Genomic DNA, 288358 nt, shown 5'->3' with positions numbered 1-288358 from the left:
CTTCAAAAGCATAGATTAAAAAGGAATATTCTATTCACAAAATACTCATATCAACGGGTGACAACGACAAAACCTCCTCGGCTAAAATTAACTTGAAAACATATATTTCTACATTGTAAAATTTCAGAATAAACTAAAAGTTACTCCGGAACGTTAGAGACATGACATGACATGTCACTGAAAAGATAATTTTGTTAGGAATTATCAGATATTAGGGTAGCCAGACTCTTTCAAATCCAACATCTGCAATGGTTACAGATACAAAAAATTAATATTGCTCGTGTGAGGCTGAAAAACCGTGTTCTAGCTACTAATACTACAACTTGTCACTTCTGAAATGGACTAAAAGATGCTCCTATCTTTTCACTCCGAGATTACCAAACAACCAACTTGACATATTTTTGTTAAAACGTTGGGAGCAAACATTTTTCATTGCTGTTGTGTATTTTCTAACGCTGAAACTATTTGAAAACTTCCCTACTGAGTAAATGAGACATATTCGTACTTATCTCATTTATTAACTAATGTCACTTGAATTATTCGAGAAATCCTGTAACATAATCATAATATCAAAATTGCAATAAGAAGTTCGCCCCATATTACATTTTATAACTAAAGGGAAGAATGAAATTTTATAAAAGGGATTTACAAGTGCTTAAATGAATCATTCCAAACGATAGAACGATTGCCACTGTTCGGAAAATAATACTTAGAAATGTGAGTTGTAATTTACTTTGAAATGAGTTCTTTGTAAGTGATGGTGAATTCTTTAAAACTGAAGAACAAATAAATAGCCACACCATACTTACTCTAATTAGATTATAAAGACACAAAGGTTCGATCTTTCGATTTCGACAAAATAATGGGAGAGATTTCACACGACAACTCATGATCCTAATTTAAGTGCCGCTGAGGAGATAACTCGTTCAGTTGCTCCTCTACTCTCACCTATGTTGAGGTATATTTAAAAAAAACACTCATTCACATACATTCATAAAATACTTTCTGTGATCATTTAGTTCGTGGCGTCGGTGGTCAACCTAGTTTAAGAATATTAGGAACTCTCAATAAATCAACAGTTATATTACGCGACAAAATTAACCATTTTTGAATTATCGCACATACATTTACTTGTTTTTTATAAATTCTTACGGAAAAGTGCATTCAGATATCTTTTCCTTGCTATAATGTCGTGTTTCATTTATCCATTGAGGTAACTGTGTCAGTCTGATGAACGAGCAGCCGCCATATTTGCAAGCCCAAAGAGTTTAAATGCAAAAAATAAAACGACCTAATACGCTGAAAGACAGTTTTGAGAAAACAGTATATTTCAGTTTTGAAGGTTGTATTCTCTGTACAGGTAATGAATACATATGTATTTGATTTCTTTATACTAATGCATTTTTATTATCATGATTTAATATTCTTATTTATTTAATATGCGTAATAGTTAATTTGTTGAGCCCGGGTAATATTGCCTTTGATTATTTGAAAAATATAAAGAACGACCATGAACTGTTTTGAACAGGAATTTAAGCCATTATCCTTACCTTCGTTTAGAACCGATAAAAGAAATTACGAGTACCTTAGTGGAAATCATAATGGAAACATTTTAAATACACATTTCTATCAACATTCTGCTGGACCAACTGAACGTCTTCATGTAACCACCTTCAAAAAATTTTCAACTGTTTTAGAAAAGAACCTAACTGCATTTTATAGTAGAAGTGTTGCATATCTTTCGAATTTTACAGAAGAACTACACACAATACATATTTTATCTTTCTAATAAATAAAAGATTCCTCCTTCAATAACAACGATAATACCCCAATTTTACTAATGAAAATAGTTTTATCTAGTAATGACATGTGATTGTGAAAACAGGTGCTGAGTTATGGATTAAAGTTTCTTACTTCGAGTATGTTGTTGAAGGTTTCAGCACCGTTTTATAGAATACTATGTTAAGAACACCACAGCAGCGAATAATCATAACAGTCACTTTCCTCTGAGTCTTATTCATAGCAATAATTTATCTCTTGTTAACTGAAGTGATTATTCACTGTGAGAGCGTATATATTCTAGAGTAAGATTAATTATAAACAGCAAGTCTGTCTGGAATTGAAATAAGTTATTTGACTAAATGCCAACAAATAATATATGACACAATTTATATGTATATAATATGAAATAAAAATGAAAATTGTTGTTGATATTTACAGTTGTGATTATTATCATTAATCCATTTGTCATTTGCATGTATTGTACGAGGGATGTCAATAAAGTAGTGGCAACTTAGTCCAGACACTCGCAGGAGATCAGGCAAGCGCTAATAGGGTATGGGAGCGGTTAGGTGGCACTGTGTAGTGTGCATTTGACGGGCTCTCAGTTGGGAGTGTTCTTGTTCTGTGGCTTTGAAGTGAAGAGTGTCGATTTCGCTGCTCTAAAACATGTTTTCAAAAGATGATCAGTGTTCATGGATTAAAATTGAGGTTTTCCGTTGCAAAAATGTATCAGAATATTATCGACGATTACGCGTTAACGTATAGAACGGTTGCACGATGGGTCAAGGCATTTCGTGCCGGTTGGAGTGAGGTCTAGGAACACCCTCCGTACTCACCCCTCCTTGGCCACCGATTACCTAATGTGGCATCTGTACGCCGCGCAGTAGGCCTCTCCGTCGCTGTCATCAACGAAATTGCCGAAATTTGGCACAAAAAATAGTAGACTTTGCCGGTAACTACACTACCACTCATTAATTTCAATACACCCTGGTATTTCAGATTTAAAACACAAAGCAAACGTTATTTCTCACAAAAGATAATTATATTAACTTACACATATATAATACAATCACAAACATTATATTTTACTTTCATTAAAGTCTCCTCCTTTGGATTTAATGACTGCCTCACAAACTCCAGGCATGCGGTCAATCAGTTTTTGTAGGTATCGTGAATCTATATGATTCCACACATCCTTAACAATATTCCAGAGATGTTCCTTGCTGGATATATTAACTTCCCTGATACGTCTGTCCACTTCATCCCAGACCATTTCAATGGGATTGCAATCGGGCCTTTGGGACAGCCATACCATATCTTTCAGTACTTTCTGTTTTTCCTTTGATGAAATATAGTTCGTACAGTATGCTCACCGATGTTTTGGGTCATTATCCTGTTGTACGGTGAACCCTTTCCGTATTAAGCGCAATGCACTTGGTACTGCATGATAATGAAGTATGCGGTGGTACTGCTTCTCATCCATACATCCTTCTATTTTCATAATGTCGCCAACTCTATCTCCGGCAAAACATCCCCAAACCATAATAGAACCTCCGCCGTGTATAACTGTAGGTATAACACACTGCTGGGATACCCTTTCCCCTACAAATCGGCGAACAAATATTCTCGCTTCTGGTTCCAAAAATCTCGAACTTCGATTAATCGGTGAATAACACCTTCGTCCACTTTTCCGATGTCCAATTACGGTGTTTTCTAGCCCATTCAAGTCTCTTCTGTTTATTTATGGGCCTTTGAAGGGGTTTTCTTGCTATGACACATCCTTTCAAGCCGGCTTCAATCAGTCTCCTTTTTACTGTTGCAACATATATTTTTGTCGTATTCATTTCTAGCAATTCTCCACGAATTTGGGGCGCTGTTTGGAATCTATTTCTCTTACTGGTAATTCTGACATATTTATCATCACTTTTAGTTGTTTTACGAGGTCGTCCTGGTCGTGGTATGTCCTTATTGCTACCTGTTGTCTTCTGGCGGTGAAGGGTGTGTAGGGTGTATTGCACTATCCTATAGACGCACTACACTGTTTCGCAATTTGTCGAATAGATAAACCTGCTTGGCTAATTGCTACAATTGCAGCACGTTTTTCTATGGATATATCCACTCGGGGAGCCGTACTAGCGATGTGCACACTTCAACTGTCACGAAGGAACTGACATGCAGGAACCACATGTTATGTATCGTAGCAATGTTTGCCGTTCGCTGCAGATATCACATCACTATAGGGAACAACACAGATGCACCAAATGCGGCTTCTGTCGGCATATAGGTAAACAAACATATCCGATAGGTACATAACGTTTATGTACACAACATTGGTTGTCGGGTACTATTGTATCTCGATGACCACAAACAAAAATCATGTCATGTGTACAACTGTTGTACTATTCCTTTGCTTCCTCAACCGTACCCACGGTATTAGACCTTATCTACAGAGAACGAGATGCCAATTATTGGGTGTATTGAAATTAATGAGCGGTAGTGTACATTGAAGGAATTCAATTGTACTTGTGAGTTCATTAAATATTACGTTCTATCGATATTGCTACTATTTTATTTACAGCCCTCGAATTGGTAAAAATCAAGAATTACGAGCTAATTTCTTCCCCTGTTTTGTATTCTTCTATTTTGAGCCTTTGTTACCTTGGATCAGTGACAGACAGGATGCTGTTGACAAATCAAGAAAGCCTGAAATCCCTAATAGCACGCCTTGTGGACTGACTTTAGCGTGACTAATTTGTCACTATTTATCAGGAACTTATGTATTACAACCGATCTTTTAGATCCTCCTGTGTCCTTTTATCTCTCTCATTAACATTCAAAATCGCGAAATTTAAATCTGGTTACGTATAAAACTCCATCTGTTCCATTACACTAATTTATTTCAGGATGTCCTAATAAATGCACACACACATACAATTCTAACCAGTTATGAATGGCCACACCTACTAATCACTGTCTATTTACAAATTGCTCTTCCTTATGGCTCAGCAGGAGGTCCAGCCTGTTCCTGTACCTGGGGACTGAGGACACTTAATCCTTACTTTCACTTTACCAAGTCCAGTCAGCTCATGCAGCAGCTGTGTGTAGACCGCTGGATCTGAATACAGGGTTACGGGTCAGTCGACACACGATATCTGTTCGTTGGTTCGACTCCACAGACAGTCCTGTAATTCATACAGTCACGAGCAGCGAACAACTAAACAGCTCAACAGTAGGACGATACTCACAACAGCGAACATTAATTAATACAGGTCCATTTATCCTCGCACGCACGACAGCGGATTTCCTCGCTCGCTCACGGCGATCCCCAGTCCACAGAATTACACGAACACACAGTGTAGTCTTCCGTTCTGTCGTTTCTACCACATTTACTGGACTCTCCAACACCACAACAACAGCTCCTGGTTTAGACCTCGGTGGGACAGCCAACACCTATGTCGCCCTCAGCCCAGCCACCGAGTCTCACGCCGACTCCACCTCGGAGCACAACTGACACTCCGAGTCCAACACTGACCGACTGTGCGCGGCTAGCCTCCCCTTTTATAGCTCGCGTGATTTGAGCCAGAAATTTCGCGATTTCACTAGAGGCAGAACATTCCCGTTGAGTCTCTAAGAAACACATAGGTAAGCCAGTCGACGAGACCAATACATGAAAGGCCGGCCATGCCCTCCAGGCCGGCTGGGAGGTCCCCGATCGTCTGAGTCACTATCCCCTTCCTGGAAGTACTGAAAGGGCTGGTACGTAACGGTATAGTAATACAGGATGGTCGAAAACAACGTAAACCGGGTATATGAGCGTTAGAGGGTTGGTCACACTGATAAAAACTGTGAATAAAATGATTTGATATCTCACGCTGCTGTCAGCTTCTAAAGTTAGCCAATCAGATCGCTTCGCGTGCGAATTCAAATTAGCTTTGCGAGGCAGTGTTGCTAGATCTGTACGCGGCTTAATACCGCCTTGAAATCACCAATTGAAGATTGAAATTTCGCCTGGGAAAGAGTTCGAATACAGACCTCCGACCTGACTAGATCCCGCCACAGCAAGTAAGCTACGATGACACCGGCTGAAACCAACGGTGTGTTTGATGATGGCTCTCAACCCTGTCTTAACACACGTACAGATTTAGCAACAGTGTCCCGTAAGACCATTTGAATCCCCCCCCCCCTCGGAACGATCTGATTGGCTACATTCAACAGCTGATAAAATAACAACGGCGTGAGATATCGATTTTTTTAATTATTTATCAGTAAGACCAGCCTTCTAACGCTCATGTAGGTTCACGTTGAAGCCGACCATCCTGCATATGAGATCATCATCATCTTCTTTGCATTTTTCCATTTATGTGGGATCTGCCTTTTTGCAATGTTTCCTCCAATTCAATCGATCCATAGCGTCCTGAGAGCTGAGTTTGGTGAGCCGCATGTCATCTCTCACCCTACCCAGCCAGCGTATTTGAGGTCGCCCTCGAGGTCGGCGACCCTCCACGGTCAGTTGAAGGGCAGTCCTTGAAACTGAGGTTCAACTGCTACGCCAACTGCTATGCCAAGGGCGATACCATGTCGAATACACCGTTCTCGTCCGATCACCGCAGTTAAGCAACATTGGGCGTGGTCAGTACTTGGATGGGTCACTGCTTGGGAACACCACATGCCGTTGGCTCAATTCTCTTTGCCTGTCTGGTCAGGTTTCTTCCTGCCACAGTAATAGAGTAGTCTGTGCAGCTAGCGTCTCTACGTCGAGTGTTGGGCGGTGGAAAATAACCTAACACCCTGAAGGAGCCAACGGCTTTAGGCTGAGGAACTCCTTTCGGAGGGTGGTGATCCCTCAGTTGGAAGGAAGACCACTGAAAACCACCGTGCAGCGTCTGTACTCAATGTTAGGAGCGGCTGCAAAAGGCGTCTGTTCCCCACGTTGGGAGCGGCCTCAAGAAACCCTGGCAGTAGGTATAAAATGGCCTTGACGACAGGCAGAGCGACACGTCGGTTAAGGTAGGTTTCTCGTATCAACATGCATCCTGCATATGAGGTCATTGTGCAAAAAATTAATTTCACCGAAGGGAATCATAATTTTCTTTCATTGGTTGAAAATATTGTAAGCTCTTAAGCCTTCTCAAACGTGATATTACGAACGTTTCACCCCAGGGCTCATCAGTTGGTCTCCTACAATTTTCCAAGACGCTAGCGCCTAGTGCGCCGTTGAGGAATCACATTAGAGCAAAGAGCATGAATACTTAAATATTCGTAAGTGACGAAATTTCTAACATGGCTATAATTTGGGCTGGGGTTCCATTTGAAATGTGCGTGGCCAGTTTTGCTTGGGCGAAAAACCGATACCGTAATCATACAGTCAGTGTAGGTCGTATGGACGAACGAACGACGCGATTTTTTGGATGAAAATGTTTTTTTGGAAGGAGTTGATGTCGGAGGTATTACACCTATAAAGGGAGACTGTAAATGGCGAACAATTTGAACGGAAAATAACAGAAATTTTGAACATCGCGGAAGGAAGCGGAGGTGCACATGGCCATGAGGTTCACTCAGCCTACACAACAAAAGAGTACCAGGTTAATTCCTGGGGGCAAAGGCGGCAGCGCGTATAGCTAAGCACACTACCCCATCAAGTGCCGGGGTTACGGATAGTGGAAGCCTTTACAAGCCATTCTTCCAAGGGTCTTCATGGCCTGTATTATTTCGTCTTCTAAGCCTAAAAACATATCCATGATGTCATGCTTCCTGTGTAGCTGAGAAAATTGTAACATTTATTTGGTATGGCAACAGGATATACTGTTACGATAGTATAAATGTCTAAAACTTAGTACTATATTTAAATATTTTTCCCATATAGGAGTATCTTCTCATTGCTGGGATATTTAAATCCAGCAGCCAATGTAGTTGCTATCTTGGCACCACCCAGGGGTCACGTGTAGGGCAATTTAAAGCTATACCTACGGACGTGCACCAACGACTGGTAAGACCCCAACTAGAGTATGGTTCCAGTGTATGGGACCCTCACCAGGATTACTTGATTCAAGAAGTGAAAAAAACAAAGAAAAGCAGGTCGATTTGTTCTGGGTGGTTTCCGAAAAAAGAGTAGCGTTACAAAAATGTTGCAAAGTTGGGCTGGGAAGAATTGGGAGAAAGGTGACGAGCTGCTCGACTAAGTGGTATGTTCCGAGCTGTCAGTGGAGAGATGGTGTGGAATGACATCAGTAGAAGAATAAGTCGGAGTGGTGTCTTTAAAAGGAAAGATCACAATATGAAGATAAAGCTGGAATTCAAGCGGACAAATTGGGGCAAATATTTGTTCTTAGGAAGGGGCGTTAGGGATTGGAATAACTTACCAAAAGAGATGTTCAATAAATTTCCAATTTCTTTGCAATCATTTAAGAAAAGGCTAGGAAAACAACAGATAGGGAATCTGCCACCTGGGCGACTGACCTAAATGCAGATCACTAGTGATTGATGATTGATCCCAGCTCCTCCACAAGTTGACCAACATATTCCAGCCTACGTCTTCCCCTACAGTTTTTTTTCCTTTCACAGAGACCTCCGGGATGAAGGCTAAGTGGTATGTTCCGAGCTGTCAGTGGAGAGATGGTGTGGAATGACATCAGTAGAAGAATAAGTCTGAGTGGTGTTTTTAAAAGGAAAGATCACAATATGAAGATAAAGCTGGATAAAGCTCTTATGTCTGAGTATATGGCCAATCCATGTATTTCTTCTTTTATTCATATTAATTGACAAGCTTGGGGTTTCTTCAACTCTTTCCATTATTTCCTCATTAGTAACTCTATCTGTCCAAGGAATTTCCAGCATTCGAGAAGTGTATAATATCGTACCTAATAGTGCATTACAAGGAGTAAGGAGTAGTATATAAGTGTAGAGTGTATAAGAAACAATTCGGCAGAAGATTTCGTCGGTAGGTCTTCATTTACTTCACCCTTTTCTTCATCTTGGTGTGATTCAGTCAAATGTAGAGTTATTTCTCTTGCCCAGGGCCTCTCGGAGTGCATGCGCCGCTGCACTGCACGGCGCAAGGTGCAGGAGACGAATTCCCTAGGTTGAACAGAGTGCAAACCTCGACTCCTCTTTCCTTATACCTGTCTCACCCTTTCGGCCCGTCTCCGCCTTCTTCACCTTCCCCACTATTTCTCTCCTCACTGCGAAATATTTATGTGCAGTGAGCGGAGACAGTCTGTTGTATGGGACAATATTACCGGTGTTAAAAGACTCTTCTTTAAATTAAAATCAGAAATACGCAATTTAGTTTTCGTACGAGTCAAAACAGGAAAAAAGCTTTCATATGTGCACGTGGAACCAGACACAGAAATAAACTTAGCTGCTTCTCCATGCAGCTTAAGAATATCTTCTTTCGACAACTTCTAGTAGAATTGGAGCAAAGCGTTTGTATTGAAGAATATATCTTTTTGATGATCACATAATTATTGTTCCGCATATTAAGCATTTGGCTTTATCTTCACGACTGAGAAAAAGTACGGAAGTTCCCAGTGCGATTGAAATGGACTTTCGGACGTCTTTGCTTCCTTCGAAGCAGGTTGATCCATTATTACGTTGCTGTCTTGCGCCTGTTTCACTGATAAACAATTCGTTTATCATCGAACGCTTCGTCGCTCGCAGTACACATCATCCGGGTCAAGCCGAGTTGAGCCGAGTCGGACCGATGTACAGTGCACAGAGCCAGTGTGCTTCAGTTTGCACGCATGAGGTTTTGGGCGTTTCAGACGGCCTGCTCTTACCGCAGTTTCTGACACGTAATGTTTTAACAAATCATACACTACATCAGCAATTTCCCTTTCTGTTTCTGAAACACTAGAAGTGGCGGATAGCACACAGTTTAACAAAGAGCTACTACAGCATAATAATAGTTTTATTGCAGCCAAGAGGCCATGTAATTAAGTACATTAATTTTAACATTTCAAGCCACATAGGTCTCATTCTTCTGAACAGAATTTAATCAACGATTTCCCTCTTTTGGACATGTTAAGACGTGGTATCTATCACATTCACGATCGCACAATTTACACATGCATCCGCAATCAGGTTCATGAAATGTTTTGGTTTTGCAAAGCTTAAAGTGAAAGCCATGAACAGCCAATCTAGTTACAATATGTCTTAAATCGTAGTTCGCTTCCATCCATCCCCGCGTTGTCATAGCATCTGTTGCATAGAAAGCTAACCAAATGTCTTCTCTTTTCTGATTCAGTTCCGTAAGTAGTCGATCGTAATTTGCCGTGGATGGTAGTGACATCCTGAAGCCCCAGAGCTCTCTTTAAGTATGCGGCTTTGACTTTCTCTATTCGTCGTAGACTATTGATATTTTGGTATTCCCAGACGAGTTGAAGACCATAGGTGATTATAGGCACAACTTTAATATTGAAGAGCTGCACCGCTGCTTTAACTGACATCTTACGTAAATCTTTGATCTCGTTCACTGCTTTAAATGCCAAGATTGTCCTATTCTCTATGTGTTTTGTGAAAACATCACCTCTGGTTTGCAATATGACTCCCAGATATTTGAAGTGACTAACCCTTGTTAGTTCTTTGCCATTGTAATGGACTCTGTCAGTCACTGCTGGCCTTCCCCCTTTTCTGAAAATCATGTGGACAGTCTTTTGGACATTTATGCTGAGATCAATTTCATGTGCCCATGCTGCCAGAAGATCAAAGAACTCTTGCAGGTCCTCCAGCCGTTCTGCAACGAGAACCATATCATCTGCATATACATACAACTTTACACCATCTTTGATGCATCGTGTCACATCCGAAGTGATTATTGAGAACAGAAGAGGACTTAGAGGATCTCCTTGTAGTACACCATTGGTCTGTGCTATTGCATCTGATATTGATATGTTATCCTGTATAGATACTGTATTGTTGGAGAGAATGTCTCTGATTATGACCGTCAAGTAGTGACTCTTACCAATTAATTGTTCCACCTTTGTCAGGAGTATGCTCCTATGGAGCACATCGAATGCTTTAGAGAAGTCAACAAAGATTGCGTGGAGCTTTCCACCTGGTACTCTTAGTGCTTCCTCGATATCTTGTTTTAGACACTCCGCCGCTTGCAGGGTAGATCTACCTCTTCTGAAACCAAACTGTTGCTCTGGTATATAATGACCCACAAGTGTTGTTAGCCTATCAGTGAGAATTTTGGTCATTACCTTAAAAAGAGTGCATTCGAGTGCGATACCTCTGTACGAGTCTGGATCTCCCATGTCCCCTTTGCCTTTGTATACCATTTTGATGTAGGATCTCCTCCAACTATCTTGTATTCTACCTCTCCTAAGACATTCGTTCATCAATAAGACCACGTTTCCTTCAAAATTGGAGTCACCATTTTTAAATGTTCGTAGTAAATCTGATCAGGTCCACAAGCCTTTCCATTTCCCATGCTGTGTATAGCGTCCTCGATATTCATTACTGTTATAGGCAAAAACTCAGTTTCATCTTCTGATTGTGTCTGTAGCGGTCGAGTATCTTTAACCTGAAGCACTTGACACATATGTTTTTCCCAGGTTTCTATTGGTATGTCCCTAGGAAATTTTGGTTTCCTTGGGTTCAGTATTTGATAAGTATGTCGTTCAGCAGCTTCTATCTCCTTTATATCTAGCATTTCTTGGTACACTTTCTTCTTTTGTTTTATTAGCTGCTTATAGAGCCTACGGGAGAGTGTGTATATTTCAAGGTTTTCTGGGGACGGAGAATTCAAGGTAATGTGTAATTTATTCAGCGTTTCTTTCCTAGCAACATAGCAGTCTGAGTCGAACCAGGGCTTTGCTTTCCGTTTGTATGGATCTGTATACTGTATAGCCTCCTGCAAAGAAGTTCTGTAAGTCTGCGGTTGTTTACCTACTGACTGCAGCACGTGCTTTCCGCTATAGTAGTTCACAACCCAAGACGCACATTTCTTCTTTCACATCGTATTTCACATGATTGCCCCTGTTGTAAAAATACGCATACCGGCATAGTTTGTAAAGCTGAATACAATAGTATGAAAAAGTTAAAAAAATTCTGCATCAAGAGAAGGATTGCTTGAAAGATGATATAATGTACAGGTAGGAAAAGTATTTTATATGCGACTACTCAAAAACTCTGGGTGATGGAAATGTTCTGCAAAAAATTGAATTCAACTCAAAAACTTCACTGGAATCACCTATTCTTTCCCTTTTAACAGATAAAGTTTCAATTTTGTTAACCAATGAATTGGCCTTGTGCCAGTACCATTCCGTGTCGGATAAAAGTAGTCCGTAAAAGGGGTGGTTGGCATAAAAGCGTGGTCATCTGGAGAAGATCACTTTACATCATCTCACGGGAGACAAACCATAAAGAAAATTGGTATAATTTCCCGACCGGACCTTATGTTGTGAGGTTTAAAATTATAGCCTGTTAAAATTAGAGCAAGTGCCTTTTATCTTGATCTCTTTCGGATTAAAGGATGTAAATGAACATTATTTGTTGTTTAGTACAATAAAATACAGACTACCAGAAGCAAGGAAAGAAATTTGCTTATTTCTAACATTAATACAGGAACTATAAAGAATTTTTTCAAGACTTTCTTTTGTAGCGTGCGATTGTGTGCAGGTGAAACATGGACAAAAACTAGTGTTGGGTATCTCGGGTTAGCACAACTAATGGTTTGTGAGGTAATATAAGATTCAAATAGGCCGAATTCAGTTGTATTATTGGTACCATATTTTAGGATAGTGAGAAAGTAACCAATAAGGAGAAGTAGAAGAAGAAGAACCAATAATCAGAGTTCGGGAATCATGCGGAAACCCAAAGGATCCAAAATAAGGATGTCAAAAGAATTGATAATAAGATCAATAAAAATTGTATTCTAAGTAAATAAATAAATAAATTACAGACGACAAGAAAGAGGACCGATAAACTAGCGTAACAATGACAACCTCAATTAAGACTTGAAAAAGTATGAAATACCAGTAACTTGAAGAGGTCACAAAACTTTGATTGCAATAAACACATTTCAGATAAAATGAGATACCCGAGTACAATTACACGATATAAAGTACCTAAAAACTGGAGAAGAACCCTATATTCGGGAAGGAAGAGGGGATAAGAGGCAGGGATGGGAAACAGGGCCTCGCCAAGCAAAGTTAAAAGGCAGAATATTTAGAAAACAGTCACCACATAAAGAAAGAGTCTGTAACGCATCGACGGAGAATGTTGTACTCAACGTTCCAACAGTCAGACGTCGTGATGTTTCAATTCCAAAACTAGTTATATGCACTAATCAAGCATAGCAGTCGCACCAAAACCACAAAGTTACGGGAATAAATGAAGGCTTCAGTAGAGGCGAGAAGCGCCAGATCCCGAAGTGTTATGGGAAACAAAGTCCCAGCAAATAGTAAAATGTCTTTGTTCACCAAATGTCTCCAAATAAAAGTCCAGGGTGCAGGATGATAATCACGCGGCACGGCAGGATGTAGAGCTCTCTACACACACCCCAGTCAAGACTGGACTGAGGAAAGAACAGAAAGTCTCAGTATATATGGAGCATGTGGAAGTTTCTGGAGACATACGAATATATTCAAGAAAACCTGCAGAAGATGACGTATTCGTGACGTGACGATGACGCGGTGAGCGAAGAAGATCAGTAGTATGACAGTCAGCGGTGCGAGGTATTGGTGGTACGGCCGCGATGCAAAGTCGACGATAAAGGTAAGTGTAATAGCATGTATACTTCTGGGGGAATTCACATTAGCTCAGAGAAAACGATAATATAAGCCTTTGAAATGTGGTGTTGCAGAAGTATGCTGAAGATGAGATGGATAGATCGGATCACGAATGAAGACGTACTGAATCGAATTGGTGAGAGGAGATCGATTTGGCGAAATTTAACCAGAAGAAAGGATATAATGACACCCAGGACTTGTTCAGTTGGGTTTTGAGAGATGTTTAGGCAGTAAGAACGGTGAAGATAGACAAACAGATTACAGTAGACGTAGTATTCAGGTAGAAAAGTATATTAGCATAAGATAGCGTTACACGCAGGGCTGCATCAAACTAGAGTATGAACTGATCAAACAACAACTCTTCAATATCGTCACGAAGCAACAGAATCCTCAGTATATAAAAACAGTTGAGTGACATAGAGAACTGGAAATGGCTGCCGGCAAGTGCGAAGTGGAGTGCTCAGTAGACCAACAGCTATAACTGATCATACAGTAAAGCTCATATTCAAATGAATCGCAAGGGATCTGGAGAAAGACAATTTCCATTTAATGAAGGTGTACTAGTAAATCGTGTACATTCTCTATTTATTCCTACTAGACACTCGAATGTACGAGGACATTAATACACTTAATTGAACTGATCATTTTTATTTCCGGTACAGTACTGTAATTTACATTTTACAGCAGTCAAGTATATTTACTCCGAGTTGCAGTGACCTTTCACTTGATTGCGTGATTTCCCACTAAACTTTTAGCCTCAGAAATTAAGCCGAACATATCCGAATAATTGCCAGGAAATATTGAATATTGTAACTATTAATCGGTAAAAATGTAAAGAAAATAAGTTACCTAATTCTTGCATTCAGACAAGTACTCGTATTTGAGGATGCTGAAAAACTGTCGAAATATAGAGATTGGTTTTCAGTAGTATAAAATGAAACATGGACAAGTCTACTATCTCTAAATATGTTTGTAATTAATTACGCAAACCTCCATATTATTAATAACAAAGATATATTCATATTTTTAATCATTTAGCGTATGGCTGCATCACTAAAAGTTAATATTTACAATTATCTCATAATCAAAAACTAATATCCAGGGCACAAATGTTGTCTACTGATCCGTCCGACATAACCAGGAACTCTGTTGAATCACAAGGCAAAGCTCTCAGAGGACATTCTTGGACTACATTATCAAAAGTATGCCTTTCAGTGCCACAGTCACAACTTGTAGAATTCACGTTCTTCCACTTGCACAGAAAATTACACCTGCCAGTGTGTTGGTTCTTATTCGGTTAAGAACCGACCAGATCTTGTGTAGCAACAAGTCATAGACATCTTGTAATTTCCGAGTCCATATGGACCAACGATTTCACAATTATCGGTGGCTATTTCCGCAAATGAAGGTTACAGTCAAGTGTCGCTAAGACAGAAGTCTCAACGTTTCGCCTAAACAACAAATTGCCCAACGAAGAGATCGTGCTCTATTTTGAAGGAAAGCTACTCAGACATAACAGAGACCTGAAATATTTAGGGGTCACGCTTGATGGAACACTTAGCTACAAACAACACGTATTAAGAACAGCTGCCGAAATGAAACTCGAAATAACAATCTCCGGAACCTGTGTGGCACATCATGAGGATCCTCTGCATCGACACTCCGTACTTCAGCCCTGTTGCGGAATATTGCTCTCCAGCTTGGATGCATAGTATTGATACAAGACTTGTTGGCACACAGCTCAACCACACCAACTGGCACAATCTGTCCTACGCCTACTTCCTGGCTACCCATACTTAGTCACATACCACCACCTCCCATGCGGCGGGAAAGAGCTCTTGTACGGGAGTACAGAAGACTAAAGAAATATACTCACCTCTCTGTTTACGCAGACATCCCAGCCATCAATAACGGAAGGCTTTGCTCTCGTCACTCGCCCCTGGAAACTGCAAGTATGTTAGCTGACAACGTCTTTAATATTGATAACTGTTGGAGACAGACACGGCAAATTAATGCTACGACGGAACAACTTTCGTATTGAAACAATAATTTGAAATGTTCGTGTCGTATCACACAATTCATAGCATTGACGACATTTTGTCCGCTTTGTGCCACTAAATAATCATTAAAACATGGAGTAAAATGGACAGAGAGAAGGCTGATCAAGGAATTATATTTCAACCAAGCAGCAAGAGTGAGAGTAAGAGAATTAATAGAAGAGATCAGACCGGGGAGAAGTGTTAGACAGGGGTGTTGCTTTATCACCAACTTTGTTTAATATTTACTCGGAGGAAATTGTTTGTGAATGTTTGGATGGTAAAAGAGGTGTCAACATTGGAGGCAAGAGAATTGAATGCATCAGATTTTCTGATAATATGGCAGTAATAGCTGAAAATATGATGGACCTACGCAAAACGCTGAGAGAATTAAACAAAAAGTGTGCAGAGTATGGAATGAACATAAACAAAAAGAAAACCAAATTCATGATACTTGGAGGTAAAGGTGAAAAAGCGACAATCAAGCTAGGGGGAGAAATTATTAATAAGGGGAATAAGTTCAAGTAACTTGGAAGTATTGTGACTGAAGATCTTCGCTCTATAGCAGACATAAAAGCTCGAATCGCCTTATCCATGGAAAGCTTTCAACAAGAAGAAAAACGGTTTTGTGGCCGGCTAGAGAAAGATTTAAGGAAGAGACTTGCAAGGTGTTACGTATTGAGTATAGCAATATGTGGCACTGAAACGTGGACATTAAGGAAGGAAGAACATAGAAGAGTAGAGGCATTTGAGATGTGGATTTAGAGAAGAATTGAAGGAGAAAGCTGGGAAGATAGAATACGAAGTGAGGAAGTTCTGAAGAGAGTGGGAGTAGTGAAGAGCACGCTGAGCATAATCTAAAAAAGGAATAAAACTGGATAGGGCATAGTCTAAGACATAATACGAGATGCAATGGAAGTGATGATAAAAGGAAAACGAGGAAGGGAAAGGAGATGATATAAGTTATTAGACAGCATTAGAAAAAGAATGGAAGATTACGTAAAAGTGAAGAAAAGGGCACAAGATCGAGAGATGTGGAGATCACAGCCATGATTGGACCTGGGCCGAACAACCTATGATGATGAATATATTTTATTTAACCAAATGAATTTTATTTTACATAACTTTGCAGTTTTTTAAATCTAATCATAAGTACATATTTCCTATATTCGGTGATATGTTCTACTTCTTAGATGTCTCCTGCCCACATTTTCGGTCCTTGCCAATTCTGGCAACTGGCTTCTCCGTTTTGTCAGTGCATCCTTATCTCTGTTTTACCTTTCAAGACACAAATTTCCCGGTCACTTATTAAACCAGGGCGCTGAGGCTTTCCGAGTCTCACCAAGCCTATTTTGCCCCTCCACTAGTCCGTAACTTAACAGGAAATATTGCCTGAAAGTGAACTGGTCTTACAAACAATATGGACAATTTTGAAGTTATAAAGTCAGTTCTAAACAAAGATGATGATGTGTCCTTAAAGTGAATCTTTAAAAGCTATGTGGGCGAAGGGAGTTCAAAGAGACTTGCTATACATTAAATCTAACCTTGCTTTCTTAAGTTTCACAATCACGAAACGCGAAACGAAAAACGTACAATTTTTGTCAGCTCTGCAGGACATTCTTGAAGTCTGTGAGGAGTTTGAGAACTCTCCCGAGGAAGCCGAAAAACACGTTCTGGCAAAATTAGGAAAACTCCCGTAAGCGTCGGCTTGTTAAGCGGAAATTACTTCTGACGGAACAATATTTTATACCGTGGACTGGTTTATTCAGCCAGCTAGATATTTCAACTATGTTTTGGAGTAACTGAGGGTATTGTAGTACAAAATTAAGAAGATATTTTGAAAACTTAATCAAACATGTTTCACTGTTTAGTAATAATAATAATAATAATAATAATAATAATAATAATAATAATAATAATAATAATAATAATAATAATAATAATAATAATAATAATGTTACTTGCTTTATATCCATCTAACTACATTTTTACGTTTTTGGAGACGCTGAGGTGCTAGAATTTAGTCCCACACGAGTTTTTTTACGTGCCAGTAAATCTACCGACACTAGTTACCGAATTAAGCACCTTCAAACACCACCGGACAGATTCAGGATCGAACCTGCCAAGTTGGGGTCAAGAGGCCAGCGTCTCAACCGTCTGAGAAACTCAGTCAGGCTTTCCAACTTCTTAAGCACATACATATTCCTGAAAACTTAAGCACATAATTATCCGATCCCTAATCACAACTTACTGTAACTTCTTCGAAGTCATGACGTTGAGAACTGTGCCCGAAGGAAGTGTCCCAAGACAACTCCAAGGTTTATTGATTACGAATCCTTTGAACTTAATATCATTCGTTCTTTATGTTCAGTGCAGGTAAATATTTTATAATGAGGAAGTGAAAGTGTGTATATAAGCTGACTGAAACCGTTCGCAACCTTAATATGCACTGTTGGCACTGTGTCAACTCAAGAGTTAATAATTCCATAACTATCGCAAAGGCGTATCTCTAGCAGATGCAATAGTTATGTAGTCTGGGCAGCAGTAAAACAACGCTCATCAATAATTACTCATTAACCACACAGGGAAACATCGGAATAGGAAGCTACTAAATCCCTCGGCTCCCTGCCTATTCAAGCAGTCAGTACACGCGAAATCCTCGTAATACAAATAGTACAGTCATTTCTGTAAATTATTGGCGCTACTAAGTTCCGTGAACACAACAGAACTAACGACTCTCTACAAGCAGCATAGTTTTGTCTGTACACTGCTCTGAATTTAAAAAAAATGGTCTTTCCGTATCGGTCGTGTCCACAGTAACAAGGAAATGCAATTTTTAATTTCCCGACATGTCTGTCTGTCTGTCTGTCTGTCTGTCTGTCTGTCTGTCTGTCTGTCTGTCTGTCTGTCTGTCTGTCTGTCTGTCTGTCTGTCTGTCTGTCTGTCTGTCTGTCTGTCTGTCTGTCTGTCTGTCTGTCTGTCTGTCTGTCTGTCTGTCTGTCTGTCTGTCTGTCTGTACGCACGTCACGAGAAAATGCCTGAAAATAATTTTATAAAAATCAATATCTAAAGTCGGGGAATGAGGCAATATATTCTAGGATATAAATAATTTTATTCGCGCTGAGTGAAATGGTACTTTAGAGGGAAGCCTAAAATTTAATTCTCAAATATTTATGTTATTAGTGGGGCTATCGATAAATCTTACATTACTAAAAGTTTTATATTGATAACTGTTTTATACAGTTTTACCACACCGACCAAGATAACAGAATTCGTGAATTTAGACTTTTGTTGCATGTTGTTGTTGTTGTTTGACTCATCATCCTATAAACTGGTTTGATGTAGCTCTCGATTGCACTCTATCCTGTCCTAACCTCTTCATTTCTACGTAACTGCTGCATCCTACATCTGCTCTAATCTGCTTGTCACATTCATAGCTTGGTCTACCTCTACCGTTCTTGCCATGCACACTTCCTTCAAAAACCAACTGAACAAGTCCTGGGTGTCTTAAGATGTGTCCTGTCGTTCTATCTCGTCTTCCCGTCAAATTTAACCAAATCGATCTCCTCTCACCAAATTGATTCAGTATTTCTTCATTCGTGAATCGATCTATCCATCTCACCTTCAGCATTCTTATGTAAAACCACATTTCAAAACCTTCTATTCTCTTTCTTTCTGAGCTAGTTATCATCCATGTTTCACTTCCATACAATGCCACGCTCCAGACAAAAGTCTTTAAAAACGTCTTTCTAATTCCTATATCAATGTTTGAAGAAAGCAAACTTCTTTTCTTTAGAAAAGCCTTCCTTGCTTGTGTTAGTCTGCATTTTATGTCCTCCTTACTTCTAGCATCGTTAGTCATTTTACTACCCAAGTAACAATATTCATCTACTTCCCTTAAGACATCTTTTCCTAATCTAATATTTCCTGACTTCGTTCGACTGCACTCCATTACTTTTGCTTGGACTTATTTATTTTGTTCGTGTACTCCTTACCCAAGACTCCGTCCATACCATTCATCAATTTCTCCAGATCTTCTGCAGTCTCAGATAAAATAACAATATCATCAGAAAATCTCAGGGTTTTTATTTCCTCTCCTTGGATTGTGATTTCCTTCCCAAATTCCTCTTTGATTTCCTTTACTGCCTGTTCTATATAAACATTGACAAGAAGGGGGGACAAACTACAACCTTCCCTCACTCCTTTCTGGATTGCTGCTTCTTTTTAAAAGTCCCCTATTCTTATCACTACAGACTTATTTCTACACAGTTTGTAGATTGTTGCTAGTCGATATCAACGCCAAGCATTGGGGTTAACATGGAAATATTCTTCAATAGTGTTAACGGCGATGGTTTTTGTCATGGTTGTCTTAAGTTGTAAAATCTCATCGTCATCGGTCCGTATAGGCAAGGAAACTTCTGAATATCATAAAAATTGATGAAAACCGTGAAGGATCTATCGCTTAAAGAATAAGACAACAGGTGTTCGTAAAATGACGAAGGATTCCCTTTACATCAGATGCCCTAATATCCTAGAGTCGGAAGAAAACTAAATGTGAAGGCCTACAATATCGAAAGCTCACGAAACTCTTCAACAATAACATTATATTGACTATTGTTGTGATGTAATCTGTCTCTTCTGCTGCCACTCATCTCCGATAGACGGGATTAATGCTGCGTCCCGAGTGCAATAGACTGGCGGGGGAATTTTGCACACGCTACATGATTGTCTTGTCAACGACGATTAATACAGCTAATCTCAAATATGATAAGATGATTAGCAAACGAGTCTTGAAAGAATGAAAGGGTAGGCATCCTTGAGATTAAGTCACTAAACTTGCCAGTTTTCTTGTCAGGCGCGAGGCAGTTTTGCCAACATAGCCACCGATCTATACCTCACCGTCCTAAGACGTGACTTCAGTAAAAGTTGCAAGTATTTCCACATATATCTCCGAATCCAATTTTATGAATCCAAAAATATAGAACGATAATTTTCCTTAATAACCAGTTTCCCTAACGTAATTTACAGACTAAAATTTTAACAGAATTACAATGGATAAAGCCAGAATAGCCATGTTTATCGCCAACGTCCGAGGCAGACAAACATGCTAAGAAGAAGTAGAAGAATAAGAAGAAAATTTTCATGAAAAACCTGCTACCCGAATTCTGAATTAATGCCAGTAGTTCCAAGAAAATAAAGATTCAAAGAAAAAATTGCTATAACACAAGGGAATAAGTTTCAAGATAATCAGTAACAAATTACTATTGGATACTTACCTTAGATCGAAAATACATGAAAGAAAAATATACTGGGATTGTAAGAAGCTACGTCAAAGATAATGCTTTGGCAGAGCGGTAATAGCGTTGAAACGACCAACAATTTACCCGCATCATCTTCCAACAATCCAAGGAGAAGCAGAAGCTGAAAATATAACGAGAAAATTAGAGTTAGTAGCTGAGGAACGTCTCGAACAGCCTCCTGCAAAAAATCCTTCGCTATTAGTCACGGGACGTGTCGTCTGGCGATTTGACTCAGCTTCCAGAAAAGGAGAATGTGAAGAAGAGAGCGCCATCGACATTTCTAACCTAATCCTATAATAATGATATTGTTTTTTTACTCTTTAACAGTTTTGGGAGATGCCGAAAAGCCGTAATTTTGCCTCACAGAGAGTTATGTTATGTGCTAGCAGATCTACCAACACGAGTCTGACGCATTTTTTACCAGTATCGAACCTGCGATCAGAATCAATCAATCATTCACTACTGATCTGCCGTCGCTCGGGTGGTAGATAGCCTTTGCTTGAATTATTCCAAAGAAACTGGAAATTTCTTGAACATCCCCTTTGTAATTTATTCCATTCCCTAACTCCCCTTCCTATAAACGAATAATTGCCCCAATTTTTCCTCTTAACTTCCAACTTCATCTTCATATTGTCATCTTTCCTACTTTTAAAGACACACCACAAACGTATTCGTCTACTAATGACATTCCACGCCATCTCTCCACTGACAGCATGGAACATACCACTTTGTCGATCAGCTCGTCTTGTTTCTCCCAAGTCTTCCCAGCCCAATCTTTGCAACATTTTTGTAACGCTACTCTTTTGTCGGAAATCACCCAGAACAAATCGAGCTGCTTTTCTTTGGATTTTTTCCAGTTCTTGAATAAAGTAATCCTGGTCAGTGTTCCATACACCGAAAGCATACTCCATTTGGGGTCTTTTCATAGACATATGCCCTCTCCTTTACATCCTTGCTACAACCCCTAAACACCCTCAATAGCATGAGCAGAGACCTGTACACTTTTTTTGCAATCCCATTTATGTGATTACCCCAATGAAAATCTTTCTTTATATTAACACCAAGGTACTTACAATGATCCCCAAAAGGAACATTCACCCATCAACGCAGTAATTAACACTGAGGGGACTTTTCCTATTTGTGAAACTCGCAGCCTGACTTTTAACCCCGTTTATTGCCTACTGTCCATCTCACAACATCTTCGAGATCATTTTGCAGTTTCTCACAATATTGTGACTTATTTATTACTCTATACAGAATAACATCATCCGCAAAAGGCCTTTTCTCTGACTCCACTTCTTTATTCATATCATTTATACATATAAGAAAACATAAAAGTCCAAAAATACTGCCTTGAGGAATTCCCCCCTTAATTATTACAGGCTCAGATAAAGCTTCGCCTACCATAATTCTCTGAGATTTATTTTCTAAAAATATAGCAACCCATTCAGTCACTCCTTTGTCTACTCAAATTGCACTCATTTTTGCCAGTAGTCTCCCATGATCCACCCTATCAATGCTTTAGACAGGTCAATTGCGATGCAGTCAGTATCTCAACCCTCTGAGCCACTCAGGCCGTCTAAACTAATACTAGCTCATTGGATGAGTTGGAAGAAATTTCCACACCGCTTTAATAAGATGTTCATTGGCGACAAGTTGATGGATTGTAACTCTAGAGAAGAAGAAGAAGGAGGAGAAGAATGCGGTGGACCGTTTGTATTTACAATACATACAAATCTTGAGCTTTATCCAAAGTGTGAAACGTGGTTTCTTGATGGAAGCTTCAAGGTTTGCCCAGTAGTATTCACCCGAAATTTTCAGTCATGCGAATAGTGATAAGAACAGTCCAAGATCCTGAAGATCATGACGAAATAGTGTCATTACTTCTCTCATTCGCCTTACTGTCCCCTACAGAGCAGACATTGTATGAAGCCGATCTCAGCAAATCTGTATCCGATGCTCGTGATTTCAGAATGAACGGATGCTCATTGCAGAAAGGTATGACTGATTTTGAAAATTTAATAATAAACCCGAGTGTTAAAGTCTTCTCAGGAATGCCAGTTTTTGCTGCCTTTCCTTTTTTTCTCCTGGGGCATTCAGTTTACCAAAATATTCGAAGTGAAGGTTTGCAACAAGCTTATAAGTATCCGAAAGACCACCAGCTGAAACTACAAATCCATATGCTTTTGTGCCTCCATCTGATGCAAATCAGTGCTTTAATTACCTGCGAGATGAGGTGCTAGATGAGTTGGTATTGTTGATGAACTACTTCGATGAATTTTACATCTCTGGCAGGCCGGTTCGCGACAGACTGACAACAAGCAGTCCCACTGCATTACGCGGTACAAAACTGGAATATTGCGAGGACATCACAGATCCAACAACATAAACAAAGGGTGGCACAATCGTTCTCGGTTTGTCGCTGGAAAAAGAACTTCCCGGACTTGTACTCAATTTTGGCTGAGCTTCTGAACGAACAAATCACACTCATCAAAGCAGTATCGAAAATTTAGCCCCGGCAAAGCAGTAAAGGCATTTCCCTCCAAAAACAAGAAGAAAGGTTGTTAAGCTTCACTCTGCAGTATGAAATGTACCGAGCTGAAGGTAGTTTCACAAGCACGTTATAATTTTGTAATAATAATGATAATGGTTACAAATTTCAAAACTATTAAACTCACCGGACAAAAATCCAGTTCAGGCAAGCACTTCAATGTTAAAAACATCCTAGGGATATGAGCTACGAATTTTAGGTAAATAACATATAATAAAGTATGAAAATATATTATTTATTTATTCCTAAAAATTACAATCCCTTCCTTAATCATCGTTATCCGGTCGATTAGAATAGAAGTGTGCACTTATCTACCACTACGAGCACTAATGTGAGTCAATGCAGAGTACCACTTAATTCCTTATGACTACATTCGGTGTAGACATCATTCAAAAAATTGAAGAAACGCCTCAAGGTATTGAACATATTAAGTAGTATAGCAACACGGATTCTAACACAATGGGAACAGCGTCAGCATTTTCCCACGAGGTCATTGACTCCTAGTAGTGGGGATACAGATGTATGAGGTCATTGACCCCTAGTATAGGAGTGGGACAATGCCGATACGCGGATTTTGCATGAGAGAGCTTGCCTAACATCACAGTCGCCATCTTGAAGGGGCCTTATCTCACTTTTACGGCCAGCTGCCCTTCCCGACGCGAATTTTGCAGAAGAGAGCAAGCCTAACCTCACAGTCGCCATCTTGGAGGGGTCTAACCGCAGTTCAAATCAAATCAAAATCTCTTTATTTGCAAATGAGGTGTCCACCTCGGTGGCAAATGGTACACTAAAATACATTATTGTCAAGCACTAAATTTTAAATTAACAGCAGACGAAGAAAATTTTCCTAGAATACAATATTATACAATTTACGCTAATAATTTTTTCTATTAAACACACACATCATCCTTAATAAATTGATATTGCTTACAAAATTCTACTTATAATATCTTACAAACATAGTCAACTCATATACAGTACGGTATGTGAAATTACTTCTAATAATACTATACAACTGGTATAAGAATAAAACTAACACTGAATTTATTTACATATTTATATTTTACACATTTTGGAACCTAAGTAGCATAACGACCTGCTGCGTCTTAACCAGAGCCCCTTTTGCCACCACTTTTCAGAGTTCCTGAAGGGCCTTCACAGCTACCGTAGCGGTCCCAGGGCCCTCGAAGTCCCCACTGTACTTCACCCCTACAGGCAGTCCCCTACTTGGGCTGTCCAAACTCCTTAGACCAGGGGATGGAATTAATTTAATTACACACATTTATTATTTACAATATCCTGCACTGGTCGAATGCCCTCTAACATTTAATTTGTTATCTCTGTTGTTGTTTATTCTCTCCTTGAATATCTGTACAGATTTTGGAAAAGGATCAAACACTACCCCTGGTAAACTGTTCCACTCCTTCACGCCCTTCCCAATGAAAGAAAATTTACCCCAATCGCTTCTGCTAATTTTGTACTTGTGGTCAGTTCTACCAATATAATTATTTTCCAACCGAAGCCTCTCACGGATATCTCCCCATGCTTCTTCTCCTGTATAGGCTCTATATAATCCTATAAGTCTAGTTTTCTCCCTTCTCTTACTTAAAGTTTCCCACCCAAGTTCCTTTAACATTTCTGATACACTACTCTTTCTCCTGAAATCCCCTGTTACAAACCTTGCTGCTTTCCTCTGCACACCATCTAGTTCTTTTATTAGGTATTCTTGATGAGGATCCCAAACACTGTTTGCATATTCCAATAATGGACGAACCATACTTAAGTAACTTTTTTCTTTTAATTCTTTGTTGCATCCTTTAAGTAGTCTCATTATGACATGTAACGATCTGTATGCTTTCCCAACAATGTCATCAACATGACCCTTCCAGTGCAAATTACTTTCAAATCTCACAGCTAAGTATTTGCACTTGCCATCTTTTGGGATAACTACCTCATCCAAAGTATATTCAAATTCAGTTTTAAAGCTCCTGTTTGTAAATGTTGTAACAGTTGATTTGCCTCCATTAATCTTCATATTATTTTCTTCAACCCATTCTTGGATACTGTCAAGGTCCCTTTGTAATTCTGAACAATCCTCAATGTTATTTATTTCCCTATAAACAATTATGTCATCTGCATACAATCTTATTTTCGATGTTATATTGTTCCCTAAATCATTTGCGTATATTAAGAAAAGTAACGGACCGATTATACTACCCTGTGCAATTCCCTTCCAGACTTTCTCTTCCTGTGATATATTATTTCCTACTTTGACTTTCTGAACCCTTGAATTTAGAAATCTTCTTATCCAACGTATAACCCTTACATCCAATCCTATTCCCTCCAATTTCTTTAATAATATTCCATGTTCCACTCTATCAAAGGCTTTGGAAAGATCTATGGCTATGCAATCTAACTGGCCTCCTGAATCTAACTGATCTGATATGTCCTGCTGAAATCCCACCAGTTGTGCCTCGCAAGAAAATTTCTTTCTAAATCCATACTGGCTCCTCATGAACCAATTTTTATCATCACATATCACTCTGATGTACTTTGCTATTAAACTCTCCAATATTTTACAAACTATACTGGTCAGGCTGATTGGTCTGTAGTTCTCTGGTTTCCTTTTATCACCCTTTCCTTTATAAATTGGTATTATTATAGATTCCTTCCATTCCTTTGGTATCACACTATTATTTATGACATAGTCAAAGAGAAATTTTAAATAAGGCACTATATACCACCCCATTGTCTTTAATACCTCCCCAGTAATTTGATCACTTCCTGCTGCTTTTCCTTGCTGAAGCAGTTGGATTTCTCTGAAAATATCTTCATTTGTGAATGAGAAGCTTCTTGTTTCCCTCTGTGTCTCTCCCTCTCTATCTTCTGTTACGGTTTCCAAGTCCTGACAATCTTCTACTGAATCTCGGAATTCCCTACTAAAGAGGTTTGCTTTCTCAGTATCTGTTAAGTAGTGTTCACCCCCTTCTCCCACCATTGTAGGAATTTGGATTCCTTTTCCTTTTTGATTCCTAATATATGAATACAGCTTTTTCCATTTCCCTTTGTGGTCATTACCCTCTTGAAGAATGCCATTCATATAATTCTCTTTTGCTTCCTTTTTCACTCTATTCAGTTCCCTCATTAGCTGTTTTCTACTTTCTCTACTCTCCCTACCTTCTTTGATTTTCCTGTTTACTATTCTACATTTTCTTTTTAATTTTCTTATTTCCCTTCTGTAATAAACAGGGTCTGAGGTCATTTTACCCTTCTTAATAGGTACAAATCTCTTCTCTCCTTCCCAAATGATTCCTTTAAATTTAGCCCAAAGTGTATCCACATTATTCCCTTCACTTATCCAACAACTGAATTGTGATTTAAGGTAAGTCCCAAATTCATCAACTTTAGTTTTTCTGTATAATTTCTTGTCTTTTGTGACCCTCTTATTAAGCATTTTTGGTACAAGTCCTACATCCATTATTACAGCCTTATGGTCACCTATTCCTTCAATTACCTCAGTTTTATCAACAATTTCCCATGGTTTAACCAAGAATACATCTAGCAAGTTATTGAGACGAGTTGGTTCTTGTACTACTTGTGTAAATCCTCCCTCCCAAATTAACTTATTTGCCAGTTTCTGTTCATGGGCTTCACTTGCAGCTCCATTCCATTCAACTTCAGGCAAGTTTAGATCTCCCCCAATTATTACCATATCATTATTGTTTTTATGAGTATAATATATTATTTTCTCAAATATTTCCATGTCTCGTTCCTCTCTTCCAGGCCTATATGTTCCTATAATTCCCACCTCCTTCATATTATCACAAACTAATTTTATCCCTAATATTTCATCCCTTTCATCAGTAAACCATTCATGTGAACAATAAGTTTCCTTCACCAGAATAAATACCCTCTTCCCTTTTTATCTCCTCGGTCTCTACGATAGACTGTATACCCTTCTGGAAATACTTCTGTATTACCCACCCCTTCTCTCAACCACGATTCCACTCCTATCACCACATCCGTCTCATAAGATTCCATCAATGTACCGAATTTTAATTGTTTATTTACTACACTCTGACAGTTTACCAAGAGCAATCTCAGACCTCCTTCCTCTCTAAAACTCGACTGTTGCAATTGGGTAACGTTTGACTCATGAGTTGAGAACTTCCCTGGAACCCAGATCCTTGTACATAGATCTTGATTTAAGGGTCTGGGTTTTCTGGCAAGTTTCCCTGTATGTGCCAGTTTAGTGGTATGGGTTTTCTTAAGTACAGATTAGTTTGCAATTCTCTGTTGATAATTGTAGCAATTTGTCTACAGAGAGTTGCTTTTCCATTACCATTTAGATGTAACCCATGTCTAGTAAACATTTGCCTGCCAAGACCTAAAGTATCTACTACATAGACATTTCTAAAACTCTTACTTAATCTCTTGATTTTTATATTTACATCATGTACAGCTTTGTTCACACATGAGTCCTCTAAAAGGTCAAACCTGGGTGGCACATTTACTACAATTACAGCTAGTTACCCTTTCCGGCACCATCTTGAGTAGTAGGGCAATGTGGATTCGCGTAAGAGAGCAAGCCTAACTACACTTCCGCGGTTAGATGCTCTTCCCGACGCCATCTTGTGTAGTAGGGCAATGGGGATTAGCGGATTTTGACGACGCCATCTTGAGTAGTAGAGTAATGGAGATTCGCATATGAGAGAATGGATGGGGTGGGGCCTAACTACACAGGACCTAGTTTTACGGTAAGATGCCCTTCCAGTCGCCATTTTTGGAGGGGCCTGAATACACAGGGTCAGACGACCTTCCCGTCACCATTTGATTCTCCTACCAGAGGAGGCACATATGGCCTAACCTAGTTTTACGGCCAGATGCCCTACCCGGCGTCATCTTGAAGGCGCCTAACTACACAGGGACGAGTTTTACGGTCACATGCCCTTCCCGTCGCCATTTTGGAGGGGCCCAACTACACAGTCGCAAACTTGGGCCTAGTTTTACGATTAGATGCCCTGCCTGTCACCATTTGGGAGGAGCCTAACTACACCGCCACAATTTTAACTCAATTTTACGGACAGATGCACTTCTCGTCGCCATTTCGAAGGGACCTAACCACACAGCAGCCAGTCTTACGGACAGACGCCCTTCCCGTCAATATTTTGGAGGGGCATAACTATACAGTCGCCATCTTGGGCTCAGTGTTATTGTCAGATCCCCTTCTCTCGTCGCAGACGACATTTCGGAGGGGCCTAACTACTACATTGTCGCTATCTTTGGCGCAGTTTTACGAATAGATACCCTTACCGTCGCCATTTTGGAGTTGCCTAACCTCACCAGGCACAGTTTTACGGTCAGATAACCTTCCCGTCACCAATTTAATTTCTCCCACCAGAGAGGGCACATACTGCCTAACGTAGTCTTACGGCCAGATGCCTTTCTCGTCGCCATTTTTGGAGGGCCTAACTACACAGTCACTACCTCTGGCCCAGTTTTAGGGACAGATGTCCTTCCCTCCTTACAGGTGCCAGTTTGGAGAGGTTCTAACTACACAGTCGCCAACTGGGACCCAGTTTTATGGTCAGAGGTCCTTCCCTCCTCCTCCTTATCTGGATCACGAATACGTGCTCTTGTTTAACAGGTGTGAGGCGCGGAATTTGAATAAGAGTGCGCAACATAAGCACGTGTGAGGCGGGAATTTTGAATACGAGAGCAAGCCTAACGTCACAGACATCATCTTGGAGGGGTATATCCTCACTTCACATGCTTTTTGTTTACTATTAAAACCACGTGCTCTTGTTTGACAGGTGTGAGGCTCGAAATTTGAATAAGAGAACAAGCCTAACCTCACAGACGTCATCCTAGAGGAGATATGTAACATCACTCCACGTGCTTTTAATTTACTAACAAGATCATGTGCTCTTGTTTTACCAACATAAGCACGTGTCAGACGTAGACATTGAATAAAAGAGCAAGCCTAACCTCACAGTCACTATCAATTAAAAACAGACAGTCCCCGAGCCAGAAGAAATAATCTCATACGAATAAAATGTTATTAATTATCAATACAATTGAAGAGCTAACTAATGTCGATCCGGTCTAGATTGCAAAGAATAACGGATGAGAGGATCTGTTATATAAATAATGGGGCTGTACTTTAATTAAGGCCACGGCCACTTCTTTCCCATTCCCAGGCCTTTCCTGTCCCATTGTCGCCTATCTGTGTCGGTGCGACGTAAAGCAACCAGCAGAAAAAAAAAAGAGGCAAATGCAAATGTAGTAATCTAATTTTTGGCTATAAATTTATGGAAGTTGAGGAAGCATGAGTGATGCTGAATAGTAGCATTCATAGCACACCTAGTGCATTTGAAAGGTATGAAAGATGTTACTCAAATTTCAGTCGTGCTATAATCTCCTATATATACAACTATCTGTTACCCACGGCTTCGCTCGCGAGGATTTCGTAATTTGATAAAAATTAATTGTTTCTCGGTACTGCACTAAGACATTATCTGAAAATCCCTAAAGTATGAAAACTCACCGTAAAATTGCATTTCATTTACCCCAGAACCTCTTTGTGGTATTGCCTTTTGGGCTAAGATGACCAGGCTCTTTTAAGTCGAAAATAAAGGGGTTTCTTTATTTCTAAAGGAGATTCCAAATACCAACTTAAAGGTCTGTAACATCTTAGTTTTTGAGTTATAAGTATCCTCGTAAAAAGAATTCAAATCCTTCTTCACTTATTTTCGATCTCCAGCTTAAGCTGATTTTCCGAAACCAAAAGTAAGTGTTTCTTTATTTTAAAGGAAATTACAAATGCCAATATTCAAGTCTGTAACATGTTACGTTTATGAGATATGCTGTAGATATACTCATTTTAGAAACTGCCCCACTCCTTGGCTGAGTGGTCAGCGTTGAGGCCTTCGGTTCACAGGGTTTCCGGTTCGATTCCGTGCTGGGTCGGGGATTTTAATCGCGTGTGATTAATTATTTTGGCTCGGTGATAGGTTGTTTGTGTTTGTCCCAGCGCTCTCCTCTTCAAATCCAAATATAACAAAAAACTTTTCAGTCTGTCAAACACATGAGTATCTTCTTATTCTACAGCTCTTCCCACACCTGTGGGGTTGCGGGTGCGAACTGTGTCGCACATGTGGATGTGGATTCTTAACAAATCTTCGTATTCACTCAACAACCACATTACCAGCCACAACAGTAACACGTAATGGTAATTACATCCCTACACATAGGGTTGGCGTCAGGAAGGGCATCCAGCCGTAAAATAGGATCAAATCCACATGTGCGACACAGTTCGCACCCGCAAACCCACAGGTATGAGGAAAGCTGTAGAATAAGAAGATACTCATTTTTAAAATTCACCCGCTTATTCTTTTCACCCGCTTAAGTGGATTTTCCAAAAAAAAGTGTGTTTATTTATTTTTAAAGAAGATTCCAAGTACCAATTTTAACGTCTGTAACATCTTCAGTTTCTAAGATACTGTATATGTATCCTCATATAAAGAATTCAACTCCTTCCTCACTTCTTTTCACCCCCAACCCCTTACGTGGATTTTCTGAAAACAAAAATTTGTGTTCTTTTATTTTAAAGGAGATTCCAAATACCAATTTTCATGTCGGTAACATGTTAGGTTTTTGTGATATGTTGTAGGTAATCTCGTTGCTGTAAGAATACTGGAGCTGGCATAGCCAAGGTTACGGCAGTTCATTTCTTTATCCGATTCCTAGAACAGGGGTAGTGCGGTGCCAATATCTCCATAAAAGTTGGTTTCAGGGCCTTAAAACATGGCTTTCGGGCCCATAGGGCTTACCGAGCTTTCTTATTTGCGTCAAGCGGCTTAAATAGAGCTTTGTCCCGTCCTTGTACGACAAATTCGATATTTCGCCTATATTACCCTATTAATTTTATATCTCCCCCTCCCCCCCGTACCCCAATTTGAACGTCTAACACAATATTGTGAGAAAACCGCAATACTTACACCTACGTGTTATACATCAAAGGGAATGTCTCCTTGTCAAGATTATTAGAAACATATTATTTCATTAAGTCCTTTATTTTCGTAAAACAGTAATTAATTCGAATTGCAGTTCACTATATTCGTCGCTAGATGGCTCTACTTGTGTCCGCTGATAGTTTAATGCCAGCCTGATAGAGAGCTCTGTGAAAGTTGTCTATGCAGGTCTTTCTATGTTAGTGTAAGACGATACTCAGACCAAAATACAGAAAATACATGGCTGCCGTATCGGCCCAAGGCTGACATAGCGAGGAATAGACGAATAATGGTCGTGAGAATGTTGCGGTACGAAAATGTTTATCGAAGGTTTTCAAAAACTTAGCATTTGATGCGTGAAAAGGAAATAGTTTTTTCACGTGCTCCTTATCTAGGATAGTTGTTTTCTTGTGAGCTTGCATTCGGGAGATAGTGAGTTCGAACCCCACTGTCGACAGCCCTGAAGATGGTTTTCGGTATTTTCCCATTTTCACACCAGACAAATGCCGCTACCTTCCTATCCTTCCGTCGCTGAACATTTTCAATGTGTTAGTGTGACCTTAAATGACTGGCAACAGAGAAAAGCATTACAAGCATCAAGTTATCAACACGTAACAAATCTCACTTCATTTAAAACATGAATACAGACTTAATAATAATCGATACAACACCAAACAAACCATTAGTTTTCCGGTTATTAACACTGTGGCAGTAAGTCCATTATTCTATTATGCATCATTCACCAAAATATTGATGTTGACTGAAAGTAGCACTACACACATCCAACAAAGCACTCCTCTTGGTTCCCTGCTTTTGAAGTGTCTTGGCAATTTATTTCGATAATCATTTGAGATCATCATATAATTGTTGATAAAAATATTCGCCAGATTTTTAAACACTCCTTTTTAATTTTTGTCGAAGAAACATCACACTTCCACACGTTACTTGAATTCCTAATGTTAGTTTCAAAGGCTTACACAAGTATAAAACAAGGAATTCGTTTTTCAGAAAGTTCCACAAAATAAAGTTTCTGTCACTCATTTCAATGCTATTCTCTACATAACTATCAAGATGACTTACCAGAGTTTCACATTTTCCTCTATGTCACACTTCAGGTCTTCTTATCCTTGACATCCTAGTATCAACTTTCATTTTTCTGCCAGTAGAGCGATCATTTTGAAATATACTTGCACTTCTAGGTCACTTGTTACTTTCATATCGATGGAATATCTGCAGGTCTTGAGAACGCTATCATCTTTCGCAATCACGTTGAATGGCCTCAAATTTTCGTCGTAAAAGACTAAAAATTATCTGTCTTATCTTCCTCACCAACGTTTAAACACTTTTTCGTCTCTTAGTGGGAGTTGCTGTTCATGCTCTTTATGCCACTTTCTTCCTCGAGGTAAATAAAGCTGGTTGTAGAATACAGTTAGATAGGTCTCAGGTGACAATTGAAGATATTTCCTGAGGATGCGAGTAGGTCCAATATTCTCAACGGGAAATATATATCTGCGGGCAAAAACTTTGAGTAGTACATGTTTGATGCACAGACAAATGTCATTATTTACAGCAAAATTCCGCTATCAATGTACCGAATCCATTTCCCTTTGGTGAGGGCAGACAAACACGAGTAATTTCCGTAATTTGACCTAGAGAGAGATACACAACACGATAGATCCATGTTAGCCTAACATATGCATACTGCATTCTAATAAAAAACCAATATGACACCACAACTCAAACACAATAGCAAACAAACACATAACTTATACGGTACATCAAGTTTCCAAGTAAAACCAACTGGCGACACAGATAATCAGTATTGAAAATCAGGAAGTACGATCGCATGCACACTCGAAATACCTATTTCACAATTATTACTTGAAACTCGTATCCAAGATCACATTTAACCTACGCCTGGCCCGCAGCCACAGCCATATTGCCTTGAGGTCGGAGGATTGTAGTTGGTCTTGGTTGTTGCACCGTATGTCAAAATTATAAAGTAAGAAGTCATTACAGGAATCAGTTAATTCATCTGCAGTACCTAGGATTGGTTTGGTGTCTGCTGACAGTAACCTGCCTTTCAAATTCAAAAGGAGGCAGTTTGCATTATGTTTTGCTTTCGCAATGACCATTTAAAAAGCACTGGGTCAAAATTTTGACAATATCTCGATGCGTTTTACAGCCATGTGGCTTTTAGTAGAGTTAAAGCTGAGAGAGATGTCAAAACTAAAATTATAACTACAACCGTCCACCTCAATGGTGTAGTGGCTAGTGTGATTAGCTGCCACCCTCCATTCCCGGCTCTGCCACGAAATTTTGAAAAGTGTTATGAGGACTGGAACGCGGTCCACTTAGCCTCGGGTGGTCAACTAAATAGAGAGGGTTCGATTCCTAGTTCGGCCATCCTCGAAGTGGTTTCCGTGGTTTCCCGCTTCTTCTCCAGGTAAATGCCGGGATGGTACCTAATTTAAGGCGACGGTCGCTTCCAGCTCCTAGCCCTTTGTTACCCTATCGGAGTGTCGGAGCGCCGTAAAACAAAATATATCTACCGTATATAAGGTCAGTTCCCCGAAACTGAAGGGTACTTCATATAAGACAATGAAACAGTCAATGAATATGACAGTGAAATGCAATCATTTACAGTGAACTGTAGCCTACTTTATTAAAGTGATCCACGACTGTTAAAATGGTCTTCCGGAGTTCAGTTACTTTACTCACGTTCCTGTATCATCTGTGTCTTATTGCATCACCATTTCCCTATAACCAAATAACCTTCAGTAATGCTGTTGTAGGAGTCAACCAGCCTTCAGAGACACACAAATATTCCCGTGAACATATTGTTCAATTGATTGCGTGTATTGCCTGTTTTAGCAAGCACTTTTTCTGGATTATGATTTATCATTCCAAGAATGACTCCGTCCGAGTCGTTGGCTGAATGGTCAGCGTACTAGCATTCGGTTCAGAGGGTCCCGAGTTCGATTTCCGGCCGGGTTGAGGATTTTAATCGCTTCTGATTAACTCTTCTGGGTGTATGTGTCCGTCCCAACACCCTCCTCATGATATTCAGACAACACACTACACTACCATCCACCACAGAACCACGCAATAGTGATTACATCCCTCCATATAGGGTTGCGTCAGGAAAGGCATCCGGCCGTAAAACCGAGCCAAAACAACATGTGCTACACAGTTAACACCCGACACCCCACAGGTGTGAGAAAAAGCGGTAGCACAAGAAGGAAAATTTCAAGTATGACTCCCATCATTTCGTCAGTGAACGAAAGTTTAATTTTTGGCCTTGTCAATGGTAATGTATTCAGTCAGAAACTATTACCTGAAGAGAAGTTATTGTGTAGCAAAGTGACGAAGTACAGTACCACAAACTCCGACCATTATCCCTATTAGCCCTACCTGTATTTCCTGAAGATGGTATTTATATTTGTAGAAAGGGAGACTAGTTTCGCTTTTTTAATATTTTCAACATTGACCTCCTCTGGGTGGCCGCAGTGGTGCTCAAACATGACAGTCGGATCTGAGAGTAGACGAAGGGAGGTTGAATAGGAGCTTTATCAAATAGCGCACCTTATATGTCTGTTCTCGAGCCGAGCATCTTAGAGTATTCCGCAATTGATTTGCTTAGGAAAGATCAACTTGAGGAGTCTGCCAAAAATAAACGGAAGCTATGTCAGAATCAGCTAGGAGTTACGTGGTTTCCAAAACGCTTCCAAGTTGAGAGTCTCCGAGATTCACCCCTTTTACACGCCATTCACGAAAGACAAAGGATACGTGGATGTATTCGGAGGTTGAATAGGAAATATCAAGGTTAGGGAGTCTGCTGTAAATAAGCGGAAACTATGTTAGACTCGGCTAGGAGTCCCGTAGATGCTAATGTACGCTTCCAAGTTAGTAGTATAATGGGAGAGTTCTGCGGCCACTGCCGCAGCAGTGCTCCCAGGGGCCTCCTCCACCGCAGCCAGGGACCTCTTCCAGTGCTGCCAACTTAACCTTACTTACGCGAAATTTGAATTGGTAAACAAAGCCACGTGCTTTTTTGACAGCCACGTGCTTTTTGACAGACAACAACGCATCGCTAACCTCACTGCTGCCATCTTGACGGGCCTAAACCTCAGTGCTACCAACTTAACCTAACTAGCGCGAGATTTGAATCGGTAAACAAATCCACGTGCTTTTTTTGACAACTACGTGCTTTTTGACAGCTATTATCGACAACAACGCATCGCTAACTTCAGCGCTACCATCTTGAAGGGCCTAAACCTTAGTGGTGCCAACTTAACCTCACTAGCGCGAGATTTGTATCGGTAAACAAATCCACGTGCTTTTTTGACAGCTGTCATTCGCCATCTTTAATCAACAGAGCACCGTGCTGCCCTCTTTAGCTACACATCTTTGAAATGTGGTGGCGGATAATTTGAAAAATGCTTTTTGATAGCAGCCATCTTTAATCGACAGAGCACCGTGCTGCACCCTTTAGTTGAAATGTGGTGTCAGGCAATTCCACGTGACAGCAGCAATCTTTAATCAAGAGAGCACAGTGCTGCACTCTTTAGTTGAAATGTGGTGGCGGCAATTTGAAAACTTCTACGTGCTCTTGCTTGGAAACAAAGCCACGTGCTTTTTTTGACAGCTAACATCCGCCATCTTTAATCAAAAGAGCACCATGCTGCACTCTTTAGTTGAAATGTGGTGGCGGCAAATTCGAAGTGCTTTACAAACTCACTATTTACGGCAAACAAGTTATACCGAGGATATATTCTGTCGTCTCCACTCATGGGGAGAATTCTTTCTTTAAAATTTGCTTCACAGTACATCGCACCGACACAGAAGGTCTTATAGCGACGATGGGATAGGAAAGGCCTAGGAGTGGGAAGAAGATGGCCAAGGCCTGAACTAAGGTACAACCCGAGCATTTGCCTGGTGAGAAAATGGGAGACACCGAGCAAGTTGGCCCTGGAGATGGTCTTCCGTGGTTTCCCATTTTCACACCAGGCAAATACTTGTGCTGTATCTTAATTAAGGACACGGTCGCTTCCTTCCCTCTATTAGCACTTTCCCATTCCATTGTCGCCATAAGATCTACCTGTGCTGGCGCGACGTAAAGCCAATCGTAAAAGTAAAATAGGAAACTACGGAGAAACGTCTTAAAGACTATCGAAACCCACCGTCCCCCAAATGCATGCTCAGATCTGCGTGTCCCCAACCGCACGGCCATCTTGCTCGGTCATGGGGAGAATAAAGGAGTCTGGTGGTGTCGGCGCTGATTATTGTAGTAAGAGGAAGTACAACCGGGCAACCATCCTCTCAAAACACTAATTCGGAGAAAAAGTGGTAGAGGTTCGACATTTTGAAGAATGAAGGTATCCCTAACTGAGTGGCTCAGACGGTTGACGTGCCCCCTTCTGAGCCCAATTCGGCAAGTTCGATCCTGGCTCAGTCCGGTGGTATTTGAAGGTACTCCTAATGAAATGGCGTATGGTTTTTAGTGCCGGGAGTGTCTGAAGAAAAGTTCGGCTCACCAGGTGCAGATCTCTTGATTTGACTCTCGTAGGAGACCTGCGCGTCGTGATGAGGATGAAATGATGATGAAGATGACACATACACCCAGCCCCCGTACCAGCGAAATTAACCAATATTGGCTAAACTTGTCGAACCTGCCGGGAATCGAACCCGGGACCCATGCGACCAAAGGCCAGCACGCTAACCATTTAGCCATGGAGCCGGCCGTATTTGAAGCTGCTCAAATATGTCAGCATCGTGTCGGTAGATTTACTGGCACGTAAAAGATCTCCTGCGTGACTAAATTCCGGCACCTCGGCGTCTCCGAAAACCGTAAATCTAGTTAGTGGGACATAAAGCAAATAACATTATTATTATTATTTTATTATTATTATTATTATTATTATTATTATTATTATTATTGTTGTTGTTGTTACGGGGCTACCCATGGACCAGCAGAGGTGAAAGAAGGTGCCGGGGTGAATGGGTCTAACTAGAAGTTCATGAAGTGATTTAAAACTTTAATAATGTTATTTGTTTTACGTCTCACTAACTACTCTTTTACGGTTTTCGGAGACGCCGAGGTGCCGGAATTTAGTCCCGCGGGAGTTCTTTTACGTGACAGTAAATCTACCGACACGAGGCTGACGTATTTGAGCACCTTCAAATACCACCGGACTGAGCCAGGATCGAACCTGCCAAGTTGGGGTCAGAAGGCCAGCGCCTTAACCGTCTGAGCCACTCAGCCCGGCATTTAAAACTTTAACAAAGGTTATATTTCTCTGCAATTTCAAAAATCAACAACAAAACTTCAACAACTTTTCACTTAGTGAGATAACAATGACATAACAGGTACCATGACAAAGTTTATACATAGCAGGAACATCCAAAATTTAGTGACTGTTTAGTAATCCGGGCTTCCAGCCCCTCGTTTCAAAATTCGTGAGCACTCAGCTCAAAATTTACAAAGGCACAAATCTAGACACAAGGGCAGAAATCCCTCAATACAATGGAGCACTAGTTCCGTAGTCACAATATCAAGACTCCCAGAGACACTTTCACAACACTAGAAAAGAGCTGACGTGCTCTCTGTTTTCCACGCCTATACATGGCGACACCAAAAATATCTTACACCTTTTGGCCTTCCATGGCCCAACTTACCAATTGAAACAGGGGTATATCATACCCAACCTATAGGGTCTTCGTGTAAAAGCAATAACAGTTAACTAAATGGCCCGAACACAAAATGAAAGGAGGCAAATGCTTGCGCTCCTCGATATGAACACTTAAAACCTAAAGGGCACTAGGCCGATGAAAACAGGGGCCATTCCCAAACTATGGAGGTGACTCGTATAATAAAGAAATGTTAACACATTACGGAAAGGAAGAAAATCAGTTACAAAACGTAGTCACCTTAAACCAAAGTGAAGGGGAGCTCGAGAGGGTAGGCCACTCTCTGTCCCCGATTTACAGTTAAAGATTTTAGGAAGTTTTTACATAAACCGGCAGAAAATTAGATTTGTAGAAAAGGTTACATGGTTAAAGTTTCGGACCTTTCCCTCAGGTTAAACTGCGGAGCTAGCAAGAAATAAAGATGTTAACTGGCCATTACCTTGCTGAATACCTGCTGCCTGATGAAAGAGGCACCTCTCGCCTCCTGCTCGACACACACACTAAGTTAGATGTTGATCAAATGGCCAAGAGATGTGAAAATCCGCAGTTTATAAACCCTCGGAGAAAGTTCGAGACCTTTCATGAATAATCAAAATACACCCACCGACCTTTATTGGTCAAATTTAAAAGTGGCCCTCAGAATCGAAGAAGAAATACAGGATTGGATGGAAATTAATTACAAAAATTAGGTATTGCCTGGATTCAAAACTGGCGGAAAGAAAAGATAAAATATTGCCAACCCAAAAATAAATGAACATCAATTAGTAAAAAAACTTATGAATACAAAACTTCTTCAAAAATGTTGTTTCACTTTGCACCAGGGTCCATGATCATAGTTTCGTAGCAGTGACATCTATGAGAGAATGTCCAAACTTCTTGATGAACGGAAAACAAAACAAGTTGAAATTCACACAGTACTGGAAACTTCACAATAACCAAAATTACGGTAGTGAAATCTTCTGAGAAAAGTTTAAATAGGTCTAGTTTCAAGTTCAGTGTTTCTCCCGTGGAGGAGTTCTTTTAGGCTCAAGATTTAAAATGTGCGGCGTAGAGGTGTACCTCCCGGTACAATATTATTATTATTATTATTATTATTATTATTATTATTATTATTATTATTATTATTATTATTATTATTATTGAATAAAGGTTTTGGCAAAAGGAAGAGAAGGTCCAGGAAGGGCGTCAAATGAACGAGTTCTGAGGCCTCGCGAGTCTAATATCGGAAAGGAACAATGATTGATCAAGGGAGACCGGATTGATAAAAATGAAATTGGAAAGCCTGCCTCAAGTAAATGAAAACAATCCCAGAATCATCTAAGCACCCTGTGGTCACCAACCCACGGTCCCAATTTGAGAGCCCTGGGATCCCCTTTCATTCGCTTCTTAAGACAGGCAGGAGAAACCGTGGGTTTATTATCCCCCATCCACCCACAGCGGGGTTAATAACAGAGCCTAAGAGATCGACAGATTAGAAGAAAACAAGAATTGGCCAAGGGAGGTCGAATAAAATACAGGATGAAGCGTAATTCGCGCACTCGGGCGTCGCAGCGCGACTCCTCACATGCCAGCAATAAAAAAAAATGTCTCTTACAAAATTTCGTCTTGCGAGTATATCCGGCAGAAAAACGACGTTGAAGAGTAGCAATCTGGCAACACTGTAACCACATGTAGGGTAACTACCTCTGTCAGCGGAGGTTAGTCGTACAGTACAGTTGGTACAGTGGATAGAGTTTTGGGTTAGCATGCAGGAGGTCGAGTGGTCGATCCTGGGTTAAGGCGTTTGTTTTTTATTTCGTAAATGTAGTCCAGGTGGTATGGTATCTGACATCTTAATCGTCAACAGCGATTGCAGTGGGTCCTCTAGAAACCATTTGCACTTACATACTACGATCCTAGAAATGGACGAACAGTCGTTTTCATTGGTCAGCTTTGAAAGGCGCCCTTTCCACGTCGTGGGCGTGAATTTATTCGCACCACTTCATCTACTAGATGCGAAACCTGTTTGTTTCAGCTGTCTATTTCTTATTAGTCTAACCAGGTATTTGTTGTTTCAGCGTTACAAGATGTTGTAAATGTAGGATACATGTGACCTCAGAAATGGTGTCTTACTGTATTACAGTAGGTAATGTCAGATGGAAATTAGCAAATAAAAAATGCGCCTCAACCCAGGATCGAACCATCGACCTCCTGCATGCCAACCAAAAACTCTACCCACTGCACCAACTTCAGGGGTGGTTTACACGGGTAGAGTAGCGAGGGGAGTAGAGTAGTTAGTAGAGTAGCCACGTTACTCTACTCTACCGCTGTCTGGTAGAGTTGACACTCGTATCGTTCATACGGGAGTAGAGTCATACAGTAGAGTAGAGTACAGTAGTAGCACCATGTCAAGACGTAAGCACATCGTAAGGAAGTGTTTAAAGACATTTACAAACATATTTACTGCAAGAGGTTAGTGAAGCGTTAGAAGAAGAAGTAAATGAGAAAAAAAGGGAATGGGCAAGAGGCTGGCTTAGTAGGAGAGATACACTCGGGGCATCGGCATTAATTCTGAGAGAACTTGGCAATTTGGAGAAATATGGGGGGACAAACTCGACACAGTTGGCCAAGAATATGAGGGATCGTCTCAGGAATCATTTTGTTAATGAAGGAGCAGTTCCCTGGCAGTACAAGCATGTATTTTAACCCAGGAACACAAACGATTGCATTCTTATGACTTTATTAATTATTGTACAAAAAGTAACGACAGTGTAATCATCCCCTCAGGATTTTACTAGTCTTCGTCTGTGAATACTGTAGTGGTGATTTCTAAGATAAAACTATATGAACGAGCTCCAGTCTAATTATAGATCATAATTCTGGCGAAGGTTTTTGTTCCACGGTGAAGGGGTGAGGTACTCCTTTCCCCAGTTAGACTGTAGTAATGTTTCTATTTCCATTTTTTTTTTTTTTTTTTTTTTTTTTGTATTTCAGCCAACCTAAACCTTATCCGAATGAAATTTTACATAATTCATTTCAAAAGTTATAGAAAGAATACCCATTGGCCATCAGTGTGTCGTCTCAGAACCCACGAGTCTCAAAACTCACGAGTAGAATAATCGGTTGCGTCATGAATAAATTTTTCGGTGTAAGTCTGTCGGATGGATAATCAATTGAATTATGTGAATAGATGAAAAATAGAAATACGCCTTTTTTTTTTGCAATCCATGAAGTCCAATGCTGAAGACGGCACAAACACTCAGTTCCCGAGCCATAGGAATTAACAAATGAAAGTGAAAATCCCGGCCAGGAGTCGAACCTGGGACTCCCTGGACCCATTGGACCACAGGCCATGTATCCATCCATGCAGCCGGACGATATAAAATTAAAGTAGTATTGCCTGCTGCTAGTTAAAATAAATTTTCAGTTGGTAGTAATTACCGGAGCTTAGTTCTATTATGAAGCCAGAAGACGGCATTTACTTATATAAGAAACTTTATTTTACCGATATTAAATATTACGACTGTTAATTCACTCATTTAGTTTCATTAGAGATGAATTTGGTCATGAATCTCATCGCAGGGAAATTAAATTACTTATCTCCGTTCCCTTCAGAAGGTGGGCGAGTATGATGAACGGTCTCTGATACGCTTTCCGAAAATAATATGAACTCATGCTTCACACGTATGACTGAGTCATGTACTCCCAGATGCCTTACTTAGCATAGATTAATATATTACATCACCCCCCCCCCCACGCGATTACACGAAACGCAATATTATATACTCGTAGTATTGACTACTTGGGTCACCAAATTTATAAAATCAGAAATTAAAATGTGTCAGAATTTTATCTAGAATATAGCGAAGTAGCCAATCGCTATCTTTGACGTTCTGTTGCTATATGACTTAAAAAAGACTCCACAGCGCTGATGTTGATGATATTTTATGATGGTGGTTCTTTCCCCAGCCAAGAAAATGTGGAAAGGTTCATTAAAAATCAATAAGTGTTGAAAACAATGAAGAAAAAGGTGGTCGTGGTGATTACTGTTTTAAGAGGGAGTGCAACTGGGCAGCCATCCTCTATTAATACTAATCAGAGGGAAAAAATGGAAGGTGGCCCATACTTCGAGAAAATGAAGGTTTCGGGCAAATAAAGACAAGGGCCTTTTCTAAAAAATGTAAGTACCCCAGGGGCCCCTTTTAGTCACCTCTTACGATAGGCAGAGGATACTGTGGATGTTACTCTGCCACCCCAACACACAGGGGAAAATAATGGTCGGTGAATGACACAGAGGTGTATTATTATTATTCGCTAGGGGCTTTACGTCGCACCGACAAATATAGGTCTTATGGCGACGATGGAATAGGAAAGGTCTAGGAGTTGGAAGGAAGCGGCCGTGGCCTTAATTAAGGTACAGCCCCAGCATTTGCCTGGTATGAAAATGGGAAACTACGGAAAACCATCTTCAGGGCTGCCGATAGTGGGATTCGAACCTACTATCTCCCGGATGCAACATTATTATTATTATTATTATTATTATTATTATTAATATTATTATTATTATTATTATGATTATTATTGTTGTTATTACTATTATCATCAAAACATTTTTCTGTTGTCTTAAAGGTAATATAACGTATTTTTCCTTTTGATATAAATTTAATGTTAATAGTATCGTGGCCTCAGGAGAGGCCTGATGAGTGAGTCACCGCGCACCTAACCCCTCCTGCCGTCATCGCAGGCACCTGCTATCCGGAGTCGTGAATTTTGAGACTCATTGGAATATTAATTTAGCTATTAGTTTGCAGTCGTGAGTTTTGATACCATTTGCTACTAATTTTCGCACGTGAGTTTTGAGACGTAACCGGCCATAAGTACACTGTAAATTACGCTGGCGTAGGCCTAATTTGCAGTAGCTTCTTCGCCATAAATATCCCAATTATTGATCTATTTAATTTTTTTTGTTCGTTGCTTGTACGGCCCAGGTGTAGAGCTTAAGCTTCTAGATCTGACACTGTACTGTAAACAATAATTATTTTGGATATTCCAAACAACATATGGAAACTATTCAATTTGTTGGGGAAACTACTGTTATTGCTGAAAATTAACGGCAGTGGCAAGTGATATGTAGCAGATCCCTATGTATGTTATTAATATGATTAATGTACACAGTCCTGCACCATTGTATTGCCTAACTTAAACATGTCGAGACACATGATGAACACGCTGTGTAACATTGAAACTTGAGAAATATTCATATTAAGTGAAAATCCAGCTGACACTTGTTTATATTTTATGTTGCATTTTCGAGTGTAGATGTCTGCGGCACCACCTCCAGACTTCTTGGATCTTCGTATTTTCATAAGTTCTTGATTTATGTACATCGTAAATTTTTTATTTTCTGTTTCAGTTCCGTTAACACAAAACCCTCTTTACCCATTTTCGCAATCAAGTCCTCTTCCGCCGCCCGTCTCATATTCTTATTTCTATAAGTAACGCTGTTTATGTTCCATAAACATTCTTTTTCGCTGTAGAGCTCCACAAATTTGCAAGTTTCTTCTTCCGTCCACTTCATTTTGCCGCCAAATAAACGCTCAACGTAATACCACCGTCTGCACATATGCAAATACAGCAGTCGAATGACGCGGCAGCTGAAATATCGAGCGTCCTCGGACTTCTCCGCCAGCTCTCGGAGTTCGGTTCCGGTGGAGGGGGAAGGATAGTGGTAGAGTTACTTTACCGCAGCCGAAACCCACTCTACTCTACTGCCTACTAACTACTCTACTCTACTTGCTACTATCCCGGTCGTTTACACGATGCTAGTAGCTCTACTATCCACTCTACTCGCCTCGCTACTCTACCCGTGTAAACCAGCCCTTACAGCATGACGAGAACGTGCTGACAGCGGTAGTTTCCCTACATGTGGTTACAGTGTTGCCAGATTGCTACTCTTCAACGTCCGTTTTCTACCGGATATACTCGCAAGACGAAAATTTGTAAGAGACATTTTTTTATTGCTGGCATGTGAGGAGTCGCGCTGCGACGCCCGAGTGCGCGAATTACGCTTCACCCTGTATATGAAAGTGAGCATCCATGTTTAAGTAAATGGTAACAAGTAAAGGGTCCGATGGTCGCCACTCCACTTCCCCAACTTGAGAGTCACCGGGCCAAGACTTTCAGGTGTCTAGCAATCGCAAGTGTGACATAACACACACGTAATCGCAGATGGAGTAGAAACTAGTAGCAACAACCAGAAATCATCAATTGGAAGAAAATCTTTGATAAGATACCCTACCTTTATATCTCTGGCCAGTTCGAAGTCCACTTAGATAACAACGCATTTGGCATTACTTAACACAACCGCTGTCACACATATTCCCCTAATGAAAAGGAGTACAGAGCCTCGTTGACTCAAGACTCAAGGTAAGTCGGCTGATTTACACTTTACAGAAATCTATAATAATAATAATAATAATAATAATAATAATAATAATAATAATAATAATAATAATAATAATAATAATAATAATAATCCGCCTCGATGGGGTACTGGTTAGTGTGATTAGCTGCCACCTCCGGAGGCCTGGGTTCGATTTCCACCTCAGCCACCCACGAAATAGTTTTCCGTGGTCACCCTCTCCTCCAGGCAAAGGCTGAGATGGTACCTAAATTAAGGCACCGGCCGCTTCCTTTCCTCTCTACCTCTTCCAGTCTTTCCATCCCCCCACCAAGCCCCTGTTCATCACAGCAGGCGAGGCCGCTCGGGTGGAGTACTGATCCTCCTTTTCAGTTGTATCTAACAACCAAAAGTCTCACGTTCCAAGACACTGCCCTAAAGGCGGTAGAAGTAGGATCCCTCGCTGAGTCAGAGGAAAAATTCAACCATGAAGGGTAAAGAAAGGAAGAAATAATAATAATAAAGACATACATACATCATTATAGACCGTTATGCCTTTCAGCGTTCAGTCTGCAAGCTCTGTGAATTTACTAAACGTCGCCACAATCCTCTATTTGCAGTTAGTGCTGTGGCCTCATTTAGTTCTATACCTCTTAGCTTTAAATCGTTACAAACTGAGTCTAACCATAGTCGTCTTGGTCTCTCTCTCTACTTCTCTTACCCTCCATAACAGAGTCCATTATTCTCCTAGGTAACCTCTCCTCCTCCATTCGCCTCACGTGACCCCACCACCGAAGCCGGTTTATGCATACAGCTTCATGCATCGAGTTCATTCCTAATTTAGCCTCATTTTGAGTACCCTCCTGCCCTTGTTCCCACCTGTTTGTACCAGCAATCATTCTTGCTACTTTCATGTCTGTTATTTCTAACTTATGAATAAGATATCCTGAGTCCACCCAGCCTTCGCTCCCGTAAAGCACAGTTGGTCTGAAAACAGACCGATATAAAGATAGTTTGGTCCGGGAGCTGACTTCCTTCTGACAGAATGCCGTTGATCGCATAAAAATAACCGTATAGCCTCAGCTACTGTGTGCAGACATTTTAATTTGACGCCATCTGACTGTCTGCTCGTCAATTTCGAAGTTCCGTTTTACTCTAGGCCCACTAGAGAGCAGTTTTCATATTTTTTTTATGACTAGACAGTGCATTCTTAGCCGCATTCTTCTTACTATCCATCATATTTGTAGCATTCTTCGATAGCGCGTCACCTCGACGGCTGCGATTCTCCTACCGCATGCAATATTTACAGCCCATATGTGACGATGGGAAATACCGAAGCTTGAACCAGTCGCTTCGCTGTTTCGTTGTTAACATGATCTTTCCATATTTTTGTCGCAGTACCCGTGCTAGAAATACTTGTGAACGGGAGTTCAAGTCTCTTCCCTTCACTCGGTTTGTACTTCCCCACGTTACTGACTCAGAGCCACCCGGTTGAAAGTACGACGGGGCTTTTGGTTCCAATCTGTAGATAGCTTCAGGTAGTTCCAGTCCTTATTTTTAGATGGCGATGGAAGTCATTCACAACGTGTAGATAAGTAGGTAAGTAAGCACGAAATGAGCGATGTTAATAATTAAAGGCCGTTTGCCTCGAAGTGAAGTATTTCAAGTCTAACCTCAGTCAGTGGGCCCTTCTGACAAACAATTAGTCATATAACGTCAAGTATGATGGAGATAATATTGCTGGATTGCATCCAAACCGATTTTACCCAATCGATTAACCTTGTTCGAATTCATGTCGATTTTAAACAATACTCCCCATGATGCTATTTGTGTTGTTTGAATTCCAAGTGTCCATGTGCCTGTGCTGTAAATCTTTGCTCCTTGTGCTTGTTTATTAGAAATATATCTTCGGAAGTCCTCCTGAAATCCTATATTTCCTGTCTGAGTACACCTCAGGGGCTGGAAGCTGAATTGTTCTATTAATGTATTTCTATATATTTCCTCTCAGTGCGTTTAATTCTGTTATTTTTACTATCATGTGGTCATTGGATACTGATGTGAAATACTTATCTTGCGTAACCTGTGCTCTGCTATCTTGCTTTTGAAGGGGTGTATTCTTTGTCATAATATCAGCTTTGTGTTAATGTGTCAGTCATTCATTTTAAGGTAAAGCTACTTTGTGGTGAGAGGTTATGGTTGAGGTTATGCTCTCAATAACATACAGTAGTATGCCATACGAACTAGGGGTATCTGATCATTATTTACAACATAGTACTTGAAAATAAATATATATGAATTATAATGAAGCCTTCGTGGCTCAGGCGGCAGCTAGCCGGCCTCTCACCGCTGGGTCCCGTGGTTCAAATCCTCATCACTCCATGTGAGATTTGTGCGGGGCAAAGCGGAGTCGGGACAGATTTTTCTCCGGGTACTCCGGTTTTCCCTGTCGTATTCCATTCCAGCAACACTCTCCACTATAATTTTATTTCATCTGTCATTCATTAATCATTGCCCCAGAGGAGTGCGACAGGCATCGGCAGCCGGCACGATTCCTATCCTCGCCGCTAGATGAGGCCTTTATTCATTCTTTTCCTGACCCGGCCAAATGACTGGAAACAGGCTGTGGATTTTTATATCATGAATTATAATATGTTGGGAATGGAAATAGTAGAACTGCGTTATAATCGTCGGAATATGTTGGGATGGGCGGGGGATGGATGGGAGGGGCATCGGTAAGGAGGGAAGAGCTGTAGTGAGCATAACCGGATGTGCATCACTACGCCGGAAGTTGCTTCGCTACGCTATCTCTTGTTAATAATAGTAAGGTATTGCACACAATGCGCATTTTGGCGCTATCTTTGATTGCGGACTGAAACTACTAGTGCCTTGTAGGTTGACACCGAAATTTATTATTGAGTTTCATCTCTATTCTATTCTATCCTCTTTACTTAGGGCTGTGCACGTCTACTGGTGATAAGCTCCAGCTACCTGTCTTGGTCCACACATCAGCTGCATACGCTGTGGAATGAGGACTGACACAGTGTGTGTCTGTGTACTTCTGTATCAACATGGTTGCTTGTAACGCTGTTAACGGAGCGGTTGTTTACCAGAGAGAAGGCTCTGGCGGTTTCAATCGGTGCCTCCGGAAAACCTCTGATTGAATGACAAGCGCCTAGTTTGAACTTGGTTCGAGAAAAATGAACGCGCATTTTTAAAGGAAATGTATAACTTATCGCTATTATTGCGCGAAACTACGCCCCTCTGTTAAATTAATACTTGAATCCTTTGGCGATATTACAGATACGAAGCTGACATCTCCGTAACTCAAACCGCTCGGCCTCTTGCTGGGTGAGTGTACGTCTGGTGGAACCGATTCCATAGACTGTTTGGCTCCTATCTTCATCGCTATTGGAAAGAATGATATTCTCCTGGGCTGGTCAGCACCGTCGGCAGTCCTGAAAATGGTTGTCCTTGGTTTTCCATTCTCCTGCACTAAGACGAATGCCGGAATACATCCTAGTCTAGGCATATACGGGAAGCTGTGGAAATACGTAGAAATCCTAACAATTTGAACAGGGACACTGGCTCTCAATTAAGTAATACCTGGTTGCCAGCCATTAAGGATTTACGTAGGTAGTTCCCTTCCCTGTCCCTTCACTGTCGTTATTTCGTCTCGGTGTTTTCCTAATTCGTACGTCCCTCATCGCCAGATGTTTCATTCCAGGCTTGTGTCAATGTCATATGTTACGTACACATGTTATGTGACTCTCTTAGACTGATTCTGATGGTTCGCTCATCTTCTGCTTCGAACGACAGCGCTATGCCACATCCGGGGAGCCATCTGGTGGCGAATGAATATACCATTTCCACTTCTATTATAACGTCTAAGTTTCAAAGTCATGGTTTAAGAAGCTTTTCTCATGGACAGTCGAGATTTTCTTCTGAAGAAGCAGAGCACAGTTCTCTGCGAAACGTAAACGATTTCACTTTATTTTCATGACACGGCATAATCCCAAAAGCCTATACAGTACCGTATTATTTGTTTGTGTTTTTACTGTAAGTTTTTCAGTTATGCTATATTCAGCTTTTTAAACTGCATGTATCAAAAATTAAGATTATAATAAACAATACCCTTCCCGGATCTATGGTTTCCGAGATTATGGAAGTTGGGTATTATCTTATCTTAAATCCTCTGCTAACCCTATGGTTGTGAGTTTTCTATAACCTATCGGCTACGGGTAGTACAGATAGTGTAAATATATTTAGCCTATATTTGATTGAATATTAAAGAATACTGCAGCTAGGAACAGTGATGTTGAATTTTATTTATCCATACATAGATTTTATGGCCATCCATTGATAACAAAATTTACATTGAAGCTCTTCACAGCAACTGAACATCCGTCATTTTGTCAATTCACCGCACGTTTCTTCTCTCTTGTCAGATAGTGGGTAGAACTTCTCCTAAGTCCATCTGTCGCATCTGTAGTATGTGATAAATCCACGAAGAGCAGCAGCAGTAGCAACAACTAGAGCAGAGAAAAGCATTGAAGAAACATTTTTCACGACACCTTTCAGCAGATCTGCCTGGAAGCTATCAAAGAAAAGTACTCTGATATCTGTCTTCATTGTGAAGGTGGTCCACGCCCTTACCCGTGGAGATGATCTAGAGATTCAGAGCTTTTTTCTCAGCATGTTTTCGAACGCCAATTTGGAAGCTCCTTTCGGACGCGCACCGTACCCAACACTAATTTGCTGATGCCTCCGAGGTTTCAGTCGTCCCCCGACTCGGTCGCAGACTGATCATCAAAACAGATCAGCAGTCGTTGACCTCGTCTGGAATTCAGCTGTCACCCCAAGGACACCACCAAATACGATGAGGGCGTCTTGCTTCCTTGACCTAACGCAGGAAGCTTTCGTAGAGGTGATGGCCCCTCCCCGCCATCACCCGTGGCGACCATCCAGTAAGTCGATGCGCTTTGTCGCCCCCGGAATCCTTTCGGACGCGCACCTCATCCCCCATTATTTGTTAATATCCTCGAAGTTTCAGTCGTTGCTGACACTCGGGACTGAATCCCCAAACAGAGAAAAACCCTGTTCTGAGGAGCAGTGACCTCGTGTCGAGTTCGGCTGTCACCCCGACGATATTAACAAGTACAGTGGGGGGAGTACCAGCTACGATCACAGCAGGCTTCCCCTTCCCCGCCATCACCCGTGGCAACCATCCAGAGAGTCAGCACGCTTGATTGCCCCCGGAATCCTTACGGACGCGTGCTGGGTGAACGGGGAATAGCAAAAGTCTTTCTTACACTTCTTATATTAACCGAATGCAGACTGCACAGTAAGCGACCTGTTCAACAATAATATGTTTCTGTCGTGTCTTGGTGTCGACTGTGCTCCAAATGTGTTTGTGACTATAGAGCAAAATGAAGGCTTCTCCCAATCCCATTACTTCCTTCCAGATATTAAAATGATGTTACACTGAGGGATAAGGTCGTAAGAAAACAGAACTGAGTATATTTATATTGTTTCCTACGAGGATTGTTGAACTGGGCTGTGAAACTCCTGCTCTCTCATTCTATTCAGGACACATATTCCTTCAAATATATCAAGTACTGCAGTAGTATTACAACCTCAATCCTGTAGATGATGCATCACGCTCAATGATCAATGATTACTATGTATCGCATGTATTACAAGCTGCCATTTCCTCAAACATTAATAAGTTTTTGTGGCGATAATAAGCGTGTACGTTTCCTTAGAAACAAGTCCGACATATCAAGCTTCCAAAAACTAAACTGTAATATTATTTCCAGTTATTCAGAGTACTTCCTTCGTGATATAAAGGCCGTATCGAGGCTTTCATCGACCCTAGAGTCCTTCTGCATGTCCCATAAAATCTAAGTACTCCCTTACATAGCTACTTAAAATATTCCCCTCTAATCTTACTGTATATTAGGAGCAATCATAAATAACATGTTCAATTTAACGTAATTTTAACATAATACGTACAGGCTTTTCTCGCTTATTACGTTTAATTTCAATAGTCATTCAGTAGCCGGTAAATTAATCCATTCCTTTCGGTAAGAACATGTGTTGTTGTTATTTGCTTTACGTCGCACCGACACAGACAGGTCTCATTGCGACGATGAGGCAGGAAGGGGCTAGGATGGGGAAGGAAGCGGCCGTGGCCTTATTTAAGGTACAGCCCCAGCATTTGCCTGGTGTGAAAACGGGAAACCACGGAAAACCATTTTCAGGGCTGCTGACAGTGGGTTTCGAACCCACGATCTCCCGAATACTGGATAATGGCCGCACTTAAGCGACTGCAGCTATCGAGCTCGGTAAGAACATGTGAATCATATTGTTATACAGGAACATGAAAGCCCCAGGGGCTCTTAATTTGGGGGCGTTGATTGACGACCTCGGGGCCCTTTTATGTCCTGGCATTGTTTCCACTTGTGCCAGACTCCTCACTTTCATCTATCCTATCCGACCTCCATTCGTCAACTCTTGGTCACTTCCGACCCCGACGGTATTAGGTTCCCAATGCCTATGGAGTCTTTTATTTTCACACCCTTCGTGGCCATTGTCTTTCTTTGGTCGATACCTTCATTTTTCAACGTGTCGGATCCCTTCCATTTTTCTCCCTGATTAGTGTTATACTGAGAATTGTTGCCTAGTTGTAGCCTACTTTCTCTTAAACAAATAGTTACCATCACAAGAACTTGAAAGTAATTAACATCGTCACATTTTTGTTCCATTCTTTTGCTGGTAGACCTACAACTATTCAAGATCTATGGGAAAGATTACATGTAGGGTTGATAATATATTTGCGTTTTGAAGTCTTAAATTTAGCATTTTTTTGCATTTATACACTTTTGAATTAACTTTGTATAGAGTTCTGAAGAACGACAGAAATTGTGTGTTCATTCATCAATAGGTATAATAATATCGTGGAACTAAAAATCGCATTTGCATACAGCTAACAGCAAAATAAGAATAAATAAAGTGTAGTGTAAATGTACATTCATTTTAAATTGATATAGACTAAAGCATAACACAGGGAAAGAAATTGTAATTGACTAGCAAAAGTACCCGTGCTTCGCTGCGGTATTCTATATTGTATACGGATTTCTACGTAAATTACTGTACACGCAGTGAGAAAGATTGTATTGAATTGCATGTCCCTTAGCATTATCTGAGAAAAATCTGGGGGACGATCGCATACGTTCCTTCCGATGTAAGGTGCGCGTTGGGATGTTTTGATGATAACAGCAGGCCACGTTTCCTACTGGTGTTCACAATCGAGTTCGGGAATTTCCGCAGGCTCACTTGCCTAATGCCATTCACAATGGAAATTGGGAGTTTTCATTATAAAAAAGAAATACACCACAGAATGGCAACTTGGCGCCTCTCTTGCCTTATACCCAACGAACAACCATGAGTTTACAGAAATGACCACGAAAACGGCATTACATTACTTCCCTGCTGGCAAGCAGTCAGAGACGTTGCCATGGTAACCGGTAGGTTCGTTGTCGGTTTAAAATGAAAGTACGTTTCCCATGTAGTCTACGGATTTTACAGAAAATCAATAGTATAAGAGAAAATTGAATAAAACGTGTTTTGGTCTTCCTATAAAACCCCCTGTCTATTTTGTGATTTTTAAATCGCATGCATATCTATACCTGTTCCTAGATTAGTATACTCTAAATATAAAGTTTGGTCAAGATCTATCTAGCTGTTTCGCTGTGATGGTGGAACAGACGGGCAAACAAACAAGAAAGCTAAAAACATGATACGGCCTTGAGTTGACCTAAAACGGATAAATATCTGAAAAATGCGCAAAGTAAACGAAATACAGACAGGGGGCCCCTTACAATTTTATTTATGGAAATATAGAAACTAACTGAGACTGACAAAGCTATTTTAAATAACCGATCAACCCTTGAGTTACGGTAACACAGCAAAATAATTCTAATGTTTTGCTATAGATGTGGCGTACAGGTTTCTTGTCCTTCTGATTTTTCATTTTCTTATACTTGTATATTGAGATACTTAAATACTTGTATGTATATTGGGTATTCAGCCCGAAGGCTGGTTTGATCCTCAGCAGCTCCGCCAACAGCTGTCATAAATAGCCTAGGCGTCACTGAAGAGGCGTACTAGGGAAATGAGGAGTGAGGTAGTTTCCCGTTGCTTTCGTCACCGAGCCAGCCGTTGCTTAAATACTTACAACTAATTTAATACAACCATTTTACTGTTTTAAATGGTGAAAAGCCCTTCTAAGTAACCCGTTACAAGCTCTTTCATCTTTAATTCGTAATTTCACGAGGGGTCTGAAAGCTATTTCCGTTACCACCGCAACCCTGCTTCATAATCAGGTGCAGAGATCTGTAACCTCTATTTACAATTCGATTTATGTGATTACTCTAATGAAGATCTTTTCTTACATTAACACCTAATTTCTTACAGTGATCCCCATAAGGAACCTTCAACCATCAAAACATAAATTAAAACTTAGGGGACTTTTCCTATTAGAGTTTCTAGAAAGAAGTCATCTTCACAAAATAGCCTACACACTGAGTTTAGAATCCCCAACCGACAAAAGAGAACCTGTCACATAAATGCACGACTCCTTGAGCCTATAAGCCCGGGTGAGTGGTTCAGACGGTTGAGGCACTAGCCTTCTGACCCCAACCTTCAGGTTCGATCCTGGCTCAGTGCGGTGGTATCTGAAGGTGTTCAAATACGTGAGCCCCGTATCGCTAGATTTACTGTCAAGTAAAAGAACTCCTACGGCACTAAATTCCGGCGCCTTATTTATTTATTTATTTATTTATTTATTTATTTATTTATTTATTTATTTATTTATTTATTTATTTATTTATTTATTTATCGGTATAGTCTTTTAACGTCGTAGTAGCTCATCGAAAGTTTTGGAGACACAAGGCTGGGAAAGTGAGAGGATTTTAACGATAACGATCGTAGCCTTAATTAAGGTACAAGCCGCGCATTTGCTTTCTGCGAAAATGGGAAAAGCACGGAAATTCATCTTCAGGGCTGCCCGCTTTGGGATCAGAACCCGCGATATCCCGAATGCACGTTCACAGCTACGAGACCCAAAGAGGACGGCCAACTTGCTCATTCTTCCTCATTTCGTTCGCAGTGGAGGAGCGTGTAAAGTTTCTTTGGAGAGATCCAGGATCATGAAAGAGGGTGAGATACCAACTGAGCAATATCTACTGTACTACTACGGATTTTTTTAACATAGACTTACGTTGCTCGGCAAGGGGTACAAGGATAGAAAAATTTAAGACGCTCTTAGTGTTTGGGCAGAACGCGCGTATCACTGAGAGTACTTAACTTACGATTATGTTTAATGTCTGAATTGACATTAAAAGAGTAGGCTACCTGTTGTAAAAAAAAGGAAAAAAAAAAACAAATTTAAAATCTGAAACCTAGTTATCATGAAATAGCGCTCAAAGTAAAGCAAAATTCGTATTATATATATGTGACGTCACACTCATACTCTGTTGTAAGATGGCACTGTATTGACTCACGTGGTCAGTTGGAGGTTAGCTGTCGTTGTGAATATATCGTGGTCAGTTGTATGGAATAACAAATTTAACAATGAAAAAGAAAGGTTGACGTCACACTCATCTTCTTCTTCTTAATCTGTTTACCCACCAGGTTCGGTTTTTTCCTCGGACTCAGCGAGGGATCCCACCTCTACCGCCTCAAGGGCAGACTTTGGGTCGGGGATATAACTGGGGAGATTGACCAGTACCTCGCCCAGGCGGCCTCACCTGCTATGCTGAACAGTGGCTTTGTGAAGGGATGGGAAGATTGGATGGGACAGGCAAGGAAGTGAGAAGAAAGCGGCCGTGGCCTCAAGTTAGGTACCATCCCGGCATTTGCCTGGAGGAGAAGTGGGAAACCATGGAAAACCACTTCCAGGATGGCTGAGGTGGGAATCGAACCCACCTATACTCAGTTGACCTCCCGAGGCCGAGTGGACCCCGTTCCAGCCCTCGTACCACTTTTCAAAAATGTCGTGGCAGCGCCGGGAATCGAACCCGGACCTTCGGGGGTGGCAGCTAATCACGCTAACCACTACACCACAGAGGCGGACGACGTCACACTCGTACTCTGTTATAAGATGGCGCTGTGTTAACTCGGTCGCTCAGTTGGAAGTTAATTGTCGTGAATACATCGTGGTCAGTTGTATGCAATAACAAATTTAATAATGGAAAAGAAAGGTTGACGTCACACTCATACTCTGTTATAAGATGGCGCTGTGCAGAATCGCGCTTACCGAGCTCGATAGCTGCAGTCGCTTAAGTGCTGAGATTATGCAGTAATCGGGAGATAGTGGGTTCGAACCCCACTGTCGGCAACCCTGAATATGGTTTTCCGTGGTTTCCCATTTTCACACCAGGCAAATGCTTGGGCTGTACCTTAATTAAGGCCACGGCCGCTTCCTTCCCATTCCTAGGCCTTTCCTGTCCTATCGTCGCCATAAGACATATCTGTGTCGGTGCGACGTAAAGCAAATAGCAGAAGAAAAAAAGAAAAAAAGCAGAATCGCGCGTTTAGTTGGAGGTCAGTTGTCCTTGTGAATACATCGTGGTCAGTTGTATAGAATAACAAGTATAATAACGGAAAAAGAAAGATTGACGTCACATGCATACTCTGTTACAAGATGGCGCTGTGTTGACTCGCGCGCTCAGTTGGAGATTAGCTGTCGTTATAACAGTGAGGGCCTAACGCCATTTTTTTGACGATATATATAATCTAACATTGCCTGCTCGGGCCTTGTTGTAAGGCAAATACCCGTATAATAGCGAACACGTGGTTGACCTCTGCGAATTGTAGAGTTCAGACATGTTTGTAAAAATGGGGGGAAATTGACATACATATATCGAGGAGAAAGCTTACACATTCAGTTGAGGAAGGTCATCCGCTACTTAGTAGTCAGTTTTCCTTATCGTTAGATGTAGTTTTCCTTAGTTAATCTCTTCGACGACCTTGGAGGCGCAGTTGGTTAGTCCTTGAACTTTTGTTCTCGAGATAGCTGGTTAGAGTTCGGTGACTTTTGATGTCTCGTTGTCATTGGGTTTCGGTATATTAAGTAACTCCTACGGGACAGTGCTCCGACAGATAACAGTTTCAATGGAAACCACCTTTACCTGAGGCTGAGAAGCACTGATGTTATGTTTCGAACCTGAATAGTAAATGAATAATTAACTGCTTAGCCATTCGCTGGAAAGTTTATATAACGGGACTCAGTTGACATTCTTGTAAAATCCTGCAATGCATCGCTTGGCAATAATGCCAATGGAAGTTATTTTCGTGAGTGCTTTTAATTCTACCAATCAAAAAATGTTAATAAATCACTTTTATTACAAAAGCAAGTATAAACAATTTATTACAGTTATTAAACAAATTAACATAATTATGCTATTTAACAACAGTTATTGATTGTTAGGCCTATTGAATTATTACAGAATGTTAGCAACAAGCAATTTTATTAACTTCAAAGAAACAACGAAACTTGAAATACCGGTATCTACTTTCGTGGTGAAATTTTTCAGGATATCTTTTGAGGTTGTCACTCATCACTCAACACAACTGCAGCATACTGCTATCTAGTAAGACATTCAGAAATCACTACCAGCACACATTTCCAACATAAATTTCCGAAACGTTAGAAATGTCCGGAAACAGGAACTGCCTACCCTAATATTGTGCTGCTTACTTTTCGAATTTATCTTTGCCTTTTTTCGGATACGGAATATCTAGGTTGCACCGAAATATTTCACAAAATGGCACTTGATAAAAAATAAACAAGATACAAAGTATAACGTTATGAAAATGTAATGTGAATCCGATATCTATTGCTTTTTGCGGATGATGTTACACTGTATAGAGCGATAAACGTTACAAGATTGTGAGAAACTGCAAAAAGACCACGAAAACGTTGTGAGATGGACAGCAGGCAATGGTATATGATGATAAACGGGGTTAAAAATCAGGTTGTGAGGTTTACAAATAGGAAGCGTCATCTCAGTTTTAATTACTGCGTTGATGGGGTTAAGGTTCCTTACGTGGTATCACTGTAAGTACCTAGGTGTTAACATAAGGAAAGATCATCGTTGGGGTAAACACATAAATGGGATTGTAAATAAAGGGTACAGATCTCTGTACATAGTTATGTAAGTATTTAGTGGGTGTAAAAAGGATTTAGAGGAGAGGGCACTGACCTCTCTGGAAATACCCCAACAAGAGTATGGTCCCGGTGTATGGGACCCTCACCAGGATTACTTGATTCAAGAACTGGAAAAAATCCAAAGAAAAACAGGTCGATTTGTTAGGAATGATTTCCTAAAAAGGAATGGCGTTACAAAAATGTTGCAAAGTTTGGGCTGGGAAGACTTGGGAGAAAGGAGACGAGCTGCTCTACTAAGTGGTTATGTTCCGAGCTGTCAGTGGAGAGATGGCGTGGAATGACATTAGTAGAGACATTAGTAGGAGAGATCACAATATGAAGATAAAATTGGAATTCAAGGGGACAAATCTTGACAAATATTCTTTGCAATTATTTAGAAAAAGAGTAGGAAAACAGACAGGGAATCTGTCACCTGGACGACTGTCCTAAATGCAGATCAGTGGTGATTGATTGATGATTGATCTACTTCAGACTGAACTTTGAATAGGTACATTACATATAGTCTTAAATGTGAAGCGTTTGCTTCTTTCAGTTGATCGATTTTTCTATATTTTGTAAACAATTTAAGGGAGCTTGATTGTAATTTTCTTCCAGGATTAAGTCTGTGTTATTGGTTCCACTGTAGCCGGACTCCTAAAAGATGTGAGGACCATAGACCGATGCCTACTCTACCTTTTCATAGTTCGGTGTTATTTCTCGAATCGAAACATATGAGAAGAAATGTCCAATATCTCTAATCCGATTCCCCTTCAATGTATCCTGAGTACGCCTTTGCGGATGATAACATGGGACGAGTAGACAAGGAGGGGTTTGTGAAAATCGGGCACGACCATGTTAAATACTGAGTCGATACCAGTATGTCAGAACCAACTAATGATTCAATTAACGAGTTCTAGACACATGTGCTTGGTTCGTTTTCCCCCAACATATATATTATGTCATTCTAATTCCTAGCGTAACCGGGATCCATAACATGCAGATTATTCGGTCATGTAAGGTGCCTGACCACCTGAAAATTACAGTATATGTCCAATCTTTGTCCCGTTTCTCTACAGGGTCGGGTATGAAAAGAGATAAATCGTTGTAGCAAGCGTTAACGATCGGATGCCCTTCCTGGCGTCAATCTCATCAGAGGTCGTAATGAGATGACGTGACATATGATGGTAGAAAGCTCGGTGCTATCACATAGCCTACTCCTGTCGAATAGCACCAAGCCTATGAGAGAAACGAATAACCATCAGAGCACTAGGGAGAGGTTTGGAATTGCTTTTTTTTTTTACGTCGCACCGACACAGATATGTGTTATGGCGACAATGGGATAGGAAAGGCCTAGGAATGGGAATGAAGCGGCCGTGCCCTTAATTAAGGTACAGCCCCAGCATTTGCCTGGTGTGAAAATGGGAAACCACGGAAAACCATCTTCAGGGCTGCCGACAGTGGGGTTCGAACCTACTATCTCCCGATTACTGGACACTGGCCGCACTTAAGTGACTGCAGCTATCGAGCTCGGTGGTTTGGAATTGAATCCAGGCTTTTGTTACTCAGTCTAGTTATTAGTACAAATTGTACACCACCACTTCGCCTACCCTCCTACGAGTTGTGCTCTTAGCTCACAATCAGTTTTACGGCCGGATGTCCTTCCTGACACCAACCTTGTGTGTAGGGATGAAATTCTACTATTACACGTTTCTGTAGTGGTTGACATTGTGGCGCGTTAATGGTAAGTGAATTCTTATCCGAGTTTTGGAGTTGATTAGGCAAATAAAACCACCTGTTGACAAACATAGCGGCAGCTTCTATCCGTGGTTCAGTATTAAAGACAAACAAGAACACTAGTCCCCATGAGTCACGCCGGGATTCCCCGCATTGAAGCCCATCACGCTGACCAAGGGGTGCGTCTCAAAACTCACAAGTTTCAAAACTCACGGGCTAAAATTAGTTACAAAGAGTATCAAAACTCACCACTACAAACTGGTAGCTAAAGTAAACATTCTAATGAGTCTCAAAATTCACGACTCCGGACAGCAGGTGCTTGCGATTACCGCATGAGGGACGAGGTGCGCGGTGACTCACGCTTCCCCTACGACACGCAAGGGATACTCTGGATGTCATTCCGCCACCCCAACCCACAGGGGAAAAGTAATGGCTGGTGAATGAAAGAGACCGAGGTGTATTATTATTATTATTATTATTATTATTATTATTATTATTATTATTATTATTATTATTATTATTATTATTGCTGTTGTCTTAAAGCTAATATAATGCATTTTTTATCCTTCACATAAATTTATAATAATGACGTGTGGCCTTCGGGGAGGTCTGGTGCAGGTCTTTAGAGTTGACGCCGTATAGGTGACCTGCACGTGTGTAAGGCTGAGGCCCTACTTAAGATGAAGTCTAATGTTGAAGACGGCACCAATACCCAGTCCGCGAGCCATAGGAATTAACTAATGAAAGTTAAAATCTCCCACCCGAAAGGAAATCAAATCCGGGAACCCCTGAGCCCCTTGGACCAAATGCCAGCATGCTAACAATTTATGCATGCAGCCGGACAACATAAAATTAAAGTAGGTATATTGCCCGCTGCTAGTTAAAAGAAACTTTCAATTGGTAGTACTGGGGCATAGTTTCATTATGCAGTCAGAAGGCAGCATTTACTTGAATAAGGAATTTTATTTAGAGATATTAAAGACCAAGGAAGTTAATTCACTCATTTAGTTTCAACACTTGGAGATTAATTTGAAAAAAAGAGGCGTATTTCTACTTTTCGTAAGAGTTCATCTATTCGCTTATTTCAATAGATTGTCTATCTGACACACTTAAACCGAAAAAAATTACTCATGAAGCATCCGATTATTCTGTGCGATATAACAGAATGATATTTGAAACTCATTCGATTATTTAAATAATCGGATGGATGTTATTCGATTATTAAAAGTACAGTATTCCGTTATCCCATCAGTAATAGGGTGGACATTTATCCATTCAAAGAAGAACTGGCCCTACTTCTGAGACTGGCCCAGGTAGAGAAATCTGTTCTTACTAAACCTCTTCCTGGAATTCGTGACTTTTGGGACTCGTGAGTTTTGAGACTCCTGAGTTTTGAGACGACACGCTGACTAAGAATATCGGAAACATAATGTGCCGCTGTTATGTATTGGGTCTGCCTGCTGTCATTTCTTGACGGATACAGTACTTTTGCATCCATCTCTTGGCACAGGCCAGAGTAAACTGTAGCTTCCACCGAAGTCCCAGTCAACATCCATGGCTGTGACAATATGGAAGTTGCTGGTGTATGGGCAGTGCTGAGTAATGACATTCAGAGCTGAGTGTTATGGAAGGTGCTGCTCATAGGGTCAGTCGTGCTGCAATAGTACTTTCTGACCCAGTGAGGAAAGCAATGGCAAACTACCTCACTCCTCATATTGCCTAGTACGCCTCATTTTGGTGCTGCCATTGGTTTATGGGGTTTCCTCATAACCGCATAACCGTTGGTGGTGCTATTTGAGGATCCAACCAGTCTCTGGGCTGATGACCTAACAGACAGATGTATTGGGTCGGTGCATAAGTTCGTAGCGTTTATCCATAAGTTTAATAAACATACCAGATACACGTAAAAGAGAAGTTAATCATCAGTAACATATTCTCCTTCACTGCTTACAGTACAATAGTCTGCCAACTCTGCGGTAACTTTTAAATTCCACGCCTGTAGAAATCACGTGGTTTTGAGTCGAAGAGTTTGTCAAGGGCATTTTCATCCGGAAAGGAAGTTCCTTGAAGGTTGTTCGGAAGAGAGCGGAAAAGGTGAAAATCTTAAGGCGCAAGATCAGATGAATAAGATCGGTGCGGAATGATTTCCCAACCCAACTCCTGTATAGTAGTTTTTGTCAGGTTAGCAGAGTGTGGTCGGGCGTTATCATACAATACCATCACTTCACCTAGTCTTGACGGTCATTTTTCTTGGATTGCGTGTGTAAGACGTTTCATTTGTTGGCAATAAATGTCAACAATGATGGTTAAACATCGGGCAAGCATTCGTAGTACAGCACACCATCGCTGTTTCGCCAGAAGCATGACATTAGCTTTTGTGAATGCGAACAGGTCTTCGTACGGGGAGTTGCTTTCTTTTTGTTTGGGCACAACCATTCCTTTCTTTTCTTTATGTTACCAAAAAGACACCATTTCTCGTCAAGAGTAACGATACGGAATAGTAATGGTTTGTGTTTCTCAAAAGCCAATCGATGACGAGCAAGCAGAGATGCATATAAATGGCCGCCCGCTGATTTTTGTGGTTTTGACTTAGAGCATGCAGTACCCCACACACCCGATTTTTGAACCTTGCCCACTGAATGCAAATGTTGCACGATGGTGGAGGGATCACATTTCATCACATTTGCCAGTTCTCGAGTACACTGACGTGGTTCATTTGGGATTAATGCGTTTAAACGATCTTCGTCAATCCCGAAGATCTTCCTGAACGTGGAGAGTCACTAATGTTAAAACGATTCTCCTCAAAACTATTCTGTTGCCGTGTCCTCCGCAATGGCATTATCCGCATACACGGCGCAAATGTTTCTGGCCGTTTCCGCTGCTTTCACCCCTCTATTGAACTCAAGGAGTGCGAAGGAAGTGGCCGCGGCCTTAATTAAGGTAAGCCCTAGCATTTGCCTGGCGTAAAGATGGGAAAGCACAGAAAACCATCTTCACGGCTGCCGACCGTGGGATTCTAACAAACTATCTCTCGAATACTGGGTACTGGCCGCACTTAAGCGACTGCAGCTATCGAGCGCGGCTCTGTCTTTAAAGTAGAAAATTGACTGGATTAAAGATTGTGGAAGATCTATTCATACCAAAGTTTGAAGGGTTGCCCATAATGAATGTATACTGTTACCTAGGGCGGGAAGCGTGCTATGAAACATAACAGGATAACATGATGGCCAACTATTGGCAGTCAAACAAATTTATTGAAAAATGGAAGGGTATGTATAGGTATTTTAAGGCAGAAACAGGTTCCAAGAAGGACATTCCAGGAATAATTAATGACCAAGGGTAATGTGTATGTGAGGATCTTCAAAAGGCAGAAGTATTTAGTCAGCAGTATGTAAATATTGTTGGTTACAAATATAATGTCCAGATAGAGGAGGCGACTAATGCTAAAGAAGTATTAAAATTTACATATGATAACAATGACATTTACAGTAAGATACAAAAGTTGCAAACTAGAAAAGCGGCTGGAATGGATAAGATTTCTGGGGATATACTAAAGACAATGGGTTGGGATAGAGTACCATATCTGAAGTACTTATTTGATTATTGTTTGGTTGAAGCAGCTATACCAAATTAATATAGAGTTGCTATAGTAGCCCCTGTGTATAAAGGAAAGGGTGATAGACATAAAGCTTAAAATTACAGGCCAGTCAGTTTGACATGCGTTGTATGTAAGCTTTGGGAAGGCATTCTTTCTGATTATATTAGACATGTTTGCAAAATGAATAACTGGTTCGATAGAAGGCAGTTCGGTTTAAGGAAAGGTTATTCCACTGAAGCTCAACTGGAAGGATTACAGCAAGATATAGCAGATATCTTGGATTCAGGAGGTCAAATGGACTGTATCGCGATTTACCTGTCTAAAGCCTTTCATAGGGTGGATCATGGGAGACTACGGGTAAAAATGAGCGCAGTTGGACTAGACAAAAGAGTGACTGAATGGATTGCTATATTTCTAGAAAATAGATCTCAGGAGAATTGGAGTAGGCAAAGCTTTATCTGACCCTGTAATAATTAAGAGGGGAATTGCTCAAGGCAGTATTATTGGACTTTTATATTTTCTTATATATATATATATATATAAATGATATGAATAAACATGTGGAATCAGAGGTAAGGCTTTTTGCGGATGATGTTATTTTGTATACAGTAATAAATAAGTTACAATATTGTGAGCAACTGCAGCGTGACCTCGATAATGTTGTGAGATTGACAGCAGGCAATGGTATGTTGATAAATGGGGTTAAAAGTCAGGTTGTGAGATTCACAAATAGGAAAAGTCCTCTCAGTTTTAATTACTGCGTTGATGGGATGAAAGTTCTTTTTGGGGATCATTGTAAGTATCTAGGTGTTAATATAAGGAAAGATCTTCATTGGGGTAATCACATAAGCGGGATTGTAAATAAAGGGTACAGATTTCTGCGCATGGCTATGAGGGTGTTCAGGGGTTGTAGTAAGGATGTAAAGGAGAAGGCATATAAATCTCTGGTAAGACTCCAACCATAGTATGGTTCCAGGGTATGGGAGCCTCACCAGGATTACCTGATTCAAGAACTGGAAAAATCCAAAGAAAAGCAGTTCGATTTGTTCTGTGTGATTTCCGAAAAAAGAATAGCATTACAAAAATGTTGCAAAGTTTGGGCTGGGAAGAACTAGGGGAAAGAAGACGAGCTGCTCGACTAAGTGGTATGTTCCGAGCTGTCGGAGGACAGATGGCGTGGAATGACATTAGTAGACGAATAAGTTTGAGTGGTGTTTATAAAAATAGGAAAGATCACAATATGAAGTTAAAGTTGAAATTCAAGAGGACAAATTGGGGCAAATATTAATTTATAGGAAGGGGAGTTATAAGTTTCCAGTTTCTTTGAAATAATTCAAGAAAAGGCTAGGAAAACAACAGATAGGGAATCTGCCACCTGGGCGACTGCCCTAAATGTAGATCAGTAATGATTGATTGATTGATTGATTGATTGATTGATTGATTGATTGATTGAGCAAGACTTGTAGAAATGGAACTTCCGTAATTATTTGAAGTATATCTTAGGCTATAGTCGATGATGTGAGATTCAGAAATTGATCGGGATCAAATACTGAGAAAGAAGGATTATCTACAATCTGTATACAAATCAGTTTGCAATTATAAGAGTCGATAGTTTGACGAAGAAGAAGAAGAAGAAGAAGCATCAATCCAGAAAGGAGCGAGGTAAGGTTTCAAATTGTCGCTCTCGTCTTCAGTGTTTATACAGAACAAGCGGTAAAGGAAATCAAGGAGGAATTTGGAAAGTGAGGCACAATCCAAAGAGAAGAAATCAAAACGCTGAGATTTGCCAATCATATTATTATTTTTTTCTGAATCTACAGAAGATCTGGATTATTTATTTAGCGTGTGACTTACATAGAGCAGTAGGCAATGGGAAATAAACAAAGAAAATACAAACAAGTCCATGACGGACACTTACCAACAGGCCTTATACAGTAAATTGCAGTCCAGGTTCTTGAGCGATTCAACTACTTGAGGTGTCGTAACAGTAAGATCGATCGATCGATCAATCAATCAATCAATCAATCAATCAATCAATCAATCAATCAATCAATAAATAAATAAATAAATAAATACATAAATAAATCAATCAATACTGATCTGCATTAGGGCAGTCGCCCAGGTGGCAGATTACCCATCTGTAGTTTTCCTAGCCTTTTCCTAATTTTTTTCAAAGAAATTGGAAATTTTTGAACATCTCCCTTGGTAAGTTAATCAAATCCCTAACTCCCCTTCCTATAAACGAATATCTGCCCCAGTTTGTCCTCTTGAATTCCAACTTTATCTTCATATTGGTATCATTCCTATTTTTATAAACGCCACTCAAACTTATTCGTCTACTAATGTCATTCCACGCCATCTCTCCGCTGACAGCTCGGAACATACCACTTAGTCGAGCAGCTCTCCTTCTTTCTCTCAATTATTCCCAGCCCAAACTTTGCAACATTTTTGTAACGCTACTCTTTTTTCAGAAATCACCCTGAACAAATCGAGCTGCTTTTCTTTGGATTTTTTCCAGTTCTTGAATCAGGTAATCCTGGTGAGGGTCCCATACACTGGAACCATACTCTAGTTGGGGTCTTACCAGAGATTTATATGCCCTCTCCTTTACATCCTTACTACAACCCCTAAACACCCTCATAACCATGTGCAGAGATCTGTACCCTTTATTTACAATCCCATTTACGTCATTTCCCCAATGAAGATCTTTCCTTATATTAACACCTAGATACTTACAATGATCCCCAAAAGGAACTTTCACCCCATCAACGCAGTAATTAAAACTGAGAGGACTTTTCCTGTTTGTGGAACTCACAACCTGATTTTTAACCCCGTTTATCAAGATACCATTGTCATTTCACAATATTTTCGAGGTCACGTTGCAGTTGCTCACAAACTTGTAACTTATTTATTACTCTATAGAGAATAACATCACCCGCAAAAAGCCTTATCTCTCATTCCACTCCTATATCATATCATTTATATATATAAGAAAACATAAAGGTCCGATAATACTGCCTTGAGGAATTCCCCTCTTAATTATTACAGGGTCATATAAAGCTTCGCCTACTCTAATTCTCTGAGATCTATTTTCTAGAAATATAGCAACCCATTCAGTCACTCTTGTCTAGTCCAATTGCACTCATTTTTGCCCGTAGTCTCCCATGATCCACCCTATCAAATGCAGTCCATTTGACCTCCAGAATCCAAGATATCTGCTATATCTTGCTGGAATCCTACAAGTTGAGCTTCAGTGGAATAACCTTTCATAAAACCGAACTGCCTTCTATCGAACCAGTTATTAATTTCACAAACATGTCTAATATAATCAGAAAGAATGCCTTCCAAAACCTTACATACAATGCATGTCAAATTTACTGGCCTGTAATTTTAAGCTTTATGTCTACCGCCCTTTCCTTTATACACAGGAGCTACTTGACCTTGTCTCTCGCCTGGGTACCACCTAATAGGACACTCGGAGGCGAAGTGATAGACCGTCATCCATTCCAACAGTCGCAGGCAGCTGATGGTTTCCTAGTCCATTTATATGCCACGGAAGCACAACGTCCATGATTAGTGCGTATCCGGTTTAATTGGGCCTATAACTAGCGGGGTAGCTAGAATACCAGGGGCCGTTTATTATGATGTGAAGATCTGGAGAAACTGCTGAATGGTATGGACATAGTCTTGATGAAGGTGTACTAGATGAAAATGGGGTACATCATGTGAGATAACTTACAAAATTTACGGCAATTGGAATAGACAACAAAGTGGTTGAATGGTTGGCTACGGTACATTTCTAGAAAATAGACCTCAGAGAATTAGAGTAGGTGAAGTGTTATCTGATCCTGTAACGATTAAAAGGGGAGTCCCGGAAGGCAGTATTATTGGACCTTTATATTTCTATATAAATGATATGAGTAAAGATCTGGAATCAGAGATAAGGATATTTGCGGATGGAGTTATACTGTGCAGAGTAGTAAATGACTTGCAGCATTGTGAGTGACTGCAGGAGGACTTAAACAATGCAGTGAGATGGACAGCAGACAATGGTATGACTGTAAATGGGATGGAAAGTCAAGTTTTAAGTTTCACCAAGAGGAAAAGTCGTCTCAGTTTTTATTATTGTGTTGATGGGGTGACAGTACCTCATGGGGAACAATACCTAGATGTTAACATAAGAAATGATCTTCATTGGGGTAATCATATTAACGGGGTAGTTAAGAAAGCTTACAGACCCCTTATATGGTTATAAGAGTATTTAGGGGTTGTAATAAGGATGTAAAGGAGAGGGCGTATAAGTCTCTGATAAGACCCCAGCTAGAGGATGGCTCCACTGTTTGGGATCATCATCAGGACTACTTGTTACGAGAACTTGTTTTTCTTTTTTTTTTTTTCTTTTTTTTTGTTTCGTTTTGCTATTTGCTTTACGTCGCACCGACACAGATAGGTCTTATGGCAACGATGGGACAGGAAAGGCCTAGGAATGGGAAGGAAGCGCCCGTGGCCTTAATTAAGGTACAGGCTGCTGTGAAAATGGGAAACCACGGAAAACCATCTTCTGGGCTGCCGACAGTGGGGTTCGAACCCACTATCTCTCGGATGCGACCTCACAGCTACGTGCTCCTAACCACACGACGTGGGATCCCTCGCTGAGTCGGAGGGAAATCTGACCCTGGAGGGTAAACAGGTAAAGAAGAAGAAGAAGAAGAAGTTAATTTTGAAGACATTCGTCTGCAGTGTGGCATTGTATAGCAGTGAATAGTCGCCAGTAAATAGCTCAGAAAAAAGGGAGTAGAAGCTTTTGAAATGTGGTGTTATAGAAAAATGCTGAATGCAAATAATAATAATAATAATAATAATAATAATAATAATAATAATAATAATAATAATAATAATAATAATGTCCGCCTCTATATTGTAGTGGTTAGGGTGATTAGCTGCCACACCAGGAGGCCCGGGTTCGATTTCCGGCTCTACCAAGAAATTTGAAATTTTTTTGCCATTTGGTGTACGTCGCACCGACACAGATAGGCCTTATAGCGACGATGGGATATGGAAGGCCCAGGAGTGAAAAGGAAGCGGCCGTGGCCTTAATTAAGGTACAGCCCCAGCATTTGCCTACTGTGAAAATTGGAAACCACGGAAAGTCATTTTCAGGGCTGACGACAGTGGGATTGGAACCCACTATCTCCTGGATTCAGTCTCACAGCAGTGCGACTCTAACCATACGGCCAACTCGCCCGGTAATTTGAAAAGTGGTACGAGGGCTAGAACTGGGTCCACTCAGCTTCAGGAGGTCAACTGAGTAGAGGGGATTCGATTCCCGCCTCAGCCATCCTTGAAGTGATTGTCCGTGGTGTCCCACTTCTCCAGGCAAATGCCGGGATGGTACCCAACTTAAGGCCAAGGCCACTTCCTTGCCTACCTCTTCCAATCTTCTCATCCCTCCCCCCCTACAAGGCCGCTGTTCAGCATAGCAGGTGAGGCCGCCTGGGCGAGGTACTGGTCCTCCTTCCCAGTTATATCCCTGACTCAAAGTCTCATGCTCCAGGACACTGCCCTTAAGGCAGAAGATGTGGTATCCCTCGCTGAGTCCGAGTGAAAAACCAACCCTGAGGGTAAACTGACTAAGAAAGAAAGTAACATTTTTTGAAAGGTGTTTCATTTAGAAATCAACAAAATCACATTATAAGCAGAACTAGCAAATACAAGTCCTCACTTGTTGACAACATCTTTTGAAATGGATCTGGTGGCACCAGTGTCTAGTGAACTTCTGCGTTGGCAACACCTTCAGCACCACCAGTGTCCTAGCGTAATAGAGGCCTTAATTCGTATCTTCACAGACCGATACATCCATGTTCACGAGTGTTGTGGATCAAACCAATAACAACTCTCAAGCTAATATCCATAACGAATGCATGTTTTACATAATTTTCCTGAGTATTTTAGGAGTCAATTGGGAAGGAAATGCAAACGACAGGAAGCATGACCAACACATGGCAAATAAGTTAATATGGGAAGGACAGCTGATTCAGAAAGTGATGAAACCAACTAGAGGGAAAAATATCCTGGATGTGGTGCTGATAAAACCAGATGAGCTCTATAGGGAAACTGAAGTAATAGATGTTATTAGTGATCATGAAGCTGTTTTTGTCGTAGTTAAAAATAAATGTGATAGAAAGGAAGGTCTTAAAAGTAGGACTATTAGGCAGTACCATATGGCTGATAAAGCAGGCATGAGGCAGTTTCTAAAAAGTAACTATGATCGGTGGAAAACGGTAAATACAAATGTAAACAGACTCTGGGATGGGTTTAAAGAAATTGTTGAGGAATGCGAAAACAGGTTTGTACCATTAAGGGTGGTAAGGAATGGTAAAGACCCGCCTTATTATAATAGAGAAATAAAGAGACTAAGAAGGAGGTGCAGACTGGAAAGAAATAGATTTAGAAATGGCTGTGGAAGTAAGGAGAAATTGAAGGAACTTACTAGAAAATTGAATCTAGCAAAGAAGGCAGCTAAGGATAACATGATGGCAAGCACAATTGGCAGTCATACGAATTTTAGTGAAAAATAGAAGGGTATGTATAGGTATTTTAAGGTAGAAACAGGTTCCAAGAAGGACATTCCAGGAATAATTAATGAACAAGGAGAGTGTGTATGTGAGAATCTTCAAAAGGCAGAAGTATTCAGTCAGCAGTATGTAAAGATTGTTGGTTACAAGGATAATGTACAGGTAGAGTAGGAGACTCAGGCCAAAGAAGTATTCAAATTTACATATGATAATAATGACATTAAAAAGAAGATACAAAAGTTGAAAACTAGAAAAGCGGCTGGAATTGATCAGATTTCTGAGGATATACTAAAGACAATGGGTTGGGATATAGTACCATATCTGAAGTACTTATTTGATTATTGTTTGGTCAGAGCAGCTATACCAGATGAATGGAGAGTTGCTATAGTAAGCCCTGTGTATAAAGAAAAGGGTGATAGGCATAAAGCTGAAAATTACAGGCCAGTAAGTTTGATGTGTATTGTATGTAAGCTTTGAGAAGGCATTCTTTCTGATTATATTAGACATGTTTGTGAAATGAATAACTGGTTCGATAGAAGGCAGTTCGGTTTTATGAAAGTTATTCCACTGAAGCTCAACTTGTAGGATTCCAGCAAGATATAGCAGATATCTTGGATTCTGGAGGTCAAATGGACTGCATTTGATAGGGTGGATCATGGGAGACTACGGGCAAAAATGAGTGCAATTGGACTAGACAAGAGTGACTGAATGGGTTGCTATATTTCTAGAAAATAGATCTCAGAGAGTTAGAGTAGGCGAAGCTTTATATGACCCTGTAATAATTAAGAGGGGAATTCCTCAAGGCAGCATTATCGGACCTTTATGTTTTCTTATATATATAAATGATATGATATAGGAGTGGAATCGGAGGTAAGGCTTTTTGCGGATGATGTTATTCTCTATAGAGTGATAAATAAGTTACAAGTTTGTGAGCAACTGCAGCGTGACCTCGAAAATATTGTGAGATGGACAGCAGGCAATGGTATGTTGATAAATGGGGTTAAAAGTCAGGTTGTGAGTTTCACAAATAGGAAAAGTCCTCTTAATTTTAATTACTGTGTTGATGAGGTGAAGGTTCCTTTTGGGGATCATTGTAAGTACTTAGGTGTTAATATAAGGTAAGATCTTCATTGGGGTTATCACATAAACATGATTGTTATAATAAAGGGTACACATCTCTGCACATGGTTATGAGGGTGTTTAGGGGTTGTAGTAAGGATATAAAGGAGAGGGCGTATAAGTCTCTGGTAAGACCCCAACTAGACTGTGGTCCCAGTGTGTGGGACCCTCACCAGGATTACCTGATTCAAGAACTGGAAAAATCCGAAGAAAAGCAGCTTGATTTGTTCTGTGTGATTTCCGAGAAATGAATGGCTCAGATGTTTGACGCGCTGGCCTTCAGATCCCAACTTGGCAGGTCAGGTGGTAGATTTAGGTGAAATTTACAGAACTCCTGCGGGAAAAATTCCGGCAGGCCGGCGTCTCTGAAAACCGTCAAAAGTAGTTAGTGGGACGTATAATCATCAATATTATTTTTTATACTTTTGGAGTATTCCCGCACCACTTATATTTATTCATTTTTCTCGTATCCTCCTTTTTCTTAGAGTATTGCCATCCTCTTGCTCCTTCCCATACACCCGTAAGGTGATAAATACCGGGAAATGATGTTTTTCGGCCCATTATTTTATCTCTATTTTATTTACCATTTCTAAAATATCTCCTGTACACACAACCAAATCAAATACACTACCTCCGTGTGTTGTGATATACTGTATGTCAGTTTTCCCATTTCATCCCCCCACCACCATCCATTCAGGATATATAGATTTTCTGCAGCACATATTTCTAAAAGTTTATCCTCACATACTGTACATTCCGTTCCTTATTCTGACTGCTTCTGCTACCTCCCATTGGTTCTAATCCCTTTTTACCATATGCTAAAATGAATTTCCCTGTTCGTGCATTCCGATCTCCCAACTTCATAAATCCTGCTTCTTCGAAGTTACCTCTCATTAAGTTAATCTCCTATATTAATTCCTCAAAAAAAAAATCATCTTTGTATATAGTTACGCAAGTGTATGGTTATATAGGAAGCCTATACATACAGTGTATATCTCTGTCTACTACCTTCCAGTTTGAGTTTTATCCAAACTACATTTTCCATATTGTTAGCAAATTCTTCTATTTTATTTCTAATTTCCTCCTTTATTAGAACTGACATTCCTCCACGGGTTCTCACTCGTGCCTGTCTTTTCATTACACTTCTCGCAACATACCCCTTCAATCAATCAGTATTGATCTGCATTTAGGACAGTCGCCCAGGTGACAGATTCCCTCTCTCTTGTTTTCCTAGCCTTTTCTTAAATGATTGCAAAGAAAATGGATATTTATTGAACATCTCCCTTGGTAAGTTCTAATCCCTAAGTCCTCTTCCCCAGTTTGTCCTCTTGAATTCCAACTTTATCTTCATATTGTGATCTTTCCTACTTTTAAAGACACCACTCAAACGGATTCGCCTACTAATGTCATTTTCGCGGTACCTCATGGGACTAAACTACATGTACTACTCTGTGAGGGTGTTGTCTGTGGGTGCAAGTGTAGTTATACGGGCTAGGAATAGGAAATGATCAAGACCATCAGAAAGGTACCATCAAGGCATTTGACCGGAAATGAAAGTGGGAAACCACGAAAAACCATTTTCAAGGATGTCCGACCGGGGGATTCGAACCCAGTCGTCTTCCGAAATAGCCGTAACAGGCAATGCCGTAACGCACTGAGATAACCTGTTTGGTAGCTTCTCCCAGATATGGAAACGCAGCTCCAAACATGGGAATGTTGTAGGATACAACGTAAACGCATCATCATATTTCATGTTGTAAAAAACTACCAGTATCCCGCAGTAAATTCTTCAAAAGCTACTTGGGAATATGCTGCCCTGTCATTTCTGTTTCCCGAAAATCCAAATCCCCAAGAACCGTGTTTATAGATAAGATAACTGTAAAACAAAAATAACCACCGGGCTGACTGGCTCAGGCGGTTGAAGCGCTGGCGTTATGTCCCCGACTTTAGAGGTTTGATCCTGGCTCAGTCCAGTGGTATTTGAAGGTGCTCAAATACTTCAGCCACGTGTCGATAGATTTATTGGCACGTAAAAGAACTCCTGCGGGACTAAATTCAAGTAACTCGGTCTCCGAAAACCTTAAAATTAGTTAGTGGGACCTAAAGCCAAAAACATTATCAATATTTTTATTTACAAACATATTAGGGTTTTGACATAAAATATCTCTTGCATTATTATGAACCACCTATGTTTTGTCTTTCTTTCTTCTTCTATCTTTCTTAATCTGTTTACCCTCCAGACTCGGCTTTTCCCTCGGACTCAGCGAGGGATACTATCTCTACCGCCTCAAGGGCAGTGTCCTGGAGCGCGAGACATTATTGGGTGATATGAATAAACCGGAGACGTATCTCTTGTCTCATAAATATTAAGACATGTCTCAAATGTATATGAATAAAAAAGCGATGTCTCAGCAGTGACCTTTGCTCCTTGAGACACAGCTCGTTAGCGGATTCTCCCGGAGACACATCTCCAAATGTATATGAATAAACTGGAGTTTAGTCTCTCTGAATGGAGACTGGTCTCCGAATTTCTTGAGAAAGCCCAGAAGGTGACTCAAGCCGATAGAATCAAGCTGAAAACGTGATGGCTGAGTTTATGATGATTTTACAACGGAGAAGAAAAATTTATAAAGCACGAAGAAATTCTCTCGAACATGATTATAAAGATCTCTACCGTTACCGGAAAGAAAATGTGGAATGGTTAGCACATTTTCTGGAGCCAATACACGAGATATTCATATAACAATAATGATAAAGATGATGACGATGATAGCCATTTGCGATAGGATTTACATGCATCATAAAGTCTAAAATGTTCAAAATCAAACCAGAAATATGCAAAACCGTGCAACATACAATTCTGATAATTTTCTTAGTAATTATTAAATTAATTTAATTATTCTTAATCTATTCTACATTTGTGATTTTTTCTGTACGTTAACATTTTTCCTATTCACAAAATACGACTAACATTTTATAAATGAAATTAATTCACAATCCCGGAAAAGGCCGAAACAAAACATAGCTATGTTTAAGATAAGACCTACAATTATTCAAGGCTTTCATTATTCACTTTGTCCTGCTCCTTAGCTGAATGGTCAGCGTGGTACTTTTCGGTTCAGGGGGCCCCCGGGTTCGATTCGCTGTCGGGATAGAGATTTTAACCTTAAATCCTCAACATTCCTGCAACTCACACACAACACTATCCTCCACTACAATAACACGGCAGATGACACCCATCCTCGTCGGAGGGTCTGCCTTACAAGGGCAGTACGGTACCAGGCTAGAAATAGCCACACGAAATTATTATCTATTATTATTATTATTATTATTATTATCATTATTATTATTATTATTATTATTATTCACATTTTGATATCTGGAAGAATATTTTTTTCAAGTCTGAAAATTATCGCACTCTATCACATGAAGGCCAAATGGTATTGAACGAATGTGCGAGTACCTTTGGTCCTGGTCTAAGCTACCCCATTTATGTTTAAGTGCCGTAAAATTCCCTGCCCATGCCTTTTTCGATTGCACTGTTTCTAAGTTTATTTAAAAGTTTCAACCGGCGGCTCGTGCCCTTGAAAAAAATATGCTGTAACTGGTTTCACAACATTTAACAGATTCGCATAATGACGTTATTCGGCCAATGATTTGCTGCCTCTATGAGTGCTGCTCTTTCTCAACCATCGCACCAAAATCTCACTTGCGCCGAATACTACGAGGGAAGCATTTGGTTTGGATCAGACAGATTTCGATGAAACTTCCATGAATTGTCAATCTACCTATCTTAAATTTATTGCTGATATTCACTTTGTCATAAAATCAACGACATTGTTATAATTAATTGCTAAAGAAAAGCTGGGTGGTTTGCAGCTGTATTGACCTCGCGTATGCACTGTAGAAATGCACTGATAGTTCTATTTTAAAGTTACATTAAACAGTGCGCTATAGAGTGAAAATTAGATTTTGACAACATGAACAGTATGTCTTGCTCGTCAAACCCATTTCACTAACATGCACAGGGTATGAATATTTCAAAATATTAGGCTTTTAATACTTCTTTGTCGTTTACAATTGAAGCTAAAATATGTAATATGAAATCCTCGTCATTTGTATATAAACTTGCATGCTATAAATAGCCTTAAACTTTCGGATTCTTGTTGAGAGTGATTCATTTTGTCACACTGCGGGTAACCTATATAACAACGTCAATCATGCAGCGATGTTCTGATGTCTTAATTGATCATCCTACCATGTTTCATTGAAATCGCTGCCATCTACACACCACGTTCCATGTACAACTGGAGCAAAAATTTACTGTCAATAAATACCGGTACGAAATGTTATTTCACGGCAGAACGGTTATCACCATTGAGTTCCGAATGTCTATAGCTCATAATGTTACTAAGTTTCATTGCAATTTGTCCGGTCCAAATCAAACAACTCCCTTGTTAGTTATATTCGTTAACGAATATGGATAGCATTTTGTATTATTTCTATGTTTTGAAAGTTTGAAATTTAGACAGTTTATGCAACAGTATATAGGTATTGGTTGTATATTATATAGCGGGTGAGTTGGCCGTGTGGTTAAGGGCGCGCGGCTGTGAGCTTACATCCTGGAGGTAGTGGGTTCAAGCCCAACTGTCGGGAACCCGTGGTTTCCCATTTTTACACCAGGCAAATGCTGGGACTGTACCTTAAGGCCACGGTCGCTTCCATCCAACTCCTAAACCTGTCCCATCATCGCAGTAAGACCTATCTATGTCGGTGCGACGTAAAACAAATTGTAGAAAAAGTACATTATATGCAGAAACACCCCTAGCTATGCACAGGTAGATCAATAAACTCCTCATATTCGTGAAGAATGAAGTACAAAGCGTGTTTAAAAAGTGTTTGAATGACTTTCAATGACCGCAGAAAATTATGCATTTGTATGTGGATCCTAAATGTGATGATAAATACAATGTAACTTCTCACACAATATCTTGAAGGAAACTTACAAGAAAAGAAACCTTAAATCAGTCGTTCCCAAGCTGGGGTTCAAGTATTCTAAGTGTACGAGCCAGTACGTTTATGTAAGCCTAGAAAGAATTGAAATAAGAACTAGTGATTACTGAATATTGATAGGTAGAATAAGCTCCCAAGTGAAACATAACTGAAGAAGAAGAAAAGTCTGTCAAGAACTATTCTAAATGAAAAAAATATCGGTGGGTGTTCCATTTCGGTTGTACTTGTTTGTTCTGCTCTTTTCTCCCTTTCACGTAAAATATTTTCCATTTGCAGTTGCAAAATCCGTTTTTGCACTGAAATGAGTTCTTCTCTTTTTTCGAGAACACACTGTCGCTTTTCAATCTTTTTCGCTTTTAAATCTAACACTTTCATCTGTTCCAACAAAACCACTCTTCGTAGCTCTCTGATTGTTAATTCACTCGTCAGCTGACAGATACCAGAGCCAGTGTGCGAGACTCATCTCAAGCGGAAGGAGACAAGTCTCGTTAGCGAGAAACAACCTTTATTCATATACATGACGAGTTCTGTCTCGCAAGTGACTTCCGTCTCAATCCTCCTTCGAGACTCGTTGGCTGAATGGTTAGCGTACTGGCCTCCGGTTCAGAGGGTCCCGGGTTCGATTCCCGGCCGGGTCGGGGATTTTAACCTTCATTGGTTAATTCCAATGGCTCGGGGGCTGGGTGTTTGTGCTGTCCCCAACATACCTGCAACTCACACACCACACATAACACTATCCTCCACCACAGTAACACGCAGGTTACCTACACATGGCAGATGCCGCCCACCCTCATCGGAGGGTCTCCCTTACAAGGGCTGCACTCGGCTACAAATAGTCATACGGAAAAAAACGGGGAGAAGAACTAGTACCTCGCCTAGGCGGTCTCACCTGCCTCACAGGCAAAGAAGAGAAATGGAGGCGGCCGTGGCCTTAAGTAAGGTACCATCCCGGCATTTTCCTGGAGGAGAAGTGAGAAACCACAGAAAACCACTTCCAGGATGGCTGAGATGGGAATCGAACCCACCTCTACTCAGTTGACCTCCCGAGGCTGAGTGGACCCGTTCCAGCCATCATACCACTTTTTCAAATTTCGCAGTAGAGCCGAGAATCGAACCCGAGCCCCCGGGGGGGAAGGGGTAGCTAATCACGCCAACCACTACACCACACAGGCGGACTATATTTACTCTTGGGAAGGAATATCTCTGTTTATGGCATTCCAAATTATACATTATACTGATTTAGTTTTTAACGACGAGCTCTTGACTTGGTTTTAGATATTACCTTTGTGTGTAATAGGTATGCATGTCTTATTTGAACTTTCGTCATAGAAATGTACTCATTAATTATTATTTATAAACCTTTCACGCAATCGTTGGGATTGTTATCCGTAAAGATTTATATCGGCTGTAGGCCTATTTACCGACGACTGATTGTTATCCGTAAAGATTTATATCGGCTGTAGGCCTATTTACCGACGACTAAATGGTTAGCGTGCTGGCCTTTGGTCACATGGGTCCCGGGAATTTTAACCATAATTGGCATGGGAGCTGGGTGTATGTGTCGTCTTCATCATCATTTCATGCTCATCACGACGCGCAGGTCACCTACAGGCATCAAATCAAAAGACCTGCACCTGGCGAGCCGAATATATCCTCGGACACTCCCGGCACTAAAAGCCATACGCCATTTCATGGTTTTTTGCCGACAACTAATTCAGTGTACATAATTGAGTGTTTTGCACGTTTTATGGTTATAGTAGTTCGTTATTTGAGAAGAACACTTTCATTACCAACCCGGTAAGTAGTGCTATAAATATTTGGTCTATTTGCTAACTTTTTCCTGTTCTGATTTAGCTTATCAGATCGTGGGTGATGACATAGTTTGTTAAATTAAAATTGGTTTGTCAACACTGGATCCATCAGACACGGTTACAGTTTATGCTGTCGCTAGTGGAACGAGTCGCATGCGGACGGTAGAATCTGGCACGACACTGCTGTCAGCAAACCCGTTAGCACGTGCTCCACTCCTGTTTCTTGCTCGTCATCATTCCGTCTTCCGTGTTGTGGTGCTGGCACTGCACAACCTTTTGTACCAAGACTTCCATCTGAGGTGACGAATAATTCTTTCTCCAACTATTGCCTGTGACGAAAAGTCGCTATCCCCTTATGAACGCTGGGAGTCACTCACTTCTTGCTCTCCCCAGGTGGAATCAAAGAACTCTAAAGCCCTTTCTTTCTTCAACTCCCAGGTCTCTCTGGATCCATACTTCAGTCCCTTTTGAATTATTGACATTCCGGAGAATTTGATAAGCTTTCGTCCCGAAAACCAACTGCATATTAATCAGCATATTTCCTTGACTCTTTTCTATTCTCTGCCCGTCATCCACATCGGATTCCGTGCAATTTTCACTCGTGCCGTAAGCACTTCTGCTTGTTGTTTTAAGGGGCCTAACATCGAAGGTCATCGGCCCCGTAAGCACTTCTAATAGAAAAGATAATAATGTTAATTTAACCTCGTCCCTACTCTCTTTAATTCCATATATGATCAGGCATCTGCTACGTTGGGAAAGCGTTGATCTCCGAACCTGCATCTCCAGCTCGCGTGTGCGCTGCTCCAACACCAAGTGATGTTCCTTTGCAATTCCTCCTGAAATTTATCTAGGCATGCCATGCCATGTCACTTCTCAGGCTACCTTTCAAGTATTGAATGTCCGCTCCATAATCAGCTCTCTCGTCATTTCTCTTGGCTGACCTCTTTTATCACCTCTTTAATTTTTTCAATATCCCCCCAACTCAATTGCCCAGGATTGCTATGCACTCCTCCAATTACCAACATTACCGCGAACGCTATCGCTGTTAATACCATTTCGAAGTTTTTACATCACATTTTAATCCACATACCTGGTACTTTATGCGATTATGTTTTTGGGGAATTGATGCTTGGAATGTATTACCTCCAGCTGTCTTAAAGCCTTTTCCCAAAAATGTAAGATGCTTCAAGAATAGACTCCAGAATTCTGTAAATTGTGTGTACATATTTTTTTATTATTTTTTTCGCTAGTGGCTTTACGTCGCACCGACACACATAGGTCTTATGGCGACGATGTTATAGGAAAGGCCTAGGAGTTGGAAGGAAGTGTGAAATTGTATATGACGGTGTTGTAATAGTAAGCTCAAACTGTAGTATTGTAAGCCGTAGTGTTAAGCACTGGAAATGAAAAAGTAAAATGGCGTATGGCTTTTTAGTGCCGGGATATGTCCGAGGACTTCGGCTCGCCAGGTACAGGTATTTTTATTTGACTCCCGTAGGTGACCTGCGCGTCGAGATGACGATGATATGATGATGATGAAGACGACACATACACGCATTTCCCATGCCAGGAGAATTAACCAATTATAGTTAAAATTCCCGACCCTGCCGAGAATCGAATCCGGGACTCCTGTGACCAAAGACCAGCACGCCAACCATTTAGCCATGGAGCCGGACGTGTTAAGGACTGAAAATACTTAAGTTGTGTGTGAATTTATATATGTTGATGCTGGATTAAGAATGTTATACTAGTAGTATTTCTTGTAATATTTTCTTTCCGTGGAATTGCTCTTGTACTCTAGTTGTTGGAGTAGTTGTTGTTAGGTAATTATGTTTTAACTTACTTTATTATCATACTACTGTAAGTGATCATTGCCACCGTGATATTTGCCAATTGCGATGTACCATGTTAATAATAATATTCCTTCGGCCGGTGATCGCTGAGCAGAATATTATGCATATCCCCATTTTACTTGCTCCACAAATACTCAGCACTCCTGCACACAGGACTGCTACGCTTGCAGCTCCACAACCTGCTGAACGTTTTCTGCTTTGAGATAGTAGCTCATCTTCTTTGATATTATTACGGGTATATGTGGCCACTCCATATGCTTCATGGTCAATTGATCCTAGTGCCGTGTACCCAACAATACGACCTCTAGTACGGAGTTGTTCTTCATTAGCAACATGCGTCTCTTGAAGAACGACAACATCTATGTTGTTCTCTTTGAGTACTTTTGAGAGATAATCACACTTTGCTCTGCTGATACTCCCTATATTGAGTTGGAAAATACGAATAGAGGGACCAATGTTTCTTTACTTCAACACAATCACAAAACTACAACCAAGGAAACTACACAACAACGTGTGTATATTACTTTTGGTGAAGCTTTTAAAAAATCTTTGTTTTGGAGGTTTCCTTAAACATTTTAAAGACTTAGGTGGATTACGAATATTTTCAGGACGGAATTCCACTTGAGTGTTTTCGACCATGCATCCTCTTCTCTTCAAATTGTTTCATCAAAATGATATCACAAAGAAATACACATTGGAACCCATAAACACAAAAATCGCTCTTATGAACATATGATTCCTTAGAAATAATTCCAATGTAATAACTTACTAACCTCGAACAAGGCGGAATTACTGTACTGTAGCCTATATGTGAGTTGCCATTTATCACGTTTGCAATTTTGTATCGTACCCACTGAGCTCGCCATTGCTTATCACTGGAAAGCAAAACACTCTAATCTCGCCAGTTGACTTATTCTGAAAGTTTGGTGAAGTGCAGTATCCCACTTTCCTTCAAAATTCAAATATATTTCACATTCTAACATCGGGTTCGCCCACATCACAAGGATACTTAAGGCTCAATATGCCCGTTACCGCAAAGGATTGTGGTATCGTGTTCAGACTTTCCTAGACTGACCTTGACACGTGCCGCGTGAACCAATGCCACCTAGAATACAAGGCCAAAACGCTAACGAACTTGCAGCTGCTAACGTCACTCAATTGCTTTCTAGCCGAGTAATAGTATCCATGTTGTTTTGAAGTGTTTAAATGTAGTCTTTGTACCGAAAGAAATAGAATTGGAAATGGCTGTGGAAGTAAGGAGAAACTGAAGGAACTTATTAGGAAATTTAATCTGCCAAAGAATTCACCCAAGGATAACATTATGGCAGGTATAATTGGCACTCATACAAATTTTAGTGAAAAGTGGAAGGGTATTTGTAGGTACTTGAAGGCAGAAACAGGTTCCAAGAAGGACATTCTGGGAATAATTAATGAATAAGGAGAGTGTGTATGTGAGGATATTCAAAAGGCAGAAGTATTAGGTCAGTAATATTTAAAATTGTTGGTTACAAGAATAATGTCTAGATAGAGGAGGTAGCTAATACTAAAGAAGTATTAAAATGTACTTATGAAAACAACGACATATAACATAACATACAAAAGTTGAAAATTAGAAAGGCAGCTGGAATTGATGAGTTTTCTGGGGATATACTAAAGACAATGGGTCGGGATATAGTACAATATCTGAAGTACTTATTTGCTTCTTGTTTGCATGAAGGAGCTATACCAACTGAATGGAGAGTTGCTGTAGTAGCTGTCCTATACAATAACAAATCATTTACTTTAGCACAATCACAATTTTATTAATACAATTCAACACTATCTCCAAAACTACAACCAAGGAAACTACATAACAACGTGTGTGTACGTTGGGTATTCAGCCCCAAGGCTGGTTTGATCCTCCACAGTTTCGCCAACAGTTGTCATAAATAGCCTAGGCATCACTGAAGAGGCATACTAGGGAAATGAGGAGTGAGGTAGTTTCCCGTTGCTTTCCTCACCGAACCAGAAGTTGCCATCACATATGTCTGCCAAACCCACTGAAATGCATGCACCAACCGACCCTATGAGTGATATTTTCACACCATTCATAACAGGGACTGGCTGCATAAGGAATGGTATTACTGACATCGCTCATACCTCGGTCACTTTCATTGGACAAAGCCAAGGATGAGACTGAGACAGGACAATGAAAGTAACAAATTTATTCTAGCCCATACCAGAAGACATAGTGCACTGTCAACACTACATCTTGCCAGCAAAGGCAAACATAACAACATAGAACAAAACACTGTCTATCTTCTGCTGGAAATCGATTACTTGCAAAAGGTACAACTTGCATTCTCCACATTCTCCCACCTTGCAAAAGCAGTTTTGCAATACATTGACAACTGAAAAGTATACCCTTACACTGCACTCATAGATGTGAGCCACTATAAGTCTAGTTTCTTGGGTGGTCGAACGGCTCTACCACAGCGAGTCTTGAATTCACTCGTCTTTTCAGTTCCAGAGTCACTACTAGGAACATCTTCGTTGACCGCTGCCTCTCCTGTTCGGTGTTGTGAAGCATTGGCAAAATCCTTCTTCTCAAGACAGTTTATTTCTAGAGGATAAAGTCTTTGTACTGGACGAAGCAAGACACCAGTTGCTGTCTTAATCCTACCCAGACAAGTCACATTGTCTCTTCCAGGTAACAGCTCCAGCACTCTTCCTAAGGACCAGTTGATTAGCTTCTTGTCGTCGCTTTCCACCAACACGATGTCTCCAACTTGGAGGGGTCCCAGTTGCTTTTGGCTCCGTGATTGAAGAAATCCCAAGTATTCTTGTTTGAAGAGTTTTCTCTCTCTCGAACAGCTTGTAGATAACGCCATCTGTCGTTCAAACTGCAAGATTGAACTTGGTCCAAAGTCGGTTACATCATTAACCTCTAGATTCTGTAGGAACATGGAGGGGCGTAGTGGCTTGAGTTCATCTTCTTCAGAAACATAAGTTAGAGGTCGGTTGTTCATCAGATTCCCACAATTGCACAAAAGAGTACACATTTCTTCATAATTTAGACAAGCCTTGCCCAAATTACGGCGTAGCGAATCCTTTAAAATCCGAATAAGTCTTTCCCAGAATCCTGCCCACCAAGCTGCCGTGGGAGGGTTCAGCTTCCAGGTAATTTTCAAAAGACCGCATGTCTTCTCTATTTCAGTTCAATCCAATTGTTCCAGGGCCCTACGAAGTCCTGTGAAATTCGTCTCATTTTCAGAATAAATGGTATTCACTCTTCCTCTTCTTGCCACAAATCTGCGTAGAGCTTCGCCATAAGCTACTGTACTAAGTGAAGTGATCAACTTTAGATGCACAGCCCGATAAACAGCACAAGTGAAAATAACAATCCACCCCTTTTCTGCCCTCGTAGAAATACAGGGCCTGCTAGGTCTGTACCAGTGATCTGGAAAGTACTCAATTCCTTAATTCGATCCTGTGGTAATGGAGGGAAAGGTACTTCCAAAGCTTTAGCAGAGTTACTACAACAGATCATACATCTCCGAACAACTGCTGCCACCTTTCTTCTTCCTCTAAGAATCCAAACCCTTTGGCGCAACAAAACAAGTAGCGTGTGAGTCCCAGCATGATTATGAAAATAATGAAACTGTTCAATCATCCTTTCCACCATTACATGTCTTGATGAAAGTACAATTGGATAGGTATATTCTGGAGTGTCGTCCGAATCAACAACTCTTGATCTCATGTGAAGAATTCCTTCGTTATCTGTGAACACCTGCAGATTCTTCAATTGCTCCTTTCTTTCTTCTTTATAAAGAGTTTCACCCTGGATAAAAAAGAATAGCTTCTTTTCAGCATAGAGAAATTCTTCACTACCAATTTCTGTAGATACATGATCTCTATGATTACACTGCCTGAATTTCAAAATCCAAGCAATAGTCCTAACGATTTTAGTGTATCCAGAGAATCCTGAGCTTAGTTGCAGTAAGATCGTTCTCACAACAGTGATCTTGGCAGTTACAACTGTTTTTCTCCTTTCCCTGTTGACTTCTTCCAATACCGGTTCAGGACGGTGATAGACCCATTCTTCCTCTTTACTTTTAAGCCTAGAGGGCCCCTCCCACCATCGGGATTTCCAAAGCTGTGCAGGCGAACTTCCTCTAGACAGCAGGTCTGCTGGGTTGAGACTGCCCGGAATGTGCCTCCATGAATCAGCCTTACTGTACTCGTGAATCTCCTTTACCCGGTTCTCTACAAACACAGACCAATGTCCTTTATTTTCTATCCGGGATAAGACTACTGTTGCCCTTGCTGAATCGGACCAAAACACTGTGTGTATATTATCCCGATGTAGGTATCGCAGGCTCAACCGAGACATCCTAACTCCAAGGAGCGCACTCATCAGTTCGAGACAAGGTAGTGTTAGGTCCTTGTGAGGAGCCACTCTAGATTTAGCCATCAGAAGACTCAGTTTGATTTCATTTTCATCTTCTGTCCTCAGTAATATACAAAAACCAAACGCCCTTTTTGCTGGCGTCGACAAATACATGCAACGAGCTGTTGTCATTCAGGAAAATCCTTCTAGGTATCCGGCAGTCATGTAGGTATTGTAGCTGCTGGTTCCATTGATGGAATTCTTCACAAATATCTTCTGGTAAAACTTCATCCCATCCTATCTCTTTTTGCCACGTCTTCTGTAGAATGAGTTTGGGAATAAGGGTTACTGGGGCCGAAAATCCAACAGGATCAAATATTTTCTGCACATTGGAGAGTACCACCTTTCGGGTTACCAAACCTGTAGTTGGGCTGAAGTTGCATCCAAGTTCATCTACGTCACAATATCTTCGAAGTCCTAAGACATTTTCAGTTGTGCCAACATTACAATCTGAGGAATTCACCCATCCCCTCAAATTGAAACCTGTAGAGACATCAACTCTTGTGTCTTTAAAACAAATGGCCCAATCTCTTCTTTTGAAACAACTCCAGTAAGATAGTTGTCCACATAAAATACATGTTTCAATTTATTAGCTACTTCCTTCAAAAGAGTTGGGGGACCATCCAGAAGGCGGTTCAGTACTGAAACCAATAAGAAGGGACTGGAACAGACATCAAAATCCACCCTGCAATGTCTAAAAGTGGCGACCTTTCCCTTATCTCACCAAAAAAAAAAGAAGCATATCTCTATCTTCTCACTCCTCATTTCCCTAGTACGCCTCTTCAGTGACGCCTAGGTTATTTATGACAGCTGTTGGCGGAGCTGCAGAGAATCAAACCAGCCTTCGGGCTGAATACCCAACATACATACATATCTCTATCTTCAGGATCAATTATAATCTGCAGGAAGGCCTCTTCTATATCAGCAATTAGACCTATAGGTTAGAATCGGAAATTGGTGAGTACGGATGGAACACAATCAATGAGGTTTGGTCCAGGTTCGAGGCACTTATTTAAAGAATTACCATTTCTGCCCTTGTTGGAAGCATCAAACACTGGCCTAATCTTTTTAGTACCACTGTCTTTCAGCACAGCTCGGTGGGGCAGATAATGCGTAGGTCCATCCGAAACCTCGTTTGCAACGGCTTCAATGATCCCCTTATTTTCCCATTCTTGAAACATTTCATCATAATCCTGAAATTTCTGCATTCCTCGTAACTTTCTTGAAGTGCTCAACAATCGTTTCTCAGTAACTTCACGATTTGATTCCAGAGAAGTACAATCGTCGATCCAAGGTACTTTAACAATGTACCGTCCAGATGATTCTTCTCTTTTCACAGTCTTATCGAAGAACATCTTGACCTGTTGTTCCTTCTCTTTTTGATCTGTTCGCCAGAATCTTTTATACCTATACCTTCAATTTCCCACAAATCTGCTACTCTTGTTGATTGGGTCAATGTAAGTAGAGTGTAAGACGAGGCAGTTGGTGAGGTGGTCTCAGAAGGACCCACAAGTGTCCACCCCTAACAAATTCTCACAGCCACCAGATTCTTGTACACATGCACAAAGTCTGGTGTGATTATCTGAGCCCAGATATAAGCTCCTAACAATACCTGTATCGCAGTGGCGAATATAGAATATATTTTGGGGGGGGGGGGGGCAAGATTGATGTAAGGTTAGATTAAGTAATTTTTAAGAGGTCAGACGATTTCAAACACTTTAGAAAGGAAAAAGGAAACATTGATTTGGGCTGATAAATACATACATATATACATGCATACATACATACATACATACATACATACATACATACATACATACATACATACATACATACATACATACATACATACATACATACAGTACACCAATGGTTACAAAATGAAGTCCAGGTTTCTTGGTACACTTGCAAACTTATCAAGAACTTCTTCCATCACTAACTATAATGTCTCTGTGGATAGAGAGTAAAGCAAGCCCGTTAAGCCTATTTTCAGATGTGCTGTTCCTTAAGTAAGTCTTCAGTCTCCTTAGGCTAGAGAAAGTTATTTCTACGGTTGCGATAGAAATAGGAAGAACGGCGAGTAATTTGAGAAGGGTATAAATGTTGGGGAAGAAAGTCTTGTCACATTTTTCTAGAGAACTTACAGCCATTTTGGGAAGATTTGAAGGATTTCCCTGACTCCACTTTTCTTTCCATAACATAAACTCACTTTGCACAATCTCTTTATGTGACTGATTTCCTTCGTAGAAACTAAAAGCAGCCTCCAATGAACCGAAATCTGTTACGATACACAATTGTGGAAGGATGTTTTGTAAGGATGCAACTATTTCCTTGTGAGATTCAAAGCATTATTTTAGTGAGTTACAAAAATCGTCCAGGTATGGCACATAAACTGCTAACTGTTGGCTCGGAATCTCAACAACGATCAAAAATTCCCATCATTTTGGTCCGGTTCTTCAAGGCTTATACATTTTTCGGGGGGGGGGGCCAGGCCCTCTGGGCCCCACCCCCTTATATACGCCCCTGCCTGTATGTCACTAGCACTGTTATCATCACACTATCTAACATCAGTAAGTTCAACTCCCTTATCCTTCAGTAAATTAAACAAGTCAGCATCAACTTTTTTTTTTTTTTTTTTTTTGCTAGTTGCTTTACGTCGCACCGACACAGATAAGTCTTATGGCGACGATGGGACAGGAAAGGCCTAGGAGTGGGAAGGAAACGGCCGTGGCCTTAATTAAGGTACAGCCCCAGCATTTGCCTGGTGTGAAAATGGGAAACCACGGAAAACCATTTTCAGGGCTGCCGATAGTGGGGTTCGAACCTACTATCTCCCGAATACTGGATACTGGCCGTACTTAAACGACTGCAGCTATCGAGCTCGGTCCAGCATCAACTAGGGGAGCACTACCACAAATACAATCAGAGCCTAACACAGTAACCTCACATCTGCTTTCCTCGTTCATACCCAACAGAGTCATTTGATAGGACTCGAAGCAAACAGGTGCTGTTTACCTGCCTCCAAATAATTCTTGACTTAGGGTTACCTTTCCTGTTCGTTCCAACTCTAATTTCTTAGCACAAGACGTCTTAATGTAGATTTTCTGCGATCCATTGTCACAAAGAACTCTCACTGTGTGCGTGAATCCACCAACAACTACCTTAGCAACTAAAGTCTGCAGATAGGTCACTTGTCCTTCGTTACTACCTGCTATCATGCTAATTGTATTTGGAGCTGAATCATCTTTAGGTTCATCTTAGGCTGTCTTCACACACATCAAAGCGTGATGTTTCCCTCTGAAAAACGGACACTTCACGAACATCTTACACTTAGCACTGACATGTCCTTGTCGTAGACACCTAAAACAAACTCCCTTTTCCTTCAACGTCACTTCTCGTTCTTCTAGAAAACAATCAATAGCTACAGCGCAGTCTTGAGAAGGATGTGTGGTTCTGCTACAAAACACGCATGTTATTTCTCTGTTGTTCTTGTTTTCCTTACCAACCAACACAATCTCTACTGAAACTAAAGCAGCTGCTGAAGGCACTTCCCTCTTATTAATCTTGATTTTATCATCTTGTTTAACACGATCTACCCTCTTATTAGCTTCAAAAGAATCTTGCCTTAGCTTAAGTCGTTCCTCCCCTTCAACCTCACTCTTTAAGAAGGCTAACACTTCTGTTAAGCAACAGTCAGGTTCTTTGGTAGACGTTTCTTTCGATACACAGTACCTGTCCCAGGTTTTAAACATAACCTCTGGTAAGGCACTCTCGACAAGAGCTTCGCCTTCGTATTTCTCCGTTGTCACTCCTAATGATTCAAGCGCTCTCAACTGTCCTTCCAGACTGTCATACAGTTGTGCTATGGACCTTAAGCTGTCTTTCTTTAACACCAAGGATAAAAGTTCCCTAAGATAATATTCAATAAGTAACTCATAGTAGTATAATTGGCTGGTTCGGCCGCCTCCTCCTCCCGCTGCGCGGGAAATTTGAATTCTGGCGAGAAATTTGAATTTTGGCGGGAAATTTGAATTTTGGCGCGAGATTTGAATTTGTAAACAAAGCCACGTGCTTTTTGACAGCTGTCATCGACAACAACGCATCGCTAACCTCACTGCTGCCATCTTGACGGGCCTAAACCTCAGTAGTTCCAACTTAACCTAACTAGCGCGAGATAAACAAATCCACGTGCTTTTTGAAAGCTGTCATCGACAACAACGCATCGCTAACCTCAGTACTGCCATCTTGACGGGCCTAAACCTCAGTGGTACCAACTTAACCTAACTAGCGCGAGATAAACAAATCCACGTGCTTTTTGACAGCCACGTGCTTTTTGACAGATTTGTAAACAAAGCCATGTGCTTTTTGACAGCTGTCATCCACAACAACGCATCGCTAACCTCAGTACTGCCATCTTGACGGGCCTAAACCTCAGTGGTATCAACTTAACCTAACTAGCGTGAGGTAAACAAAGCCACGTGTTTTTTGACAGCCACGTGCTTTTTGACAGACAACAACGCATCGCTAACCTCAGTACTGCCATCTTGACGGGCCTAAACCTCAGTGGTACCAACTCAACCTAACTAGCGCGTGGTAAACAAAGCCACGTGCTTTTTGACAGCCACGTGCTTTTTTGACAGCTGTCATCCGCCATCTTTAAACCACAGAGCGCTGTGCTGCCCTCTTTATCGTAGTAGATGTAAAATTCGTCACCTGCCATCGGCAGTGCTGCCATCTTGGCGGGCCTAAAGCTTAATGCCACCAACTTAACCTCACTAGCTCGAGATAAACAAATCCACGTGCTTTTTGACAGCCACGTGCTTTTTTGACAGCTGTCATCCGCCATCTTTAATCCATAGAGCACAGTGCTGCCCTCTTTAGCTACTTACCTCTGAAATGTGGTGGCGGATAATTTGAAAAATGCTTTTTGACAGCAGCCATCTTGCATCGCAAACCGCAGTGCTGCCATCTTTAGCTAGATACCTGTGGTGGCAGACAATTCCACGTGACAGCAGCCATCTTTGAGCACAGTGCTACCCCTCTTTGTGGCGGCGGGAAATTCCACGTGCTCTTGTTTGGAAACAAATTCACGTGCTATTTTCTGACAGCTGTCATCCGCCATCTTGCATCACAAACCTCAGTGCTACACTCTTTAGTTGAAATGTGGTGGCGGCAAATTCTAAATGCTATTGTTTGGAAACAAACCTATGCGCTTTTTTGACAGCTATCATCCGCCATCTTTAATCCAGAGAGCACCGTGCTGCCCTCTATGTGGTGGCGGTAAATTCCACGTGCTTTACAAACCCATGTGCTTTTCTGACAGCTGTCATCCGCCATCTTTAATCCAGAGAGAACAGTGCTGCACTCTATGTGGGGGCGGCAAATTCCACGTGCTTTACAAACCCATGTGCTTTTCTGACAGCTGTCATCCGCCATCTTTAATCCAGAGAGAACAGTGCTGCACTGTATGTGGTGGCGGCAAATTCTACGTGCTCTTGTTTGGAAACAAACCTATGCGCTTTTCTGACAGCTGTCATCCGCCATCTTTAATCTAGAGAGAACAGTGCTGCACTCTATGTGGTGGCGGCAAATTCCACGTGCTCTTGTTTGGAAACAAATTCTACTCGCTCTTCAGCTGTCATCCACCATCTTTAATCAAGAGAGCACCGTGCTGCCCTCTTTGTGGTGGCGGATAATTTGAAAAAATTCTTTTCGACAAGCAGCCATCTTTAATCCAGAGAGAACAGTGCTGCCCTCTTTAGCTACTTACCTTTGAGGCGGTTAATTTGAAAAATTATTTTCGACAGGTAGCCATCTTTAATCCAGAGAAAACAGTGCTGCCCTCTTTAGCTACTTACCTTTGAGGCGGTTAATTTGAAAAATTCTATTTAACAAGCTGCCATCTTTAATGAAAAGAGCATCGTGGTGCTATCTTGCGGGTAATATTTTACGTCACAGCTGTCATCCACCATCTTGCATTGCTAACCTTAGTGCTGCCCTCTTTAGCTACTTACATTTGAAACAAAAAATCTATTTGACAAGCTGTCACCCGCCATCTTGCATCGCAAACCTCAGTGCTGCACTCTATGTGGTGGCGGATAACTTGAAAAATCTTTTTGACAAGCAGCCATCTTTAATCAACAGAGCACCGTGCTGACATCTTTAGCTACCGCCATCTTACATCGCTTACCTCGCTGCTGCACTCTTTAGTTGAAATGTGGTGGTGGTAAATTCGAACAAGTTTAATCACGCATCGGGAAAGCTAGAGTAAGCACGTGCTGTTGTGATGACGTCATTGTGCATGTTTAAACCCGTTCGTTGACTAAAAGCTTTAGTCTTCGAGAAACAGTGATAGAGTGTGGAGTGCAAACATGACGAAAACATTAATAGTTGATGTGCAAGGCTTTAAAGTAAACGGAAACAAATTTGTGTTTAAAGAGGTGGCTGTGTTAGATTGCAGTGTGTTGTGGGCACCAAAACTTGTTAGTTTAGTATTTAGTCCACCGTTCCCTTACTGTTTGCAAACAGATGAAGATAAAAAGCAGACTCAGTGGATTGAATACAATTTAGGTTTGAAGTGGGAAGAAAAAGGAATATCTTATCGTTTTCTACCTTTAATGATGAATGCACATTTGTCAAGAGCAGATCTTGTTCTTTTAAAGGGTTGTGAAAAGAAAGAATGGTTGCGTGAGTTTCTACCATCATCATGTGAAGTTATCGACATGCATGAATTGGGGTGCCCATCATTTAAAACTCTTCCGAAAGAGCATAGCAGAGAAACAAGTAAACAGTCTTTACAACATGTATGCATGCTCTTTGATTGGTTGTGTCGCAGTGGATGCCGGGAAGTGAACAACATATGTAAAGTGCAGTGTCGAAATAACCTTAGTGTAAAAGAAACATTTGTAAAGTAAAGACATCATGTCATTTCTAACAGATACTAAGTGAAACGCAGTTGAAAAGGCGATCGTAAAGTTTTATGCATGCAAAAAGAAACTAAACACTTTTACTGAAGAAGAGTTAAATGCATTACCAAAGGCATTTTTGGTTAATGTAGCTGCGAATGCTGTAAAGAAGATTTGGGAAAAGGTGCCTCGTGAGTGGACTCAAGATCCTGTTTTGTCAGAGCTTCAAACGTGTAGTTTACATCATGAACACGTGAGTTTAGCTAGAAGACCTTCTGTGAGACAGTGCCTTACATGTCAACTAATTAAACTGTATCACGGACCTAAAACTAATGAGTTGTCTTCGCTTATAAACACTTATCATGGCTGTGGAGAGAGTAAACAAGGAAAAGGTGAAGAAACGTGCTGGGAGAAAGATGAGGAAACATGTTGGGCGTGGACTCATCAATAGAGTGATTGATCTTCTTTTCTTCGTGCTTCATCTCCTCTGCGGCCCTAGAACACGTTCGCCTGACACGTAGTTACATGCTGCCTGCATAGAGTATATCGTGTAGCTGTTAAAATCTGCTTCGTAAAGTTATGCTATGTGTGTGTGTGTGTGTGTGTTATTACCTAGTGCTTTAGCTGCTCAGAAGAATATAGCAGCACTTGTCGTTGTTGGTGCAATAAAACGAAAACTGAGTGACAAAGACCGTAAAATAAACAAAGGATAAAAATGTATATATTCTAAAATAAATATGAATTGTCAAAACATATTACAGGTGTTGTTTAATCCTACAGCATGTCCTAGTGACTTAGAAGAAAGGAAACGTAGAGGATTAAAAGAAAACACACATAAGATTTAAGTACATCCTCTTTATTAATCCATGAATTAAAGCTGTTATTAAAACCAAGCCATTTAACATACAGTTTATTGCCACGACGTCGAATAACACGTTCAACTAAATAGTGATCAGGATATTTTGTTTTCTGCAGTTCTTCGATGTAGAATCCTCCTTCAATAGGCTGTCCTCTGAGATCGCGAAGTAAATACGTAACTGGATTAGTAAGCTTAACACTTCTGATTTGAAAAATTTCAGTGCTCCAGTTAGGTGTGTATCCTTTTGCAAAGATAGACTTGTGTTTGCTGATGCGAACGAAATCACCTTCTTTAAAGCGATGGCGACGTGGATCAGCTGTTTTAATTACAAGATGAATAGCATCTAGACGAGGTGTATTCTTTGTAACAAGACGTGGCTTTGTTCCGATAGTGCGATGAGGTGTATCGTTGTAGGTAGATAAAAGTCTAGGTAGCAGATCAATCCAACGATATGAACCTTGCGCTGTAAATTCTCGCCACATCATTGTTTTGAGTGTACGATTAAAGCGTTCTACAACACTTGCCTTGAGATTGCTGAACGTAGAGTAGTGATGAATGCCAAGTAACTTGAGGTAAGAAGAAAAATCCTTGTTGTAAAACTCTTTACCTTGATCAGTTTGAAGAAGCCTTGGGCAGCGTTTCGATTCTTCAACAATATGTTTGAATGCTTCTTTAACTTGAGCTGCTGTTTTAGAACGCACGGGTTGTGCAAAAGCAAACTTCCAGTACACATCGATAACAGTAAGTAGATACTTATAGCCCTTATTACTAGAAGCATATGGAATCATTTCTACTAAGTCTGCTTGCCAGAGATCATCTTTTCCTCGTGTAATAACGCGTCTGCGACAGTAGGTGCGACGTGCTGGTTTATGTAACTCATGTGCGATGTTTACCTTTACAGGTGAGATCTTCTCTTTACGAGCCATTACAAAATAATACCGGCATAACGTAGTTCTCTTTCTATTTCTAGAATTTCTAATCCGTGACCAGTGTGACCAGCCTCTTGCGATGCTCTTAAAAGTTGTAATCGTTCAACGAGTAAGTTTGGGTCATTCCAGTATCTTACATCCACATATGGCAACAAAGGCTTGTAGCTAACATCTAGACTACGTGCAGTCGGAAACAGCTTAGAAATAAACTCACGATACTTGTAAATCCTATTCGCATTTACAGCTTCTGTTCTCTTGTAATTACGTCGTGTTGCATCAGTAGCAAAAAGTATTGCTTTATACTTTTTAAGATCATCTTGTAAAATTATATCCTTGTCAGGTATTCGTGAGAAAAGAAGTTCTAAGAGTCCTTTCGTAGGTTTATAGGTAACACCTTTTACAATGAGTTTGTTGCTATTAATCTTAACATTTGAATTTCCTATCCGGAAACAGTCATCTTCGTAGCGAATACCGTAGGTAGTGTCAGTTTGTCCTGTAAAAAGTTTTTCTATATAAGGTGCAAAGAGAGATCCATAGGTATCTTGAATAAAAGTTCTAAACTGATTGCGATACTCTGGTGTAATCATAACCTCAGACAAAGATGGTAGATTTTGCGTCGATGTAGTAGGTGTTTCAGCACTAACATCTGTAGTTAAAAACTCAACACGCTTAGATGGTGATGTATCATTAAGTTCTTCTTCTTCCTTATCTTCCTCTTCCTCTTCTTGATCTACATCCTGCTTCTTCTCTTCCGTATCTTCTTCATGCTTTTCTTCTTCATGCTTCTCTTTATGATATGATGTTTGCATAGAAGCAAAACTTGAAGTAGACTGCGGTAATGAAGTAGAATTAAAAATTTATTTGAGTGGTGTACTTAGTTATGTTTTTAAAAATAAATCCGTGTCTGCTTGAATACGTTTAAGCTCTTTAAATTTCCGTCGAATATTGTTTCGAGCTTGGATGATATGTTTTGTGATCTCCTTGCTAGATGTTAACATGATGGTGGTTTTTAATCAAGTAGTTACTGTAATTCTGTGTTAATGCATATAAAATAATCGAAACTCATGCGATATCGTCCATGCTGTACATCACTTTCTTTATCAATAACTAAAAAGCTGTAACGGTGTAATGACCAACATTTAGCACACATACGTTTAAAGTCATCGATTGTCATATCAGTGTTAACATGATCGTTATACACATGTCGCATGTTGCGCTCATCTTGCCGAAAAAGCACAATAACATTTGCGTTGTCGCGTATCAACAGCTTAGGCACACGAGAATAGGTTTGGCACAAATAGATGCAATCAACATATTTATGCCGACCCATACTAAAGAATGCACGAATAACGTTTTCCTGTTCTGTTGCGACATCATCAAAGATCATAAGAGAATTAGGAAGCACATCGTCTGGTGATGGTACTTGCTCATGTGAATTAAATTTAAAATATCTTATTCCATCTTTAACTTGATCGTGCATTACAGTTTGTAGAATAGTATATAGCGGCTGATAGAGTGACTTTGCGAAAACGTAAATATTCTCGAAGCGTACACCATTTACAGAAGTAATAAGTGTGAGTAAAAGATTTGTTTTACCGCATCCCGACGGACCTGATATAATACATCGAACAGTAAAACGAAACAACGTTCCATGACGTTTTCTTGTAGTTGTACTAGAACTAGGTAAGAGATGTGGTACAATGTCGGTAACAGGTAGCGTGTCTTGCTGCTTTATAATCTTCTTGATAACTGAATCATAAAGTACGTAATAGTAATATATATATTAAACGAAACAAGAGGCAACGGTTAGTTTATGATTTGCTCTTGACTAGTAAAGTCGTGTCCAGCATGGTGAAACAACGATATCCAAACGACATGAAGAAGAAGAAGAAAGTACAAACTGTTGGATGGAAAGATGTTATAAAGGCTGCGCAAAAAGCTATTCGAGGGGAATACAATCCTCGTGTAGCTATTACTAAGGCGTTACGCGCAGCAAGAGCGAGAATTTCTCCAAAGTGCAGAGCAATATTTAGTAAACGTGCGCGAATTATTCCTGTACCAAAACGAGGAGGATTTCTTCCTGCGCTGTTTGCTGGCTTAGCAGCTTTAGGGTCATTGCTAGGTGGTGCTAGTGCTGTAGCGAGAACTGTCAAAGCTGTAGAAGAAGCGAAACAACAGTTGAAAGAGAGTGAACGTCATAACAAGACGATGGAGGCAATTGCGTTACGAGGCAAAGGTGTGAACATGAAGCTAGCGCCATACAAGAAAGGGCTTGGTATCTACATTTCTCCAAAAAACGTCTACTGAATGCACTGCCATATCGAGCTCTAACGCATGATGAAGTTTTTACGTTTGCTAAACAACTAGGAATTCATTATTTTCGAGGAGTGTATATGCGCGATCAACTACCAGTACGCCCACGTGAACGTGAAAGTGCCGTAATTAACTTGGACGACAGTCGTGGACCAGGAACTCATTACGTTGCTTATGTAAAACGTAAATCTAAAGTATGGTATTTTGATAGCTATGGAGATTTACCTCCTCCTTTTGAGCTCATACGTTATTTCGGAAGCAGTGCCGTGTGCAAAACTTTAATACACGCATGTGCGGACGATTATGTCTTATGTTCTTATATCAAACCCAGACAGTAGAGAAAGTGCATTAGTGTCTACGTGATGACGAACAGTGAAAGAACGTTTGCTGTACGTGGAGAAGGACCTGAAACAACCGTCTATTTTAATCCACCAATCGAACTTGGTTATCAGCCGCATAGTCCTGGACTAGTATCGTTTGAAAGCTACAATAAAATCTATAATGTGCGTGATGGTTTAAACAAGTTCTATTACGATGAGTATGTGCTAACACTACCCTCAGGTAGTTATACAGTAGATGATATTCACGACTATATTGAAAGTACGTTAATTGATCAGTTTGGGGAAGATAGTTTTAGTAATCATAATTACAAGTTCTCAATCACTATAAGCAACATTACACATAAATGTGTTATTGAATCATCATTTAAGATTGACTTCAAATCACAATCTGATTCGATTGGACCACTGCTTGGATTTTCATCGAGGGAGCTCCTACCGAACGTACGTTACGAGTCTGATCAACCTATAAAACTCTTCGATGATTATAATGTGAACATTACTTGTAATATTATTACAGACTTGAATAGTAATCTACAACCTTCGCACGTCCTGCACGACTTTATTGTTACAAAGGAACGTGGATATACTATTTGTGAGAAACCAGCAGTAGTTCTTTATCATCCTGTGTCTGTAAAACACATTAGCAACATTACTCTTAGACGTGTAAATAAACATAATCAGCTTATTCATTTAGATCAGCACGCGTGCGTAGCTTACAAACTACATCTTAAACCAGTATGAAAACCATCTATAAAACACGGTGTACATTCCGAAGACATACTACATGTGTGCAGAGACTCATCGAGTTAACAGATACCCATAAGCAGATACTCCAAGATTTAGGATATACACTACTACAACAGAATGGAAGAAATGCTAGACATTACGAATACAGTAGAAAGTCGTGAAGGTGTAGTACGAAGTGAGCTTCATTCCTAACAACCTTTTACGTTTGGATTAAATAACAATGATGACATTCATTTTATTATTAATCAACAAGATGTTTACACCTTACCACACGAAAGCTACCTCTATATTGAAGGACGATTAGAAAAGTCTGATGGAAGTGGACCAAGCACTTCACAACTAAACAACCATGCTCTAGCTTTTCTCTTTTCTAAAGCGCGATATGAAGTAAATAATGTTGAAATAGATCGAACGAAGAATGTTGGTATTACAAGTGCAATGAAACTCTACCCTTCTCTCTGTGATGAAGAAAGTAATCTTTTGCGGATGGCTGGATGGTGTCCAAAAGCTATTAACAACTGGATGATTAATGAGGATGGTACTTTTACGGGTATGTTATCACTGAAACATATTTTTGGATTCGCAGAAGTCTTTACACGTATTATAATCAACGCAAAACAAGAGCTTATTCTAATCCGTGATCGAAGTGATTACAATTTTCTTAAAGAAGTAGAAACACCTGTCGAATCGAAAATAACACTGCATCGTATACTGTGGCGGATTCCACATGTAACCTTATCTGATCGTGAAAAACTTCGATTGCTCAAGATTGTAGAAAATGATACAACATTACCTATACGTTTTAGAAGTTGGGATCTGCATGAATATCCTGTGTTACCACCTACAAACAAGCATAGCTGGGCTGTTAAAACATCACGTTATACTGAGAAGCCCTTGTACATTATTTTTGGATTTCAAACTAATCGTAAATTCAATCACGGAAAAGATAGTTCACTGTTTGATCATTGCAAATTAAGACACGTTAGACTATATCTCAACGGAATTACGTATCCCTACGAAAACATCGACATTAACTTTGAGAAAAATAAGTTTGGGATGCTCTATGACATGTTTTGTAAATTTCAATCATCGTATTATCAGAAAGAAGATCGTCCGCTATTTACACCTCAAGAATTTAAAAATAAAGCACCGATTGTAGTTATAGACTGCTCTTATCATGAAGAATCTATAAAAGAATCTCCAGTTGATATTCGTTTAGAATTTGAAACATCTGAAAACATTCCTGCTAACACAGCAGCCTATTGTCTTATTATTCATATGAGTGATGTTACTTACCATCCGCTAACGAATATTGTTACGAGACTGTAATTAAGAATAGATCTTTATCATTTTCATTAGTATGTGCTTCGACATCGTACGCTATGGAACAAAACTGTAAATGTGCATGCAGTTTGCATGCTCATACGCAACATCTTATTTATGTTTCACGAGTGAGTGAGGCTATTAAGATGTTCTATAAACGTAGATCGTCGATGCCGAAACATCTTATTCAATACTTACCACCAGGATTTTTATATACGTACGCTGCCTCTTACGTACATAATTTTTGGGACATCCTTCCTCTACACAGTAAGATGTCAATCGAAGTAGCTTTATGCAGAACTTGTGAACGACATTACAAGCATCGAGGAGAAAATGGTGATGATGATTGGGATGGACCAAATCCGAGGATTGAACACTGTACACAGTGTATGAATGAACTTTCTCTAGTACCTCATGATGATGATGATGATGATGATTCCGAAAAGGAATAACAGCAAGGTAAGAAGTATATGATCTTCTCTGTAAAGCATAACATACTTAGTATAATATATTTCTAAATGCTTTGTTTAATTTCAATGTTGCAGGAGGCATTTCAGAAGGATACGTTGTTAAGAAGCACACCAACCTTGTCAGCAGCAAAAACGAACACTGTTGTAGTACATTTGTAAATAAATATTTGATCGCATTCAAAAAATGTTGTACTTATTGCATTGCTTTACACCGACTTACTCTTAAGAAAAACGATCAGGTGTAAACATGCACAATGACGTCATCACAACAGCACTTGCTTACTCTAGCTTTCCCGATGCATGTTTAAACTTGTTCGAATTTACCGCTACCACATTCCTTTACACCGACTTACTCTTAAGAAAACGGACAAGTCTAAACATGCACAATGACGTCATCACAACAGCACGTGCTTACTCTAGTTTTCCCGATGCGTGATTAAACTTGTTCGAATTTACCGCCACCACATTTCAACTAATGATTGCAGCGGCGAGGTAAGCGATGTAAGATGGCGGTAGCTAAAGATGTCAGCACGGTGCTCTGTTGATTAAAGATGGCTGCTTGTCAAAAAGATTTTTCAAGTTATCCGCCACCACATAGAGTGCAGCACTGAGGTTTGCGATGCAAGATGGCGGGTGCCAGCTTGTCAAATAGATTTTTTGTTTCAAATGTAAGTAGCTAAAGAGGGCAGCACTAAGGTTAGCAATGCAAGTTGGTGGATGACAGCTGTGACGTAAAATATTACCCGCAAGATAGCACCACGAAGCTCTTTTCATTAAAGATGGCAGCTTGTTAAATAGAATTTTTCAAATTAACCGCCTCAAAGGTAAGTAGCTAAAGAGGGCAGCACTGTTCTCTCTGGATTAAAGATGGCTACCTGTCGAAAATAATTTTTCAAATTAACCGCCTCAAAGGTAAGTAGCTAAAGAGGGCAGCACTGTTCTCTCTGGATTAAAGATGGCTGCTTGTCGAAAAGAATTTTTTCAAATTATCCGCCACCACAAAGAGGGCAGCACGGTGCTCTCTTGATTAAAGATGGTGGATGACAGCTGAAGAGCGAGTAGAATTTGTTTCCAAACAAGAGCACGTGGAATTTGCCGCCACCACATAGAGTGCAGCACTGTTCTCTCTAGATTAAAGATGGCGGATGACAGCTGTCAGAAAAGCGCATAGGTTTGTTTCCAAACAAGAGCACGTAGAATTTGCCGCCACCACATACATTGCAGCACTGTTCTTTCTGGATTAAAGATGGCGGATGACAGCTGTCAGAAAAGCACATGGGTTTGTAAAGCACGTGGAATTTGCCGCCACCATATACAGTGCAGCACTGTTCTCTCTGGATTAAAGATGGCGGATGACAGCTGTCAGCAAAGCACATGGGTTTGTAAAGCACGTGGAATTTACCGCCACCACATAGAGGGCAGCACGGTGCTCTCTGGATTAAAGATGGCGGATGATAGCTGTCAAAAAAGCGCATAGGTTTGTTTCCAAACAAGAGCATTTAGAATTTGTCGCCACCACATTTCAACTAAAGAGTGTAGCACTGAGGTTTGTGATGCAAGATGGCGGATGACAGCTGTCAGAAAATAGCACGTGAATTTGTTTCCAAACAAGAGCACGTGGAATTTCCCGCCGCCACAAAGAGGGGTAGCACTGTGCTCAAAGATGGCTGCTGTCACGTGGAATTGTCTGCCACCACAGGTATCTAGCTAAAGATGGCAGCACTGCGGTTTGCGATGCAAGATGGCTGCTGTCAAAAAGCATTTTTCAAATTATCCGCCACCACATTTCAAAGGTAAGTAGCTGAAGAGGGCAGCACTGTGCTCTATGGATTAAAGATGGCGGATGACAGCTGTCAAAAAAGCACGTGGCTGTCAAAAAGCACGTGGATTTGTTTATCTCGAGCTAGTGAGGTTAAGTTGGTAGCATTAAGGTTTAGGCCCGCCAAGATGGCAGCACTGCCGATGGCAGGTGACGAATTTTACATCTACTACGATAAAGAGGGCAGCACAGCGCTCTGTGGTTTAAAGATGGCGGATGACAGCTGTCAAAAAAGCACGTGGCTGTCAAAAAGCACGTGGCTTTGTTTACCACGCGCTAGTTAGGTTAAGTTGGTACCACTGAGGTTTAGGCCCGTCAAGATGGCAGTACTGAGGTTAGCGATGCGTTGTTGTCTGTCAAAAAGCACGTGGCTGTCAAAAACACGTGGCTTTGTTTACCTCACGCTAGTTAGGTCAAGTTGATACCACTGAGGTTTAGGCCCGTCAAGATGGCAGTACTGAGGTTAGCGATGCGTTGTTGTCGATGACAGCTGTCAAAAAGCACGTGGCTTTGTTTACAAATCTGTCAAAAAGCACGTGGCTGTCAAAAAGCACGTGGATTTGTTTATCTCGCGCTAGTTAGGTTAAGTTGGTACCACTGAGGTTTAGGCCCGTCAAGATGGCAGTACTGAGGTTAGCGATGCGTTGTTGTCTGTCAAAAAGCACGTGGCTGTCAAAAACACGTGGCTTTGTAGACTTCACGCTAGTTAGGTCAAGTTGATACCACTGAGGTTTAGGCCCGTCAAGATGGCAGTACTGAGGTTAGCGATGCGTTGTTGTCTGTCAAAAAGCACGTGGCTGTCAAAAAACACGTGGCTTTGTTTACCTCGCGCTAGTTAGGTTAAGTTGGCACTACTGAGGTTTAGGCCCGTCAAGATGGCAGCAGTGAGGTTAGCGATGCGTTGTTGTCGATGACAGCTGTCAAAAAGGACGTGGCTTTGTGTACAAATTCAAATCTCGCGCCAAAATTCAAATTTCCCGCCAGAATTCAAATTTCCCGCGCCGCGGGAGGAGGAGGCGGCCGAACCATCCAATTATACTACTACTCATCCTTCCCGTACCTAGACTTCAACAATTCGATAGCCTTTTTATAGTTTTCCTTGGAAGGAGGCAAGTTTTCTACCAGTTTCTGAGTAGGTGAGCCAGGTTCCATACATTGATTCAAATACACAAATTTGTCTTCATCCTTAAGGCTGCTATCTTAATGTATTTTAGTAAATTGCGCCCAAAACCCAATCCATCTTTTCACATTCCCATCAAACCGTTTGAGCTCTAGTTTTTGTAGTCTTAATAATCTGTGATTGGAAGAACGTGAACAGTTACTATTGACTGTACAAAAATAGAAACGGTTACTCAAGAATTATTACATAGAATGTTACTTGAAATGCTTCCAAATTTACCTTTTAATGATCAAGGATGGGAGATGTGTTCAATACGCTTGCCAGGTACCAACCCGCCCGCCTCTAGAAGTACATTTACTTTTATAACCAGAAATACTGTTTTGGACACCATACTCCGTTTCATATAACGGTGATTGGTTCACGTAACGAAGAGGATGACGGCACTAACACCTAGGATGAGGCCGAGAATTTGTTACCAACCATTGCCACACTCCCTTCGAGAGGCTCTTTTTTATCGCCGCGGCACATACTGTCCGCACGGCAAGAAAACAAGTTTAGCCATATCAAACCAACAGTTGGCAGCATTGTCGTTCCTCTCGGCGCTACCTCTCAGCGCTACGAGTGCGACAGTGAACTGGCATTCGCCACCTAGCTGTCGCTCGTGTTACTAAACCGTGAGTAGGTACCTCTTTCTATAGTTTCGCCCTATTGACTTCAGAAACAGCTTGTTCTGCTACTTGTAAGGCCTGCACCTTCTCTCTAACCTTAACAAATTTCAGTTCGTACTCACTGCAATTGTCGATCTCTGTTTCAAGCACGATGTCTTCTAAGTTTCCTCTTTGCAGCAGTCCATTTTAGACTTCATCATCAACAAGTTTTAACTTCTCTTATCTTTCCACAATTGAAGCATACCTGCTACGAATTTCTACGTGGTCACAATCGGCAAGATTCAGTACTTCTTCAAGCTTATTCACTTCGCGAGTAAACACGCCGCGTATTACTCGTCGTTCGGTCATCGTTCGTCTTACTTATCTTGATGTTGAAATTGCCTGTAGTCCTGTCACGGTCACCAAATGTTCTATACAATAACAAATCATTTACTTTAACATAATCACAATTTTATGAATACAATTCAACACCATCTTCAAAACTACAACCAAGGAAACTACATAACAACATATAACAAAGCACTGCCTTTCTTCTGCTGGAAATCGATTACTCGCAAAAGGTATAACTTGCATTCTTCACAGTAGCCCCTGTGTATAAAGGAAAGGTTGACAGACCTAAAACCAGTGGCGGCTGGTGCAGAAAATCAGTTGTGTGCTGAAATCCCCACTCCAAAAATAAAAATATTTAGAAACATACCGGTGTGTGGTTTTCTTTTTTTGACATTTGCTTTACGTCGCACCGACACAGATAGGTCTTATGGCTACGATGGGACCGGAAGGGTCTAGGAATGGGAAGGAAGCGGCCGTGGTCTTAATTAAGGTACAGCCCCAGCATTTGCCTGGTGTGAAAATGGGAAACCACGTAAAACCACCTTCAGGGCTGCCGACAGTGGGATACGAACCCACTATTTCCCGGATGCGAGCTCACAGCTGCGCGCCTCTAACCGCACGGCCAATTCACCCGGTGGCATGTAGTTTTCAAGGGGCTCACCACTGAGTTTTCCATACTGAACAAACACGCAAACAACCCCAACACATATACACATTCCTCATAAAAAAAACTATAAACCTATATAATTAAACACACAATAACACCTGCAATGGCAAAATATTCACCAACTCAAACACTTGGTGTGAGCGCGCAAAAACGTAACTTCTTAATGTTACCAACATCATTGAAATAAAATCAGCAACGTCGTAATGCAAAATTACATGTTATGTTTTTATATTTACATTTATAAACTAGAGATTTTTAATTAAAGAAAATCACAATATCATGTCCTAATTTTGACAACACAAAAAGTACAATTTTTATAGTGCATCGATTTACAAATGTGGCTATGGAATAGGCAAGTTGGTGGTATTCTATCCTCTTTGGTATTAAAAGACCTGGCGGGAACAGCTCTACAGTATTTTGTTTTCCTGTTTGCTTTGAGTGATGCCCTCTTAAATACTACCGCTGAGTCAAGAGGGTGCCAGCTGCCACGTTCTCATATCAGTCGTAATGCAAGTGTGACTAGTGCTAGTGCTGCCTCTCTGTGGTCGAACGAAGAATCGCTGTGAAGTGATGTCTTGGCCGATGGTCTTGGCTGTTGTTTCCACAGCCTGACGGAACACATTCTCTTTGTATCGGAAAAGTTGGGCACGCATGCGCAAAAGGCAGAGTTCCTGGTTTCTGGCTAAAAGCTTAGCTCTCTCTCAGCTGTGACCACACAGCACCCGGCGTGGAGCGCACCAGTAGTTACCTGGATGTGAGGGGAGTTGAATAATTTCTTATTCTTTGGCTGACGTCTTTTCCAATGCACTGTATTTGATTGTAGATAATATTTTTAAACTAATTTATTTTTCCAACAAGCAATGTGCTGCAGCACTTCAGCACATAAGGTACGGCTGCCCCTGCCAAAAAGTGAAAATTACAGACCATTCAGTTTGACATGCATTGCATGTAAGTTTTCTGATTATATTAGACATCTTTGCGAAATGAATAACTGGTTCGATAGAAAGCAGTTCGGTTTTAGGAAAGGTTACTCCACTGAAGATCAAAATGTAGGTTTCCAGCAAGATATAGCAGATATCCTGGATTCAGGAGGTCAAATGGATAGTGTTACGGTTTTTTCCGTGGTAGGTAGAGGTGAAAGAAGGTGCGGGTGTGAATAGGTCTCCAACTACGGAATTAAAATTAAAAGTAAAATTTAACAAGGTTATATTTTCTTTCCAAAATTCAGAAATAACAAGAATGGCAGGTACGGAGTAGCAAGACAACAAAGTACAATTACAGTATTTACAGGATTTGGGCTTCGAGCCCTGAAAACACAATTCTTGAGCAACTAGCCCAACTTTACGATATACAAATTTCAACAACGGGGCAGAAGACCCCAATCAAACCCTGGAGCACTTGCTCCAAATTACACCGTAAAGCCTCCTCGAGGCATACAAGACTCAGTTTCCGGAAAAGAGCCACTCGTTCTCAAATTTAAGCCTCTCCCAGGCCACACCAAACTCCACCTTCAAGCTGTCCTCAACGGACATAAACACAGGGGTAAAATACCCAATCTACTGAGGCCTATTAAGTGAGAAAAGGTTAATTATATGGCCTCTAAAATACCAACTTGAAAGGAGGCTCTCCGCACTCCTAATACACTTTATTTAAAACCTACTTGGCACTAGGCCGTTAATGCAAGGGCTAATCCCATACTACAGAGGTGACTTCAGAAAAGAACAATTTACATTATATTAACGAAGAATAGGTTGAGAAAAATAAGTTCACCTCAAAACAATATGATTGGGAGCTCGAGAATGATATCAATCTTATCCTCCGGCTGAACATTCATATTCCGAACTACCTATATTAACTAATTTCTAATATGGCAGAATAGTGCGGTAGATTTAAGCTCTACATATAAAGTAAACCTAGAAATAAGAGGGAATTGTCGTATTGATGGAATCATTTAATTATTCCTATAGTAGTTGTTACAGCTCCAATAGCACCGGTTAGGGGTCAAGGTATTGATTTGTCAATCTACCTTAAATAAGAAGCGATAAATTGCAATCAGTTTCGACCTGATCTTAGATGGTATTACATCCTTATTTATCTTAATTTATCCCGATATGCAGTTTAAAAGATGAAATAGATACAAGTTTCTTTACATTTTAAGGAAGGTTACATAATGGAAAAAGCTTTGGACCCGCCCCGAGAGTTAAACTGCTGAGCTAGCAAAGAAAGAAGTTATTAATTGGCCATTACCTTGTTGTTGACCGCTGCCGAAGAAAGAGGCGCTTCCCGCCCCCTGCTATGTACTTTACACACTGAAAGATGGAACAGAAGTGGCGCAGAGACCCTAAAATCAGCAGTTTATATACTCTCGCGGAAGGTTCTAGGCGTTAGGGGGAATGAGGACACCCGCCCACAATCACTTTATTGGAGAATAAAGAGAAACCCCTACACAAGATGAAGAAGAAACACATTATTGGTGGAAAATTAATTTCAGAAATTAGGGATTGGCTAGATTTAAAACAAGGGGAAAGAAAGGGGTAATATTGCCAACTTAACCAATGACTGAAATAAATTTAACAAAGAACAAACTTTTGAAATAAAATTTTCTCCAAAGAACAGTTCTTTTTCTTCGCACTAGGGTGCACTATTGTAGTTCTTCAGCAGTGTCCTCTAGAAGAGAAAGTTCACACTTCTTACTTCAAGCAAAACAAAAACACATCAAAAATGACACAGTTCTAAAACTCCAAAATTTACAGGTAGTGACATCTTCTGAGAAAGTAGAAAATTAATACCGTCAATAAAGTTCAGACTTCCTCCAGCAGAGGAGTTTCAACTGGCGCACCTTTTGAATTAGCGGCGTGGAGGTGTACCGCCCGGTACAGACCTCCCCCCGCCCCCCCAAATGTTCCTCCAGGGGTGACACATGAAATTTGTTTGAAAACTAGGTCCAAGTTTTGATGTAGATGTGGAGATCAATTGCAGAAGTATTTTTAAGATTTTCTTAATATGGTTTGATTCGGTTTCAAAATTTTTGTTGTTGCAGGTGAAGTAAAGTCTTTATGCTTGTAGAAGTTGAATTCAGAAGATAAACTTTAGTTTTTAAAGTTGAGAAGAAAAAATTTCTAAGTCCACCAGGTATTGCAGAAAAATCCAAGAGAAGGTAGTAATATCGAACTGGAATGTCCATGTAGTTGATGTAGACTAAGTTGAATGGCCAGATCGGCCGTTGCCGCTTGCGTCCAGGAGAGGCCGCTCGGACCCCTCAAGTACCCTGAGATACCGCTCGCCCGCACCATGAGGGGAACAGTGGTGTTGAAACACGCCGCGCCCGCGGTGAAGATATACAGGCTGCGGGCAAGTAGCAGGTCGTGCGCCGCACATCAGCCTTGGCTGGGAGGAGAGCTCCGGCTCGCCGTGCACATGTCGTCCTCGCTGGGGTCGAGGGGGCCCATCCTCAAACCCAGTCGCGGCACAGCGCCGTGCGGCTGCGGGGGCACTGAAACATTAAAGCTAGGCGGCAGAATATTGTTGGACCATCATCTTTTTGAGGGCACAGACTTTGTGGAGAGGTTGAGGGGCCAGCGGCGTGCAGATATCCATGGCATTTAATATAAGCAAGCCACTGTGTGTATAGCAGGAGACGGGAGCGTGGTAATGGCCGTGGTAAGGACAGAATGGCAGTTTAACGAATCGGGGGAGGTTTACAAAAATGCTTAAATATAGGAAATATTATAGAAGGGGCAGAATGCCTTAAAAGTGAAAACTCAAAAAAAATATAACCTTCATATTCATTTCAAGATAATATGAAGCACGTTAACACAGAAATTACACCGGTTTCACCTGGGACAGGTGAACCCTAAATATCCTCTCGGTGGCTGGATTACTTAATAATAATGTGACCGGCGTAAGAAAATCGAGAATGATACAAGGCCCGTGGAATCTGGGGGCAAGCTTGCCCGCGGGAACAAAATTCTTGACCATAACTTGGTCACCTACCTTCAAAGGGGTGGGTCTCCGTCCACGATCATACCTTTCCCTAACCTTTTCATGAGACACTTTAAGATTGGCTTTAGCCTTCTTCCAAAGATCTTTGATGTTGTCCGGATCTATTGTCTCGGGTAGAATGTCACTCAGAGACCAGAGGTTAGAGAGCGGCGTGTTGGGAACAAACTTGAACATCAAAGAGGCTGGAGTAAACTTATGTGATTCATGAACCGCCGAATTCAAAGCAAAAGCTAACCAATGCAAGGACGTGTCCCACCTGGAATGATCTTCATGATGATAGGCAATAAGCGCGGACCTGAGATTACGGTTAACCCGTTCAGTCAGCGATGGTTGAGGGTAATAAGCAGAAGTAGTTACATGAGAAATAGACAAGTCAAAACAGAATTTACGAAAAAGGTTTGATGTGAACGCCTTAGCATTATCAGACCCAACATATTGGCACGGACCAAAAGAAGCAAAAATAGAATTTAGGCAAGTAATGGTGGACTGAGCGGTAGCCAGCTTAGTCGGAAATAACCAGGAAAATCTTGTAAAACCATCTACACATACAAAGATGAATTTGTTGGCATTTCCCTTCGACTGGGGGAAGGGTCCTACATAATCGATATACAGGCGTTCCATGGGGCGCGACGCTTGATGCGAAGACAGAAGGCCTACCTTGGTGGACATGGTGGGTTTACTAAGCAAACAAGATTTACAAGCTTTTACAAGTTCACGGATTTCACCGTCCATACCCTTCCAGATGAACATTTCACGAAACATTTCACGAGTTTTAAATATTCCCAGATGCCCGCCCAATGGGATCTCATGATAGTATTTGAAGATCATAGGCACAAGAACAGCTGGAACGACAACCTTCATCATCTTGTCATGCCTCGAAGGGCAACATAAAACACCATTCCTCAGAACATAAGGGACGACATGTTCCCCAGAAGAAAGGGTTTCCATTATCGGAGCCAGCGTCGGATCTTCACGTTGGTATTTCTCAATATCCCTAAAAAGCATGGGAGCATCTGTTAAGATGGCATTAACACCAGATAGTATGGACTCGGGAGATGATGAACTGTCGACCGGTTCATGGGTCTCGACGTCGTTAGAAAACATACGACTGAGTCCATCAGCAACAACATTTTCAGTACCTCTGATATGCCTGACATCAAATTGGAAGGCAGAAATACGGATGGCCCAACGGGCTATACGACCAGTACGACGCGGCCTACCTAAGACCCAGCTTAAGGCTTGATTATCTGTCTCCAGGTCGAATTTGACGTATTCCAGATAGAGACGGAACTTTTCTAAGGCGAATAAAACTGCCAAACCTTCGAGCTCATAGATGGAATACTTGGCTTCTTGAGCCGACAAGGTCCCAGATGCATAGGCGATGGGTCGCCTCCCTAGTTCAGTCTCTTGAAGAAGGACTGCAGCTACTGCTGACGACGACGCGTCAGTTTGGACGATGAATTTCTTCAGGCATAGCAAGTACAGGGGCATTACAGAGAGCTAATTTAAGATCTTCAAAAGCGGCTTGTTGAGAAGGTCCCCACTCGAATTTGATGCCTTTCCTACGAAGAAGGTTCAAGGGCGCCGCTCTATTAGCGAAGTTAGGAATGAACTTCCTGAAGAAATTCACCATACCAATAAACCTGGCGATAACTTTAATGTCCTTGGGAGGTTTAAAATCACGGATGGCCTGTGTTCTCGAATGATCGACTCCAACACCATCAGGTGACACAATATGCCCTAGGAATGACATAGAGGGCTTAGCAAAGGCAACCTTGGACAACTTGACAGTTAACCCAGCCTTACGAAGGCGATTGAGAACTTCTCACAGATGATCTAGATGTTCTTCGAAGGTTTCCGAAAGTACGACGACATCATCCAAGTAGTGGTACAAGTATTCAAATTTGATGTCGGAGAAGACCCTATCTAGCAGCCTAGTGAGTACAGCTGCTCCCGTGGGGAGCCCGAAAGGCACGCGGTTGTATTCATATAAATTCCAGTCCGTGGCAAACGCTGTAAGGTGTTTAGACTCTTCGGCAAGGGGAATTTTATTATAGGCCTGATTCAAGTCCAAGATAGTAAAGAACTTGACCTTACGAAACCATGAAAAACAAGAATGAAGGTCGGGAAGGGGCACAGATTGTAACACCACCTTCCGATTGAGAGCCCTGTAATCAATGACAGGCCTGAAGCCCCCTTGGGGTTTCGGGACTAGAAAAATAGGCGAAGAATACGCTGACTTAGAGGGCCTAATAATACCATCCTTCAACATCTGGTCGATAATTTCTTTCAGAGCCTTCATTTTAGGTGGAGATAGCCTATAAGGTGGAAAACGGACAGGAATCGAATCTGTGACCTCAATTTTGTATTCAATAAGGTCAGTAACACCAAGAGTATCAGAGAACACCTCTGGAAAGGACTGACACAATTTGCGAATACTATCAGCCTGCTCCTCAGGTAGATGTCTAAGGTCTAACAACATCTCATCCTGGGTAGGCGAAATAGATGAACATGATACAGAATTACACTTTAACAAGGGAATGTTACAATTGGACGCAAATTTGAATGTGCACGACTTACTCTGAAGATCGAGCACAAGACCAGTGTGAGAAATGAAGTCCGCTCCCAGTATGATGGGGCAAGACAAGTGCTTAGCCACAAACAGTTTGGTTTTCCATGTAAATTTAAAAATACGAATTTTGACCAGTAAGGAACCTAGAATTTCTAATGGAGATGAATTAGCCGAAACATATAGAACAGGAGATGAGACATAGTCAGGTAGTTTACAAACAGATTTCAATTTAGAATACCATTCAGCCGAAATAATCGAACAGACACTGCCTGAATCTAATAGAGCGGTTATAGGCTCATTATTTAACTCAATCTTAAGAAAAGGAATAGGTGCGGGGGAATCCGCCGCAATCCTAAGACACTCTTTGGGGCATTCAAAAGATGCATTTGAAAATTGCTCGTTCCCTGAATTTACAACCTGTTTACTAGGGGCTGAGTCTCGGGAAGATGGATTAGTCGACTCAGCCGAAGCCACTAGTCACTTTTTATTATTGGCATAGGTGGAATTTGCACCAGAAGTTGAGCAGGAGGGGGTGCTATTCGAATTTGGGCAATTCTTGGCGATATGTGAGAAAGCCCCACATTTAAAACAGCCTTGTGATGAACCAGCCCCATTACTTGTCCCACTCGACTTGATCAGTGGACACTTATTACGCAGGTGGTCAGGCGACCCACAAGCATAACATTTACGAGGGGTGACTGATCGGCGAGGTGGAGGCCGAGTATTACTAAAGGAAGGCGGGGGTTCTTTCGCTACACGCAAAGAATCGGCGTATCTAACTCCTTCCGCTGAGACGGCCAATGCTTCAAGTTCCGAGAAAGTTTGCGGGCACGCCGCGAAACACAAATATGACCTGTAGGGTGGTGAGATCCCTTCCACAATAGCTTGTACAATCTGATCCTCAGGGAAATGAAGAGCAAACACCCTAGTATAAAACTTAATATCTTGGATGAAGTCTGCCAAGTTTTCATCCAAGCGCTGTACCCGATAATAGTACTTCTGAATAAGGGAGGACCTGGCCCTAGCAGGGATGAAGTTAGCTAGCAAGTGGGCATGGAAATCCTCAATAGATGATTGCTCGGCAATGGCTCTTACGATTTTATCAGAGAGAATACCAATAGCATACGGATAGATAATTTGCAAAATTTGACACGGAGAAAGAGAAAAACAAGGGCATGATCCTGAAATTCAACTAGAAATCTTAAAAATGAAATTACGTCACTGGTGGTATTAACGGAAAACTTAGAGATACCTCTGAGCAACATTGCCAATGGATGAGGCAAGCTACTAAACCCGGGTGACATAGTAGGTAAAGGTTTCAATGGCAAGGTAGTTAATTCAGAACGTACATTATTTAATGAGTTACGGCGTTCAGACTCGTCCAATGGGGCAGAGGTTGTTTGAGCAGCAATGGTTTTCCTATTGACTTCTCCCTTATGAGGCTCTTCCTCGCTACCTACATTCACCGTGACGGGTTGATCAGTTTTGGGAGGAACCTCCCCAGTTAACAATTGAGTGACCTTGCTAGATAATTCAGAAATATTTTCAAGCAGCGTACTAGCTTCCTTCCTCTGAACGTCATTCAACTTCAGAGACAACAGATCGTTAACTCTATTTGAAAAGTGATATAGCCTGGCTTGCACACGCTTAATTTGATTAGGAGAAGGATCATTTTCATCAAAAAAACTAACTACAGATGCTAGCCCAGTAATATTCTCGACGATCGTGGAAAGAGAGTCGTCAACTTCTTTCTCTCCCAAGGTGGGGATTGAAATGGGCAATTCAAGGGACTCTCTAAGCTTGTTTGTGTCTACTGCAACCGTGCCTCCAGATTGCACATTTCTAATAGTTAACTCATATATCAACTCCTCTTTGCGCAAATAGTTAAGATGGAGAACATCGCGAGGTCCGGGCATGATGACAGAACAATTTTGAAAAACTCAACAAAAAAAAAAATTCCAGCAACTGAGAAAATTGTTAGAGTTCGGAACAAAACAATGTTTAACCGTCAAAAAGGGCTAAATTGAGACCCATTCAACCACGCTCTGCTACCACTTGTTACGGTTTTTTCCGTGGTAGGTAGAGGTGACAGAATGTGCGGGTGTGAATAGGTCTCCAACTACGGAATTAAAATTAAAAGTAAAATTTGACAAGGTTATATTTTCTTTCCAAAATTCAGAAATAACAAGAATGGCAGGTACGGAGTAGCAAGACAACAAAGTACAATTACAGTATTTACAGGATTTGGGCTTCGAGCCCTGAAAACACAATTCTTGAGCAACTAGCCCAACTTTACGATATACAAATTTCAACAACGGGGCAGAAGACCCCAATCAAACCCTGGAGCACTTGCTCCAAATTACACCGTAAAGCCTCCTCGAGGCATACAAGACTCAGTTTCCGGAAAAGAGCCACTCGTTCTCAAATTTAAGCCTCTCCCAGGCCACACCAAACTCCACCTTCAAGCTGTCCTCAACGGACATAAACACAGGGGTAAAATACCCAATCTACTGAGGCCTATTAAGTGAGAAAAGGTTAATTATATGGCCTCTAAAATACCAACTTGAAAGGAGGCTCTCCGCACTCCTAATACACTTTATTTAAAACCTACTTGGCACTAGGCCGTTAATGCAAGGGCTAATCCCATACTACAGAGGTGACTTCAGAAAAGAACAATTTACATTATATTAACGAAGAATAGGTTGAGAAAAATAAGTTCACCTCAAAACAATATGATTGGGAGCTCGAGAGGGTTAAGCACTCTCTATCCCGATATGCAGTTTAAAAGATGAAATAGATACAAGTTTCTTTACATTTTAAGGAAGGTTACATAATGGAAAAAGCTTTGGACCCGCCCCGAGAGTTAAACTGCTGAGCTAGCAAAGAAAGAAGTTATTAATTGGCCATTACCTTGTTGTTGACCGCTGCCGAAGAAAGAGACGCTTCCCGCCCCCTGCTATGTACTTTACACACTGAAAGATGGAACAGAAGTGGCGCAGAGACCCTAAAATCAGCAGTTTATATACTCTCGCGGAAGGTTCTAGGCGTTAGGGGAATGAGGACACCCGCCCACAATCACTTTATTGGAGAATAAAGAGAAACCCCTACACAAGATGAAGAAGAAACACATTATTGGTGGAAAATTAATTTCAGAAATTAGGGATTGGCTAGATTTAAAACAAGGGGAAAGAAAGGGGTAATATTGCCAACTTAACCAATGACTGAAATAAATTTAACAAAGAACAAACTTTTGAAATAAAATTTTCTCCAAAGAACAGTTCTTTTTCTTCGCACTAGGGTGCACTATTGTAGTTCTTCAGCAGTGTCCTCTAGAAGAGAAAGTTCACACTTCTTACTTCAAGCAAAACAAAAACACATCAAAAATGACACAGTTCTAAAACTCCAAAATTTACAGGTAGTGACATCTTCTGAGAAAGTAGAAAATTAATACCGTCAATAAAGTTCAGACTTCCTCCAGCAGAGGAGTTTCAACTGGCGCACCTTTTGAATTAGCGGCGTGGAGGTGTACCGCCCGGTACAGATAGTATCGCGATTGGTCTATCTAAGACATTTGATAGGGTATATCATGAGAGAGTACTGGCAAAAATGAGTGCAATTAGATTAGATAAAAGAGTGACTGAATGGGTGGCTATGTTTCTAGAAAATAGAACTCAGAGAATTAGAGTAGGCGAAGCTCTTTCTGATCCTGTAATGATTAAGACGGGAATTCCTCAAAGTAATATTATTGGACCTTTATGTTTCTCTTTTTTTTTTTTTTTTTTTTTTTTTTTTTTTTTTTTTTTTTTTTTGCAAGTTGCTTTACATCGCACAGACACAGATTCTTATCGCGACGAGGGGACAGGAAAAGGCTAGGAGTAGGAAGGAAGCGGCCGTGGTCTTAATTAAGGTACAGCCCAGGCATTTTGGTGTGAAAATAGGAAACCACGGAAAACCACCTTCAGAGCTGCCGACAGTGGGGTTCGAACCCACTATCTCGCGAATACAGGATACTGGCCGCACTTAAACGATTGCAGCTATCGAGTTCGGTTATGCTTTCTCTCTCTCTCTCTCTCTCCCTTAATCTGCTTACCCTCCAGGGTTGGTTTTTCCCTCAGACTCAGCGAGGAACCCCACCTCTACCGCCTCAAGGGCAGTGTCCTGGAGCCTGATACAACTGGGGAGGATGACCAGTACCACGCCCAGGCGGCCTCATCTGCTATGCTGAACAGGGGTCTTGGTGGGGGATGGGAAGATTGGAAGGGATAGACGAGGAAGAGGGAAGAAAACGGCCGTGGCCTTAAGTTAGGTACCATTCCGGCATTTGCCTGGAGGAGAAGTGGAAAACCACGGAAAACCACTTCCAGGATGTCTGAGGTAGGAATCGAACCCACCTCTACTCAGTTGACCTCCCGAGGCTGAGTGGACCCCGTTCCAGCCCTCATACCAGTTTTCAAATTTCGTGGCAGAGCCGGGAATAAAACCCGGGCCTCCGGTGGTGGCAGCTAATCACACTAGCCATACACCACAAGGCGGACTATGGTTTCTTATATAGGCCTATATAAATTATATGAGTAAAGTAGTGGAATCAGACATACGGCTTTTTGCGGATGATGTTATTCTGTATAGAGTAATACCGTAAACACGTTAGAAGTTGTGAGCAACTGCAAAATGACCTCAATAATGCTGTGCAGGCAATGGTATGGTAATGAAAAGGGTTAAGAGTCAGGTTATGAGTTTCACAAATAGGAAATATCCTCTCAATTTTAATTACCGCGTTCATGAGATGAAAGTTCCTTATGATCATTGTAAGTACCTAGGCGTTAATATAAGAAAAAGTCTTCATTGGGGATGAAAATAAAGGGTACAGATCTCTGCACATGGTATGAAATGAAATGGCGTATGGCTTTTAGTGCCGGGATTGTCCGAGGACAAGTTTGGTTCGCCAGATGCAGGTCTTTTGATTTGACTCCCGTAGGCGACCTGCGTGTCGTGATGAGGATGAAATGATGATGAAGACGACGCATACACCCAGTCCCCGTGCCAGCGAAATTAGCCAATGATGGTTAAAATTCCCGACCCCGCTGGGAATCGAACCCGAGAGCCCTGTTACCAAAGGCCAGCACGCTAACCAATTAGCCAAGGAGCCGGACTCTGCATATGGTTATTAGGGTATTTAGGGTTGTAGTAAGGATCGGACCGAGCTCGATAACTGCAGTCGCTTAAGTGCGGCCAGTATCCAATATTCGGGAGATGGTAGGTTCGAACCCCACTGTCGGCAGCCCTGAAAATGGTTTCCCATTTTCACACCAGGCAAATGCTGGGGCTGTCCCGCTTCCTTCCCACTCCTAGCCCTTCCCTGTCCCATCGTCGCCGTAAGACCTATCTGTGTCGGTGCGACGTAAAGCAACTAGCAAAACAAAAACAAAAACAAAATTAAGGGTCGGAAGGAGAATGCATAGAAATCTCTGGTAAGACTCCAACTAAAGTATGGTTCCGGTGTATGGGACCCTCACCAGGATTACTTGATTCAAGAGCTGGAAAAAATCCAGAGAAAAGCAGCTCGATTTGTTCTGAGTTATTTCCGACAAGAGAGTAGCGTTACAACAATGTTGCAACGTTTGGGCTGGGAAGACTTAGGGGAAAGAAGACGAGCTGCTCGTCTAATTGATATGTTCCGAGCTGTCATGGGAAAGATGGCGTGGAATTTTATTATAAGAGGAATACGTTTGAGTGGTGTTTTTAAAAGTAGGGAAGATCGCAATTTGAAGATAAAGTTGGAATTCAAGGGGACAAATTGGGGCAAATATTCGTTTACAGGATGGGGAGTTAAGGATCGGAATAACTTCCCAAGGGAGATGTTCAATATATTTCTAATTTCATTGCAATCATTCAAGAAAAGGCTAGAAAAAAACAGATAGGAAATCTGTCACCTGGGCGACTGCCCTAAATGCAAGTCAGTATTGACTGATTGATTGATTGACAATTTGAGTCAGGGGATACAACTGGGGAGCGGGATCAGTACCTCGCCAAGGCGGCCTTACCTGCTATGCTGAACAGGGGCCTTGTGGGAAAAATCGGAAAGAATAGACAAGGAAGAGGGAAGGGAGCGGGCATGGCCTTAAGTTAGGTACCGGTATCATCCCGGTATTTGACTGGATGAGAAGTGGAAAACCACTTCGAGAATGGCTGAGGTGGGAATCGAACCCCCCTCTACTCAGTTGACTTCCCGAGGCTGAGTGGACCCCGTTCAGCATTCGCACCACTTTTCAAATTTCGTGACAGAGCCGGAAATGGAACCCAGACCTCCGGGGTTGGCAGGTAATCACACTAACCTGTACACCACAGAGGCGGACATTATTATTATTATTATTATTATTATTAGATTCGGGAGATAGGGTATTCGAACCCCACTGTCGGCAGCCCTTAAGATGGTTTTCCCTGGTTTCCCATTTTCACACTAGGCATATGCTGGGGCTATACCTTAATTAAGGCCACGGCTGCTTCCTTCCCACTCCTAGGCCCTTCCTATCCCATCGTCGCCATAAGACCTTTCTGTGTCGGTGCGACGTAAAGCAACTTGTATTATTGGTTTTATTAGGAACCCCACTGTAGGACAAGTGAATGGTGAGACATCTATTGGCAGCCACACGAGTTAGTACGTTTCCTGACCATGTACGGATTCGGTGAACTCTTAGTTCCAAATACTTCGTACAGATGTCAGTATATTATAAGTAGCGTAGTAATGGCGTGTAAAGGCTGACGTATTGCCGGGCTTTTTTACGTGAATTGTCGGAGTATGAAGGAATGACTATGTAATTACTTGTTGAAACAGGTTTCGAACTACTCAGCGACCTCTTAACTCTCTGTGCTTCAGTCTGCTTAATAGCTGAACAAGTGAGTTCGTTTTATTGTAATAGATGTCAAGTTGTCTTGTGTCTATTGTGTAATTTATTGTTTTTGAGTAACTGTAATGACACGTAATATGTCTGAGTACCGGTAACTCTCTTTCCACGAAAATTCATAGTGTGTAACAGATATGTAGTCTTAATGTATTATATACTGTTTCAAATTACTTCAGCGTACGGTTTAAGGAAGCGCGAAGTTCGTATACACTTTTTTTGTTAACTTCCTAAGTCGAATTTAATCTGCGGCAATTAGTTCGAGACGCTGTTTTTTTCATGCCAAATCGTTATTATAAGATTAAGTTATGAAAGTGTGTGTACTCGACACTGGTTCCAAGAGGGAGAGCATTCCTTCCAAACGGTACATTTTATTACAGAAGGTGGCCTTGGTATGTTGATAGGACAACACACTTGGGAGTCGGGTGGGGGCGACATTAATACAGCAAATCAACAAGTGAAATCAAAGAGGAGTTAGGCTGACTCATCAATTATGCTCACTTTAAGTGGCGGTGAAAGCATAGCGGTATAGTGTTGAAGTGTTACTGTGGGAATATGTCGAGCATTTAAATATAAGTGGAAATTATTTCTTTCAGGAGGAAAGAATATATACTATATATATATATCTTGTAACGTACGGTAAGGAAAATTAAACGCGAGGGGAGAGGCATTCCTCACTGCAAAACGACAAATTTTAGTACAGGTGACGTTATAGTAATCGGCATATCAGCGAGTAAAATATAAACCATAGATAAGGAACATGACGGCTGAAAGAAATAGGTCGAAAGCGCGCAAATGAGATGCCATCGGGTACCTTGTACCTAGTAGGGTACGATAGGTAGTCATTGTCGCTTGTTAATTCAAAGCCGTGCGAAAAATAAATCTTATCTTATTACTGGAGACGACACCAAACATATTTATGCCAGATTTGGCAGTCAGGTTTTTTTAAATACCTTTTGAGAACATCCTTGATTCAGTTTAATAACTCTTTAATCAATGAATTAATTTGTTAGTTCTTATCATTGATGAACGTCAATATTGACGAATGGCCTATAGGCCCTATACATTTCAAAATTTTCAGCCTGGGTGATTTTAAAATTATCTGATGAGAAGTTCTTTGGTTTAGTTAAATCTTTCAGATTCTTTAGGTATAAAAGGTAGAGTAGGCTTATATAATTATGATAGGCCTATGCTGTTATTAGCCTATGTGCCTACAGAAATTCATCACAAAAAAGGATGATTTCATGAAGTTATGTGTTGTTCCTTTACTTTCTTATTAGGCCTATTCCTGCTTTGGAATTTATATAAAATATTAACTGGGCTAATCAAACCAACATGTTTGAAGAGGGGAAAAAATAATTATAAAAATTCTCTGCTTTCTTCTTTATGATGATTATTTTTGTTGCTTAAAGGTGCCTGACATTATAGGTCAGTACAGTAATATATCTAAATTTAGGAAATTTGGCATATTTAAAATTTATTGGCTGCATTATTTTCTGTACAAGCCTCATAAGGAAGAGAATTTTATTTAATTTTTTAAAAGTAATTATGAACACTTCACTTCTCTGCCTGTATTTCTGATGACTGCTAGCAGTGAAAGTGTCATAATTCAAGTATATCTTTCTCATTATTGAGTTTTAAATTCATTATGATAACTTGAATATGTAGGGCTTAAGTCTAGAGTGATTAACTGTATTCTTTTGGAATTGTTGCTTTCAGTATTGCAAAAATTAATGGTTGAAGAAAGGAGCAAGAGTATAACAGAATGCTTTAGTGTGAAAGACGGAGACAAGAAGGAAGAGTAACTTTCGAGTTAGCTTTACACCAGACCAATGGTTTTTTGTCTCTAGCCAGACCTAACCAAACCAGACCAAAGGTTTTGTCACTAGCTGGCATGATAAATTAATACACCTTATTGGCACTGTTCAACATAGAATACCACTAGTTCTTTAGGTCAAGAGTTGGCAGCCTTGTGCACCACACGATCGCGTCCACTGCGAGAAGTCAGCGAGGAAAAAAACAAATCACAGTGCAATTGTACCAAATACAGTAGAGACAATACACGACACTTACGGATTTCGCCTTGCTAAAATAGGAGACAATTCGACGGTGGCGCTCCTAGTGACTTGACCTGAACAAATCACGCTAAATTCAAATATCAATGGAAATGTATATACGGAAATGGATAAATAAATTACGTCTAGAAAGAAAGTGGTATTGAGATATTAAATTCGAAGTTGCTAAAGCAATTCTGGATAAATGAATGAAGAATTATTTAAAAGGTTATTATTCAAAGACTGAAATTAGACATATAAACAAGGTGTGAAATGGACTGCTGTGAAATGGCTTGATCTTTCATTTATTCATTACTTTTTTAGCTTTAGCATACCTGCCTGAAATCTTACGGTTGGATTTGTCTTTTTTCCTCATTTAAAAATAATGTATCATCATATTAAGACATTTGTCAATAAAAATATCGGCACATTCCTTACACATATGATGCAATGAATTAACATTTAATAGCAGGACAATTTTCCTCTTAACATGGAGCCTACTAACAGAAAGAAAATCTATAAAATCCCGGCTTTAATCTGAGAAGAGGGATAAAAGAAAGAAAAGTTTGAAAATGTTGTCGATAGTGATGCTTTGAGGAATATTTACGTACAATTAGAGTAAAAATGTAACATACCCTTGGCTGTACAGTCGAGGATTTTTAAAGTCGCTGGCCTGGAAATGAGATCTGAACAGATCTTATAATTCTTATACAAGCGTAACGTCCCTTCTTTCTTGTACACTTTATCCAAATCGCTTCTGTGACATTTCAAAACCCACAGATCACACCTACAACAACACATCGGTATTGTAGGTTAACTGCTGCACTATACAATAAAATATGTGTATTATATTTTAAGCCCGTTAAAACATGGGTCGAGCAGGTCAGAAGATTATGAAGTACTAAGAAAATCTCTGTCACTGGAAGAATATATATGCAAACACAATATTACTTACATGTTCTTGTCACGAGGGAACCTGAAGAACGAGCGCGCATTTTTCTCTACTTCGTAATTACTGCAGCCAAACACAGCACATACCTTTCCCCTCATGTTGAGAGGAGATATCAAGGAATGACACACGCTACTATTTAATTATGTCAACTCACTGAAAACGCATAAATAACACCAAAAACTTCACACAAAAATACACGTGCTCTTATGACAGTATCAGTACCGTTCAGGTCTATCCGCTAGAGTGTGCTCCAATAGTTGTCCCTCGATATCTCGCTCAGTGTCGTGTATTGTCTCTACTGTATTTGATTGTACCTAGATGTCTGCGGTGAAAAACTGCTGCAGTAACTGAACTTTTGCCATGTAGGGAACCTATCAGCTTTGATAAGTGGATAATCAGATTGAAAAAAATAAAACCCTATTACAGTAAGTGCTGAAAGTCTCCCTCGGTCATTGGACAAGCTTCGTAGCGTGTGATGATATTCCGGTTCACTCTGTGCAATTCAGCTTGATGAATCTTCGGAATTTTGGTGTGATTGCACTAAATTGATCAATTACTGAGCACTGTATAAGAAGCAGTCGTGCTGTCATGGAAGCTTATCTCAGACTAGCTGAGACCATGATATCAATCAATCAATCATTTTCATTCTATCTCCTGACCCTACAGCCCATGAAGGACCCTGGCCTCTCCAATAGCTTTCGCCCACTTCTTTTAGTCCAGACCTCTCCTTCTCCAGCCGTGGATCCCTAACAACTACAAATCTCAATCAATCAGTCAATACTGATCTGCATTTAGGGCAGTTGCCCAGGTGGCAGATTCCCTATCTGTTGTTTTCCTAGCCTTTTCTTAAATGATTTCAAAGAAATTGGAAATTTATTGAACATCTCCTTTGGCAAGTTATCCCAATCCCTAACTCCCCTTGCTATAAATGAATATTTGCCCCAATTTGTCCTCTTGAATGCCAACTTCATCTTAATATTGTGATCACCGGGCGAGTTGGCCGTGCGCGTAGAGGCGCGCGGCTGTGAGCTTGCATCCGGGAGATAGTAGGTTCGAATCCCACTATCGGCAGCCCTGAAAATGGTTTTCCGTGGTTTCCCATTTTCACACCAGGCAAATGCTGGGGCTGTACCTTAATTAAGGCCACGGCCGCTTCCTTCCAACTCCTAGGCCTTTCCTATCCCATCGTCGCCAAAAGACCTATCTGTGTCGGTGCGACGTAAAGCCCCTAGCAAAAAAAAAAAAAAATATTGTGATCTTTCTTACTTTTAAAGACGCCACTCAAACTTATTCGTCTACCAATGTCATTCCACGCCATCTCTCCGCTGACAGTTTGGAACATACCACTTATAATACCAATATAAATGGTCCGTTTTTGGACATTATACATTTTCCAGCTAACTCATTCCTGGTTGCTGGCGTTTTGCCCCAGTATGCTAAGATGGGCTCATTAGTTGGTAAATAGCACACCCAACAAGATGCATGGCTAGTGCATACCGTGGAGGCCACTGCATAGGCTACTTCAGGCCACCGGCAGTGCCAATGCACTATGAGAGACTTTGTCTCATTACCAAAAATTGATGCCTGCCTGATTATCACACACCACTTAGTCGAGCAGCTCGTCTTCTTTCTCGCAATTCTACCCAGCCCAAAGAATGCAACATTTTTGTAACGCTACTCTTTTGTCGGAAATCGCCCATAACAAATCGAGCTGCTTTTCTTTGGGTTTTTCCAGTTCTTGAATCAAATAATCCTGGTGAGGGTCCCATACACTGGAACCATACTCTAGTTGGGATCTTACCAAAGACTTATATGCCCTCTCCTTTACATCCTTACTACAACCCGTAAACACCCTTATAACCATGTGCAGAGATCTGTACCCTTTATTTACAACCCCATTTATGTGATTACCCCAATGAAGATCTTTCCTTTTATTAACACCTAGATACTTACAATGATCCCCAAAAGGAACTTTACCGGGTGAGTTGGCCGTGCGCGTAGAGGCGCGCGGCTGTGAGCTTGCATCCGAGAGATAGTAGGTTCGAATCCCACTATCGGCAGCCCTGAAGATGGTTTTCCGTGGTTTCCCATTTTCACATCAGGCAAATGCCGGGGCTGTACCTTAATTAAGGCCACGGCCGCTTCCTTCCAACTTCTAGGCCTTTCCTATCCCATTGTCGCCATAAGACCTATCTGTGTCGGTGCGACGTAAAGCCCCTAGAAAAAAGAAAAAGAAAAAAAGGAACTTTCACCCCATCAACGGAGTAATTAAAACTGAGAGGACTTTTCCTATTTGTGAAACCCACAGCCTGACTTTTAACCCCATTTCTCAAGGTGTTGTCCAGCCTTCTTGTCGTTGGTCGACAGGATGTTGGCCAAGGATCATCTTCATTGCTCAGTTCTGGTCCATCGTTACGATGTGCCCGAGATACCGAAGTCTCCTCTTTTTGGCCTGTGTCACTATCTCAAGGTCACCATACAGGGCATAGACTTCTTTGTTGGTCCTCATGCACCACACTCCTTAATTATGAGCCGCGTCGAAGATCTTCCTCAAGATTTTTTTCCCACACCCATAGCAAGTTCTTGTCGTGCTTGTTTAGGGTCCACGTCTCGCATGCTTACAGCACAACAGGACGGATTATAATCCAGTAAGCTCATAAAAGAATTATCTCGTAGAAGTCCACCTTTACATGTGATACATATAAATAAATAAATAAATAAATAAATAAATAAATAAATAAATAAATAAATAAATAAATAAATAACATTGTACTAGTCTTTACCATGTATTTTTTTAAGTCTCTTCAATGTTTTTTATAAATTAGTTTTGTTTTATTTATATGTAAATCAGGTGCCTGATTTCATTTAAGGGTTAAACCCATGGCTGATGATGCATGTATATAAGGCGAAATATGTACCATTTTAATTAACATGTCAGTGTAATTCAACAAAGACAAGATTTATTGTATTGGTTAGGTGGTCAAATTAATAAATTAACTTATTGTTATTATTTCAAACGAAGTCCACCTTTTTGAAGCAATTCGTGTTTTATTACAAATCAGAACCGATGTTACATAATGGAATAACGGGATATGTTTCGCCTAAATATATCAGGCATCTTCAGCCATGTTGTCTTCATACTAAAATTAAAACGGTTAACTAGTCCAAAAATACACACAACATTTACATAAAATGAGCATTTGGGTGCACTTGTCATTTTTGTTATTGTCTTAAATTTCATTTGGATAAAATAATGCTTTTGTTGATCGTCTTTGACAGTTAATATCCATAAACACTCAGGTACACTAGTAAATATATTTCACAAACTTATAACTTTGTAGGAATAAGAAATGGTACTGTTGATCATGTTTGTAATTGTAGCATTTTAAACTGTGAAATTATGATTTCATAGTAGCTTGGCTTTATTTACATACATCGTGAGGACGGAGCAGCTCTATATGGACAGAGTCGAAGAGGGGACTTCGACAGAAGGTTCTTTCTATGGCTAGATATATTTTACCGAGCTCGATAGCTGCAGTCGCTTAAGTGCGGCCAGTGTCCAGTATTCGGGAGATAGTAGGTTCGAACCCTACTGTCGGCAGCCCTGAAAATGGTTTTCCGTGGTTTCCCATTTTCACACCAGGCAAATGCTGGGGCTGTACCTTAATTAAGGCCACGGCCGCTTACTTCCCACTCCTAGTCCTTCCCTGTCCCATTGTTGCCATAAGACCTATCTGTGTCGGTGCGACGTAAAGCAACTAGCAAGAAAAAAAAAAGATATATTTAAATAAAGAAAGAGAGTTCCGTCATAGTGGGAGAATATTTTGCTTGATGGTGTCCTCACTCTGCTGCTGACTACTCGGTTTCTGGCCATGGTCAGAGCATCACACATACGAGGGGGGATCAAATATAAATGGGATTTTATTTTTCATTTAAGTTCATTTATTGAAAAACACATGTCAATTACAGTTTATTTTTCCACATAGCTTCTTGTTTTAGAAATACATTTGTCCCAGTGTATGGGCAGCTTTTTGATGCCCTCATCATAAAAAGAACAGGGTCATGCCACCAACCAGTTGCGCATAAAGTCTTCCACACTCTCGTCATTTTCAAATCGTTGCCCACCTAGAGCTTCTTTAAGCGATCCGAACAAATGGGGAAAAAACAGGACGATAAGACCAGGCTGTAAGGAGGATAATCGAGTGTAGTCCAGTGCATTTCCTGTAACTTGGAGACAATTAGAGCTGCAGTGTGGGGCTGCGCATTGTCATGGAGGAGGATGACCTGTCGAATCGGTTGATTTTGTCTTTAGCGGTGATATGCAACCCTCACTTTGTTCAACAGCTTGCAGTAGTAAGCAGCATTGAGTGTGCATCACTCATGCAAAAAATAAATCAGCAAAATGCCTCGCTGATCGAAAAAAACGGTTGCAAGAACCTTGCCAGCTGACTGTCGAGTCTTGGCTTTCACTTGTGTTGCCTCCCCTTTCCTCTGCCACTCCTTATTGGCTTGTTTGGATTCGGGTGTGTAGTGGTGGATCCACGTTTCGTCGCAGGTGACGATCCAACTCAAAAATGCATTACCTTCTTCCACAAACCTTGCTGTAAGCCTCTGACAGACCTCCAAATGTCTCAACTTCAGATTTTCGGTCAAAAGGCGAGGGACCCATCTGGAACACACTTGATGGAACTGTTGGTTGTTTGTGATGATTGCTTGACAGCTCCCACAACTGATTCCAACTTGTTCTGCAATTTCTGATACTCTCGCCCGTCGATCGTCGTCAATAATGTCTTTAACCGCACAAGTGTTTTCGTCTGTAATGCTGGTCCGAGGACTGCGATCGTATTGGTGATTTTCCACATGTTCTCTTCCTTCCCTGAACTTTTTATTCCAGGCAAACACATGTGTCCTTGACAATGTTTGATCACTGAACTGTGCATCAATCTCTGGCAAATTTCCGCCGCTGTAACTCCTTCACGAGCAAGAAACTTTATAATTACGCGTTGCGCAGTGGAAAGGTGCACCTGTTGCTCCGACATCGTGAGCGTTACGGACGAAACGGCGGGAAATATCTAACAACACGCTCTCCCCACTCGTAACGGTCCTGCCTAAGCATAGCAGAAGCGCGGAGCCAGTCCTAACAACTGTTGATGTTCAGGAACAAAAATCCCGTTTATATTTGATTGACCTTAGTAATTCAATATGGATTCAATATAAAATTTACAACTTGCAATTATAACCTGGTACACGGTGAGTTTCAGTCTTCTGGACAGCGTTGTATTCTTCAATAACTTCTGGAAGGCGAAGTAACACCTGTTCCTAGCCGCCACCCTAGCCTTTATCTCATCGCTGACCTTGTTGTCCTCAGTCATGATATCACTGGGGGAGCTATATAAGTGGGGCAGTTCCTCAGGTGGTGATGCAGGTGTTGGTGATTATTGTTTTAAAAGCAGGTACAACTAGGCAACCATTCTCTACTACCGGTAACACTTATCAGAGAGAAAAAAGGAAGGGATCTGGCACTTCAAAAAATTAAGGTATTGGCCAAAGGAAGACAGAGGGCACGAAGGGCATGTAGATGAAAGATTCCCTAGGCCTTGAATGCTCTAATACCAGTTGGGGTCAGAAAAGAATAAGAGTTGACCAAGAGAGGTCAGATAGGATAGATAAAATGAGGAGTCTGGCATAACTAAGTGGAAGCAATGCCAGGATTCAGCTGAGGGCCCTGTAGTCACCAAACCACACTCCCAAGTTGAGCCCTGAAGGCCCCTTTTAGTCGCCTCTTACGACAGTCAAGTGTTTTTTTTTGCTAGGGGCTTTACGTCGCACCGACACAGATAGGTCTTATGGCGACGATGGGATGGGAAAGGCCTAGGAGTTGGAAGGAAGCGGCCGTGGCCTTAATTAAGGTACAGCCCCAGCATTTGCCTGGTGTGAAAATGGGAAACCACGGAAAACCATTTTCAGGGCTGCCGATAGTGGGATTCGAACCTACTATCTCCCGGATGCAAGCTCACAGCCGCGCGCCTCTACGCGCACGGCCAACTCGCCCGGTCACAGTCAAGTGTACCATGGGCGTTATTCTACCCCCCACCTGCAGGGGGCACCATATTCTGAGCCAAAAGCCTGGATTCATTTCTAAACCTCTGTGCAGTGCTCACATGGAGTGAGGGCATATGTCTTTGTTGATGGCGAGTCGTCCTTCGGATGGGAACGTAAAGCCTTCAGCAGATCCCTTGGTCCTATTCGACAGAAGTAGGCAATGTGCTGGTGCTGGATTTTACCCTCTCTCTTCCTACAACTCATCTCATTAACTACTCCAGTTGGCCATTTTTGTTCTGTACTTAACATATCTTCAACACATACTATGTACGTAACACAACCTGATAGGTTGAAAGTCTATTTCGATTACAATGCGGTTGTGACTTGGACCACAATGGGTGACTTGCACGCACACAATGAATTATTTTAACCATAATGGTCAACTAATTAGGTCCATATTGACTTCAAATTAATCTTACATTCAGTATATAACACTTTGCTCCATCCTGTTAATACTTAACAGCTCTCGAAAGGAACGTGATCGTACTGGGTGATCTGAATTTATCAAATGTCAATTGGGAAGGTAATGCAAATGACGGGAAGCATGACCAACAAATGGCAAATAAGTTAATATGGGAAGGGCACCTGATTCAGAAAGTGATGGAACCAACTTGAGGGAAGAATATTCTGGATGCGGTGCTGGTAAAACCAGATGAGCTCTATAGAGAAACCGAAGTAATAGATGGTATTAGTGATCACGAAGCTGTTTTTGTGGTAATTAAAAATAAGTGTGAAAGAAAGGAAGAGATTAAAATTAGGTCTGTTAGGCAGTACCATATGGCTGATAAAACAGGCATGAGGGAGTTTTTAATAACTATGATCGGTGGAAAACGGTAAATAAAAATGTAAACAGACTCTGGGATGGGTTTAAAGCAAAAAGATATATACAAAATCTAAAATATATAAATAAAATAGCAAAAATAATAATAGTAATTCATATATATGTTATAATATGAATTGTTGTCAACTATTTTTTCTTGAAACTTCTCCTTTCCTTTATTCCTGTTCAATAAAGAAAAGGACACTGACATAATTTCATAGTCTACTATTAAAATTATTTGAATATTTTATTACAATGTTGCCAAATACCTTGGCCTACGGTTATGGCTGTTTGTTCACTCGTTCACATGTACAGATACCGTTGTAGTAACATAAACTGTTAAGTATTGACAGGGTGAAATAAAGTGTTATCTGCTCATTGTAAGATTGCGCACATTCTACAATGTGATGGCAGTAGTGCCAAGCCTGTAGCTTAGATCCTTTCCAACAGAACAAATATGACCTAGGCCACTATATAACTCAGTGGTAGGGCAACCGATGCAAAATTGGGGGGTTGTGAGTTCAGATCCCACTGGTGTCCGGTTTGCCATTATTGCTCTGTACTCAACATCTCTTCATCACATTCTATATTTATGTAACACAACCAGTTCCATGGCTAAACTGTTAGCGTGCTGGCCTTTGGTCACAGGGGTTCCGGGTTCGATACCTGGTAGGGTCGGGAATTCTAACCATCATTGGTTAATTTTGCTGGCACAGGGGCTGGGTGTATGTGTCATCTTCATCATTTTATTCTTATCATGACACAGGTCGCCTTCGGGCGTGAAATCAAAATACCTGCACCTGGTGAGCCGAACGTGCCCTTGGAAACACCCGGCACTAAAAGCCATACGCCATTTCACAACTTACCGAGATGAAAGTCTATTTCGATTATGAAGCAGTCGTGAAAATTCAGTATTCATGATTGTGTTTCCTGCCAGAAAGTCTGGAGATGTTTCAGAGAAGAATGTGACTGAAAAGTTTGTACCAGTCAGCTTGAATCAGGAGGCATTTTCTAGTTACACGAAGTTGTCATTTGACCTACCTTCTTTTATTTGGATAATTTTAGCAGCGTTTTTGACAAATTCTTCAATGTTTTTTAGCGCTTCTTGATATTTTACGATTTTTATCTAACATCCAAGATGTCTTAATCTATACCGCCTCCAATTTGACTACATATTTTCATCCTAATTTAAATTTTTAGACTTCAACCTCATCATATACTATATCTTTTAACTGTATTGTTCTTGTCCTGTGAAGCCTTGGTTTTGATAATCTGTTCTCCAGGCATGATATATATTGTTCAAGCTTTTTATCAAAAAATCCATTTCAGTGTCAGACGTGGATTATTTAAAAAAAACAATCTGTGATAATTACTTTTAGACGAACGTTTTAATTTTTAAAATCTATTTTATTCAATATTTTTTGTGCTGTAATCATTATGCAACCACAGTATCAACACCTGTAAGTGTTCATCAATACGTTTTATGTAAATTGTTAAGATTCCTCAGACCTGTGTGTTTTAAGATTGAACGAGGCTGATGATGCCCAATAAGTAGTGGGCGAAACATGTACCTTCAAAATACTGATAATTTCTATGTGTATTTGACCACACATTAGTGGAATAAAGTGTATTGAATAGGTGGTATTAAAATTACTCCTTGTGTAAACTTTGTGATTAACTAGTTTTCATTACGGAATAATGATGAGAATAATAGTTTGTAAGTGGTGTGTTCCGATCTGTCAGTGGAGAGATGGCGTGGGAGGACATCAGTAGACGAATAAGTTTGAGTGGTGTTAAAAGTAGGAAAAATCACAGTATGAAGATAAAGTTGGAATTCAAGAGGACAAATTGGGGTAAATATTCCTTTAGGAGGAAGGGGAGTTAGGGATTGGAATAACTTACCAAGGGAGATGTTCGATAAATTTCCAATTTGTTTGCCATCATTTAAGAAAAGACTAGGAAAACAACCGATAGGGAATCTGCCACCTGGGCGACTGCCCTAAATGCAGATCAGTAGTGATAGAGATTGGTCTGTATTAAAACGGTACTTACTTAAAAAACATGCCTCGTAAAAAACCATAGTTCACTTGGCAGTGTATATGATACCAATATATAAATGGTCCGTTATTGGACATTATAAATTTTTCAGCTAACTAATTCCTGGTTGCTAGCGTTCTGCTCCAGTATGCTAAGGTGGGCTCATCAGTTGGTAAATAGCACCCCGACCAAGGCGCATGGCTAGTGCACACCGTGGAGGCCACTGCGTAGGCTATTTGGAGCCACCAGTAGTACAAGTGCACTATGAGAGACTTTGTCTCATTACCAAAAATTGATGCCTGCCTGGCCGTCAGATGCTATAGATGTTGATTCCCATAAGGAACCTGAAATATTTGTCCCAAATGAGTAAATTTATAATACCAATATATATGGTCCGTTATTGGACACCCAGAATAGAACAGAGCTGAAGAATGTGTTGCTTGTGAACAGTGGAGCAAAGTTCTCTGAAAAACGTGTCTACAAGTGCGGGCCGTGAAAGCGTCAGTGTTAACATTAATGAAATGAGTTATAGTTACTAAGATATTTGTTATTAAATTGCATTATTTATAACTTCATGTGAATCTGAGAATTAATTTTTGAATTCCTGAAACTTAATCTACAGTGTTTCCTATGATTCTTAAATTCATTTTATTCTAACTAATGGAGTAGGTTAACTTGCATATTGAAATTTTGGCTGTCCAGTCTTGTACTTTCAACACATTGGATTTCTTTCGAACCATCTGATATTTGCACATTTTCTTCCATAATTTTAGGAATACTTAAGGCTTTTGTTTATTCTGCAGGAACAATGGCTGGAATCTTGAGAGAAATTCTCCGCATAACACACCGGGTAATTGAGTTGATCGTATCCGGTGTGCTATGGCTTATGTATCGTGGTGGGGGAAAGAAGATGCCTGCCATTGAAAATCTCCTTTTGCTGGATTCAGCGTCAGTCTTGGCATTTAAAATACGAACCGGTAAGGTGAGTAGAGAATTTGAAATTTCCGATAATAATCTTTTCTTGAATCAGAAACAAAGTAATTTGTGGTCTTCACAAATATTGTTTGTACCTACTCATGTGTGTAATCTGCATGAGAAGGTTTATCATCATCATCATCATCATCATAGAACCTCTCCAGCATGCCAGGTAGGGTGGTGTTGAACAAGCCTTCACCATTATTGTCTGTCCAGAAATGCATTCTCTCTCACCACTGACTCCCAGTTCACTACTCCTCCTCTCTCCTCATCATCTCTCAGCTGGTTGTAGCCATTTCTTCCTAGCTCTTCCCACTGGCCTTCTTTCTTCAGCTGTTCTTTCTAGGCATGCAGGTGGTGTTTTTGTGCCAGACGTCTGCTTTACAAGTCTATACCATGTTAGTCTCGCAGTCCCTAGCTTCTTTTCTGTCGAGTCCACTTCCAGTTCCATTTTGATGTTACTGTTCCTTACATAGTCCTTGCGTGTTTTTTCGAGGGTAATTCATAGAAACTTTATTTAACATGCTTGTTTACTAACTTCTCTCCCTTTCAGTGTACATATTTTTAGACTGTACGTGAGAATAGGCACAATTTTTTTTTTTTTTTTGGCTAGTTGTTTTACGTCGCACCGACACAGATAGGTCTTACGGCGACGATGTGATAGGAAAGGGCTAGGAGTGGGAAGGAAGCGGCCGTGGCCTTAATTAAGGTACAGCCCCAGCATTTGCCTGGTGTGAAAATGGGAAACCACGGAAAACCATTTTCAGGGCTGCCGACAGTGGGGTTCGAACCTACTATCTCCCGAATACTGGATACTGGCCGCACTTAAGCGACTGCAGCTATCGAGCTCGGTAGAATAGGCACAAAGTATGAAGGTTTGTTCTACTTTTCCAATTAATTTAACAAAATGTATCATGAGAATAGAGTTAGAAAATTACTTTATTAGTTTATAATTGCATAATGATACATTAAAAACAACTTTAAATTTTCTAGCTATGAGGAAATCATAAAACAGGAAATCTTGTGTCTTTCTAAGCAAATATGTTTTGAGACTAAGAAGTTCTATTCTTTCCTTGTATTTATTTATTTATTTATTTATTTATTTATTTATTTATTTATTTATTTATTTATTTATTTATTTATTTATTTATTTATTTATTTATTTATCCGCCTCTGTGGTGTAGTGGCTGGCGTGATTAGCTGCCACCCCCGGAGGCCCGGGTTCGATTCCCAGCTCTGCCATGAAATTTGCAATGTTGCACAAGGGCTGCAAAGGAGTCCACTCAGCCTCGGGAGGTCAGTTGAATAGAGGTGGGTTCAGTTCCCATCTCAGCCATCCTTGAAGTGATTTTCCATGGTTTCTCCACTTCTCCAGGTAAATGCAGGGATGGTACCTAACTTAAGGCCACGGCCGCTTCCTTCCCTCTTCCTTATCTATCCCTTCCAATCTCCCCATCCTCCTACAAGGCCCCTGTTCAGCATAGCAGGTGAGGCCGCCTAGGCGAGGTACTAGTCCTCCTCCCCAGTTGTATCCCCGACCCAAAGTCTCACGCTCTAGGACATTGCCCTTGAGGCGGTAGAGCTGGGATCCCTCGCTGAGCCTGAGGGGAAAACCAATCCTGAAGGATAACCAGATTAAGAAAAAAGGAAGATTTATTTATTTTATACAGCCAATGAAGGGCCGTTTAATACTATGAATATAACAAATTTAAATAAGTGTGAGATAGCAATCAGTATAAACAACAATATTAAGTATCAACAGTAAATTAACAACATACCAAGATGGCGACTACTGTGTGTGAGTCTGTGATATCCGTAGTAGATAATGGTGTAAGATGCAGTGAAAAATGTGGCAAATGCAGAAGAGTAGTTAAAAATGGGATTCTGTGTCGTAAGTGTGATGAATGGTACCATTTTCGTTGTGCAAATATTGTAAATAGGACTGGTATTGAAGAAAGTGAGTGGCTGTGTTCAGAGTGTAAAGAAACTGGTAGTGAGGCAGAACAACAAGAAAGAGAGCCTTACGAAACTATAATTAAGATTTTAGGAGTGCTACAAGAGGACTTATGCGCTCTGAAACATGAAAATGAAAGCTTAAAGGACAGAATAAAGAAACTGGAAGATAAAGAAGACATTGGAGAAGAAAGATCGCCGTGGATGGAAGTGATGCGTGGCCATTTTAGGCCTAATGTTAAACATATGGGAGAAACTACGTACAACTTAAAACCGGGAAAAAAATCTTTGCAGTGCCAAAATAGATTTCAGTTATTGCAGCAAGTTCCAGAAGAAGACACACCAAGTTTTCCAAATAATTTTAAATCCAGTGGAGGTAAGCTACAGAAGAAGAAAACCAACCGAAAGTCAAGATCGCCAAAGATTCATCTCTACGCAGACAGTCAAGGGCGGGGTATGGCAGAAGGCATCAAGGAAGAGCTGCAGAATCCAGAGACTGAGGTTTTAGGACTAATAAAACCAGGTGCCAAAACTGAAGACGTCCTTTCAAGTTGTGATCCTGTGTTAGAGAAGGACAGTTATGTGGTGATTGTGAGTGGTACAAATGACATTGCTGCAAATGAAGGTGAGGAACTAATTACGACTCTCAGAGGTAAGATTTCCAAACTACCTGACTCAAAAGTAATTGTAGTAAATGTGCCACCCAGGTATGACCTTTTAGAGGACTCATGTGTGAACAAAGCTGTACATAATGTAAATATAAAAATCAAGAGATTATGTAAGAGTTTTAGAAATGTCTATGTAGTAGATACTTTAGGTCTTGGCAGGCAAATGTTCACTAGACATGGGTTACATCTAAATGGTAATGGAAAAGCAACCCTCTGTAGACAAATTGCTACAATTATCAACAGAGATTTGCAAACTAATCTGTACTTAAGAAAACCCATACCACTAAACTGGCACATACAGGGAAACTTGCCAGAAAACCCAGACCTTTAAATCAAGATCTATGTACAAGGATCTGGGTTCCAGGGAAGTTCTCAACTCATGAGTCAAACGTTACCCAATTGCAACAGTCAAGTTTTAGGGAGGAAGGAGGTCTGAGATTGCTCTTGGTAAACTGTCAGAGTGTAGTAAATAAACAATTAAAATTCGGTACATTGATAGAATCTTATGAGACGGATGTGGTGATAGGAGTGGAATTGTGGTTGAGAGAAGAGGTGGGTAATACAGAAGTATTTCCAGAAGGGTATACAGTCTATCGTAGAGACCGAGGAGATAAAAAGGGAGGAGGGGTATTTATTCTGGTGAAGGAAACTTATTGTTCGCATGAATGGTTTACTGATGAAAGGGATGAAATATTAGGGATAAAATTAGTTTGTGATAATATGAAGGAGGTGGGAATTATAGGAACATATAGGCCTGGAAGAGAGGAAAGAGACATGGAAATATTTGAGAAAATAATAGATTATACTCATAAAAACAATAATGATATGGTAATAATTGGGGGAGATCTAAACTTGCCTGAAGTTGAATGGAATGGGTCTGCGCGTGAAGCCCATGAACAGAAACTGGCAAATAAGTTAATTTGGGAGGGAGGATTTACACAAGTAGTACAAGAACCAACTCGTCTCAATAACTTGCTAGATGTATTCTTGGTTAAACCATGGGAAATTGTTGATAAAACTGAGGTAGTTGAAGGAATAGGTGACCATAAGGCTGTAATAATGCATGTAGGACTCGTACCAAAAATGCTTAATAAGAGGGTCACAAAAGACAAGAAATTATACAGAAAAACTAAAGTTGATGAATTTGGGACTTACCTTAAATCACAATTCAGTTGTTGGATAAGTGAAGGGAATAATGTGGATACACTTTGGGCTAAATTTAAAGGAATAATTTGGGAAGGAGAGAAGAGATTTGTACCCGTTAAGAAGGGTAAAATGACCTCAGACCCTGTTTATTACACAAGGGAAATAAGAAAATTAAAAAGAAAATGTAGAATAGTAAACAGGAAAATCAAAGAAGGTAGGGAGAATAGAGAAACTAGGAAACAGCTAATGAGGGAACTGAATAGAGTGAAAAAGGAAGCAAAAGAGAATTATATGAATGGCATTCTTCAAGAGGGTAATGACCACAAAGGGAAATGGAAGAAGCTGTATTCATATATTAGGAATCAAAAAGGAAAAGGAATCCAAATTCCTACAATGGTGGGAGAAGGGGGTGAACACTATTTAACAGATACTGAGAAAGCAAACCTCTTTAGTAGGGAATTCTGAGATTCAGAAGAAGCTTGTCAGGACTTGGAAACCATAACAGAAAATAGAAAGGGAGAGACACAGAGGGAAACAAGAAGCTTCTCATTCACAAATGAAGATATTTTCAGAGAAATCCAACTGCTTCAGCAAGGAAAAGCAGCAGGAAGTGATCAAATTACTGGGGAGGTATTAAAGACAATGGGGTGGTATATAGTGCCTTATTTAAAATTTCTCTTTGACTATGTCATAAATAATAGTGTGATACCAAAGGAATGGAAGGAATCTATAATAATACCAATTTATAAAGGAAAGGGTGATAAAAGAAAACCAGAGAACTACAGACCAATCAGCCTGACCAGTATAGTTTGTAAAATACTGGAGAGTTTAATAGCAAAGTACATCAGAGGGATATGTGATGATAAAAATTGGTTCATGAGGAGCCAGTATGGATTTAGAAAGAAATTTTCTTGCGAGGCACAACTGGTGCGATTTCAGCAGGACATATCAGATCAGTTAGATTCAGGAGGCCAGTTAGATTGCATAGCCATAGATCTTTCCAAAGCCTTTGATAGAGTGGAACATGGAATATTATTAACGAAATTGGAGGGAATAGTATTGGACGTAAGGGTTACACATTTCTAAATTCAAGGGTTCAGAAAGTCAAAGTAGGAAATAATATATCACAGGAAGAGAAAGTTTGGAAGGGAATTGCACAGGGTAGTATAATCGGTCCGTTACTTTTCTTAATATACGCAAATGATTTAGGGAACAATATAACATCGAAAATAAGATTGTATGCAGATGACATAATTGTTTATAGGGAAATAAATAACATTTAGGATTGTTCAGAATTACAAAGGGACCTTGACAGTATCCAAGAATGGGTTGAAGAAAATAATATGAAGATTAATGGAGGCAAATCAACTGTTACAACATTTACAAACAGGAGCTTTAAAACTGAATTTGAATATACTTTGGATGAGGTAGTTATCCCAAAAGATGGCAAGTGCAAATACTTAGGCGTAAGATTTGAAAGTAATTTGCACTGGAAGGGTCATGTTGATGACATTGTTGGGAAAGCATACAGATCGTTACATGTCATAATGAGGCTACTTAAAGGATGCAACAAAGAATTAAAAGAGAAAAGTTACCTAAGTATGGTTCGTCCATTATTGGAATATGCAAACAGTGTTTGGGATCCTCACCAAGAATACCTAATAAAAGAACTAGATGGTGTGCAGAGGAAAGCAGCAAGGTTTGTAACAGGGGATTTCAGGAGAAAGAGTGGTGTATCAGAAATGTTAAAGGAACTTGGGTGGGAAACTTTAAGTAAGCGAAGGGAGAAAACTAGACTTATAGGATTATATAGAGCCTATACAGGAGAAGAAGCATGGGGAGATATCCGTGAGAGGCTTCGGTTGGAAAATAATTATATTGGTAGAACTGACCACAAGTACAAAATTAGAAGGAATTTTAGCAGAAGCGATTGGGGTAAATTTTCTTTCATTGGGAAGGGCGTGAAGGAGTGGAACAGTTTACCAGGGGTAGTGTTTGACCCTTTTCCAAAATCTGTACAGATATTCAAGAAGAGAATAAACAACAACAGAGATAATAAATTAAATGTTAGAGGGCATTCGATCAGTGCAGAATATTGTAAATAATAAATGTGTGTGATTAAATTAATTCCATCCCCTGGTCTAAGGAGTTTGGACAGCCCAAGTAGGGGACTGCCTGTAGGGGTGAAGTACAGTGGGGACTTCGAGGGCCCTGGGACCGCTACGGTAGCTGTGAAGGCCCTTCAGGAACTCTGAAAAGTGGTGGCAAAAGGGGCTCTGGTTAAGACGCAGCAGGTCGTTATGCTACTTAGGTTCCAAAATGGGTAAAATATAAATATGTAAATAAATTCAATGTTAATTTTAATCTTATACCAGTTGTATAGTATTATTAGAAGTAATTTCACATACCGTACTGTATATGAGTTGACTATGTTTGTAAGATATTATAAGTAGAATTTTGTAAACAATATAAATTTATTAAGGATGATGTGTGTGTTTAATAGAAAAAATGATTAGCGTAAATTGTATAATATTGTATTCTAGGAAAATTTTCTTCGTCTCCTGTTAATTTAAAATTTAGTGCTTGACAATAATGTATTTTAGTGTACCATTTGCCACCGAGGTAGACACCTCATTTGCAAATAAAGAGATTTTGATTTGATTTGAACATTAACAATGTAACAAGAATGGCAACGATAACTGGCAGGGGTCGGTTACAGAGTTAGCAAGAAAAAAGGTCGTGGGTTGGAAGGACGGACGAAAATGGAAACCCGGAGAGGATTTCAAAGGAATCTTTTTTATTTTGTTTGAAAGATGCAAAGGGTGTGAATATGTCAATATCGGGTAGTGAGTTACCAAGAGTTGGGAGACTGTGGGAAGTGTGTTGTAAGGTTAGGCACGGACGGCACACATGATGAGTATTTAAACATAAGAGTTTCATTTTTGGTCCGTATTGAACTGAGAATGGAAGATAGGAAAAACTAGAAAGGTTCCACCTTTTCAATACAAAAATGTTATAGGTTTATTTATAACATGTATTTGCACTTGGGACTAGTTTCGACGCTGTGTTGGCGTCATCATCAGCCAAAAAATGGGAAAATAGGCCAGTGTGTAGGCATTCATATTACACAAGGTGTTACATTAAACAATACAAATCTTGCAAGGAGATAAAAACATGGATGAATATAGAAACAAATGAATCGTTGAGAAAGCAAAAGTTATACATGTTAAAAAATAACCTTAACCACACATCTTGCGGTGCGAAAATATTCTTCTTGAATGATTCCTGAGTATAAAACACACGCGCACACATTTCTGAAGAGCCAGCAGGCAGGACAAAGTAAAGTGAAACCTTAAGAGATCTTCTGAGAAGAGTTCATCATTTTTCTATGTTCCGATTAAATAATGAACATACACAACAGGAAATTCTCCTTCACTCTCAACAATAGCTATAAAGACCAACGGTAAATTTCATTTTTCAAAGACGTGAAAACATGATCTTGAACGTGATGTAACTCCTTTCATTTAACCCATTTTTTACACTAGGTGTTACATTAAATAATATATCTCACGAGGAGATAAAAACAGGGACGAATGTAGAAACACATGCACCGTTGAGAGAGCAAAAGTTGTACATATTAAAAATAAGCTTAAACACATAACTTGCAGTGCGAAAATATTTGAATTTGAAAGATTCTTGAATAAAAGACGCACGCGCACACACTTCTAAAGAGCCAGCAGGCAGGAAAAAGTAAGGTGAAACCTTAAGAGTTCTTCTGAGAAGAGTTCATCATACTTTCAATGTTCCGACTAACTAATGAAGTCTCGTTTGAGTTCCTGATAAACATACACAACAGGAAATTAAACAATATACATCTTACAAGGAGATAAAAACAGGGAAAGTTATACATATTAAAAATAGTCTTAACCACACGTCTTGCAGTGTGAAATTATTCGTCTTGAATGATTCCTGAATACAAAACACATGCGCATACAATTCCGAAGAGCCAGCAGGCAGGAAAAAGTAAAGTGAAAACTTTAAGAGTTCTTCTGAGAAGAGTTCATCATTTTTTCTATGTTCCGACTAGCTAATGAAGTCTCCCTTGAGTTCCTGATAAACATATACAACAGGAAAATCTCCTTCACTTTCAACAATAGCTATAAAGACCAACGGTAAATTTCATTTTAAATATTGTGCAGAGACGTGAAAGCATGATTATGAACATGATATAACTCCTTCATTTAACCCAATTTTTACACAAGGTGTTACATTAAACAATACACATCTTACGAGGAGATGAAAACAGGGCCGAATGTAGAAACAAATGCATCGTAATGCATATTAAAAATGAGCTTAACCACACAACTTGCAGTGCGAAAATATTTGCCTTGAATGATACCTGAATATAAAAACGCTTCAAGATCATGTTTTCACGTCTTTGAAAAATGAAATTTACCGTTGGTCTTTATAGCTATTGTTGAGAGTGAAGGAGAATTTCCTGTTGTGTATGTTCATTATTTAATCGGAACATAGAAAAATGATGAACTCTTCTCAGAAGATCTCTTAAGGTTTCACTTTACTTTGTCCTGCCTGCTGGCTCTTCAGAAATGTGTGCGCGTGTGTTTTATACTCAGGAATCATTCAAGAAGAATATTTTCGCACCGCAAGATGTGTGGTTAAGGTTATTTTTTAACATGTATAACTTTTGCTTTCTCAACGATTCATTTGTTTCTATATTCATCCATGTTTTTATCTCCTTGCAAGATTTGTATTGTTTAATGTAACACCTTGTGTAATATGAATGCCTACACACTGGCCTATTTTCCCATTTTTTGGCTGATGATGACGCCAACACAGCGTCGAAACTAGTCCCAAGTGCAAATACATGTTATAAATAAACCTATAACATTTTTGTATTGAAAAGGTGGAACCTTTCTAGTTTTTCCTATCTTCCATGATGAGTATGCCGGTTGTGTGTTGGGCGGGGTGGAATATGTATAGGGGAGTACGTTGGAAGAGTATTGCATTTGGTATAGCCATTGATTATTTTATGCAGGTAACAAAGATCAGAGAACTGCAAACAGCTTCCCAGGTCAAGTATACCCAGGTAGTTAAAGATGTTGGATTCAGTTGTGTTCTTAAAACACAGGATTGCGAGTCTTAACAATGAAAGTGAAAAAGTTAAAAATGCTATTTAGTTGAGATGTTTCTTTTTCATACATACATACATACATACATACATACATACATGGTGTCCGAGAAGTCCCTGTACCCCTAGTTTCATACGTTTCATATTGTAGTGGAGTACTTACATATAAAGACTATGAATCCAGGGAATCTGTATGTGCACCATTATGCCTTACACAGAGTTCTATCTATCTCAAAGTCCTCATTGACATCTTGCAGAACATCTCAAGAGTTATGGAACGAAAGGCTTCCTCCACACGTTGGTACAATTCTTCATTATATCAAATTATTATAATTAATGAACCACCTTTCCAATACACAAAATCCTTATATTTAGGATGAACCCATTTAATCACAAATTGGACATGTTTCACTCAACTTTGTGAGCATCATCAGCAATAGTTAACATAAATCATTGGTGGGTCAGGGCCCTGACCCTGGTGTATATCACAAAAGAATGTCTAATATACATTGATAAAAATATATAAATTTAACACTTTAAAAATAATCAATAAGATTATTTATGTCTATTAAAACAAAAATTTTAATCATTCAGATTGTTTAAAATGTAAAACGGAATGGATGGCTTAAATGTTAAAAATGGTATATGGTAATTAGATGTTCTTAACTCTCTTGGAGCCAGGCGGTACTGCGAGCGTCCGCCCTTTAAATTGCCAGAGCCGATGAGATCGGCCTTTAAATATCCGTGCAGAAGTTGCCAGAGCCGATTACATCGGCCGGCTGGAAATTCTGTGATATACATACTTTTTTGGCAGTCTATAGTGACGTGCATACTTTTGTGACAACCTGTAGTAAAGGGGCTACAAGTTATTATGTGCCTGACCTTGCTTTGGAATTTCTAAGAGGGTGTTCTAGCTTTCACAAGAGTTGTTTCCTGTGTTTAGAAATACCGCTAACCGGTCAGTACAAGATTGCTTCTTACAGTGTGTGGATTCTTGACAGCAGAATGGCAAGTGGATCACGTGATATATTTTCAGCAGGTATTGATGACAATAAATTAATGGAATATTTGGAACAATGCGAAGTGAACGCGGATGATTTATCGGATAGCGATAGTGAATTTAGTTCGGAGAGTAGTGATGAAATTATACCAGACACGCCCCCGGGATCACCACAGCTAAAGAAGAGGCGTTTATTTGTTTCTAATGGCAGTAAAGCTACTGTGAATACTGTTGTTGATGAAACTAGTGATGACGAAGATGAAGATGATGATGATGATGATGATGATGTCTCTGGAGAACATTTTGTGGAAATTTCTCCCAATGAACCTGACAACGTTCCTCAGCCTCCTGTTTCGTTCATGGAAATTCCTGGACCTAAACATGCCCCTCCGCCTGATTCTCCGCCCATATCATACTTTAATTTATTTTTCACTTTTTCTCTGCTAAACCTTATAGTCACAGAGACCAATCGCTACGCTGACCAACTCCTTACTTGTAATGAACTGTCACCTAATTCCCGCTCTCGATGTTGGAGACGCACTACAATTGACGAAATAAGGGCGTTCATTGCTGTCGTCATGAATATGGGACTGATAAGAAAACCTACCATTGTTTCGTACTGGAATACTGTAGACCATTTCATTACCCCTTGGTTTGGTGAAATGTTCTCAAGGAATAGGTTTCAGCTTATTTTGAAATTTTTTCATTTAGTTGACAACAGTAAGCTTTCTCCTCCTGGCTCTCCAAACTATGATCCCTGTGCTCGATTCCAGCCTCTTGTAGATCACGCTAATAGGCTATTTAGACACCATTATACTCCTCATCAGCAACTTTCCATAGACGAAAGTTTAGTTGGAACTAAATGCCATACACAACTACTCCAATACATGCCGAATAAGCACCATCACAAGTGGGGGATAAAATTTTGGATGTTGTGTGATGCAGTTAGTAAGTATTGTGTTGGTTTTTATACCTACCGAGGAGCAAGATCCACTGAAGACAGAAACGAAATCAGAATTAATGGACTGGCCTACACTGTAGTGACCAAACTCATGTCCCTAGGGAATTATTTTATGAAAGGTTTTCACGTTTACGCAGATAATTATTTTACGTCAATCCCCCTTGCAAAACATTTATACTCACTTGGAACATTTATTACCGGCACTATACGGAGAAACAGGAAGGGACTACCAGATGCTGTGAAAAAGCCATTTAAATTAGTTTGTAATAAATATTTCAGACAGGGGCCAATTTTACTAGTGGGATCCAAACAGAAAAAATCTCAGAAAAATCAGGTGGTGGTTATAAGTACACGCGGAGCTGCAATAGAATCAGAAGTGCCTGCAACTGCTAGAAACATTAATCAACCCAAGAGGAAACCTAATGTGATTTTAGACTATAATCGTTATATGGGTGGCATTGATACAAATGACATGATGGTGTATTTTTATTTAGATGAGCGTAGAACTTTGAAATTCTGGAAAAACGTTGCATTCAATATAATTTTGAGAATGGTCTTAAATGCTTATTTGATGTATTTAGAAAACTGTAACGGAAAGAAAATGACTAGGCTCCAGTTCTACTCCAGTATAATTGAATCTCTGAGTACTGAATGGTTTGAGAATAGACAAAAGATTATCACGAATATTCCCGTGTGTGGCGTAAAACTTTTGTCAGGTACATTAGAAAGACGGTGCGTTGTATGTAGCTCTCCGCAAAAGAGAAAGAGGTCGCGAACTGTGTGCATCAAGTGCGATAAAGGCCTGCATACTAAATGTGCAGCTCTTCATAAGTGCCCTAAATAAACAAAATATATTTGAAGTTCTACTTGAACAAAAAACAGAGATTTTATATGACGTTGCGTTACGCTTTTTATTGTTCCTATTAGTGTTAGTGATAAGTGATTAGTGTTAGTGTAAATAACTTTAAGTGCTTCAACAGTGGTCTCAAACTTTGAACAACATTATATAGCGGTGACGGGTCTTCTTCTAAAAAATTTTCGGTGAGTAAATTTATTTTGTCATTTTCCTTCTTTTTTACTAGTGGCATAGTAAATTTGTGCTTGCATTTTTTTCTTTTCTTTTTCTCGTTCAGAGCAATTATTTTGTTCATAAATTAATTCTCTATCATTACGTAAATGCCGGTCCCCACGGGTCAAGTGTAGTGTGCCTGCCTCTCACTCGGAGGTCATGGGTTCGATTCCCGGACAGGTGAGCGATTTTTACCTGGGTCTGAGTGTTGGTTCGAGGTCCACTCAAACTAAGTGACCCTAAGTGATGACAATCGAGGAGAGATCTTAGGCTAAGAGAGCTACCTTGGTCTAGAAAACCATGAATAATGAAAGAGAGAATTCGTCCCACTGACCATGCGTCACCTCGTAAACTGCAGGTCTTCGGACTGAGCAGCGCTCGCTTAGTAGACCAGGCCCATCAGGGCTTTAGTGCCATAGATGTTTTAATTACGCATATTGTATTGTATTGTAAGATGTTTTTAAAAATAGATACTGAAACAGAAAACTAGAAAAGGGGATTTCCGATCAAATAAAAACTATAATCTCAACTATTATTTTTTACTTTTTAATAACTCAGAACTATTTTTATACAATCTACACCACATATATATAATTTATCTTAAGTGTTTGCTATACATCGATATATACATGAATTTTATCGGTGAGTAAAATTGTCTTATTTTCATTAGGGACATACGTTTGAATTTTAATTTTTTATATTTTTATTTTTTGCGTTCAAAATAATTATTTTATAGAATTATATTTAGAAATAAATTCTGCATTTAGACGTATATTCTTTTGTATCGTAGATGATATTTTTAAAGTAGATATTGAGAAAGAAAGTGCAAAAATGTTTTTCTCTTCCTAAAAGTAAACGTTTTCGACAACCATAATATCAACAATAATACTTTTTAATGATTTATATCACTCTAAATCAGTTGTTTATTTTATGTAGTCGACGTATAGAAAATTTTTTGCCGGTATTTGACATACACCGGTAGATATACGCGAATGTTAAAATGCACGTAATTCTACTAAAAACGGCCTGGCACTTTACAGTAGTAGAGTGCAGGCGGAGCTCTGGCCTCTTCCAGCTGCTAGTGAGCGGCCGATCAGATCGGCTCCTGGCTCCAAGAGGGTTAAAAATCCTTGTCCAACATATCTACGCTCGATTATATTAGACTGTTTATAATAAAATCAGTTTTTCATATCAGGGTGAGTTCTTATTATAGACTATGTTGCTGTTTTTTAAGAATAAACATGATGAGAAACGCTAAAATCGCACATGATGGTTGAAAAACGAGTTCACTGGTGATAAAATGTCTAGATCGGCGTAATTTAGCCTTTATGGGACTCCTTGCGTTGTAATTTCTGCCATTATTTTATGCAGTAATATGTTGAAATTGTTCTTCTAACGGAAAAATGGTGATCTATTATATCACTGGTGATAAAATGTCGTCTAAATCGGCGTAATTTAGCCTTTATGGAAGTCCTTGCGTTATAATTTCTGCCATTATTTTATGCAGTAATATGTTGAAATAATTGTTCTTCTAACGGAAAAATGCTGATCTATTATATGAAATTGATCGAATGTATCCCGTGTGTGAACTGGTCTCTTGGTTATTTACTTAGGTTTGACGTGAACCGACGTTGAGCCACATGGGGCTTGATTATTCCCCATAATGAGTTGTCTGGCGTGGTAAGGTGCGGGCTTCATGGTGGCCATTTCAACGGGGGTGGAGATGTTGGTGAGCCACGGCCAATCTAGCGGCCTTGAAATTGTTCATCAAGGAACTCGCGTACCTGAATAGCAAAATGTGCTGGAGCCCCATCCTGCTGTAACCCATGACCCATGATACCCTTATCTTGAAGCTGAGGTATTAACCGAGATTGTAACATGTGCACATAAGATTTTCCATTCACATACCCATCAAAAAAATACGGTCCGCACAAGTGACGTGATGATATCCGGCCCATACCATAACATGAGGGGGGGGTTCCTTTCCAACTCTTGCACATAATGAGAATTTTTCTTAGACCAGAAAACCATATTCCTCCTACATGAACTGCGATATATCGCACATTCATCAGAAAATAACACTCTTGAGCGAGACACGCCAATTGGGAATTGTCTTGATTTATGAATTTCATTTTCCATATTGATATTTACCAATCGTCATAAAAGGAAAGAAAAATTCCACCTAATCAATACATTTATTTTCTTGTAAAATATTACAATCTAGGACCGGTTTCGACCCTTCATAGGTCATAGGTCATTGAAAATGATGAAATAACTAGCTGATGTACCCGTGCTTCGCTACGGGATTCTCAGAAAGACTGACTTTGTGGTTTTCCTAACTGAAATCAACATAGGTTATTACAAAAACGTAAGTATGAATGTAGCGATTAAAAGCAATGCTATCATATAAATACTCGATCAAATGGAAAGCCGCACGTTTTATCACTTTTAACGAACAGTGCTGCGGGTAGATTGCGGTGCCAATCTAATAGTCCAAAGTTCCAGAGCTGGGATGACCAGGCCGCAGATTGCCACGAACACTCATCTGTTATTATTCCGCTAAATATGCACACTGTTCATTCCAATCAGTACCTCAGAGTAGGGATTGAATAGCCCGAATGCTATGATGATCCAGTGTGTTACGTACCAGTAGTATCAGAAAATTTATAAACCAGGGGAATAACATGCTAAAGAAGAAAGTTATCTAACTCACCAGCTACTTCCCATCAATATTCAGGCAGGCTGTTACACTCTGTCCGACTGGGCGAGTTGACCGTGTGGTTAGCGGTGCACAACTGAGCTTGCATCCGAGAGAGAGTGGATTCGAACCCCATTGTCGGCAGCGCTGAAGATGGTATTCCGTGGTTTCCCACTTTCACACCAGTCAAATGTTGGGCCTGTACCTTAATTAAGGCCTAAGTCACTCCTAGCCCTTTCCTATCCCATCGTCGCCATAAAACCTATCTATGTCGGTGCGATGGAAATCAAATACTCTGTACTCAGCAGTAATCGTACCTACCGGAGATGAGGAGCAACAGAAGACACAAAGCACATCACGACAAACAATGGTCAATGTAATGTTATTGTGGATCAGTGTTATGAGCTTTCTATATTGTAGGCCTACACATTTAGTTTTCTTTCGACTCTGTGATTTGTAAAATATTTTATACCGTAAACTGTAGTTTCTTATTCTCCAACTTTACATATCGATTTTCATTAAATACTGTTTAGCCATTTTCTCATTACTCGGCGCTGATATGGACTTAGTAACAAAAATTCAAATTCATGAATATCTTGGTGATCAGAGCCAGTACGGTAATAATGTATAAGACATGAATAACAGGAAATTTAATACTATATAACCTTAGTTATCTAGCATTCATCGACTACATTTCTTATAAGAAATATTTGAGAATTACATTTTAGGCCTTTCCCTAAACTACCATTTTACTCAGCGTGAATAAAATAATTTACAGCCTAGACTATAGCGACTTATTTCCTGACTTTGCATACCGATTTTCATCAAGATAGGACTACTAATAACAACAATATTTGAGAATTAAATTTTAGGCCTTCCCCTAAACTACCATTTTTCTCAGCGTGAATACAATTATTGACAGCCTAGATTGTGGCAATTTATTCCCCAACTTTGCATACCCATTTTCTTTAAAATACGACCACTAATAACATAAATAGTTGAGAATTCAATTATAGGCCTTCCCCTAAACTACCATTTCACTCAGCGTGAGTAAAATGATTTATAGCCTAGATTGTAGCGGCTCATCCCCCGACTTCACATACCGATTTTCATTAGACCACTAATAACATAAATAGTTGAGAATTCAATTTTAGGCCCTCCCCTAAACTACCATTTCACTCAGCGTGAGTAAAATGATTTATAGCCTAGATTGTAGAGGCTCATCCCCCGACTTCACATACCGATTTTCATTAAATTCTTTTCAACCGTTTTCTCGTGATGCGTGTACATACATACATACATACATACATACATACATACATACATACATACATACAGACAGACAGACAGACAGACAGACAGAAATTACGGAAAAGTAAAAAGAGCATTTTCTTGTTACTATGGACATGACCGATACAGAAATACCATTATTTTCAAATTCTGAGCAATGTACAGACAAAACTCATATTTTATATATATCATGAAGGTCTTTAGGAGGTATAAGATAGAAATGCAAATGTGATTCTGATACAACTGAAATGAGACTGACAACGCTAGCAGCAGGGACACCAATACCAATAAAACAACTATTGAATTCCCCAGTTATACAAACTCAATAATTATTGTCCATGCCATAATACGAGGACGGTTTGAAAAGTTCTCGGAATCACCGCTAGATGTCAGTGCTAGAGCAACGAGGTTCCCGTGCAATAATCACACATCCTTTTTGAGTGAACACGTGGCGCATCAGTGCTCTAGCTGCAGGAGTGTGGTAGTGACGACTCTTTGTTGTTGTTCCCGCGTAGTGATTTGTGACAAAGGAAAAAACTGAGATTCGAGCAGTGATTAAATACTTTGTAAAGAAAGGTATGAAAGCAAAGGAAATTCATGCCGACTTTCAGAACACACTGGGGGACTCTGCTCCTTCATTTTCAACTGTTGCCAAGTGGACCAGCAAGTTTAAATTTGGTCGGGAGAGCTTGGATGATGATCCGCGTAGTGGACAGTCAAAAAGTGTTACAACCCCAGAATTTATCGCAAAAGTGCATAAAATGGTCATGGAGGATCGTCGACTGAAAGTGCGGGAGATTACTGAAGCTGTAGGGATGTCTTCTGAACGGGTATATTATATTTTAACCGAAGAATTGGGTATGAAAAAATTATCCGCAAGATGGGACATTGGACAATAAACACACCAGATTGGAAATATCCGAACAAAGTCTGGCCCGTTTTCAGTGCAACCAACAAGATTTTTTGCGCCGGTTTGTGACTACAGATGAAACTTGGGTCCACTACTATACCCCAGAGACAAAACAGCAGTCAAAGCAGTGGAAACATAATGATTCACCACCACCAAAGAAAGCAAAGGCAGTGCGTTCGGCCGGAAAGGTCATGGCCTCAGTTTTCTGGGATGCAAAAGGCATTCTGCTGATAGATTATCTTCCTACTGGCCAAACAATTACGGAGCAATACTATGCAAACCTCCTAGATCAACTACAGGAAAAGATACGCGAAACAAGGCCTGGTTTGGCAAGGAAAAAGGTCATCTTTCATCAGGACAATGCTCCACCGCACACAAGTGTTATTGCCATGGCAAAACTTCATGAACTGGGGTACGAATTGTTGCCACATCCACCTTATTCACCTGATTTGGCACCATCAGACTTTCATCTATTCCCCAAGCTGAAAATTTTCCTCGGTGGACGGAGATTTTCTACAAGGGAAGAACGGACAGCCGAATTGGAGAGGTATTTTGCAGGCCTGGAGGAATCTCATTTTCGAGATGGAATAAAGGCATTGGAACATCGCTGGACCAAATGGATTAGTCTGCAGGGAGACTATGTTGAAAAATAAAAGCAGTTCCACCGAGGTAAGATACTTAATTCTAGTACATTCCAAGAACTTTTCAAAGCACCTACGTACAACAAAATAATAATAGCCTATGAAACTAGGGGTACGGGGACTTCTCGGACACCCTGTACATCCTCATTATAGACCATTATGTCTTTCAGCGTTCAGTCTGCAAGCCTCTGCGAATTTACTAAACGTCAACCACAATCCTCTTTTTGCAACTGGTACTGTGGCCCCATTTAGTTCTATACCTCTTATCTTTAAATCGTTAGAAACTGAATCTAACCACCGTCATCTTATTCTTCCTCTTCTTCTTTTACCCTCCATTATTCTCCTGCGTAAGCTATCCTCCTCGATTCGCCTCACATGACTCCACCACCGACGGCCGGTTTATGCACACAGCTTCATCCATCGAGTTCATTCCTAATTTAGCCTTTATCTCCTAATTCCGATTGCCCTCCTGCCATTGTACCCACCTGTTTGTACCAGCAGTCATTCTCGCTACTTTCATGTTGGTTACTTTTAATGTATGAATAAGATATGAGTCCACCCACCTTTTGCTCCTGTAAAGCAAAGTTGGTATGAAAACAAACAGATGTAAAAATAGTTTCATCCGGGAGCTGACTTCCTTCTTACAGAATACTGTTGATAGCAACTGCGAGCTCACTGCATTAGCTTTATTGTGCCTTGTTGCAATCTCACTTACTATATTACCATCCTGGGAGAGCACACATCCTAAATACTTGAAATTATCTACCTGTTCCAACTTTGTATCACCAATCTGTCATTCAGTTCTCTTGGATTTCTTACCTACTGACATCAGTTTAGTTGATAAAGATGTTGATTCCCATAGGGAACCTGAAATATTTGTTCCGAATGAGTAAATTTATATTACCAATATAGTTGGTCCGTTATTGGACATAATAAATTTTCCAGCTAACTCATTCCTGGTTGCCAGCGTTTCACCCTGTGTGCTAAGTTGGGCTCATCAGTTGGTAAATAGCACACCTACCAAGATGCATGGCTAGTGCCACTGTGTAGGCTACTTGGAGCCACTGTCAGTACCAATGCACTATGAGAGACTTTGTCTCATTTTTAAAAATTGATGCCTCCCTGGCCACAGGGAACGTGAAATATTTGTTCCAAATGACTAAATTTAAAATACCAATATACACTAGCCATGCATCTTGGTAGGTGTGCTGTTAGGACCCATTTATACACAAACTCACACACAAAATGTTTTCAACATTCTTCAAATTTTTACCTCATGTTTATTATTTGAAATGCACAAATATAAATCACATTTAATGCAACGGGTTCTGGTTCTACTTTTACAAGCTTCGTACTGACAAGAGCGTGGTAAAGCTATTTTATCAACATTGGGCCAGTGGTCGTACCCGTCATCTCTTTTCGTAGACAGGCTTAGGAGATGGTGTGTAGATCTTAGTCTTCTTCTTGCAGGTTTTTCTTCAACTTCATCATCCTCATCTTCTTTTCTTCTCTCTCTCTCTCTGTCTGGAGTTGCAACCAATGCTTGCCCCACTGTCATTCGAAAATGAAAAGATTGAGAAACTTTTGGGAACTTTGTTTGCTCGGCAGTCCTCCCGGTACTGTAGCCAACTATTAGCAATGCTTGTATCCAGAAAGTGGAGAATCATTTCAAGGTCCATTTCTTTGTCCTGAACCATGCTCGGTAGCATTCTAATTCATCATCATCATCATCATCATCATCATCATCATCGTCATCATCATCATCATCATCATCATCATCATCATGAGTCCCACTCCAGTTCCCTGGGTGTGGTTAACAAGCCTCCTCCACTCCTTTCTGTCCTTTCACTTTTCCTGCTCCATTACTTCTGCCACATCCAATCCAGCTTCTCTAATGTCCTTCCAAATCTGATCCATTCACCTACTTCTCAGTCTTCCAACTGGTCTCTTTCCCTTAACTTCTCTTTCCAATTCCCTTCTTGCTACCTGTTCCTTTCCCATTCGTTTTATAGGTTCAAAACATCTCAGTCCTGCTTTCTGTAAGTTCTGTACTAACGGTTCTATATTTAGCTCTTCTCTGATTTTAATATTTTGAATTCTGTCTCATTGATTGCAAATATCTACTCTCCCCATGTGCTCATTGTAATACTTAATCAAAAAAGGGTAGTCGACTTCAATATATTTGTCTTCATTTTTGGACCACTTCTTACCTTGGCTAGGGGTTCAATCCTGACACAAGTAGAAGCAACAACAACTCTTAGGGAGTCTTTCCATTCCACAACTACAATGGTATTGTCAGAACGCACATATTCATGAACAAGTGTTGATCCCGTGGGTGCCCAGTCATCTTTATCACTTGACAAATCAGTAATATCAGAGTTGTCCAAACATTGTAATATCCGGTCCTCAGATACACCTGTAAGCGTAAATAATATAGAATTGGGCATAAATATTGTACAGTTATTCTATAAATATGAATTAATTCAAAAATACTGCTTACAAAGTAATATTTCAATTTGAGGTTAGAATTCCCACCGACCTGAAGCAAAGCCTGACTGCCACAATTGTGCTACTTGAACTTTGATGCAAGTATAAATTAATATTATTGTATTTACAACTAACTAATGGTCATATAAAGTCAATAACTGTAATGTCTACATGCGACACATTCCCAAACATAGCCCAACAAGCTCCTGTTTGTAAAAGTTGTAACAGTTGATTTGCCTCCATTAACCTTCATATTAATTTCTTCAACCCATTGTTGGATACTTTCCAGGTCCCTTTGTAATTCTGAACTATTCTAAATGTTATTTATTTCCCTATAAACAATTATGTCATCTGCATACAATCTTATTTTTGATGTTATATTGTATTCAGTCAGCAGTATGTAAAGATTGTTGGTTACAAGGATAATGTCGAGATAGAGGAAGAGACTAAGGCCAAAGAAGTAATAAAATTTACGTATGATAACAATGACATTTACAATAAGATACAAAAGTTGAAAACTAGAAAAGCGGCTGGAATTGATCAGATTTCTGGGGATATACTAAAGCCAATGGGTTGGAATATAGTACCATATCTGAAGTACTTATTTGATTATTGTTTGGTCGAAGGAGCTATACCAGATGAATGGAGAGTTGCTATAGTAGCCCCTGTGTATAAAGGAAAGGGTGATAGACAAAAAGCTGAAAATTACAGGCCAGTAAGTTTGACATGCATTGTATGTAAGCTTTGGGAAGGCATTCTTTCTGATTATATTAGACATGTTTGTGAAATTAATAACTGGTTCGGTAGAAGGCAATTCGGTTTTAGGAAAGGTTATTCCACTGAAGCTCAACTTGTAGGATTCCAGCAAGATATAGCAGATATCTTGGATTCTGGAGGTCAAATGGACTGTATTGCGATTGACATGTCTAAAGCATTTGATAGGGTGGATCATGGGAGACTACTGGCAAAAATGAGTGCAATTGGACTAGACAAAAGAGTGACTGAATGGGTTGCTATATTTCTAGAAAATAGATCTCAGAGAGTTAGAGTAGGTGAAGCTTTGTCTGACCCTGTAATAGTTGAGAGGGGAGTTCCTCAGGGCAGTGTTATCTGACCTTTATTTTTTCTTATATATATAAATGATATGAGTAAAGGAGTGGAATCGGAGGTAAGGCTTTTTGCGCATGATGTTATTCTCTATAGAGTGATAAATAAGTTACAAGATTGTGACCAACTGCAACGTGACCTCGAAAATGTTGTGAGATGGACAGCAGGCAATGATATGTTGATAAACGGGGCTAAAAGTCAGGTTGTGAGTTTCACAAATAGGAAAAGTCCTCTCAGTTTTAATTACTGCGTTGATGGGGTGAAAGTTCCTTTTGGGGATCATTGTAAGTATCTAGGTGTTAATATAAGGAAAGATCTTCACTGGGGTAATCACATAAATGGGATTGTAAATAAAGGGTACCGATCTCTGCACATGGTTATGAGGGTGTTTAGGGGTTGTAGTAAGGATGTGAAGGAGAGTGCATATAAGTCTCTGGTAAGACCCCAACTAGAGTATGGTTCCAGTGTATGGGACCCTCACCAGGATTACCTGATTCAAGAACTGGAAAAAATCCAAAGAAAAGCAGCTCGATTTGTTCTAGGTGATTTCCGACAAAAGAGTAGCATTACAAAAATGTTGCAATGTTTGGGTTGGGAAGAATTGAGAGAAAGAAGAAGAGCTGCTCGACTGAGTGGTATGTTCCGAGCTGTCAGCGGAGAGATGGCGTGGAATGACATTAGTAGACGAATAGGTTTGAATGGCGTTTATAAAAGTAGGAAAGATCACAAATGAAGATAAAGTTGGAATTCAAGAGGACAAACTGGGGCAAATATTCATTTATAGGAAGGGGAGTTAGGGATTGGAATAACTTACCAAGGGAGATGTTCTACAAATTTCCAATTTCTTTGAAATCATTTCGGAAAAGGCTAGGAAAGCAACAGATAGGGAATCTGCCACCTGGGCGACTGCCCTAAATGCAAATCAGTATCGATTGATTGATTGATTGATTGATTGATAAATCATTTGCGTATATTAAGAAAAGTAACGAACCGAGAGCCGAAAATGTCACTATGCAAGCAATCAGAGGAACTGAATGCCCCATTAATGGCAAGTTTTCCCAGTGCGAGGTCGTTTATGAGCCCAGGTACTCACGACACTTTGTTGCACCAGGGTGTAATTAGATTCATTGGCCGTTATTTTCACAAACCAATATCACCTGCAACAAGAAAAGGCATATACAGTCGTTCACAGTTTGTTGGGGGGTTATGGCACTTCTGGATTATCCTTTATACTGTAGAAACTGTAGTGTAACCTCATAGTCAATTACCATTGAACTACACGGGAACTGCTGCATATGCTTTTATGTTGCTTGAGTATGTATTAACATAAGTTTAAAATATAATTTTTTTTATCACTTTCTATTTCAAAAGTGTATGTAGGGACAGTTGACTGATTTCCTTTGTATCCTGAAATTCAGGTATTCTTCTTGACATGTAACTTATCAACATTATACAGGCTACTAGCAAGTATTGTACTTTTGACCTCCTTTAGTTTTCTAAGTTCTCTTATGGATATTGTCATATGAGCTCCTGGTTTATTAAAATCTGTTGATTTATTTATTTGTTGTAGGTTTCTAGTGTTGAAGTAGTTGAACTGTTCATATCAAGAATAAAAGAAGTCAATCCAGTTTTGAACTGTGTTGTTGATGAACGGTTTGAAGAAGCACTTAAGGAAGCGAAGCAGGTGGATGAGCTAATTCGTTCAAATATCAAAACAGTAGAAGAAATTGCTCGAGACACTCCTTTCCTTGGAGTACCTTTTACAACTAAAGACAGTATAAAAGTTAAAGGTAAGCCTCATCTGTTAGCTTTTCATTGTGTACCTACATCTTTGATGGTGACGTGCACTTTGACGTTCTGTTTCTAAGTAAACCATAAAGCTACTTATTGAGGATAATTCTAACGTATTATGGTATTAGTTAAGAATGCAATATTCTTTATGGACAAACTTTGTGTTAAAAACTAGTGTATTATTGCATATTAATTACTCCTTTAACTGATTTTTGCATAATGAACACATGGGTGAATGGATCACTGAAAATAAACCAGTAGCTTCAAGAATTCAGAAAATGGAAATTGCTTTTCAACATACAAAGAATGCTTATAACAAAATATACTTGTCCTGAAACAGTAAAATTTGTCATTCCTTAACAGTGATCAAACACAAAGTTCTTTATGCTTCAGAAATGCTCAATTTACACCATAAAAGTTTAAAGGAATAATTAGAGATCAAAGAAAGGAAAATCATGAGAAAAATCTTAGAACCAAGAATTAAAAATATAATGCATTACCCAAAACTTACTGATAACAATAAGACTGCAACAAATTCAATTTTTAAGCCATTTGGAAAGAATGAATAACAACAGACTTACTTATTGAATATAGAAATTTTTCTAAGATAAAATTCTAAAAGAATTTAATTGTATGAAGTCCGCCTGTTCAACACATGTTTGCCGTTTGATAAGGGGTCTGTCTAGAAAGTTACATAGGACATGTTTCAACCTAGCGTAGAGGTCATCATCAGCTAAAATAACACAAAGATGAAAGACCTATACAAAAACAGTGATCCATAGAAAACTTGAGATAAAATACAGTCAACAAAATATAGGAATTTTGAAGGGACAGCGAAACATTGTCGGTATAACGGGGTTCTCATTATGTGCCGTACTCGCTATAGCGGACTTCTACTGTAGTTTCATCCAAGATTGAAGCTATGGACATTTTAAAAATGGATTTTGATTGCATTTGTTGATTGTATTTTATGTCAAGTTTTTTATATATCAATGTTTTTGTATATGTGCTTCATCTATGTTTATTTTAGCTGATGTTGACCTGTAGGCTAGGTCGAAACATGTCCTATGTAGCTTTTTAGACAGATCCTTTATCAAATAGCAAACTTGTATTGAACGGGTGGACTTTATACTATTAATCCTTTTAGAATTTTATCTTAGACATTTAAAGTCAATAAAGAACCAGAATGAAGTTCATTACTTGTAATACACAAATTTGTACAAATCAAACATACAAGATCAAAATGGTATAAGCAAGTAGAGAAAGACCACACTGAATTAGGATCACCAAATCTGCAGGATAGGAATATGATGAAGAAAATTGTTCACATGAGGGGATTTGGGGAAGAGAAGAAGAAACCAGCATGATCTACTTGGTCGGAGGAGCAGAAGTCACAGCAATCGATGAAAATGAAGAACTATTAGGCAAGGAGGAAAGCTGGACAAATGTTTATTCCGCGTGGTCCTAAGTTATTAAATACGGTCAACCCAAACCATAGTAAAGTACCTGAGATATTTAAATCCTTAGAATTAAAAACTCCCTCTATTTCGCTAAATACCGATCCCATACTTGCTCCATCATATAACGCCCCTCCTATAATGACAACACGTGAAGCTCCGCCCACCAGTACCCCCTCTTCCTCTCAGCATTTCCCAGCACCTCTACCGTATCGATACAAAACTAGAAGTAGGAACTTCAAACAGACTAACGCTGCGGATACATTAGGACATACGTTACATCTTGAGAATGAGTAAGTACGCATTATTCAACATACAGTATAGTTTTCAGTGATATACTCTCGACCTAACTACCCGCCGTCAAGTTACTTTCTGTTTCATTCCAGAATGACAACATTGTTTACTACGGACATCCAAGTCTACATGAGGCATTTGCTGGTTCCACGAAATTGTCATTTGACCTATCTTCTTTTATTTGGACAATTTTAGCAGTGTTTTCGACAAATTCTTTGTTTTTTAGTGCTTCTCGACATATTACGATTTTTATCCAACATTCCATGATGTCTTAAGCTATACCGCCTCCAATTCGACTACGTATATTCATCCTAATTTTAAATATTAGACTTCAACCTCATCATATACTATATCTTTTAACTGTATTGTTCTTGTCCTGTGAAGCCTTGTTTTTGATAATCTGTTCTCCAGGCGTGATATATATTGTTCAAGCTTTTTATCAAAAAGATACATTTCAGTGTCAGACATGATTATTAAAAAACAATGTGTGACAATTACTTTTAGACGAACGTATTAATTTTTCAAAGTGATTTTAGTATATGTATCTATTTTTTTTTCAATATTTTTTGTGCTGTAATCATTATGCAACTACAGTATCAACACCTGTAAATGTTCATCAATAAGTTTTATGTAATTTGTTAAGATTCCTCAGACCAGTGTGTGTTTTAAGATTGAACGAGGCTGATAATGCCCAATAAATGGTGGGTGAAACATGTACGTTTAAAATTCTGGTAATTTCTATGTTTATTTGACCACACAATAGTGGAATAAATTGTATTGGATAGATGGTATTAAAATTACTCCTTGTGTAAACTTTTCAATACGAAATAATGATGAGAATAATGGTGTAACCGCTACTACAGTGGTTACACTAAATGAAACATTAAACACAATAAAGGGAGGAAAGTAAGAGCAACTACAACATACCAAAAACCACTACACACTCGGTGAAACATCAGCTGAAACTACGCGGATCCCCACCAATAACAACTTTAGTAAATATCAGTAGGGCCAACTAGATGACAATAAACTAGGAAGGTAGGAAGAGGCTGGGAAACTACCAAAGGCATGGATATGACTTAGGTCGCAGATTCAGAAATAATCAACCATGATCCTTAATTTTCAAAATATTATTTACAAATGGATTTTACAAATAAATTCCGAACAAATTACGCCATGCGGAAGATTCCGACAGATAACGATAATAAAATACAACCTACATGTTCAGCAGAGACACACACACACCAATTATCAATACACGTTCTTTGACAATAGCTTCCTACAAGTTCAAAGATTCAAATGAACTATACATCTAGTTACAAATCCAGTTGCACAATGCAATTTAGTAAGAAAGAAGAAGCGTAATACGCTATTACCATTTACAGTGAAGTTACACATACTTTTCAAAAACTCAGGTGTACATTAAGTGACACGGAACTACCAGAGGCAAAACCCCAAGGTAAATATATTAAACTACAATTTACATATTTAGCAAAACAAGAAACAGGGAATGCCTCGAAAACAAACAGGCAAGCCCAGCTGAAAAGCTAAGGCATCATAAATAATTAAGTGGCGAATCGAGGTGAGGTTAGGGTAGACTCCTATATGAAAAGGCAAGCGAACATTACAGGAAATTAAAGCTGGAACGGAAATCAAGAGTGCTTACCCACAAGGTGGCCCATCCCGGTAGCGAGACGTCAAAACTTCGGACAACCAGATAGACTGCTGACAGACCAAGACAGACAGACCATGAAATGCTGCCTCGCTCTCTTAATAAGGGAAACCCTGGCCTTGGAGTAGCCAATCAGAACGCATGAGCCCGCCTATCATCACCCAGATTCACCAATCACCACTCCTACTTCAGTCGCGAACTTTAACATACTTTCTCGAATACACACGATCCCGAATCTTCCATTTCCAGAATAGTCAGAACATACTTTCTAGAATACATAAGCAACAAAAGGCAACACACCCTGTTCAAAAACTTGTCACAACTTTTCTGGACGCTTCCAGTAAATATAGAACTGAAATCTACTATTTACAAATACAATATGTTATCAAATATTACACTGTACAGGTTAGGTTGTTACAAATAAAACATCTCACCACACTTCAGATCATTCAGTAAGTACTACGGAAGGTTTACAAATAAAGTCGTCAATAAACACTTTCCACTTTCCAACACATTCTACACCTGTGACATCTTCCTCCCCCCGAAAGTCGAGCCACGCCCGACCAATAACATAATTTATAAAACGTTCTCACATATTATAGATAGGAAAGATACATGACCCTAACAATCATGATTTCTTGAAGTTTACTTTCTAACAAAAACAAAACAAACTGTCACTACACTTCAAAATGCCTTCTGAACCTTTTACAATTGCTTTGACTATTTCTACTTTGTCCACCAAAGGATGTACACTCATTCCTTCTGCCAATTGTTAGTAAACCAGAAACTTCTCACTTTGTTGCCAAACAGCGTTCAGAGCCTCCTTAGTCAAGTTATGGACTAAGTCATTTGCACCACGTTTCCACACCAGTCACAGCACAGCTAGGCCACAGGTTCTTGCTGATGAGCGGCTGCCGACACGGCCGTTTGTCACCAGCCTCCATTCAATTTCAGTCCAACCCAGGTAGCTATGTAAATTGCAGTCCAGTGGTATCTTGCACCAAATAAGCAGATGGGTGAGACACCGTCCAGTCAGACTGCCTCCATTAGGATGTTCGCCGTAGGATTGTGGTGCCGGATGGTAGCGCCCAAGGCACACAGTGTGCCTCCCAACTTGGCACTTCAGGTTGCCGTCAGAAGAAGCTGGTCACTGCAGCCACTGTAACATAAACAAACCGCAGAAGACAGGGGAATACTTGAGGTAAAAGTATGCTGCTGGTCTCAAAGATCTTGCATAGAGTCACCCAATGGGTGGCTTAATGAGTATGCAATAGGGACTCTCCCTCGCACACCAGGGATATTAGGGCACTAGCCCTGGGGTAAGCACTACTATCTATAATTCATTCATTGACAAGTTTACGGCGGGGGTGAAAGGAACCGCAGGAGTTTACCCTAAACCTGAAAGTAAGGGGAATAAATTCCTAGCAGTGACCCTGAACTAAAACCTACCTAACTTATAATACTAAATCCATTACACTAGAGGATACCTAAAGTATTTACCTACACAATTACTTACAACTAACTTACAACAAAAATTATTATCTTATAGCTAAAACCTTATAAATACCTTACAATAAACTTATCATTATCTTGTAACTAAACTCTTACAAATAGCTTACAACTAGATCTACATGGTCACCAATCGTGGTATTTACCCCTCCCTACCTGACTTAAGGTACCTTGACCTGGGAGAGATGGACTCTGCTGATCCTTTTCCTTTCGGGATCGCTCACCAATAATGTCACCAGGATAAGGAACTGTAAGATGGTGCAGGGACCTCGAAATCTGGGGGCCAACTTATTGATAACATGGTCCCCAGCACTACTGATGCGGTGCGTTTTAATAAACACCTGGTCACCCACAGACAGATCGTGCGGTCTTTGCCCGTGGTTGTAATTACGCTGGACCTTAGCGTAATAAACCTTGAAGTTCTTTTGTGCACGGTGCCAATTAGCTCGGATCTTTTCTGGGCTGGCATCGTCGGGCAGAAGATGATTAATTGACCACAGATTAGATAGAGGAGAATTTGGGGTAAAAGCCAACATTAATGAAGCAGGGGCTTGCTTGTGGCTTTCATGGACAGCAGTGTTAAATGCAAACGACACCAATTTAGTGAAGAGTCCCACTTGGAGTGGTCTGAGGAGTGATAAGCGATGAGGGCAGATCGCAGGTTACAATTCACTCTCTCAGCATAATTTGGCTTCGGGTAATACGGGGTACTGGTTACATGAGCAATGGATAGAACAAAACAGAAATTCCGGAACAAATTCCACCATGCGGAAGGTTCCAACACGTAACGATAATAAAATACAACCTGCATGTTCAGCAGAGACACACACCAATTACACTGGGCAACAAAATTTAAATTTTTGTTTGTTAAATGGAAGTGAAAGGGTGTTTCTGGTACACTTTTTTCTGCTGATTTCAAATCTGTTTTTAGAATTTTTCTATTACGCACAGTTTTTGAGTAATTTTCAAAAAATTAAAAAATGTTAAAAATTGTTATTCCTACTAAAATTTATTATCTTAACTTAAATTGAATTTACATGCATTTTAATTTACATACACTTTTTTCTGCTGATTTAAAATCCGTTTTTAGAATTTTTCCATCACTCACAGTTTTTGAGTAATTTTCAAAAAATTTAGAGAAATGTTGTTCCTACTAAAATTTATCTAAACTTAAATTTCATTTACATACCTAAAATGTATTTAAACCTAGGAATTTCATTTTTGTCCGTATTGAACTGAGAAAGGATGATAGGAAAACTTAAAACGGTCCACCTTTTCAATACAAAAATTTTTGTATTGAAAAGGTGGACCGTTTTAAGTTTTCCTATCATACCTAAAATGTATGAGAGGTAGATTTTCAGCTGAACTTAGCTTGAGAAACATCCCTTTTGAGTGACCACTGATTTCAGAGACGGATATACAACTGTATGTTTTGACTTTGAAGATATACCAGAGATATTAGTCACACCAAAATAGCAATCGGTCAAATGATCCGTAGGTTCCCTCCACTGCATCGGAATTCCAAAAGGCGTATGGCGAGTCCCCTTCACCCATCCAGTCAGTAGAGTTACACATGAAGCACAACATATGTTAGGGGCCCAATTCTGATTCAGATCCATCTTGCAATCAAAATACAACTCGTAAGCTTCCTTAATTAAAGTAGTAACACTTCGCCCCTGCGCTTTAAGGGTTAACTCGCCACATATATTACAGAAACTATCTGGTTTATTTTTACAGTTGCGAGGCATTTTTCACACAATAAAATAAAACACTACTGTATATTGAACACAAACTATCTCCTTTCAGTAGACTTTGGAAGCACAACTCTATACAGACAGTCGCATGAAAGAAATCTCTAATTCAACTGACAACTGCACTGTTTTAAAGTTTCTAATTGTTGTGGCAACAATGAATAATATGGAATTCTGTACATTCTTAAGAGAATAAAAAGTAAAAAAATATAGTAAGAGTATGATAAACCAACAATTATAATAGTTTATTAATCTTTGTTAATGGTAGCATGCTAACCCGTAAATATGAAAACAAAGATTTGAAATTATAAAAAAACTGTGGGTGATGGGAAGTTTCTGGTTTCATATTCGTAATCAGCACACAAAAGTACATAAGAATCACCATAAATTATACATTTAACAAAATCATTGTTGACCAGTGTTATTAATACACGTTCTTTGACAATCTTCTTCTTCTTCTTTTCTAGCCTATTTCAATCCACTGCTGGATATAGGCCTCTTCCATATGTTTCCATCGTCTTAGGTCTTGAGCCACTTGGAACCAGCATGTTCCAGCCAACAGCTTTACTTCGTCGAGCCATCTCTTCTGGGGTCTTCCAGTGCCTCTCTTGTGTCCCCATGGTCTCCAGTGAACAATCCTAGAGGTCCACCTGTTGTAGTCTTGTCGAGCTACGTGTCCTACCCATTGCCATTTTAGTCTTGCTACTCTCTCTAGGATGTCTGTTACATTAGTTCTTCTCCTGATGTCCTCTGAACGGATCTTATCCCTAAGGCTGATCCCTAGCATCTGTCGCTCCATAGCTCGTTGTGTTCGCTGAAGCTTGCGAGCGCTTTCCTTCGTCAGAGTCATCGTTTCCAGACCGTAAGTTGTAACTGGCAGCACCCACGTATTATAAACCTTGGTCTTCAGGTTAATTGGAACATCCTTGTTGGTGAGGATGAATCTTAGTTTTCGGAATGCAGTCCAACTCATACATATTCTGCGAGGAATTTCTGCACGTTGGTTGTCTTTTCCAAGTTTTATCTTGTGTCCAAGATAGATGTACTCATCGACAGCTTCTATATATTGGTTTCCCATTTTAAGTGGTCGACTCTCTGGGCTTAGTATTTTCGTTTTATTAATGTTCATTTCCAAACCAATCTTAGCAGAAGCAGTTTTTAATTCTTGGATCATGCTTTCTAGCTCATCTATATTTTCACATATGAGCACAATGTCATCGGCAAAACGCAGGTGGTTCAAATATACCCCGTTGATTTTTATTCCTTTATTATCCCAATGAAGGGTTTTGAATACATCTTCCAAGGCAAGGGTAAACAGCTTTGGAGAAATTGTGTCACCTTGTCGAACTCCTTTGCCAACTGAGATTTTATTGGTGATGAGGTCTTCGTCCACTCTGACTACCATTGTTGCTTGATCATAAATGTTTTCCAGAAGCTTTATATACCTTGAGTTTATCATGGCATTTTGAAGTGCCTTCATGATTGCCCAAATCTCCACTGAGTCAAAAGCTTTTTTATAATCAATGAAGGCCAGATGAATCTTGATGTTGTACTCAGTGGTTTTCTCAAGAAGAAGACGAATAGTCTGGATGTGTTCAACAGTTGAGAAACCTTTACGAAATCCCGCTTGCTCGGCAGGTTGATAAAAATCCAGTTCTCTTGTAAGGCGGTTGGTTACAATTTTAGTCAGGAGCTTGTAAAGGTGTGATAACAAACTCACAGGACGACAGTTCTCTAAATTTTCCTTATCACCTTTCTTGAAGAGAAGTATCACTTCAGCATTTTTCCAATTTTCTGGTATTCTTCCAGAGTTAATACACTTGTTGATGAGTATTCTCATGGCTTCTAGCAGATCTCTTCCACCTAATTTCAGCATTTCATTCGTTATTTTATCCTCCCCAGGGGATTTTTTATTCCTTAGTTGTTTAAGTGCATTTTCAATCTCAGCAGTGGTTACTTCCAGTGTTACTTCATGTGTATAATTCTGGGCTAGTTGTTCATCGCTGGATGGTTTATTAATGGTTGATGTATACAGCTTGTAGTAGAAATCTGTAATAACTTCAGTAATGTTTTGCCTATCTGTGACTTTCTCCATTTTGGTTCTTAAGTTTTGTAATTTTTGATCTTCCTGTAAACATGTTGTTCTTTAAAATCTTCATGTTTTTATTTTCTTCAATTGTTTGCATGATCATGTTATTATTAAATTTCCTTAGATCTTTCCTTATTTCCTTGCGAATGGTCTTGTTAAGATTTTTGTATTCTGCTGTATCCCTGTCCATTGTCTTCCTGTCTTTAATGAGCTGCATGGTATTAAGTGAAAGCCGGCTCCTCTTATTAGTTTTCTTCAATGGGATCTCCTTTGCTGCATTTTGAATACTGACTGTAATTTTCTCATTAAGTTCGTTCACGTCGAAGTATTTCAAATCTTCTGTTGGGTTAAGGTTTTTGGTAAGAGCTTGTTGAAATGATGATTGATGTTTTTCTTAGTCCTCTACTCTTGGAAAAGTGTACCCCCTTGTCATTTTGGACCGTTCAAGTTTGAGGTCAAATGCGAAGGTTGCTCGAACTAGCCTATGGTCGCTTGCTGTATCAAATCTGTTCAGAACAGTAACATCTGTACAATATTTCTTCTTGTTGGTCAGGATAAAATCTATCTCATTCTTGGTTTGTCCATTGGGGCTCTTCCATGTCCATTTTCGTTGGATGGTTTTTTTTAAAGAAAGTATTCATGCAATAGAGATTTTCGGCTGTGAGATATTCTAGCAATCTTTCTCCTCTTTCGTTTCGATCGCCTAGTCCACATGTACCAATGTTCTCTGGGTCTCCAATTTCCTTTTGACCCACTTTTGCATTGAAGTCTCCAATGATGATACAGAGTTGTGTCTTTTCTGAATTTTTCGCTTTGGTGATATCTTCATACAGCTGTTCCACTGCCTCTTCGTCAGAAGTACTGGTTGGAGCATAGACATGTATGACTTGTATGGAGAACTTACTGTTCAATTTGAGGACGATATATATCACTCTGAAAGAGACATAAATCATCTTGTGTATGAATTCTCTGATATTTTTATTGACATGGATAGCAACCCCATGTGTAGAAGCATCCCCATTATTACGTAAGATGACATGCCCTGATGGAAGGGTCTCAGCTTTTTCTCCTTGAAGGCGAGTCTCACAAATACCCAGAATATCCCATTTTATGTCATGCAGTTCTTGTTCTAGCCTTTCCAGGTCTTCAGCTAGTCTCATAGTTCTTATGTTGTATGTGGCTATTCTTACTTTTTTAGTCGTTCTTTTCGAATTTTTGCCACCCCCAGAATCCTTGAGGCAGACTGACGTATTGTCAGTGTGAGATTCTGAGTCTTTCACTCTACTCACCTGGGGTAGTTTCGTTTGAAAATTCGAAGTCATAGGAGTTTATGGAAGGTGTTCGGCAATAAAACACCATGCTTGCCAGACGTGTTGGCGAGTTGTGCTTCAGCCGCCCCTAACATGGGGAACAGACGCTGTCGGGGTACCACCACTAACATGTGGAACTGTCGTGCCCTTTGTGTATTGTACTCGTATTAATCCCCAAGTATAGGGCTGCCTCTTCCAACATCTCCGCCGTACCGAAGGTTACCCTCTCCACCGTTGATGTCGTTGAGGTCTTCACTCGTAACCCTGAGCTGGGACCCTTACCAGATACTACACACCGGGTCAGCGTGCTCTGGGACTCACATAGGCAGGGGCACCACTCCCTGGGTAGAGCTGCCTCCAAGGAGGGTCTCTACCTGCTACCTGCTCTTTGACAATAGCTTCCTACAAGTTCAAAGATTCAAACGAACTATACATCTAGTTACAAATCCAGTTGTACAATGCAATTAAGTAAGAAAGAAGGAACGTAATACGCTATTACCATTTACAGTGAAGTTACACATACTTTTCAAAAACTCAGGCGTACATTAAGTGACACAGAACTACCAGAGGCAAAACCCCAAGGTAAATATATTAAACTGCAATTTACATATTTAGCGAAACAAGAAACAGGGAATGCCTCGAAAACAAACAGGCAAGCCCAGCTGAAAAGCTAAGGCATCATAAATAATTAAGTGGCGAATCGAGGTGAGGTTAGGGTAGACTCCTATATGAAAAGGCAAGCGAACATTACAGGAAATTTAAGCTGGAACGGAAATCAAGAGTGCTTACCCACAAGGTGGCCCATCCCGGTAGCGAGAAGATGTCAAAATTTCGGACAACCAGATAGACTGCTGACAGACCAAGACAGACCACGAAATGCTGCCTCGCTCTCTTAATAAGGGAAACCCTGGCCTTGGAGTAGCCAATCAGAACGCATGAGCCCGCCTATCGTCACCCAGATTCACCAATCACCACTCCTACTTCACTCGCAAACTTTAACATACTTTCTCGAATACACACGATCCCGAATCTTCCATTTCCAGAATAGTCAGAACATACTTTCTAGAATACATAAGCAACAAAAGGCAACACACCCTGTTAAAAAATTTGTGTCACAACTTTTCTGGACACTTCCAGTAAATATAGAACTGAAATCTACTATTTACAAATACAATACGTTATCAAATATTACACTGTACAGATTAGGTCGTTGCAAATAAAACATCTCACCACACTTCAGATCATACAGTAAGTACTACGGAAGGTTTACAAATAAAGTCTTCAATAAACATTTTCCACTTTCCAACACATTCTACACCTGTGACAATGGTTTGTAATGGGAATAGCTTTCCGAAATCAGTGTTGTACCCTGCCATATCTTGAGGTGTATCACATTCTTACTTAATTTCTGTATACGGTATAACATTAAAATTAAGAGATTGTTTACTTCAGCCTTTATTTTTTATGAGTTAACAACTGCTATCGGCCACATTATTTACGCATTTATTACGAAAACATGTTCTCCTTTTCATTTTCTTTGCGGAAGAGCAGTCGACGGGTATTACTAAGACTGCGACATTGCCTTCGAATGTCGACGAGAGAACTAGCTTGTGGCATAGCGAGAAAACGCTACCGAAGATGATCGAATGCAAGCGGTATAATGACTGCGTGCATAAATATCGGTAACGGAAAAAATTGTGCGCACATAATCGCCCGTAATAACGGATGCGTCAGTGATATAGCTCTCATTGTAACTGAAGGATAATACACAGTTTTATATGGGGATTTTGAATTGATGGACTAAAATTATCATTATAACGGGGTTCTCGTTATATGCCGTACTCGCTATAGCGGACTTGTACTGTAATTACTGTAAATATTTAGTCCTGTGCCTGAACAGAATTTTTGGAATTATTAAACAATTTGTACACCCTGTTGAGGAAATTACACCATTTTTGTGAAATGGTTTGTTACAAAATATGTTTTTCATAAAAGATTTTTGATTATTGATCTGTGAAGATTTTGAAGCCAGATGTTTATTTTATTGTTTCATCATCTCAGAATATTAACATCCTCACTTTCATTTGTTATAAACTACGATGAGTGAATCTTGTAAACAAAAATCTGAAGTACAAAAGAAACACTATTCATTCCCCCAAATGCTATACATAAAATGAAAGCTATCCAGTTCTCTCCAAAAGTAGTATACCTTGTTCTCTCCTGGTGATAAAAACTTGAAGTTAATTTTTTGAGCAGGATATTTGAACTGTACTGAAGTGCCCCTGTACCAAAGTGCCACCTTCTCCCTTACAGTAATACTATATTGTTGTATTACCCAGCCTCCTATTAGATAAATATTCCTGAGGTAAAATATGTTCATTTACTAAGAACAACTAAAATACAGGGTGGATCTTAAGTATTCTGAGAAAAAAAATTAGGGATGCTCTTCGTGTTATGTTAAGAAGAATGGTGTAATCGGATTGTCGGAGAAAATTTGTCTTTTATGAGAAAATGGGGTTATTTGTTACTTCTGGGCGCAAACATGTATATTTACTACCCCAGAGTACAAGCCGTTGCTGTGCTTTAGGGAAGAGAGGGGGGGGGGGGTGAAGTGGGGTGTATGATGGACATAGAGATAATGTTCTGCACGTATGCACAAATTTCCTCATTCGACTTGCACAGAATTGTCCTTAGATCATACAGGCAATATTCACAGTTCCTTTATTAAACAGTTGTAACTGCACACACAGTACAAGAACACACTTGCCAGTCAAGGAATGCACCAAATCGTTTCTCCTCTTGTCTGTTTGTCACAGTAAAGTTCTTTATTATTTAACATGCTCGAAGATGCAACGCTGCCGCCCCACGATCATGTATTCTTTCACTCATAACATTGTAAATGGAATGAAATACTGAGCGAAGGAAACAATACGCCCGATGGTTTGATTACGGTAGATGTTTAATATGCTCCCTTCTACTTCGATGCACAGTTCACAACGGTGTAGTAGTGACCTTTGTACTCTGTTCAGAACGTGTGGTGTGTTGTGCATTACCTTTATCTCCCACTTCCCTTCCCTTCCCTTCCCTTCCCTTCCCTTCCCTTCCCTTCCTTTCCCTCCCCTCCTCTGACACACATCAACAGGCAATGGCTGGCTCTCTGGCATAGCAAATACAGCAAGTTCGTCAATTTGAATTGCACGCCTGGAAGGAACAAAATAACCACATTTTCTTAACACTATGAGCCCGGATGTTTTAAGATGGCGTCCCTACCCTGTGCCGGCGTAATTTAGACTCTCAGAAAAAAAATCACAGTTCTGTCAGTTTTCGCATTATAAATTAACAAATTTATGTATGTATTGTACAAAGATTGGGCTATCCCATGAAATCAAATAAAAATGCTTACTTTCAGCATTGGAAAGAAACTTAGGCTACAATATTGGTCCATTCTGATATCCTTGTTCACACACTTGAATTTCTAATTCACTAGAAAAGTTCGATAGTTTTTAGTCACTGAATAACAGAATTACACATTGTTATTCCCAATACTTAGCTTTGGTATGGTAACACTCAAAACATTCTCCTATGCAAAGACCTACGTCACATTTACGACAATATATGGTTGTCATTTTTTTCACAGCACGACCGGTGTTATGTTTGGTCTTGTCGTAGCAAACCTTGCACATACGCTGTGCGTGTCCTTCCTTCTTCGCACCTACTGGAGGTATTCTGTCTGGAAAATGATCTCTACCTACTAGCCTTCCAGCAGTTGATGCTGGTGATTCTTCAGTAATTTCGGCCCCAACACTACTCACCAAATCATCCGCTAAACGTTCACAAAATTTCGAAAGGGGAAGTTTTTGTGAAGAAGCCTTACGGTACAGTATATAGGCATTCACTATGGCAAGATCAAACAGATGGAAGAATAATTTTTTCCACCACTTGATCGATTTCCTTGTGAATGCATAATATGCCAACAATTGGTCGGACTTATCAACACCAATATTGAATTTGTTATAGTCTACTACTGCTGATGGTTTGGATTTCTCGTGGCTCCCTCTTGCTGCAGGTACTTCAATCATGTCATCGTGTGCAGTGCTCAGCATATACACGTCTCAAACATCTCGCCACTTTATTGCTAGAAGGTGTTCTTTCTGCAATGACTTTTTTCACCCTTTTTCAGTTTTTTCGCGAACTCTGATTTTGGCATTCCTTCCGATTTGCTTTAGTCTGACAGTCCCACAGATGGTCATAATTATACAGTATAAATCGACTACTTGAGAGATGATTGCAGACTGTTTCCTCACTACACTTTCATTCTAAATCTGTGAAGTCAGTATAATATATCATTAGAACACACGCACATAAATTTGAGCTTATCTAACCGGAGCGCACGTGGCTATGAAACATCGTTGCACCACCAATCACTACTGATCGACAACACCACCTAACGATAGTAAAGGAAATTGACAACACGTCGAAGCAAAAACTAATTCGATAACTTAAATAGCTTTCGAGTGGCCGAATTTCAAAGATCGTGGTATTAGTATTACTAACAGCGGCACTCAGGCGCACACTGCCTGGTAGTAATATTACTACCGGCGGGCGCATAGTGTTAAAAAGAAATTTTTTTGCACCAATCCGATTGCACGATTGTTCTTAACCTAATATGAAAAGCACCCTGCTTTTCTTGTTGGTGTAGTTCTGATACATCTGTATATTTAAAAGCTATGAATATCAGCTTTTTAGCTTTTTATATTTTTAATCTACTGTATTACTCCCATTTCATCATCATCATTTCCCAACTCCAGTTTCCCAGGTGTGGTGCACAAGCGCTTGCCATCTCCTTCTGTCTTCATACATCTTCTGTTCCAGTACATCCTCCCATTTGTGTCCTCTCTTCTCCACATCTGATCTTACAGTTTCTATCCAGCATTTTCTTGGTCTTCTCTGTGGTCTTCATCCAATGAGATTAAGGTCAAAATATTTTCTGGCAGGTCTTTCCCTGTTCATTCTCTTTATGTGCCCATACCACTGAAGTCTGCATGTCTTTATGACACTTGTAATAGGAAACTCGATACCAGCTACTTTCCTATTCACTTCATTTTTGATCTTGTCCTTTCTGGTAGTTTGGTTCATGGTTCTATTGAATTTCTTTTCAATTGCTTGGATTCTACTGGAGTCTTTCCAGGTCCAGAGAAGATTTCTGACTTGACTGTAGAAGTTTGATGCTTTCTATGTCCTGTCGAGTATTTCCTGCCTGAAAGTGTGTCTTTCGAGATTGTGCTTCCAAGGTACTTGAAGTGGGAAGCTGATTCGATTTTTACTCCTTCCAGAAATATATTTGACCTTGTTCCTTCCCTGTTGGTGGTAATTTCCACTGTCTTTGTTTTGCTCATCTTAAGTCCAAAATTTTTGAATACATTGTTCCATTCGTTAAGTTTCTTCTGAACTTCAGCTTCTGTCCCTCCCTATAAAAGCAAATCATCAGCAAATAGCAGGGCGTTTGGTTTACTGTCCATTTTCTTGATAGATTTTATGACCTTGTCCATTACTATTACGAACAGGAGTAGTCATAGGGCACTTCGTTGTTGGACACCTCTCTTTGTTTCAAACCATTTTGATCGTCCATTGACTATCTGGACACAGTAGCACTTCTAGTATAGCATCTTGACTTCATTAATTAAGTACTTTGGCACTTTTAGGTCTTCCAGACATTCCCATATCTTGTTTCAAGGAACACTATCATATGCTTTTTCAATGTCCACAAATTCAATCACAAGATTTCTTCCGTATTCCCAGTACTTTTATGTCAGCATTTTTACTGCAAAGATAAGATCCACAGTACTTCGACCTTTCCTGAACCCGTGTTGTTCTTCGTCAATCAAAGGTTCCACAATCTTCCTTAGTGTCATTTCTGTGATCTTTTTCAGCAGCTTCAATGTGTGTGACAGTAGCGGGATGCCTCTCTAATTTCCACATTTCCGTCGGTTGCCCTTTTTGAACAGTGGGATGATGGCTCCTTTACTCCAATCTTCTGGGATTTTGTTTTACAAAACACTGATAACACTCTATATAGCCAGTTCAAGCCTGGTATTCTAGCTGCCTTTATCATGTCTGAGCTGAGATCATCAAAGCTTTGGGACTTCCCATTTTGCATGCTTTTTTGTGCTGTTTCTACCTCAAGCCATGTTAATTAGTATTTGTTGTTTTTGGCTCCATATACAGCACAGTCATTGGCGGTGGTGTTGCCCCCATCTCCATTTAACAGCATGTTGAAGTACTTCTTCATTTCATCCTTGATCCCTTCTTCTGTTCGTATTAAGCTACCATCATCTCTTTCCAGTGCAATGATATATATTGCACCCGTCATGCCGGGCTCAGCTCGGCCGGTGAGCGAGGATCTCCAGGGGGTAGATCGTTCGCTTATCGGCTGTGCGAAAATTTTAAAGTGCAGGGATAGATGAACTAGTGGCAAATGAGAGAAAGCTAAATAGGTTTCACACATTTATTACAACTACTGCTCTTCTCAAATTCTACAAATAATTTACAAAATCTAGGGATTTTCATATGACTTGTCTTCTTTTATGTCGTTACCAACATGGACACTCCATCGATAAATGGAACCGCAAATGCCTGAGTCTGTAAATATAATATTTAGATTTTTAGTTGAAAATTAATTAAATGATTAATAATAATTAATTTGGAATTATCTCTTCCATTAATAATTAAATGATTTGAAAATAAAATTTCCTTCCTCAATGGACTTAACTTAAATCGAGTTTGAAAATGATCATTTTCACTCCTTTCTGAAAATTAAATTTAAAAAATTTCACCCATGAAATTATGGTTGAATCGTCTTCCTTGACCTTTAAACTAGTTAATAAATTCTCTTTCATAATTATTCAGTAGTTGATCTTCACACAATAATTTGGAACTTGACATCATGTCAATCTACATTTACCCATTGATTGAAAATAATTAGTTATATTACTCTTACAACTTCTATTTTGTGAGCTCAATCCACTGACATGGCCTATACTTATTTATATGTATTCGCTAGTTAAGACTCTATTCTTCCTTAAAAACGAATAAAATTCACTAAAGGTTTAAATTCTGTCAAACAGTGAACCACTAAAGTTGGCATAAATTGGCCAAAAAATCCACGAAACAGCGAAGAGCATCATCACAAATATGGACTGTAAAATTACAATAAGCAAAATACAGACAAATCACACACACTACATTCACACAAAGATACACGGAAATATTATATACATATTTACACGAATGCTAGCCCTTGATTATTATTTTCATGTTTAGTCAAAGTCAGGGAAAATGTTCTCATGATGACAATATCGTGGGGACTTCCTCTCATCAACTTGAGATGTGATAGAGCAATGATTATCACTTTATTGAAGAACTCAGTCATACGACGATGTTCAGGGAAAATTTACGAGCAAAAATCATCCGAAAATCATCGACAAAATTGCCTAAACACAGGTCAGAATTAACATTCCGCGCACGCGGTTCATGAGCTGCGATATTTATTTTTACCTTTCCACCATAAGTATGGCTCTCAATTAATCTGCGCTCACAACGAAGAAATTATGTCAGGTAACATATTTCTTCTTAAATTGACTCAATAATGGATGCACAACTTATCTGCTAAATTCAATAATATCCATCTACCAGTCAAATAATTATAATAGCACAGCAAAAATATATATAAATGTATCGGTCAGATACTGGCATTTCCCAGGCCTAAATTAATATAAATGAGCGCACATCAACCTTATTCAATAATAATTATTATTATGCTCATGACCTTAGGTGTTCTTTTAAGCGATAATTAGGTTAATTTATTTTTAATTTTATTATTATTATTATCCCTGGCCGCGCAAGATCATACATGCGGGAGCTACTGCACAACAATATCTCAGATGACTCTATCGCACTCGGAATCCAACCATACGTCGTATAATCGAGGAATGAACTCTGATATAATGGAATCCACGAAATTACTGTCCCATCTGATCTTAATTCAAGTATAAAAATTATTCAAATAGTCCTAGTTTAACGTTGAGGTCGTATTACTTTTATTCCTCCTGCCACAATGAACTCGGGACAGTTGAAACATTTCTCGATGACATTCACTCAAAACAAGCTAATAGGTTCAAAATACACACACTTATTCCCAAACTACCTTCACCAAGAAAGAAGAGGTGGAAAAAATTGTAACTAATAGAAATTCTTCTAAGCAAATAAGTAGAGGCTATATCATTACACTGTACATTTACAAATAGGAAGAAAGAATAACAATGTTTAAATATTACTTGGTGGTGACTGTCGATTGTAGAACTCGGGCTGATGACCTAGTGCATTACCACGTTACGCACCATCGATCCTGGTCTCGCCCGTCTGAGCTGCTTTACATTCTACTCGTTCATTGAGGACATGCTGGCGCGCTGGAAACCACACCATTCATCTCGTAGGAAGACAGGCATCCTGACTTGCACTCGAACCAATGATCTTCTCTGTAGAAGTTCTTGCGAAGGCTGAAACTGAAAATTAAGTCTGTGACAAGTCCAAAACACACTCCGCTGTTTGACGAGATGGAAAAGCAACTTATCTTTTAATATCTTCGGTTAATTGTAAATAGAATCCGTGAATGTCTGAACTGCTATCTGCAAGATGTTAGAAGCTCTAAATAAGACGAAGTTCCCCAGTAAGCAAAGTGCGTCTTCTCACGTCTGTAGTTGAAGTCAGAATAAATCCCCACACGTCGCGTTCAGAGGTAGAAAATTCAGAGTAAAGTTTCCTTAGGAAAATCCATAATTCACCGTCTTAAGACAGGGGTGCGTCTTTTCATTGTACACGATTGGTCACTTCATTAACTTCACACCAAATTAATCACTTGATTGGCTGCCATAGTCAGACGTCATATACCTTTACTAATATCGATCGAGCACTTGACACACATTTCGCCTGATCACGTGGTATTCACGGCTGATTTGAAGGTTACTTGGCTAGCGGTATCTGCTCGCTCCCTCTTGCTCGCCCTTGGCTGGGATTTCCGTACACCTGGTGTCTGGTTCTAGTCGACTCGGCGTGCTAAAACTCCCTTCCTGGTTCACGAAATAATGTTCCAATTCACAGTAGAAATAAAATATTCTCCCTTAAATGATTTTTACCACTTTTGAAGGGGATAATATAGATATATCTATATATATATATATATATATATATTCATTTATTTTACTGTTTACTATTTTGTACAGTAGTTTCCTACTTCCTTGACAGTCTTCCTCTGTCCTTGTAGTAAAGTCATCCCAGCACTTTTCCTGTTCTTCCTGGATCAGTATTTCTACAGCCAGTTTCTTTTTCTGGTATTCCTGTGCTAGATGTTCAATTTCTAATTCATTACTCTCATTTAATGGTTTTAATATTGCTTTACTGCACTGGCCCAACCAAAAATATACCTTATTCCTTTCAGGTTTGTCCCACACTGCAGGCCTGTACAAGAGAAAAGACATCAAAGCAGATAAAGATGCTGTGGTTGTTTCACTGATGAGGAAGGCTGGTGCTATTCCCTTGGCTGTGACCAATATATCTGAACTTTGTATGTGGTGGGAAAGCAGCAATACTGTTTATGGAAGGACCAACAACCCGTATAACACTAACCACATTGTAGGTGGTTCTTCAGGTGGTGAGGTCTGTATTACTCAAATACTCTACAATTATCTAGGGTCAGCTGGGGTAATTATGGAATGGAAATGAAAACTTTCAAATTCTATGGCTCTAAATTTGGCTCACTGTAAAATTATTGTAATTTGGTACCCACAGTTGTATTAAGATCTTAAAACAGTTTAGCAATTCCACAAAAACTGTGTCCCACAAATACCCCTTGGTTTAGGGCAATGTTAGGACAGCCATGGGGCAAAAGAGGAACACAGTGTTAGCTCAATGAGAAAGCTTGTTTGACAGATACTGAGGCAAAAGTGGGACAGAGCTTATTCATATTATGTAACTGATTTTTTTTTTAACTTTTTGGCATAGTATTGAACTACTTTAAATAATTAAACAGATTTTTACTGTTAAAAATTACCTGATATTTGAGGCAACAATAATCACTTTTATTAACTACCAAAATACAGAAAACTTTGGATAAATAATAACCACTGTCCATGTAAGCCAACATTGATATCAAGTACTTCTCAAATAAAAATCATCACTCACTGCACATAGATGTGAAATGTCATAGGGCATCTAATAATATATAACATACCAGGCGAGTTGGCTGTGTAGTTAGGGGTGTGCAGCTGTAAACTCACATCCGGGAGATAATGGGTTCAATCCTCACTGTTGGCATCTCTGAAGATGGTTTTCTGTGGTTTCCCATTTTCACACCAGGCAAATGCTGGGGCTGTACCTTAATTAAGGCCACAGCTGCTTCCTTCCTATTCCTAGGCCTTTCCAGTCCCATCGTCGCCATAAGACTTATCTGTATCGGTGCGACGTAAAAAATAGCAAAAATAAAAATACATATAACATACATACATTACATTATCATTATAGACTGTTATGCCTTTCAGCGTTCAGTCTGCAAGCTTCTGTGCATTTACAAAATGTCGCCACAATCCTCTATTTGCAACTAGTGCTGTGGCCTCATTTAGTTCTATACCTCTTATCTTTAAATCGTTAGAAACTGAGTCTAACCATTGTCTTGGTCTACCTCTACTTTCCCTTACCCTCCATAGCAGCGTCCATTATTCTCCTAGATAACCTATCCTCCTCCATTTGCCTCACATGAAGCCAACACCAAAGCCGGTTTATGCGTACAGCTTCATCCATCGAGTTCATTCCTAAATTAGCCTTTATATCGTCATTCTGAGTACCCTCCTGCCATTGTTCCCACCTGTTTGTACCAGCAATCATTCTTACTACTTTCATTTCTGTTACTTCTAACTTTTGAATAAGATATCCTGAGTCCACCCAGCTTTCACTCCCGCAAAGCGAAGTTGGTCTGAAAACAGACCGATGTAAAGATAGTTTCGTCTGCGAGCTGACTTCCTTCTTACAGATTACTGTTGATTGAAACTGCGAGCTCACTGCATTAGCTTTACTACACCTTGATTCAATCTCACTTACTATATTACCATCCCGGGAGAACACACAACCTAAATAGTTGAAATTATCGACCTGTTCTAGCTTTGTATCACCAATCTGGCATTCATTTCTGTTGAATTTCTTACTACTGATATCAATTTACTCTTTGAAAGGCTAATTTTCGTACCATACTCATTGCACCTATTTTCAAGTTCCAAGATATTAGACTGCAGGCTTTTGGCACAATCTGCCATTAAGACCAAGTCGTCAGCATAGGCCAGACTTCTTACTACATTTCCACCTAACTGAATCCCTCCTTGCCATTTTATACCTTTCAGCAGATGATCCATGAAAACTACGAACAGCAAAGGTGAAAGATTACAGCTTTGTACCCTGAACCAAGAACTCATTCTACCATCAATTCTCACTGAAGCCCAATTGTCTTCATAAATGCCTTTGATTGATTTTAATAATCTACTTTTAATTCCATAGTCCCCGAGTATGGCGAATATCTTTTCCCTCGGTGCCCTGTCATATGCTTTCTCTAAATCTACGAAACATAAACACAACTGCCCATTCCTCTCATAGCATTTATCAGTTACCTGGCACATACTGAAAATCTGATTCTGACAGTCTCTCTGTGGTCTGAAACCACACTGGTTTTCATCCAACTTCCTCTCAACGACAGATCACACCCTCTGTTCCAAGATGCCAGTGAATGCTTTGCCTGGTATAGTAATCAATGAGATACCTCACCAGTTGTTGCAATCCTTCCTGTTCCCTTGCTTGTACATAGGTGCAGTTACTGCTTTTGTCCAATCTGAAGGTACCTTACCAACACTCCATGCTAATCTTACTACTCTATGAAGCCATTTCATCACTGCCTTCCCACTATACTTCACCATTTCAGGTCTAATTTCATCTATTCCTGCTGCTTTATGACAGTGGAGTTTATTTACCAAACTTTTCACTTCCTGAAGCGTAATTTCACCAACATCATTTTCCTCCCCTTGAGCTCTGCTGTTTGCAACACCTCCAGGAAGATTTCCTTTTATGTTGAGAAGATATTCAAAATATTCTTTACACCTCTCCAGTGATTCCGTGGGATATGTTATGAGTTCACCTGAATTACTCAGAACACTGTTCATTTCCTTTTTCCCTCCCTTCGTAAGATTCTTTATTACTGTCCAGAAAGGAATGTACACGTTTTCCGGGGATTTTTCGATGATACAGACCACTATCTGATCTGTAGTGAACTAAGTATCTCTAGGCCTAAAGTAGAGAAAGTGAAATCTGTCTGCAAACGAATAATGGTAGAAAAACTCCAGGACGAGGAAATTAGACAGAAGTACATGGATATATTTAGTGAGAAGTTTTGAGCAGTAGACAGTAAGCAGGTTCAGGATATAGAAAGAGAATGGGTGGCATACAGGGATGCTGTAGTAGAAACAGCAAGGGGGTGCCTAGGAACAACTGTGTGTAAAGATGGGAAAAGGTGAACATCTTGGTGGAACGATGAAGTGAGAGCAGGTTGTAAACTTATAAGGAATGCTTATCAGAAATGGCTCCAAACAAGGGCCGAGGCAGACAGGGATCTGTACGGAGATGAAAGAAACAGAGCGAAACAAACAGTTGTTGAATCCAAAAAGAAGTCTTGGGAAGATTATGGTAATAACCTGGAAAGGCTAGGTCAAGAAGCAGGGAAACCGTTCTGGACAGTAATAAATCAGGTGAAATCATAATAGATCCCAGGAAATCACTGGAGAGGTGGAGGGAATATTTTGAACATCATCTCAATGTAAAATGAAATCTTCCTGGTGATGTTGCAAACAGCCAAGCTCATGGAGAGGAGGAAAATGGTGTGGGTGAAATTATGCTTCAGGAAGTGGAAAGGATGGTAAATAAACTCCATTGTCATAAAGCAGCAGGAATAGGTGAAATTAGACGTGAAATGGTGAAGTATAGTGGGAAGGCAGGGATGAAATGGCTTTATAGAGTAGTAAGATTAGCATGGAGTGTTGGTAAGGTACCTTCAGATTGGACAAAAGCAGTAATTGCACCTATCTATAAGCAAGGGAACAGGAAAGATTGCAACAACTATTGAGGTATCTCATTGATTAGTGTACCAGGCAAAGTATTCACTGGCATCTTGGAACAGAGAGTGCGATCAGTAGTTGAGAGGAAGTTCGATGAAAACCAGTGTGGTTTCAGACCACAGAGGGGCTGTCAGGATCAGACTTTCAGTATGCGCCAGATAATTGAAAAATGCTACGAGAGGAATAGGCAGTTGTGTTTATGTTTCGTAGATCTAGAGAAAGCTTATGATAGGGTACCGAAGGAAAAGATATTCGCCATACTGGGGGACTATGGATTTAAAGGTAGATTATTAAAATCAATCAAAGGCATTTATGAAGACAATTGGGCTTCAGTGAGAATTGATGGTAGAATGAGTTCTTGGTTCAGGGTACAAGGCTGTAATCTTTCACCTTTGCTGTTCGTAGTTTTCATGGATCATCTGCTGAAAGGTATAAAATGGCAAGGAGGGATTCAGTTAGGTGGAAATGTAGTAAGAAGTCTGGCCTATGCTGACGACTTGGTCTTAATGGCAGATTGTGCCAAAAGCCTGCAGTCTAATATCTTGGAACTTGAAAATAGGTGCAATGAGTATGGTACGAAAATTAGCCTTTCAAAGACTAAATTGATGTTAGTAGGTAAGAAATTCAACAGAAATGAATATCAGGTTGGTGATAACAAAACTAGAACAGGTCGATAATTTCAAGTATTTAGGTTAGTGTGTTCTCCCAGGATGGTAATATAGTAAGTGAGATTGAATCAAGGTGTAGTAAAGCTAATGCAATGAGCTTGCAGTTGCGATCAACAATCAGTCTTCAAAACAATACATGACACGCTCAAGTATTACCCCTACTGCCCTCCGCGCCCACCTGATTAGTCCCGCCTCTATCGCCCCTCCCCTCCCCCTCCCTCCAACTTAGAAACTCCGCCCTTCTCTGCACTCGTGCAGATCCGCCTTTACCTTCAGTTAGTCCGTTGGTTCCTCTCTGACACATCTAATACTGGCTTGGCATCCGAGGTGAGTCTTCTATTCTTTTATGAATAATATACATTCCCGGCTTACGTAATTCTAAATTCGCGGATTATATTTTCTTATAGGTTCCGTCTTGGTTCAGGATCTTTCTCGAACAACTTATGTACTCGCAACTCAAAGCACAAGAATCTCTTCAATACCATCACAACAGAACTGTACTTAATCCAAAATGCTCTATCCACTAATATGATATAAACATACAGAATTAGAGTACAAAAACTTATACATAGAATCTACCAACGGACATCCTTATATGCCAACATCAACGTGCTGTGACATCCAATCTGTTAAGTCCAAGCTCAAGCCATATTCAAATACTTTCTAGATTTTACTGTACATACTTTTATGTAGAAACATTCATAACTAAGCATGTGTTTACTTCTTTTATAATGTTAAACATGGCTACACAGCCTTCATAAACATAACCCTACTGTTCAACAGACAATTATGTCACTAAAGCTGATTATTATACTTCACTTTTAATACTTTCTCCTTTTTTAACTAAATGTGTACACCTTATAAAAACAATCTTTTATCGCACTGACTATCAGCTTATATATGTATATACTTTTAAAATTATACTCATGTTTATATTCAGTCCTATCAATGTAATATTACTGTAGGAGTCACGATTAATGTAATATATCTTTGTATAATTGTCCTGGCTGATGATATCAAGCATTGTCGAAACCGGTACCAAATGTAAATAAACTTGATGTTTTAAATGTAAACCTTCACGTAATATATTGTATTGAAAAGGTGGATATTAACTTTCCCACTTCTCTATTGTGCAACAGTATTCAGTTAGAAGGAAGTCAGCTCCCTGACGAAACTATCTTTACATCGTTTCTTTTCAGACCAACCTTGCTTTATGGGAGCGAAAGCTGGGTGGACTCAGGATATCTTATTCATAAGTTAGAAGTAACAGACATGAAAGTAGCGAGAATGATTGCTGGTACAAACAGGTGGTAACAATGGCAGGAGGGTACTCAGAATGAGGAGATAAAGGCTAATTTAGGAATGAACTCGATGGATGAAGCTGTACGCATAAACCGGCTTCGGGGGTGGGGTCATGTGAGGCGGATGGAGGAGGATAGGTTACGTAGGAGAATAATGGACTCTGTTATGGAGGGTAAGAGAAGTAGAGGGAGACCAAGACGACGATGGTTAGACTCAGTTTCTAACGATTTAAAGATAAGAGTTATAGAACTAAATGAGGCCACAACACTAGTTGCGAATAGAGGATTGTGGCGACGTTTAGTAAATTCACAGAGGCTTGCAGACTGAACGCTGAAAGGCGTAACAGTCTATAAGGATTATGTATGTATGTATGTATGTATGTATGTATGTATGTATGTATATGTCAAGGTAATCCAATGACATATTTTTGTCCATTACATCTATGGGCTCTGTAAATTCATACCAGATATGATCCCCAATATACTATCTGCGTACTTTTTAGCGATAGATTTACACCCTAGTGCTAAAGCAGTCGACCTCGGCAATTTTCAAAATTCGTACTGGCAATCTTTGAAACACAAACTTTGAATCGCTTATGCATCGGTGTGCGACGTCTGGCATACACTTTACGTACTAGTACTGTTGTTATTTACACAGCAAAGCCAAACTATAGAATTCACTCTAGGAATAAGATTCGCACCGAGAAATGTTATATAATGTTATATAATGGGTGTGTGACACAGTTGTTGGCTTAAAATAACAAAGATTTAGAAAATTCATATCAATCGATCATATTATCGATTCATTCCAGATTTCATTACCATTCAGTTGGCAGTACTAACGGAACCGGAAGAGTTCCCTCACTCCTCAAGCCCGTACACAAATCTATCGCTAAAAAGTGTGCAGATAGTACACAAATTTAGATTTTGGCAGTTTTTTAATATTCACATGACTAATTAATGTCACATCATCTTCATTTGGTCTGAATATTCGAACACAACACATGCATACCTGCATTTGTTGATTTTCTGCTTTCTTGTTACTTCAGATTTCACCAAAACAAAACCTGACTTTATGCTATGAATGGCCTCAAATTGCCTCAAAAATTGTCCCACAATTGCCCCAAATATGAAAAGAATTATTTTTTTCTTAATATTGATCCTACAAATACATGGCTTTAGAGGCAGTTTCTGCAATGCTCTCTTTAAATTTGGATCAATCAATCAATACTGATCTGCATTTAGGGCAGTCGCCCTGGTGGTAGATTCCCTATCTGTTGTTTTCGTAGCCTTTTCCTAAATGATTTCAAAGAAATTGGAAATTTATTGAACATCTCCCTTGGTAAGGTATTCCAATCCCTAACTCCCCTTCCTATAAATGAATATTTGCCCCAGTTTGTCCTCTAAAAGACATTAATTGTATCTACAACAGTTTTTCCTAAAATTACAAATATTTCCAACTGGAAAGCAAATTTTTTAAAGCTGAAAATAATTGTTAGTTTCTCATGACTTTTACAACTCATATCATAGTCATTTTTGTCATTTAGTCATTGTCTGCCATTCATTGAATTCAAAATAATCTATTGCCGCTAATCAAGCTTACAGATAATTGTCTCCACTTTCCCACAGTCGATGGTAGCAATGTTATGTTAAAATCACACCCAGCGCATCTCACATCCTCGCTATCATTGTGAAAAGCAATCGCCCACACAGCTACGGTAACTTGTTGCTATATATTGAACACCATTTTAGTTAATAATGTAACTGATTTTGTTGTTGCATTGTTGAGTGTCAGTAGTAAGGAGCTTAGACTCTCCTACGGTGCCATTCTTCCATCTGTAAACAGGACCACCGGGCTGAATGGTAATTTGTTGTACTCATCTCAGTTTTAGAGTTGTGTTATCTAATGATGGTTTTTCATTAGCATTCCAAGTGACAATTTCACCAAGATTTTTAAATTGATTTACAACTTTTATTTTGAGTATTATTTAATATAATATGTGGAGTGTCAACTTTAAAGGATGGCATCATTTCCGTTTTCTCAAAAGATATTTTCAACCCGACCTTTGCTGCTAATCTTCGTAGTTCTACTACTTGAAATTTTGCTTCTTTTATACTATTTGCTAATAGTGCCAGATCAGCAGCAAACACAAGACAATTTGGTCGAATATTTCTTCCAATCCTGACAGTCGGAGGACATACCTTACTCCATTCATGAATAATTTTTTCCAGCACACAGTTAAACATCTTTGGGGATAATCCATCTCCCTCTCGAAGACCAGTATGAGTTTCAAATGGTTCAGGGATTTTATTTCTGAATCTGACTTTAGACTTTGTGTTTCTCAGAGTGACGACAATAAGGTTAACAAGTTTCCGATGTAGACCAAATTCAGTAAAGATTCACATGATGCCTTTTGAAAATCAACCAAGCTGATCACTAAATTTTTGCTCCTAATGCGTTGATGTTTTATGATCCATTTGAGACATAATTTGATCTGGACAACTTCGTCCTGGACGAAAACCACCCTGATACTCACCCAATTCACTATCGAGCTGGTCATGGATTCTCGAATATAGGATCTTAGAGAAAATTTTACGGGTGATATCTAGCAAAGAAATTCCCCAATAGTTACTAGGGTCTGATATATGACCTTTTTTATGGATTGGGTGTATAATTGCAACATTCCATTCTTCAGGCAATTTTTCTGTATTCCAAATGTCAATGAGATGTTTATGTAGATTCCGAATAGTCTGCATATTCACGTTCTTCCATAGTTCCGCAACTAGTTGATTTTCTTCTGCTGCTTTAAAATTTTTCAGTGAATCAATAGCTTCACTTACTTCATCGTAAACCAGTGGTATGACCTTATCCAAAAGTGTTTTACTTCTGGGAAACAGATCAAATTCAAAATAATTTTCACAATAACGATTAACATGTTAGGCGACACCTATATCGAACATCACATGTGTGTCTAATATTATAATATATTGAGAAAAAGGTTTAAATAATTTAATGTTGTTGAGCGATAGTCGTAGTCAAGCTGTTCATTGGATTTAAAGAGCTGTATACAGGGAACAGAGTGTTGCACTATATTGATGTTGGAGCACGGTTTTAAAATAAAAGCTGTAATCAAATAAGAATTGGTAGACTTAGAAGTCAGTTAGAAATTTTCATTTTTGGAAAATGATATGATTGAAATATCGCAGTAAATTAAGATCATGTTAGTAGATGCAAGATTTTGCTGTTTAGGGAAGAAGTGGAACTTAGCACGACATTTCAAAGGTAGTCATAAGGAGTAGTCATGAGGATAGAAAGATAAGTTATGGTCTAGTGTACAAAATCAAATTAGGAAATTGATAGTCATGTTGAAAACAGTTTTGTTTCGAGTGATCTACATATTAGTGGATACGTGTTAGAAAGGAAGTGAAACTAATCATTACAAAATAGGTATTGCATGTTGGTTGACTAATCTTAAAGAAAGTGGATGGTCATACTTAGAAGTTAAAATATTACTATATTGTAAATAATATTTCCCATGAAATTTATTTGAACTTCAAGTATTATGAAATGATTTATGTCGCAGTAATTTTCTCTTTCCAAGATATTCTAGTTATTTAATAAACCATTTTAGTTAAAAATTTACCATGTGACAAGGTTATTTATTGATAGATATTGTAAGTTAAGGATGTAGATTTAAGTGAATTGCGTTTTCTTTTTATCTTTCGCATCGTATGGTACGTGGGTGGAGACGGTCAAGTAATGTTTTGAAGTATTCAGCCAAACGTTTATAACATGTTATAGATGATTTAAAATTAGTTTATTAGCCTGCATCCCGGTGGATGATTTCAGCACTATCTCTATCCTTTCCTCTTTTACATTTGTTAAGTCCTTACTTTCTTTTATGATAGTGATAACATCTGCATAGAGTTCTGACCTGCAAGATAAATTTCTTACAATATCATTTATATAAATGAGGAAGAGAAAAGGTCCTATAACAGAACCCTGAACTACACCTGTTTTACTTTTAATGCTATAGATTTTTCTTCAACTTGTACAATGTGGTATCTATCTTTAAGGTAGGATGTAATTAATAATGACTGAAACTTTAACTCCATAATAGTTATGATTTCTTATTAGTTTATCAAGTGGTACTGAATCAAAAGCTCTGCTCAGGTCTAACAATGTAGAACATGTTATATAGGGATGCAACGTTGTATGAATCAACTAATGAAAATTGTTTCTGCTGAAATTTAATTTTTCAATTCTTAAAGTTGTCAACATTTTCTGTCTCACTCTATCCCTCCAAAACACTGTCGATTTCACCAAATGTCCCACTTCGAGTGTCTGTGAGAATGGTGACTTCAGTTATCACTGTCCTGTAGTTTATGAACCGCCTGAATTTTTCAGACTCATTTTAAAATAAGACAGATATGAAGTTCAGATGCTTATAATCATTCATAATATATTTCATGCATCAATATGCACTAACCTCAGTTGAGATATTTTGTGGTAACATCTTACTCAGAACATGCAATTTAGCGTTGAATTATAATATACAATACATGTTTACAGGGTTGTATCCAAGCTGCTGCAGCTTCTGCTTTTGGCATTGGTTCAGATATTGGAGGTTCTATTCGGATGCCAGCTTTCTTTAATGGTATCTTCGGCCACAAACCTTCAAGAGGTAAGAATAATGCCACCTGATTTTGTTGTTGGAGGAAATATACAATGCTCAAAAGGAGTTCTGCATGGTACGATTCCATGTGGTGTATGTCATGGTACCTTAAACATGTTTACAATAGGCATTGTAGGCCATATCGGGGACATAGTGTTCCTAAACCCAGATCTGGTTCAATATTTGTTCACTAGAACAAAAATTACTAAGAATATGTAAAATGAAACACAGGTACAGCGAGTTTCTCTTATCGGTTGGCCAGCAGGCGTGCCCAGCTTGTCTGCGTCCTCTTGTCTTATCACTTCCCATTACACAGCGCAGCGACGGCAGTTTTGTTTACTTCATGCAAAGTGTTTATACTGTGATTTGTTTCTACTATCATGAGTGGATCATTGTATGAAAGTGGAATTGTAGAGATGTTAGAAGAGATTTTTGATGACATTGGTTCAGAAGAAGCGGTAGATGATTCAGATCTAGACCCTGATTTCGAACTTCATGTTAGTGATGAAGGTACCTATTTCTAACCTCTTCTATCATATTCTCCCCAGGTTTGATTTTGCACTTTATTTAGCTGATGTGACTGAAGATTCATTCAGAAATAAATTAGTAATGTAGTTTTCTTTATTTTAGAATGAAGTGACACAAGCAATGATAATTCAAAGGTAGGGAATGATTCACATTTGCCGGGTACTTCTGGTGATTTGGATGCACTTTCAAAGTCTCTGCAGATAAAGGAAAAGTGGGAAATGGGAAAGTAACGAGAAAACAGACATGCTGGTGGTGTCCAATGTATTCTGTAGCACTTAGTGTCCCTCAGTGCTTCAAACTATTCCACACTCAAGCTCATTATGTGTAAGACTTTGTCAGACTTTTTTTTTTGTTGCTGCAAAAGGCATACCGTTCGAACATGTGTAATGTGAAAAGTATTCAATAGATCTTAATGTAAATTTTTAATCTGTAGAATAGACTTTTTGATGATATAAATGTGTTACAGTTGCAACCTACCTGCTATTTTCTACAATTTTTTAAAAGCCTTCAAAATATGACGGTCTCCCTGCCCATATGCCACCGTAAGACATGGTCTCCAATGTGTTAACAGACCTAAACCTGCAGAACTCCCTGCGTTTGACTGTACCATGAACCCTTGTTTCAAACATAGTTGAAACATAAACTATCACACTTTCCATCTGAAGGTACAATGTTCTTTGTTTTGCTGACAAGATTGAGGTTATTTCCTTGTGAGCGAAGTGTTGTTACTGTAAAATATATTATGTTTAATTACAAAAGCTGTGAATGCAAATTTGCTTAATCAGTCCTGTTTCACCACTAACACACCTTCCACTTAACCATGCATTCTGCAACTGTGAGCATACGTCCATCTCTCTCATACATTTTCACTGAATAGTCATAGGGCTGGCCAGATATGGGTCATGGAAACCATCTTTAGGGCTGCCAATGGTGGGGTTTAAACGCACCATCTCCCAAACCTTGCAGCCAACTAGCTCAGACCACATAAAGAGATAATATGATGTTTAGACTGATGAAAATTGAATATTCTGATTATATTCTCTTGGGATTACTGGAAATATCAAGTTGATTTGATGATTCTAGTTATCAATTGTCATTTAAAATCTTTATACGTGATAAGATCGTTTAACACATTAGAGACGCCGTTCGTAGAAACTACGGGCGTGCTATTTCATTGCTGCTGACGGAGCTCGGAGAATCTACAGGCACGTTTTCACTGTAGCTAAGTAGCTGCTGTTTCAGCGAGCTGTGACTTCACTAGGATACTGTTGAATGCTTGTCTAAACATAAAATGTACTAGTTATGAGCATAAGTCGAGAGCTCTTCTTTCAAGACATTGATAACCCGGCTACATTCCTACATAACCTGGGGATGCATCATTGTTGACTCTCAGCTGTGAAATGGGCGGGAAAGTACGTATGGTGCATGCAGACAGGAAGAGTGTGTGTTCAAGGGGCAGGCTTGTTCATGTCATTCTTGTGAATATGTAGCATGTCTAATTCAAGTGAACAAATTTTCGACAACGAATTCATAGTGGATGATCTTATGGAAGACACGAGTTCCGAAAATTAGAGGATGAGGATAACAATTACACACTAAGTAAACATGATGATTCTGGTGCTTCAGGCAAGTAAATGTAGATAATGAGCTAATTTCTGATTTGTGTGAAGTGTAACGTAGTTTTACACCACTTCCTGAAGTGGGTTCTGTAATGCTGTCAATCAGTCGTTACTGATCTGCATTGAGGGCATTCGCCCAGGTGGCAGATTCCCTATCTATTGTTTTCCTAGCCTTTTCTTAATTGATTGCAAAGAAATTGGAAATTTATTGAACATCTCCCTTGGTAAGTTATCCCAATCCCTAACTCCCCTTCCTATACATGAATATTTGCCCCAATTTGTCCTCTTGAATTCCAACTTTATCTTCATATTGTGATCTTTCCTATTAAAGACACCACTCAAACTTATTTGTCTACTGATGTCATCCCACACCATAAATCTTTCCTTATATTAACACCCAGGTACTTACAATGATCCCCAAAATGAACTTTCACCCCACCAACACAGTAATTAAAACTGAGAGGACTTTTCCTATTTGTGAAACTTACAACCTGACTTTTAACCCATTTATCATAATACCATTGCCTACTGTCCATCCCACAACATTATCGAGGTAATTTTGCATTTGCTCACAATCTTGTAACTTATATTACTCTGTACAGAATAACATCATCTGCAAAAAGCCTTATCTGTGATTCCACTTCTTTACACATATTGTTGATATTGTACCAGTAAAAGAGCCCGACTCTCAGATTAAATTTGATAGGGGCATGAAATAGAAATCTCAGGGCAAAACTGGATTAATTGTAGCTAGGGCTCGGTACAGGAGGTAGGGTCCTATCTACAGAAAAACTTTGACTCTGATTGTATAAGAGTTTATTCAAATATGTCATGAATTTGCACATCACCTCTAAGTAGAATCGGACTGTCTTCCTCGTATTCCAATAGTATGGCTTGGGTTCTCCAGCTCACCAAGCCAAGCTGGTTGAAGCACGTTCCAGAAGACTCCAGGGATTCCAGGGACTCCAGATACTCCAGACAGAGGCAGCTGGACTGTCTGGATTGACGGCAAGTAGAGATGTCTCGAACTCTGAGGCCCGGGTTGAACCCCGATGATCCAGGCGATGTTGTAGATAGTCACGTACTACCTCAGCCCAATGAGACTGAGAGGATTGATGTTCCCAAGGTCACTAGTAGCACTGAGTCCATAAACACCTTGGATGATCAACTTATAAGCAGAGATCTTGATAATTGTACATCAAGACTTCCAACGCTCCTAAAATGATATGAGTGGTATTAATAATTTTAGAGTTCATCGCTAGGAAAATCTTCGTCTCGGAATAACGTTTGGCAACGAAAAAATACAAGTCCCTTCTTGTGAAATTATAGTTAAACTCAAAGTTCATTACTGGCGAAGGTGCAAGTCTTTGCCTAAACTCGAACAAGAAAAACACAAGTCCATTCACTTGGAAGTCTGAATATATTTAAAGTTATTCACTGGTGAAATTCATAAAGTCTTTGAGTGACCACTGACGAAAACACAAGTCCATTCACATAAATAAATTCACTGACGAAATTTATAAGTCTTTTAAACCAACACTGGCAAATGTACAAGTCTTTGAGTAAATGCAAGTGAAATCCTAACTTTGTTCAAAGCCGTTGGAAAGTTAAAGTTCATCACTGGCAATGTTAATCAATTACTGTCTATTAGAAGAATGAGTTCCTCAACAGTTGTAAATATTCCACGTAAAAAACACAAGTCCATTTTACGAACACTTAGAAAAGTTCCAATCTTGTTTACGCGTAAATAATACAAGTCCGTTCAGTTAACACTTAGAAAAATTGCAGCTTCGAAGATATGTAAATAACACAAGTCCATTCAGTGAACACTTAGAAAATTCCAGCTTCGAAGACACATGAAAATAATGCAAGTCCATTCAGTGAACACTTAGAAAATTCCAGCTTCGAAGACACATGAAAATAATGCAAGTCCATTCAGTGAACACTTAGAAAATTCCAGCTTCGAAGACGCGTAAATAACACAAGTCCCTTCAGTTAACACTTAGAAAAATTCCAACTTCGAAGACACGTAAATAATGTTCAGTGAACACTTAGAAGAATTCGGGTCTCGAACCCATGGAAATAAAACAAGTCCATTTAGTTAACACTTAGAAAAATTCCAACTTCGATGACACGTAAATAATACAAGTCCCTTCAATGAACACTTGTAAATATTCCAAGTTCAATTACGAAGACTTAGAAAAATTTCTACCACACTCGAGGTCTTATGAGACCAATTTATAAAACTTGGAAGAATCGTCTTCCCACACTTGTATAATGACAGAGTTCCACGATGATAGTAGCAGCAAGAGTGTCCTCGCTGACTACTCAGCTGAGACTGTGTGAATAGGCTACAGTAGGTCCCCTTTTTATTCAATCCGGGATGTCTACGTCATAATACGGTTTGATTGAATATCTCCCGAATCCCTCGATGGATTTGCTTGAAACTCGAGCATTGGGACGTTTAGGTGATCCCAAACAAGATGACATATCGCTCGACTCGCTAGCACAATTATTATAGAAATTTCCAAATTTTCTCCATCGAACTCACTAGAACAAGTGACGTGGAATCCAGAAAATACCAGTCAAGGCTGGTAACACGTGTTGAGACGAGCGGGCGGCCTAGCTAGCCCCTGTGGCTACGTCACAGCTCACAGTCGTCATACACTTCGCTAGCTGGTCCTCGCTGTTGGTAAACAAACCATCCACGCTCGGAACATTACGCGTGGTAAATAAACGTAACTTATGCTCAAAAAAACTTATGTACAGGTCGTAACCGGTACAATATATATATATATATATATATATATATATAAGAAAACATAAAGGTCCAATAATACTGCCTTGAGGAATTCCCCTCTTAATTATTACAGGGACAGATAAAGCTTTACCTACTCTAATTCTCTGCTTTATACCGCTTCCTAAAAATGTGGGTGCTTCTCATGTACAACCTGCAGCAACTCGATGCAACCTCATCATCAAACAGCAAACAATGGGAAAGCAAATTACTTGTCGTAAACAAGGATACTGGAGCCAATTGAACAAATTAGGTTAGAACCTGTATTATTGTGTTTCATTAGATGTGTCCACAATATTAGACAGATTTTGAAATATTAACCGAAGTGGCATCCATAGCTGCATCTGTTTTTTTATCGTTAGTAAAACTTTTTAATCTTCATAAATTTATATTTAATAATTGCTGCACTATTATGATAAATAACTAATTTTTATATAAAAGAAAGTGTGATCTTTCTAAATATTCCCAAAAGTTGTTGTAATCATGGCTTAACCTAGCAATGAAAATTTTTTAAAAAACATTCAAAATCCTGCGATTTCTGGAGGGAAGCACATTCTAATATGGCTGTCTCCAGTGTGTTAAATAATGAAATATGATTAAAGTGAAGTTTGGAAAGAGTGTCATATAAAGAAAATGCTCGCCTCACACTTAGGCGTTAATTCTTAGTGTAATATACCTGAAATGAGTGGAATTATTAACTGAAATGTTTGGAATTTGAGAGGGTGGGCAGAGTTCACCTAAACGGATGCCTCAAATCTTGATAGAGCATGATAATTCTCTCACCCAGGGCATGCACATAAAGCTGCTTACTGGTAGATCTGCTTTGGGCATTACCTAACTATCTGAAAATGATTAAACAGGTAGAAACTGCACCTAGGTTCTCTAATACTGATTTTAAAATAACTATCTGTGTTCTGAAAATATCAGTGCATGAGCACTTCATCAACACACAAAATATACACTTTACACTCAAAACATTTACAAGTGCTGGAAAACTCTCCATGTACATTCAATAATCCTAGAACAAAAACCAGCGAGGGCTGCACTACCATTGTAGTGAACAGGATGACCAATAGTTACAATGCATATATATAGATTTCCCTTCACTGTTTTTGTGTATCGACCCAAATTGCGGCTCTCACCATCAACACATGGTATACCACTTTGATACTGTACCTCATTGAGTGCTGATACTAATGCTTGGTTTTAGAGACACTTTTGCTTGCACAAACACAGTGTTGATCTATGCCTTGAAAGCAGACCACAGATTACTGAAATTTGCCATGAGATATAGAAGGCCAAGTACATGTACTAGATCAGTACACCAGCACAAGAGTTGTGTAAGTATTACCAAGTAAGAACAGCACTGCTCCGTTCATCAATGATCAATCGTTAATAGTCAATAGTTCCTAGTCAATAGGTAGTGTTCACTGGATCGCCTCCTCCCAATATATACGCAGACTTCCTTATCCCCAGTCCATCTCGATATGTCCAAGCTTGTTCGGGCGTGTTTGTCCAATCGTGAGCGAGAGATTTCCCATGCTATGGTACCCATGTGGATATATCTGGACCATGCCCGAACCTGTCACTTTGGGTCTGTAACTAGCTATGGGGCAGACTTCAGGATATCCATGTCTGAGGCTTGGACTCGCCGTATAACTCATCAAACTTTCCCAGGATGTTTTTTCAAACCTGGAAATAGCTGTATGTTTCCCACCTATCTGTACAAAATAAACTACTAGTAATCTAATATGGAGACTTTCCAGCTTAAAATATTCTTACATTAACACACCAGTAAAATACTTCTTCTACAACAACAATCACAATAATAATAATAATAATAATAATAATAATAATAGTACGTTGTAATAAATACAGTGCGTGGTTGCGTTGTATGTCCCATCACAAGAGTTATTATTATGGATCAATCACCGGAATATTTTTACTAATACCTTCTTAGAAGATACTGCATAGATGCGAGGCATGTTTTAAGTAAGTACCATTTTGATATAGGATAAAAGGTGTTGCAAAATTTTTTTTTTTACATGTAAGCCTGAACCGTAAACTACTCATCAATGTAAGTTCCAAGGCACTTGTCATTTCATGAATCCAGCTTCTGAATTCTGTCCTCATAGAAATCTGCCACCTGATGTGTCCATCACTGCTGCATGGTTATTTTTAAGTCGTCATTGTGGCGCTGACCTCCTGAATGCCTTTTCAAGCACAGGAATAATGGTAGTCATTAGGCACTAGGTCAAGACTGTACAGAGGATGATCATATTGTTCCCAACCAAATGAAGCAATGAAGTCCAGGTTCAGTTAGCTGTGTGAGTTTACGCATTGTCATGAAGCAAGAGAATTCCCCTTGTGAGCATGCCGTGCTGTTTGTTTTGGATTGTACCTATAATGTTTTAACAAATGTTAAATGATTTTAAGTATTGAGAAGGTGGAACAATAAAATTGTACTCATTTTTAAGTTGTACAGTGGAGTTTACAAAAGGTCTCACAATCAGTCTCACCATTTATTGTGTCACCCCGGTGCAACACATCCTGCCTACCCCAAAACACAGTGCACATGAGTTTGTTTGCACTTCACTTTCTTCAGTGATGTTGAATGTCTCCATTCCATGGATTGCTGTTTTGATTCCAGCATATCATAAACCACCCATGTTTCATCACCGGTGACAGTTCATCTTTGGAACATATCACCTTCATAACTGTACTGCTCAAGGAAAGTCAAGGTACTGCCTACGCTCTTGGTTTTGTGCACTGCTGTCAGTATCCTCAGTACCCAGCCTGAACACAGCTTTTATAATCTAAGCACCCTAATACAATTTCATAAAGAACACTCCTTGAAATTTCAGGCAACTTACGACTTAAATACGAAACCGTAAAGCACCTGTTTTCTCAACATTTTGCACCAGTATTGACAGACAGTCACCCACTCCGGTTCTCATCGTGAACATTAGTACAGCCCTCTGTAAATGCTCTGACCCTTTTTCTTATCATTCCTTCGCTGATAGTGCTTTCTCCATACACTTCACTAATATGCTGATGAATTTCAACAGGTTTCACATCTTTTGCATTTAGAAAATGAATCAGTACATACTTCACACTCGGTGGGACTGTTAATTGTCAGAAGCATTTTCAATACGCACAGTCAAACTAAATACGCGAATGCTTCTGTTAATGGCGTTTGTGGCTAGTGTACATATGTACATACTGAGTGCTCATACTCTGAACGACGACCGAACCGCTGCAGCGGGCATGTTTAAAAATGGTACTTACTTAAAAACATTCTCGTACTTTTAAAATATCGGTTTAGTGGATGTATTTTAAATATTACTCTTTGAGCCACATTTACAGTTTACCTTACCAGTTTTGTTACCATGTGTGTGTTTTCAGGAAGCCCCTCTTAATATAATATGCTTGAGGATTAATTAAACTTACAAGATTGGTGTCCAGTCACTGTGAGAATTTGTTGGAGTGCCAGGAAATTTTTGTTTTATGGAATAACAATTCTGCTTTGTAATTTTAACCCTACAGTGGTCGCAGACAATTCTATGTCGTAGAAGGTTGCGTGGCATCTGAGATACACCCTTTTGTTTTTGAGGTTGTTATGCTTTCCCAACTTTCGAATAATGATTTACATTAATTCCAGGACATTTTGAAAAGATGATTATAAATTGCTGAAACTAATTTATTGATATGAAGGCAACTAACTATGATTATTAGGCAATAGAATAAGAACCTAAACTGTCTCTCTGGCATAACCAAGTAGCATAGTTCAACACCCGTCTTGTTGCTAGCCCTAAATGTCCTTTGCATTTGTGCAGCTATCCTCCCGTTAGGCTCATAAGTACAGTATGCCAGTTTGAGCCTTAATTTCACATATATCGGTAGATCAAGTGTTCCTCTCTCTGCTGTTGTTCGTTTGAACCTCCTCAATTTTCCTATAGGTAGCAGATGAAAGATAGCATTGTATCATCAGAGAAATAGTTCCCAGCATTCTTTAGGAGTTTTAGCAAGTTTTGCACACCAGGTAAATGCACGACATATTTTGCCGCTGGGTTTGAACATTCACAATTAAGTATTTATTTTCCACCTAGTCGATACAATGATTGCTTAAGGCAATTTTTAATGGTCAAAAGTGGTACATGTTTCGTATATTATCAACATCTTCAGCCACATAACACTGTTTAGATGAAAAATGTATAAAATTGACAAAGTAATGCTTTAGAGGAAGTGTCCTTAAAATTAACATAAGATTGACAAGATTAAAACAAACAAATAACTCAAGAGAAAATATATAAATTATTTCTACAATAGAAAGCAGTCGTCAAGGAAACACTTGTACAATATTCCATAGAGAAATTGTCCTAATAAATATTCTTTTCTTAATAATTCATGAAAAAAGATCAATTTATAAATTAAAAATTATACAATTTATAAGTAATTATCGAAATGAAGAAATCCTGATATCACAGTGCGGCTCTTATTATTAATGTAGATGAAGATATAACTAATTCCTAGTTGTCAAATCTTATTAAGCCTGCTTTCCTTTGGAACAGTAACTCATGTCATTCTTTCACAGTTTTGCGCCGGGTGTAATATTGATGATGCGTTCTTCCTTGCTCTTGCACCTGAGGAGGTGGAGGAGCGGGGGATATAGGTGTGTCAAGAACTTTCTTGCTGTCACCTATAGCTTCAACTGAGGAGGAATAAGTTGTAGGGCTATCTGTAGGAGGAGAAATTCCAATTCTTTTTTCGTGATCCTTCTCAAGCATTTTCAGATATACTAGAATTTGATAATATAATGGATTCTTATATTCTACAGCCTCATTAAGGTTATCATTTTTCTTTACAAGTTGGTCTAGATGAATGTACAGGTCTTCATATGTGTTCATTAAGCTGCCCTTTTTTTTTTTGAACATTTCGGGGAGGAATAGCTTTACGCTACGTAAAAACTCCATTTCGCCCTAGAAAATTATCGCTGTCATTTTCTCCTGCTTCATCGCTGTTGTCTGTGACTTGTTCAGTGTCTATACTTCCACTGCTGGTTTCTAGAACGTCCTCCTCCTCATCACTGTACTATTCACCTTTTTCATCATCGTCATCATCGGCGATCAGAATTATTATCTCCTCTACTTTACTCTTATTTTAATCCTTAAAAATATGATAAATTTACTCTTTTGTAAGAAACCATGCAATCTGAGACATTCTTAAGAATAATTGATGCAGTGATATTGAAGATAATACACTCGTGTTCATAAAAAACAGAACACTTTGAAAGTCTAGAGATAGGAAGTTCATATTCACAGGACATGTTCATTAGTATGTTCTGCAGAAACGATTAGCATTTCAGTCACATAGGTTCAGTGTGTGTCCTGTTACCTAGTAGGTACTGGGTCCTCTATGGGCACTCATAACTTGTTCCAGGCGTGATGATGACATCGGCACGAATGGCGTCCTGGGGTATAGCTATCCATGCTGCATTCACCTGGTTCCACAGTTCATCTTTGGTGGTTGGCATTGGGTTACAGCGCAGCACTCATTGTTTCATCATATCCCACACATTTTTGATTGGCGACAAGTCTGGTGATCGGGTGGGCCAGGACAAGTCTGACATCCTGTGACAACAAGAAGGCACATGTTCATGCAGCAACATGTGGTCGCGCATTGTCCTGCTGAAATATGGCGTCTGGTGTGTTGTGCAGAATGAGTATGGCTACGGGTCACAGAATATCTGTCATTCACGTAGGTCAAACTGGTCACAGTCCCCTGAATACGCACCAGCTGTGATTTGTGGTTGTACCCAGTAGCACCCCACAACATAAGGCCTTAAGTTGGTGCTGTATGTCTTGTGCGAATGCAGTCAATGTGATGCCTCTCCCCCTGTCTGCGGCAAACCAAAATGCAGCCATCATTTTCAAAGAAACAGAACTTGGATTCATCTGAAAACACTATCTGCTGACATTCCTGTCCCCAGTAATGTTGTTGCATACACCATTGCAGTCTAGCATGTTTGTGCACATTAGTCAAAGTTAGGCAGAGAAGTGGACAATGTGCCGGTAATCCAGACCATAATAAACGGTGACGGACTGTCACTCCTGATAGTGTACGATGTGTTACACTGTTCCACTGTTGCGCCAGAGCCGAGGAGGACACAGATCTGTCCTGCAATGCCATTCGGATGAGGTGTCGATCTTCTCCGAGGGTGGCCTGGGACCCATCTCGTCGTGTTCTACAGCCTTCTGTGAACCATTCTGTACACACCAGTTGCACTGCCGACACACTTCATCCCACAAGAGCAACAATTTCCTGGATGGATGCATCATGTTCTCTCGTGCCAATAATGCACTCTCTTTCAAACTCGCTCATTTGACGGTACAGTTCTCGCATATGTCTGAGGCATCCTGCACGTCTGCTCAAGTCACACTGATCCATTACCTTCGGTTCATAGCGACAACAAGAGCTGCAGAGAATGTGGGCTGAGGGCTGACATGGTTCCAATGCTAATTATTTCTTCAGAACATACTAATGCACATACCCTGTGAATATGAACTTCCTATCTCTAGTCTTTCAAGGTGTTCAGGTTTTTATGAACATACTGTACTTAAAAAACCTCTGGAACTTACCCTGTAGCTGTGAAGTTCATCTGAAAGATGCCGTTGACACTTGTGTAACAATAAACCACCACCACATGAGTTACACTGACATTTAAGCACTGTTTCTTTGTTATGTTGGTTGTGAATAGTTACTTGAAAGGTTAGATGGCATTTCTAGTCAGTGGCCTTGGTAGTTTCCTTGCAGTGACAGAAATAAACAGTATGGTGTCTCTTGGACACTGCGCGACCACTCCAGGGTTAAACCAATCACTAATTTTAACTTGGAAACATACATCCCTTTGAATGTTTTCATGCCATTGTTTTGTTTTAATTTTTAGATATTGTCTCGAACGATGGACAGTATCCATTCCCGACTGGCGAGCAGGAGACATACTTGGGAGTGGGTCCAATGTGTCGATTTGCAAGTGACCTAGCACCAATGCTGCGAATATTAGCAGATAAGAATGCCTCAAAACTACATTTGGATGAGAAGGTTACTACTGCTTTATTTTTTTTACTTTACTCAAGAGGATGTATCAGGTAATATCTATAAAATGTTTGAAAACATTCACTGCAATATATATTTTCAAAACATTTTTCCTAGCGAGATATAATTTCATGATCAATACACAAATGAGTGAAGAGCAGATAATTTGTGCTGATTAGTGTTTCTATGTTCTTTCTGGAATATTATAAGCTGTGACTGAAAACTGATTTAAATGTGGCCCTTTGTTTGACAATCAATGAATTAATAAATCAATCAGTCATCACTGATCTGCAGTCGCCCAGGTGGCAGATTCCCGATCTGTTGTTTACCTAGTCTTTTTTTTTTTTTTTTTTTTTTTTTTTTTTTTTTTTTTTTTTTTTTTTTCAATAATTGCAAAGAATTTGGAAAATTTATTTAACATCTCCCTTGGTAAATTATTCCAATCTCTAACTCCTCTTCCTATAAACAAATATTTTCCCCAATTTGTCCTCTTGAATTCCAACTCTTCATATTGTGATCTTTCCTACTTGTCTACTAATGTTATTCCACACCATGTCTCCACTGACAGCTCAGAACTTGCACCTTACAAGTTATAAATCTCATAATGGGGTCCATATTGAACAATTTATATTTTTATAAAAGAATGTGTCTTCAGAGTCCACCTTTTTAATACTGTGTTATTTTAAGTAATGACATGTACAGCCAAAACTGGTTAGGATGTTTTTGTGGGGACCAAAAAAATGTCGTAAAGAGGTAATGTGCTAAAAAATTAAAAACAATTTTGCTGTTAAATTTAAGGTTAGGTTTGAATATAAAAATAATTACGATGAAAACAAAGAAGCAAGTCTTTAGAATTATTACAATTAATGAAATAAAGAAATAATATATTTTAAGAACACCATCATAATAAAACAAGGAAAAACGTTCTTAGAAACGCAAACTATACACGTCGCTTACAATTATGTTTAATGTTGTCACAGGAAAGCCCAACATCTTGGGCAATTTGCATACATTTCATGTGTGGAGTAGCTTCCACTTTCTCAATTAATTTTAATTTTTCATCATATATAAACTGTCTAGCTTTCTTCTCCATACTGAATGTCCTGCAAACCACTACGTGTAAGTACAGCAGGCCTAATCTAAGTGCCGTACATTGTTACACAACTCACTTACAAACGTAAGCACCGACATGTCAGCTGAATACGTAAGTACAGTACGTCTAATTTACATACCTTGTTACACAAGTCACTCAGGCCATCTTTCAGATGGCACGGGAGTAAAACTCGTCTGTGTGTATGCACGGGTGCACCCGCTTCCACTGACTCTTACATACACTCCCCATACTTTCCAGTGGATCCTTTTCAACACTCTTTTCTGTGTAGGTAATAAATATGGACCATGGTCGTCTTCGTTTACCTTCTACATTTAAGAAAATACAAAAATAGTTCAAGCATCCTGTGTTCTTCACATTTCGTTAGAGAAGAAGATGGGTACAATTTTGAGGATACTCTCTCAATAACGGGTCTAAATGATATCACGCTTTCTGAAACACAACGAGACCACTAGTATTGCCGACATTAAAGTTATTCAGTTTTTAATGTTTATTTCGGGTTCCATAACAACAGATAAATCACACAAGAAAAGAAAAGAGCACACAAATAACTTTTAAATTGAAAATGAGAATAAATACGGTAGGGGCCTATATCAAATAGGTGAGAGCATGCCAATTTTTGTTATCATCTAAATCCATTTATACTTTCTTATAGGTGCCCTATCGGGCTCTGATACAGTTCACAGTACTGATGCTGTGAGCACAGTTGATCCGCTATGTATAATGACATGCATTAAAACTAGGGGCCAATAACACGTAACTGCGGGCTCGGGACCACGACTCACCGCGGACTGATCACTTAAACATTTCTCCCCCGTGCGGTTACACTCTGCCTACGCGTCATCTGAAAAATTCTATTTGAAGTAGCAGTTCTTAGTTTAGGCCTAGGTGGACTGGCGGCTAAGCATGGAAGCGGGTCGAACCTGCGCCGTCTGAAAGAGGCCTCACGAACTTAAAATTAATCACAAACACGTCAGACACAAAGAGAATAAGACTGACTTGGTACTGATGCTCCCTCCAGCTGTAGGCCTGCATCCAACCGCGCTCCAGGGCCTTGAAATTAACTCCTCTACCAAATCCTTACCCAGGCCAGTTGTCGCTGGCCTGTCGTGCGTGCAACGTGGCCGGGACTGCTAATTTAAATTTCTTATGGCAGTAGTTACAAACATATGAAAGAGTGATGTAAATGTATGTGCTGTCCAGGTTTTTTTTAGCATGTATTTAATAGGACACGCCCTGCAACTTGGGAATGTATATATATAAAATAAAAGTTTTGTCTGTACATTGCTCAGAATTTGAAAATAATGGTATTTCTGTATCGGTCATGTCCATAGTAACAAGAAAATGCACATTTTACTTTTCCGTAATGTCTGTCTGTCTGTCTGTCTGTCTGTCTGTCTGTCTGTCTGTCTGTCTGTCTGTCTGTCTGTCTGTCTGTCTGTCTGTCTGTCTGTCTGTCTGTCTGTCTGTCTGTATGTATGTATGTATGTCTGTATGTATGTATGTATGTATGTACACGCATCACGAGAAAACGGTTGAAGAGAATTTAATGAAAATCGGTATGTGAAGTCAGGGGATGAGCCTCTACAATCTAGGCTATAAATCATTTTACTCACGAGTGAAATGGTAGTTTAGGGGAAGGCCTAAAATTGAATTCTCAACTATTTATGTTATTAGTGGTCTAATGAAAATCTGTATGTGAAGTCGGGGGATGAGCCTCTACAATCTAGGCTATAAATCATTTTACTCACGCTGAGTGAAATGGTAGTTTAGGGGAAGGCCTAAAATTGAGTTCTCAACTATTTGTGTTATTAGTGGTCGTATTTTAAAGAAAATGGGTATGCAAAGTTGGGGAATAAGTTGCTACAATCTAGGCTATCAATAATTGTATTCATGCTGAGAAAATGGTAGTTTAGGGGAAGGCCTAAAATATAATTCTCAAATATTGTTGTTATTAGTAGTCCTATCTTGATGAAAATCGGTATGCAAAGTCAGGAAATAAGTCACTATAGTCCAGGCTGTAAATTATTTTATTCACGCTGAGTGAAATGGTAGTTTAGGGGAAGGCCTAAAATGTAATTCTCAAATATTTCTTATTAGAGCTGTAATCGATGAATGCTACATAACTAGGGTTATATAGTATTAAATTTCCTATAATTCATGTCTTATACATTGTTACCATACTGGCTGTGATCACAAAGATCTTCATGATTTTGGATTTTTGTTACTAAGTCCATATCAGCGCCGAGTAACCAGAAATGGGTAAACAGTATTTAATGAAAATCGGTATGTTAAGTCGGAGAATAAGAAACTACAGTTTATGGTATAAAATATTTTTCAAATCACAGAGACGAAAGAAAACTAAATGTGAAGGCCTACAATATAGAAAGCTCATAACATTGATAAACAATAACATTATATTGACCATTGTTTGTCGTGATGTTTTTTGTGTCATCTGTTGCCCTTCATCTCCGGTAGATAGGATTACTGCTGCTTACAGAGTATTTTTTATTTGATTTACGTCACCCTGACATAGATAGGTTTTATGGCGACGATGGGATAGGAAAGGGCTAGGAGTGCCTTAGGCCTTAATTAAGGTACAGGCCCAGCATTTGACTGGTGTGAAAGTGGAAAACCACGGAATACCATCTTCAGCGCTGCCGACAATGGGATTTGAATCCACTATCTCTCGGATGCAAGCTCACAGCTGCGCACCGCTAACCACACGGTCAACTCGCCCAGTTGTACAGAGTGTAACAGCCTGCCTGAATATTGATGGGAAGTAGCTGGGGAGTTAGATAACTTTCTTCTTTAGCATGACATTCCCCTGGTTTATAAATTTTCTGATACTACTGGTACGTAACACACTGGATCGTCATAGCATTCGGGCTATTCAATCCCTGAGGCACTGATTGGAATGAACAGTGTGCATATTTAGCGGAATAATGGCAGATGAGTGTTCATGGCAATCTGCGGCCTGGTCATCCCAGCTCTGGAACTTTGGACTATTAGATTGGCACCTCAATCTAACCGCAGCACTGTTCGTTAAAAGTGATAAAACGTGCGGCTTTCCATTTGATCGAGTATTTTATATGATAGCATTGCTTTTAATCGCTACATTCATACTTACGTTTTTGTAATGACCTATGTTGATTTCAGGTTAAGAAAACCACAAAGTCAGTCTTTCTGAGAATCCCGTAGCGAAGCATGGGTACATCAGCTAGTTATGGCATAATAACCAGGGAGGGACATCTTAACCAGTTTGAACTGTATAATATTAGAATGTCTAATTGCAGGACATGTTTCACCCAACTTCTATGGGTATATTCAGCTGCTTTCCTATATCTGTTATTAAAATTGCTAGCAAAATCCTAGGCTCATAATACACTTGTATGTCACAACTTACAAACACCCAAAACATATGAACATCCAAATGAACTTTTATAAAAGGTGAAAATAATACATGCACACTGAAGATTTTAACACGACCTTATAAGAGCATGAACTTTTTCTTAATAAGTACATTTTAACATTCATAACATCACTCTTGATTCATATTTAAATGTTTTAAACTACAATATGTAATGTCAATTTTAGCAGTCTACTGAAGATGATCCAGTTAGTATTGAAACATGTATATATGTGACAGATGTGAAATTTAAGTTTAATAAATTGACATTAACCATAAGGTATTGAATAAGGAAGATACTGTTCAACAATAAATCATTGTAATAGTTATTTAAAGAATGTTAGTTTAGCTGTCAATACGGAAACATGAAATTTATATTTTGTGGTAAGAGATACTGAATTGAATCGGTGCGAGATCAATTTGGCTAATTTAATGAGAAGAAGGGATAGAATTATGGGACACATCTTAAGACACCCAGGACTTGTTGAGTTGGTTTTTGAGGAAAGTGTAGGCGGTAAGAACAGTACAGGTAGGCCAAGATAGACAAGCAGATAAGAGCAGATGTAGGATGCAGCAGTTACGTAGAAATGAAAAGGTTAGCGCAGGATAGGATGCACAATTATTCTTCATTTATGCGTGTTTAATAACCATTAACTTAAAATTGCCATCATAATATTGACAAGAATCCATTGAAAATTTGCCGGCAATACCTGTTCTATGTGTCTCTACCATACGACGATCCATCATGAAAATATTCCACTGCAGTGAAACCTCGATTCTACGTTTTTGGAGGGACCTGGGGATAAAAATGTACGATACGGGAAATCGGAAGATCCGGGAATGAATTAAAACCGTCAACAGTTTGATTGTACTTCACAGTAATGAAATATATATATCATTTTATTTGTACAAAAACGCCTGCATTAAATACATTAGTTTAAAAACTTTATATTTTAAATTCAGTTTTACCGAGAAACTTCGTCACGTTCCCGTGAAAACGTCTTTCAGGCCAGCAACTTTCATCAGTCAAGCTCATCGAAAAATATTCTACTAAATAAGTTATCAGAATTATATTGATATCTAAGAAATTTAAACACACATCTGAGACTCCAGTTTCACTATTGCTGCAAGGAGAATGTATCGGAGTTATTATGCCGATCGGGAAAACATTATAATACAGTCACTTAAAATGTCTACGGTAGCTACCTCTGTTTGTTTCACCTTGAATAAATCTAACTGGAACAGGTACAGTTATTTACAGTAATTGTTATCTGACGACAGTCTCATGTAAATTAGAAGACTTTGTTTTAATAACCTAAAAAAGAACAATGTAACTTATTTATCAGTAAAGGTTTTCGTGCTGTATTACGAACTTACGGCGCGAAATTTAACTTCGAGTTCACCCATGTTTTAGGCCTCGGCACTTTCCATTAATGATTTTTTTTTTTTACCGATAAACAGGCGAGAAATGTGGCTTGCATGATAGGCATAATTACTGGTGCAGTTCACATGAACATACCTGTGGTATTATAGTTACGAAAGATAGCTGAAAACACGTAAATAAGCATAGGTTGTAACACGTCCAGTCACATAGTCAAGTAAGCTAATCACAACGCACAAATACAAAAATGATACCAAAATACATTAAATCCCAGAAGATGTAATGAAACACTCTCGCACTCACAAAAATAAAGTGTCACATCGCATACATATAGGTTACGCACTGCACACACAACACTTAAATTGTCATTTCTTCAGTCACAGAATACAGTAGTCACTTTGTAGTGAAAAAGTCTTTAATCGTCATTTGTTTTTTGTTTTGTCGTGCCTTAACACGGTACAGTGCTCCCTCAATATTTAAAACGTTCTGTAGTTTGCTGCTGTCTGTGTCATACGCAGTAATATAGTCGCAAATTTTGTCAAAGGCGGCTAATGCTTCTGCAAACGTTGGCAGGGGTTCAATTTCGTCTTCGTCTTCCCCCTCGCTTGCGATCTCATGCACGGCACTTGCACTGGCTGTGGCAGTAGCATCATCACACAGCTGTTCTATGCTCTTCACACCACAAGTGGCGAGCTCACTATCGACTGTAGCGTACGTCTCGAAGTTAACATCTCTCCGCGCGAGCTTCTCCCAGTCCTCACTGAAAAGTTGTTCTTCGCTGCCCGTGTTGGTGTCGTTCGTGTCTCTGCTTTCGCCAAAGCCACATTTATGAAAACAATTTTGAATGGTGGAGGGCGAAACGTGGAACCATGCTGACACAACAAAGTGGATTGCCTGTAGGATACTGAACTTAGTCTTCACTTCTTTCCCGGCGTCCAACATACACACAGCCCTTTCCACCAGCTGCTTGCGGTAGTACCCTTTAAAGCACTTTATCACCCCCGCATCCAGAGGCTGAAGGACACTGGTACAGTTCGGGGGATAGAAAATAACTTTCACATTTCGTAAGAAAGAAAGTTCCTGCGGGTGGGCGGCACAGTTATCTACAAACAAAACTATTTTTCTCGCTTGAGCACCCATAGAAGCATCCAGTCCGTGAAGAAAATCCAAAAAAATGTCTGTGGTCATCCAAGCTTTACCTTTCGCGTAGTATCGCACTGGTAACTTCTTCACGTTCTTAAAGCATCTCGGTTTCGCTGCTTTGCCTATAACGATAGGAATACGTTTGTCTGACCCGTCACTGTTACAGCACAACAAAACAGTTATGCGGTCCTTCGCATTTTTGCCTCCATGACAAGATTCTCCTTTAAGAGCCAGCGTGCGATCCGGTAAACAGTTGAAAAATAGGCCGGTTTTATCCGCGTTATAGATGTTCTTCGGTTCGTATCCTTCAAGCAGCTCTGGGAGATTTTTCCCCCAATCTTCCACAGCCGAACCGTCAACCGCAGCACTCTGGCCGGCGAGCTTTTTATACACCAGCCCGTGACGCTCCTTAAACCGGGAAATCCATCCATTCGAAGCAGAAAAATTGTTGATACCCATTATTGCAGCGATGCTTCAAGCTTTTACGCGCAAAATGTTACTATCCACAGGAATTCTCGATGCCCGAGCTTGCTGATACCAGGAAAAGAGAACTGCTTCCATTTTAGAATATCTCGATTCCTTCCCCGTTTTTCTATTCTTTGCGGAGGATCCACATTTTTTTACTTGTTCACGTATCTCTTGTTTTTTCCCTATTATTGTATTCAGTGTCGAAGCAGGTAAGCCTAAACGTTTCGCGATGTCAACTTTTTTTTCTGTTGGATTTCTTTCAACTTCCTCTATAATCTGAAGTTTTTCTTGCAGGGTTTTCACATGCTTTACAGGTTGCGCCATTTCAATACTGTACTGTGTAAGCAAACCGAAACTCGACTGCGTAAATTGTTGGTTTTCACCAGCTAGTAACACAGCCAACTGAAGGAAACATTCAACAGAAAGCTCTTAACAAAGCGCAAGTTGGCGGAGGCCTTCATTGTTAGCCTGGTACAGAATGTTCCGTAAGTATGATCGCGCAAGATATCCGACGAAATTAAAATACGCTAGACTCGCAAATTCAATTCCTGCCGTCCATTCTCGAAATCTTGAAAAACGCTTGATCGAGAATTTAGCGTTGATGGGACTGAAATTTCTGGACGGTTGATGCGGGAAATCGTTTCTTCGAGGAACGGATAACGCGGGATTTTTAATACAGGTTTTAAATGGGATGCTCGCGGGAAAACGTAGTTTCGGGGAACGGATGATCGAGGTTTCACTGTATAAAACTGTTAATTTTACTAAGCGTCAGGTGCAGTAGACTCATTATAACTCTGCCACTGAGTAGCCGTGGCCTTTCTAAGAATTCGAAGCTCGCACGTTTTGATGCCATTCTGCGGATTTGAGAGACTTTTTGTAAAGGCTAACAGAATGTCATTCTCTTGTCATTATTTTCTGAGTACCACGACGTCACACAGAGTCACTGTACAACCGGTTGTCGCTGCTAACGATGTATAATAAAAACACGGACATTGATGGTCATTGAGTTTTGCACATGTGGGCGGGGCTTGGAGGGAAGCAACAAGGTTCCCATGGTAAGCTGCGAGTGGTGGTCATTACTGTTAGGTTGCGAATGCAAGATGAGCCTTTATTTTTCACATTAGTTTCTGAGAAAAAACCATCGTCTTGGATTCGGAGAAATACGGTATTACTTTTGTGTCACTTTGTGGGAGTGTCGAGGCCAATCTCTTGTCACGGTGACAAAATTACTTTCCTTATACCAGAGGCATAGGGGTTGTAATCTCAGGGGATACTAGAGACCTGTATGCTATATCACAGCAGCTAACCTGGGGGCTTATGACCTTACACACCCAGACCTTCTTTGTTTGCCATACAGATGTCATTTAGTATTCATTAATTTAAATTTTGTCCACCCATATATGTGGTTCTGGGATTGTGTGGTTGATAATTCTTTGTTACAAGGAAGCCAAAAGGACAAAATCGGGAATGAAATAAGCTGGAAGGTAGCTGGCATTGAGGTCCCTATTACAAATGTAATAAAAAAGCGTGGACTTCAGTGGTATGGGCACATTATGAGAATGAAGACCGAGAGACTTGTCAGAAAATACTTTGACCTTACTGTCCAAGGAAAAAAAAAAAAGGGGGAAGGTCAAGGAAATGCTAGATAGACACAGTGAAATCAGATGTGGAGGAGAGAAGTCTCAAATGGGAAGATGCCGTGGAAGAGAAGATGTATGTAGACAGGAAGAGATGGCAAGCGCTTGAACACCACACCTGGGAAATTGTATTGGAAAATGATGATCGTGATGAAATCTATTGTGAGCACTGCAAGTGGATAGCGTCTAAGAACTACAGTGAAAGTCGGTTAAGAAGTTCCCGCATAAGAAGTTTTCCCGCCTAAGAAGTGTGATATTCTTGGTCCCTTGATCAGTTGCATTAAGATATATGTATATTTTTTCCGTTTAAAGTGTTCGGTTGTAAATATATTTCCCGCTTAAACAGTTCAGATTTTAGAGCCCCTTGAGATAGAAAACGTCCGCTCAAAGCAGCCCGTGGTTAGAACCCTCCAGTCTCCGCGCAAGTTGTACCCTGTGTTAGACCGTTCGCGCGCTCGCGGTGTGTGTCTGGTGTCGCGGAACATGTGCGGGCCTGCCACGGCCATATGACGTCACGCTATGACAACACGGACAGCAGATGCTCACTCTCGACTTGTGGAATCGAATCGAACCCAGCAGTCAAAATTTCCACTCCACCGTTCCATCTAGCGGAATAAAATCGAACGGGATTCTACATAAGAAACATAAAGTACGCAATGGATGATTTGATAAAACTTTAATGCAGTAATTTGCGGGCCGCGACAGGGTGAAGCCATTAATCGAGGTGGCCTAAACATTAATTAAAAACCGTAAAGAGCATTTGTCCACAACATTACTGTTAACCTACCACAAAACTGAATATTCTAACCTGTCTGATTTTTCATTCCCTTGCTTATTTCCTTCCAGGCATTCTGTCTTGCGTTGTTGCAATAATACTTATGGGCCTTGACGTAGAGGAAATTACTTTTTTGAACTAAACTGATAAGATTTTGCGTGTCTAATATTAGTGAGGTGAATACAAACAACTTTGCGACTCTATGCAGGAAACAGCCGATTTGCCAGCAGCCAGCTGATACACATGCTGCCAAACAGCCGGCCGAAAGATCCCGATCGTTTACGAAATTGAACGAATGTTGATAGGCAACTGGGTGTTGAGGGAGGCACACATAGGCATTGCAATACCACGTGTTGGCATAAAATTGAAAGTTATTTTTAATTTTACCTTTATACGAGCTAAACATTGTATTATCGTGTCACTCGTAATTATTACATCGCATTATTAGAACGTAGCACAAGGATGAGGAGACATGAAGCAAAATTCTCGCGGGGAAAGAAACTGTTTTTTAGATGTGCTAGCGTTGCTACTGCGCCTTTATCTCTACCACGTAATACCCCAGATACATTTCCATGCACTAATTTCTGCAACTTCGAACTTGTGTTTCTTTTCTTCATTACCTATAGCGTGAAGAGGATTGAAGCGGGAAAATAAACTCAATACTGGCTTGGCCATGCGGTACTTGTGAAACAGCCAGAAACTACGCCCGTTGCCGTGACAACCAGTAGGAATGCAGGGGCGATTTAGGCCTAGGTTCTAAGAATCTAAGAAGAGTAAGTTGCTAGATTTCCCATTTGCTGCCGTTATCCTTGAAGCAGGTGTCAGGGGTGTGAGGAAGATAGAAAGCACATGCTAACAAACTGTAGTACACGTCTTGTCTTTGCTTCTTGTAAGCCTAAGCTACGGATTGAAGCATAGTGTAACGTCGTAATTAGTATGAATAGGAGTCGGTGAAGTTAGTTGTACTTGTAATATTAACGTACAAGCTTTTTTTAAGTGAAAATGAGCGCAACTCAGAGGAAAGAGATCAAGCAAATGGCACTAACAATAAAAGACAAAGTGGAGATTATATGGAAAGTGGCGTCATCTACACTTTCTCGTGTTGCTTTGGCAAAGGAGTTGGGGATGCCGCCGTCTACTTTGAACGGTATTATAGCGAAGAAAGAAGAGATCTCTGCTTCTGCAGGGAATACTTCAGCAAATTGTAAGGAAGTTAAATCTGAAAAGTACGATGAAATAGAACAAGTTCTGCTAATATGGTTTAAACAGCAGCGAAGTTTAAACATACCTTTCAGTGGGACTATTGTGCAGGAGAAAGCCTCATGCAAATTAAGGGTACCTTTTACCGCGTCGAGCGGGTGGCTGGAACGCTTTAAAAATCGAGCCGGCCCCGTGGTGTAGGGGTAGCGTGCCTGCCTCTTACACGGAGGCCCCGGGTTTGATTCCCGGCCAGATCTGGGATTTTTACCTGGACCTGGGACTGGTTCGAGGTCCACTCAGCCTACGTGATTAGAATTGAGAAGCTATCTGATGGTGAGATAGCGGTCCCGGTCTAGAAAGCCAAGAATAACGGCCGAGAGGATTCGTCGTGCTGACCACACGGCACCTCGTAATCTGCAGGCCTTCGCGCTGAGCAGCGGTCGCTTGGTAGGCCAAGACCCTTCAAGGGCTGTAGTGCCAAGGGGTTTTTGGTTTTCGTTTACAAAACAATTTGTTGCGAAGCAGAGAGTGTAAGTTCGGAGGAAAGGAAAGTGTGGAAGGACATGGTTCTGCCTGCTAAAATAATCAAACCTTGCAACGTTTTTATATAACTTAATATGTTCCCTTCTCTTATCAAATATATTTATAATATGGTATGTTCAATTATTTTACTTTATCTCTAAAAATATTGTCATGATAATCGCATTTTTATATTGTGGCTTTCTGTAAGCAGCTCTTATATATCGGCCTATTTTGGTATTGTTCACTAACAAGGAAATCTGTTGGCTGTGTGTTTCACATGTATTTCAAAGTACAGAATAAGTTTTTGGGCATTACCCCTTTTAAGAAGTTTCCTGCTTAAGAAGTTTTTTTTTTTTTGCAGTCCCTTGAAAAACTTCTTAACAGAGTTTCACTGTATCAACAAAATATAATTGTGCTCCAGCTTGCCACAAAGGTACAGGATATATGCACCGCCGCACAGTGCAGCGATCATGTGGGAGTAGTGGACAAAAATCAAAATTAAATTTTCTTCACGTGTTTATTGTCTGTGAAGGCTCTCACTGGCCAGTTAGACCTAAACAAACATGTTTGCCGTCGTTGAACTTTACAACTGTAAGTATATAGAAAATACTATCTCGTCCGAGAGTTCCGTATCCAACTTTACACGGCACTTGTAACTATAAGTAATAACACTGAAAATATAGGGGAAATGAATTATATGACTTCAGCATGTCTGGATTTTCCTCTTATCAGTCATCAGTCCATAGAGGGATGGAGCGGGCCAGCATCATTTCTAAAATAAATGTCCAGATCTGTATCTATCGACCTTTTCTTTGCGTACTTATTTATCTGTGAGGATACAGTAAGTATGTGTGTCATTAGGTCTAAACACGTATTGGATCGAGAAGTTTTCCGTGCATGCTTTAACCTAGTGTGGTGGAAGACTTTGTAGAGGGCTTCTAAAGGCTCTTCTGAAGCTCTGTCGGTCTTCATTTTACTCTGGCAGTGAGCAGTTATCAATGTTGTTACATAGTCCGGTAGCGTATATGGATGATCAAGCCACTCTACATGTTTAGCTAGAAACACCGACTGAACCCTCTGAGACATCCGCCAATTTTTGCTCAATGTCACATGAAGTAAGTCACTACATTTATGTAAACTGTTGTACACATCTTGTGTGCAGTTTTCAAGTTTATAAGCATTACAAATAGCCATCAGAATTTCTTCCTTCTTTCGACTGGCATTGGTGGTTGACATCCACCTTTTGGTGTTTCATGGTGCATTCTCCTGAAAAATAAGTCATAAAAGTCAAACTTGCAGACTATTGCCCACAAAGTATTGATAAACTTAGAGAAATGTTAGAGAAAGATATTACTGCAGAGATATCGAGACATGTTTTGGCTTTTTTAAGATATTCCTGATATAGGCCTGCTGGAGAAAACATGTCTACCAATCGTTCATCGTTAAGGAAAGTACATAGCTGTACAGAAACTGTGCACTAATAACAAGAAGTCTCCGCCTTCACTTTGGTCTCGAACACCGATGCACACGCTGGACTAGTTGACTGACAGGGGGGAGATAACTACTCCGGTTGGTCGAATAGTGTCGTTTGGAGTGCTCACTCTGTTGACTGTGGGAGTTTCGTCTGTTTACGACGTCAGTTTTTCTATCTTGGCAATCAATTGTAATTCATTCTGTGCTACGCACACTTAACATACAATTGCTGTTTTTCAAATTTTTGTGCATTAGTCTACGCACTGTGTGGCGGTGGAATATCTCGCACAGTCTGTAGAAATAAGAAAACTCCAAAGTTTGAAACTATCATGGCATGTGCCAGATGCAAGTGCTGTATCCAGAATGTGAAGAAGGAAATTATTCCTTTTTGTCACTTTCTGGGAGTGTCCAAGCCAGTCTTTGTCACGGTGAAAAAGTTGCATTCCTCACACTAGAGGCATAGGGGTTGTTTCACGCCAGCTAACCTGGGGGCTTATGAGGGACTCTTATTCAACATGTACCACAGATTGTTTGATACTTTCATTAATTGGTACTATAGGCCAGTAGTATTCAAAGTGTGGTGCGCCAGGAGGCAAATATTTTCGCACTGCAAGTTGTGTGGTTAAGCTTATTTTTAATATGTATAACTTTTACTTTCTCAACGATGCATGTGTTTCTACATTCGTCCCTGTTTTTATCTCCTCGTAAGATGTGTATTATTTAATGTAACACCTTGTGTAAAAAATTAGGTTATATGAAGGAGTTATATCATGTTCAAGATCATGCTTTCACGTCTCTGCACAATATTTAAAATGAAATTTACCGTTGGTCTTTATAGCTATTGTTGAGAGTGAAGGAGAATTTCCTGTTGTGTATGTTTATCAGGAACTCAAGGGAGACTTCATTAGTTAGTCGGAACATAGAAAAAATGATGAACTCTTCTCAGAAGAACTCTTAAGGTTTCACTTTACTTTGTCCTGCCTGCTGGCTCTTCAGAAATGTGTGCGCGTGTGTTTTATATTCAGGAATCATTCAAGAAGAATACTTTCGCACTGCAAGATGTGTGGTTAAGGTTATTTTTAATATGTATAACTTTTGCTTTCTCAACGATTCATTTGTTTCTATATTCGTCCCTGTTTTTATCTCCTTGTAAGATGTGTATTGTTTAATGTAACGCCTTGTGTAATATAAATGCCTACATGCTGGCCTGTTTCCCACATTTTGGCTGATGATGACGCCAAACAGCGTCGAAACTAGTTCCAAGTCCAAATACATGTTATAAATAAACTATAACATTTTTGTATTGAAAAGGTGGACCCCTTTTAAGTTTTCCTATCTTCCAAACTGCTTTAACTGCAGATTGCCTTGACATCGGCTCTCTCACATGATTGTAAATTTGGACACGCGTTTTTTTTATTTTTCATCGATGATTCGACAACAGATAAATGAAAATTTTTTCAACCTATGTTTTTATATCCACATAAACAACTTAAGAACTTTGTAACATTCCTCAATTTCAAGTTTCTAAATATTATTTTAAAACTCTGCTCAACATTGTGCAAACGCACTCCAGTTACTTGTGACCTGGATCCTAGGAAGTTCTTTAAATTTTAACGTGTTTTAAAAACGTACAACCCAGTGTGTTAAGTGTGTTTTAAGGCAGATTTCATGTTGAATGTGTGTTAATACGCTTGTGATTTATTTGCTTTGAACTGGTGATGATTCCAAGGGAATCAAACCGGTCTTCAATTAATAAATGTTACATATTATATAAAGTGTTGAATGGTGGAACATTCCTCGATTGATTCCTATTATGTAAGTCAAACGTCAACACGAAAATGAAAGTTAATAAATTATGATACGACTGGTATAGTCTATGTTACATTATTAAATTGCTCAAAAACTTGTCAATCATTGAATGGAATAATATCAGTATCAATAAGTTAATTTAATTGACATGTAATTGACAATCATTATCAATAATTTTTATTTTTCCTGTTTGTTGTCATTTTATAATGCAGGATATGCTTATTGATGTTATATGTTTCAGGTTGATATTCAGAAAATCAAATATTTCTATATGGAAAATGATGGTGGGTCTGTGCTTGTGAGCCCAGTTCATCCTGAAATCAGGACAGCTATGCGGAAGGTTGTTGCACACTTCGAAAAGGCTTACGGTATTAAACCTCAAAAGGTGAGTTTTGCCTAGTTGTGATATGTGTCCATTTCTAAGTCTTAAAAAAATTGTTTTACTAAATTATTTAATCTTGTGTAATATTATTTCCTTCTACGTCCTGTCTACAAAATTCAAAGGGTGACCTAACCTTTAGGAAGTTGTTTTAATGTACAGCAAAACCTTGTTAGTGCGTTCCTCATTGAGACTTTTCTTGCTTAGCACATTATAAATTTGAAGTCCTGATTCCCACCGTATTAAATCTACATAAAAATACCTCAGTTATTGTATCACAAACTTTTGCTATTATGCCACATTTACACATTACCTGTTGATGAGAATTGTCAAAAGGCAGTTGACTAGTTTACAATTATTTGCTACGTGTGAACACATCAATCCAGTTGTCTAGGCAATTGCCCTCACAAATTGCCCAGACAATCAGTTCTCCCCAGAAGTAGACTAAGGACAATCAATAGCGTCTGTACTCCCCTACCACCCGGAGCTCAGTATTGTCGGGACTAGGGATGGGTCCAGTTAGTTCATTTGCTTGAATTAGTTCATTGGATACCTCATAGCCTTGAGTCGTTCAAATGAACTAGTTCAAATGAACTAGGTAGTTCATGAGGTGATGTCATAGAAACAGCCCTCGCGGCACTTCGTTCAAATGAACGAGTTTATTATGAGCACGAACAGAAAACAGCTACACAGTGCCGCCGCCAGTCAGCCTAAATGAAGAAATGACAACTACGAGAAACAGAGAGACAGATAAACTTTCTAATTTTGTATAACTCCTTTTCTCTCAGTTGAGAAGTGTGAGAGATGTGCTCTCACGTGACCATTAACACAGCACGCCATTGGCCCTTCGTGTGTAAGCTTATTTGTCATTCAAATGAACGAGGTAGTTTATTTGTGCTGTCTTCATAAAAACAGCCCTTGCGGCACTTCGTTCAAATGAACGAGTTAGTTTATTATGAGCATCTTAGCAGCAGCATAGCGGTGCAAGCTTGTACATGTATTTTACGATAGATGGTGCTTGCTTAGGTCTTCGCTCTCCCTTAATATGAACGACAAAGCATATAGTCTTCGACCGCACCCCACTTCTTACGCTATTTAAAGCTTGGCGGTTCAAGGGGCGTATGAATCAGCTGTTTGAGTTTGAGAGAGAAGTAGCTATTTACCAGTTTTATCCACGGGAAGGCATTTCTCTAAGATGATAATTGTCCTTTTTAGCTGTTAAAGAGCTGGGGAAGACGAATCTTGTGGAAACGTCCTGTTAATAAGGAATGTTCCTGAATAACTAACTAATATTACAATGCTAGATATAAGTCTTTTCAAGTGTTTACTCTATAAAACCAGTGTTTTTCCTTATGCCTGACACCACTCATCAGAGTGGGATGTGTCAGGCCCTACCCACTGACGGTAGGATGTATGCAGGTGAATTTATCAGAAGCCCGTTAACTTTTTATATGCTCTGTTGGTGTTTTGAAATCTAATTCCCTTAATGTTTCCATTAATATTACATTGTAATAAGGGGATTAATGACTGAAATTACTGGTATCAACTTCTATAGTTTTCTGTCAATCACCACCTAATTTTAACCACTATTACATACATCTCATTTTAGACACATGGGAGAGGACAGATAGTGACCGAGAATAGGAATCGTCTCACACGAAAAAGTGTTGAGCAGCTATTATTTCTGAACAGTAATATCTGAACTGTTTAACGGCCCCCATTTATTGTTACGGTTTACATGGACATCAAGGTGCCGAAATTCTATCCCGCAAGAGTTCTTTTATGTGCCAGTAAATCTGACAAGAGGCTGTCGTTTTTGGGCACCTTGACATTTATGAGCATTTTCTATGTTGTATGAACAATTTTAACATGTGTTGTTATTTTAGTTGATTATTCTTCTACGTTGATACTTTCATCTTAAGATAACCTGTGCGTACTGAATAGAATACCGTAGTCTCATTTCGGTTACCATGTGTAATAACATGATTTTGCTACTCCGCTCCAAGTGCGTGTGATTTCGTTGTGCCTCATGTTGTTAACATCGATTATTTTGTGTGTAGGCAAAGTATTTATTTACCAGTGCCCGTGTATAATTCCCACAACTGTCGTGTATTATAGAACGCTTACAAAATCAAATCAAATCAAAATATCTTTATTTGCAAATGAGGTGTCTACCTCGGTGGCAAATGGTACACTAAAATACATTATTGTCAAGCACTAAATATTAAATTAACAAGAGAAGAAAATTTTCCTATAATACAATATTATACAGTTTACGCTAACAATGTTTTCTATTAAACACACAGCTCATCCTTAATAAATTTATATTGTTTACAAAATTCTACTTATAATATCGCCTGTACTACTTACAAATTCTGTATAGTCAACTGATATACAGTTTGTGGAATTACTTCAAATGATACTATACAACTGGTATAAGATTAATATTTACATGGCATTTACTTTTTTTTTTTACCGTTCTGGAACCTAAGTAGCATAACGACTTGCTGCGTCTTAACCAGAGCCCCTTTTGCCACCACTTTTCAGAGTTCCTGAAGGGCCTTCACAGCTACCGTAGCGGTCCCAGGGCCCTCGAAGTCCCCACTGTACTTCACCCCTACAGGCAGTCCCCTACTTTGGCTGCCCAAAGTCCTTAGACCAGAGGATGGAATTAATTTATTCACACACACACATTTTTTTATTTACAATAACCTGCACTGGTCGAATGCCCTCTAACACTTCATTTATTTCTCTCTGTTGCTGTTTATTCTCTTCTTGAATATCTGTACAGATTTTGGAAAAGGATCAAACACTACCCCTGGTAAACTGTTCCACTCCTTCACACCCTTCCCAATGAATGAAAATTTACCCCAATCGCTTCTGCTAAAATTCCTTCTAATTTTATATTTGTGGTCTGTCCTGCCGATGTAATTATTTTCCAACTGAAGCCTCTCATGGATATCTCCCCATGCTTCTTCTCTTGTATAGGCTCTATATTATCCTATAAGTCTAGTTTTCTCCCTTCTCTTACTTAAAGTGCCCCACCCAAGTTCCTTTAACATTTCTGATACACTACTCTTTCTCCTGAAATCCCCTGTTACAAATCTTGCTGCTTTCCTCTGCACACTATCTATTTCTTTTATTAGGTATTTTTGGCGAGGATCCCAAACACTGTTTGCATATTCCAATAATGGACGAACCATACTCAAGTAACTTTTTTCTTTTAATTCTTTGTTGCATCCTTTAAGTAGCCTCATTATGACATGTAACGATCTGTATGTTTTCCCAACAATGTCATCAACATGACCCTTCCAGTGCAAATTACTTTCAAATCCCACACCTAAGTATTTTCACTTGCCATCTGCCAGACTGTAAACACGTTATTATTTTTATTGTAATGTTTTAAGAGGTAAACCAGCGACATTATCACCCCGTTTGTGTGTATTGCATAAGACTGGACTTGAACAAACATGGGCTAAGTTATAGCTAGCAGGCAAGTAGGACATTCTCCGAACTTGGAATTTGATTGTCATCTTTCGGAGCTCCTAGCACGAACAGAAAACAAGTACTCAATAACTCAATGCACAGCCCCGCCGCCTGTTGAGAAGTGTGAGAGGAGATGTGCTGTCATGTGATCATTAGCATTGCACACCATTTATGTGCGAGCTTATTTTGTCGTTCAAATGAACGAGGTAGTTCATTTGTGCTGTCTTCATGGAAACAGCTCTTGTAGTACGAAGTCGTTAAAATGAACAAGGCGCGAGCTAGTACGTACATTTTACAATAGATGGTGCTTGCTTAGGTCTTCGTCCTCTTAACATGCTGTATGCTCACGTGAACGACTCGTTCAAAATATTTGAACAAACTCGTACCAGTTCAAATAAAAGAGTCATTCAAATTAACTAGTTAGTTCATGAACGACCCAACTCTAGTCGGGACAGTTGACGTCGTGTGAATGTCACAGGCCAGTAGCTGTATATTTCTTTTGTGCCAGTTCTCATGTGTCAACTGAGAGGTGGTCTTTCTCATTTAAATACTTCGGTTTTTAAATTACGTGTAAACTGTTCACGTAATTATGGCTCCAAAGTGGGTTGATGATACTAGTGCAAAATTCGTTGAGCTGTATAGAGAATGACGATGTTTGTTGAACCAGCACGACGACCTGTACAAAGACAAAAATGCTTGTCAAGCGGCACTTTCTGAGATTACCGATAAAATTAACATTTCAGGATTCGGTGTGACTGTGGTCAAATATTTGCATGACTCGGCAATAAATTCCTGGCAATATTATTACAAAATAAATTTAATTCCTCATAGGACACTACAGACACTGCACACTCCGCTATTTCTCGTCATCTACTGCCGTGGCAGTAGCCTCATCGTGTGAACGGGATCTCTTTCAACTGGACTAACCAGCGGTTGTCCTGCAATAATAAGAAGACAACTGTTGCTAACAATTGTCTCATCAACTGTTGTCAAAAATTTCATTTTTAAGTTCCGTACTAAATCGAGAATTACATTCAAAATTGTTAGGTATGGGAATCCACGTATTCAGTACAAGAAATAGTGAAAATTATAAAGTCATCATGTGTTCATTTTATTTAGGACCGGTTTCAGCAGTAGGGTATGCCATCATCAGCCTAGGGAGTAAGACAAAGACATTGGACATAGAGTACATTACATTTCTTAAAATTAATAACAATACTATTTAAATGTACGTGCTTGAACTGAATTACTTTACATATGTACAAAAGTAAAGTAAGCAAAGTCATCTCCGTACAGGCCATGAAGGCCCTTGGAGGAGTGGAAGGTAAAGGCTTCCACTATCCGTAACCTCGGCACTTGATTGCGTAGAGTGGTTAGCTCTACGCCCGGCCACCTTTGCCCCCAGGAATTAACCTGGTAATCATTTTTGGTGTAGGCTGAGTGAACCTCAGGGCCATGTGCACCTCCGGAAGTGGAAATCTCGTTTCTTAAATTTTACGACTTTCTGATGGGGAATCGAACCCACGTCCTTCTGGGACGTGTACAAATTATTTACATAGAAAGGTGTACACCATAATATCTGTACAGTTAAAATTACGAAAATGGAATGAGTTTTCTACACACATTGTAAGAACAATATGGGTCGTTTACTACTTTGTAGTCATAATGGTATATATGAAATTGGGCTTCTTAGTTCAATATTAACATTTGTAGTCATTATAAATAGGTTGATGGACTAGTTAACAGCAATCAGTTGTTTACTTAAAGTTGCTCATAGATGTTCAATAATTATTCAACTTGGATAAGCAATGTGTGAACATCTTGATTCAATTTTTAACATTTGTAATCAGTATAGATATGCTGATGAGCTAGTTGCTACAACCTGTTATTCAAATGAAAGAAGTTCCTCATAAATGTGTACTAATTAAAATTTCTGAGGCATTCAACTTGGACTTATCATAGTGTGTATTTTGTATAGGAATATCCTATATGGCCAAAATCTAATGATATGACACAGTATCATAGGTTGTTATATCCCTAAAAGTTCATTTTCATTGTATGGCTTGGTTGTTTTGCGTGTGACTGTAAATAGCAACTTAAAAATTGTGAGTTAATGTAAAAGAACCGACGAGGTTTTGAGAGAGTAGTATTATCGAGTGGATCTTGTAAAACTCTGGAAGTATCTCGAACAAAAGACGGAACCTAAAAGAAGAAATCAAGCCGCGTAATTCTATCTACAAGCAACTTCTACGAGCAACTTCAAGTAAACAACTGATTGTTGTAACTAATCCATTGGCCTATTTATAACGACTACAAATGTTAATATTGAACTAAGAAGCCCAATTTCATATATACCATTATGACTACAAAGTAGTTAACGACCCATATTATTCTTACAATGTAAAAAAAAGCTTATTCCACTTTTGTAATTTTAACTGTACAAATATTTTGGTGTATGCTTTTCTATATTCAATTTTAATATTTAAACCCTTGTACATATGTAAAGTAATTCAGTTCAAGCACGTACATTTAAAAAGGATTGTTATTAATTTTAAGAAATGTAATGTACTCTGTCCGATGTCTCTGTTTTACTTCCTAGGCTGATGATGGCATACCCTATTGCCGAAACCAGTTCCAAATAGAATGAATATGTGATGACTTTTTAATTATCACTATTTCTTGTATTGAATTCGTGGATTCCCATACCTAACAATTTCGAATGTAAATCTTGATTCAATACGGAACCTAATAATGAAATTTTTGACACTAGATAACATACTTTTTGAAACTAGATAACACAGCCTACCAGGCAAAGACCAAAGTTCACTAATATATGAGCTTAAGAGTCAAAATAGGAAAATTAAGCAAAGACATAAATTTCATTAGAAAGTGAATTTTTGATTCCCAATTTTCTGAGGAATAACAAACAACATTCTCTACCACACCAGAAAAAATTACAGCAAAAAACAAGTAAGTTATGGCTTCAAAATGAACTTAAATTTTTACAAAAGAAAAAAATCATTCTTAAATAATAGCTTATATGAAACCCACGTCGAGACCACTAAGCTGTTATCTTACGCGCAAGGGAACATTTTTCAGGATAAAGTTTATAATAGCTTAACCACCGTACTCTCTCAAAGAAAGATTATTTTAGATAATAAATTCCAAGCTCTTATCAATAAATCTATAGTACACAGTAGAGCATCCAGAAATTCGCTTACCACCATTTAACTCAATTTCACCCGCCATTCATTAATCTTTCTAATTGCTATACTGTCAAAAGGTCCTAAACATAACTGGCCCAATTAGAATACATCGAACGTTGCTAAAAAGTTAGTAATAGAAACAGAAGCAATTATCAATAAAATGCCTCAGGATACACATGATGAACTTAGACATGAAGCTAAAAAAGAAATAAATTGCTTTTTCAGTTCCCCTGTGCAGCACACTTTAACTCCATCACTACTGGCGGATAGAAAAAAAGATTCTTCAACTTGAATAAGATCAAAAACACTAAAACCATAGTTACCAAGGCAGATAAAGGCAACACTAGTGTTATCATGGACCAAACAGAATACGTCAACAAAACAAAAAATTTCTTTGCAGATAGCGCTTTCACAGTCATTGAGAATGATCCCACCCAATCCATCCAAAAACAAGTAAAACACTTAAAAATACATCTTTCTTGTTAACTGATAGTGAAAAAAGAAACTCGTCAACATGAACCCAGGACTACCCACCGTCACAGCACAACCAAAAATTCATAAAACCGGAGTTCCTATATGGCCCGTTGTAAATTTTAGACCTAGTCCCTTGTACAAAACAGCTCAATTCATTCAACAATTTCTTAAAAAACACTTCACTTTTAATCAAACAAATCCATCAAGAACACACTTGATCTAATTAAACAATTTAAAAAGTTTAAACTTCAGCCATATCACTCAATACATTCTTTTGACATTACTAATATGCACACAAGTATTAAACCAGAGAAAGTTCTATCTATCATCCTAAAAAAACTTGCATACGCACAGCCAACTTAGTCAATTAGAAATAGATGATTTCATGTCCATCCTGAAGTAATTATTTTACATTCGACAAGTTAATCTACAATCAAGATGGACTAGCCGTGGGCTTACAAGCATCTGGCATCCTAGCTAAAATATATTTGGATTTCTTAGAAAATACAAAAATAGAACAAGACGGTAAATTTGATAATATACATTTTTGGTCCAGATATGTGTATGATACATTCGTTATCGTGGACCAACGCACCACTGACGCATCCACTACTTTAGCACATTTTAATAACATTGACACAGATATTAAATTTACAGTAGAATCAGACGTTAATAATGCCATCAACGTTTTAGACCTAACTATCACTAGATTCCAGTTTTCAAAATCAAAATCAAAATCTCTTTATTTGCAAATGAGGTGTCTACCTCGGTGGCAAATGGTACACTAAAATACATTATTGTCAAGCACTAAATATTAAATTAACAAGAGAAGAAAATTTTTCCTATAATACAATATTATACAATTTACGCTAACAATGTTTTCTATTAAACACACAGCTCATCCTTAATAAATTTATATTGTTTACAAAATTCTAATTATAATATCTCCTGTACTACTTACAAATATAGTCAACTGATATACAGTATGTGGAATTGCTTCAAATGATACTATAAAACTGGTATAACATTAATATTTACATTGCATTTATTTATTTACTATTTTTTTTTTTTTTTTTTACCTGTTCTGGATCCTAAGTAGCATAACGACCTGCTACGTCTTAACCAGAGCCCCTTTTGCCACCACTTTTCAGAGTTCCTGAAGGGCCTTCACAGCTACCGTAGCGGTCCCAGGGCCCTCGAAGTCCCCACTGTACTTCACCCCTACAGGCAGTCTCCTACTTTGGCTGTCCAAACTCCTTAGACCAGGGGATGGAATTAATTTATTCACACACATTTTTTTTATTTACAATAACCTGCACCGGTCGAATGCCCTCTAACACTTCATTTATTTTCTCTGTTGCTGTTTATTCTCTTCTTGAATATCTGTACAGATTTTGGAAAAGGATCAAACACTACCGCTGGTAAACTGTTCCACTCCTTCACACCCTTCCCAATGAATGAAAATTTACCCCAATCGCTTCTGCTAAAATTCCTTCTAATTTTATATTTGTGGTCAGTCCTGCCGATATAATTATTTTCCAACTGAAGCCTCTCACGGATATCTCCCCATGCTTCTTCTCCTGTATAGGCTCTATATAATCCTGTAAGTCTAGTTTTCTCCCTTCTCTTACTTAAAGTGCCCCACCCAAGTTCCTTTAACATTTCTGATACACTACTCTTTCTCCTGAAATCCCCTGTTACAAATCTTGCTGCTTTCCTCTGCACACTATCTATTTCTTTTATTAGGTATTCTTGGTGAGGATCCCAAACACTGTTTGCATATTCCAATAATGGACGAACCATACTCAAGTAACTTTTTTCTTTTAATTCTTTGTTGCATCCTTTAAGTAGCCTCATTATGACATGTAATGATCTGTATGCTTTCCCAACAATGTCATCAATATGACCCTTCCAGTGCAAATTACTTTCAAATCTCACACCTAAGTATTTGCACTTGCCTTCTTTTGGGATAACTACCTCATCCAAAGTATATTCAAATTCAGTTTTAAAGCTCCTGTTTGTAAAAGTTGTAACAGTTGATTTGCCTCCATTAACCTTCATATTATTTTCTTCAACCCATTGTTGGATACTTTCAAGGTCCCTTTGTAATTCTGAACAATCCTCAATGTTGTTTATTTCTCTATAAACAATTATGTCATCTGCATACAATCTTATTTTTGATGTTATATTGTTCCCTAAATCATTTGCGTATATTAAGAAAAGTAACGGACCGATTATACTACCCTGTGCAATTCCCTTCCAAACTTTCTCTTCCTGCGATACATTATTTCCTACTTTGACTTTCTGAACCCTTGAATTTAGAAATGCTTTTATCCAACGTGTAACCCTTACGTCCAATCCTATTCCCTCCAATTTCTTTAATAATATTCCATGTTCCACTCTATCAAAGGCTTTGGAAAGATCTATGGCTATGCAATCTAACTGACCTCCTGAATCCAACTGATCTGATATGTCCTGCTGAAATCCCACCAGTTGTGCCTCACAAGAAAATTTCTTTCTAAATCCATACTGGCTCCTCATGAACCAATTTTTATCATCACATATCCCTCTGATGTACTTCGATATTAAACTCTCCAGAATTTTACAAACTATACTGGTCAGGCTGATTGGTCTGTAGTTCTCTGGTTTCCTTTTATCACCCTTTCCTTTATAAATTGGTATTATTATAGATTCCTTCCATTCCTTTGGTATTACACTATTATTTATGACATAGTCAAAGAGAAATTTTAAATAAGGCACTATGTACCACCCCATTGTCTTTAATACCTCCCCAGTAATTTGATCACTTCCTGCTGCTTTTCCTTGCTGAAGCAGTTGGATTTCTCTGAAAATATCTTCGTTTGTGAATGAGAAGCTTCTTGTTTCCTTCTGTCTCTCTCCCTCTCTATCTTCTGTTTCGGTTTCCAACTCTTGACAATCATCTACTGAATCTCTAAATTCCCTACTAAATAGGTTTGCTTTCTCAGTATCTGTTAAATAGTGTTCACCCCCTTCTCCCACCATTGTAGGAATTTGGACTCCTTTTCCTTTTTGATTCCTGATATATGAATACAGCTTTTTCCATTTCCCTTTGTGGTCATTACCCTCTTGAAGTATGCCATTCATATAATTCTCTTTTGCTTCCTTTTTCACTCTATTCAGTTCCCTCATTAGCTGTTTTCTAGTTTCTCTATTCTCCCTACCCTCTTTGATTTTCCTGTTTACTATTCTACATTTTCTTTTTAATTTTCTTATTTCCCTTGTATAATAAACAGGGTCTGAGGTCATTTTACCCTTCTTAACAGGTACAAATCTCTTCTCTCCTTCCCAAATAATTCCTTTAAATTTAGCCCAAAGTGTATCCACGTTACTCCCTTCACTTATCCAACAACTGAATTGTAATTTAAGGTAAGTCCCAAATTCATCAACTTTAGTTTTTCTGTACAATTTCTTGTCTTGTGTAACCCTCTTATTAAGCCTTTTTGGTACGAGTCCTACATCCATTATTACAGCCTTATGGTCTCCTATTCCTTCAACTACCTCAGTTTTATCAACAATTTCCCATGGTTTAACCAAGAATACATCTAGTAAGTTATTGAGACGAGTCGGTTCTTGTACTACTTGTGTAAATCCTCCCTCCCAAATTAACTTATTTGCCAGTTTCTGTTCATGGCCTTCACTTGCAGCTCCTTTCCATTCAACTTCAGGCAAATTTAGATCTCCCCCAATTATTACCATATCATTATTATTGTTTTTATGAGTATAATCTATTATTTTTTCAAAGATTTCCATGTCTCTTTCCTCTCTTCCAGGCCTGTATGTTCCTATAATTCCCACCTCCGTCATATTATCACAAACTAATTTTATCCCTAATATTTCATCCCTTTCATCGGTAAACCATTCATGTGAACAGTAAGTTTCCTTCACCAGAATAAACACCCCCCCTCCCTTTTTATCTCCTCGGTCTCTACGATAGACTGTGTACCCTTCTGGAAATACTTCTCTATTACCCACCCCTTCTTTCAACCACGATTCCACTCCTATCACCACATCAGTCTCATAAGATTCCATCAATGTACCGAATTTTAATTGTTTATTTACTACACTTTGACAGTTTACCAAGAGCAGTCTCAGACCCCCTTCCTCCCTAAAACTTGACTGTTGCAATTGGGTAACTTGAAATTCCTTACTATCCTGAGTTTCTTTTTCTAGTTGACTGAGCCAGCTTGAAGTACAGCTGGCTCTTTCTACTAGTTTTCCTGGTCAGTATTATAACTCAAGGGAGTTGCCTGTTTTACACTACATATCTTAAGATTAATAAAATCTACAACAATATTTGCTATCTTTCGTTTACCTGAATTGTTTAGATGGAGGCCATGTTTTGTATAACAGTATCTCTCAAAACTGCTGCATTCAATAACCTGAGTATTCCGAAAATGTTTACAAATTTTAACAATATCTGTATTGACCTTGTCCACTTCAATATTCACACACGAGTCTCTACTCAAATCATGCCTGTGGGGCACGTTCACTACAAAAACGTTAGTGTGGGTCAGCTTCCCTAGTGTATGTTTAAGTTGTGATCTTACATTCTTGGCGTCGTCGCGAGCTACGTCGTTCGTCCCACCGATGATAAGCACTGCATCGCCGCTCCCGAAGTTCCTAGTTGCTGCTTCTACGTTTTCCACAACACTGCTGATAGAAGCTCCTGGATATATTTCTCCGGTTGCTGCTATATTCTCGTCGTTAATCACTCCCGCAATTCCCCTTCCTTGGCTATCACCAAACACAGCTACCTTCGCTGATTTAGGCCTAACTGGGTCTTGAATCTGAATTCTAGGCCTAAATTTTAAACTCGGCACGGCAACGGATCGCGATGATTTGGTTTCACGCGCGCGATCACTTTCTTCCAGGATTAAATTATTTAGGGCAGAAAACCTATTTCTAATGTTTATTTCCGGAAATTCAGTTGTAGATTTCTTCTTAGCCGGCCATCCACGAACTACTTGACACCACGTGCTCGAGTTTGTTACTTGTACCGGTATATCACTCGAAGAATGGTCAGTCCCAAATTCTAGCGATCGCAGTCTTTCTTTTAATTCTTGATTTTCAACTTTAAGAGTCTCATTGTCCTTTTTTAGAATGTTTATAATTTCTAATGCACTTTTATATTCCTCATCGACTGTTTTCGGTGCTTCGTCAACGCCTTCCCCAACAACAACATTCCGAACACACTGCTCACAAATCCAGTCAACATTTTCATTAGTTTTTAGGTCTCTAGGGCAATTTCCGCACTTATAATGCCACCATCGATCACATGAATCACACAACATACCATTTTTCACAAATTTTCGACATTTTCCGCACTTTTCGTCACATTTTACGGTTAATTTACTCGGAGAATAAAACACTACGTCGTCATTACCGGGCGCCATTTTGAAAAAAAAAAATACAAAATTTATAGAAAGCCTACACACACTGCCACAACTATCAGATTGGATTCCGTACACCCCGCCAACCATAAGTGTGCTCCCTACAACAGTCTAGTACACTGTGCTTTTAATATACCTATGTCCAAATCAGACTTAAACAAAGAGTTGAGTACTATACGCAATATTGCAATCCACAATGGCTAAAACCATAACTTCATAGAACGCATAATAAATAAATTCAGGCACCGACCGCAATCCACCTTAAAGAAAGAAATGGATAAAACCTTCTCATCACCAACATGTACCATTTTTACCACTTATCAGCCTTCCTGCCATTCATAAGTCTCTGGCAGTATGGTACCAGGAATCGAACTCAGGCTTCGGAGAACGGCAGTTAATTGTAGTAACCAATATGGCGGTGGACATTCTTAGCTACAAAATTTACGCGTGCTTGCAGTGCGCGAATCGGACATGAAACTATTCACCTATTTGAGCGACATCATCAGAACTGCAGGATGCCTATGATATGGAGGCAGGTGGATATTTCATAACTACGATACACAGATGTGCCGCATGTCTTCGATGCGTGTTTTCATTGCGTGGGTCACACAGAGGAAAATATTCACAAATTTATATTATGTTATCAGAGCTGTAGAAAGGCTTGTACCCACTTTGAAGCAGAATTGTTGTTCTTCTGTGATGAATTACGTTGGGGGGCGGTCTTGTATTCCAGATTTTTTTTTTCTTTTTTTCGTCTCGAAAAGCCAGGGGGGTCTAATACACGAGTAAATACAGTAACCCTCCCTCCTCTCCAACGGACAGAAGGCAGGACTGACAGCACTTTGCGACTCCCTCCCCTCTCCCTGGAACAGAGTGCAATGCCACAGTACATAAGTATAATTACTTATGATTGCAAACATAAATATATTCATATTTACATTTCTCTATTATACAATTTTACGTCACATTGTCTTTATCATTTCAAAACTCCCAACTGCCGAGGCGTTATTTCTTCTGTAGAAGCGTGCCATTTTTTGGTGGACCTCATGATGTTGAAGGAATTGCATTGTCGGCCATCTGAACAAAATAAGGATCATGTCTCGGTCAAAAATGATTACAACACATTCTTTCATGTTACTCATAAATACTCAAGGGCTATGAATTTCATGTTGTTGGTCCGTATTGAACTGAGATAACATATCAATTATAAACATAAAGGTTTTCCACCTATTCAATACATAGTTATATTTACAGTGCGTGTATTTACATTACATGGGACTAGTTTCAACCCTACTCGGAGTCATCATCAGCCATATTTAAACAATTCACAATATTTGACAAAATCCTAAAACATGTTTCTAAGCAGTAAGAACAGTATGAAACAAATATATAATTAACACTATGATGTGTGGTTGATTTAGGCAAACTGCTATGGTGCTCAAAATGTTGCAAATGAAAGTGAAATATTATGAGTGACAATGGGTGAGCAATATATAATACAAGTATACAAACATGTTAAAAAGTCTGGGTATAAAAGTATAAATGAGATGCCCTGTGTTGTGGATCAACTTGAGTCAAATTTTTAGACACATGGTGTTTCAGATAGAATCCCGGTAATACATTACGGTTGTGGACCAAGTGTTATGGTACTAAGACTGAACACAAAATGACATGACACTTATAATAAAAGTATACAAGTATGTACAAATAATGTTTGAGCAACAAATGTGTAGATGATACTCTCTAGAAGAATCTGCGAGGAGTTGATTATACACTGTATCAGCTTAAGCAGAAATTTTGATGCTTGGCGTATGACAATTACGAGACAATCCTTTCACCGAACTTACTGTAGTTGTGGAAATTATTTCAAAAGTGGAATCGCTCGTAATTCTCTTGAAGTAATAATAAACAGAAAATTCAGTGTCGTACCTCACAGTGAAGTTGTCTTGCTGCTCAAAGATCCCAAAAAGAATGACGGCATATGCCAAAAACTGCGGAGAGGAAATATGCGGGTAACAGAGTACGCATGCGCAAATCTGGCTACAGATGAACCTCCTAGTTGATTTGTGCGGGATGATGGCAAGAGTCTTTCTTTCCATGCGGGAAACCTCTCATTCACTTTTTCTAGCACCCTTTCCATGATGCGCTAGGCGCATGTTCCGCACTGAACGTGTTAATAGCAGGTTTATGTGTAGTAGTGGTAGTAGTAGTACAAGCATTTGTTGAATTAGTAATGTACATGTAATCTTTGCAATTTCAGATTCTAAACAAGAAGTTTTCAAAATCTGCTCCCATATGGTTTGCTAAGATGAAGGTGAAAGGTGCACCAAGTTTTTCAGAACAGTTAACTAATCTTGAGGTATGTATTAAAAGCATCTGAAGAACTTTTCTGCTTTTTAAAAAAAAAAATTTTAATGTATACTTCTGTTAGTCTTCAGTTATACTGTATGTCTGTCTTATCTTGACTTTGCTTGACATCTGCATTGCATGAATCTCAAACAATATGGCTGATGTGAACATGGAGTGCATTGTCCTGTCCCTTGACTAATTGATAGGCTACTTTCTGCAAAACTCATGAAAATGGATACTGTCTCAAGCAATCTTGCAAATGTGTAGTTGGATTAGAGTTGTCTTTTGCTGCTGGTCAGTCGGAGAAATATCATGTCCTTGTTGATGCGACACATGAACAAACTACGAAACTTCAGTGAGCATTGAACTCTGGCCTTCGATTTGTTTTTAACTTCAGTTATGATGCTCACATAACCCATAACTACACAGCTCTTTCCTAGCTGAAACCCGAAAGGTGGCAAGTTTCACGTACTTAAGTTTATTTGTTGACCTCTGAAGGAAAATCTACCCAAATACATTTCTTCAAAATTCTGCTTATTATGCTCATTCTGTAATTCTAACACTAGATCTGCCACTTCCATTGCTATTTCCATCAACCTCTCTTCAATGTATAATAGATCCTTCGTTGTGGCTGGGTTATGACTTTGGAATTAACTTCCCGCTGCTGTCAGGAAATCTAACTCAACAACAAAATTTAAAATTGCATGCAGAGATTACCTGTTGAATACCACTGATTGTTTTGTCTGACGGGTTTTGTGATTGTGGTATGTAGGCTAGTAACAATGGCATTTTAATGTTGCCATTGATGCTTTCACGGCCTGTTCTTATAGACATGATACTGTATAGGCTTTTGGGCTTATGCCGTGTCAAGAAAATAAGGTGATATTCTTTACGTTTTGCAGAGAACTGTGCTTTGTTTAAGAAGCCTTTCTCATGAACAGTCGAGATTTTCTTCTGATGACCCAGAGCACAGTTCTCGGCGAAATGTAAAGAATTTCACCTTATATTCTTGACACGGCATAAGCCCAAAAGCCTACACAATATCATGTATATTGGCATTTTACTATACAGTTGAAGAACACTATTGTTCTTATAATTTATAATAGGTTATTATTATATTTTTATAGTTATAGAGTAAATGTACACGATATTTAGCTTTTAACTCATGTGCATAGATCAGTGTTTATTGCCACACTTATATTTCTGTTACTTTGTAATGTATTGTGTTATGTTTACACACTGCTTATGTTTTTCAGTTTGCATGTAACTTTTTGATTATGACTTTTCTTATTCCTTTTTACTTTTATGCTCCGGATTTCTTGTTGTCTTGTTTTATTTGTTGAGCTTTGCTTTCATTCTTCTTTGTATATGTTCTCCATATGTGCTTTTTAGGTTATTTATCCTTGGTTTTATAATAGAATAGTAAATCTTTTTTATATATGTTTTAAATTGTAATTTATGTGGTTAAGTGTAAAAGAGAGCCACGAGCCCTAACTTTGCCACTGTTAAATAAATAAAATAAAATAAGTATATATATATATATATATATATATATTAAATTGTAATTTATGTGGTTAAGTGTAAAAGAGAGCCACGAGCCCTAACTTTGCCACTGCTAAATAAATAAAATAAAATAAAATAAGTAGAATACAAAGCCTTGTTATTTTTATATCACATACTTGGCAACTCAACTTATCTGCTAGGCTTTTCATGCAACATTTCTCTCCTGTACAGTAGTTTCCTACAGTACTACAAACTTAGTCAGTGTACATGCATTGTTATTTCAAGATAAAGACTGTTGCATTGTAAACATTACATAGATTTGTGACTACATATGCTAAACTTGGCAAGGTAAGTTCTGTAACAAAATTAAATTACAGCACTATTCTGAATAAAAAAATATTAAAAACCACAGAACTTGCCAAATATATACTGGTAAGCAACTGAATGTTGTTAATGTTATTGCAGATGGGTATTTTATGACAAGGTGACTCATAATTTGGTAAAAGCATTATGTCATTGATTTTTGAAGAGGAATGTGGTTTGTGCACCTAGTTCTGATGAAGAGATTGATGGCATAATGCTTACAGATGCAGATGAAGAAGATAAACCAACACCAAATACTGATATAAGCCCAAGCAATTGTGATGATTCCCCTGTGCTTGTGCAATGAGAACGAAAGTGCAGAGGAATGAATCTGAGACTTCTACGTGTTCCACATCTAAAAGTGAACACAACTAAGATGTTTACTCCCTACCGAGAAATGTAAATACACTGGAACCTCGATTCTCCGTCTTTGGAGGGACCCTGGAAAAAAAACATACAACATAGGAAAATGGAAAATCCGGGAATGAATGAACCATCAACAATTTGGCTAAACATCACAAACATGAAATATGTAGTCTATACTTATAATCTTACAAACACCCCTAAACCAACCAAACCAAACTACAGCCCCAATGGGCGTTCCGCCTACCAAGCGACTGCTGCTCGGTCAGGAGGCCTGCAGATTACGAGGTGACGAACGGTCAAAGTGACGAATTCTCTCGGCCGTTATTCCTGGCTCTCTAGACTGATGTCGCCATCTCACCATTAAACAGCTCCTCAATTAAAGGTAATCGTGGAACGAGTTAACCTGGAACCAGCCCTCATATCCAGGTAAAAATGCCTGACCTGGCCGGGAATCGAACCCGGACCCTCCAGGTGAGAGGCAGACAAGTTAGACCGCAGGGCCGGCTTCAAACATTAATTACTGGTATGCGACTTAAATATCTCAAAACTTTACATTCAGTTTTACCGGGAAAACCTCGTCAGTTCCCTCTGAAAACTTCTTTCAGTTCAGCAATTTTGATCAGCCAAACTCTTCGAAAAATCTAATACCCGTAACGCCAAGCCAAACAACAATCGACCACAAGTAGTTTTTAATTCTCTAATCTAATAAAATAAAGCACATTAGATACCAAAGCGCCCAACATGATGGCGAAATCCCTTTTTTTTAAATCTTCCATTGTAATTTGGTCACTGGTATACTGTTCGTAGTCAGTTTATGGAAATCTTGTACCACGTAAATTAGGCTTACATCGACTTTTAAAGCTTATGTTGAACTCGAGAATGTACTTTCGAATGTAAGTATCGACCTCAAGTTCTCAAATGCATTATATTCAATTCTGCCAGTCACTAATCACAATCAAATTGGAAAGAGAAAAAGATATCATTAACACTTCAGAAATTTGTGTGCACAAGTCAGTACGACTACGAAATGATACAAAGTTTTAAAATGTAACGTGCACAAAAAAAGACTGCAGTTTTTATAACATTTTAACACAAAAACTTGAAATTCCCAGTCTTGTATTAGGACCAAAACAATAATAGGCAATCCCAAAACCTCCCATGACTTTATGTACAGTATGTAAGGTGCAACATCTGTTCTGATCTCAATAACATAATCGTATACGATAATATTAAAATACTAAATTTGTGTTACTTAAGAAGGAACAGTTTTGATTCCTGCCTAAAAGCCCAGTGACTAGCCTTGAAGGAAGTGCCGAAAACCTGTTCGGCAATAGGGTTGGAGAAGAAAAAAAAAAATGTAGGTAACCCTTTACTTAATGTACAGTAGATGTTTTGCAAGTACAAATATTTGATGAAACTCGTTCCGTTTTTAAGTAGAGCTGACAATATGCGCTCCGTCTCCTTCCAATTGTTGTGGACACACTCTGCTTTATGATTTCCGAAGATTCTCTAAACGATACCACCCGAATGCGATGCTAAGAGGGTCCCTTATGCAAGTTCACCGCCGATCGCTTTTCCAGTATAGTACAGTACTTCCTCAAATTACCGCAGTGACGGGACGTTCACACCAAGATCCATTTGTATGTCGTAACCGTCCTTTTGTGATATATAGTTCCTTGAAAAACGCGTGATTGAGTATTAAGCGTTGATGGGACTGAAATTTCTGGACGGTTGTTCCGGGAAAACGTTTCTTCGAGGAACGGATAACGCGGGATTTTCACAATGTGATTTAATTAGGATGCTCGCAAGACCACGTAATTTGAACGAATAATACGGGAGAACGTACTTTCCGGGAGCATATAATTGAGGTTCTACTGTATCATTATAATCCCTAGAAAGAACTGTTTGTCACTTCTGTCCTGTTCAGAAAAGTTGAATGCCAGCGGCATACTGCAATGAATGTCGCCACGCACATTGCAAAGAACTGGGAGCGAAGCTGTGTGCTAACTGCTGTAATAAGACGTCAGGGACTTGAGAAAGTAGGGGACCGAGCGAGTGGCTGCATGGCTTAGGTCACGTAGCTATCAGCTTGAATTCTGGAGATAGTGGGTTTGAACCCCACTGTTGGCAGCCTTTAAGATGGTTTTTCCCTTTTCACTCCAGGCAAATACTGTGTCTGTATCGCAGAACAGATGTGATAAACAGTTCTTTCTAGGAATAATCACTATATTTACATTCCTAGGTGGGGAGTAAACGTCTCGGTTGTTTTCACTTTTAGATGTGGAACTTGTAGAAGTCTCAGATTCAAGTCTTCTGCACTTTCGTCCTCACTGTAATAGCACAGGGGAGTCATCATAATTGCTTGGGTTTATATGAGTATTTGGTGTTGGTTAATCGTCTTCATTCTTTTGGTATGCATTAATAATGTTATTGGCCTTACGTCCCACCAATCCGTGTACGGTTTTATGAGATGCTGAGGTGCCAGAATCTATTCCTACAGGAGTTCTTTTAGGTGCCAGTAAATTTGCCGACACAAGGTTGATATATTTGAGCACCTTCAAATACCACTGGGTGAGCCAGGAACAAACCTGCGAAGTTGGGGTCTGGGCAGGTTCCATGCCATCTGTCCGTACATTATCAACCTCTACGTCTGAATGATGGGCAGAGTGGCTCAGACAGTTGAGGCACTGGCTTTCAGACCCCAACTTGGCAGGTTCGATCACGGCTCAGCCCAGTGGTATTTGAAGGTGCTCAATTATGTCAGCCTCGTGTCGGTAGATTTATTGGCATGTAAAAGAACTGCAAAACTAAATTCTGGCACCTCGGCATCCCTGAACTGTTAATAACAAGTTAGTAACATTCTTCTTCTTCTTGTTTTGTTTCGGCTAACTAAGGACCACGTCATTTCAGCTGTTTCCCTTGAGCTTTAATGTTGGTCCAGTATTCCTTCATTCGTATACGGTGTTGCTCCTTTCGCTCTTTCGTCCATGCCTTTCCAGTTTTCATTTTCGGCTTTGGTTGGAAAGTCTGATGTTCTTGGAGTTTTTTCTTAAGTGGGACATGCTCCTGGATATCTTCAAATGAGATCCCAATCTCCTTCAGATCTTTCTGTACCTCACAGAACCATGCCCCTTTGCATTATTATTATTATTATTATTATTATTATTATTATTATTATTATCATTATTATTATCAAAACTAGAACTCTTCTTCAAAAATCAATGACATAATATTTTTACCAAAAATCACATCATATCCTTGTAGAATACTTGTCTGGAATACATGGAAGTTCTTTTACAGTTCTAGTTCTCCCTTCTTTTTATTTTTAATTTACAATTTGCTGTACATCACACTGACGCAGATAGGCCTTCCATTACATTTTGTGTGCAGTTACGTTTTATTCATAACAGAAATAGTTTTACACAAGAGTTTTAATATATGTACTAACCAGAGACAACCTTTGTGTTCTAGGGTTTAAGAAAAAAAAATATTCTTAACATTAAATCACCACAAAGTTGAGCTGTTGCTTGTGGCCAAAAATATATAAATATTACTCACAGTCAGAATGACATGAGGCGACAGAACTGATTGGAAATGCTCAAGGTGCTTAGTTTATTCACAGAGGCTTGCAAGCTTGAAAGGCAAAAGTGTATAGTGGAGTGGTATGAATGTTATTAAAGGTGATATATATGTTTAAACCCGTATTATCAACTTTGAACAGTTTAAAGATATTAACATTAAAAGTTCCACCTTTACAATACTTACAAAAGTTTTTATTCCTAAAGCGAAATTTTAGGAACCTGTTTCGTCTCTCTTGGGGACATGCTCAGCCTAGCAAAGAACGAAAGTGAAATATGTTGCCATTGATGCTTTCACGGCCCGTACTTATAGACATGATACTGTATAGGCTTTTGGGCTTATGAATTCACGGCTTAAGCCCAAAAGCCTATACAGTATCGTGTCTGAAAGTTAAATAGTAAAATTAGCATCACAAAAAAGGGTGTTATATATATGTCTACAGCAAGTCAAATTTACATGGTCTTAACGTGCCTTTTGACAACAAAGTGGTGACGTGGAATCCATTTGAAACATCTCATCGTTGTTCAAGTATAGAAGAATCTTAAGTTTGCAGACACACACGTTAAAAGAAAAAACTATGACTAGCAGTTCAGTCTTGGCTCTATGCTGCTAATTGTAAAATATGTTCCATTAATGGGTTATGGATAATAATCATTGTGTGGTAAAATTAGGCTGTAAACACAGCGCGAACTTTTCATGTGGTGCCATTTTAAGTTGAAAAGCTGAACTTAGGTCAAATGGTTTCAATCAAGGAGTAATCTAGAATGAAATTAGGTTATTGAGATATTGTGAGATTTTTTCTCTTACCCTGTGTATGAGCAAACATAAATATAACTTTTTTTCTTTTGTGATGTTAATTTTACTATTTACCTTTCGTTCTTCACTAGGCTGAGCATGTCCCCAAGAGGGACAAAACATGTACCTATAACTTGACTTTAAGAATGAAAGCTTTTGTTCGAGGGCAGATCAAATATAAATGGGAATTATTTTTAAAAAATTTATTGCATCAACGAAAAAAAAAAAAGACGCATATAGAGATCACTTTTCCACATAGTGTCCTGCCTCCGATACACATTTTCTCCATTGGATTGGTAAGTTTTTGATGCCGTCCTAAACAGAAGGTGTTCCAGAGGTGTCTATTGAATTTCCTCCAGTTTTTCCCGCATTAAAGCAGCAGTATGCGGCCTTGCATATTCACGTATAAGAATGACATTTCGGATTGGTTGCCGGCATCACTTCTTATGATACGCAGCTTTTGAATCATCCTAAAGGCAACAGTAATAGGCTGCATTAATTGTCCTTTATTTGTGAAGAAAATCCACCAGCAAAACGCCCACAGAGTCCCAGAAGATGGGTATGTTTCGGCCTTGACTGAACCTGCTTTGTCTCTTCGCCGCCACTCCATGCTTCCTTGCTCTGACTCTGATGTGTAATGATGCACCCAAGTTTCATCACAAGTCACAATACGACTCAAGAAATCCTCTCCTTCCTCCTCGAAGCGACGCAGGAGGGTCTGACAAACTTCCTGGTGTAAAGCTTTTTGTTCCTGATTGAGTAGACGAGGAATCCGCCTGGCAGACAATTTTTTGAAATGGAGTTCATCTCGGATGATGGTTTGAACACTTCCATAACTTATTCCTACGGCTAAAACAATTTGCAAAATTTTTATTCACCGATCTTTACCAGTAATTTCACAAATGGCACCAATGTCTGCAGTGAAGCTAGTTCGCTGTCTCCTTTCATGAGGTTTATTTTCCACAGCGTCTCTTTCTGCCGCAAATTTTTTAGCCCACTCATACACTCGAGTCTGCGAAAGTGTTTCTTCCCCAAACCGTGCACGGAGCCATCTCGAAATTTCAGAAGGTTTGGTGCCCTCTTTTGCAGGGAAATTTTGATAATGATGCATTGCACAACATACGTGTGCACCTCTTGCTCAATCATGGCGCACTGAAGCAGCCCATTCTCCACCGTCGTTCGCGCGCGCAAACCCCTTCTCCAGACACTCCCACCAACATCCTGGCAAAGCGCCGCCTCAGAATTATTACCAACAGGAGCGGTACATTCAAATTCCCGTTTATATTTGATCTGCCTTCGTAAGTATTGTGAAAGTGGAATTTTTAATGTTAATATCTTTAAACTGTTTGAGGTATGAATGTGTGTATTTGTTTTGCAATTGTGTTAAAAGCTTCAACTCTGTATTCTATATTTTATCTTCATTCTTTGCTTCAAGGTACTGTAATTTCCTACAACTGTGATCTAGGGATGCAGCTATAGACTAACCTTCCTTCTCATTAATTATATCATACTATCTAAAGCTGATAATAAAATTATTGTAAGCTTTTAAAGTGATCTAAATAGTTGGTCTACAGTTACATGTCTGAGATGTAAATCATGTAAAAATATTGCTTTTAGATTATTAGACTGTGTTATTCCACAGGGATCTGTCAACGTGTACCTGGAATTCCTCAAATGGATTTTGTGTTGGTCAAACCATACATTTATTGGCCTATGTACTGCTCTAACCGAGATGTGGGGTGTCAAGCATGGCAGCGAGAAACATCAATATCTTGTAAATATGTGCAGCCAATTAAAGTTAGAACTTCAGGTAAGACATTGTTGACCTTGTATTCTATGATATGTATACACAGTAGCAGAATACTTTGTTCATGCATGAATAGGATGCCCCATTGTTTTGCTTGTCATTACAGTGTAATGTTATACAAAAAATGTAATTTATTTTGTACTTACAAATTAAATACTTGACCAATTCCTTCTATTTGTTTAAGTTGTGCAGTTACAAAGGTAGGCACTGTGGCTGTTTTAAAAAAGGACCACTAATTTGATGAAACAGCTCTATGACATGCAGTTTCAAGAAAATTGCACAGAAATTTTTATCCAATGGCTATAAAATAATTAAAAGTGCAACAAAGGAGATATTGCAGTTGCCAACGGATACTCCAGATGGCATGTTTTACACTGGAAAGAAATACAAAGGCCTTGCTCTTTTTAAAACCTCATGGGAAGTCTACCTAAAATGCATTAATGCCTGCAAAATGTTGCTTAAGACTGAAAATCCACTTGCTGCTACTTTGAGAGTCGGGAATGTGTAGAACGTCTCAAGTTAACAAACGCCGATACTTGGAAGAAAACCGTAAAGAACGGCCTGTATGATACTAAGAAGAACCGTCAAGAACTATGAGACAGTGAATAAAAAAGGACTTGCGAGTACAACTTTACAAAGGGTATATGCCAGCATACTCTTGGGTGTGAGAACACACTGGACTGTCTTGTAACAAGTGGAAAGAGACTATAAAGATGACTGCTAATATTTATGTGGTGCGCTCGGTGCCAGGCAGATCCCTGGACAACAAACTCAGTCGACATTGTTACGGAGGGAAAGAAACACTTGGTCATGTCCTGGGATTCTGCACATCCGGGGAGCTCCTATGAAACATGCGGCACCACCAGATCATATCCTTCATTGCCAAAGAACTGAGAAAAAAGGGATACAATGTACATGAACTGACCATAAATGGCAGTTCACAGAGAATTGGCATCATCATCATCATTGTACAGTTCCAGTTTCCCGGGTGCTATTAATGAGCCTCTTCCACTTCTTCCTTTCCATATACAACTTGTCATGGAGATCATTATCCACTATCCTTCCTCTGGTAACTACCGTATTTACTCGCATATTAAACCCCTTTTTTCCCCCTCTTTTACAGCTAAAAATAATAAAGGGGGGTCCAATATGCGATAACCTCAAAATTTTGTGCAGCGAACACATGACTTCTAGGTTATAAAGAGCTATAAATTGTACGTGTAAACATTCTATACTATTATTTAACAAACTTAGAATGTATTTAAGTTATACTGACTATTTTTGTCGGAAGGCAGTATTTCTAAACGTAAAAAGACAAAAAATGGTAAACACGACTTTTAGGCCTACGGTACATATAAAAGTCCATTTTAGTTACTCATATCACGTCATTCGTTACATCTCATTAATTCCTCTGGTGAAGTTGATGTCAGGAAGGGCATACGGCCGTAACAACTCGCTACGAAGATTCGTCTCACTACATACTCGATCCCATAGAAGAAAGGGATAAGGGTATTGTGTTATCATATAATTAAATATTGATGCAAAAGTACTTAATGGCCAGTCATCTGTCTCTGTCGGTTCAGCAGTCGGCCTACCACAAAGTAAACCTGATCATCGCTTTCATTTGAATTACTATCGCCTTGCGCCGCCAACTTCCCTGCCTTGCTACAATACCGGCGTGTCGGCATTCTAAGTGACGTCATCTTCAATACTATCTCTCGTCAGTCGCGTCAGCCATGCTTCATTCTCTTTGAGCCATGCACTGCAATCAAGAGCAGTGAACCTTTTAAAAATAATTTCATTGCCGACTATAGAGTGTCAACAGTGTAAATCTATTCCCAGTTGGTTTATATGTAGCAGAAGCCATTCCTTCCAAATAAATCTGTGCTGTAGAAGGCATGCCAAACCGTCAGCTAATAACTAGCGTATGTTACGAGTTGTGCTTCCAAATCTAATACATAGTAACTGGAAACATTCTTTTGAAAACTGCCGCTGTTGAAACACAGACCCTTATGTTTAAGTACATTTCATGCTTGTTCTCTACATTCATCACATCAGGATTTGTGTAAACAGCTGACCATGAGATAAGACAGACCACATTGTTTAGGTTAGGTATATTATCGCCCTGATAGTGCCAAAAGTTTGATGGAAAAAATATAAATAAATAACAGGAAAATATACCGCATTTATGGATATCTACAGGTGTGGCGGTAATGCGTTTTATTATCATAATGTTTACTTTTGTACGTTCGTTATCTCTTTTTTTTTTATTAACGCATACCCTAGTAGGTTTTGTTTGGCGTTTCCGAAAATCGTTTAAAGTATGTGGGGACATAAAATTATTATTATTATTATTATTATTATTTGTTAGGTACATTGACGACTAAAACAATCGTTTTAATTGGATAGCTTTTATCACTTTTTAAACTAACTTCTCTCCAAATATGTACCTATATTGGCCCGAGTTACGAGTTATTAAATGACCACTTTGTTAATGATCTCGCCTGCTGTATAAATAGCAACAACCGCGAATATTTCCCAACTAAAGTAAACTCGTTTCCTCATCCCAAGGTGGTACAGTTCTTTTTGGACACACCCCCAGTGGAGTGTAGCGCCTTTACCACATATTAACCTTCGTGCCATTCGTAAATCTCTGGCAGTACGGTACCGGAAATCGAAGTCAGACCCCCGAAAACAGCAACTAATTGTGCTAACCATTACGCTGGCGGACATTATTAACTACAAAACACAGACATATAGCATGACTGATGCATCCCTATTCATCTATTTGTGCGACGTCATCAGAGCTGCAGTATACCTACGCTAGACCGCATGGATTCGAGGCGTTTTCATTGCATATGTCGTATGGACGAATCTATTCACAAATTTGTGCAATGTCATCAGAGCTGCAATAAGACTTGTACCAGCTTTGAAGCGGAATCATCGTCGTTCTTTGACGAATTACGTTCGGGGGTCTTGTAGGCGAGATTTTTTTTTTTTTTCATTTTCTTCGTCTCGAAGAGCCAGTGGGGGGGGGGGTCTAATACACGAGTAAATACGGTATTCATTAGTACATGTTTTCTTGCTTAACACATTCTTTTTCCTTGTCCCCTGCAGAAACGTCTTAACAAGTTTCCACTGTATATACTGTATTAATTACATTAGTACATGTTTTTTTTTCTGATTTTTGGGACGTCTTCAGCTATTAGAAGAATATTATAAGATCCTAAAACATTATTAAAATGCACATTAAAAAATGAGTAAGCAAGTATTTAGGAACACTGTTGTCCATTTAAACTTCCAATATTGTTGAAGACCTAATAGATGTATTAACCCTTTGGCACTCAGCCTATATGCAGAGGTTTGCTCGAAGACAAACTAATTTATGTGATTTTCCAAACCAAATTACAAAAAATCAACACATAAACAGTTTAACACACATTAAAATAAACCACACGAATACAGGAAACTATGAGCATTTCAGAAATGAATATACCTAGGACGTATTGTTATATGTAAAGCCAGAAAAAAGATATTAAATTTTGGAAATAAATTTTAAAAAAATAAATTATGGTTTTCAGTGACAGAAAAATCAGACATTATTGCGTCTTCCTTCTTTACTCTTAGACATGAAGGAAAGAAAATTTAATTCTGAATAATTTGATATCGATATGATGTGTGTGCTGCAATTCACTCATGAAGCGTGGCACAAAGTTATTCACTGTACATTTAACGGTCATCGATGTCAGGTCCTCGCAGTCCAATGCACGGTGAGCAGCTGTGACTGTCATTTCCCACATAATGGGAATCATTTTTGGCAAAAGGAGGTCATTATTACTGTCTAAATCATCTGAAAATTCAAGGATATCGGCCTCATTCAGCCTTGAATATAGCCTAGCCATTACGATAAAAAGATGATGCAAGCACATGCAACAATGAAGTTATGTAAAGGAGTAAAATTGTAGTTTGCGAAGTACAGCGAACGCACGATATACCAAAGAAGCGAAATAAACTCTAAACTAAACTCATAGCAAGATCAAATTGTTGTATTCATAAGCCAAACAAAACAGATGTACACAATAACAACTTCAAATAACCACATCATAAACATTCACGGTCAACAGAGTTTGTTTATCGAAAATAAAGATATTTTGTAGGGCTGGTCTATATATCTGTAGAGTAAAACGCAAATTCAACACTTTAAGGTACTGTCATGATCAACTGTTACGATTTAACAGCCACGCAAATGACCAAAATCCCTAAATAGGACAGAGCCAATCTATCGGCGCTGTGAGCTTTCTTGCCATAACCTCTCGCACCGATTGATCGGCGCGCTGAGTGCGAAAGGGTTAAATATAAGTCCTTACCCCTTTCAGACCTGAAAGAAAACTGGCAGTGTGAATTTTTGTTTGTATGTCAAAAACTGACTAAAATGCTCTTAAATACATATATTTTTAGTTTATTCTACAAAATAAAAATTAACATCTGAAAAAAAGCACCCGCACAATTGTGCGCGTCAGGACTTACTTCACTACTTACAAAAAAGAAAAATTACCTCGCATGCGAATATACATATGTACATGATCAAATGTTCTATTTTCCAGTGGGGAATAATTTAAAACAATTAAATCTTCGTTCAAACACAAGTAAACGTTACATTTTCTACATTGAGGAGGAGTTTTGATATTACTGCCCTATTGGCAGCAGCAGCTTGTCGTCAGACCTGAATGAAATCTGGAGGTGTCAAAACGTCAAAAACTTACTAAAATGCTCTCAAATACATGTTTTTACAGTTTATTTTACAAAATAAGAACTATCGGCTGAAAAACAGAACCCACACAATTGTGCGTGTCACGACTTCATTCACTACTTGCAAAAAATAAAAAATTTAAAAAATTCATGTTCTATTTTACAGTGTAGAACGAATTTAAACAGTTAAAATCTTATACATTACATTTTTCATGTAGAGTACGAGTTTTTCTTTCTCGGTCTTTTTTGCGACAGCACCCAGCACTCCTGCATGCATTGGCTGTAAGGAAACCTAGCCCGCACATTTGTGCGTATCAACATTCAAAACCTCATGGTATTACGTATGATGTTGTAAGTTCACAATTTACGTTTGCTACACAATCTACACACTTCATTGATTATATTCTGATATTCAGTAAAGCTTCTGGATTAATATGAATGCAATAAATAAATACTTACTTTAGGCATTACTGCTTCCTGCCATACTGCTAATGAACTGTATTTTTAAACTCTTCTTCCTTCCCCCTGGTGGTCAAGTACTAAATAAAAACAGCTGAAGTACATGCTACGTGTCCCGCACAAGCACTGCAGTCCGGTCTAGCGCCAAGAAAACGTCAAATAAGCTCAGACATAAATAATATACGAACCCGCACAATTGTGTGTACACGGTCTGAAAGGGTTATAGTTATTGGTTGTGATGTAGGGTTTTATTATTCTGTTTATCAGTGAGTCTTTATATGATTCCTCTGTCTGCTGATGCTGTCAGGTGAACATTTGAAGAGAAATTCTCATGTGGGTGTTCCAAGTCATAACACAAACATATCACTGTAGCTTATTGTCAAGGAGTACATGTTATTGCACCACTATAACGTCAGGGATGAGTTAGTGTATACTGAGTTGTGGAAGTGGCTTTGGCCTCCATTACCTTACAAAATGTCACACAGGGCATGGAGGCACATTTAGTTTGTATTTTGAGCATCGAGGAATGCATATAGATACAATAGATGTATAAAATAACTATAACCGTAGTGGGTGAATCCCCAGTTGTACTTTCTCTTAATAGTCACCACATCCAACTATCGCCATGTGACTATACTCTAGGCCGGGCTGAGTGGCTCAGACGGTTGAGGCGCTGGCCTTCTGACCCCAACTTGGCAGGTTCGATCCTGGCTCAGTCCGGTGGTATTTGAAGGTGCTCAGATACGACAGCCTCATGTCGGTAGATTTACTGGCACGTCAAAGAACTCCTGCGGGACTAAATTTCGGCACGTCGGCGTCTCCGAAAACTGTAAAAGTAGTTAGCGGGACGTAAAGCAAATAACATTATTATTATTATTACTATACTCTAGTGACTTCTTCTCCACACTGCATTGTGTAGATAACTGTGAGCAAAGGCTTATTAGTCAATGCAGTTCTCATGAGCGCCCGGTCATCAGATAATACTGTAGGGTGACCCTTTATATTCTTACTTATATTGTTATCCTAAAACCATCATACAGTGGAACCTCATTTCTCCATTTTTGGAGGGACCACAGGAAAGAGACGTACAATACAGGAAAACGGAAAATCTGGGAATGAATTAAAACCAACAATAATTTGGTTAAACATCCCAATAATGAAATGTGTATAATTATACTCTTACAAACATTCCTAAACCAAACCATAGTAAAGTTCTAAAGGGCGTGGCCTGCCAAGTGACCACTGCTCAGTCCGAACGCCTGCAGATTATAATGATACAGATGTTGATTCCCATTGGGAATCTGTAATATTTGTTCCGAATGAGTAAATTTATAATACCAATATAAATGGTCCGTTATTGGACATTACAAATTTTCCAGCCAACTCATTCCTGGTTGCCAGCGTTTCGCCCTCGTGTGCTAGGCTGGGCTCATCAGTTGGAACCTAGCACACCTACCAAGACGCATGGCTAGTGCATACCGTGGAGGCCACTGCGTAGGCTAATTGTAGCCACCGGCAGTGCCAATGCACTATGAGACACTGTCTCACTACTAAAAATTGATGCCTGCTTGGCCATCAGATGATACAGATGTTGATTCCCATTGGGAATCTGTAATATTTGTTCCGAATGAGTAAATTTATAATACCAGTATAAATGGTCCGTTATTGGACATTATAAATTTTCCAGCCAACTCATTCCTGGTTGCCAGTGTTTCACCTTTATTTGTATGAGCTGTAGCAATTACCGCTCTTCTTCTCCTCCTATCCTTACCTGTTTTAGCAGGTGCTATTACTATATTACTTACTGACCGAAATCTTAATACCTCTTTCTTCGATCCCTGGCTGGCAACCAGGAATGAGTTGGCTGGAAAATTTATAATGTCCAATAACGGACCATTTATATTGGTATTATAAATTTACTCATTCGGAACAAATATTACAGATTCCCAATGGGAATCAACATCTGTATCATCTGATGGCCAAGCAGGCATCAATTATTAGTAGTGAGACAGTGTCTCATAGTGCATTGGCACTGCCGGTGGCTACAATTAGCCTACGCAGTGGCCTCCACGGTATGCACTAGCCATGCGTCTTGGTAGGTGTGCTAGGTACCAACTGATGAGCCCAGCCTAGCACACGAGGGCGAAACGCTGGCAACCAGGAATGAGTTGGCTGGAAAATTTATAATGTCCAATAACGGACCATTTATATTGGTATTATAAATTTACTCATTCGGAACAAATATTACAGATTCGCAATGGGAATCAACATCTGTATCATCTGATGGCCAAGCAGGCATCAATTTTTAGTAGTGAGACAGTGTCTCATAGTGCATTGGCACTGCCGGTGGCTACAATTAGCCTACGCAGTGGCCTCCACGGTATGCACTAGCCATGCGTCTTGGTAGGTGTGCTAGGTACCAACTGATGAGCCCAGCCTAGCACACGAGGGCGAAACGCTGGCAACCAGGAATGAGTTGGCTGGAAAATTTATAATGTCCAATAACGGACCATTTATATTGGTATTGCAGATTATAAGGTGACGCATGAACAGTGTGACGAATCCTCTCGGCCATTATTTCTGGCTCTCTAGACCGGGGTCACCATCTCGCTGTTAGATAACTCCTCGGTTAATTGTAATCTTGTAGGCTGAGTGGACCTGGAACCAGCCCTCATATCCAGGCAAAAATGCCTGACCTGGCTGGGAATCAAACTCCGGGACCTCCGGATGAGAGGCAGGCAAGCTAGAGTACGGGGCCAGCTTCAAACATAAATTACATGAGTTAAATGTCTCAATACATTACATTCAGTTTTACCGGGGAAACTTCATGAGTTTCTCGTGAAAACTTCTTGCAGGGCAGCAACTTTGATCAGTTAAGCTCATCAAAATGTCTCATAAATAACACAAAGCCAAACAACAATCGATCACATTTAGTTTATAATTCTCTAATCTTATAAAATAAAGCACATCCAATACAAAAGCGCCCAATGTGATGGTCAATATTTTTTTTAAATCTTTCATTGTAATTTAGTTACTGGTAGATTATTTGTAGTAAGTTTCTAGAAGTCTTGTACCGCATAAATTAGGCCTACATCGGCTTTTAAAGGGTGTTGAACTCAAGAATATGGTTTCGAACATAAGTATCAATTCTCAAGAGTTCTTGAATACATTTATTCCATTCTTCCCATCACTCATCGCAAGCAAATTGGAAAGAGGGAATAATCATTAAAAAACTCCAGAAATTTTTCTTTATTTGTGACCTTGAGCTCAGCTGGGAAATGCGTTGAAGCATTCGCTGAACAAGCCAGTACAAGTGGGAATTGATACGATCTTTTTAAACATTACGCTGTGCATATAGAACGACTGCGGTTTTTATAGGGACTCTCTAACATTAAAATGTAAACTTAAAAATCCCTGTCTTAAGTATTAGGTACAACTCGGTACCAAGATCTCCTTTGGGTTTATATAATATGTAAAATGCAACATCTGTTCTGATCTCGAGAACATAATCCTATCCAATCATATTAAAATACTGTACTACATTCTTGTTAGGAAGGAGCAATTTTGATTCCTGTCTGAAAGCCCAGTGATTATATATAGTGCCCTGAGAGAAGTGCCGAAAACCTGTTCAGTGATACAGTCGAAAAATGTTAAAAATAAACATCTAACCCTGGACACAATGTAGATGATTTAAAAGTGCGAACATTTGATGAAACTCGTTCCATCTTCAAGTAGAGTTGTCAGAATGCGCTCTGTCTCCTTCCAATTGCTGCGGCCACTCTCTCTGCTTTATCATTTCCAAGGTTTCCCTAACTCCACCCGAATGTAATGCTAACGTGGTCCCTTATGCATGTTCATGCCTATCACTTTCCCAGTACTGTACTTGCTCTAAGTATGCAGTGACGGGATGTTAAGGTCAATATGCACAGGTATGTTTTACCTATCCTTTCGTGAAATACCGTACCTACTGTTTCATGAAAAAGACACTTGATCGAGGATTTAGCGTTGATGGGACTGAAATGTCTGGATGGTTGATGCGGGAAATAGTTTCTTTGAGGAACGGATAATGCAACATTTTTAAAACATGATTTAATTAGGATGCTCTCCGGACAAGGTAATTTGAACGAATAATCCAGGAAAGTGTAGTTTCCAGGAACGGATAATCGAGACGCCACTGTATTCTATTGTACTGTTGTAAAAGAAAAATTGACCTGGAATTTTTGCTGTAATCTTTACTGCTTTAAGAGATGGGAGTTTTACAAGTTTTGTTTTTATTTCAGGATATGCTAGGAACTGATGGGGTACTTCTATATCCTACTCACCCAACACCTGCCCCCTATCACAACGAACCTGTTATAAAACCATTCAACTTCTCGTACACAGGCATAATAAACGTACTGGGTCTGCCTGCCACAAACTGTCCGTTGGGCCTGTCTGAGAATGGCTTACCTCTTGGAATACAGGTATGTTTTAACTACTGCAAGATTATGGCATTAATCAACTTAGTTTTAAGTGTCTGTTGTAATAATACATTGACCGGATGTAGTGGCTGAGTTTCTGACTGCTGCGCATGTGCTTCTGGGCTCCATTTTTAGCTGTGCAAATAATTCTTTCATTAGCATGGGGGGTCTGAAATGCAGACACAGAGAGCTTTGTGATATAGAAAATACCAGCTCTGTGATGATAGCTGATTATAGCCATGATAGAATCCATGATCACATGATACGTTTTATATTCAATGAAGTCAGTTACTAGGCACCATAGTCTTATAAAGGTATTGTACCGTATCCTGTCCTAATTTCGACCTAGCTCAGAGGTTAAAGCCCGTGGTGCGTCCGATTAGGGTCAGTAGCAAATTTAAAAAATCTAATAAAATACACTAAAATATACAGGCAGGTAATATGTACATAAATCTAGTGAATGAGAACTGGAGCAATTGGGTAAAATGGATTTCTTATTATTATTATTTTATGACCACATAGGATCACTTTAGTCAGTCCGTCGTTCAGGTCTCTTTGAAGGGATTGTTCGGGCTTTGCAGTCCTCCCAGTACTTCTTCAGATGCTCCGATCTTCGTGCCCTTTCCTCAGTTGAAAATATGCGTGTTGGTTTGTTTTGTGTAAGGGTAAAGCGGAGGTTTGTCTTCTTGAGTTTTGTATTCAATTTTATCTTATTTGTGGTGTCTTCTGTTGTAAGGCCTATTTCCTTCAGATCCTCTCTTACTTCTCTGATCCATTTACATCCTGTTGTGGTATTTTCTGAGACGAGATTGTGTTGTACTAGTTGTTTCAGAAGTCACGAATCCTGCATCCTCATGATATGTTCAAAGAATCCCAGTCTCCTCTTACGCATAATAGTATCTGTAATGGGTTCTAGTTCTTTGTACACGACTTTGTTAGGTATTAACCGCCACTGTCCATCTTTCTGGTATTTTTTTGTTGATCTTCCAATCCTCCTTTCAATTTTCTGAAGTCTGTCAGTCTTTGATTGTTTATTCAGGTGAAAAAGTGTTTCTGCTGCATTTCCGGTTTTATAACTGTGTTGTAGTGCTTTATTTTTGCATTTATTGATAGACATTTCTTTTTGTAGATATCCCATGTTAATTTTTGTGCTTTAGCTAATCTATTTGTTCTTGTTTGGATTGAGATTTTTCCATTTAGGTTATGTGTTATTATTTCTCCAAGATATTTAAATTGAGTTACTATTTTCATTTTATTACCATTTATAGTAACTTCTTTTAGTTGTGTTGGTTTTTGGGGCATAATTTCTGTTTTTTCAAATGATATTTTGAGGCCAGTTTTATTTGCAATGTTTTGAAGTTCTGATATCTGAGTTTTTGCTTCTTTTATGTCCACTGCTAGTAATGCTAAATCGTCACCGAAATCCAGGCAATTTGTTTTGATTTTTCGGCCAATCTTTATTTTGGGGGGACATTTCCTAAAGCATTCCCTCATTACAATTTTAGAGCACAATTAAATAATAGTGGTGAGAGCCCATCTCCCTGCCGTAGTCCAGTTTTAATCTCAAATGTCTCTGATGTTTCACCCCTAAACACTTTTGATTTGGTGTTAGTGAGAGTCAATTTTATCATGTTTATTAATTTGGGGTGTAGTCCAAGGTGTCTTAAAAATTTGAACAGATTCTCTATGGATGCAATTATAAGCTTTCTTGAAATCTACAAATGTTATCAGCATATCTCTATTTCTTCTCCTGTTATAGTCCATTATCAACTAAAGACTCATAATCTGATCAGGACAGCTCCTCCAGGATCTGAAACCTCCTTGATATTTTCCTAGTTCTTTCTCAAGTTGTAAACTTATCCTATTAAGGATGATTATTGAAAATATTTTGTATGTTATGTCTAGGATCGAGATTTCCCTGTAGGTATTGGGGTTGGTTTTGTCTCCTTTTTTGTGCAGTGGGTGAATGAGGGCTGTTGTGCAGTGTTCTGGTAGTTCTTCTTTAATCCAGATAGAGACAAGTTGTTGATGGAGGGCAACTTTTGCTGATGTTCCTGCATATTTCCAGATTTCCGCAAAGGTCTGATCTTCTCCTGGCGCTTGTAGTTTTTTAATTTATTCAGAGCTTGGTAGACTTCCGTTATTGTGGGGGGGATTGATGTTCTCTGGTGGTGTTTTTATCGGGTTGTTGGTGTCCAAATGAAGGTGTTCTGTAGGTTCCTCACAATTTAAAAACTTGTTGAAATATTTAGCCAGAATTTCTTGTCTTTATTGTTATGAGCCAGCTTACCATTTTCATCCTTCTTCAGTAGGGTCGGGGGTTCATATTTTTGGAGCTGCTTTCTGAAGGTTTTGTAGTAATCCCTTGATTGAGTTTTATTGAATTGTTCTTTAATTAACTACAGTGTGTCCTTATGATGTTGTATTTTTATTCTTCTTAAGACTTGGGTAGCTTCTTTTCTCTGTTTTACTAGATTTTGATAGGATATTTCTTTTTTTTTTTTTTTTTGGGACTGATGTAATAGCCATGCCTGATGTCTTTTCTCCACTGTTTCATCACATTCACTGTTCCACCATTGGTGTTTGTTTACGTGGCTTAATTGGAGCCAGGTCTTCTGCAATTTGTTTAAGGTTGTGTACTAAGTCTTCAAATTTATCTGTGATTTTTATTTTTACAGTTGCTTTCTGGTAATTTCTGTTGTTGATTAGCTGGGTAGGATCTATTTTTCTTTTAGTTTTTAAGGGCTTGCTTTTGCTGTCTCCACTGGGGAGCAAGTTTAATTTTAATTTTTTTGCTAGGGGCTTTACGTCGCGCCGACACAGATAGGTCTTATGGCGACGATGGGATAGGAAAGACCTAGGAGTTGGAAGGAAGCGGCCGTGGCCTTAATTATGGTACAGCCCCAGCATTTGCCTGGTGTGAAAATGGGAAACCACGGAAAACCATTTTCAGGGCTGCCGATAGTGGGATTCGAACCTACTATCTCCCGGATGCAAGCTCACAGCCGCGCGCCTCTACGCGCACGGCCAACTCGCCCGGTAATTTTAATTTTAACTACGTAGTGATCTGAACCTGTGTCTATTTGTCGGAGGACTTTGACGTTATAGATCTCTTTGTGGTGGTATTTGTCCATGCAGATGTGATCCAGTTGCCATTCTCCTTTAGTGTAGTCAGGGTGTTTCCATGTTTTGAGTTTTTGAGGTTTCCTCTCAAAACATGTAGATTTTGAGACTAAATTATGGTTTCTACACAGGTCAACTAGGCTCTCCATTTTTATTTGTTTTCTTGTGTGCTGGCCATTTTCCGATGATGTCACGGTATTTTTTTTCTCTGCCTAGTTGAGCGTTGAAGTCACCTATTAATAATTTTACGTGGTGTTTGGGGATGTTATCTATGGTCTGGTCCAATAGGTCCCAGAATTCTTCTATTTCCTCATGGTCTTTTGAGGAGTTATTTTTATCATTATCATTATCATTAATGGGTATTTATTATAGTATAGATTTTATTAGATGCCTTTAAGGTGAGCGTACCGGGCGAGTTGGCCGTGCGCGTAGAGGCGCGCGGCTGTGAGCTTGCATCTGGGAGATAGTAGGTTCGAATCCCACTATCGGCAGCCCTGAAAATGGTTTTCCGTGGTTTCCCATTTTCACACCAGGCAAATGCTGGGGCTGTACCTTAATTAAGGCCACGGCCGCTTCCTTCCAACTCCTAGGCCTTTCCTATCCCATCGTCGCCATAAGACCTATCTGTGTCGGTGCGACGTAAAGCCCCTAGCAAAAAAAAATAAGGTGAGCGTTAGAGTCGTGGAGACTCTGATTTGAATTCTTGAACTGAATTTATTATTTTAAGGCTGACCAAAAATCCTGTTCCAAATTGTAGGACATTCATCATCACTCTCTTCCTGGGTATACCTTTATAAAGTCTGTACACTTGAGATTCCAAGGCATCCTGGTCAGCATTTCCAATTTCCTGTAATCCCATGATAAGAATTTTGTATTGATCCATTATGTCGGTGATCACTTTTAGTTTACCGGTTTGCATTAGTGAGTTTATATTGTGTGTAGAGAAGTACGTTATGTGCTTTGGTTTGATTCTTGATTTTGTCTCATTCGTGTATGAAGTACTGGGGTATTTCCGTGCCTCCAACTTCACGGTATCTTTTAGGTGGTCTTCTCTGAACTCTTGGTTCAGCCGGTGGAGTATTCCTTAAAAGACCTTCCATGGTTGACTGTCAAGGTGTCACCTGTGTGGGACTAGGTCCCGAATTACAACTCTGGATGTGATCCAGTGAGGTGATAATGAGGCCACTCCTCTGGAGTATAGACGCCTTGTGCAGCCACCCCTAATCTGGAGAACAGATGCTGCATAATGGATTCCAGTGGCATTTCCTCCACTGTGGGGACCATCACCCCACCTAAAGGGGCTCATTCGCTCGAAGCTGTTGGCCCCCTTAAGGAGTCAGGTTATTTCCCGCTGCCCAACACTCTGCGTTGGCAGTTTTACAGCTGGGTGCCAGACCAGCAAACCCTCCTTTCTCATTCCGGACTTGGGACTAGACAACGGCGGATTTAAAATGGATTTATAGTACTAAAAACATTATAAAAAACCCATACTAAACGGAAAAAATCAAATAAAACAAATCACCACTGGTTAATTCATAACGTCCCCACTGTCGGCAGCCCTGAAGATGGTTTTCCGTGGTTTCCCATTTTCACACCAGGCAAATGCCGGGGCTGTACCTTAATTAAGGCCACGGCCGCTTCCTTCCCATTCCTAGGCCTTTCCTATCCCATCGTCGCCATAAGACATATCTGTGTCGGTGCGACGTAAAGCAAGTAGCAAAAAAAAGAAAAAAATTCATAACGTACAAGTTACCTTCACGTCGTCAAATGGTAAGTATACACGATCTCCGCTAAACTTTTTAATAATCTTTTCACACAATTAATACCTTGTTTCTGGTTTCCTTTTACAGATTCAACCTTCAATAAGCTCATATTCTAGACATCTTAACATCACTTCAAACTGAGATGGTCCACTGAGGTCCAATTTTAACACTGTTCTTCAACCTTTAATCTACAACTTTTTATCTTTTCATCAGTGTGTTCTACATTTCTACCATATGCCTATGACTTTCATCTTTCGTCTCCTAGAAAGGAATATAGTGATCTCTTGACTAATTTTCAACGTTATTTTCTCAATATTACTTTTTGAATAAATATGACTGATCGTCATTCTTGTCAGAGTCTAATTGTAACCGCCAATCGCTCAACTTAATTTTATAGCAATCTCGCTACTTGTTCATCACAGTCTGTTGCTTTGTCCATTTTACTTGTAATAGCAGCCTTTTAATGTCAATAATTTTAATACTTTCACCTTTGTAATTCTTCACATTGTAAAAAAAATTTTGAAACCAACATTGTTATTTTTTAATGTTAATTAGTTTAAGTCTCTTCAAGATTTTTTAAAATTAATTTCATCTAATTATATGTTAATCAAGTGCTTATTTTTATTCCGAGGTTAAGACAATGGTTGGTGATGCCTTCATACTAGGCGAAACATGTACCATTTTTAATTAATAGATCAATGTAAATCATCCAAGACAATGACTTATAGTATTGATTAGGTGGTCAATTTAATAACTAACTCACTGTTATTATTCTAATCTAATAATGGTATTAGAGCACTCGAGGCCTAGGGAGCCTTTTATTTTCACGCCCTTCCTGGCCCTTGTCTTTCTTTGGCGTATACCTTCATTTTTTGAACTGTCAAATCCCTTCCATTTTTTCTCTCTAATTAGTGTTATATAGAGGATGGTCCCCTAGTTGTAATCACCTTCACCACCACCTGGGAGTAGGCACGTTACATTATTCATCAGTTAAGTACTTTTGTGATCGTTAACTTTGAATAGCTTCTGTAACGGAACACGTACTGTGTTAGCACTTGAAATTTAAATTATTTTATACAAAATAAAGATAGGAAAAAATTGTGTGACGTCATATCTTCAGTGCAGATTGCCAGTCTATGAACGTGTACGCAGTAATGTTACAATTGTGGACTCATATACTGGAAAGTCAATATACAGTTGTTCCAAAAAAGGAATGAGAAGACTCACGTTGATGATGATGATGATGATGATGATGATGATGATGTTCAGTACATACTTTCATAATGTCATCTTTACATACTTTCAACCATTCTTCATGTCTCTCTACTATTTTGTTTTGTACAAGTCCTGCCAAACTGCCCTTGCAGCACTGTCATAGATGACATGCCCCTTAAGAAACCTATATCCATTAGTTTTAAACACTCTTGATCTGGGCACTCACTTCAAAACTCAGAACAGAAAAGAGAGTTAAACTGTAAAAATATGTAAAATATCAAAATGATACTACAGAAAATTACTTCTTAAAATAGTATTTTTGTTTATTCTGCTTGTTTTTCAGGTAATTGCAAATCAGAATCAGGATCACCTTACTCTGGCAGTTGCATGTGAGCTGGAGAAAGCATTTGGAGGCTGGGTACCACCAGCAATCGCTGTGTAGACTCTGTCAGTCTGCAGCTTGTGATTTAAGAAAAGAAAAAACTGATCCTGATTGAGCCTTATGGTGATTAATGCAGTCCCATGACCAATGCTGATGCCTTCTACGAGATCATGGATTTTTTTATTTTTATGAAACAGCTATTTGTATAACTATAAGATTGAGAATGGATATAAAAAAGACCAGGACCAAGTGCATTGTTGCTATGTGGTTTTGGTTATTAACAGTTAATGTTCAATTCAGGTGTGTGATTTCCATGTTGTAAAAAATATATATGTAGATGAATATTATTGTATTAATTATGGAAACACATTGTTTTGTGTTACATGTGTATTATTCCTGTTGTGTGTCGATGTTTGGACACAAAATGAGTTTGACTGGAACTAGACTTCACTCGTTGTATGGAATATGCACTTTCAGTTCGGAAAGTTTCTCTATAAACCTGTTCCTGTTTATAGTCCCATACTGGACCAGAAGCTCCTGCTTCTTTTTATGCCTAGCTTATTTTGTTGTTCCATCATGTTATAAGCATTGCCATTATCTTTTTATACAGAATTTAAAAATATACGTTGAACAAATGAACTTTTAAAACTCATGTTATTGTCTAAACTTTTCATATTTGCCAAAGAAAATGGTTCATTTGTAGAGTAGATGCATAAACTTTCTGTGTTATTCTGAAGTGCTATTTTATGCCAGTATTTGTGCCAGAATTTTGTTATTATTGTTGTTTTATTTTTATATATAAAAATATTTTATCAATGAATTCAATTCATTAGCTTTTGTGGTATATCAAATCATTATGATTTCTTTTATAATTTAGGTATACAAAACTGTTATTTTATATAACTCTAGGAAGTAGATGGACAGTAGCGATTGTGTAAGAGAATGCGTGGATAGAGAACACACAAAATAAAAATAGCTGGTCTGTGTGGCTCAGATGGTTGAGGCGGTGGCCTTCTGAACCCTTGGCAGGTTCGATTGGTTCAGTCCGATCGTATTTGGAGGTGCTCAGATACGTCAGCCTCATGTTGGTAGATTTACTGGCATGTAAAAGAACTCCTTCGGGACTAAATTCCAGCACCTCGGCATCTCCAAGAACCATAAAAGTATGAGCGCGGATCAAATATAAATTAATATTTATTGCATCAGCCATAAAAAAATACACATATAGAGATCACTTTTGTATATAGTGTCCTGCCTTCGAAACACATTTTCTCCATCAGATTGGTAAGTTCTTGATGCAGTCCTCATCGAGTAAAAGAGGGACGTGTGCGGAACCAGTGCGCACAAACTCTTCTACACCTGCATCATCAAACCGCTGTCCTCCTAGGTCTTGTATGAGTTGTCTAAATCTAGACTGTACGGAGGGTGTTCCAAAGGTGTCCAGTGAGTTTCCTCCAGTTTTTCCCGCGTTAAAGCGGCAATATGCGTCTTTGCATTGTCGTGGAGAAGAATGAAATTTCGGATTGGTTACCAATGTCGCTTGTTGCAATGCGCAGCTTATGCTTCATCCAAAATACGACAGTAGTAAGCTGCATTAATTCTCCCTTGTTCATGAAGAAAATCCACCAGCAAAACACCCGCGGAGTCCCAGAAAATGGTTGCAAACACCTTTCCAGCAGATGGGCGTGTTTTGGCCTTCACCGGACCTGCTTCGTCTCTTCGCTGGCACTCCATGCTTGCTTGCTTGCTTGTTTTGACCTTGGGGTGTAATGATGTACCAAAGTTTCATCACAAGTCACAATACGAAGGAAGAAATCCTCTCCTTCCTCCTCGTAGTGATGCAGGAGTCTCTGACAAACTTCCTGGTGTAAAGTTTTTTGTTCCTGGTTGAGGAGACAAGGAACCGACCTGGCAGACGATTTTCTAAAATGGAGTTAATCTCGAGTGATGGTTTGAACACTTCTGTAACTTATTCCTATGGCTAAAACAATTTGCAAAATTTTTGTCCGTTGATCTTCACCCATAATGTCACGAATGGCAACATTGTTATCTGCAATGATGTTTGTCCGTGGTCTCCTTTCATGAGGTTCATTTTTCACAGCTTCTCTTCCTGTCACACATTTTTTTAGCCCACTCATACACTTGAGCCTGCAGAAATGGTTCTTCCCCAAACTGTGTGCGGAGCCATCTCAAAATTTCGGAAGGTTTGGTGCCCTCTTTTGCGAGAAATTGAATAATCATGCGTTGTGCAACAGACGTGTGCATCTCTTGCTCACTCATGGCATACTGAAGCAGCCCAGCGCTCTACTGTCGTTCGCGCATGCAAACCTCATCTCCAGACATCCCCACCAACATCCTGGCAAATCCCCCCTCAGAATTATTACTAACAGCACATTCGAATTCCCGTTTATATTTGATCCGTGTTCGTAGTTAGTGGGATGTAAAGCCTATAACATTATTATATAAAAGGAAGACATGGGTACAAAATTTTCGGCAGCCTTAGTCAGTGGAGGATAGAATAATTTGAGTATGTAATTTCCATGATTACAGTGAAACCTCGATTCTCCGTTTTTCGAGGGACCGTGAAAATAAAACGTACAACACGGGAAAACGGAAAATCCGGGAATGAATGAAAACTATCAATTTGGCTAAACATCACAAAAATGAAACATGTATAATTATAATCTTACAAAAACTCCTAAACCAAACCAAACTACAGCCCCAGTGGGACTTCGCCTGCCAAGCGACCGCTGCTCAGCCCGAAGGCCTGCAGATTACGAGGGGCGCATCGTCAGTGCGACGAATCCTCTCGGCCGATATTCCTGGCTCTGTAGATCGGGGTCGCCATCTCACCATTAGATTCGGTAGCTCCACAATTAAAGGTAATCACGTAGGCTAAGTGGACCTGGAACCAGACTTATATCCAGGTAAAATTGCCTGACCTGGTCGCAATCGAACCCGGGGCCTCTGGATGAGAGCCGGGCATGTTAGACCGCGAACCGCATTAATTACCGGTACGTGAGTTCAAAATCTCGATACTTTATATTCAGTTTTACAGGGGAATCTTCGTCAGTTTCCCGTGAAAACTTCTTTCAGTTCAGCAACTTTGATTACGCTAGCCAAACTCTTCGAAAAATCTAACAACGCCAAGCCAAACGACAATCGACCACAAGTAGCTTTTAATTCTCTCATCTAATAAAATAAAGCATATTAGATACAAAAGCACCCAAAATGAGGGCGAAATCCGTTCATTTCTTAATCTTTCATTGTAATTTGGTCTCCGGTATACTGTTCGTAGTCAGTTTCTGGAAATCTCGTACCGCGCAAATTAGGCCTACATCGACTTTTAAAGGTTATGTTGAACTCGAAAACATGGTTTCGAATGTAAGTATCGATTCTTAAAAGTTCTCTAATACATTCTATTCAATTCTGCGCATCACAAATCCAATCAAATTGGAAAGATAAAAGAAATATCAAAACTTCAGAAATTACGGTTATTCGTGACCTTGAGGTCATCCGGAAAGTGCGCTCGCTGCACATGTCAGTACGAGTTTGAAATGATACCAATCATTTAAAATGTAACGTGCGCAAGAAAAACGACTGCGGTTTTTGGTATTTTAACACGAAAACGTAAAATTGCCAGTCTTACATTAGTAACAGTAATAGGTAATCCCAAGACCTCCTATGGCTTTCTTTTTTAAAAATGTAAGGTGCAACATCTGTTTTCGTCTCGCTAACATAATCATGTATGATAATATATAAAAAAATACTGAATTTGTGTTAAGGAGCAGTTTCGATTCCTGCCTGAAAGCCCATTTAGGTCTGCAGTGCCCTGAGCAAAGTGCCGAAAACCCCTTCGGCAGTACGATCGAAAAAATGTAAATAAAACATCTAACTCTGGACATAATATGGACGTTTTATAAGTGCGAACATTTGACGAAACGCGTTCCATCTTCACGCAGAGCTGTAGAAATACGCCGTGTCTTCTAGCAATTGCTGTGGCCACTCTCTACCCTATGATTTTCCGAGATTCTCTAAACAATACCACCCGAATGCGATGCTAAGATGGTCCCTTATGCAAGTTCACCGCCGAACGCCAAGATCCATAAATATGCCAGAGCCGTCCTTTCGTGAGATACAGTTTATTAAAAAACGATTGATAGAGGATTTAGCGTTGATGGGACTGGAATTTCTGGACGGTTGATCCGGGAAATCGTTTCTTCGAGGAACGGATAATGCAGGACTTTTACAACGTGATTTAATTACGATGCTCTCGGGACCACGTAATTTGAACGCATATTCCGGGAAAACGTACTTTCCGGGAACGGATAATCGAGGTTCCACTGTATTCTAGCCTCCAGTGATGAAGGCTGCAGTTGGAAATTTTGGACCCATTCCATTCCTTTATGTGTACTCTTAGCATGTTCTTACAAAATAAGTTGCTGCTTTTCCTCTCTTTCTTAGACATATATATTTTGCTACTGCTAGCTTTCCTACCAGAACTATTATTTTGAATATCTCTTTTCTTATTGCACCCCTAGTCATCACTTTGTGAAGATAACAGATTGATGCGAATATATCACATCTCCTGTACGAACAAGAAATTTTTCTTTGCTCTCATTAGAAATAGATTGGCCCTGCAGTGTATGGCTGTTCTGCCATGGTTTCTTTTCTTTTTCTTTTTTTCATTTTGTTAGAAATAACATCCCAAGAGACCAATGCCAGTAAATTTGCTGCCACAATAAGAAGTCCTTTTGTGGGGCAAAATTCATACAATTCAACATCTCCTGCAGAAAAACCAATAATAGCTGAAGGGTTAATAATTTTATATTATGAAAAATAGGGCATTGAAATTTCATAGCCCATCTACTAACATGCATTTCATTACTGAGGTGAATCATTTCTTGGATCTGTATTGTGGTGATGGTTATTCTCATTAAATATTAAATAAAATTTGTTTATAATAAATGATGGAATCTTTCCTTGATTACTAATTCTGAAACTGTATAATTTAGGTCATTAATTTTTGTTTAACATATGGAATATTAAGTTTTATAAATTAGAGTGTATTTATACTAATACTGTATTATGAAAATCCTATTAATGTTAAGATTCTAAAGAATTTCTTATATAACATTCTGATATGAGGGTGGTAAAAGGCATTCCCAGAGATATTGAGGAATATGATCCCTGAGTGACATCATCACTGGCTTCTCATCAGGCAGCTGCGGTTGGGAATCCCAGCTAATGCACATGGGAATTCGAAATGAAATACAGTAAAACCTCAATGCATCGTTTTTCGAGGGGGAGGGGGAAATGATGATGGATGCGGGAAAACGATAAATGCGGGCGACATAAAATAGGGGGAAATATAAATAATAAAATACGGGTACTGTATTTGGGCATAATAATAATAATAATAATAATAATAATAATAATAATAATAATGGCGTGTGGCCTCCGAAGCCGGGTGCAGATCTTTCGTGTTTCCGCATGGTAGGCAATCTACGCACTTATGAAAATGCGACTCTACCTAAGATGAATTCTAATGCATAAGTCGGCGCACACACACAGCCCCCGGACTGTCGGAATTAACCAACGAAAGTTAAAATCCCCAACCTGATCGTGACCCCTTGAACTGAAGGCCAACATGTGCTAACCACTTAGCCATGGAGCCGGACATGCTCATACTATACATAACGGTATCAAAATATTGCAGTCATGATATACGCGATGAAAATAAAAAGCACGACTTTTACGCCGTTTCGTTTCACTTTTCCTTACATCTCGTAGTAAATGGAAAACCTTCGAGGTCAGTTCTCTTATTGCAAATTGACATACATGGATATTATGGCGATAACCTGTATTTTGGTAAAGATTCCGTAGACCCTTGGCGAACGTTAGGTTAGAGATCCCACAAACCGCTGCTCGGACGATGTCACAGAGGTTAGAAATACAACATGGCGTGCCTCAGACGATGTTTCAGCGGCTAATCGATGCTGCCAACTAAGGAATTAGTTTCAAGACCAAGCTAGTGAAAAGGTTATTGGTCTGGCTTGTAACAAGACAACTGGGCAGGGGACAACAAAGTGGTTGACAGGCCTCTAGCAACCCACACACGTCACAAGGTACGACGCAATTAATAACCCTGTGACTAATTGAAACATACCCGGCGCACACAATGACTGTTTTAAACTGCACGATTTTCTCATTTTCAATGAAGCTGGCAGCCCTAGCCAGCCAATAGCAACACAGAAAATGGTGGCAAATTTGAGTTTTACAGTGACTCCATTTTAATTCTTGTAAATAAGAATACTTCTAGGGACCGGTTAGAGGGTCGAGGAGAAGCGTTGGCGCAAGGAGGCTCGTAATGATGTTGCGTGTGAATAACCTGTACACAGCACTCCAGCCTACGAGATCCTTTTTCAAGACTAGCAACTTGTAATCGCTCGTGTATTCTCACGTAACAGGTTGCCGCTATTATATGCTAGAGTATTCAGCTGTCTCTTTCAATTCAAAAAATTTTGCGTATATTTTTCTTACGTACGATCGATCTGTGCGGGAAAATTGTGGCAGAGGACAAATATTTGTTTGACAGTGCGATAAAACAATAGTTCGAGGAACGATAGATGCGGGAATATTTAACGTTGTTTTATGTGGAACATTTTTGGGACCGAGTAAATTGAACGATGGATACGGAAAAACGACAGTTCCGAGAACGATGCATCGAGGTTCTAGTGTATCATGTCTGGGGTACAGATTCCATAAACAAATTGTTAGTCCTGTGACTATGTTAATGGTGTTAACACTGGCATACAACTACCAGTTTGCTAGCTTGTTCTCTTGCAACAAGTTTGACTATTGACTGACTCTATAGTTCAGCTGGTTAGGCACTTGCCTCCCATCCTAAAGGTTTCTGGATTGTAGCCTTATGCAGTCAGTTGACATTTAAGAGCACTTATATTGTGACATTTTACTGGAGTGTTAAGAACTTCTGAAGGCCATAGGTCTCAAGAATGCTTTGCAAAGATTCTTCTTTCATGCCCGGTGCACACTCGGTGGAAGATGAAATCTGCACACGAGGTGGGTAGAGTCGAAGGTCGTTTTCCATTCATTGACGGCCTTTGCAGTCCATTCTTTATCCCAACTTCACAGTCAGAGCAATTTTCTTATTTCAGTTTTTAACCTGCGAGAGGTCCCGTCAAAAAAGTTACGTGATGGGTTGTGCGCTGTCAGTTTAACCAGGGAGTATAAAATACCAGTTTTTGAAGCAAAACACATTGTATCAGTAAGAAAAAAATATGTTCGTGAAACAAAATATCCATTTTTCCTGCAAAACATACTATATTATTAATGAAAAATATACCCATGAAACAAAAAGGACTGGATAATAAAGCAGCGCCAGGAGTCGCTCACGGTGGAAATGACCAGGCTCTTATATATAAAGCTCTCCACTGACTGACTGGTGATGGAAGGGGGAACAGCAAATGTCAACATGTGCAGAGGACGTGTCCCTCGAAAGGTACAGGAGGGGAGGAAGCGGTATACTGTGAAATTATTATGAAAGAAGGAAAAATGTATGCGCCTGGTTTAAAAGACCGTGACGCGACCCTCGCATGTTAAGCCAGCGGTAGAGGAGTGTGTCTGGATTTCAGTCAGGTTGATGCAATTGTATGGCTGTCTTAGTGAAATGGAAGCAATTTATTAGCATGTGCTTTATAAGGTCAGTTGGTATTTAAGTGATTTTATACACTAGAACATGCCAGAAGTTTACTGGCACTTCAAACAACCTATTTTGAGGGCAAAAGTCCAGGATGACATAATCTCTTCAAAAGCATGTTATGGGCATTGCATTGTTGTTGTTATTGTTTCATTTATGACTTCTGTTTGAGGAAGTTTCTCTACTTTTTCCTTTCACTTCTGTACTTTTTAATTATTTGTTTGATCTAGAGTTGGCTGATGTTTGCAGATCAAACCGTTGAGATTGACCTGTGTATTATCTGTATGTGATTTACGTTGCCAGAATATTATCAGCTGCAAGGTGAGGAGTGGACATTAGTAACATAAAATTTCGTAATATAGTAGTTGTCTCTCTTGTGATATCTGATATTTGAATCTCGAGTGTACTTGTTTTATGCTTTCCCACGTGAGTGGTTTTTTAAAAATTCGGTTCCCCATCAGAAAGTAAAAAATTTAACAAACTAGATTTCCACTTCCAGAGGCACCCATAGCCCTGAGGTTCACTGAGCCTAAACCAAAATTGAATAGCAGGTTAATTTCTGGGAGCAAAGATGGCCCGGCATAGAGCTAATCACTACCGTACCACTTGCCAAGGTTACGGATAGTGGAAGCCTTTACCTTCTGCCCCTCCGAGGGCCTTCATGGCCTGTGTGGAGTTGGCTTTGCTTTTTATCTATCACAATTCTAGGCTCAAGTAAGGTCAGTTTCAATTTTCTGTTTCACTCTACCAAATGCAGATGTGCCAACTCGCCCAATTTAAGCGGGAGACTCCCTATTTTTGGTCCTCCCTCCCTCTCTCCTGATCGCAGAGACTTATCTCCTGATTTTGAGAAAAGATGTAGTAGTCCTGTATTTTTTTTTAATCCCAGGTTTTTCCTCATTCTGTAAGTAGCTGGAGAGAATTGGATGTTCAGTGCGTGTTTGTAATTTCGGTATTGTTGGTTTTGCCACATACTGTATATTAATTTTCATTCTCTTAAGTTCTAGAATTTTTTGTTTTCTATTTCAGATTTCCACAACAGGAAATACATTAATCAAATTTAAGTTTTTAACTGTCTTGTTTTAATCTTCAAGGAAAGCCTTCATCATTCCGAGAAATTGTTTTTAAGAATACAAGCATATAGTATACTGTATTAAGTTGTGTTTCATTATGTTTTAAGTTCTGTGTTTTATATGTTCATTGACTGTTGTTCTATTTACTGTGTAGATTTGTTAAATGATTAGTTCGGGAGTGCACAATTAATATTCATTGTGCAATGATATGACTATTTGGAGGTTTACCACTGTCGAATAATTTTGTATCTTGAATTGAGAAAGACACTGGAGATAAGTCAGTATTTTTTTGTACTGTGACCACATAATGAATATTCTCTACAGGCTGACAAACTTACGGTCAAAGTACGTAAACACAAATATTGCACTCCTCACAGTTACATCAAGTTTCACTTACTTCCAAAGGAAATTATTATAATTTTGTTGGTAATTTACATATTCATGTACTGTATTGCGCAAAGCTAAATTGAGCTGCTGTACTTCCTTTGAGCAATATTTTATATACCGTAAAATATAATGGTTTGTCATCAACATAGATTTTCTTTTCAGTTTTCCACTGGTAGAATTTTCTATTGTATTACTCTTTACATATGTAGTTGATAGATATAATTTTGTTTCCACACCTAACAGACATTTATGTAAGTTTGGTTACTGAGGATGAAAACAAAAAACAAAGAGTGAAACATTAGGAATTTATGCAGTGTGTCTATTTTGCTAGAATTATGTATGATATTTGAGATCGCAAAAGCATTCATTAATGCCTGACTTAAAAATTATAAATAGCAGTTTAACCCTTCCCGTACATTATCATCCTATTATTTATAATCAGTAAATTGCATGCTGAAAAACTGGATTCAATTCCAAACATCTCTGCAGTATTCATATGGAGTGAGGACATAGGATGCTGTTGACGTCCATTGGAAGGGCGAGTAAGCCTTGAGTGAACCCCTTAGTGTTGTTCAACAGGAATAGGCTCTGTGACGACACTAGGCTTCACCCTCTCCGTATCACCTCCTCATATCGCCCCCAGACACACAGGTCGGGCGTCAAAATAGAAAGACCTACACGAGACGAGCCAAACATGGCCTCGGTCACTCTTGGCACTAAAAGCCATACAATAAATAAAAACCAGATTATTTTAACCTGTGAGAAAGACTGGACTTAGAGTTGAACAGTTGTTCATAACATGAAAACTATTCAACAAACTTAACTCTCAGACTTACACCCACACTCCAGAGTCCCCAAAACTTTGATTTTGTCAGATGTTTTGTCGGACTGTTCACTATCAACCTTGAGCCCTCTTATGCTCAGCATGCAGGCAAATGTAATTCGTGATATTTTCGTAGACTTCACTGTCGCTTACATTAAATTCAAAATATTCCATTTCTGTATAACCAGAAGGTAGATTGTGAACAGTTCCTATATTGCCAGTAAAAGCGCCACACATAGTACATGGCAGCAACGCCCAAGAGAGTTTCGGTTTACTTGGTCTGCTATCTAGTGGACCTAGAGTAGAACGGAACGTCGAAATTGACGAGCAGACAGCCAGATGGCGTCAAATTGAAATGTCTGCACACGGTAGCTGAGGCCATACGGTTATTTATTTATCACCACTGGCATTTGTGGACCAGGCTGAGTTGCTCAGACAGTTGAGGTGCGGGCCTTCTGACCCTAACTTGGTGGGTTCGATCCTGGCTTAGTCCGATTGTATTTTAAAGTGCTCAAAACTATCAGCCTTGTGTTGGTAGATTTACTGGCATATAAAAGAACTCTGGCAGGACAAAATTGCGGCACCTTGGCGTCTCTGAAAACCGTTAAAAAGTAGTTAGTGGATGTAAAAGTAACATTAATTATTTGGCATTTGTGGGGTGGTGATTCACAGCATCCAGATCACTTGTTATTGTCACTATCATGTAAATGATCATTTACGCTTACTGTAAGACGCGAAGAAAATCATTGCCATGTGAGCTTTCTGAATCACTAAAATGGCTTATATAAAACTACTTTGACATCGGTATCTGAAACAGCAGCCATGTTTACAAACAGAACACAATAGGACAGTCATGGAATATACATTTATTATTCCTTCTTTGCTACAATCCTGTGCCTTCTAAATCTTGTCTTATGTTTATCTGACATATTAATAAGAATTTACAGTTAGTACTAGTTACCTAATTATCCAAGAGATGACAGGAGTTGGCTAGAAAATATATGGGTGCATTCAGGTGCTTAGAGAAGTGAAGGATTGACAGTTATGTTCCTCAGCACATTTTTGTCTACCAGATGAAATTGGTAGAATGAAATTATCATTGTGCATTTAATATGGACTGTCAATATCACTGTGTTGCTATGATGTCCTGTGTTCTTTAGAGGATGGACAAGCAAAGTATAATGCATATTGTTATAGCATGCCTGTTACTAACATGCTTGCAACAAATTATGACCATATACCTTTTAGGTATGCAAACATATTTCAATTATGTGGTCACATAAAATATTCTTTGTGTTTATAGTAAGATAAATGGTGGTTGTATTTATGTAATAATTAATTACACACATTACTTTTATTATGTTTATTTAATTCCTGTGCCACAGCATTGTGCTGAATATTGTGTTCTCGCCCAGCTCCTTCTTGCTTTTACTTTTGTCGTTCACTCTAGTCTCGAGGTGAACTCTCATCATTCCACACTAACACACGTTGCCAGACAATATAATAAAGTTCATGAGACTGATGCGTAAGTTGTTCCTTGCAGCTAAAGAACCACCAGTACCACTATAATTATTTTTTAAAGTAGTTTGATTTCCTTTTGTTTATGTAGAACAAATTATTCTTTAATTATATTTTTCTTGTCTTTTTTTTTGGTCACTGTAAATGGTTTCTTTCCCTTGCGGTGATAATGATTTGTGCACCACTTCTAGTGGTCACAGTTGCATTTTGGAATTATTTCAATAAGTATGCCTACTTAATATTTGTGCTGTTTTAAATTTATCAAAAGAAAATTTTCTTTGTGGTGATTACTTTGACTATTTTGCCATCATGAGAAGAATATTAACTAACCATTTTAAAAAAATGTTACAAATGATTCGTAGAGGAAAACGTATATGGCTGTGTTAACTCTGGAGATTTTTCAACCTAAATACAGATTATGAAATTAGTTTCATTAGGTTCAGTTTTACATGACTAATCACAAATATTTTTTTTTTTTTTTTTGGGAATTTCAAGGTCTCCAAATAAAAATCTAGAAAACTGAAGGGGTTAGCCTCTGTTTGCCCTCCATGATCATGTACACAGGTTTGGTAGCCAGTCCAGTTAAAGCCATTCTTGTGAGTCTTTCACAGTTCATTTCGTACTTTCTCTTACTGATCTTCATCATCCTTCTCTTCTGTTTGGTAATTAAACCAATATTGTTCAAACAATTTTTCTTTTTCAGTTTTCATGTTATATCCTTTCATGTCATCTTCTAATAATGCTTAGGGAGGGAGAGTACACTTGAGTGAATATACAATTTTGATCATGATATCACTGCTGTAGTGCTTCATCAATAGCTAACTGTAGGTAACTTTTGAGTGAGCCTCTCTTTATTACCTTGCTTGGAATTATTGTGTTCATCAAATGTTTTGATTGGTACGAGTTATTTCATTTATCCCATAGTATGCATTATAGAATGTTATGGAGAAAAGTTCCTGAAGGTGGCAAAATAGCCAATGTACACATTACCCCATGTTGAAGAAATCAGTGCTGTGCCATTATGTATGATTAATATTCTCAACTGTATGATGTTTGATGATAATCAACATATTTGCAGTATTTAAAAGTTTCCTTTTATAGTTCTTTTCATTGTACACTTTTTCTCTCTTTTTCTTTTCACTGAGGCAGAAAAGAAAGGCCTAATATATCAGTAGATAACCAAAATATTATAATTACATAAAGCTTGGAATGATAATCTTTACAAAAAAAAGAAAGAATAGAACTAACAGATGTGGAACCTTTGTCATTGTTGGTGGATGAATGTTTGAACATTTCTGATACAGGAATTTTACAAACTCGTACAGGATTGAATCTCCTGAAGTGCTACTGTCCCAGTGGAAGATTTGTCCTGTTTCTGCTCTAACACTGAAATTTCATTCTATTACATATAGATAGAGACATTCAAAATTTGCATTTTCGATAAGACAAGTTCTAATATTTCTTCCCAAATATGATGGATTTTCTTTTCAGCTTATTTCATAATATTGAAAATGCTGTGACTTTTTTCATTTGCAGGCATTTTGAATGTAATCTAGTGATTGACCAGACAACTTAAACAGCATTGGATGTATTGTGTCTATTCTTCCTTTATTTGTTTATAGGAGGAGAGTTATTAATAGCGGTATGTGAAAATACATCAACCCACAAAATGCCAAGTTGACATTGTCAGTACGAATATTAAAAAGCTGTTGGTAATTGCAGCCAATCATCCTTATTGGGAAATTTTTCTTTTACTAATTATAAGAAGCCTTATCAGGACAAACTTCTGGCTCTCCATCATCTAGTGGTTGAAGGGACATTCATTCGTCTTATATCATCATCATTTTAAAGTACCGTACTATATTATGCAAATTAACTATGATTCTAAATCTGAAACTACCCCCAGTTTTTACAGATGATTGCATAAGAAATGAATAACAGTGGGAAATTTTGTGTGTTCTGGCTGGCAGGACATATGGGTTTGGTATGTTATAGCTATGAAAAATACTACCCATTGGCCAGAATATTAATACAAAAATACTACTTAAAAATAGGGGTGATTTGCTGGTCGGTGCAAATGTAGAATCATGAATACCCCTTTCTTCCACAACAACGTTCTGAAGGATGGACTAACTTGTAGAAAATAACGTGCTGTATTATTTCTCCTATTTGAGAGGTAGGTAGAATTTTTTTCCAAGTCTTTTAAAAATATAATTTATATAACAATAATGTTTATAAAGTAGGCCTTTTCAGTCGTGAAATTACCAGTCTCTTGCCCCAGTGTTGCACGAGGCTCATCAGTTGGATATCTCCCCTAGTGTACTCTCACTGCATTTCCGTACAAAGGAGGCTTGCAGTGGTTTCTCAACAGTGCACTAGCCGCCAGTTTTCGGAAAGTTGTGGCAATCCTGCTGATGAGCCTACTCGCCCACTGGGGCAAAACGCTGGGTAATTTCATGATTGAAGACCTTGAATACCGGTACTTCAATATTTACTGTCTGTGAAATTAAATTATAGTCCCCTTCTGGGAACAGATTTTTTTTTTTAAATGTCTCCTCAATTGCTAGAGATTTTATTTGCCACCGAGGTGTCAGAATTTTGTCCCACATGATTACTCTAATGTGTCAGATGCAAACAACACAGAGTACAATACGCATTTAATCACCCTCTAATGCTGCTGACCTCAGCTGAGATTGAACTTCCTACCTCAAGCTACTCGTAGTTGAAAAACAAACTTGCCTTTTGATTGTCTCTGTGGATAGCTAAAACATTGTTTCATCACAGCTTTGTATATTCCTTGCTTTAAATACATACCAGTCTACAAATATTGATATATTACATATGTTGTGGGTTGATATCACAGATGGTTCTGGACCATACTGTGCATGTTTAAATGAATATTGTCAATATTGTAGTTAAACTACTGTATCTTCATAAGGCCTGAAATTTATACAATATTTGTATTTTTGCAATTTGTTGTTAGTAAATATATCTTTTTATTATTGTATTTAACAAATGAATTTTATAATGTCTGGATTTTTATTATGTTTCTATTTCCTGTAACAACTGTCAATGTGACTTGAGACCGACAAGGTCATCTCCATTCGAGACGACAACTTTTAGTTACAAATGTTACACGTTTTATTCGTAGTATTGACGGTCTCACTACACTCCTCAGCATAGTGTTTTATTTAACAGTCAGCAAGATCTATTAGACGAGAGGACTTTGCACCTCAATGTGTTTTTAACTCACTAATCATGATCACTGTCACTTCACATCATTACGTTTTTTAATTTGTTTGTATATTATGTAATCATTGTTTTACTACTGAAGATGGCCTTGAGATTAGGCTGAAACATGTATAGACTTTGCTTCATCTAGCAGATGACTCGAATTGTATTGATAGGAGGATTTTATAAATATTTTCTTTTGTAAAGTGATAACCGTCAATACGGAATGAGATTCATAACTTGCAATTTACTATTAGTGATGAAATTTTTAAAAATTTTATTTTAAAGTAGACCACAAATAGCTCCCTACCTGTCTTTCTAAAATCTCTGCATCGATCTGCTTCACTGTAATATTGAGACAATTAGAACATTCCAGCAGCTTAAATTGGCACCAGATATCTTTACAAGAAAAGTACAGTGAACTTCCCATGACCTCTATTTTTAGATTTAAAAAAAAAATTATTGCAAAGTGAATGTGTCCTATTCACTATCTTGATGCGCATAGTACCATCTATTGACATGAGTTTTAATTATGCCCATCACTAAGTTCTGTTTAATTCTCATTGGCTGAATGGTGAATGTTGAGGCCTTCGGTTCAGAGTGTCCCGGGTTCGATTACCAGCCGGGTCGGGGTTTCTAATCGCATCTGATTAATTTTTTTGGCTTGAGTAGTGGGTGTTTATGTTCGTCCCAACACTTTCCTCTTCATATTCAGACAACACACTTAAACACCAACTACCACAGAAACACGCAATACTGATTACATCCTTCTATATAGGGTTGGCGTCGGGAAGGGCATCCGGGCATCAAACAGGGCCAAATCCATATGTGCGCCATAGTTCGCTCCTGTGCCCTCACAAATGTGGGAAATGCGGTAGAAGAAGACTGAGTTCTGTCGACTTCTACTACGCTCTCATATGATATAAATTTTATGTTTTCCATATTGATGAATCTTTAATTCTATTAAAAGAAAATGAAAGGATATTTCCACCTAATCAATACAATATTCTTCTATACACTATTCTATTAAAAATAATTTTATTTTTTCTGCAGTGAAAACATGGGCTCATAGATTCTCCAAGCTCCATCAGCAACAATGAAGTAATGCACTCGTAGCTTCTATGGGCAGCATCTCTAATCAATACAGTATTTTTTTTAAATAATTGTATTTGTAAAATAATATTGTATTGATAAGGTGGAAAGATCTCCTTGTGTTTTAATAGAATTCTATGGCGATAGTGAGAAAATGAGCTTTTTATTAAGGCTGGAACTGGTACCAGATACAGGTTACAAGAACTACATAGTGATGATCATCAGAGCTGAAGAGTTTAGCGAAAAGTATCTCCTTTCAATGAAATGAGACTAAGCTAGTCATTTGGGATAAGGCAACCGTGCCTCCCCATTGTGCAGATCAGCTACTGGTACTGCAAAATACACACTGATCAATCAATCATCTTCTGGTAAAGGAGTGATCTTGCTTCGAGGCGAGTTCAACAGTGCTCATCAGCTGTTCCTCGTGGTCACAGAGCAGCTGTCCTTCAGTGAAGTTCATTGCCTAGAATTAAGATTTTTTAATTTAAAATCTGTAAAAGACTTGTAAATCCTAACTGCAGTGATTTTGGCTTAAAAAGCTAGGCCAAAATGGCATCATCAAGTTTAAGAAAGAAACAGTTTAAAAAAAAAATTGTACAGTTATTATTTTGTTCTTCTTCATATCTAAGTGGGAATCTATTAGCTTGACCATATGGCCACCGATGGTTCGTATTGACTTAATTACTGTTATGAATTATTTCAAGGTCTGCCTTGTCAATAAAATTCAAAATCTAGTATGTATACTAATATATCAAATACATAAATATATATACGAACATGTTTCGGAATTAAAATTCTCTTCAGCTTACAGATTAAAATCACATGCATATAAAAGACCTTATTTAAAACTTTTTATGTCCTAATAAAGAACTGGTTAAAACAACAATACAATAACATTTAACAGAGTGAGCAGTGTTCAAATCCATTACAGTAGTAGAGATTTTTTTAATAGTAGTTATGTGTTGGTAATTTTATTTTACTATTAATCAGGGTTTGATTCATGTATTAGAGATTTTTTAATTCTAATGATCAACAGAGAGAATGGGGGGGTTAAAATCCATGATTTTTGTTTGTTATGGTGACAATCTGAGAGATCAGAGTTCGAATTTATATCTGTAATACAGATGTTTTTTTCTGTTACATGTGTTAGAGATTTCCTTCACACGTCGGATAGAGATGTAAAGCCTTAGTGACGGTGTTTTCTTTCTCTTCAGAACACTATGGGGAATGTATGCTGACTATTCCAAATCTTTACTGTAGGATAACAACAGAATATATATGTCCTAAACACAGAAAAGTTGCTCTTGGTAGAGAACCACAGCACAATGCAATTTTTCCGTTTGGTGTCGGGAAGGACAGCTAGCCTTAAAACAAGGGATTTTAGGCCCTCTAATATGGTGTCTTGAAGGGGCATATCGAGAAGGCCAGTTAGCCTTAAAACTATAATCCTTAGCCTCCCCTGGAAGGTGCATGTCGAGAAGGGCAGCTAGCCTTAAAACTTTAATCCTTTCTGTTAGGTCTCCCCCTCCAAAATGGTGTCGGGAAGGGGGATATGTCGAGAAGAGCAGCTAGCCTTAAAACTAAAATCCTCTGTGGTTAGGTCCCCCTGGCTATGTCAAGATAATAGCAGTAAGGTTAGGATCGTACACGCACGTGGTTAGGACCTGTCAAGATAATAGCTGTCATTTTGACAACTTACATTTTAAAATTCCGTGCCCACATAGTTAAGATGGCAGCAGTGAGGTTATCCACGTTCACTTGTTCAAAATCCGCGCCCACGTGGATAGGACCTGTCAAGATGGCAGCTGTCAAAAGCACGTGGATTATAAATTCCGCCCCCGTCGTTAAGATAGCAGCAGTGAGGTTAGCGATGTTCACTTGTTCAACAAGTGCTCGTGGTTAGGACCTCTCAAGATGGCAGCTGTCACCTTCACAGCTGTTAAAAGCACGTGTATTTTAAATTCCGCGCCCTCTACGTCGTTAAGATGGCAGCAGTGAGGTTAGCCGCGCGCACGTGCTCAAAGGACCCGTCAAAATGGCGGCTGTCATCTTGACAGCTGTCAATAGCACGTGGTTTTTAAATTCCGCGCCCCCACGTAGTTAAGTTGGCAGCAGTGAGGTTAGAGTCTGTCAAGATGGCAGCAGTGAGGTTAGCGATTTTTTCTTGTGCAAAAAGTGAAGTTAAAGTCCGTCAAGATGGCAGCCGTTAAAAGCACGTGGATTTTTAATAAAATTCCGCGCCCTCTTACGTCGTTAAAATGGCAGCAGTGAGGTTAGCCGCGCCCATCCACCCAAAGGACCCGTCAAGATGGCTGTCAAAAGCATGTGGTTTTTAAATTCCGCGGCCCCACGTAGTTAAGTTGGCAGCAGTGAGTTATGCGACGTTCTATTCTCCAAAAAAAGTGAGGTTAGAGTCCGGGCCAAGCACGTGGCCTTGCTTGTAAACAATGTGACGTCATGGTCATGTCTTTATGGGGTCAATAACCTCGTGGGAAAATGCTGATTTAGCTCCCATTGTCCTGGAACCCGTATAGTGTATACTACTTATATACGTTATTGAACGCCGTGCCTCGTCCGCCAAACCCGTATATATACGTTTTGGTGCAGTGTGTACTTCACAGATCTCACAAATGACGCGAGTGGGTGCTTTGAGATTACATGTAAATGCTCAAGGAAGTTCTGTACGGCAGATATACCACTCCACTTCGCGTGTTTTGAAAGCGAGCTGGTGTTATTTCAGCTTCATTCGAGTGGAACATCTTTCCCGCTAACGTGTAGTCATCATGCCGTCTTGAAGTATACATTCATCTCTTGTTGACGAAGAAATTGAATGTTTCTTCATAAATAGTGATTCTGAAGAGCTGTGTTTTGATAATGAAGATGGAGATGATGTCTTTGAGAGTGTACAGACCGGAAAAGGGTAGCGCTGACAAGCATTTAGAATTATTTGATAAGATTATCAGCTATGTGGGAATCGACATGGAAAGGAATGTGATTGTAGCGGGAGATCTGAATTGACCAAATGTCAGTTGGGAAGGAAATGTGAACGACAGGAAGCATGGCCAACAAATGGCAAATAAGCTAATGTGGAAAAGACAGCTGATTCAGAAAGTGACGGAATCAACTAGAGAGAAAAATATCCTGAACGAAGTAATAGATGATATTAGTGATCACGAAGCTGTTTTTGTCGTAGTTAAAAAAATGTGATAGAAAGGAAGGTTTTATAAGTAGAACTATTGGCAGTACCATATGGCTGAAAAACCAGGCATGAGGCAGTTTTTAAAAAGTAACTATGATCGGTGCAAAATGGTAAATAAAAATGTAAACAGACTCTGGGATGGGTTTAAAGAAATTGTTGAGGAATGTGAAAACAGGTTTGTACCTTTAAGGTGGTAAGGATTGGTAAAATCCCACCATATTATAATAGAGAAATAAAGAGACTAAGAAGGAGGTGCAGATTGGAAAGAAGTAGAGTTAGAAATGGATGTGGACGTAAGGAGAAATTGAAGCAACTTACTAGGACATTGAATCTGGCAAAGAAGACAGCTAACGATAACATGATGGCAAGCATAATTGGCAGTCGTACACATTTTAGTGAAAAATGGAAGGGAATGTATAGGTACTTTAAGGCAGAAACAGGTTCCAAGAAGGACATTCCAGGTATATTTAATGAACAAGGAGAGTGTGTATGTGAGGATCTTCAAAAGGCAGAAGTATTCAGTCAGCAGTATGTAAAGATTGTGGGTTACAAGGATAATGTCGAGAGAGAGGAGAAGACTAATGCTAAAGAAGTGTTAAAATTTACACGTGATAACAATGATATTGACAATGAGATACAAAAGTTGAAAACTAGAAAAGTAGCTGGAATTGATAAGATTTCTGGGGATATACTAAAGACAATAGGTTGGGATATAGTACCATATCTCAAGTACTTATTTGATTATTGTTTGGTTGAAGAAGCTATACCAAATGAATGGAGAGTTGCTTATAGTATAAAGGAAAGGGTAATAGACGTTAAGCTGAAAATTACAGGCCAGTCAGTTTGACATGTGTTGTATGTAAGCTTTGGCAAGGCATTCTTTCTGATTATATTAAGACATGTTTGCGAAATGAATAACTGGTTCGATAGAAGGCAGTTCGGTTTTAGGAAAGGTTATTCAACTGAAGCTCAACTTGAAGGATTCCAGCAAGAATAGCAGATATTTTTGATTCAGGAGGTCAAATGGACCTGTCTGAAGCATTTGATAGGGTGGATCATGGGAAACTACTGGCAAAAATGTGTGCAATTGGACTAGACAAAAGAGTGACTGAATGGGTTGCTATACTTATAGAAAATGGATCTCAGAAAATTAGAGTAAGTGGAGCTTTACCTGACCCTGTAATAATTAAGAGGGGAATTCCTCAAGGCAGTATTATTGGACCTTTATGTTTACTTATATATATAAACGATATGAGTAAAGGAGTGAATCAGAGGTAAGGCTTTTTGCGGATGAGGTTACTCTGTATAGAGTAATAAATAAGTTACAAGATTGTGAACAACTGCAAAATGACCCCGATAATGTTGTGAGATGGACAGTAGGCAACGGTATGATGATAAATGGGGTTAAAAGTCAGGTTGTGAGTTTCACAAGTAGGAAGAGTCCTCTCAGTTTTAATTACTGCATTGATGGGGTGAAAGTTCTTTCTGGGGTTCATTGTAAATATCTAGATGTTAATATATGCAAAGATCTTCAGGAGTAATCACATGAATGCGACTGTAAATAAAGGGTATAGATCCCTGCACATGGTTATGAGGGTGTTTAGGGGTTGTAGTAAGGATGTAAAGGAGAGGGCATATAAGTCTCGGGTAAAATAAATTATTCGTGTGGCTATTTCTAGCCGAGTGCAGCCCTTGTAAGGCAGATCCTCCGATGAGGGTGGACGGCATCTGCCATGTGTAGGTAACTACGTGTTATTGTGGTGGAGGATAGTGTTATGTGTGGTGTATGAGTTGCAGGGATGTTGGTGACAGCACAAACACCCAGCCCCCGGGCCAATGGAATTAACCAATGAAGGTTAAAATCCCCGACCCGGCCGGGAGTCGAACCGGGACGCTCTGAACCGAAGGCCAGTGCGCTGACCATTCGGCCAACGAGTCGGACAGTCTCTGGTAAGACCCCGACTAGAGTACGGTTCCAGTGTATGGGACCCTCACCAGGATTACTTGATTCAAGAACTGGAAAACATACAAAGAAAAGCAGCTCGATTTGTTCTGGGTGATTTCCGACAAAAGAGTAGCATTACAAAAATGTTGCAAAGTTTAGACTGGGAAGAACTGGGAGAAAGAAGACGAGCTGCTCAACGAAGTGGTATGTTCCGAGCTGTCAGCGGAGAGATGGCGTGGAATGACGTTAGTAGACGAATAAGTTTGAGTGGCGTCTTTGAAAGTAGGAAAGATCACACTATGAAGATAAAGTTGGAATTCAAGAGGACAAATTGGGGCAAATATTCATTTATAGGAAGGGGAGTTAGGGATTGGAATAACTTACTGCACCGTTTGGTTTATTAATGTTCCCGCGGTGACTTCCTATATTGCGCCGCGTTGGAGCATTAATTAAATATACACCTGTTTAAACATTGCTCCGGCTACGAAATTCATATCATAGGGTCAAGAATCATACCTAGATTCTGTATTATATCATTTATGGATAATTTACATGAAAATGGGGATATCATGTATGAACACGAGCAAGAACAATGAGGTGCATATTCGTTTCTGAGGGTAAATTACTTCCATTATATTCCCATATACTCTAGATAAGTCGTAGGTTCCGTTGAAGAGTAGCTATATGTTCAATCAGTCATTCAGTTCCCTTACATTTAGGTAATTGCCTGATCAACGCTTAGTATTCGGCATAAATAAATTCAATTGATCCATATATTATCTTATTACTACGTATTATAAGTTACTTTAAGAATAGAAACGCAATAGTAATACTATATCTAGTTTATTAGCATGCTAATATATTATAAAGTGGAATATCAATGCATCTATCGGCAATAAAGAAAAGAAAGTCGTACGAAATCACAAAAATCATTCTTAAATTCTTGACTTCTGAGATAAACATAGTTGAAACTCTTTAAATTACCATTATATTTGTTTACATTTACGTTAACCTTCAATAATATTTCATATTTTCAGTATTTAAATTGATTTATGGGGAAAGGTAGGGACCAAAAACTTTATTTATCATGGAGGAGTGGAATATCTTCCTGTTATTACTGTTTGGGACTATCTTTGGGGCATCAATTTGGCTTTCATCTTTCCTTTTGGTCTATTTGAATTTATTTGGATACATGTTCGGATTCTCACTTCTGACTCATCACGTCACGAGATAAGTATTACGTTGTTTAAATCTGTGTTCAAAAACACCAACACAGTTATTAACATTCCAATCATAGCTAAAATTCAGTAAATATATTACGTAACGTATAATAAACAAGTAACCTATCAATACCTTCAGCTTGAAAGTCACTACGAAACATATTACGTTTGGCTCAAGTCATACACTCAACTTAACATGCCCTAAATCCTTCACTTGCAGTGCTAATTCTAATATAAATATTATATGTAACACAGGAACTCGCAATTCAATCAGCTATCCCTTATTCATGCGACGAACAGAAAACGTATCTCCTCATACTAACATCATCTTGCCATACAATTATTCCATTTCTTTTATATACCTCCATATTAAAAAAAAAATCATTTAACTCCATTTAAATAACCTCTGTGTTACGGTAGAAGTACTTAATAGCCTGAATATTCTTTCACACACTGCAACTCCGTAATACACTGACTGACAGAGCAAATGCAACACCAAGAAGGAGTGGTTTGAAAGGGATGAAAGTTGGGGAAAAAACAGAGACGGCACGGACCAATAATTGATGTTTATTTCAAACCGATATGCAGGTTACACAATGCGCACGGCATCGACTCAGTAGGATGTAGGACCACCGCGAGCGGCGATGCACGCAGAAACACGTCGAGGTACAGAGTCAATAAGAGTGCGGATGGTGTCCTGAGGGATGGTTCTCCGTTCTCTGTCAACCATTTGCCACAGTTGGTCGTCCGTAAGAGGCTGGGGCAGAGCAGAGTTTGCAAACGGCGTCCAATGAGATCCCACACGTGTTCGATTGGTGAGAGATCCGGAGAGTACGCTGGCCACGGAAGCATCTGTACACCTCGTAGAGCCTGTTGGGAGATGCGAGCAGTGTGTGGGCGGGCATTATCCTGCTGAAACAGAGCACTGGGCAGCCCCTGAAGGTACGGGAGTGCCACCGGCCGCAGCACATGCTGCACGTAGCGGTGGGCATTTAACATGCCTTGAATACGCACTAGAGGTGACGTGGAATCATACGCAATAGCGCCCCAAACCATGATGCCGCGTTGTCTAGCGGTAGGGCGCTCCACAGTTACTGCCGGATTTGACCTTTCTCCACACCGACGCCACACTCGTCTGCGGTGACTATCACTGACAGAACAGAAGCGTGACTCATCGGAGAACACGACGTTCCGCCATTCCCTCATCCAAGTCGCTCTAGCCCGGCACCATGCCAGGCGTGCACGTCTATGCTGTGGAGTCAATGGTAGTCTTCTGAGCGGACGCCGGGAGTGCAGGCCTCCTTCAACCAATCGACGGGAAATTGTTTTGGTCGATATTGGAACAGCCAGGGTGTCTTGCACATGCTGAAGAATGGCGGTTGACGTGGCGTGCGGGGCTGCCACCGCTTGGCGGCGGATGCACCGATCCTCGCGTGCTGACGTCACTCGGGCTGCGCCTGGACCCCTCGCACGTGCCACATGTCCCTGCGCCAACCATCTTCGCCACAGGCGCTGCACCGTGGACACATCCCTATGGGTATCGGCTGCGATTTGACGAAGCGCCCAACCTGCCCTTCTCAGCCCGATCACCATACCCCTCGTAAAGTCGTCTGTCTGCTGGAAATGCCTCCGTTGACGGCGGCCTGGCATTCTTAGCTATACACGTGTCCTGTGGCACACGACAACACGTTCTACAATGACTGTCGGCTGAGAAATCACGGTACGAAGTGGGCCATTCGCCAACGCCGTGTCCCATTTATCGTTCGCTACGTGCGCAGCACAGCGGCGCATTTCACATCATGAGCATACCTCAGTGACGTCAGTCTACCCTGCAATTGGCATAAAGTTCTGACCACTCCTTCTTGGTGTTGCATTTGCTCTGTCAGTCAGTGTATTTCAACATTTCCTTACAATACAATTATCGTACTGGCCATGTCTGCAACTCATATTGACCTCAAATTTTAGGTTACGTCTCGTATCTCGCATGCATTTTCTATAACCACATCTGGTTTAACGTTTCACGGTCTGCTCGTAAAGATTAGCACTACACATGCATATGTGCTCAATCTGATCTTGTTTCCATTAACCTAAAATTATCTCATAAGCACCATAGTTATACTGCAGAAAATGGCACATATCATCGGTTAATAATTGGCATTTATACTCTAGTATCCGTTCATTGGCACTAAATCTCTTACTTTTAGCACTCCTGCACTCATACGAAATATTTTTCATCAACTAATTTCAAATACAATACGATGCAACTCATAATACTTATCTCGTAACGGGATTTTGCTGCTGGATTTCTCCTGGTCTAGGACATCTTGGAACAGGCAGCCCTTGCAGTCCAAAGATTACGTCATCTGCGGCTCCGGCTGGGAATCTTGGCTTGAGCTATTTTCATCTTGAGCGGTCAATCCATCTGTTTAAGCTGACTCCATCTTGTCACCAGTTCTCATGAAATGACAAAACAACAAATACATAGTAGAATGCATATTTCACTGGTGAATAGTAGGTTATTCAATACGTATTAATTGTCTTGTAACTCTCGTATTGGTCGTAAATATCTTTCTTAATTTGATAATTTCTTTAACTCGGCCTACTTTTTGTTAAATCTTTAGCCTAAACAGATATTGTTTCCCACTTGGAAACAATAAATTATGTCTTCCTTCGCATAAATTGGCCGCTATAATATTGATTTCGGCAATGTTCGACTCGGCTGTAGTCTCTTTTTGCCTCTGAATTTGGCTGTTGCAATAATAAATATCCTTCTTCAAATCTTCGTTTTTCCTGCCGATATTTTGCAGTTAAAGTCTTCAACGATGTCTGTATATTATTACTTTAATATTTAATGTTGCGCTAATCTTTTTCTTCTCCTTCAGTAGGTTGTGCTGATCCTCTTCAACTCGTAACTTTTCTCAAGGTAGTCAAGAATCGGTTCCATTCAAATTTTTTTATGGTCCATCATTATTCAATCTTGAGACTCTTTTCTTTGCGACCGGTCGATATCGATTTACTATATCTCTACTCTGTGCATTTGCACATTGCCTGAAGCTATTGTACGCCATATTTGTCCACTGTTTCCATGACATTTACGGCCGCTAATGTAACGTAATGGTACATTACCAAGGGAGATGTTCAATGAATTTCCAATTTCTTTTAAATCATTTAAGAAAAGGCTAAGGAAAACAACAGATAGGGAATCTGCCACTTGGGCGACTGCCCTAAATGCAGATCAGTATTGATTAATTGATTGATTGATAAAACTGTAATATATCTGGCAATTACAACCCACGAAATATGAGGCTAATTATATACTGTAACTACCGTTACTCTTAGTAATAACGTTATTGGCTTTACGTCCCAGCAACGACTTTTAACTGTTTTCGGAGACACCAAGGCGCCGGAGATCGTTTACAAGCCAGTAAATATACTAACACGAGGCTTACGTATTTGAGCACCTTCAAATACCACCGGACTGAGCCAGGATCGAACCTGCCACGTTCACGTTGGGGTCAGAAGGCCAGCGCCTCAACCGTCTGAGCCACTCAGCCTGGCACAGTTACTTTTGTCTCACTTGAATTGAAAATTTTCCGTTGGTTGTTGGTTGGTGATTGTTGGTAATATTGTGGGTGGTCTGGTATGGTGTGGAAAAGAAATTACCCAGCAAGTTGGCTGTGCGGTTATGGTCGCGTAGCTGTGAGCTTGCATTCGGGGTATAGTGGGTTCGAACACTACTGTCGGAAGCCCTGAATGTGGTTTTCCACGGTTTCCCTTTTCACACCAGGCAAATGCTGTGGCTGTGGCTTAATTAAAACCACGGTCGCTTACTTCAAACTGCTAGTCCTTTCCTATCCCATCGCCGCCGTAAGATCTAACTGCGTCGGTGCAACGTCAATGAAATTTGTAAATTTAAAAAATGGAAATGAATTATCTTTGCGAGAGGAGAGAAATTAGGAATGAAGTAATCTCCACAGAGTGGTGCAATCTAACAGGGACATTTGGAACTATTTCTCGGTAGGGGACTTTCTAGTCTCGTGCAACTCCCTGGGACCGAAACCAGCGAGCATGCTACCTGATGCTATGCAGGCTTAGGCTCGTCCCTGCTGAGGTACATTGCGCCGCGCTGTCCGCTAGGGAGTTGCCGTAGGAAAGCAAACCCTTTGAGTTTTATTCGAAGCCAGCAGCGTTTGTTGGTCCGTTACGAAGCATTAGTACAGCGAACGACCGAAGATGGTTGATTTTAACACGTTTTCCAATACATATTAGGTTATTAAACTAAAACATTAGAAGAAAAGACGAGAAATGGCGTGAAAAATTATTGGGAGTTGTGCAACCCTGCAACAGTACCACGCAGCGCCCCTCGTAAACACTCTACGATCAGGAATTCGATGTGTCGGAAAGGCCAACGATATTCCTTGACAGCAGCAGGAGCACTACCATCGCAGTAGCCGTAAACATACAATATATATGCATATTCTCCATTAGTGTAGATGTGTTGGATTGTAGCCAGCGCGTGTACAGATACAGTGAACCGTTGCTTCTCTCTGATTCACTCTCAGTCCCTCGTACTACTGCACTCACAACACACTATGGAAACTGCGCGTTCAACGGGCTAGTTTAATGGCAGAAAGACATCTCGGGCAAAGAAGTTGAAAGCAATGAGGTAAGTTGGGGTAGAATAAAGCAAAGAGGTTGAGCGGGTAAGACACATATGTGTGCGCCATCAGCTCAAAAACAAATGAACATTAAACGTGTTCTATCTCGGAAACTATTTGGAATAGGCCATACAATGTATGTCCATATGAAGTTTTTTTGCTTCAAATGATTGTGCGTATCATATCCCTGAATATGGATCATTCCTCTTGGGACACTCTTTATAACACTGTAACATACCTGAAAAAATACACACTTTACAGGTATGTTATAGTGTTATATATTATTATATTGAACTTTTGTGTTGGAGAGACTGAAAAGCTTTTAAGTTACATTTACTTTATAACACGTGAAAATGTCCCGGACAGCCGCTTGCTATACTACATGGAATACCTGAGGGGAATTTCCAGACAAAGCAGAGAAAATGATGATTACCTTCTAAAATCTTTAATTGCTGGCGAGTACTGCTCCTTGGCTGAATGGTCAGCATATTAGTCTTTGGTACAGAGGGCTCTGGGTTTGACTTCCAGGTGGGTCAGGGTTTTAATCTTGAATTGTTATTTACTTTGGCTCGGGGACTGGATGTATGTGCTGCTCCCAGTATCCCTTCATCTCACACACCACATAGACTATCCCACTACGCTGTAACATGCAGTTTCCTGTACTTGGCAGATGCCGCTCACCCTCGTCGGAGGGTCTGCTTTACAAGGGCTGCTGCACCCGTATTTGAATAGAGGGGGCGAATTCTTCCCTGGTGATCACTAAGACCCCGCTGCTCGAAGTATTGTGCTCCTGCCGAAATCCAATACTGCCTCTAAACTCAATGTTTAAATTTTCCACATGTTTTAGCCATTGTGGCAACTCTGATTTAGAATGTATCCATGATAAGGAAAAATTTTAAAATGTTGGTATTGTTTTATTATTATTAAAATTCGCAGCTATGACACTTGCATTCCTACCACTCCCACCCACTATTTAATCTTAATATCCCTCCCCGCATGGAGAAAAATGGCTCAATTCAACACAGGATGTACCCGACTAGCAATAGCTACACAAAGTAATCATTATTGACATGATATAGGCTTTTGGGCTTATGCCGTGTCAAGAAATTAAGGCGAAATTCTTGACGTTTGGCAGAGAACTTTGCTCTGCGTCATCAGAAAAAAAATCTCTACTGTCCACGAGAAAGGCGGTACAGCGCTAGCGTTCGAAGCGGAAGCTGACGGAACCATCAGAATCAGTCTAAGAGGGTCACATGACAGGTGTACGCACATATGAAGCTATGACATTGACACACACCTGGAATGAAACATCTTGCGATGAAGAACGTACGAATTTGGAAAACACCGAAACAAAAAAACGATAGTGAAGGGACAGGGAAGGGAACTACCTACGTAAATCCTTAATGGCTGGCAACCAGTATTACTTAATTGATAGCCAGTGTCCCTGTTAGGATTTCTACGTATTTCCACAGTTTACCATATAATCCTGGACCTGTAGGGTCTAGTGAGGCTAATAGCTCGGGCATCTTGGAACATGACATCATGACCCGACGATAGAGCGTGCTCAGCTATTGCCGATTTGTCTGGCTGGTTCAGACGAATATTACGTTCATTTTCCTTGATACGAGTGCCAATGGACCGGCATGTTTGACCAATGTATACCCACCACAAGAACAGGGAATTTTGGATACCCCAGGATGTAAAAGTGGGGAAAATTTGTCCTTGGTTTTACCCAGACTGTGAGCAATTTTAGTGACTATGCCAAACACTGTTTTTATATTGTGTTTGCGAAGGACCTTGGTAATTCGGTCTGTGGTGTTCTGAATGTAACGCAGGTAGGCATTTCCCTTCACTTTTTCCTTCTGTGAGCTTTGCTTGGTCGTTTCTCTGGGATGCAAGGCTCTATGAATCTGCAAATAGTTGTAACCATTACCCTTGAACGTAAGTTTGAGTGTGTCCATCTCCACCTGGATATTTGATGGCTCACAAACTCGTCTCGCCCTCTTGGTGAATATCGTGAGAATGCCTTTTTTGTGCTGGATGGTGGTGAGAATCTGCATGAAGATAGGGATTTGTGTTGGTAATGATAGACGGTATGTCCCAAGGAGCCGTCCGGTTTCTTTCTTACTGGAACATCCAAGAAATAAGGCATCCGTCCGACTCCATCTCCACAGTGAATTTAATCGAAGGATGTTGCTGATGTAGGTGATTTAGAAATAGATGAAGTTTCTCAGGACCTTCAGTGCAGACCACAAATGTATCATCAACATACCTCCAGAATATCATACACCCCAGTAATTTGCCATCATAGAGCCCTGCATCCCAGAGAAACGACCAAGCAAATTTCACAGAAGAAAGAAGTGAAGGGAACTGCCCGCCTCCCTTATATTCAGAACACCACAGAGTAGCGGATTGGATAACACCAATTTATTAATACCACGTACTTATTTAGGCCGGCATTGTTCATAGCCGACACCCGCTACTCGTTCATAAATTATGCTCGCAGCCTAATTAATTGACACGCGGCACTGAGACACTTGCCTAGGCTCGCTTGGCTATTACTCGACTTCCCACCCACAATTCACAAGATTTTTAGAATTTACGGCCCCGACGGACACAATAACTTTCTTTGTAAGTGGTCAATAGATTGCTGACGGTAGACTGTAAAAACTGGAACACAATGCAACACACAAACACAATATAAAAACCGTGTTTGGCACCGTCACTAAAATTGCTCACAATCTGGGTAATACCTAGGACAAATTGTCCCCACTTTTTCATTTGGGGTATACGAAATTCCCTGTACTTGCGGTAAGGTATAATGAAACCGTACAGTGTCCTGTACGGCTCATTGACAGCACAGGTGCCTTTCTACCCTATTAAAATAATTTCAAAAGCCGCGTCATTTGTAGTATGATGGGCAAAGGGACTCGAGCGGAGTGTGGCCAGAACGAGACCCGCGAAAGGTCGCCTGGAAAACAAAGGAAAGGTTGGACTGGAGCCAAGCCATCGTGAAAAAGCCCTTTCAACTTGTAGATAGAGTTGGAGATACGACGCGACACTACGGTAGTCTAATACGCCCAGAGGTGTGGCCTAGTTTCTCAGGGTTCCACATTAACAGAAGGAACTTCCGGTTTTTATGCACGTTCCACGGATGCCAATGTCGAATTTTGGCGATTAAAATTATATGATATTTTGATCCAGACATGGGAAAATTGTGGAAGGCACATCAATGAATAAATCTGAATTTTCTGCGTATGCCAGACCGAAAATATGGAATACTTTATTCAAGGGGGGGGGGGGGGGGAATGAGGTCACTAGATGTACAGCTGTACTGTATTACTAACACATGCCAATGTAGAACGTCACCCAAGCTAAGAATCGCGCTCAAAGATGGCTCTTGCCCCCAAGCGGACGCTAGTTAATTAATGGCGGGAGCCTAATTACGTGAGAACTGCCGATCGCAGTCCTATCACATCTGGCTCAAATGAAAGAAGAAATAGAGGGTTACAGTACGCATCATTCAAATGTCTTGAATTCCCGGGATGAAAGGAGCTGATGTCCTTAATGAACCGTGAAAAGCCTACACCCCCAGTCTTCCGGCGTGGAAACAATATAAGCTGGACGGGCCCTCGCTGAAGACAGTTCATAGAGGGTAGTTGAGAGAGGACAGTGTGTTGCATTGTTCTCCAGTTTTTACAGTCTACCGTCAGCAATCTATTGACCACTTACAAAGACAAATTTATTGTGTCCGTCGGGGCCGTGAATTCTAAAAATCTTGTGAATTGTGGGTGGGAAGTCGAGTAATAGCCAAGCGAGCCTAGGCAAGTGTCTCAGTGCCGCGTGTCAATTAATTAGGCTGCGAGCATAATTTATGAACGAGTAGCGGGTGTCGGCTATGAACAACGCCGGCCTAAATAAGTACGTGGTATTAATAAATTGGTGTTATCCAATCCGCTACTCTGAGTCAGCGTTCTCAAGTCCTATGAGCCACCCGATTCATTCTGTGAATGCGTGCCGCTTGTGATTAGAGTGACCTGCCTGCATAAGGAAATAACTTATGTAAATTCTGCGTGTGTGTCGCTGTAAACAGGAACGTGTGACGAGTTTGGAGTTGACACCCCTTTTGGATTACTTTAAGACTGTAGCAGTAAACGAGCCATCCAAGATGACGGACTGGTGCAGACCAGGGTCGAAGGACAACACGCTCGTCTCCAGTGCCGAGGTGATGCAGCAGTAAACTCCACCATGGGTTTCCCGTGGAAGGAAAAAATACGGCCACCAGACAGATGAGTGATGTCTTAGCACGATAATGTATAACCGCGGTCATAGGATGAGATTTTTCTTTTGTAATACATAAATGTTGAAATAATGCATGTTTTAATATGGAAATTTATCATTCTTTGTCATTACAACGTAAATTCAAGGGAGCTAACTCTCCGGACAACCCATTTCTTTCTTAGTGATTAGTTTTCGTGAGGAGTAGTTATTATTAATATGTATAATATCCTAGCAAGTATGGGAAACAAGGATAGGAGAGTATTTCGAGTTCCCCTAAGGTGGGTTGGAACAGTAGTGTTGATGAACAGGGAATACCATGTCCAAAGGTGGTTATTTAATGTCCGATATGGCTAGCGCATATGCTGGGGAAGCTCATGGGTCATGCATGCTTAGTTGATACGTACAATTAAGGCATGAACATCAAGAGAGAAGAAGTCCCGACCGAGAGAGGTACACAACTGTGTTATTTAGGTAAATTATGTGAGGGACAATATGCAAGTTCCCGTGATTATTGATTCTTTTTACCAGAATTTGTCTGGAGTGGTTTTTATCCGTAACCAGTGCGAGATGCCGACAGGTCGGAGGCTTTAAGGAATGGTCAGAATATATATTTATTTTTTGCGATAAGCAAAGAGAATTGAGAAGGGTCGAGAGAGGATCATGAGAGCCCTATGCCCCAAAGAAAGAAGATACACGATATGAGATGTAATGAGATGGCCGAATGCCCAGATAGTTTACGATGAGATAATTCGGATGTTATGTTGCCCCCATTCGGCGCTCAACGAGAAGCATGAGAGGGTAGAGAATAAGTGAATATTTCTTGTGAATTCTGCGTAAGATGGAATAAACTAATGAAGTGGGCCAGAAATATGTGTATCCGGGAAAGGAGAACCGGCCGTCGTAATTGTGAAGGGTCAGGAACCTCGCGCAGCCACTGAATGGGTGACCTAGTCGCGAACAATGACCTCCCATTTCGTTCCCTCTCCCCTAGTGGCAGGGCGGCCGACAATGTTGTTGAAGTTAAAGGACTCCAGTCTCGGGATTTCACACTGTGTCTTGTGTTTCAATGGTTCGGCTAAGAACACTTGTGTAAGTGATAATATCACGAGGATTTAGAAGGTAGTTAATAAATGATTATAGATCCCCCCAATATCCGGTAGTATGAGGCCGTAGATAGTCTAGGGGTTTTCAGACATGTAACTCTCAGTAGGAAGGCGTCCAGTTCGAGCCCAGGTCAGAATGGGCCGTCTTATGCGAGCTTCCATTAAGTTTGCGCCGGGGCAGAAGATATTGATAACCATGTTTTACTTACAGGAATGCCCCCATTTAAACATGGTGTGTACATACGATTGTGTTTAGTATGTGTTTCTTTGAGTTCAAACAGAACCGATGTCCAACGTTGCTCGTCTTGGTGCCAGATTAGGGAGTCCGGGGAGTTGAGTTCAGTAGTATGTGTAGTTTTTTTGTGTATTATGTAAATATTTCTAATATGTCAATTATGTAGCGTAGGGACTGGTTAATTACGTGCTAAGAATAGAATGTATTATGTAATGGGACATCATCTCATATTACACGGCGTGATTGACAGAAGAATAAAATTAACGAAAATGGTACGAAATTAATGAGGGAAAGATAGACGATATTAGTCGCCAAACCTCAATTAAGCCTATACCTTTGTGCTAAATGAACGCCCTCTGGAGAGTCAATCTAAAGTGTTTATTGCTTTTCTTTGTTTCCCTCCATATGCAGAGAATTCATCGTATAAGGTTGTTTTTCTTTATGTCACAATTCTTAATAAATTAGTCTTCGTAACCCCATTACATGATTGTTGTCATTTTTAGCAGTGCTAAGCAGTATCCAGTAAACAGTTGAACCCAGAGATCCCACTTTCATATTATATATAAGGCTCCATCTTAGGTATATTTTCTCTTCTTGCGAACGTGACCACCCCCAAGAGCTAGAGCTGCCGAGGCCAGCACAGAAAGTAGGAGGGCAGCGGTTCGAAGCTCGTTAGGCAATTTAGGCCGCTCTTCACTATAGTCTCATCCGTGGTTGTTTACCAGGTTACGCTGAGGCATTATTATGCGTGGGTCGTTCATTCTAAGCCCGTAAGGGTACAATACATTGGCCAAACATGCCGGTCCATTGGCACTCGTATCAAGGAAAATGAACGTAATATTCGTCTCAACCAACCAGACAAATCGGCAATAGCTGAGCACGCTCTATCGTCGGGTCATGATGTCATGTTCCAAGATGCTCGAGCTATTACCCACACTAGACCCTACAGGTCCAGGATTACACGGGAAGCTGTGGAAATACGTAGAAATCCTAACAGGGACACTGGCTATCGATTAAGTAATACTGGTTGCCAGCCATTAAGGATTTACGTAGGTAGTTCCCTTCCCTGTCCCTTCACTATCGTTTTTTGTCATAGCTTCATATGTGCGTACACTTGTCATGTGACCCTCTTAGACTGATTCTGATGGTTCCGTTAGCTTCCGCTTCGAACGCTAGCGCTGTACTGCGTCCGGGGAACCATCTGCTGACGAATGAACGTACCATTTCAACATCCATTATGACGTCTAATTCAAAACGAATTGTTTAAGAAGCGTTTCTCGTGGACAGTCGAGTTTTTCTTCTGATGACGCAGGGCAAAGTTCTCTGTGAAATGTAAAGAATTTCACCTTATTTTCTTGACATGGAATAAGTCCAAAAGCCTATACCATGTCTATAAATACAGGCAGTGAAAAAGAAAAGAATTGAAATGGCGTATGGCTTTTAGTGCCGGTAGTGTCCAAGGACATGTTCGGTTCGGTACAGGTCTTTTGATCTCCCTATGGGTGGGGGCGGTAGAATAACACTCACAGTATCCCCTGCCTCTCGTAAGAGGCGACTAAAAGGGGCCTCAGGGGCTCTGAACTTTGGAGCGTGGGTTGGTGACCACGGAGCCCTCAGCTAAGTCCTGGCATTGCTTCCACTTACTTGTGTCAGGCTCCTCTCTTTCATCTATCCTATCGGACCTCTTTTGGTCAACTCTTGTTCTTTTCCGACCCGACGCTATTAGGTTTGCGAGGGCTATGGAGTCTCTAATTTTCACGCCCTTCGTGGCCCTTGTCTTCCTTTGGCCGATATCTTCATTTTGCGAAGTGTCGGATTCATTCCATTTTCCCCTCTGATTAGTGTTATTATAGAGGATGGTTGCCTAGTTGTACTTCCTCTTAAAACAATAATCACCATCACCAACACCACCACAGGTCTTTTGCTTTTACACCCGTAGGCGACCTGCACATCATAATGAGGCTGAAATGATGATGAAGACGATACAAACACCCAGCCCCCGTGCCAGCGAAATTAACCAAAGATGGTTAAAATTCCCGATCCTGCCGGGAATCAACCCGGGACCCAATGTGACCAAAGGCCAGCATGCTAACCATTTAGCCATGGAGCCGGACGGGCCGTGAAAGCATCAGTGGTAATCATTATTATTATCATAATCATCATCAGCAGCATTACTAGTATCAGGAGTCCTTGAGTTCATAATCTGCCGGGCTGAGGGACTCAGACGATTTAGACACTGGCCTTCTAACCCCAACTTGGCAGTTTCGATCCTGGCTCAGTCTGGTGGTATTTGAAGGTGCTCAAACTTGTGTCGGTAGATTTTCTAGCAAGTAAAAGAATGCCTGCGGGACTAAATTTCGGCACCTCGGCGTCTTTGAAAACGATAAAACCCTTCAGTGGGACGTAAAACCAACATTATTATTATTATTATTATTATTATTATTATTATTATTATTATTATTATTATTCAGTTCATAACCGAGCTATCTACTGAAATTATTATGGTTCTTACGTAGTTAGAATCGATACCGATACCCTAGGTTTTTCTTTCGATACTGCAATACTTCTGAATAACTAGTATTATTATGCACTATTATCAAGTAAGCAGTATCCATACAAATATTGAAAATATCAAATAAAAACTATCGATACTTACTAATATCATAACTTATTCCTTCAAGTGCAAGAAAAATGGCAAATTATTAAAAATGGTCAAATTACAGTAATTACAGTAATTTATTATTATTCTTTTGCAATTTTTTATCACTGATTACCTAAGCAAAATCCCATCATACAGCCGCTTGATTTCTCACTGTGTACATTTTCAGTTCGTTTTGTTCAAACTCGCAGTCTGGCTACAGAGTTGTGAATCATATTCTCAGAATTCTTCTCGTCAAGCACATACAAAAATCATATTCATAAAAGTTGCCTTTGTCCTCATGGCTTTCATTCAAGTACAATAATGTCACTCGTGATGGAACAAACTCATGGAATGATACAGAATTGTGAATCGTGGAATCTCGTCTGTTAAATAATTTTTACTCAGCAGCTTCTCTCGTCATAATGATGTCTAAGTTTATAAACTTAACCATTGTGGTTTGATTTTATAATTGTCCGTACTGACTACAATCTCTACTCCAATAAACACACCTTTGATAATTAAAATCAGCCTTGTCAATACTTAAGAGTTTCATAATTATTTATTTTCACCTAATATACCGTACATGTTTCGAGGACCGCTGAGGAAGAGGACAATAAAGTCCTCGAAACATGTTCGGTAGGTGAAAATAAATCAATTAAATAACTTTTTAAATATTGACAAGGCTGATTTTAAATATCAAATGTGTGTTTATTGGAGTAGATACTGATATCTCTCACTCATGTTTGTAACCCATCTATTTACCAGTAAATTACTTGCAACGTTTTTCTCTCTCATGATTAATAATCTACTGGTGTTATATTCCTCGAGTTTATTAAACAGATAACAGGTCGCAGCTCATTGGCACTAAACTACTTGATTAAGTTGAACTTACTGGGTTGTATGCATAGTTCTGCGGATTTTCACAGGATTAAATTACATACTTTTTATGCGTTTAATCCACACAATTTATAATTTCTTTCAAATATTTTGTTCATTTTATTGCATATGTCCAAAGCTATTCAATTATCAACAGTAGCTGAAACAACACGTCATCCTTAGGAAAGTGATTGCTCATGAATGTTCAGAGATAAACAACACCTTAATGTTGATTTTTCATTCACTATTTTAAAGTTTACAGTTCAGTCCAGCTAATTAGCTTGAAAAGTCTTGAAACAAAAGATTGTTAATTTTTGCTATAACTTACAGGTGGAACCTATTTGTTTCATCTGCAAGGTAGAAGCAAACACACACCTTTACAAACTTGTAAAGCATGCATAACATTACTCAGCTGTGCAGGATAGTGTTTCTTAATCCCTGGGTCCTGGCCAATTATACCAGACTGCGAGATATTTGACTTTCCTAAGCATGTTTCACAAAAATGTGAATATTTTTGTGATTGTGTCAAAATGCGCAAACCCATGTAGTCTCTAATCTCTCAATTCTGAAACCTAACTAAATAATAGGTGTGCAGCAAATCTCAATGATCAAGCCACTTATTTTTGAATGATCAAGGAATTTTCACACACATAAAATGCTTAATTCTGTCATTCACAGCGATATTGAGAAAAGGATAAGGTTTCAGTAGCTGAACTTGGTACCAGTTATAGATTTCTCTGTCGTTTTTAAAGAAAAATACAATGAACCTCTTATGAACATGACTTTTGCACTTTTTTAAAAGGAAAATCTGGTTTCTGTCCTCAAAGTTATTGTCTCATCGCCATGACGATGTAGACACGTTGGAATCAGCTGATGTTACTAGTATTTCAATATTTGGGAAAGGGAATGCCACTGCTTACGATGATCATCATTATCATCATTTCCCCTTGTTTATTAGGTTTGGAAGAAAGTAGAGGTAATATATACAAAAGCCATTTATTGTAGAGTCACCATAATACCCGTATCTCTTCAGGCCTTCAATGTAATCCTCTGCAACATGCCATTGCCCATTGCCAGATGTAGGGAAGGTGCAGGATACCAGTAGCAGGGCCGCCTTTCCTGATGCCCGCAGTCGAGCGCCCTGTGGCTTAAAGTGGGGAGTCTCGTGTGTCGTAGTAGTTCCTTTAGTTTGGGGAACAGATCAAAGCCAAACAGCCAAATCTACGGCACGCAGAAATCTGAAATTTTGAATATACAGTAGGTAGATGGAAGGAGGTCCGAATGCACCTCTAAGCCGGATTTTCCATTTTCGCTTTCGTTTCTGAGTTATGAACGAATTGGAAAACGTGTGTTGGGGTATGACAATCCACGACCGTGGACAGTCCAAGGTGCTGTCACCAAGATTGTATATACTGTACTGTATTGTATTCATTGTTGCTAGGCAACGTACATAAGATAGGTAATACAAGTCAAGGAGCCATTTTAAGTCCATGGTGTAGGAAGCCATTTTCGGTCCCAGACACGAAGAGCCACATTCGGTCCGTAATACCCGGAAGTGTTAGTCTGTGTGCATTTGTGCGATGCCCAGCCAAATCTGAAATGTTTAATTTACCATAGGCGGTTTTTTCGATGAACATTTATGCAGATAAAGACCTGTTTTCATTAATTACATTATTAATATTAGTTTTAATCGTTTTAATTATGTATTTATTGATTTCTTATTTATCCGATATACATTTCATTCATTTAAATATTAGGGAATACGAGGATTTCACTATACCACCAATAAACCGCGAACCGTATTATCTTTCAGCTAACTCAATGTTATATTTTATTATTATTATTTTAATTACAGGAAACATGTAATATATAAGATACATAAGGAATACTAAACCGAGCGAGTTGGCCCTGCGGTTTGGGGCGCGTCTGTGAGCTTTCCACTTCGGAGATAGTGGGTTTGAACCCCATTTTCCGCAGCCCTGAAGATAGTTTTCCATGGTTTACCATTTTCACACCAGACAGATCTGTACCTTAATTAAGACCACAGCCGTTCCCTTCGAACTCTTACCCCTCTCCTATCCCATCGTCGCTGGAAGACCTTTCTCTGTCGAAACCAATTTTGTAAGGAAAAGAAGAAAGATGTCATTTTAAGTCCATGGCACAGGAAGCTATTTTCGTTTAGTCCGTGATATCCGGAATTGTTTGTCTGTGTGTATGTGTGCGATGCCCAGCCAAATTTACGGAAAGCAGAGATCTGAAATTGTTAACATATGTGGGCACAGCATTTCACCGATCACTCTTGGCTGTATCAAACAGCAAGTTTTGCTCCAAGAAATGAAGATGTCGTCGTCATCAGCAAGCAACTTGTAGAAGAATTACCTGGTGTTCTACAAAATTACAAGTCTATCGACAGAACATGTAATACAGATGAGGCTATCAGCTACACGACAGAGCTTTTGAACAACTTGGAATCAAGTCACCTGGAGTACCCTCGAGCAGACCGTTGTGGCACTGATTGTTCTTCTCAGGTAAGAATCCTCCTTCCCTTTCAATCAAGAAACTGATGCCGAATATTGTTGTAGCCACCGGCAGAATTGGACATACCGCGGGCAAAGTAGTATTCTTCCTCGGATTCAAATCATCCCTAAGAATAAAACGTTTCAATGTCCACGTCTACACATCCCCTTTTGTTTGAGTTTCACTATGTGCATCAAAAGGCATAAGGGCAATCGCTTAGAGTTGTAGGACACAATCTTCGGAAACGGTGCTCCCTAGGTAAACTGTTCGTGGGGGTTACGTGAATGATGTTGATCCACGAAATATCACTGTAATATTTGTCATAAATGGAAGATAGTAATTGCTTTTACTCAAATAAAGTTTCAAATCCCAGGTTGATTAAGAAATAATGCGAAATATTTTATTTTAGAGAATACATACTTTACTGCCTTACAACTATTTCTGCTACGTCGCAGTTGGTCGCAGCTAGAGATGGGCACTATCGACTGAAAACCACTATCGACTAGTCGGGCGATAGTCCCTTCAAACTATCGACTGAATAGTCGAATGTTTTCAGTCGAACAAAAGTATTCATTACTTCCTGTTGAGAAGACTGAACAGTCGAATGATTTCAGTCGAAAGAAAGTATTCATATAACGCAAGCAGTCAGTCCATGAAAAACATTCGAATGTTTCCAGTCGAAACTCTCCGTATCAAAAGTGGAGAGTCGTACTCTTACGAATTCGACTGATTTTAATGCAATTTACCAATAATTAGAAATCACTTGTATAGACACCCATTAGAACAAAAGTAATGTTATATTGAGTGACTTACAAATTACACCACTCCACATTAAGAATAACAAGCTGCACCACCTGGATATCCCAGGTCCGTATTCCATTCACTGACAGCGGATACCATATCCTTAAAACAGTTTTCCATGAGGTTTTCTACATTCATTCCTGGCAATTGCCACAACATTACTGTACCTTGGGCGCATACCCCAATCCCAGACTAATATAATCACACTATCGAGGAATTCGCAGTTGCGCAGGTTAAAATCCGATTTACGTACTCGTCCGTACACGGGCCTAATAAATAGGGAGATGCCCTTTACGAATCAGCATCATAGGAATGGCCTTTCTTGGTGCTAAATGGACAGTGACACATAGAAAGACGACAATGAGGCTCTATTCCCGAACAATGCTAGCAATAATAATATGTAAAATTTGTTGCTGTAGTACACAATCAAGATATATATGAGAATAGCCAAACACACTACTACTGTATTTTCTAGATTATTATTATTATTATGCTTATGCAGATTATTTTATAGTTATGCCTTATTTATGAATAACGTAATTAATGTAAACAAATATGCAACGAAATAAAGAGCACATAAACGACAAGAGAAAATCGCCACATTAAGTATGTACATATAAAATTAACATATTATATATTACATATCCGAAATGACCATAAACTGATAGTTCCATTCACTTCCGCGTCGCTGTGACGGGAGTACGACTGAATTCAGTCGACTTGTTTTGTGCTGACTGGAGAGCAAAGCGTGGAGAGATCCGTGACGGGGACTGCGACTGAATTCAGTCGACTTGTTTTTTAAAGTAGTCGACTGTTACTATAGTTTAAACTATCGACTAGTTCGATAGTTATCAGTCGATAGTGCCCATTTCTAGTCGCAGCGCTTCCGTTGTTTTTTATTTGTCCAACACTGTCGTCTGTGATGTCTTTGCTCACTGAAGTTCTTTGGTGTCGTTTTATTGATTTTTCTCATTCAATGTAATTTGATGGGCTGTCACTTCATGTGCATTAACTGATTCATTAAACGATTTATTGGTCCAGGGATCATGCTATTTTTCAACAAAATACCCGCACTCCCATTCTTCGGTGCCAGCCCTGGACCTCAAGAAAGAAACAAAAGACGGCGCAAGCAGCGGAATGCAACATCATGGACTCCTATTTACAGCCAGTAAATACGTATACATATTTCTTGCTAGTAACGACAGTATTTCTTAATCAATGTGGGATTTGAGACTTTATTTGAGTAAATCAATGATTACCTTTCGTTTGTGACAAATATTACAGTGAAATTTCGTGGATCAACATCGTACGCATAACCGTTCGTGGGTTGTTCAAGAGTCGAAAGGCAAACGCACTATACCAAATGAAAGGACACTTAATATAGTTTACGCGAAAGTTCTATAAGGAAATTAAAAATAAAATGTATTTCATGCAACTGTGTATGTTAATATATCTTTTATTTTGCTTTTAAATAAATGGTTTAGAAACATCTAACGCGGTTAAATTAACAAACGCGAGCGAAGCATGTGCTAGTATGGCGCAGCGAACGAGTCCGTGCTCAACCGCACGCGCACTTCCTCTAAGTGAGTATAAGGCAGTAGTGATCAGTGAAACATTGATGTTTCAAGCGGGCAGTGTTCGTCAACATGGGTA

At 39.5% G+C, this 288358-nt stretch overlaps 2 protein-coding genes and 1 pseudogene across 3 annotated transcripts; all 3 read left to right on the top strand.

Annotated features, from left to right (window-relative positions):
- The first annotated feature begins 6342 nt into the window (after positions 1–6342).
- On the top strand, positions 6343–6460 carry LOC136859369 (5S ribosomal RNA; annotated as a pseudogene).
- A 108186-nt stretch (positions 6461–114646) lies between these two features.
- On the top strand, positions 114647–261926 carry LOC136858805 (fatty-acid amide hydrolase 2). Of its 2 annotated transcripts, none has more exons than XM_068225693.1 (11): positions 114647–114784; positions 127558–127736; positions 150379–150598; positions 170175–170392; positions 180426–180537; positions 192419–192573; positions 207737–207880; positions 222733–222831; positions 231070–231237; positions 240723–240905; positions 247347–261926. In XM_068225693.1, the coding sequence occupies exons 2-11, from the start codon at positions 127563–127565 to the stop codon at positions 247443–247445; spliced, it is 1572 nt and encodes a 523-aa protein (XP_068081794.1). In that variant the 5' UTR covers positions 114647–114784; positions 127558–127562; the 3' UTR covers positions 247446–261926. The 2 variants fall into 2 exon arrangements, with proteins under 2 accessions (XP_068081794.1, XP_068081795.1); XM_068225694.1 differs by lacking the exon at positions 114647–114784 and adding an exon at positions 115300–115428.
- LOC137502731 (piggyBac transposable element-derived protein 4-like) lies at positions 138056–139186 on the top strand (the record flags this gene model as incomplete). The annotated part of the gene is made up of 1 exon (XM_068229765.1): positions 138056–139186. A coding segment is annotated over one exon (1131 nt), but the record flags the coding sequence as incomplete, so codon positions are not given.
- Positions 261927–288358: the final 26432 nt, after the last annotated feature.

This window comes from Anabrus simplex, chromosome 1 (assembly GCF_040414725.1).
Source record: "Anabrus simplex isolate iqAnaSimp1 chromosome 1, ASM4041472v1, whole genome shotgun sequence".
Classification (NCBI taxonomy): domain Eukaryota; kingdom Metazoa; phylum Arthropoda; class Insecta; order Orthoptera; family Tettigoniidae; genus Anabrus; species Anabrus simplex.
This window is presented reverse-complemented; position numbering and strand designations above follow the sequence as displayed.

Coding starts and splice junctions, on each gene's coding strand:
- LOC136858805 (XM_068225693.1), top strand. CDS start 127,563: ATGGCTGGAATCTTGAGAGAAATTCTCCGCATAACACACCGGGTAATT. Junction 150,599..170,174: donor AGACAGTATAAAAGTTAAAG/GTAAGCCTCATC, acceptor TATTCCTTTCAG/GTTTGTCCCACACTGCAGGC. Junction 222,832..231,069: donor AACAGTTAACTAATCTTGAG/GTATGTATTAAA, acceptor GTTATTCCACAG/GGATCTGTCAACGTGTACCT.